Source organism: Pinus tabuliformis, chromosome X (assembly GCF_031772625.1).
Source record: "Pinus tabuliformis cultivar Carrire ecotype Pingquan chromosome X, CPIR1, whole genome shotgun sequence".
In the NCBI taxonomy this organism is placed as follows: Eukaryota; Viridiplantae; Streptophyta; class Pinopsida; order Pinales; family Pinaceae; genus Pinus; species Pinus tabuliformis.
The window spans coordinates 328,901,063-329,189,420 of NC_142308.1; the positions used below are offsets into that span (position 1 = coordinate 328,901,063).

A 288,358-nucleotide genomic window follows, 5' to 3' on the forward strand; every position below is an offset into this window, starting at 1 on the left:
TGTGCATTGTTCCACATAAGATTATGAGATTATGTACAATTCTTTCTTTGGGAATCTGTAATCCCACAATAGTAGTTGTTCCACATGTTATCATGAATGGTTACAGTCGCTATTGAACTTGACTATTCTTTTCCACTGACCAAGAAAGTGAAGGAGTATTTGAAGGATTCAAGCAAGTTTGCAGTTGTTGCTGCCCAAGTGTGGCATTGTATTTAAAACTCATTATAGTGCATTAATTCCTTGCTTTGACTGCTACATAAAGAGTTTGGTGGGCTGATTGTAATCTTTTATGGAGAAAAGTTTTGTCGGGTGTATTTTCAGAACATAATGCTGGTCATGAGTAAACTCTTATTTTGGTGCCTGATGGTTGCAGACTAGTCATTTGCTACATTGAAATTGGTATTGTGCTATCTGCTACAACGACTTGGTAATATTGGTATGTTGCTGCTCATCTAATAGTTGCAATTATTTATCATTCTATAGACCAATTTGTAGCTGAAGACAACATCACTTCTCTGATTATATTGGTCTGAAATGGATAGAATAGATGATGTATTAAAACTACTGAATAATTTAATACTTTCCACTGTTGATGAGATGGTTAAGATCAACAAAACCTCTCTTTCCAATATTAAAATTTGTCTCCAAAATGCACATGAGAATATTGAGTTTTTGCAGCTTGAGACAAAGCTACAGCAGGAAGAATTACAACAGTGGAGTCATCATTCTGAACCTGTTTCTGTTCAGAAGATTGAAACAGACTCCCATAAACAGCAAGTCAATATTGTTCAAGTTCATTCAGATCTAGTGCCCAATAAAGCAGCAGTTGTACATGCAGATGCAGAAACTCATTCTGTACCTCCCAAGCCCATCATCAGACCTTGGGAACAGCTTGTCCACAACAAGCACAAAACTGGTCTTGGATATGACAAGGACTTGTCCTTTCATATTCCAGACTACGCCAAACCCATTCAATTTCAGAGTGCTAGATTCATTCATGATAGTTCAACTGCTCCTCATGAAAAATCATATCCAGCTATTCCAGATTCTGCCCCTCTTCCATAGCAACAACAACAACAACAGATCATGAAATGCCAACATTGTGACCGAGTTGGCCATATGAAAGATCATTGTTTTGATCTTCATCCATGTAAGCACTGTCATAAAACCAGCCATTCTTCACACAGATGCTTCAGAAACAAACGTTTTGCAAGAACAAAGATTCATCTTGGATGGATCGCTTCTTGGCAATGGGCATCAACAGCCAAGAAGATATTCCAAACACATGTCAGAACTTGTTCCATAGTATTGAACAGTCTTGCAGTTGAGTTTTCTCCATCATCTCACCTTGTATCTGACAAGGTGGGAAATGATGTTCATCTACAAGCTTCAAAGTCACATCAAGCGAGCGTGAGCCACAACCTGCCATACCAAATTCAGAGTTGTAGCTAGAAACAAAGATGCCCCTGAGCATGCCTTCAGTTGGTAATCTGAGACACTTCCTCTAGCAGAAGACTTCAGCTTCTTGCCAGTTTCAGAAGAATTCCAGGAACAAAATTGAGGACACTTCCTCTAGAAGAAGACTTCAGCTTCTTGCCAGTTTCAGAAGTATTCCAGGAACAAAATAGAGAACACTTCCTCTAGCAGAAGACTCCAGCTTCTTGCCAGTTTTGGAAGAGTTCCAGGAATTGCATTAAGCATTCCAGAGTTGTTGGTCATCCTTAAACCATCACAGGTTGAGACTTCCCTTTTCAGGTTGAATTTCTCCCTTTTATGTGGGGTGAGACCTCCCTTTCATGGTTGAAGGTTTCCCTCTTCAAAACAATAGGAGCACTTACTCTAGCAGAAGACTTCAACTTCTTGCCAGATTTGGAAGAGTTCTGGAACTGCACTAAGCGTTCCAGTGTTGGTGGTCATCCTTAAACCATCGCCCTTTATACCAACATTTCAGAGAGCACATTCAACCTAGTGTTGCCATGCATTTTTGCACATATTTTATTACAGCTCTCTTCTTGGACTCATACATAACCCTTCGAATTAAGGGGGGGGAATGTTGGACACCTAATCCTCAATGGGTTAGTGTGGAAGCTGAATGGACAAAAGGAGTCCAAGAGACCTTGGGATGTGAAACCCAATGGTCACAACAATACAATACTATAAATGTATATCAGTTGTTAATAAAAATGTATTGTCATGATTTATCTTTCATATTTCTCTTGTTGTCCATGTGTGTTTAACAGACGTGTTGTCGGTGGGCAACTGTTGAACGATCTAGGCAAAGTAATCCATCATCACATTCCTTTGTTTCTCGAGGGCCTTCTCGAGAAATATTTTGATAAGATCTCCTACTCCCTCATCTTTCTTTTCTTCCCCCATGGGCGGTTGTTCGAGTTTGCAAGGTTGATCTTGCAAAGGTTCAACCAGATCGAGCCCTAACTCCTTATACCCCGACCTCGTTGGGGACATGCAAACAAGGATCGAGAAAGAGCAGACCACTCAGATACCACTAATCTAAACTTAAAGAGGAACACAACAAATTAAAGATATAACCATACACATAGGGATGCAACAGAAATAAAACTTCATTTCATTAATATAAAGGAATTGAAATATGATTACATACATAATGGAAATAAATTAGCTTGGGCGATGGTAGTTTATCACTAAGAAGATATGTGGCGGCTACATGCCTCTGAATTGTGTTACAATGAGGCTTGAAGGCATATTTATTATTGAGAAACAATGGAAAACCCTAAACATCCAAAACCTAACCCTAGGAGATGAAACACCAAACTATGGGCCCCGTTGGGGTAAGTTGGTACATCAACTTCCCGGGGCCGTAACTTTGGCATATGATATTTGTTTGATGCACACGATCTTCATTTGACGCACATGTTAACTCATTCGAAATATCTATGTGACAAATACATCTCGTATTCGCCATCAATGGTTTTCCCAAAAAATGTCTTTTAGGGCCTCAAAATGGCTCTAGATGTTCAGGACCCCAAAAACTACCAAAAATAGTAAACTATGCTACAATTAAGGAAACTGAAAGAAATAACGGTGGTGATCCAAGTGGAATAGGCAGGTGGCCACCAACATCCACATGGATAAAAGTTACTATGATATGATTTGATTCCTTATGTGTCAGTTAAGGAAGTGGAACTGGCGGAACACATCAAACACATCACACAGACCTTCCACATCAACAACAAAACTCGTAGTAACTGTTATCACCAAAATAGGACCCTGATAGGCTGTTGATCATACTATCTCATTGTAACTATTTCAAACCAATCTTTTAGCTAAGACTTAGCCTCCTCATCTTGAGAGGGCTCTCTCAAGGATTAATGATAATATAGATGGCTAGCTCTATCTTGGTTTTGTGTGTTTGTAGGTTGAAAAGATGAAGGCTTGCTACCATTGGGTTATGGAGTCAACAAGTCAATACATTCAGTGGAAAAGTTTCTTTGACATGAAATCTGAGACAAATAAGGTTCTTAAACAAGGACAAATCACTCAATAACATAGGTCAAAGGAGTCATTCCATTACTAAAGGAAGTCAGAGCATAGGGTTATGAATTCTAAGTAATAGTAATGAAAGCTATTGTTGATGGTTCAAAGGTGGTTTACTCACAAGATTCAGAAAAAACACAGTCATCTCATTACTAAAGGAAGTCAGAGCATAATATTATGAATTCTAAGTAATAGCAATGAGATCTACTACTCAACACAATCCTTCCATTACTAAAAGAAATCAAAGCACATGGTTGTGAATTCTGAATAATAGCAATGTAATCTAGTGTTAGTGGTTCAAAGATAAAACAGAGTGATATTATTGTTAAAGGAATTCAGAGCATTAGATTATGAATTCTTAATATTAACAATAAGATCTATTGCTAGTAATTAAAATAACATATAGATCAAGAAAGGATTAAACCCTATCTAAACTCAATATTGTTCAAGAAAACCTCTCTGCATTACTGATTGTATTCCTTCACATAAAGCAATAGCTAGGCCAAAAAGTCTCCAACCCTTTGCTAATTCGACCTCTTGCTTCATATATAGCTTTACAACCTTGGATTCTATGATCCACCATCAGAGGAATTCGAATTCCTATCCTAGACACCTATTCTAACCATAAAACAGGCTTATTAATTACAAAATGACAGCTTGATTGTCTTTGAAGAGTCCTAATTCAAGTAGGACTAAAACTCCTAAATATACTTCTAACAACCTTATCTAGTCTTCAATTAATCCTTTTCCACCTGCAACCTCATGAGGTCAAATTTGGTGATGTCTCCAACCTTGTTATGAACCCTGTTGTTCCATGACCTAACTGCCCTGAAAACTAGGAAATCTGTTTTCTGCAATTATGACTTTACCTTTATTGATGATCTTCAAACCATTTTGCTAGAAATTTCAAATTTTTGAGACAAGTGACATGTGTTATCACTTCCATAGAACCATTCCCTTCCACTGCTTTGTTCATCTCTATTGTAGCTGACCTTCAGACTTTGTTAGTTGAATTTCAAAATCTTCAATTTGCCTCTTTAGCCCTGAAAAATAGGTGTTGAGACAGAGCTTTTATCTCCTTATCCAAAATGTATTTTGAGAAACTGAAGGAGGCTTTTGGAAACCATGTTGTATTGAACAAAAACCTCTTCTTTTTTTTGCAATACCTCTCCTACTATCTAAAAACTATCTTTGAACATCATGTATAAAACTGGAAAATTCTTATTTTTGAAAATATGGCTTCAAAGAAATCCTTGTATCTCTCAACTGGTAACACTTATGAAAAACGTGAGATAGGTTATTGTAGCTGGAGATTTTATGAAGAGAAAAATCCTTCATAATTCCAAAATAATTTTTCATGTGGCCAGAAACTGATCTTGAAAAAGACTGCTAAAACCAGAAAACAAAGTTCCTCTCAACAGTTTCGTAGTGCAAGTTAAACCATCAATTTCTCCCACCTCATACTGAATTTGAAGAAACTAAAAGAGGTTTTTGTAGTTCAGTATGTTAGGAATAAAAAAACTCTTTCAATTTTTAGAAATGAGTTTTCAATTTCTCAAGAATCCCCTTGGAAGTTGACTGCTAAAAACAAGGAGACAAAGTTCCTCCTTTTTAGGGTTTCATCCTTATGCTTGTCTTCAAATCCTTCTGCTAACAAAATTGACCCTTTAAGACATGTGACATGTGTTCTATCATCCCTGGAACCTTTCTCTTCCACTTGTATGGAAAAAAAAAGCCCCTGAAGGAGCATAAAGAAGGTTGATTTGGTTGCGCTACGAAACTGTCTGTTGTTTTCGTAGCGCAGAATTTTGCCTTTGTACATATCTTTTAACCCTTTAGTTTTTCCTACCTTGAGTCTTAAATTTTCATTGGTGATCTCTTCACACCCTCCAGCAGCATCATCCTCCAAAAAACCAATTGTTTCTTCCCTTTGAAATTTTAGCAAAATACCAAAACTGCACCTACAACAGTTTCGTAGCGCATCTAGTGTAAATTCAGGGTTTTGCGCTACGAAAATGACTAGACAGTTTCGTAGCGCGTTTAATTTTTTTTTAAATGGCTAAACACATGACTTTCAAAACATGATATGGGACCCATAAAGTGTAAAACAAGGTTGTTGAACTTTATTTGATGATGGAAATGAGACTCTAACCCTATGACTTAGACTCTAAAAACATAAAAATGACTTAACCCCTATCTAACACTATGACTTAGGAACAAACGTAAATTGTCCAAGTTTAGAGAATTTTTGGGTGATAACAGTAACCATCCTAACCACTTGGGTAACCAACCCCTGAGACCAAATGAAGTTTTAGTACATCAAACCCCTCGATGCTCCCTTGATATGGACAAGGGTGTGTGTTGGAGGCTCTAGACACTCCCACAACAAGGGCAAGAGCATCTGGGGACTTTTTTCCCCAGTGTTGTGTCTCTGACTCTGGGATTTGTGCCACTTTTTCAAGCCTAGACCCCAGGTCATTGCCCAAAACTCAATGACATCTTCAGAAATGAAATTTCATAGTGGAACAAAGATACATTTACAAAAATATCAACAAGGACTAGACTGGACACCTACTAGCCATGACAAGAATTTCGTCAAACATGTCACAAACATGAAAGCTACAGGTCTTAACAGAGAAACTAAGCATAGGAGTCTCATACTTATCTGAGAATCACTAAGAAACTTTGATGCCTCAATAAATTAGTTGAAATTTAATGTATTAGGCCATAGATACATTGTTCATTCATTTACATGTAAAAACATGATGCGAGCCATACGTAGCCACAGTCATAATACATGCTTATAAACAACATAATAACAACAGAAATATCAAGAATACATCAGCCATAAAATCCACATATAAAATCCACATAAGGTACTAAGGAAATAGTCTCTTATTAATGAATACAAAAGCCAACCCGGTATGGGACTACCACGTTCCACCTGACCATAGATTGGCTGAGTCAAATATCTCTTCAGCCAATCATCCTCGTGCCATATTCCAAGCATGGATGTGGGATTAAAACCAAAAGAACCAACTGGGGCATCTTGAGGCTAAACCACCTCACCCTTACCAATAGAAACTAGGCTTTACCATAATCCACATCATATCACTAGGCCAAAACAATAAACATGTAATGACAAGCTTTACCATGATCTCCTGTAATAGCCCTAGTGAAAATTCCATTTAATAAAAGTTAACAAAGGCAAAATAATAACCACGGTTGATGGGACACTTATCCAAGTTGAATGTTGGGAAAAATCCTAGTGATGGGGATCACTTTTGATTGATTAATGTCTAAGGAAATGGCTAAGGCTTTGGAAAGGAAAAATGGCATTTTTGGCACATTTATTTATGAAAATAATGGAAATTATGAGAAAAGGGAGGTGAAAGGTCACAGGTTTCATGTGAGGAGGAAATTGAAAGAAAATAGTGGAAAATGAAGAAAATAGAGGCCTCATTCATAAAAAGGCTTATGAGGATCAGTTGCTAACCTTTTGTCAGTTCAGTTTTGGAACCCTCTCATTATTCTCTCTCTCATACTCTTGGATACTTAGAGTTTTCTTGGAGCACTCTTGGATGGCGTGGAATACTTGGATTTTTGGAGCAAGAAGGAAAAGGAAGAGTAGGAAAGCACAAGAGGACATTGGGATCAATGGCTACAACATTTTTTCTTGTAGGTATCGGGTTGCATGTATGTTTTCCTCACTAGTTTTGGCATTCATGGCATATGCATGTGGATATTTGGTTATGATATGTCATTGGCATGGGGGATTTCCTAGATTGACAGTGGATTTGCCTAGCCTTGCCATTTCTTGGATATCCATGGATATTGTGGGTTTATTTCCTTTTTTTCTTAGTTGGTTCTCATGTTTGCTTAGCTTAAGTTGAGTTATTAGTTCCTGGAAGCCCTCGTTGGACAAACGCTCTGGAAGCCTTGTAACAACATGGGTTGAGTTACTAGTCTTGGAAGCCTTGGTTGGACAAATTCTCTGGAAGCCCTTGGTGGGTTGACTTACTAGTCCTCGAAGCCTTGGTTGGACAAATTCTTTGGAAGCCCTTGGTGGGTTGACTTACTAGTCCTAGAAGCCTTGGTTGGAACAAACGCTTTGGAAGCCCTAGAAGGCTTAGATAGAGACCAATTTGATGATGGTTTTTTCATGTCCGACTGTGAGGTGGAATCACTATTGATGGGTTGAGGTGGATGGCCTCTGGAAACCCTGGATGGTTTTGGATTGATGTGTTCTATGAGATCCCACATTCATGCTTGGAATATGGCACAAGGGTGAATGGATGAAGAGAGATTTAGCTCAGCCATTCTACGGTCGTGTGGAATGTGGTAGTCCCATCCTGGGTTTGGATTTTGCATCATCAATAAAAGGTTATTTATCCTTGTATTTCTATTAGTATTATACTGGTTTATATGTGGTTTATATGGTTGTGATTTCATTGGTATTTTTGTTGCTATTATGTTGGTTATATATATGTTTTATGACAGTAGCTATGTATGGCTCTCATCATGTTTTTACTAGTAAATGAATGAACAATGTATCTATGACCTAATGGATGAACTGGCAGTTGATGTGTTGAGGCATCAAATTTTCTTAGCGATTCTTAGCTGAGTATGAGACCCCTATGCTCAAATATGTTATTAATGCCTGTAGATTACATATTCGTGATATGTTTGACGAAATTCCTATCATGGCTAGTAGGGGTCCAATCAAGGTCTTAATCAAGTAATTTATTTTACACTAGTATTTCCCTGTTATCCTACTATTCTGAAGATGTCATTCTATTCTAGGCAGATACCTAGGCTTTGGGCCTGAAATAGTGGCTCAAATCTTGGGGACACTGGCACAACACTATGCAAAAAAGTCCCTAGACGCTGGCTTGCAGGCCTATGAGAGTGTCCAGAGGTCAAGTGGTCCAAAAGCTCAGTGGGACCCAGGGGTTGGTTGGAAGAAAGGTTGGATTGGTTCATGAGGGTCATAGTGTTGATGTTGAATGTTTGTATGGTGTGTTTCTGTCAATTCTACTTCCTTAACGTGACTTAGAAGGTCGAATCATATCATAGTGGCCTCTTGATGCATGTTTACCCCGGTTGGTCAATTCCTTAGGTAGATGTGGGAGGAGGGTGTTATAGAGTGGTATTAGAGCATGGTTCACCCCTCGGACTGGATGGGTTGTGTGTTGGTCATGCTTATCGGTTGCATGTTTGTCTCTTACACTTGCATTCCATGTGATTGTTTCATTTGCATAATGTTGATCATGGTTGTAGTGATTTCGCCTTGTAGAAGTTGATTTTGTTATCGTGGGATGCATCATCATGAGCGTATGAATGGTTACATGTTGTTATATGTTGCTTACATGTATCATTTTGCATGCTTGGTTACATCCTCGTATGTTTGGTTACATTCTTGTATGCTTGGTTATATGTATCATTCTTGTAGGTTTGGTTACAAGTATTGTTCGTTTATGATTAATTACATGTGTTTATGCATGTGTGTGGTTGGTTACGCATTGCTTATGCATCTTAATGTTTGCATGTGGTCAAGTTTACAGTAATGTAATGGGTGTTTTCATGCATGAGGTCGTGGTATAAATTATTGATAAGGTCATGCATTGATGACTGGACCCTAGCTAGAATGATGGTTGCGTTGGGTGTGGAGCCTGATTATCTTCTGTATTCAAAGGAATCACCGCATTGGACCCCAGTTCAAAATGGGGTGGCAACGCCGCCCGTAAAATATTCGTTGTAGGGGGGGTCCAAGGGGGGCGGTTGCGACCTTTGGGGAGCCCCCCCTAGCAGGGGGTTTCGGTGGCAGTGCCCCCAAAGCTAAGAATAGATGTAAAATTGCCTTGTAAAAGTATAGTAATTTCTAATCAAGCTGGTCCGTTCATTAAGTGGAGATCTGATAGTAGAAGTTATGTTCAATTTAGGGTTTTTTTCCCTAGAAGACAACCCCTCACTATATATGAGGGAATTGTATTGCATCTATGTAGATATGTATTCTGAGTGAGAAAGAGAGAGGATATTGAGAGCGAAGAGGGTGTTATAGTGGATTTGATGTAGGTTGTATCTCTTTAGTTTGCTGGATAATATAAAAGGAAGGACTGGTTGTTTCTCTGTGGACGTAGCCCAAACTAGGTGAACCACGTATATCTGTGTCTCTCTTGTTTTATGTGTTTTTTGTGTTTATATTTCTGCAATATTTTATGTGTTCCATTGCTCTGTAATATATAATTTTGTAACAACTGGTATCAGAGCTGAAGGTCTATTTGGCTGATAAACTCACAGGAAAGAAGGGTTCCTCATTCGAGTGGGAGCAATGGCGGAAGATGGTAAGTTTAGGGTCGAGAAATTTAATGGCCAAAACTTCTCACTGTGGAAGATGCAGATGGAAGATTATCTATATCAGATAGATCTGTACTTACCATTGGGCAGAAAAACAAAGATGCCGACGGGTATGACAGATGAAGAATGGAACCTTCTTGATAGAAAGGCACTCAGAACAGTACGGTTTTGCCTCGCAACGTCGGTTGCCTTCAACATTTCGAAGGAAACAATGACAAAGGGTTTGATTAAGGCGTTGGCGAAACTATATGAAAATCCCTTAGCCTCAAACAAGATATTTCTTATGAAACGGTTATTTAATATGAAGATGTCGGAAGGTGGATCTGTTGCAGACCATTTAAATGATTTTAATACTGTTACAAGTCAGTTAAGTTTTGTAGGGGTAAACTTTGATGATGAAGTTAGAGCTCTGTTATTCTTGTGCTCATTGCCAGAAAGCTGGAATGGTTTAGTAATGGCCATTAGTAATTCTGTTTCTGGATCTAATACTTTAAAGTTTGATGATGTTGTCGGTGCTATCCTTAGCAAGGAAATGCGATGGAAAATCTCCAGTGAGACATCGGGTAATTCTTTGAGTGCAGAGTCCAGGGGAAGAAAAATGGAAAGAGGAAAGAGCTCAGGATATCGCAGTAAATCAAGAAAAGGCAGATCCAAGTCCAGATCGGGGATAGTGTGTTGGAAATGCAGAAAGAAAGGACATCTAAAGAAAGACTATAGATCTTGGAAGGGAAAAGAAGGAGATGCACAACAAGAAAACAATCATGAAGCAAATGTGATAGGTGAGGTGTTACAAGGTGCTTTGATTCTTTCTTTCGAAAATATTACTGATTCTTGGGTAGTAGATTCAGGGGCCTCATTCCATGCCACACCTAATAAGAAATACTTTCATGACTATGTTCATGGAGATTTTGGACAAGTCCGTTTGGGTGATGATAAACCCTGTAAAATTGTTGGAATGGGTAAGGTTCTTGTAAAACAATAGAATGGAAACCAATGGCTACTAAAGGAGGTAAGGCATGTTCCAGATCTGAAGAAAAATATGATTTCAACAGGGCAATTAGGCGGTGAAGGTTGTGTGACAACTTTCGCAGATAAAGCTTGGAAGGTCACTAAAGGAGCCCTGGTAATAGAAAAGGTAAAAAGGTTGGTACATTGTATTTATGCAATGGTATTTCTAACTTTGTTAATGCTTTAACTTCCAAAGGAGCAGATGCAATATTATGGCATCATAGGCTCGAACACATGAGTGAGAAGGGGATGAAGATCCTTCACTCAAGGAATTTGTTGCCGGGTTTGAAGAATGTTGATTTGGACTTCTGTGAGAATTGTATTTATGGAAAACAGAAGAAAATCAGATTTCTTAGAGTTGGGAAAGAAAAGAAGAGTGAAAAATTAGAGCTTGTGCATATAGATGTATGGGGACCTGCTCAGGTATCATCTCTTGGTGGCTCTCGTTATTATGTTACTTTTATTGATGATGCAACTAGAAAAACTTGGATTTATTGTATTAAGAATAAATCTGATGTATTTGATACTTTCAAGAAATGGAAAGATTTGGTTGAAATTGAGACAATAAAGAAATTGAAGTGTATCAGATCAGACAATGGAGGTGAATATTGCAGCAATGAGTTTGATAGGTACTATTTAGAGCATGGAATTCGTAGAGAGAAGACAGTTCCAAGAACACCACAAGGAAATGGTGTGTTAGAAAGGATGAACAAAACAATCATGGAGCGTGCAAGGTGCATGGGATTGCATGCAGGGTTGCCTTTACAATTTTGGGCAAATGTTGTAGATACTACTATTTATCTAATAAACAGAGGGCCTTCAAGTTCCTTGGATGGTGGTGTTCTAGAGGAAGCATGGACAGGTAAAAAGGTAAACTACTCTTTTTTAAAGCCTTTTGGATGTGAGGCCTTTGTCCATATTAATAAAGAAAATAGAACAAAGCTTGACGCAAAATTAAAGAAATGTACCGTTATTGGATATGGTGTTAATGATTTTGGTTATCGCTTATATGATTACGAAAATCAAAAAATCATTAGGAGCATAGATGTAATATTCAATGAAAAGGTCTTGTATAAGAATCAGTTGTAGGAAAAGAAACAGGAAAAAGAAAACAAGGAATACGCAGTTCTTAATGAAATCGCTGAAAAAGTAAAGGTGCCTGAAAATAATAATAATCAACAACCACAACAACAACAACCACCACAACAGCAACAGGCATCCCAAACACCTGAAAAGTGGTGTTAGAAGATCTACCAGGATAAGTAGACCCCCTGAACGATACTCTCCATCATTATATTATTTATTGTTGACTGATTCTGGTGAACTCGAATGATATGAAGAAGCAATGTAGGTTGAAAGCAGGAAGAAGTGGGAGCTAGTCATGGAAGAAGAGATGGACTCCTTAATGCAAAACTAGACTTGGAACTTAGTCAGGTTGCCTGTAGGTAAAACTACATTGTAGAATAAATGGGTTTACAGGCTGAAGGAAGAAGATGGAGGAAAACAAAGGTACAAAGCTAGACTTGTGGTGAAGGGGTTTGCACAGAAGAATGGTATTGATTTTGATGAAATATTTTCTCCTGTTGTTAAAATGACTTCAATCAGAACTATTTTAAGTCTAGTAGCAGTTGAAGATTTTCATCTTGAGTAGTTAGATGTAAAGACAGCCTTTCTCCATGGGGATTTGGAGGAAGAGATATATATGCAACAACCACAAGGATATAAGGTGAAAGGGAAGGAGAAACTAGTGTGCATATTGAAGAAGAGCTTGTATGGCTTAAAACAAGCTCCAAGGCAATGGCATCTAAAATTTGACAAATTTATGTCTGAACAAGGTTATACTAGATGTCACTCTGATCATTGTGTTTATCTAAAAAAAGAAAAATGATGGCAGCTATATTATATTGTTATTGTATGTAGATGACATGCTTGTTGTAGGGTCTAACATGAAGTAAATAAATGTGCTCAAAATAAAATTGGAAAATTCATTTGCAATGAAGGATTTGGGAGCTGCAAAACAAATCCTTGGTATGAGAATAACTAGAGACAGGAAAAATCGCAAACTAACATTGTCTCAAGTGAGTACATATAAAAGGTATTGAAAAGATTTAATATGCACAATGCAAAACTAGTTAGTACACCTTTTGCTAGCTATTTTAAACTTAGTAAGGAAATGTGCCCAAAGACCAAAGAAGACATGGATTATATGTCTAAAGTTCCATATGCATCAGCAGTTGGAAGCTTAATGTATGCAATGGTATGCACAAGGCCTGATATTGCACATGCAGTGGGAGTTGTAAGCAGGTACATGAACAATCCAGGAAAGGAACATTGGATGGCAATGAAATGGATTCTCAGATATTTGAAAGGTACCACAAATCAAGCATTATGCTTTGGTGGTTCAAACATTTCTCTACAGGGATATGTTGATGCAGATATGGCAGGGGATAGAGATAACATGAGGAGCACTACAGGCTATGTATTTACTGTAGGTGGAACAACTGTCAGTTGGGTTTCAAAAATCCAAAGTATTTTTGCACTTTCAACAACAAAAGCAGAGTATGTTGCTGCTACAGAGGCTAGTAAAGAAATGATTTGGTTACAAAGGTTTATGGGTGAATTGGGTAAGGAGCATGATATGGGCACGTTATACAGTGATAGCCAAAGTTCCATTCATCTTGTAAATAACTCAGCATTTCATTCCAGAACTAAACACATAAAACTCAAGTACCATTTCATACGATCAATGTTGGAAGATGGAGAGTTGAAGCTGAAAAGGATACACACTATCTAGAATCTTGTAGATATGCTAACAAAAGTTGTAACCAGGGAGAAACTGAGAATCTGCTCAGTTTCAATTGGTCTTCAAGTATGATGAAGAAGATGAGAAACAACCAAGTCCAAAGAGGAGTCATTGTCCAGCAAATGAAGCAGCGGTGGAGTTTCTATAATTAGTCTCCAAGTGGGATATTGTTGGGTGTGGAGCCTGATTATCTTCTGTATTCAAAGGTATCGCCGCATTAGACCCCAGTTTGTAATGGGGCAGCAATGCCGCCCATAAAATATTCGCTGCAAGGGGGGTCCAAGGGGAGCGGTTGCGACCTTTAGGGAGCCCCCCCCACCCTAGCAGGGGGTTTCGGGGGCAGCGCCCCCGAAGCTAAGAATATATGTAAAATTGCCTTGTAAAAGTATAGTAATTTCTAGTCAATCTGGGTCATTCATTAAGCAGAGATCTGACGGTAGAAATTATGTTTAATTTAGGGTTTTTTCCCTAGAAGGAAAACCCTCACTATATATGAGGGAATTGTATTGCATCTATGTAAATATGTATTCTGAGTGAGAAAGAGAGAGGAGATTGAGAGTGAAGAGGGTGTTACAACGGATCTGTTGTAGGTTGTATCTCTTTAGTTTGCTGGATATATAAAGGAAGGACTGGTTGTTTCTCCGTGGACGTAGTCCAAACTGGGTGAACCACGTATATCTGTGTCTCTCTTGTTTTAAGCGTTTTCTGTGTTTATATTTCTACAATATTTTATGTGTTCCATTGCTCTATAATATATAATTTTCTAACATGTTGTATGGTTATATGCTTATGTGTTATGTTTCTATATGTTGTCATGCTTATGTTATACATGTATCACACTATTTTTTTGATCTTGCAGACAAGGTTTCCTCCCTGATCAAAACTAAGGCACGTTGGTTTATTGTGATTTGATTTAGTTGACATGATATACCTTGCAAGAAGAAATATCAAATAGATAGAAAGATGGTAGACTAAAAAGACTCTCCCTATGAATCAAATGAGTAGTATGGTGTTGGGAATTCTTCCGATTTGGAAAATACATTAAGAAACTTAAAGGAAGAAATAAAGATTTGTAATGCAGATAGTGATAGAATCATGCAGGCACAGGAGAAACAAGCAAAGGTAAATGCAATGATACTTCAAAGTTTTTAATATTTGCAATGACAGGGACCACGCTAGATCAGTTATGAGTAGGAGGACTAAACTAATGGGGCATATAGTAGTAGATTGCATGGTTTTAATAGGTCAAATAGAGATGATACGGCTAGAGATGGAATATTGTTGGTCACTCTGGATAGGAGAGGGGATAGACACAGGTGTTATTCGCCTTCTGATTCAGATAGGAACTATGATCGTCATTGTTATCATCCTTACAAGAGGAGTGATAGGGGATACTTTCCATATGAGTTTAAGAAAACAAAGGCACCTACTTTTGATGGAGAGATGAAGAAACCACAGGATGCAGAGGCATGGTTTCTTGGCATGAGGAAGTTCTTCAGGTTACAATATTATTTAGAGAACATGAAAGCCAAAGTATCTACATTCAGTCTCAAAGGTAAAGTAGACATTTCGTGGGAAGACGTGAAGAATATCAAATGTATTCCTGAGGAAGACTTCACTTGGAGTGAGTTTGAGCGGTTATTCAAGAAGAAGTATTTTTCAGAGAGACACTTTGATGATAGGGAAAAAGAATTCTATGAGCTAAATATGGGATCAATGACAGATGTGGAGTACACTAGCAGGTTCTTGTAGCTACTAAGGTATGTGCCTTATCTCACAGAGGAGAAGGCCATGATTAAGAGGTTCATTAGTGGATAACTTGTTGCATTCAAAGACAAAATTGAGTTCGATGAGCCTAGATCATTGGAGGAAGCCATTCGAAAGTTAAGGCATTGCTATGAACAATTGAAGCACAAATCTATGAATAAGCTAGACTAGAAAGGTAATGCAAAGAACAAAGGAAAATGGGACAAAATGTGAGCAAGACCTTAAGGTATAGATAATAAAGAGAATGTTGCACCATCTAAGAAGTTCAATGCATCAGGCAAAGGATAAGGATTTCCATCTGAGGAGCAGAATAAGGATGCAGGCTAGAAGCCTATACAGTTTTGGACTTGTGGCAAGGATCATCGCAGGAGAGATTTCCTGCAGAATCAAGGTGGTAGGCCTTAGATATATAGTGCACAAGACACACAAACTATTTGGGATGTTAGTCAGAGCGTTCCTCGTATCTATGCAGCATTAGATAACAAACAATAGACCATCAGGCATCTATCATTAAGATGGATGGTAAGCTTTGTGATCAAGTTATTTCTATTTTGATTGACCCTGGATCTAATTATGGCTATGTTAGTCCTGACTTGGTGGATATGTAATAAATCTTACCTGCAAATATATAATAAAGAAAATATACCCAATAACTGCAAACAAACACAAAATATAGAAATGCTTCTTTATTGATCAAAACCATTAAGGTAGGGAAACATCGTACAATCACTCCTTAAGGAAGGAGAACACTCCACAAGTCATATGCTTGTCCATACAATATTCCTTCAGATCTCTCATTGGGGAGTCTTTAGCCTCTATATATGATTCATACATACAATACCATGGGTCATTACCATGGTTCTCTCAATACCATATATCTAATACAATGGGCTTATTACATTATTGCTAACTACTTATGGTTCCTTACATGATACAGGTTAACCACTTTATTTATTAACTATGGCCCATCCCATTACATTATTCCCTTGGGTACCTCCCTCTATACCCCATAATATCCCCCCTAGGTATACTACATTCCACCCCCCTTAAACATGTTTCATCCCCAAAACATAAGAAGAACACAAATAATAAGATATACTCAAAAGAGTAGTCCATTTGTACCATGCACATGCATCTATCCATCCAAGAGAAAGGTGAACCCTCGATCTAGTTGGTGCCTCGCTCGCTTGAGATGGAAGTTGAACCTGGCAGCTCTTCTATGTTGATGTGTTGTGGGTGGATCGTCGCACCACTCTATCAGTCATCCTAGGGTTGTTGTCCTTGTTTCTCATTCTTTGCCACCTTATTGGTTGTTGTCTCATTGGGTGATGTGGGTGGTGATATGCTGAAGCTTTAACTGAGGGAATATCTTTCTTGAATTCCTCTACTATTGGTGCCTGAGTGGTGTCTGGTGCTTTTTCTGGTTCCTGGTTTGATGTTTGTGTTTGGTTTTCGACCATCAAGGGCTCATCATCTAATGTGTCAGTGTCATTAGAGCTTTGTGCTTCTGCCTCCATAGTCTCTATTTGGGTCTTAATGGAAATATCCTGCAATGTAATTTTCTTCTTTTTATACCAGAGCTTCATGAATTTCTTCTGCACATTAATATTGATAGTACCCATAGATTCCATCCAAGGATATCCCGAAAAAACATCCATGTTATACATATCTGAAATATAAAAATCACAATGCAACACATACTTATCTATAGAAAGCTTCAAATCTTTATAAACATGAACATCCTCATTATCAACCTATGTGTTTTCAATGTGTTTTATTGGAACTTGCAATTATTTTACCAAATTAACATTGATAAAATTATGCTTGCAACTAGGATTTATAGACACAATGATCTTCTCCTTATGAATCAATCCATGAACCTGTAATAAGGAGATACCAGCGGAAAATAACCCTTTAGGTGTCTTGGTTTCCTTCTTTCCTGTAAAAATAAAATCTTTGCTAGGTTTTTTGGTTTCCTTCTTTCCAGTATGAGACCATTTGTCCAAAAATAGTTTTTCAATTTTGTTAGCATGACATAACTTTAGAATCTCATTGTCAAGTGATTTCCACCATATAGCAGCCTCATCTTTCAAATAATAACCTATTTTGTCATTCCAATACCTTGGGAAGTCAACCTTCTGATCTTGTATAAATTTTTCAATAGTTGGCCATCATTTTTTCCTGAAAACATATTGCTGGAAGCCATGAAGAGGGCTTTTGAAAACATATTGGCAAGCATATGGCTTGTGGAGTGTGTTAGCGCTTGAGATTTCACCCTAGGCTGAGGAAGGTAAACCTTCAAGGCAACATCAAACCATTTCACTTCGTAGCTAGCCCTACGAGGTATGAGAAGGCTCTCTCGGGTCAAACTTGGTGGATTTCTCGATGAGATGAGTTTGACCAATTAGGAATAAGGATTTTAGGCTAGTAAACTGATAAGGGGATTTGATTTAAAGTTTTTGGGTTTTTTGGTGGCAATTTGGAGGGAGTGCAATTCAGGGTGCGGGGATTGAGCTCAGTTTTTGCAGGTGGGTCTTTGGGGCAAGGTAGGAGTTTATGCTGATGCCTTTAGCTGAAAAAGATGATCAAGGAAGAAAGAAGAGAAGCTAAAGAGGGCGAACAATGAATTCGAATCCTCTCTAGACAGTGGAAAACATAAATTTTAAACAAAATTGAAAGCTGAGCATGGCATGCATGAATTCAAACTTTATCACTTCTTTTGTTTAAATAGCAGCAAGAGATTAAGAAATGGAACACATAAACAGACTTACAATAACAGTAGGAGACACACCATCAACATAATAATCCACAAGAATCCACAATGAAGTCTGCAAAATCCTGGCCTTCCTTTTCCTCAAATTGCAGAAAATACAAGTCAAAAATACAATAGCACTTCTCCCTCTAGAGTCCAACCTTGAAAATGAGAAAGAGAAGGCATAATATAGAAGGTCAAACCTCTTCCCCCACCTCTAGGGGTCGAGCTCAGCTTCTTAGGAGCTGTTACAACTAATTCTAAATCAGTCACTAGATAATAGGCCAGCACAACAACTTGCCTCTAAAAGTTAGGAAGCCTATCCATGCATTAAATATTAACTTTTTACATCAAAGAAGCTTCTAGAAGAGGTAAAGAAGAGTAAAAGTATCTAATGCCATGAAATTTACACAAGAATCCATCAATTACATGCCTAAATAATCAACCCAAGTGAAAATTGTGCTTAGCTGGCCGAACTGGTCAAAAACTGGCAAATTTTGCTTGACTGGTCGCACCTCTGGCTTGACTAGTCGCACCTTTTGGCAGCGCTGTTTGAGGGCCTTCCTGGAGTCCAAATCAAGTGCAGGATAGCTCGTTGGAAAGGTCTGGAAGTCTACTTTCCAACCCAACCAGAATTTCTGAATTTGGAGTTGATTTGACCCCTAAAAAATCAAATCTCCCAAGACTGCTTTCTGCAACTCAAAAAAGGGGCAGAAAGTCAAAATTTGGCTGTATTTTGAGCTTTTGGCTGCCCAAATCTTCACAAAATTTGAAACCCTTCCATAGGCAAGTGTACTTTTACAAGACAAATCCAACCATGTAGAGTTTTCCCCGTTCTGAGCTGTATCGATGACTCGTCTCGTACGGGGTGAGACGAGTCGAGTGGCCAAAACCTGTAAAATTCCAAAAAAAATGCCAAAAATGCCTCAAAATCCTCAAAATTTCTTGGTTTTGCTGCTAGAAGAAGGCTAGTCAGTATCATGGTGAGTAAGAGAGGCCTCAGCCAAGATACGGAGCGGGTTGGTCTTTTTCCTCCTCTTGCGGGCCTCGGACAACTTCCTTTGGAGTATCTTCATTTTTGCCTTGCAAACGTGCAACCTTGCCCAGTAATGGTTCTTCATGTTTCGTAGCAGCCTTTTGTCCCGGTTGGCTTTCTCTAACAGCCTCTCCAAGTGGGCATTCACCTGAATGAGCATGGACTCCCGGTCAGCAGGCAATGGGTCCCCAGGCCTCCTACGGTTCAAGCCTCTATTACCACGGATCCTCCATAGCTCGTCAAGTTCTTTCTCTGCCTCTAATTGTCTGTTGCGCTGCTCCAGATAAGTGATGGTACATTGAGCCATTTCGAGCTTCTGCTGCAACACGAGGTTCTCCTCCTCTCTCTGTCTGATAAGCTCATAAAAATCAGAAGAAGGAGAATGAGCATCAAAATCAATGAAATCATGACGTGTATCGCCAGCTCTCTCATCCTCAATCATGGGCTGCTTGCCCCTCTCTGCTACCTGTGCTGCTGTCGGCAACGAGGCCCCTTCCACCTGATGTGGAGAAAATACTCGTCGAGCTGCTGCAAACAAGGTCCTATGACCCCTCTGATATGTACACTGTAGTGGGGAAACAACATGTGTAGGCACAATAATCTCTGCCTGGCGTGATGGACCTCCCTCCTCATGAATGATCTGTGGCTCTGGCTGACCTCTCTGTGGCTCTGGCTGACCTCTCTGTGGCTCTGGCTGTGGCCGTGATGTCGCTGTAAAAACCTCATGAGAAATGAAGTCTGCCCATGAAATGCCCTGCTGCCTCAACTGATGGGAAACAATGAGCTGAATGAGACCATGATGGCACAGACTCCTATGCTGCTGGGCTGGGGTCCGCCTCTGAAATACGGATGACATCCTCTGAAAGTCCTGGCAGAAGAAAACCGGGATGTTCATCATCCTCACCCTGGTAAAGTGCATCAACATGCGAATATGACAAGTGGAGACCAGTGAAAATCTTCCGTCACATGTAAAGTATTGCATGATAAGCTTCATGATCGAAACATACTCCGCCCGGAGGAATCTGGAAGGAAAGATTCCTGACAAGTGGCTCACAAATGAGGGCCTGACATATGGCTCAAAAAAGATAAAGTCCAGCAGTTTGCGCTTGGGCCACACTTCCCCTACATTCGGTATCCCGGTAGCCTCTGAAATCATCTCTGGAGATAACACAAAATTCACCCCTGCAAGAGTGACCTGCCCATCATGAAGGTGCAAAACAAATAAACGTGCCAACTCACTATGATGCTGAATGTGAGCAAGCCTCTCACAGAACTGAAAACATGACATGTACCGAAAACCGTTCATTGCCAAAGGACAAGCTTGCAATGCTGCCAAAGAAGTAGGTTCCTGTCTCCTATGATGACCACCCCTCTTAGGAACCCTCTGCTGTACCACCACTTCTGTAGCTGATGAATGGTCATCACTAGGCTCATAACTCTCGGTGTCTGACATGGTTTTGGAACCAGATGAGCAAGCTGAAAGGTAAATAGAACTGCTGCCTCTGCCTGCAAAATGCTGAGAAGTATGCTGTTTTCAAGGGGAAAAATCATAAGGGAACTGTTAGGGGAGGGATTTTTAATAAGGAATGGGAAATAAAAACAGGGATTTTTAGGGAAAATTCACAAAATATAACACATACCATCTTATCATTTTTAAGAAATCATTTGCAACGAAACCATTTATGATAGGGACCAAGGGAAAGAACATATATGACAGGGGGTATGGGGCAGCATTATCCATTTGATTTTTATCCTTTAATGAAGCAAACTCTGCTATCTGGATGGGATTCATATGCATTTAGTGATAAGGGAAAGAGAGCTTCACTTGTATTTTTATCAAAAGGAGATTTGACAACTTCAAGGGAATGATAAAAAAGGGAAAACAAAGTTTATTTTGGGCAGCACAGCAACACGATTTTATAGACCAAAAACACAGCAATATGTCCATTATGAATATATACACAGCTGCAATCTTTGATTTTTCTTTTTATAAATTTCATAACAGCAGCTTGCCTCTTTTTTATACCCAATAATATCTTTGTTTTTCATATTTGGGTCATTTTGGCATTTTATTTTTATTTTTCTTTTCATATCAATTTATATATATATATATATATATATATATATATATATATATATATTTTATATTCTTTTTGTTTTATTTTCTTGCTGCAGGTCCATGTAATTTGCTTGCTGTGGGGAAGGAGAAGGGCAATTTAGGGTTTGTGGGAACATGAAGGATATTAGGGTTTAGCGAAGAAATTTGGGAAGGGAAAGATTTTGAAGGAATATGGGATGGAAACCTTGTATTTCTGGCAAACGATATAAATGAAATAATAAGATAAACATGCAGCAACATTTGTGAATTTAATTGCCAAGGGAACAAGGATGGGATAAGAGGGATTTTTACCTTGAAAAACAAACAAAACCCTAGCAGATTTGCCTACATTGACAACATTTAAATTCACCATTTATCTTGCAAATTTTTGAAGAAGAAAACCATGAGACATGTCATCATTCACTTATTCCTTGTTATCACAGATGAATTTGGAGCTTACCTGGTCGATTTAGCAATTTGGGAGGGCGATTTGGGTGATTTGGCACGTTTCTTGGCAAACCCAGCTCGACTAGTCGCACCCCTCTGACTCGTCGCTCCAGTTCAAAAATTACACTGTGAGAGCAGCTCTGACTCGTCGCACCTGCCCAACTAGTCGCACCTCCAACTCAACTAGTCGCTCCTCCAGAAATGACTAAAATCGCAGCCAAATCGCCTTTCTTTGCTTCTCTTTGTGTCTTGCAAGTTTGTCAATGCATAATGAGGCCATGAAGAGGGCTTTTTGGTCTTTATAGGTCCACATTTAAAAAAAAAATTAAAACATCAAACCCACTTTCAAATGTTGCATGTTTTGGCATTTAATTTAACACTGTTTTTTAAGTTGCACTTTGCCTGAAATTGATTTTTTGAGTGTTTTCACTTGGTTCTTTTTGCAGGTTGATTCTCTGATGGATTCTGAGGAAGAAACCAGGGTTGTTGCCGACATTCTGAAGATTTTTGAAAATTTCCTTTATTGTTGCCATTTTCACATGACCTTGGGTTTAAAAACAGAGTTTTTAAAACCAAGGTAAAAATAAGCTGTAGCAGATGAAAACTATCAATAAAACGTAATTACAAACCTCCTTCTGGCTTGCTGAAGACCATCAGACTTTTGACTCATGACCTGGCAATGATTTTGACCGAAACCCTATACCTAGACTTGGAATTTCAAGACAAAAATGAAACAAGTGTGACACAAGGTTTTTTCAAATGGTATGACCTGATTCCAGCAAAGCCAAGAAGGGAACAAAGACCAACCCTCCATTCAGTTTTATGGCATGCCTAGCGGGATGCAAAACTGACACTAATGAGACACCTACCTATGCATATGCAAAGAGCTATTGATCACCGATGGAGGGCTCAAGACCGACACTAACAGAGTGTTCTCCTTCCTTAAGGAGTGATTGTATGGTGTTACCCTACCTCAAGGGTTTGATCAATAAAGAAGCATTTATATATTTTGTGTTTGTAATTTTCTTGAGAGTATTCGAAGTTATTAGGTGTCCTACAATATATGAAATGATGCAAATATACCCAATAATTGTAAACAAACAAAAACTATAGACATGCTTCTTTATTGATCAAAACCCTTAAGGTAGGGCAACACCCGTACAATCACTCCTTAAGGAAGGAGAACACTCCACAAGCCATATGCTTGTCCATACAATATTCCTTCACCTCTCTCAATGGGGAGTCTTTAGCCTCTATATATGATTCACACATACAATACCATGGGTCATTACCATGGTTCTCTCAATACCATATATCTAATACAATGGGCTTATTACATTATTGCGAATTACTTGTGGTCCCTTACATGATGTGGGTTAACCATTTTATTTATTAATTATGGCCCATCCCATTATTACATTATTCCCTTGGGTACCTCCCTCTGTACCCCATAATATCCCCCCTAGGTATACTACAAGATAAGTGTGGTTTGAGTAAGGAATTGCATGCAAAATCTTGGTTAGTGCAGTTGGCTACAGGTACAAAGAAGCAAGTTCATCATTGGGTAAGAGCTTGTGCATTTGATTTGAATGGTATGCCTACCACAACACATCTGAATGTATTATCATTGCGATCATACAGTATGTTGTTGGGCATGGATTGGTTGTATCTTCATAGAACCAAGGTGGATTGTTATGACAAAGCCATTGAGTGTGTCAATGAAATGGAGAACTAAGAGTCTTATAGGGTAAGAAGAAATCCACGTCAGTTAAGATGGTAACAACTATGAAAGAAAAGTGCAATCGCAGAAAAGGGTGTGTGTTATTTGCAGTACACATTTCTAGTGACAAGGGTAAGGAAGTTTAGGATGCAAATGTTTTGATCAAGTACACAGTTCTATAGCAGTTTCAATATGTATTTCCTGAGGACATTACAGAGTTTCCACCTCAAAGGGAGGTAGACTTTTCTATTAAGTTGGTGCGAAGGGAAACTCTGACATCAAATGCACCTTATAGGATTGGCACACCTGAGTTGGTTGAGTTGAAGCTACAGTTAAATGAAATGTTGGACGAGGGATACATTAGGCCAAGTGTATCACCTTGGGGCACACCAGTATTCTTTGTTAAGAAGAAAGATGGTACTCTCAGTTTATGCATTGACTACAGCCAGTTGAACAAAGTGACCATTAAGAACAAGTATCTGTTACCGAGGGTTGATGACTTGTTCGATCAGTTGAAGGGAGCGAAAATGTTCTTGAAGATTGATCTAAGATCCGGATATCATCAGGTACGCATCAAAGAGGAGGACATTTACAAGACAACTTTCCAGACTAGGTATGGACATTATGAGTTTGTTGTAGTTTTATTTGGCTTAACTAATGCTTCAGCTACATTTATGTCCTTGATGAATAGTGTGTTGCGTCTATATTTGGATAAGTTTGTTATTGTGTTCATTGATGACATATTGGTATATTCTAAAAGTGAGGAAGATCATACCGAGCATTTAGCAACAGTCTTGCGGTTGTTGAGAGAGCATCAGTTGTATGCTAAGCTTAGCAAGTGTAGTTTCTTTCAAACTAAGGTACATTACTTGGGGTATGTTATCTCCAAGGAGGGCATTGTAGTAGATACAAAAAAGATAAGAGCCATCATGGAATGGGTATCTCCTAAGAATGTAGATGAGGTGAAATCTTTTACAGGGTTGGCAAGCTATTATAGGAGGTTCATCAAGAAATTCTCACAGATTGCCTATCCTATCACATCATTGCAGAGGAAAGGTAAGAAGTTTGAATGGACAGAGGAGTGTGATGCCATTTTTGAGAAACTTAAGCAATTGCTGACACATGTACCAGTGTTAAAGATTGTAGATCCAGACAAAGAGTTTGTAGTATGCATAGATGCTTGCAAGAAAGGACTTGGTGGAGTCCTTATGCAGGAAGGACATGTGGTATGTTATGAGTCGCGAAAACTAAATGAGAATGAGAAGACACGTGATCTTGAGTTGGTTGCGACTATACATGCATTGAAGATGTGGAGACACTATCTTCTGAGCATGAGGTTTACATTGATGAGTGATCATAGTGGTTTGCGGTATATATTTAACCAACCAAATCTGAATGGTAGGCAAGCTCGGTGGTTGTCTACGATCAGTGAGTTTGATTTTGAGATCAGGTACATCAAAGGCAAGGAGAATAGAGTGGTAGATGCTCTTAGAAGGCATATACAGGTAAATCACTTAGCAGTTATGAGCTACTATGGGACAGACTTATAGGATAGGATCTTGCTCGCAGGTCAGCAAGATGTCAGATACATGGAGATTATGCACAGGTTGCAGTAGAGTCCTGGTACACATACAGGTTGCAGTAGAGTCCTGGTACACATACAGGTGGTAGTACAAGTACAGGTTCAGGTGGTAGTACAGGTATAGGTACAGGTGATAGTATAAGTATAGGTACAGGGACAAGTGCAAGTGCACAAGATGTGGACAATAGCAGATGAATTGGCTAGGTTTAGATACAAGATATATGTGCCAGGTAGTTGTGAGCTCAAGAAAGTGATCTTGAGGGAGTTTCATGCGAAACCATATTCGGGTCACCTAGGTTATCAGAAGACACTGACAGCAATGAAGAGATTTTATTATTGGTTGAACTTGAAGAGGGATGTAGCAGAGTTTGTGGCTAAGTGTTTTGATTGTCAGCATGCGAAGGCAGAGTGTAAACATCCAGGTCGACTGCTACAGCCAATTGCGATTCCATAATGGAAATGGGAGGTCATTTGCATGGACATCATCACAGGTTTTCCAAGGATAGTGATACAACATGATTCCATCATGGTTGTTGTGGACAAGTTGACAAAGGTTACACATTTCATTCCAGTGAAATCTACATTCTCAGCTAGCGATATAGCATAGGCATTCATCAGAGATGTGGTCAAATTGGATGGTGTTCCAAAAAATATTGTGTCAGACATGGATGCAAAGTTCACTTCCAAGTCTTGGAAGGAGTTGTTCGCAGGTTTGGGCACAAAGTTGGCCTTCAGTACAACTTATCATTCGCAGACAGATGGATAGACAGAGAGGGTCAACATGATATTGGAAGACATGTTGAGGATGTATGTGATGCATCAACAACAAAAGTGGGAAACTTCCACTGGTAGAGTTTTCTTACAACAATGGCTATCGAGAATATTTGAAGATGAGTCTGTTTGAGGCATTGTATGGGTGGAGTTGCAATACTCCTATCAGTTGGAGTGATCCAGTTAATATTGAAGAATCTAGGGCAATCAAGGTTAATCAAATTCTTCTCATCATGATAACTATTTGTGAGGTATTTTAACTTTTTTTTAATAAGCACAATCTTCTCTTGATATTATTAGAGTGTGTCTTCTTAGTTCTTCAAATAGATACCAAAACAAAAGAGACAAGAACACAACATGTTGGTTTTCTTCCAGGGCCAAAAACCTCTCACTCTTTGAGAGGAAAACTTTCACAAAATTTTTCTTATAGAGATTCCAATTGATGAATACCAAGACCATGACCCTCACCTATTAGGCCACTCTAAGACCAAGACACTGATCCTCTTCTTTGTCACTGTTGAGATCATCATCACCATTGTTGCTTCACCGAGGTCATAATTACTGCACCTTCACTAAGATATTCATCATAACAACGAGATCATTTCTATTGCACCATTGCCACACCTTTACTGAGATCTTCACCTTATAACTTTGTCTCCATCATGATCATGACTATACCGAGATCATAATTGCATCTATCATGATTGCATCTAGAAGTATGTCGAGACAGTGTGTTACTATGATATCTCCTCATCACAAATATACTGAGATCGTGATTGAATCTATCATGACTACGTCCAGGATCAAGTTGAGACAGAGTGTGATACTGTGGGATCACTGAGATCCTTGTCATCACTATTATGCCGAGATTTGTGACTGTGTTTTCTTCATGCACTGAGATCTTCATGATATTGTCTAGTATGTCGAGACAGAGTGTTCTCTTCCTGCACCGAGATCCTTATCATTATACATATGCTGAGACTATAACCATTAAGACTATGAAGAGACCAAAAAACTTCATCTCAGTGGCACCCATCCAAAGAACAAATATCTCAGAGTTTTGTGAGGTCTTGAGACTGTAATTACTTACTGTAATTACCACTGAAGATTTTAGAGAAATCTGAGATCATGAACTAAACTTATATGAAAATATCAGCAGGGTATTTATAATGATTTCATCTCCATAATAAGCCGACATGAGATAGTGAACTGTTGTGTCTCCTTATTTGAGCCAACATGACTGCTTTTTATTCATTTTGCAAGCCAACATGACGAAGAGGATTGTGCTTGTCATTTGGAGGGCTTCTTGATATTTCTATAGGCCTGTATACATTAAACATAGGCTCAAGAAGAACTTCATACATGGCATTGACTCTTTGACTTAATAATAAATCCCAAGGCTCTCAATGGGAGCCACTAACAAATAAACCTCTTGCTCATGAAACCCATGCAACAAGGCATACAAAAATAATTTTAATTTTTTTATTTCATCATTTACAAAGATTGTGTCATTATGAAGACCAAACCTAGTTACACTTTCTTCAATAGTTAACAGGGTCTTGATTGGACCAAACATGTTGGCAGACATGGAACAGGAAATGTAGGTGATCAAGAAGAATCTAAAGGCAGCACAGGATAGGCAGAAGATCTATGCAAATTGGAACAGGTTGTTTAAGGAGTTCCAAGTTGGGGAAAAGGTGTACTTTCACATCAAATCGAAGAAGAGATCCTTATGGATTGGATCATGTGCCACGCTGGCATCGCGGTTTTGTGGACCCTTTAGTATCATTGAGAGGATTGGACCAGTAACCTATCAACTTGCACCACCTCTGATAATGAAAGTCCACGATGTTTTCCATGTGTCATTGCTTAAGAAGTATGTTAAAGATGTTGATCATGTGATTGACTAGTCTGTATTGCAGGTGGAACCAAATGGAGAATTACAGCCGGAGCCTCAGTGTATATTGTAGAAAAAGGTGCTCATGCTCTGGAACCGAGAAATCAATTCGGTTAAGGTGCAATGGTAGCACTTTGGGCCTGATGAAGTTACATGGGAGATGGCGGATTAGATGCATGCTATGTATCCTTCCTTATTTGTCGGTTGAGGCAAAGCAATTTTGGTATGGTGTTTTGGTACATGTCTTGGTATATGTTTTGGTATATGTTTGGTGATTTTGGTATATGTACATATGTATATGGATGTAAATACCACCATGAGCTATGTTATAAAGCTCCAATAAGCAGTATAAGTGTCATGTCATTATGATGTTATGTTGTTGTGTTTTCAAGTTGGTTTTCTTCTCAACAAGTTGATCATTGTAAATATTGCATCGAGCTAAGTTACAAATATCCATTGGCAATATATTGTTCTTACAACAGTTTCATGGTTATAGGTGTTGTTGAACACCGAGGACGGTGTTCCTCCAAGCGGGGGGGAGGTTCTGTAAAACCCTGGTGAAAATTCCATGTAATAAAAGTTAATAAAAAAAAATAATAACCATGATTGATGAGACACTTATTCCAAGCTGAATGTTGGGTAATATCCTAGTGATGGGGATCACTTGTGATTTATTAATGGCTAAGGAAATTGGCAAAGGAAATGGCTAAGGCTTTGGAAAGGAAAAATAGCATTTTTGGCACATTTATTTATGAAAATAATGGAAATTAGGAGAAAAGGTAGGTGAAAGGTCACAGGTTGCATGTGAGGAGGAAATTGAAGGAAAATAAAGAAAATGGAGGCCTCATTCATAAAAAGGCTTAACCTTTTGTCAGTTTAGTTTTGGAGCCCTCTCATTATTCTATCTCTTGTACTCTTGGATACTTAGAGTTTTCTTGTAGCGCTCTTGGAGGGCGTGGAATATTGGACTTTTGGAGCAAGAAGGCAAAGGAAGAGCAGGAAAGTGCAAGGGGATATCAGGATCAGTTGCTACAACAATTTTGCTTGCAGATACTGAGTTGCATGTATGTTTTCCTCATTAGTTCCTGGAAGCCCTGATTGGACAAATGCTCTGGAAGCCCTATAACAACTTGGGTCGAGTTACTAGTCATTGAAGCCTTGGTTGGACAAATGCTCTAGAAGCCCGATGGTAGTTGTGGGTTGAGTTACTAGCCCTGGAAGACTTGGTTAGAACAAACTCGCTGTAAGCCTTGGATAGAGACCAATCTGATGATGGTTTTGTCATGTCTGAGCATGAGGTGGAATCATTGTTGATGGGTTGAGGTGGATGGCCTCTGGAAGCCCTAGCTGGTTTTGGATTGACGTGTTCTATGAGATCCCACATTCATGCTTGGAATATGGCACGAGGGTGAATGGCTTAAGGGATATTTATCTAAGCCATTCTACGGTCGAGTGGAACGTGGTAGTCCCATCCTAGGTTTGGATTTTGCATTATAAATAAAAGGTTATTTATCCTTGTATTTCTATAAGTATTATATTGGTTTATATGGTTGTGATTTCATTGGTATTTATGTTGCTATATGTTGGTTATATATATATATATATGTTTTATGACAGTAGCTATGTATGGCTCTCATCATGTTTTTACTGGTAAATGAATGAACAATGTATCTATGACCTAATGGATGAAATGGCAGTTGATGTGTTGAGGCATCAAAGCTTCTTAGTGATTCTCAAATAATTATGAGACCCTTATGCTCATATATGTTATTTACACCTGTAGATTACATATTCGTGATATGATTAACGAAATGTTTGTCATGGCTAGTAGGGGTCCGATCAAGGTCTTAATCAAGTAATTTCTTTTGCACCATAATTTCCATGTTATCTTACTGTTCTGAAGATGTCATTCTATTCTAGGCAGTGATCTCTGCTATGGGCTTGAAAAAGTGGCTCAAATCCCGGGGAGAGTGGCACAACACTATGCAAAAATTCCCTGGATGTTGGCTTGCAGGCCTATGAGAACGTCCAGAGGTCCCTGGACGCTAGACGCTAGCATGCCTATAGAATGAGAGCATTCAGAGGTCAGTTGGTCCAAAATCTTAGTGGGACCCAAGCGCTGGTTGGCAGAAAGTTTGAACTGGTTCCTCATGGTCCTAATGTTGATGTTGAATGTCTATATGGTGTGTTTTCATCGGTTCCAATTCTTTAACATGACTTAGGAGGTTGAATCATATCATAGTGGTCTCTCGTCGCATGTTTACCCCGACTGGTCAGTTGCTTGGGTAGATGTCAGAGGAGGGTGTTACATCTCCACCAAATCAGTGGATCAAAACAAGCATGGATGCCACTGGATTTCTCCACCTACACGGTGGGGAATTTTCATGTCTCTTAGTCTCTAGGCTTTACCACAATCCACATCGGATCATTAAGCCCTAATCAAGACTCCACTCTCCAGGATTTACTATATATCCCGTCCCATGATTACTAGGCCTGATGGAGAGTACCCACCTCTAGGCTTTTACTATATATCCCGTCGTTCACTGGTCGAGGATTCCTAGGCCCACGGAGGAAACAAAAAATAGGACTTTACACAACCCACAGTTCGGTTTAGGGGTTACTAGGCCATGTTTTCTTTTATTTAGAGATCCACCTCACTTAGCTTCGAATCCATCTAACAATCCATCTCAACCAAAGCATGAGAACCCCATCACACCATGGCTATCCGAAAATGGCAAGGCTAGGCTGAAAAACACTTTCACACCTGGAAAAACTCATGCCAATGACAGAAAGAGAACCAAGAATACACATGCAGCACCATGCATGCAAAATATAGCAAGGAAACCACACATGCAAATCGATACATGCAAAGAATTTTGTTGTAGCTGCTTGATCCTACTCTTCCTTGCTTGATCTCTGCTTCCTCTTTGTATCCTTTCCTTCTTAATCCAATGCTGAAATGCTCCAAGAAAAATCTAGGTGTCCAAGAGTGAGAGAGAGAGAGAGAATAATGAGAGAGCTCCCAAATTGAACTGACAAAAGGTTACACTGACCAAATTTTGAGCCAAAAGCTTTCCAACTGATCCTCAAAAGCCTTTTTATCAATGAGGCCTCTATTTTTTTCAATTTCCATTATTTTCCTTCATTTTCCTCCTCACATGCAACCTGTGAGCTTTCACCTTTCTTTTCTCCTAATTTTCAATATTTCATATATAAATGTGCCAAAAATGTCATTTTGTCTTTCCAAAGCCTTTTCCATTGCCTTTTCCAAATTCCTTTAGCCATAATAACTGAAATGAATACACACTAGGATGTTTTGCCCACCCTTCAACTTGGAATACGTGTCCCATGACCGTGGTCCTATATATATTTTACATGAATTTTTAACTAGGGTTGTTACAGTTTCCAAGAGGTATCCATTGTATTTCTTGGGTGATATTGTAGTTGTCGCTCGGTTTGGAACCAGTTATATTGTCTTTGTTATTTCTCTCCTATAACGATTTCGAAATGCAAACCCAATGGTTGAATGAATGAATCTCTGGTGCTTTAGGGATCCAAAGGCCACTAGTGAAACAAATGAACCAACCCCGCAAACAACGTAAAACAAAGTCGTTGCAACATGGATTTCTCCAAAATCCAAATTTGTAATGCAATATCAAAATCCCAAATACACTCAGTATATTTGAAACTCGAAGGCCCAAAAATTCGCCAACCACCTAATGTCCACATTCTATAAGGCATTAGGGCTTACCAAAACTTGAGAAACCGCCCTGAACCTAGAAATTTTCCAACCAAGAAGTCAATGATTTCGTGCTCTTACTGAAGCTACACGCTGGCCAAAGTCTATACTCTCAGTTTGACCATAATTTCATCCACCTGGGCTTCTCTCCACCACTGTGCCACTAGAAAGAAGAGGGGAACCAGGTTGTTCTTAGCTAGTACAATTTGTTGGCGACCCTCTAGCCAGGAGGGCCAACAAAAAGAAAACAAAAACAAACTACAAAAACTCAACATAAAAACATATACTGACATCAAAATAAACCTATCAAAATGTATAGATAACTACATAAAATCAACAAGATACCTCACGTAACACACACTGATACAAATAAACTATTTTAAATAAAAACACTTGTTGTTGTATCTAAATCAAAACTGGAAATAAAGAAAAACTTCATCACATAAGAATTTGGATTCTTCATTATCACAAACAAAAATTACATAACTTGCAGCCCTCCTTGCCATGGCAGCAGGGAGGTTGTGTTGCCTTCAACACTCTTCTCTTACCCACCAAAACCCTACGCAATACTCCCCCAAAGAGACAGACTCAAAACTCTCTTATGCGCTCCTCAAAACCCCTAACCGTAAAATCATGAGGGAATATTTTAGTATTTTAATGAAAATATTACCACTGATCTTCCCTCCATAACAACTTCAAGTTCATTTCATGTCATTTATATTTCATTTCACATTTACATTTAATTTTCATAATTAATCTTTTTATTGGTTACATTTGACTTCCAACAATAAGCAAAAATCTAGTTATGTTAAGCATTGGTGTGGCCCAGGCTAGGTGTGATCCTGAGTGATTTTGACATCTTAGATGTAATTGGGTTGGGGTTACTTAAAACACAGGTTATGCATGCCAATCATCTCAGGACTCATAACATAACAAAAAAAACTATAATTTTAATAAGGAAAATTTATATTTTATAGATTAACATATTTTTAAAGAAAAATGTTTCACTTGTATATATGTATGTTATTTATTAAATACATAATTTAAATATAAGTCATATAAATAATAAAATAGTTTCAAATGTGTTTATCTTGAGTGGTACACAAGAATAATTGTTATCATAAATGTTTTCTCTAAATTTTAGAAGTTGAATAATAATAATAATTCATTTTAATAAGTAAAATATTTTATGTTTAAGAAAATGTTTCCCCCCTCATTTTGAATAGCGTGTATGTTAAAGTATCCATGAGACATATAATAGTTGGTGACATGGAGTTCTATTAAGACACACAAGGTTGTAGGTTAAAATATTTGTGCATATAAAAAATCCAAGCATTTTAAGGGTTGATGTGGACTAGGTTGAGTATGCTCCTCAGGAGAATTTGATAGCTTAGATGCCCATGGGTCACAATTTCTTACCCAAAGAATAGTCTCACAAGTCAAGAACAAACTAACAAACAAAAAAACATATAATATATGTTAAAATATTCTTCTAGTTTATTTATCCATTCCATATTGTGTTTCATTCCATTAAATTTGAACAACTCAACTTTCATTATTAATGGTTGATTGTACCATTGGCTTGTGTTACCCTATAACAATGGTTAGATGGTTCACTAAATAATGTGGCTAGATTGGATGGAGTAGCATTTGTGTTGGATAATATGTCCAAGTCAACATTCAATTGGTATATGGATAATGTTATATTAGAGGGTTTGGTAAGTAATTGTGGCTAGAGTGGGTGGAGTAACATTTTTGTTGGGTAATATGTCAATGTCAACAATCAATTAGTGCATTGATAATGTTATGCCTTCCTTATTTTGTTTGATCTTTTGCTTTAATTCATCATGATTTTATAAGAATTCTTATCTTGATACTAACTATTGCCCAATTTGTTTCTTTGAATTCTCCCTAATTTTGTTTATAACCCAACATAGGTTAGTTGAATTGTTCTTTCAATTTTTCAAAATGGAACTTCAAAATTTCCATTTAAATATGTTAGTCGCTCTATATTTCTTTATTGAGCCCAACATCTCTCCAAATAAAAATTAATACAACTAATCAATTTGTTTTACCTATTTGAAATTGTGCAAATTTCAAACTTAATTTGGTTGTCATAGGACTTCAACAGATTGTCCAACAAATTATGCACAAACATACAGATGCAGTGGTAGAAAATGCACGAATGAATATAAGAATGCGACAGCGAATTGGCAACATGATTGTACAAAATGGTGGGACAGAGGTTGAATGTCACTAGTACAAGAATGTTTACTTGTGATTTGCCACTATGAACTATGTATAAGGATGTATAATAATTGTGTAAAATAGTTAGAAAAGACAAATCAGTTTTCTTGGATTCCCTTCTCAACCTTGTTTTGATACCAATAATACAACTTAGTAACTAGCATGTTAATCCACTCAATCCAGCCATAACAACTCTTCTAATCTTCCAACTGTTGCCATAGGGCAACACAAACCAACCAAAGTACAATCAACCACTAAGGATGAAAGTTGAGTTGTCAAGATCTAATGGAGAGGAAAGACAGAGCTTGGGATAAACAAGGCAAAATAATATTTTGGCATACATAACATTCGGAATGAGGGAGAAAAATGAAAATTGCTTCCATGCACTTTGATGGCCCAACGTACCACTAGTACATGTGGTGCAAGTCCTTAGTGTTAGACAATTCATTCAACTAGTATATGTTTAAAGATGAATTCTTAAAAAATTCTAGGATATACAGGAAAATGTTTTTTTTTTCGCAAAACTTTTTCAAGTTACAACAAAACGAGATGTTGATGAACACACACATGAATGGAAAACGTTTGTGAAAAGAGTGCACAAGTTATCACAGGATCAATTATTCCCTTTTTTGTGACCTCATTAAAACTTCACATAAGGAATGAAATGGAGGCACATAAAATTAAAACAATGGAAAAAGGCCAAATGTAAGGCAAAGAATTGAAACCTATGAAGTCATACCAAAAATATGACAAAGCCCAGTAGAGTAAAAAATCCTCCCTAAAACCATATATCAGAAAATCAAGATATCTTCTACCATACATAGAAGAGGGAACAAACAAAACAAAGTCTAGAAGCTCAAAGACAAGGAAGGTCACCATATGAATCATAGAAAAAAATTGGACTCAAGACATATATGCAAGAATAAGATCTCCAACAAATCTATAAAATTGTGAAGCAGAGAAAGATGAAGAGTTAGAGATTGAAATTGAAGACACAAATGAAGAAAAAGAAGAATCACACCATCATCAAAGTGTTATGTCAAATTCAACGTTGAAATACCTTTAGTAGCAATAATCAGTATTACCCCACCATAAACATTAAAATTAAATGGGCATATCAAGCAAAACCATGGTATGGTTCTGATAGACTCAAGAAGTACTCACAATTTTATCTAACATCAACATCACAATAAGATTGAACTTTTCAAATATCCAGTTCCAAACATAAAGTTATGATGGAATATGGCAAAAAGATACACTAGTTCAATGGGTACAAACATATGGTATGCCACAAATCATCATAGGGGTTCAATGGGTACAAACATATGGTATGCCACAAATCATCATAGGGGTTCAATGGGTACAAACATATGGGGTTCGATGGGTACAAACATATGGTATGCCACAAATCACCAAATATTTATTAAATTCAAGTGGCAAGGGGAGAAATATGACTTGCACGCTTTCTAATGACCTCCTTCCCAAAGTATATCCTCGCATCAATTGAAAAAATTAATTCAATAAGGAGCATCAGCATATGTGGCAAATTTGATTTTATCAAATGGAATACCTATGTTCCATGCATTTGGAGATAAAAGAACTAAACCAGTACAAGACCTACCCATGGAGTTGCCACTAGAAAGCACTATCAATGTTAAGCAATACGGAGATCAACATTACCATAAAATAGAGATAGAAAGGTTAATTTGGGATCTTTTGAGATGCGGTAGAAAGGTTAATTTGGGATCTTTTGAGAAGCGGAGTTCTTAATAAAAAGGAAAAGCCAAGATGTAACACTTGTTCTAGTACTCAAACAAAAAAACAGATTACCAAAAATTAAGATAATGATAAAAACAAATTTCCCATTCCATTCATAAACAAAATTAACAAAATGCTGAATAAACTTCATGAAACCAAATATTTCTCAAAATTATACCTTAGATAAAGGAATTATCAACTCACAGTACAACTGGATTTTGCAAAACAATATTTAGTACTCATGAAGGACATTACAAATTCAAGGGTAATGTCATTCAGTTTAACCAAAGTTCTTAATTCTAAGCAATCATGAATGGACTTTTCCAACCATATCTTAAAAAAATTGTATTTATACACTTTGATTATTTTCTCATCTGTAGCAAATCATGAAAAGAACACTTTAAACACAATTAACAGGTATTGACCATCTTGGCAGAAACCAGAATTTATTTTGATTTGTTCTTTTGTTAAAGCGAAGATGGAATACCTAGGCCACATAATCTCAAAATAAAGAGTCAAAGTTGATCTTAACAAAATTAAAACAATCACATAAAGACCATAACTGAAAAACATCTCTTTTATATATCGGACTATTTTATCTCCGAATTGGAATAAAAATCAGAATATAACTTATCTTATAATGTATGTCATTTTATAGTTTCAAACATAGCTTAGCATGCTGAGTGGCTTGCCTCTCAAAGGGATGGTTGTGCTTTAAAAAAGTTGCAAAACCATGGAATTTCTGATCATTATGAGTTATGAAAATGAGCACCCAATTCTCTGCCACAATCTTTTCCTATACTAACAGGAATAGAATTGAAGAACATGTCCAACTGAATCAGTATATTGTTAACTGCCATACCCCTAGCCATAGGTAGTTGTCTCATGTACAACATCTACAATTATGTACACTATCTAAAATTGATCTAAGCCCACAAGTTGAAACATAATATCCAATCAATATATCATGTAAATTTGTCCTGCAAAATAAAGAGCGACGCAGAAGCCTTCTAACGTCCGTTCTCACCATTCACAAGACAAGCTTGCTTGTCAGTTCCATGAAGAAAGCTGGTAAACCAATGAGCCGATGACTTTGGATATCGCTTAAGGTCATCCTTGTAATCCACAAATACTAGACCAAAGCGCTTTGTGTAGCCTTGACACCACTCAAAATTGTCTACAAGAGACCAAGCAAAATAGCCACGAACATCCGCACCTTCCCTGCATAGCTCGCTTTACTCAGTTTCTTACCAAGAAAAGAATGCAATATGTGTCGCAATAAAAAAATATAATAATCTAATCCAAAATGCTTAACTACAATATTATCAATCAGATGGAACATGGAGAAGGAAAATCAAATATGTACTAATTTGGATAAGGCATATTTAGACATAAAGATCTCAGGAAAAAAAAGTAAAAAAATACTTGGACGGAGGGAGATAGTAAACTGTAATACTCCCTCCTTCGATTAAGTCATCAGTGATCCAGAGACACAAATGGGATTTCCAGATGTTAGACATCTACAGGTACTCTGGGTGTAGCTTAGAAATACAACAAAGAAACTGAAGAGCTTTCTGAAAGCCTTCATACTGAGCCAGTTATTAATAGAAGAGAATCTCGTGAAAACTTTCCGAACATGGCCACATAGGAGAAAAATACAGAAGTGATATGGCTATTTAGCTAGATAAAGCTAGACAGACAGTTTCGAAAAGAAAAAAGAATAAGACCTGACCAGATGGGTTTCATCATTCATGTTTTGCCCCTTGAACTACATCGACAGTTATGGAGAATGTGCAGTGTGAATAGAGTGGCTGAGACGTCACAGCAATATCAGCAGATGCTAGGAACAATGATCTCCACATATTTGGCTTTACTTGCAGACTTTGAAAAGGAAACAAGCGTTGAACCGTACAATTTTACAAGTTAATTTCTTTATGCAACGCATGTTATGACATAATCATTATATTTATGGCAAGTGGATTAAGAGTTGTTTTGACTTTTCTTAATTTCAGATGGGCAAGGGACATTTGTTATGGAAAACAACCCTTAGACAGCAATACAGGAGCCTACGAAGCATTTAACTAGGCTAGAATTGAGAAGAGGCCTGCTGTTTTGTAAATTTAAAAATGGCTGAAGTTATTTTTCGGGAAACGTGTTTCACATGCTCTATATATAAAACTATATTTTCAGAAAGAAGTGGGCGACAGAACGTTGACGCCGGTGTCACAAAGGGTCATTTAATATGAAATCCCCTTAGCTTTTTAATCAACCAAACATCAAAATGGGCCGTTAGAAACTAAACCCCTGCCCGAAGAATACACCTATTACAAAAATTAAAGTCTGTACCAAAGGATCCATCAACCGTTATAATTGGAAACATAAAAGCTACCATGCCTACTTCTCCAAAAGTTATCCTGCATATTTTGTTTGTGAAAAACATACTTTCATCTGCCTACCAAATTTCTAATCCTAAACAATACTGAAGCTAACCAAGATATGTTATCTCGGAAATCCTCTTTGGCTGACTTTTCACCTCTTAAATTAAATGAACATGACTATCAATGATAGTTAAAATCATTAACCATCTTTTCCCTGGGTCTCGAGGGCTCCTTTGAAAACCATCGCGCTGGCGAATGTTGACCAATCTCAATAAACCAAGCTCTTGTACTTCAAAATCTACTTATCTCCCATGGTTGATAGGGGGGGATTTCAATTTAATTCGGCATCTAGGGGAGAAGAGAGGAGGGGTAAGGAGAGATGATCCGAGTATGGAAGAGTTTAATGACGTGATAAAGGATCTAGGATTAGTAGACATCCAAACAATAAATGGTGTACATACTTGGAATAATCGCCGTGGTGGGCAGAGCCAGATTGCCTCTCGTTTGGATCGATTTTTGTTATCAGAGCAAATTTTGAATAGAGATGTGTTTATTGAAGCGAAAATTCTGCCTAGTATTGGTTCAGATCATTGGCCCATTCAATTGGAGGTAGATATTAAGCAGATCAAAGGGAACAGACCTTTTCGTTTTGAATCTTTTTGGCTACGGGATCCACAATTCATTCAAAACATGGAAACCTGGTGGAATCAATGTACTAGTAGAGGGAAAGGAAGAATGCATACTCTTCAGTTGAAGCTAAAGGAATTAAAACAGCGAATCAAGGCATGGAATCGGAAGGAATTTGGGAACATTTTGGAAGCTAAACAACGGCTGGAAGGAGCAATGGCAGATATTCAGCAGAAGATAATATTGGAAGGCAGAGATGAAGATAATAGTAGGGAGGAAGGACGGATTCTTAGCCAGTTGGAGGAACGACGCAAACAAGAGGAGATTTTGTGGCAACAAAAATCAAGGGTTCGATGGTTAAGAGCAGGCGAACGGAATACAAAATTTTTCCATCAAGCCATGATTCAACATAGACAAAGGAATCGAATTTTCTCTATCAGGAATGCGGAGGGTGAAAGAGAGGTAGAGCAGGTTGGTATTGCAAGGACTCTAGTGGATTATTTTAAGGGGGTGCTCACGGAAACTCAAAGGGATAGAGCAGAGGCTATTACTACTATCTGTCGTGACATACCAAGGATCATAACAGTAGACCAGAATAAGGCACTAATGCGGGTAGTCACTATGGACGAGGTAGAGGAAGTTGTGATGAACATGGCAAAGAATAAGGCCCCAGGGCCGGATGGCTATACGATTGAATTCTTCCAGGCGAGCTGGCACTTTATAGGGAAAGACATAGTGGAAGCAGTGGAGGAATCAAGGTTCAGACAGCAAGTCTGGCCAGGTATTAACTCAACATTTTTCACTTTGATTCCTAAGAGTAATGCATCTGAAGAACCACAGGGTTTCAGACCCATTGCCCTCTGCAACGTAATATATAAGATAATATCGTCAGTGATCGTGAAACGGCTGAAACCTCTCCTACCTAATTTGATTGCGCCTGAGCATACTGGTTTTGTGGAAGGCAGGCAAATCCTGGATGGTATAGTGGTATCACAGGAAGTTATACACTCTTTAAAACAGCAGAAGAAGAAAGGGATGCTTATGAAGCTTGATTTATCAAAGGCATATGATCGTTTGAATTGGGATTATCTACGCGCCGTTCTTCAGGCTTTTGGGTTTGAAAACAGATGGATTGCTTGGATAAGTAGTTTGGTCTCTACTCCGAACTTCTCAATATTGCTCAATGGGATACCTACTGATACATTTAATGCCACTAGGGGTATCAGGCAAGGTGATCCAATCTCACCATTTCTGTTCATTTTAGCAATGGAAGGCTTGAGCAGGAAAATTAAGCAGCAGGTCAGGGACCGTAGAATCAAAGGTCTGAGATTATGGGGGTCAAATTTAATCATCACTCATCAGCAGTTCGTTGATGACTTGATGTTGTTTGGTGAAGCTTCACTTCGAGAGGTAAGGGGATTTAAAAATATCTTGGAAGTTTTTATGACAGCTTCAGGTATGGCAGTTAACAATGATAAATCGTGTACTTTTATTTTCAATTCTCCTGCAGTTGTAAAAGCCCATTTAACTCGCGTGTTAGGCTTTAGACAGGGAGCTTTACCGACAAAATACCTAGGTATTCAGTTAGATAGTAATTCTAAGCGCATAAACAACTGGCAAAATTTGATTGATAGGATCCAGCAAAGATTACATAACTGGTCGTTTAGATTGTTGAATTTAGCAAGTCGAGTGGTCCTTTTAAAATCAGTGTTATTATCCATTCCTATATACCCATTGTCAATCATGCCTGCCCCTAAGGGAGTGTTCTGTAAATTACGACAAATCTTTGGTAAATTTCTTTGGGGGGGTCCAACACAGTAAAGAAAATGGACTTTAGTTTCATGGCAGCAGGTAATCCGGCGGAAAGAGGAAGGAGGCCTGGGTGTTCGGGATTTGGAAATAGTGAATAAGGCTTTAGGGGCGAAGCTCTGGTGGAGATGGGTACAGGGGGGTGTGGATATATGGAAACGTATCTGGAATCAAAAATACAACATGCCAGGCTCGGTGGAAGGCCGCGTCCGGGTACATGAAACTCCAAGAGGATCCCAAATCTGGGAGCTAGCAAGAAGCAACAAAGATTTAGTTCGGGAGTTTGCGTTCTGGGAAATTCGGGAAGGTAATCTAGCAAGGTTTTGGGCGGATGGTTGGCAACAACATGAGAAGTTGCAAAGTAATCCACATTTTCATGACCTTCAAGTAGGTGCGCAACAGGCGGGTCTCGAATATGTTAAGGATTACTGGAGACCGGCTGATCCGAATGAGTTGTGGAGGATATGGAAACACCCGACGGAATGGCATCAGAGAATCAGTCCTGAGACTCAAACACTGTTTATCAGAGAATTAGACTCCAGGAAAATCAAGATACGTCCAGGCAGTGATATTCTTCGTTGGGGTAAGGCCATGCAAGGTATGTTCACAGTTAAAGAAGCTTATTATTGGCTCACTAGAGAGGATCGACAGGAGGACCAGGTGGATTGGAAAAAACTTTGGGAAGGTAAATGGTGGCCCAAAGTAACTATGTTTGCATGGTTAGTGTGTAGAGAAAGGATCTTGACGTGGGATCATATGCAGAAACGCGGGATGATTGGTCCATCGCGGTGTTATCTTTGTAATAATGATATTGAGAACCAGGAACACTTGCTGAATAGGTGTTTGTATACTCAAAGTTTGTGGGAAGAGCTGCGAGTTCTCTTCGGGCAGGTGAATAGGGATCCTCATAGTCTTAGAAATACCATTTTACAATGGGGAACAGGTAATTTCCATAGCAAACTGGTGAGGAGGATATGGAGTTTGGCGCTTGGTTTCGTAATTTGGGAGGTGTGGAAGGAACGTAATCGACGCATTTTTAAAGATCGAAGCTGCCATGTAGCCAGCATATGGGACGCGGTTTGCCGTTCGATTAAAGAGACGATCTTGTCTGAACCATGGCGGGAGGAGGATTGGCAATTAAACTTGGATGAGCAACGAATTTTACGCCAACTGAACATTGACTATACAATGCTATATCCTAATACTGATAAGCGTAGTCGAGTTAGTATACAGAGCCCAAATCGTTTTAGGTTCCCAGCAGACAACCGCATTAAATTATCCTTTGATGGTGCATCAAAGGGCAATCCTGGGGATGCAGGATGGGGTGGTATTTTCCGAGATAGTGGGGGCATCTCACGCTGGGTATATGCTGAATGGGGTGGTGAAATGTCAAATAATGAGGCAGAACTCTGGGGAATTTATCATGGTATTCGAATTGCTGCGAGGAATGGTTATCGAAACCTAGATATTGAAGGTGACTCCCAAATTGTCATTGATATGTTGCGGAAATTACAGGGGGGTAAAGCCTGGGACCATGTAGCGAAGAGCTGGAGGACGGCTGCAATTATTCAGGATATTGAAGACCAAATGCGGAGGATTGACTATATTACAATCACCCATGTTCTGCGACGAGGTAATAGAGCGGCTGATTATTTGGCAAATTGGGCATGTGGCGGTTCGCATTGTGTATTGGATGGAAGCTGGGTGGCATTACAGGAGGAGCTGAGATGGCATGACCTGGCAGCCATATTACGCCAGGATAATCATGAGGCGAGAGGGGAGGATAGGACCGCTTAGCTGCCTTCTCCTGATGATTTCGAACGAATATGACAACTGCATTTATGATGACATAAGACGTCTAATGAATAGATGTATTGAAAATTTAAATGGGCGGCATGAATATATCCAGGCATGCGAAGGCATGCTCATCCCAAGGCTGAATGCAGGGCAGGTACTGAGGTGGGAGAGCGGTGGCGTCAGGAGGGCAGGGAGCGCATCACATCAGGATTTGGGCTATGAAACGTGTAATAATGAGCCGGTTTGGGGAATAATCAATAAGAACGTGGGAAGGTGGCCGAGCGAGGTTCTTATGCTGCATGATCTATTTAGGAGGTGGTATGATAATAGCTGCAGCGAGGTAAATTTCATTCCTGCAGCTAGGCGATTGGAAGTAAGGTTTATAGTTGTCCTGTTTACAAGCTCAGAGTTGGAAGGAGGATTCCTGTCACTGAGGAAGCCGTGGGAGACTTGTTTGCAAAGGATATTTGCCTGGTTGCGTAACATCGTTTTGTTTACGAGACCAGAGTGTGAAGGCGGTTGGTTGGTGTGGAAGCAGTGGGGGGTGATCCGGTGGTATCGGATATCAAACTTATTGCGTACCAGTATGGACACTAATCTCAACCGAACTGAGGGTAGGCGAACTCGCAGTCAGGGAGCCACGATGACAGAGAAAGGGAAGCAGGTGGTGGATGAATCCCTCCCTCCCATTTACCTAGATATCCCCGAAGACTCGGACGAGCCGGAGGTAGATATTCGTGAGTTTCTTGCAGAGGATACTCCACGCCAGCCCTCCGGCGGAAAAGTTGGTAGGTGGATGCGGCATTCGGTTCCAGAGGAGGCCAACGAAGACACGGAGATAGATTCTGAGAACGCTGACGAGGAAGACGAAGGAAGGAGAGGGCGCGGTCGAGGGAGAAGGGGTCGCGGAGGTGTTAGGGGCAGAGGGCGGTATGCAGGGCGAGGAGAGAATCGTGGTTCTCAGGAGGGCTCAGGCTGTGGTGTTCGCGGTCGGGGCAAGAAGGATATGCGACAGAAATTACAGGATGCAGAGGCCGCTTATACCAAGGAAACTAATTACAAAATCCGCCGGATAATAGATCAGTTAGAAGAAGAGGCTCTGCAAGATCAATCTGATCCAGAGATGGCTGATTGGGAGACCTTTTTACCTGACCCTGGACATACAAGAGGGCGGATGTCCCTCTATAAGCAGTCCCTGCATGTATATTGGGGAATGAAGCGTTTACTTGCTAAGGCCCTGGAGCAAGTAGCAGTAGAAATGGTTGAGCTTGCACAAGGAATGCCAATTTTCAAAAGAGAATTGAAAAATATACAAATGACCCTTCTAATGCAGGACAGGAAAATGGATCAGCTCATACAGTTGTTGAAAGAGAATGGAATAGCGGTGAAGACAGAAAATCCAGCAAATGCAGTAAAGAATGATGCCATGCATCCGTAGCCACAGCAGTTGAAGACATCAAAAGGTTTTTACATGGAGTTTTTTTGTGTTTTTTCCAGATAGTAGTAGTTTAATGTTAACAGTGTTGAACAGTATGGATCTTTCTCCAGCGTTTAATAGTATGTTTTTGGATAGATTAGCGGGATATTTAGTCTGGTTTGATGAACTGAACTTCTATTTCTTTTGGATGGCGGTTATATATTTTAGGAGGTCACCCGGTTTCCCTGTTGGGCGGGTGGCAATATGTATATGTACATAGTTTTCAATTTCAGTAATAGAATTTTACCTTAGCTTACAAAAAAAAGATTCAAATATAAATGTGACTTTGAATACAACTGGTATGAAATAGAAGTGTAAACCAAAAAACCCAATACGACTTTAATAGGGAAATATTGATCTCATAGGTACGAAAATATGTAACCACAAGTACAAGCAAAAAAAAAAAACAATCCTCAAAATTTTGGGGATTTAGTTTTATTAATTGGTTTCTCAGGGGTTAATTAAAGAAAATATGGTTTGGGGCCTTTTGGGTGGTTTAAGATTCAAATATAAATGTGACTTTAAATACAACTGGCATGAAATAGAAGTGTAAACAAAAAAACCCAATAGGACTTTAATAGGGAAATATTGATCTCATAGCCACAAGTGCACGCAATAAATCAGAGAAAAAAAAAAAAAAAAATCCTCAGAATTTTGGGGATTTAGTTTTATTAATTGGTTTCTCAGGGGTTAATTAAAGAAAATATGGTCTAGGGCCTTTTGGGTGGTTTATGGGCAATGTATCGAAGACATGAGGTATATTATCAAAGACAATGAAAAGCAGGTTGACCAAACTGTATGGAAAAAATGTCTTAGTTCATACTGCTACCAAATTTTTGTATATCAAAACACCAATATGATCAAATCTTGCTACTATACTTCAAAGTTCAAACTATATAAAGCCTTGATAATTTTGCAAACATATCTTTGTTTAGCTTTGGAAATCCTTCTACTGCATGTACACTTATCCCACAAGATCAACATTCAAATAAGTACTCTTAATATACATTTGATTTAACTTCTAACCAAATTGTGCTGCAAGATATACAACTCGATTGTAGTCAGTTTGGTTATCAGTGTGAATGCGTCCTCATAGTAAAGTTTTTTTAGCGTAATCTTTGGCAATCTGTGTTTCCTTGTGCTTGTCAATGTTACCACCTGCTTTAAACTCGAATCTAAAGAATAATTTGTTAGTTGATTGCTTGCTACCAAATGCCACCAATTCATAGGTATTGCTCTCGATAAAGCAATGTTGCACGACTCCTACTTTGGAAATAGCAAAAAACTAAAAAATATCTCATTTGTTTCTGCATAAAAGATAAATTAATGGCATTTCCAACACATACAAGTTATAAAACCAGGGTTTTCACAAGAATTCATAACATCATCTCATAAATATGATCATATAACATAACACAATTGATACTTGTATTCAAAAAATTTAAAAGCAAACTGAAAAATGATTTCATAAACAAAATCACATATGGTAGCAAGTTGCAAGTTCTCCATGAGACATAACATAATTAGAAAACCAAACATATACAATGTCTCCATGTGCAACGTCATGCCTCATGCATTCACACGAGGACACCTAGAATAAGCCCTTGAGGAACTAGTGCCAACATTAGTGGGTTGAAACAGCTGTGAGGCAGGTGTGTTTGGAGTTTCCATTTGAGAAAAATGCAAACCAAAGGGATCTTGTGTCTCCTCATCAAGCAAACTCAAATCATCAGTGGGCAACTCCTCCACAACCCATTTGAACTCTAGATCAATGCCATCCAATACAATTGGATCTAAATCCTTTGGACGCCTTTTGTTTAGAGAGCAGCCGAATGTTGTAATAGATGTAGACCAGCTTTTGCAATCGCTCATGCTCCAACCTGTTATGCTTTTTGCTATGGATGTACTCAAACACTGACCAATTGTGCTCACATCCTAAAGTGCTACAAGGTTGGCTTAGAACTCTGATTTCAAATCCTTGCAATTTTGGTACCTTAGTGCCATAATCTATCCACTAATTGGTTGTAAAAAACAACAAAAAAGTTTGGAGTGTTGTAAATTGTAATGCCAAACTTAAAGAATTTATAGATTTTAAAAATTGAATCTTACATGGCATTGCAAGATTAAATCTTAGCCATATGATAGGTTGAAGAATCTAGGGTTGTCATATTAAGGTGATTCTTCTTTGACATGATTATTGAATTTCTAAGTCTAACTCGTCAGAAATTTTCTTGCACTATCTAGTTTATTTCTCCTACTTGTTTAATTACTGAACAAGTTATTTAACCATATAAACACTGAAATAAACACAATGCAGTCTCAACCATCTACAGATCATCCACTGAAAAAAAATAGACAAACACACAAGGGACATCGTTATTTTTGGACAATCGTCCTCGAAAAAACCCAACTTGGGAAAACCGATGCAGCTATTCTAAGGGTTTATTATTATGCAGTATTTCCTTGAGTACAACTAGGTGCCAAACTAGCTCACCCGACAAAGAAAAACAACCGGTAGTAATACCTCTCTATTCGGAAACAGGTATTCAGAAAACCTTTCCCACGAAACCCTCTCCAGCAACTTTGAAGCACTGCGCTGGCCCTTCTGGCCTCTGCGTCAGCCTCAGGCCCCTCTACGTTAGCCCTCTGAGGCACTACGCAACCTCTGGAATCCTCTGCGTCACTTCTGCTACCCTCTATGTGGATGACGCAAGTCCTCTGGCCTTTGTGTTGTCTCTGTTGGGCTCTGTGTGGCCTGCTTTGGCTTCTGTGTCTCGCTCTCTGCTTCTGTGCTGGTCTCTCAGTCCTATCTCTACCTCTCTACCCAGTACTCACTTCCCCTCACTGTTGATCATTGATTCGACTTTGCTTAGTGTTAAAATTGGCAACTAGAGCCAAACTCCATGTGGGTCATCTTATTCATGGCTGATAATAATTTTATTAGATTCCTCTCGTCGAGAGGTGTAGGATTTATCTAAAGATCATCCGATTCCAATAACTATTTATGGAGATATGAATTTATTTTGATTATGGAATAATTATCAAGCCAACCAGCAACTCATGTAGGCTCAGAAGCCCAACAGACACATCTATTCATCATCAACATTTCTATATAAATACAGGAGGTCTTTTCCTCATTTGAACACACTCATCTCATCACATCTCTCTCTCTCCTGCGCAGAAAAGAGGTTGTTCTCCTACTGCGCAGAAAGAGACTCTTTTCTCACATGTGTGAAAGGAAGGACGCAAATTTAGGGCTGCAACTATAGATCGGAAGTTTGACCAGCGTTGACCATTAGACTCTCTCTCAGAACTGCGTTGTAGGTGGAACTGACTCTCCTCAGAAGGCCACATTTTTTGGTGAAGGAATCAAGCCGATCCGACGGTCAGTTTGCAAGATATTGTCTGCCCTAGTTTAGGGTTGATCGAGGGTTTGCTACTGCTAATGCAAATCAGGGTTTTGTACTATTTCTATCTGCTGAATTATTGAAGGTAAAAGAAGATTTGATCAAAGGGTTTCCCCATATTGGGGTTTATCCCTGGCTAGCCGCCACATCTTGTGTCTCTTGTCTTGGCTTGTTTTCTGTCGATCGTTTAATGTTCTATCTGCACTTTACTTAATGTACATGTGATTGCTAATCTGTGGATAATAATAATAAAAGAAGTAAACTTCTCTAAGCATAGAACATACCATAAATTAACATGGTATCAGAGCTGAGGTGAAGACAAAGCCCGAGCAAGAGCAAGAGTAATCACCGAAGAAAAGATTAGCAAGGCTATCCTAAAAGAACTATGGGGTCCTCAACACTCTTGTCTGCCAAAGACAAGATTTGTGAGAAGTCTGACTATCACGGAGGGAAGATGTCTCTCGATTTAATCTTAGAAGATCAAGGAGTGTTGGACCATGTGAGAGGCAATATTGTTGAGCCTCCATCAAATGCACCTGCTGCTACTAGGAACGAATGGAAAACCGGTGAAGTCAAAACAAAGAAGATCATCCGGGACTCTATCGACAAGCGCTTGGTGCCCTATGTTTCTAACCTGAACACCTCCAAGGAAATCTACGATAGACTGGTGAGTTTATTTAAAGTTAATGAAGCAAATCAAGTTTTGTTTCTTAGAAATAAGCTGAAGGAAATTAAGAAGGGCAAAGACGAGAGTATGCAAACATACTTCTTAAGAATCACCGAGATCAAGAATGATCTCCTATCTGTTGGGGAGATTATTACTGATAGGGAAATGGCACTCACGACTCTTGGAGGATTACCATCCGAATGGTACGTGTTCAAGACTACTCTTCTCAACAATAACATAACTCCTAGATTCGAGGAATTAATGGCAAGATGCATTCAAGAAGAAACAAGGATAGAAGAGCAAGAAATGCCCATGCCTAAAGGTCCTCCTGCTACCCTTTCTTCTCATGCTAAGAAAAGAAATCATTCTGGGACTAAATCAAAAGGAAAGGCTGGACCTAAGGGTGGAAGAAACGAACGATGTTACATTTGCGATAAAGCAGGTCACTATGCAAGGGAATGCCCTGATAGAAGGGGCCCACATCGGGACGATGATCAAAATCCCTCTCATGGCAATCAAAGGAATGACAAATCTAATAACAGAGGTAAAAGGAGTGCTGGAAATCAAGGAAGAGGACAACCATTCAAGAAGGCTAGAAATTCCAAGTATGAATCTAACACTATTGACAATAAGCAGGATGAATATTATCTACCAACTGCTCTATCTCCCTCTGCTCCCTCGAACTCGCTGGGAATTTGGCTTATTGATAGTGGTGCCTCAAGGCACTTCACTGGTTACAAAGAAGTTCTCCATAATCTGATAGAGAAAGAAACTAACCTGGAAATTTTCCTTGGAGATAATATGAAATATCCCGTGAAAGGTGTAGGCAATGTCTCTCTTAAATTGAATCAAGGTAATACGATCCACTTACAAGATGTATTATATGTACCTGACCTCAAAAAGAACCTGGTGTCCATCTCAACAATGGAAGACAAAGGCTACAAGGTGACCTTCAGCAATGGCAAGGTACGTGTATGGAAAAACAATGTTAAAGATGCCTTCACTCTTGGGTTTCGAGTTGATTCATTATATCAGGTCGGAGGAAGTCTGCTAGGTGTCATGTCTTGTGACACATCTCAAGCCTTGATCGAGAATCAAACCGAAAAGAAGATCAAGATCTTAAGGACTGATAATGGGACTGAATATGAATCTAACAAGTGTCGTGACTTCTGTAAAAAGGCTGGCATTAAGAGGGAGACTACTACACCATATACTCCTGAACAGAATGGTGTGGCAGAAAGGAAGAACCATACGATTGTGGAAGCTATTCGTGCCATGCTCCATGATTAAAGACTTCCGAAGTTTCTATGGGCCAAAGCTGCAAACACCGTCGTATATGTACAAATCCGATGCCCTCATCAAGCATTGGGTTCCAAGACTCCTGAAGAAATTTTCACCGGTAAGAAACCTGACGTATCTCATTTTAGAATTTTTGGAAGCCCTGTATATTTCATGTGCTGAAAGAGAAAAGGAATAAATTGGGTGCATCTAGAAAGAAAGGAATCTTCGTGGGCTATGGTGAAAAAACTAAGGGCTATAGAATCTATTTAGCCAGTCAAAGGGAAGTCGTGATTAGTCATGATGTCACCTTTGACGAAGATATGGCTCTCAGCAAGGTGAACAATCTTCCTACTTTAAGGAGCTCTCAAGAAGCAGACACCAGGGAACCAAAAGGAAAAGATGATGAAACTCTGCCCGATGTGGATGAACCCATGGATCCTATTGATCCACCTGAGCCTTCTTCTTCTAGGAAGAGGCCCTCTTGGCTTAGGGGGCTACTCGATGATGCTGAAGGACACACTTCACCCCGAGGAAGCTTCCGTGAAAGTAAGAAACCTAACAAGTATCAGGGATACCTGACAATCATGAGCACGATCATACAAAATGAGCCTTCATCATTCTCAAATGCCGTCAGGCATCAACTATGGAAGGATGCTATGACCGAAGAATATGAGTCTATTATGAAGAATGGTTCCCAGACCCCAGGACAAGACGGTTGTCCCTTCTAAATGGCTTTACAAGATAAAGCATGCAGCAGATGGAAGTACAGAAAAGTATAAGGCTTGTTTTGTCACTCATGGCTTCTCCCAGAAGGAAGGTATAGACTATGACGAGATATTTGCACCTGTTTCCAAATATACCACCATCCGCTCGATCATATCCCTTGCGGCTTCACAAGGATGGAACCTACATCAGATGGATGTCAAGACTGCGTTCTTGCATGGTTCGATCAAAGAAGAGGTCTACATAGAGCAACCCGAAGGATTTGAGATTTATGATCGAAAATCTCATGTATGCAGGTTGAAGAAGGCTCTCTATGGGTTGAAGCAAGCACCCCGAGCATGGTATGAGAGGATCGATAGCTACTTGATGAAGTTGGGATTCACTAGGAGTGAAACCGATCCTAACATTTACTTTAAGGTTGAAGATGACAAACCTCTCATACTGGTGCTGTATGTGGATGACCTCTTTCTAACAGGTACAGACCCTCTCATTCACAAATGTAAGAGGGAGTTGGCTTCTGAATTTGAAATGAAGGACCTAAGATTGATGCACTATTTCCTAGGACTCGAAGTTTGGCAGAAGCCAGGGGAAATTTTCCTATCTCAAGGAAAACATGTGGTGAAGATATTGGAAAGATTCGGTATGGTGGACTGCAAGCCTGTAACTACCCCGATGGAGCTTGACTACAAGAAGTTAAGCGGTAGTGCCGCTGGACATGCTTTACGAAATGCCACCGAGTATCGTCAACTCGTCAGAGCATTAATGTTCTTAGTGAACTCCCATCCAGACATATGCTTTGCAGTCAACACACTGAGTCAACATATGGTCGAACCTCATCACATACATTAGATTGGTGCCAAGAATCTGTTAAGATATCTACGTGGCACAATTACATATGGGTTAAGATACACTGCCAGAGATGTGAGACTACTTGGATACACTAATGCTGATTGGGCAGGCAGTGTGGTGGATCATAAGAGCACTTCCAAGCGTTGTTTCTTCTTGGGATCTGCTTCGATATCCTGATGAGCAGGAAGCAAAAGTCGGTGGCTTTGAGCACCGCCGAGGCAAATTATATTGCTGCTAGCATGGTCACCCGTGAGGCAGTCTGGTTACGAAAGCTCTTCAGTTAGCTGTTTGGATTTACATTGGATACCACCGTGATCCTGTGTGATAACCAGAGTGGGATTCGTTTATCAGAGAATCCTGTATTTCATGATCGCTCCAAGCATATCGATATCAGGTACCTCTATATTCGAGATATGGTGCAGCGGGGAGCTATAAGGCTCCAACATATCGGTACAGATAAACATGTCACTGACATTCTATCAAAGCCCCTAAGAAAGGTCAAATTTTTTACTTTTCGAGAACGACTTGGTGTCGTTCAGAAACCCTCTGATAAGGGGGGTCCTATATGATGCATTGAGCTCTGGGAGCTCCTGGGGGGGCACGGGGTACTTCTTGGAGCGACACATGACCACAAGGTGACTCACCATCCCCTGTTGGTGCACTTAGTACAGGGTAAAAGGGTCAACCTTCCCCTGTGACACCCCGTGGCGACTATATGTAGCAGGATTATTAGTTCTCCTGTGAGGTCTAGATGATGTGTTCTCCATGACGACTATGTAGCAAGATGATTAGTTCTCCTGTGAGGTCTAGATGATGTGTTTTGCATGACGACTATGTAGCAGGATGATTAGTTCTCCTATGAGGTCTGGACGATGTGTTCTCCATGACGACTATGTAGCAGGATGATTAGTTCTCCTGTGAGGTCTGGACGATGTGTTCTCCATGACGACTATGTAGCAGGATGATCAATTCTCTTGTGAGGTCTGGATGATGTGTTCTCCATGATGATTGTGTAGGATGATTAGTTCTCCTGTGAGGCCTGAATGATGTGTTCTCCATGGCGATTGTGGACAGGATGATTCGCTCTCCTGTGGACAGGATGATTCACTCTCTTGTAGACAAGATGATTCGCTCTCTTGTGGGACACGATGATTCGCTCTCCTGTGGACAAGATTGATTAGTTCTCTTGTCGAGGCATCCTACCCATGCAGTCTGGGACTCCTGGGAAGTACCTCTCTTCTGATCAATGAGCAGGGAAATGAGGATAGGGACCATAGTAGTACCAATGGACGCATCGTCGTATCTACCGTACTCCCTATGCTAGGATGACCTTCATTGATCTGGGATCAATGATACTAGTCTGGGACCAGTTGTAGGAGTTGTACCCACTATGACACTGACTTCAGGTCGGTTGAGGACTAGTCTAGGACCAGTGGTACACACTCTGAGACTGACTTTGAGTCAGTGGAGAATGGTATGATAGATCCTCGATCATTTCTTCTTCTTCATAATTCGGACAAAGCAAAGCAGAGCAGATCAGAACAGGGCAGAACAGAACAGATCAGAGCAGGCATAATAGAGCAGAGTAGAGCATGGGTCAAGCTGTACAGGGCAGTGCATTTGATGGATGAATAGTAGCAACTGATAGACGAACTGCAGATGGAGTTCTCCCTAGTTGAGAGGGAGTGTTAAAATTGGCAACTAGGGCCAAACTCCATGTGGGTCATCTTATTCATGGCTGATAATATTTTTATTAGATTTCTCTCGTCGAGAGGTGTAGGATTGATCTAAAGATCATCCGATTCCGATAAGTATTTATGGAGATATGAATTTATTTTGATTATGGAATAATTATCAAGCCAACCAACAACTCATGTAGGCTCAGGAGCCCAACAGACACATCTATTCATCATCAACATTTGTATAAAAATACAGGAGGTATTTTCCTCATTTGAACACACTCATCTCATCACATCTCTCTCTCTCCTGCGCAGAAAAGAGGCTCTTCTCCTACTGTGCAGAAAGAGACTCTTCTCTCACATGTGTGGAAGGAAGGACGCAGATTTAGGGCTGCAACTGCAGATCGGAAGTTTGACCAGCGTTGACCATCAGACTCTCTCTTAGAACTGCGCTGTAGGTGGAACTGACTCTCCTCAGAAGGCCACATTTTTTGGTGAAGGAATCAAGCCGATCCGACGGTCAGTTTGCAAGATATTGTCTGCCCTAGTTTAGGGCTGATCTAGGGTTTGTTGCTAATGCAACTTAGGTTTTTGTACTATTTCTCTCTGTTGAATTATTGAAGATAAAAGAAGATTTGATCAAAGGGTTTCCCCATATTGGGGTTTGTCCCTAGCTAGCCGCCACATCGTGTGTCTCTTGTCTTGGCTTGTTTTCTGTCGATCGTTTAATGTTCTATCTGCACTTTACTTAATGTACATGTGATTGCTAATCTGTGGATAATAATAATAAAAGAAGTAAACCGCTCTAAGCATAGAACATACCATAAATTAACACTTAGCAACCCCATTCTAGCAAATCGAATGATTGATTACTCTAGTGTCTCTTCTAACTTACCCTCAAGCCTCCTCTTATACTTAACTTGTTGGTCCTTCAACGGCCGAGATTAAATCTCTAATCAACGGCTAAGATTATATTTGGATTGATCCATGACTTTTGGAACCTTCTAACCCAGTTTTATATTAATACCCATTAATATTTTATTTTTCCTAAGTTTAGACTTAGGAACTCCATTAAAAATATTAATTATTTTAATATCTCCCAAACCGGTTAGAATCTGCACAAACCATTTCTGGGTCTTGGAGATCTCATGTGCTTTAGCCTCTCCACCAATTTTCATGGCTAGAGCACATCTGATGCTACCCCAAATCAACACTCCCTCTTAGCGAGGACTGTGCTCTAGTAATACTCCACACTGAGCATCACTTTGATTATATGGCACCGATGCCTGCGCTGATGCTAGGCCTCCCCGCCGAACATCCTCTGCACTGTTGCATCCTGTACTGCTTCCCATGGCCCTGCCACTGCCACTGCTGCATCCGTACGGCAACTCCCTCTGCATCCGTGTTGCTGCTGGTCCTTTCTCCCAACACTGCATCTGCACTTCAACCCCCTATCATCATGCTGCATCGTGCTACTGCGTACTGCCACTGCACTGCAACTCAGTTACTGAGAAGTAAGTAACTGATCCACCCAACTACTAACATCCTTGTCAAGCTAGAAACACTCCCGATGCTGAAACTCTCTCTATCGCTAACAAGTGCTCCCTCTACTGACCTCTGCACTGCTACGACAACTCCCTGCATCTCGCACCGCTGCAAACCTCTTTGTGCCATCCTGCACTGTTGCAACACTCTCCATGCCTCTCGCACTGTTGCTGCCTGCTAGCCTCACGCTGCCCGAGGATTTCTGCACTGTAACACTCTCTGACACTTGATCCGCATCCGTTTCTACCGACGTCCGCCAGTCCTACTACTCTCTCTTCGAGGCTCCCATAGCAAGGTATAATCCAAGAGGTTGAGTACCTTAAGGATCCTACCCCTCATCACCTGTAGTCCTCCTGACTACAGCTCGATGTCTCCCCACCTCTTCTCTAGAGGTACATAAGCACTCATGGCACAATCGTCATCCTCCTCGACCTCCTTCTCTGCCTTCGCTGGCGCTGCCTTGGAGTCAGATGCCTCTCCCTTGTTCTTCTTCCTTGGACACTGGTTCGCATAATGACCTAGTTCCCCACAGTTGAAGCACTTGACCTTGGAGAGGTCCTATTTCTTCCTCTTCTCCTGCTTTACTGCAGATGCCAAAGTTGCATCCTCTTCCTCTTCCTTCTTGATCCGGACTACTTTGCTGCTACCTTCCGTCTTGCTCAGCCATCTGATCTCCTCTTGGCGAAGAGCCGCCCACAATTCTTCCCAATCTAAAAGATCCACCCTGCCCACTATGCTCTGGACAAATGTCTCCCACTCCTCGGAGACTGTGTTAAGTGTGGTCCTCACCAACATCTCCTCATTCGGCGTGGCCCCTATGGAAGTTAGTTGGTCCCGAATCTCCTTCAACCAATCGAGGAAGTGATCTATCTACTCCCCCTTCTGCATTTGGTATGACCGCAGTTGATTCTCAAGTAACATCTTCCTCTGCACGGAATTATAATGGTACAATTTCTTCAAGGCATTCCACATTTCATTTGTTGTTTCCTTCTCGACAATAGGTTGGACCACATGATCCTTGACCCCATCAAGGATGATGCATTTCGCCTTCGCTATTGCCTCCTCGTACTTCTCATTTTCAGCCGGGTCAACTGGGATCACCATTGTTCTCAAGGCGAAGGCCTTGATGCGATGTCTATCTAGAATGGACAGGATCCTGGCCTTCCAGACCACAAAGTTGGACGCCCTGTCCAGCTTGTCCTGATCCCTCAGCCCATTCATGGCCATCTCTCTGCTCTTCTTATTGACTCCTCCGACTCTCTCTCCTTCCCTCTAGAAGTTCTCTCTTCAACTCCTATTGAGTCTCTCTACTTCCCGCCTGGAAGTTCTCTCTTCGACTCCTGTTGAGTCTCTCTACTTCCCGCTTGGAAGTTCTCTCTTCGACTCTTGCAGAGTCTCTCTACTTCCCGCCTGGAAGTTCTCTACTAGATTCCCTCTGAGTCACGATTTCCCTTCTAGAAATCCTCCTAACAATCGTCAAGTTGCACCTCTCCGATCTTTTGTGCACTTGCAACATTGATCCGTATTCCTTGGCTAGAAATCCACCTTGGTAGCAACTCCCTCTACCTTGGTTTTGCCCTGTTAGATAATGTTCTGCCCACAGTACCCCACTAGCTTTGCTCCCGCAAACTGCCCACAGCTTCCTATGCCCCAGCAACTACAGGACTGAGTCTCTAGGCTCTGCGCAATCCCGGCACTGGCAAAATTGCTCCCTCAGCCACTTGCGTCAACCCTCCTGGTCTCTACATGGCTCTGTGTGAGCCCATTTCTGCCCTCCTCAGCCTCTGCGTTGGCCTCTCTCTGGCCCGGACTGATGACGCAGTCCCTCTACGTCACCCCTTCTTCTGTCGCTTTCTGGAAGGATCAGCTTCTGTCACTCGGGACAGCTGATTCTGCTGCAAATGCTCTGCTTAGCTGATGCCTTTAGCTCTCCTGTGTTATGCAACCAGCGTCTGATACCATGTTGAATTTCTAAGTCTAACCCGTTAGAAATTTTCCTGCACTATCTGGTTTATTTCTCCTACTTGTTTAATTACTGAAAAAGTTATTTAAAATTTTAACCATATAAATACTGAAATAAACACAATGCAGTCTCAACCATCTACAGATCATCAACTGAAAGAAATAGACAAACAGACAAGGGATATCGTTATTTTTGGACAATTGTCCCTGGAAAAACCCAACTAGGGAAAACCAGTGCAACTATTCTGAGGGTTTATTATTATGCAGTATTTCCTTGAGTACAACTAGGTGCCAAACTGGCTCACTCGACAGAGAAAAACAACTAACAGTAATACCTCTCTATTCGGAAACAAGTATTCAGAAAACCTGTACCATGAAACCCTCTCCAGCAACTCTGAAGCAATACGCTGGCCCTTCTGGCCTCTGCGTTAGCCTCAGACCCCTCTGCATCAGCACTCTGAGGCACTGCGTAGCCTCTGGGACCCTCTGCGTCACTTTTGTTTCCCTCTGCATGGATGACGTAGGTCCTTTGGCCTCTGCGTTGTCTCTGCTGGGCTCTGTGTGGCCTGCTCTAGCTTCTGCGTCTCGCTCTCTGCTTCTGTGTTGGTCTCTCGATACTATCTTTGCCTCTCTGCCCAGTACTCACTGCCCCTCGCTGTTGATCACTGATTTGACTTTGCTTAGCAACCCCGTTCTAGCAAATCGAATGACTGATCACTCTGGTGTCTCTTCCAACTAACCCTCAAGCCTCCTCTTATACTTTTCCTGTTAGTCCTTCAACGGCCGAGATTAAATCTCTAATCAACGGCTAAGATTAGATTTGGCTTAATCCATGACTTTTGGAACCTTCTAACACATATTAATATTAATACCCATTAATATTTTATTTTTCCTAAGTTTAGACTTAGGAACTCCATTAAAATATTAATTATTTTAATATCTCCCAAACTGGTTAGAATTTGCCCAAACCATTTCTGGGTCTTGGAGACCTCATGTGCTTTAGCCTCCCCACCAATTTTCATGGCTAGAGCACATTCAATGCTACCCCAAATCAACAATGATAACAATTTGTGAAGCATTTATACAATTTATATTAGCTTAATGTTTCATTCATTATTAGTATGTGTGTATGTTACGTTCATCAAACTGCTATCAAAAACAAATGAGACAAGAACACAAATGTTTGGCTTTTTGCCAGGGCCAAAACCTCTCCCTCTTAGAGAGGAAAACCCATGCATGCATTCTTATTATAGAAATTTCCTTGATGAATACCAAGACCATGACCATGACCATGACCCTTGACATATCTTGCTTCTCCAAGACCAAGCCATCAATCCTCTTCGTGTCACTGTTGAGATCATTATCTTTGTTGCACCACCAAGGTCATCACTGCTGCACCATCCTGATCTTTATTATTGCTGCAACATCCATTGCTGCACCTTCACCGAGATCCTCATCGTGACAATGAGATCTTCATATGCATGACTGAGAGCTATAGTTAGATCCACTGAAAGCATGATTGTTTCTCTATAGATGCACTTCGTTGCACTAAGATCATAGTTCAAGTTGCTTCAGAGATCATTAAGACTGTGCTTCTCTCATGCACTATGATCTTTACTGAGACAGTGAATGTGTTCTCCATGCACCGAGGCCTTTCATTCCAATCTCCAATGAAACAGTGACTTTGATGTTATCCCTCCACCGAGATCAACATCAACAAGCTATCATCGAGGTTACAAGGTAACTGAGATCCCATACATATCCGAAGTTGCAAGGATGCTTGTCTTGTTGTAATGTGGATCTTAGACCCATATCCATCCGAGAGTTGATTCATAGGTATGTCTTGATCATTGGTTCTACTGTTGTGACATATTTACAAAGATCAGTATACGAAAACAGAGATGTCGAGGTTGTAATCATAGAAGTATACATGCTATGTCTCTATCCACAGTATTACCCATCCGAGGGCTTCTCCTTCCAGTCACAGGTATGCCGAGATTGTCCAAAACCTAGGCTAGTCCTTACACGAGATTATTCTGCTTCATTTAGCCGAGGTTATGACTGCACCTAAACCCCAAACGAGGTGCAGTCAAACCCTAACTGCAGTTCTGTTTCTCCACACGAAATTTCAAAGCAATTCAAAAATTTTCTTATGTGATTTTCGTTGACCCTTCTGGGTATTTATAGTGGTTAGCCTCCTATATTGAGCTAACATACATTCATGAACCGAAGTGTCCTTTTATCAAGCCGACATAACTTTCATTTATGTATTTAATTCATATTTGGAGCTGACATGAAGTATTCTTCCTTGTTTTCACTTGTAGACTTTGGTAGGTTTGTTTTTGAGGCATTGATCTTGGTCCTGGAGGGTTGTTACACAACTTTGAAGACTTGTACATATTTACATGAACTCATAAAGAGTTTCCATACACATGACATGACTCTTTGACATTTATAATAAATGCTAAAGACATCAAGAAGAAGTCTTTTACCTAGAGACACTTCTTGCTCATGAAACCCATGTAGCAAGATTACAAAAATAAATTATTTCCTTTTATTACATCAAATACAAAGATCATGTCATTATGAAGACCGAACCTAGTTACACTTTCTTCAACACTCCCTCTTAACTAGGGAGGTATTCATAATGGTACTTGGTCATTCTCAATCTGAAGAATTTCTCATAAGAAGAATCGGATTTGCAATCCATCTGTTATAGCATCATTTCAACCAACATTGTTTCCATTTAGCAAGGCCTTGACTAACAACTCTATCTCTTGCTTAGATCAGAGCACACAATGTTGGCGTGACCAATGACTAATAAACACACATCATCATTGTCTCTTTGAGGGTCATACCCACCTGGGTGTTCTCCGAGTATGCCCTACTAGAACTATTCTTATCTTGGGTTCCCAGCCCTCAAGAATATCGATCCTCTTGCCCACTCTTGTCTTGGATGCTCCACCACATCCTCAAAGAGTGTTAGATGTGAGATGATTGCACAATTCTCCATTCTTTCTTCCAAACTGAAGACAAGAATGTCGTGTCTAACTCTCCCTCTTAACCAGGGATGAGTTCCAAGTTTCTCTTTACTTAGAAACTTGCTCAAGTTCCTTTTCTCATAGGAACTTCCTAGAGCTCCCTCTTACCGAGGGAATCTATCATCAATGCTTTATACTTATAGGGTCTTCTAGTTGATTGACGATTCAAGACTTCGATGTCATCAATTTCTTCACATGTAGGGTTCAACCATCCATCACTTTCCTCCGTCATGTCATTCCTTCTTTCTCGGAAAGTATCCTCCTTGGTTTTACATCTGGGTCTTCCTTCATAAGCTCATCTGTCTTCACTTTCCTTCAACAGTGATTGCTCTGGATCACACGATACATAGTTATGACATCCTTCACATCTTTCCTTTCCTTGATCCTGCACACATACCCAGACTTTTCCAAGAGGTCAAACACCAAAAAACAAATTACATATTACCTTTTGGTGATGGCCTTCTTTCAGTGACATCTTCTTGTAGGTATCAATCATCCTGCATACATGTTGAAACATCTCCCAATGATATATGTCGCCAAGGGTCCTCATCCTTTCAAACTTCCATCAGAGCCTTCACATCTTTCAAGGAGATTTCATGGTCAAGTCTTCTTGATATTCTGAATGTTGATTGCCTTCATCAAGGTTGCATACTTCACGATCTCTTCCATGCTCATATCTATAATTCCTAGGAGCTCTCATAGTTCTTCAGTGGTCAACAACTACCTCATACTACATTATGAGGACATATTATGTTGATTTCATCGTACTCTGACTTATGTCTTTCTGCATCCTTTCAGAGGAGGAGATATATTCCCTTTAGATCATGCTTGATCCATTTTACCTGCAACCACATGTCATGGAATTACAATATCAAATGCAAATATAAATACAATCATACATACCTCATTTTCCTTCAGGTATTTTCCTGCAGCTTCCTTGATTGAAAAGATCTTCAATCCCTTGGTCTGCTTCATTCTTCATGTCATTGAACCACCATTTCATGAGTTCCAAGAGTTGGAATTTCAAACGAGACATTTGATGCCTTCCCGGACTAGGAGATCATCCGCTGAGATCTCTTATCAGAGATCCTTCAGGATCTAGTATATCCCCATCTGGAAAATGTTCCCTTGGATGACTTCTTCCTTTCCTTCAATGTACACCGAGATTCTAACCCATAGATCTTCTTGCATTGATGAAGTCAATAAACCAAAACTTGATTATACAATAAAAGATGCTTACTTGATACGTGAAGACAAGATCTTCACCTTGATCATGTTGGTTGTTGTTGAAGCTGATATATTGACTGAGATCCTTAGACTGCCTTCCAAAAACTTCTTGCCATGATTCATAGAATAGCCTCTGATTTGAGTATTGTTCATATACACTCTCATATATTCCTTTGAATCAACTTCCCCCTAAGATCTGATATCTTAAGGCTTTGTTCTTTATAAAGAAGGATCCAAACTGAGTTGTGGATGAACTTGTCAAAATTGTTATTACATATCCTGAGATCTGAAGATTGTTGACATCTGAAACACTTGTTGTTGCAGATTGATCTCTAATCTAGGGTCTGATTTAGCTACTTTGATGTCTTGATTCTTGAATGTCCCTTTTCAGCCCTTATTTTTGACTGTTGAAACCATTCCTCTGATACCATGTTGAAGAATCTAGGGTTGTCATATTAAGGTGATTCTTCTTTGACATGATAATAATTAGTGAAGCATTTATGCAATTTATATTAGCTTAATGTTTCATTCATTATTAGTATGTGTGTATGTTAAGTTCATCAAACTACTATCAAAAACAAAAGAGACAAGAACACAAATGTTTGGCTTTCTGCCAAGGCCAAAACCTCTCCATCTTGGAGAGGAAAACCCATGCATAAATTCTTCTTATATAAATTTCCTTGACAAATACCAAGACCATGACCCTTGACATATCTTGCCTCTCCAAGACCAAGCCATCAATCCTCTTCGTGTCACTGCTGAGATCATCATCTTTGCTGCACCACCAAGGTCATCACTATTGCACCATCCTGATCTTTATTATTGCTGCAACATCCATTGTTGCACCTTCACCGAGATCCTCATCATGACAATGAGATCTTCATATGCATGACTAAGAGCTAAGTTAGATCCACTGAAAGCATGATTGTTTCTTTATAGATGCACTTCGTTGCACTGAGATCATAGTTCAAGTTGCTTCAGATATCATTGAAATTGTGGTTCTCTCATGCAATATGATCTTTACTGAGACCAGTGTTGTGAAAATCGCGATTTTTTCCTTCTGCCGATCAAATCACGATTTTTATACGAAAAAATCGCTAGTATTTTTTTTTGCCGATTTTTACTGAAAAAATCGCGATAAAAACTTAAAAAATCGTCGGGGGTCGCGACAGCATAGTTTTATAATGTTTTTTGGGGTTTTTCATGTAATTTGTTTTTAAAGAAACAAATAATTTTTGAGTGGGGCAGCTTAATGATCAAGTCTAGGCCCTAGTATGGATATGCTATTCATGGTAATGTTAAATTCTTAAAGTAAAAGTGACATTCTCCTTAATCTTCATTTTCATCCTTTTACTTAAATTTTTAACATTACCATGAAATGACTCAGGATGTTTGAGAGTGGTTCCAGCCTTATTGGATTTCATATGAAGAAAGTAGAATTTTAGATTTCATTTAAAATCCAGCAGACTTATCAGTTTTTCAGGATTGGGAGATTGTAATGTTTCCAGGTGACACCACCTGCTCGGGCTACCCCTGCCACCAGTAGAAGACGTGGTCTACCTCCTATAGCTCCTACTTCTAGTTCTTCAGCTTCTAGAGCACATCAGACTCCACTACCATCTCCACCAACACAGGCACCAGCATCTACATCTAGAGGGAAAGGGAAAGCTGTGGCATTTTCTCGCAAGAGGGGCAGAGGAAATCAATAGGATTAGACTTTCATTTTATTGTATATGACATTATGACATGATGAGATACATTATCATATTTTTTGTTGATATTTTGAGGCTGAGTTGGGACTCAGGAGTCAGGACTTACTATTCAGGACATGATTCAATGTTATGTGTGATTTTAGCGCTAAAAATGATATTAAACATCTTATATATTAGTTTTTTTATCATATTTATGTGTCAATGTATTTATTTTATGTTGTAGATGATTTAGATATTAAAAAAAAAAAAGAAAAAAATGAATATTTTTGTACCAAACGATTTTTTCCCGTTTTTTTTCCGATTTTTTCCCGATTTTTCCGATTTTTTCTGATTTGTTCCCCGCGCCGATTTAATCCCGATCGTGATTTTCACAACATTGACTGAGACAGTGAATGTGTTCTCCATGCACCGAGGCCTTTCATTCTAATCTCCAATGAAACAGTGACTGTGATGTTATCCCTCCACCGAGATCAACATCATCAAGCTATCACTAAGGTTACAAGGTAATCGAGATCCCATACATATCCGAAGTTGCAAGGATGCTTGTCTTCTTGTAACGTGGATCTTAGACCCATATCCATCCGAGAGTTGATTCATAGGTATGTCATGATCATTGGTTCTACTGTTGTGACATATTTACACAGATCCGTATACCAAAACAGAGATGTTGAGGTTGTAATCACAGAAGTATACATGTTGTGTCTCTATCCACAATATTACCCATCTGAGGGCTTCTCCTTCCAGTCACAGGTATGTCGAGATTGTCCAAAACCTAGGCTATTCCTTACACGAGATTATTCTACTTCATTTAGTCGAGGTTATGATTGCACCTAAACCCCAAACGAGGTGCAGTCAAACCCTAACTGCGGCTCTGCTTCTCCACACGAAATTTCAAAGCAATCCGAAAATTTTCTTATGTGATTTTCGTTGACCCTTCATGGGTATTTATAGTGGTTAGCCTCCTATATTGAGCCGACATACATTCATAAACCGACATGTCCTTTTATCAAGCCGACATAACTTTCATTTATGTATTTAATTCATATTTGGAGCCAACATTGAGTATTCTTCCTTGTATTCGCTTGCAGACTTTGGTAGGTTTGCTTTTGAGGCATTGAACTTGGTATTGGAGGGTTGTTACACAACTTTGAAGACTTGTACATATTTACATGAACTCATAAAGAGTTTCTATACACATGACATGACTCTTTGATATTTATAATAAATCCTAAAGACATCAAGAAGAAATCTTTTACCTAGAGACACTTCTTGCTCAGGAAACCCATGTAGTAAGATTACAAAAATAAATTATTTCCTTTTATTACATCAAATACAAAGATCATGTCATTATGAAGACCGAACCTAGTTACACTTTCTTCAACATGATTGAGCTAAATCCAAACATTGCAAACTGATTTTGTCTTGAATTTCTTGGCTCGGGAACATCCTCTCAATGCATATTATGACACCTCTCATCACCTCAGGAACATTTTGAATATTAGACCCCTCATTATAGAATATGTTTTGATTTAGGTAGGCTCCTACTGCATGCAATGGTGAATTTAGTTGCTTGTCCCACCTAGAATCAATAATTTCCATATAGGGAGATATTTAAATGAATCTCCCCTATAAAAAGCTTGGATGGCCTCTTTGGACCTGTCCATGCTCTCGTAAATGTAGCCCATTGGAGGATTACCTCCATCCATGATCCTCAAGACTTTCACAAGGAGCTCAATTAAGCTAACAATCTCAATGAATTTCTCCCAAAAGTCTTCTTTGAAGAGAGACACCTTCACAGGCATGGCATCTAGTTTTGTGATATTTTTTCCAAAATAGCCATTGTTGCTACAAAACATCCGTCTCAAAGCTTGGTACTCATTCAAAAGGTTTTGGAGGGAGAGGAAATTAGTGGAAAACCGTGTGACAGTGGGCCAACTGAGTTCACCCTATGTGAATTCTCTCATAAGACTCAACACCCAAGCACGGTTATAAATTTACTTGGTTATTTCTTTGCACTCTACAACAACATCTTGCACCCACTACAACTCCTTAATGCACATGGGCTCCAAAAACTGGTAGGATATTTTTTGGTTACCATTCTTCTAGCTGCCACATAATTTTCAGCATTGTTTGTGACTACTTGGACAACATTGTTTACCCCAACTTCCTCCACAACCTCTGACAACATTGAAAAAATCATATTTGCATCCTTTACATGTGAAGATGCATCAATGGACTTTAGGAACATGGTTCCTTTAGAGCAAGCAACAATAAAGTTGATGATTGTTCTACCCCTTTGATTTGTCCACTCATCTAACATAATTGTGCACCCAATGGTCTTCCATGAGTTTTTAATGCTTTCCAACTGTGCCCTGACACATTCAAAATCCTCATTAAAGTATTTCTCCCTAAATGAATTATAAGAAGGTGTTTTGTAGCCAGGGCCAGCACATGCAATTGCATCTACCATGGGCTGAAATAAAGGCGACCTTGCATAGTTAAATGGGAGGCTATCATGATACCAAAACCTTCTCATTGCACCGCCATATTTACCTCCTCCTTTCTTGTTTCATTAAAACTTTCCAAACTTGGCTAAGATCCTTAACTAGTGCGAGGAAGGAAGAAAGGAGAGGATATATGAGATGCATTTCCTACAACATTTGAAGAGTCGGTACTTATAGGAACATGCTGACCCTATAACTGTGTCTGAGATCCACCCATTGCTGCAATTTCACGGTTCATTTTTTCTCTCTTAACATTTTGTTCCTGAATGGCATTTAAATTAGCTTGCATGTCGGTTGTGACTTTTGGAGGGTAATGATCTGCCTATGCTAAAAGCTCCTTTTGCTGGTTGAGGACTTGGGTTGCCATGGGTTGGTTGAATAGTTTATTAGTTTGCTGGCGCACGGAGTAGATCGGTTGATTTTTCTTTGCAAGGCAGCCTGACCAATCTCGAACTTGAGTTAAGAGTTCTTTAGCTTCCCCCGTAGCTTGGATAATAGAGACTTTCAGACAAGCTGCTTCAGCGATTTTTTGCTCGATCTCGCTGGCATACTGGGTTACTGGATTCGGTAGCGCCCTTTGGGTGACGAAAATAGTTCTTTTGAGCTCTTTGTTTGTTGAGAAGAGGTCATTGCAGGCAGTTTTGATATGATCACAACATTCTGATAGAGTGCATGCCGAAAAGTCTTTTGGTACATTTGTTACTATTTCGGCAACTGAAGGCCAAAGATCCTTGAACTTTGCACTGATTTCGTTGATATGTTTCAGTAGCATTTGCTTCTCCTAAAGAATTTGATCTCTTTCCACTGCAATAGAAAGAAGTTGTTGTTGTTGTTGCTCATGTTCGACCGCCAAATTGTTGTGCAACGCCTTTGCTTGGCGTGCAACCAGTTGAATACGAGTAAATAATTGAGACGACAACCAACTTTGGAGGTCGACAGTGGTCATAGTAGCAGGTGTAAGGTACCAGCTTTGTAGCGGTTGGTTGCTAGCAACTGATTTCTCAAACTGCCCTTGGGGTGAGGTCTCCCATTGTGTGGGCTCGGCGATGTGAGTATTGATATGGTCTGGGCTGGAATGGAGTGGTGACAAGGGGGCGGAGTTGGATGTTAGGGGCAAGGTGTGTATGGTTTCTGTGCCCGGGTTCTCAGAGAAGATACGCTGACCGGTTGTTGTTAGAAGGCCTTGTGCTAGTAATAAAGATAACAAAGATGTATTAACAGATTCTGCGTTTGTAGGGGGAACTCCGAGTGCTTCATTTGTAGTGTCTGTAATGGACTGGATTATGGAGTCTACTTTAATTTTCGCCTTGGCACAAGAAAATTTCTGGATGGAGGAATGTCTGAGATGGTGGCTGAGGTTGAGGTTGTTCGAGGTGATGGATTGCACAACATTAGGGATACAGTGGATGTGGATGGCGGGTTTTCCTCAGTGATTGGTGTACTAATATGGGATTATGATTCCTCGTCGATGAGATCAACCACTTGAGCAGAGGTAACTTTAATCGATTTTGTGGGAATTGATGGTGCCCTGGTGGCAAGCAGGGGAGTCTTCTGGATGGTGGGTTCAGTATGAGAATGAGAGCCTGCGGAGGGAATAGAAGTAATGGCTGGGCTACAAGTCAAGGCAGCAATTGGACTAACATTGATAAATTCAGAAAATGAAGGGAAAGGACTTATTGATGCCCTGAGATCCTCCAAAGTATTACAAAAGGACATCATCGTTGTCTCGAGCTTCTTCAGGATTGAGCATTTCCTTTGCCAATCGCTTCCGGGAGGCGGAAGTGGTTTTGCTAGGCAGTGGCTTAGGCAACATCCCTTTGAAAGAATATGTCGTCTTGTCATCCCAAACTTCTCCAAAAACTCCAGGATAGGGTGTGACTTCAGTATGGAATGCCTCCTCTGAGAGAAAGAAAGGTTAAGAGCGCATCTGGAACGTGTCAAGGTTGATGCACTTAGGGTGAATCCAGGTGTTGCCATGGCTTACACCGAACCATATTTCCTGCGAATATTCATCTAGGAGCAATAGTGGGATCCTGGCCCTAGCTTTGGTGACAGCTAGCATCTTTTCATACCATCCAACGAAAGAAGCCTCATTAATTTCCTTGTTGTTGGGGTCCCCTGAAGTCCACCATGGTAAGTATCTGAGTGCAAGGGGATGATCCTCGGCAACCGGTGCTATCTCTCTGCCTTTCAGCAGGTAGCACTTCATCATAGCTAAGGAAACAACAAGATATCCATATATAAAATATGTTTCCCTCTTGTACACATCTTCACAGGCTTCAAAGAGCTCATGCAACAAATAACTACACCAATTTAACTGTGCGCCTTGCTCACAAGCTTCCGCTACTGAAATGGTGTCCAAGGTGCACTTGCCCCTTGAGTAATGGCGCATTAGTTTTCCAGCAATTGTATAGCAGGCGAATTTGATGGTAGGCTTGTTAATTGGTTCAATAAGGGCTCCCTTACCACCACGCTGAGTATCATACTTGTTGTAGTAGTTGTTGTCACCCGTCTTCTTTCCCTGCTTAGAAGTATTCTAGAACACAGATGACAATGTGGCTCTTGTAGCAGATAGTCATGTTAGTCGTTGAATGTCGCTGGCATGTATGGGGCATTCCTTTTCAAGCCAAAGAGAACCCCCATGCATTCAACTGACGAGTAATTTGATACATCGCATTGCTTCTCCCGAAGTGCCGAACACTGGTAAACTTCGCAAATTTAGCAGCATCGACCTCTAGAGGCCTCTGAAATCCTCTTTGATTCTAGATGACTGGATTCCATCTGACTTGGCTACGAATTCTGTAAAAACTTCGTGCTTGAGAGCGGGGAAATGGAAAGAGTCTGAGAGGTCATTATCCACAAGCGCAACCTTGTCATATTTGCCATAGAGAGGCTCAGTTTCAGTGACTCTGGAGTTGGATTCAGGTGTGGGAACAAAGATTATGGCGGCCTTAGTCATGGTTGCAATTTGGCAATTATATAAAACATACACAGGGGGTTTGAATTTGGGCCGAGGAACAAGGAAATTCGACACAGAATCCAGACTGGGCAATTCGACCACCTATGCTTTGCTACTGAAGAACTTATCATTGTCATGCAAACTAAATAGAAAGACTTGACACAACAGTTTTGACTAGACTGTTTAACTAATTATTACGACAACTTTCTATACTCAATTTAAATCGTGGCAATAATGGTGACTGTGCCCTGGACCTGACTCGGATAACGTGAAAACTAAAAAGGAAGGTGGGAATGATGGTTAATTATGATTATATGACGGTAGTTTCCTAGAAGTTGATGACCATATCGTGTCAGGGATATTACGGGAGAGATTTAGCCTAAATTTGAAATGGTGCAAGGAATTATTACTACTTGTTATGGATAAGACGACTGCCACGTGCGATTCCCCGACCACAAGCAGTTGCGGAGGGAAGCATTCGATTGACGCAACTAGAATCGCTGACATAAGTGTATTGGGGTCTGATGCAGCTAAAATAGCTGACGGAAATTTATTCGTAACTGACATGACTAAAATAATTGACAAACTAAAATAACTTATGCAAATGAAGAGACTGGAGCAACTAAAATAACTGATTGACTCTACCTAGACCTTACTATGACCCCTTTCGGAGATCAAATCAGTTTGATGTGGAACCGGTTGTGCCATGGAAGGGCTTCACACATGCGCCATTTACCCATCTTGGCAATAAGACTCCATACAATTGCGCGAGTTTGATAGATCCCGATTCTTTTACTTCTGCAACAATGAATGGTCCTAACCAATGCATTCTCAACTTTCCAGGATGTTTTAGGAACTTATTGTTGTATAAGAGAACCCGGTCCCCCACTGCAAAGGATTTTCGCTTTATGTGTCAGTCGTTCCATGCTTTCTTCCTTTACTTCTCAACAATTTGGTGGAAATCCGCTAAGAATCTAGCTTTGTCCAACTCCCAGAGCTCGTCCAACTACTTTATAATTGATTCATCTTCTGACATGTGAGTGGCTTGTGCAATGAAAAGGTTGGGGATGATGAACTCGGCGGGTACTATAGCTTCTCATCCATAAACAAGCTGCAAGGGCATATACTTGTGTAAACACTTGACAGTTGTATGATAGGCCCATAATGTGGTCGGCACCCGCTCGTCCCAGTCGTCTCAGTTAGCAGAGCATATCTTGGTGAGGCCTCTCTCTAGGATTTTGTTAAAAGCTTCCACAATGCCATTTTCCTGGGGGTGGTATGGGCTGCTCTTATGGTGTTGGATCATAAAGTTTTGCAGCAACAAGGCAACAATCTCATTAATGAAGTGGGTCCCCTGGTCACTTGTGAGTCTGCGGAGGCACCCAAACTGAGTGATAACATTTTCAAAGATGAACTTGGCGGCGGTGTCTACAGTGCAATCTTTAACGTGTGCAGCTTCAGCGCATCTGGTAAGGTAATCTGTGGCAGTGATAATGTACCTAGCATGGGAGTGATGCGTTGATGGATTAATGGGTTCCACAAAGTCTACCGCCCATTTCTCGAATGCCTAAAGTGCCCATACCGGTTGCAAGGGAAGTTCATCCCCGTGCGATGGCTTTCCCATGCGTTGGCAAACATTGCATTTCTGGACCTATTGCTTTGCATCTCGAAAAAGTGTGGGCCACTAGAGTCCTACCTGTAGCACTTTTTTCGCAGTGGCCTTTCCGCTCATATGTCCACTTGCAACTCCCGAATGGCATTCCCATAGTACATCTTGTTTCTCATGGTCAAGAACACGTCGTCGCAATATCTAGTCAAGGCCCATCTTGTATAATTGTTCTGCAATCAATTGGTAGTCTGCAACTCAAACTACCATGTGCCTTTGTTGTGTCACCGTGTACCCCTTCGGGCATTTGCCTGTGGCTAGGAATAATGCAATGTCCTCTAAGTAGTCTGGTATGGCCTCAAATTAGAACAGGTCAGCATCTGGCAGTTGATCATCCACTAACCCCCAGCTTCACCCGACTCTAGCCGGGAAAGATGATCCAGACCCATGTTCAACCTTCTTGGCTTGACGATTACTTCGAATGTGAACTCCTAGAACAACAAAATCCACCTACAAATCCTTCCTTCAAGTACAAGCTTATTCACTAAGTACTTCAGGGCAGAGTGATCAGTAAAGAACTTGAATGGGCCCCCCAGAAGATAGTGTCGGAACTTCTGTAGCGAGTACACCATCGCAAGCGCTTCACGCTCAGTTGTGGTATAGTTCCTTTCCGTCATGGACAATTTTATGCTAGCAAAGTAGATCAGGTGATCGAGGTTGCCATCTCTGGGTTGAGCCAAAACAGCTCCCAAAGCAATTCCAAATGCATCGATATGGGCATGGAATTACTTGTTCCAATTTGAATATACCAGGATTGGTGCGCTTGCCATCGTTTCCTTTAATATATTGAAAGAAGCTTCACATTCATTGGACCATGCAAACCTTTCATATTTCTTCAACAACTTTTCCAGTGGTGTAATGATCAAGGCATAGTTGTGGATGAACCTGCGGTAATATCATGTGTGACTGAGGGTGGATCTCAACTACTTAAAGCTTGTCAGCGAGAGAATATTCAGGATTACCACAACCTTAGTAGGATCGACGCATACTCCCTCTTTACAGTCTATATGCGCTAGAAGTGTTCCAAAAGGGACAGCAAAAATGCACTTTTTCAAGTTTAATGAGATATGTAGCATTGTCTACAGTGATCAAACATCACTCAAAGCAAACTAAAGTGTCCTTTTAATAAATTGTAGATTGTCCAATCATCCATACAAGTCTATGAAGAGAGCTACAACATAAAAATACAACATTGCATGACAATAATAGGCTAAATTCACTCTCTCAAATGAAGGTATACATTGGGAGAACTTGAGGTCTCAACTGGTAGTGATTTAAGGATGACCACCAACACTGGAACACTTAGTGTAGTTCCCAAAACTCTTCCAAATCTGGAAAGAAGCTAAAGTCATCTGCTAGAGGAAGTGCTCCCAATTTTTTTGAAAAGGGAGACCATTTGGGTCTCAACCTAGAACACTTGGTGTTGTTTCCGGAACTCTTCCAAATCTAACAAGAAGCTGAAATCTTCTGCTAAAGGAAGTGTCCGTAATGCTTTGAAGAGGGAGACCTTCAACCTGGAAAAAGGGAGGTTTGCAACCTGCGGTGGTTTAAGGAAGGTCACCAACCAAAGGCATGCTTAGGGGCTTCTGTGTCTCTAGCTACAACTCTGAATTTGGGTATGGTTTTCTCTAGCTATAGGCTCAGGAAGCAAGTTCAAGTTGTGGCTCAGGCTCGCTTGATGTGGCTTTGAAACTTGTAGATGACCATCATTTCCCCCCCTGTCGGATACAAGGTGAGAAGATGAAGAGAACTCAACTGCAAGACTTTTCAGTACTCATGAACAAATTCTATGGTGTGATTTAAATATCTTCTTGGTTGTTGAAGCCCATTGCCAAGAAGCAATCCATCCAATGTTAATCTTAATTCTTACAGGAGGCTTGTTTTTGATGCATCTGTTTGAAGAATGAGTGTGCCAACCACATTGCTTGCATGGGTGAAGATCAAAACAATGATATTTCACATGGCCAACTCGGTCACAATGTTGGCATTTGACAATCTGTCGTTGTGGAGAAGCAGGAACGGGTGAATATGAACTATCATGCAAAAACCCAACACTTTGAAATTGGATGGGCTTGGAGTAGTATGGAGTGTGAAGAGAAAATTCCTTATCATATCCAAGATCGGTTTTGTGCTTGTTGTTGACAAGCTCTTCCCAAGGTCTGATGATTGGTTTGGGAAGTGCAGGCTAAATTTCTACAGCTACATGCAAATCTGCTCCTGAAATGGGCACATGCTGGGAGTCAACCTCAATGTTACTGATTTGACCACTTTCTAGCAGTTGATGGGAGCCTGTCTTGAACTCAAATAGAGGATTGTTCTGAACAAAAATAGGTTTAGAATGATGCCTTTTTTGTAACTCATCTTGTTGTAGTTGTGATTCAAGCTACAAAAAATCAATTTTCTCTTTTGCATTTTGCAAGCAAGTTTGAATGTCAAAAAGAGTTTCCTTGCTGATTTTAACTATGCTTTCAGTAGTATACATGATTAGAGTTCTTAATAACTCTAATAAATTGTTAATTTGAGCCATTTTATTTTTAAGAAAAACTTCAAAAACTTTCTTGCAACTCCACTCTTCTACTTGTAATGAACGCAAGTAAGGCAACCAAAAGACTTGGTTCTAAAAATCTCAATGATAAAAAATGGCATCTCCAACAAGGAAAAAATGTGTGGTTGATCACTATTGTGGCTGAGAATTGAACCCAATATCCTATGCCAAAGTCTCAAAGATGAGCATCAAGATTTGTGTCAAACTTGAGCGGACTCTGCCCTTCTTTCGTCCTCAATTGCCATGAATTTCAGGCACTGCGGAGAATAAACCCTTGAAACGTAATGTCCTCTGAGGTATGCACATATCCAACAACTATCCTAGGTGTTCGCATCAAATATCATGGCAGTTCTCTCGTGTGCCTTTTGTGTTTTAATAAACCTGGGAGAAGATTGATGTATGATAACCTCGCATGAGTATTTGGAACTAGCCTTGAAGTCGATGCCTAACTATGAAACAATCACCATTGATAGTTGATCACCTTCTTATCACACCTTCAAAGTTTTTGGCCACGACCCTTTAGTTGTAGTTGTGGTCGAAAGGGCAACAAAACGAACTAGAAGTTAACACATGTGGATTGTCTGGGGTCTCTCGACTCTTACCACTAGAGTATTTACCATGGATATCAAGACATCATACCTTCATACGTTGTCAATCCCTACATCACATCTACTGCAATCTACAATTGCAAAATCCAGGAGCTTAGGACAGTGAATATGGGCGCCTTAATGCACAGTCCACAAGGCTTGATGTCTGTCATTTTCATGTCTTTTCTTTCACTCTTGTAGTGTTGAATCCTTCAAATGTTGCTTTCCAACATGTGTAACAACAGGAATAGCAACTCAACTCAGTGGAGATTAAAAATTAATTGCATTGCATGGCAAGTAAATTGTACCTATGTGATATACCAAAAGCATAGCAATCGAAGGCATCAAATTCTAGTATCATTCGGCCTTGGCTCTCGAGCCACTTCCCAATTCCTAAGAAACTCGTGGTATTTCGCCCTACGAACTTGTTTGAGCTATGATCTTCGACCGATGCAAAGCTTAATACAAAGCTCCATGTCCCATAACTCTCAAAAATTATGAAGCATAGGTTCATTGTATCACCTCATATGAAGACCTTACTTTGCAGATTCGACGCTAAATGCAAACTTTCTATGAGAGGGAATTCAACGACGTGCCCATAAGTTTCATTAACAATGACAAGGCTATAACGGATGGCGCTAGAGGGACAAAGTCATCAAAAGAAGAAGTAACGTTTCATGCACAGTATAAGGAGCGTTATATGAAGCATTAACTGTCTAAGCGTTCAATCCTCCATATAAAAAACCAAAGCTCCACTCATAATTATTTTCTTGCTGGCTTCCCCAGGGTTCCCCGGGGTTCATGCTGAGTATAAGGAGACTGCACATGTTTTCTATTTTTGAGACTTTAGAACCTAACTCAAATCTGGCTGAGAGCGCAATTCTACAAAGGCCACAAAAATAAGTGGCTCACACTTGAGCAAGGCAGGAAAATGCCCACTTTGATACCATGTTAAACACAAACACAAATAGACAACAAATTAGGTAGAACGTGAGTTTCCTTTATTCACAAATGATGTACATTTATAATACATTCTAATGACCCTTGGTTTCCATATACCAAGTGGATTCTTGAACTCCAATGACTGTTCACATTCCACACCAACCATTAGCCGATTAGGTGTCCAATACGAGAGAACACCGACTTAGGTGTTCCTAATGCTTCCTAGGTTTTCCTTGGTAGGATATTCACATCTGAACCCAAGTCTAGCAATGTATCCTTGATCTGGAATCCTGCAATTTGGGCATCAATTCGAAATTCCATCCCTATCTTTTTCTTGTTCCTATGCACCAGTCTAGAGTGTCTTTCGGGTAAATTGGTATAAATGAGTCCTTCCCCAGTCGCCCCATCTTTGACAACAGTTTTGAGATTTTCCCACAACTGTCTGAGCATTTTCTCATCGTTCACAATTTGCAGAAACAATTTAAACCATTCTGCTATAGGTTGGGAGTGAAGTTGCAATAGTTCCAGGCTTTTGGCCTTTGAAGGCTCTGGTTGTTCTCCTTGGGGCTCAACAATTGGAGTCAATTTGTTAAAAATATATGTGGCCTCTTTGAAGTACTTCTTCTGCTGGCTGGAGTCATACGAGCGCTTAGGTGAGGCCGGCTTTATGATTCTTGGTTGTTTAGTGGCTCCCAAGTCAGCGCTAGTCTTCTTCCTTCACCGATTGACTATATTAATGTTTGAGATGGGAGTTGCCTCAAGTTCCCTTGGTTCAGCATTAATTAAATTTGCTCCCCGTTGGTGGTTGCGCTCTTCCTAACTGGCAATTAGCTCTGGGCAATCTTCTGTTGCATGCATGTTGACCCTGCACTAAGACCACCAGGGTCTTCTGGGAAGCGGACAGTCTCTTGCAACATGTCCCTCTTGATTGCAATTGTAACAATAGGGCAAACCTCTGCCTCTTGTTCTTCCCCCCTTGTTCCTCCACCTCCTCATCCTCGAGGAGCTTCATTGATCCTGTAAGTAGAATGATCCAGCCAATCAGCTAGGGCATCTAATGCTCTACATCTGATCAATGTGGTGAGTAGGTGAACCATAGAACTCACAAAAAACATTGTTTGGGACATTTGAATACTTTTGTAAAATTGGACAGAGACGAGGGAGATGTCCAGACTCCGTAGGTCCTACAGGTTTCACAATATTCGGTAGGAGTTGCACTCTGCTGGTTAGGAAAGGCGTGGAATTGCGTGTGTCCTGTATATAACCCTTGTGTACCAACCTGCGCAACTCTGGCAATAGGCAAAGATGTGGAGAGCCCCGCCAGTACGGAGGGAGTGCTCGAGCCTCTTAGACTTGGGCATTCCATGGCGTGATGCCCCTCAATATGGCAATTGGTACACCATATGTGCGGTTGCGAATGTCGTACTGGTTGCATGTCCCTTAGCTTCTTTGTTAAATCAACGATTTGATGCTGCAATCCTATGAGAGTGGGGTCATGGGAGACCATCCCTCCTCAATGTTCATGTGGGTATCCTGCCATGGCCTCAATTCATGTTGCCTATTCTAGGGCATCTTGCAGAGTATCAATCTTTTGTTGAGTCAACGGTGTGCGGGTAAGTGACAATAGCACTTTGATGAACCAATCTCGTTGATGATTGGGGTCGATAGGGTAGCTTAGCTTGCCAATAACATCCTTAAATCTTTGCATCATCTCCCAGGCAGTTTCTCCTTCCCTCTGCTTAATTTCCCATAGTTCCGATAGCCCCTGTTGATTAGTCTGAGGGAGTTTAAACTCTTGAACAAACTCCCGTCGGACTTCATCTATCGTCGGGTTCTGTTGTAATGTGGACCACTTGATGAACCATCTCAGTGCTCTGTCTTAAAGAGTGGTCTGAAATTCAATAATCTTTGTGGCATCTGGAGTTTGGCGAGCTCTCCAAATGGCCTCGCACAAGTACCAATGTTGTTCGACATCTTCATTCCCTTTCCCAAAGAATTCAGGATATCGAGTAAAGGATCCCGCCATGTTACTATCCATACACGGTTGAACTAGCGAAACAAGTATGAATCCTTGGGAGCCCGGTTCTGATGATCCTTGGGGACCCAAACTACAATTACTATTTCTACCACTAGAGGAATCAACCTCATAGGTAGTGAGTACATTGTGGACCTTTATAACTTTAACTAACTTAGATAAAAACTGACCAGGGTTGTGATAAAGTACCAAGGGAAAGTTGGGGGAGGTACTACCTAAGTTGTTGGGCAATGAATCGCTACCCACGAGAGACACATCATTCTCGGAAAACAATCTTCTCAAAGTGAAGTGCATGTCATCATCTGGGCCTTCCTTGAAACCAGTAGGGTCCGATTCATCTGGCGTTCCCATCTCTGCCGGCGAAGCGAAATCTCTACTACTTCTCTCAACCTCTGTCACTGTGATGGTCTCGACCTCTCCTATTGGACCAGGTTTCACTCTAGCATCATTCCAATCACTTTGCAACCTCAGTCGACTTCTTTCTCCTTCTCGTATTTCTAGACTACCTAACACCGCTCCTACTTGGCGTAGCTCCTTTTTTTGTTTATAGATTTCCTGCAAAGCTTTCTCCCACCATTCTACAGCTATCTGTGCTCGCCTTTGTGCTCTCAAACCTCTAGCCTTCCGGAAGTCATCCACATCTATTTCTCCAATATTTTCATAGCTCTCGGCCAAGTAGCATTCCTCCCCTTTGGCCCTTCCCCCAGTACCGAGGTTTTAAGCTACCATGGGTGGGCCTTGTAATACTAGTAAGTTCTCTTCTACCATTAAAACTTTAATCTACAACGGGATTTCCTTCAACAGTGTCCCTCGCAACCATGACTTGAATACGACCTCAGCCTTAGAGAAGGACTGATGACCCTCTACAGCAAACTCGATAATATACCACTCTAGAGCGGTCTCCACCTAGAAGTCGACAGCTCGAGTTAGGTCCATGTCGAGCCAATGTAATTCAACAAGATTAGCTTGGGTCCAGGTACGAAAAGATCAGCTTTGGTTGCTGGTATTTTCTTTTATCTGCAGCCTTCACAACCAATTGTAGAGGTCCTTTGGGAACTTGCACTAAAAGATCTTGTATTGATCTCTTGCAGGCTCTACATACAAAACTTCTTCCTTCAGCCGCTTCGCACTTCGGTGACGGAGTTGTGCTTGTTGGGGGGCAAACCGCTCTACTTGCTCATGCCACCAATCTTGTAGATCCTTCTTAAAGATTCTCGACACCATATTCCAGATCCCTTTGGAAAATTTCAAGTCCCAGCAACGAAACCATTTGTTGGCAGAAAAATGACGGACAGGTAGAGACCCTGAGTTTGGGAACAGGGGCCAATAAAGAGTCTGCCATAGTATAGCATAATGTCGACATTTTCACCTTACTCAAGAAGAATAAGGTGTCTCACCCAAGGCGCGCCGCAACCTTACTTAGTTAAGGGATTGGAACTAGGTATCGGGAGGAACTGCACAAAGGCTACCAATACTCTTCAAACTTAGAACTATGGCATCAAACATATAATCATTATAGAAGACAACAACTAAAGCATCCAAAAGAACATAGAATACACACATGCATTCATAATAAAATTTTAAAGGGGGTCACATAAAACCAACACAAGTAGGCCATCAAACATCCTTGCAACTTTCTCTTCCATTAATTTCAACCAACATTACATCATTACATTCAGGCTCAGATGCCTTCTCCACAAAACAAGAACTAGGAATACGATCAAATAGGAGGACAGGTGATTACAGAGTCATGCGAGCTCAATAGGCTCCACGACAACATTTCAGTACACTCCTATCTCTCTAGTTTTGGCTTTTCCTTCAGCTTTTAAGTACTCCGCTCGCCTAGACTGCTGCTTTCTTACTCGGATGCTCTGCCCTTCCATTTTCGGTGCAACTACTTCCTCTGTTGTTAACGAATGTTTAGGCTCGACTGTGACTGCATGTGCCCTGATTTCCCTGGTTGATCTTCCACAACTGCCAAACTTTAGCGGATTCCTTCTCTTTCCTCGACTGCCTTCTCCGCAACTTTCCATCGGTCACGTTTGGTCAAAATATGGTCAAAAACTCAAACATGACAAAACTGTGTCCCCAAAACGAAGGACCCAACACAGTTAACATGCGGGCATGAGATATTTTGAGTTTAAAGTATCTACTTATGTCTCACAGTGGTGATCTATGGATAGATAATTGCCCATGTGGAACATTCTTCTAATTCATCATTTTCTAGCATCTTGGGTTTTGATTGGATGGCCCTATGACACATCACTTGAGGTTGGATATTAGACTTGGTGACTTGGCACTTTTCTACTTGAGTGCTCTACATTTTCATCCATAGTGGCATACCATTCATTGGGGACAACTACATGGAGGTCATCATAGCACATGTGTACATGCATTTGATGAGATCACCTAGCACAAATCTCCATGAGGGAATCCATCTATTTCTAGTGTTTATTTGCTTCTCCAACACATCATCCACCTTGGGATCATGCACATCCACTTGACTCATTCTACATGGATCTACTTCACCACATGTGTGGATGAGGTGACTTACATGCACATGTCTTGTCACAAATGTGACTCTTCTAAAATCAGATTTATTATTTTGGAGCATGAATTGGTCTATCCTCATGCAAAAGAAGGATCCATAACTACTTTCTTCTATTCTTGGAAAGAAATTGTAACTAACTCCTAGCTTATTCATTGTTGAATTGGCTGTTGGAGTTTATTAGAGAGAGTAAAACTTTTTTTGCTTTCCTAGAGTGGCTTGTTGGAGGAAGTTGAGATCTCAACAAACTACTTACTACTTTTACCAAGCAAGTTGTTGAGGATCTCATTTTTATTGTATTCTTTGGAGAAAGAAAAGAAAGATTTATTAATGCCCGCGGGTGACCACAAAATTACGTCAATAGGACTAAGAAAATACATCCAGTATAAATGCAAGATATGTGGGAGTGCAAATGCGACTCCATTGTGACTCCAAAGCTAATAAGACTAAGATATGACTAAAATAGTGCCAACATGGAATAGAAGTACAAATAGAGAATGTATAAAGTCATATGAGATGACCAAAAATGAGAAATGCGAAGTATGTCTGCTGTTGGACTGTGCAACGCCACAGAAGGGAGGGAGGGTTGAAGATGAAGCCAATGGGATCAACTTCTCCTGAATCTGATGGTCAATGGTGAGCAAGGCAATCTCACCCTATTTGGGTCCCCCAAAACCATCAAGGAATCCAACTACATGACCCTAGGGAGAGTAGATGAGATGTTGCTACTTACATCTGAGGCCGAAGGGAAGAAGTTGCTAATCATTCTCTGTCTATTGTGATGTGTCTAGGAGGAGGTCTGGCGGGGAGAGGCGCCTTGCATTGTCTTTGGATCTAGGAAAATAAATCAAATTTTATTGTATGAGGATTTGGAGCTCAAACCTATATAAGGATTTGTTGACTCCATTTGCAACTTGAATTGGAACCAATGGTTAATGGAATAACTTGTGAGCAAGCTAGCCCCAAGTCATGGAGGATAAGGTGTCTCGGGTATGCATGTTGTTGTTCATTTATGTTAATTTCTATATTATGGATACATGCTCTAGGGTGCAAATTTGGAGGTTAAAGTAGGTAAATCACGTAATTCCCACGCCACACCAACTATAGTTCGACGATGAGCGGCTGTGGGAGTTTAAGTTCTAGTTCGGTCAGCGTCAATATCTGAGCCAATACCTGTTGTATCATACCTAGTACCACTACCAGTTTAAGCTATTGATTGAGTTAACAGAATCTCAATAGTTGTGCCTAGACCAGCATCCAAGCTATGGGTAGGCGGCCTATGGATCACGGAGAAGTGGGTAGCTTGGCTCGAATGGGGCACGAAGACCATAGTGCTAAAAACCTACTGGGATGGGATGGGATGGAATGGGATGATAGGATATCATCCGCTACTTGGGGGGCTCAGTTACACGAACTTGGATCCCCATATACTCGAATAACAAAAGCAAGGCCATAAGAGGAGTGCCATGCTACACTGGAAGAGCATGTAGTGGTGATGTAACACAATCAACATAGTCCTTGTGTCATTTACCTTCAAGATCTCAACATTACACATGCTACATTTAAGTATTAGGTGTGTATGTAGATGGTCTTTGGTAGGGGCCACCCCATTTTCTTTTGAGTAGTGGATCTTAATTGACTATCTTCCTCATAACTTCGTAAGATAATAATCATCAAACTTAAGAGTACAATATTTCACATTCTTTCATTTATTAACCCTAAGTCTATTGTTGAACCAAGTCAACGTGTGCAAAACACGTCAAATGTCTACTTATATTTCCTTGACTTTCCCTCTTGAGATTGATTAAATGACTTCGTAGCCTAATTACATAAGGCAATAGTCTCCCTTCCACTTATCACACAAGCCCTATCCATGTTTTCGTCATTCTTTTCATTGCTTCTAGGCTCTCTTTACTCCCACTTACTACTACATGAAGTGAACCTAGTTAATCCTTAGGGAAACCCCTCTTAGTAGGAACTCTTTCTTGGGTTTAAAGTGAAGAGAGTTGGTGAGGTGATAGTGGCCAACCTCCTGAGTTCCACAAGGATAGTAACCTATTTTTGGGACTTTAGGCTAAAGATGCTAACTTTTGTGGTAACAAGGCCAACACCCCAACCATTAAAGGATGTGTATAAATACATATACACTCCTCATGTGTAAAATATATACATTCATTACTGGATCAATTGTGATAAATGCCTAAAGGGCACTTCTCTAATTCATTCTCTCTCTCTCGCGTATGGGAGTATTCTTGTTTTGATGTTAAGTATTTCTCTCTCTTTCTCATGGGGACACATCTTGATAAACATTATGATAAATCTGAAGGGTGTCTACATAATAGTTGGATTAGGATTTGATGAAGAGATCACCATAGATCTTCTATCTTTATGTTCTAAACAATATTAGAGTGAGGTTGGGAGTATGAATAATCTTGAGTTAAGGCCATATGTCAACCCACTACTTAGTGCATCAAGAGCTTTAATGAGTTTACATATGAGAAAATTATCCACTTTATCATTTATGACTAAGTCAACCTAATCACCTTCTTGGAGCTAGTACTCCAACCCTAGAAGGATATGTTTGAATACACAAACAATTATCATTTGTAAAATACCTAAATTCATTGCTGGATTGAGTGTGATAAATGCTTAAGGGCACTTCTCTAATTCACTCTCTTCCCCTCTTATTCTATTTCACTACACTCGAAGGAATTGTTGTTTTGTTGTTTTGTCTCTCTTACTCATGGGCACACATCATGATAAATGTTGTGATAAAATTGGAGGGATTCTACCTGATTGGATTAGGATTTGATAAAGAAACCGTTGATATTGTAGATCGTCTTTGTGTTCTTAAAATCCCATTGCTATGTACAGCCAACAAACTTTTATCTAGCATGAAGTCATTTAGAGCAACATGAACTTAGAAGAGAAGGCAACCTAAGAACCAGACAGCGATGGGTATTGCTTTGTGATAAATTTTATCAACAAAAGCTATTAAAATTGCAGCAAGGAAGATGTAAGTGACAAAGGCACTTCCAGGTGTAAGAAGTAGAATGACCTCACTCCTCAACAAAGAGGAATGCTTTATTATAGCCACGGAGATGTATGAGGAATGTTAATTATGGCGTAAGAAAGGAACTTCGTGATACTTATAGACCAGTCATGGGCCCACTGAGAAATACAGCCAAATTGGGAGTGGATTGGAGTAACCTATCAAAAAGGAACAGATGTCAGGGTGAATTGGAAAGGCTGGAAACAAGCACCAATGAAGAGAATGTCTACATGGCTAGGACATTGAAAATTTAGATGAATCGGAGAACAACAAAAGGGTGTTGAGGTTGCTAGGAGTTTAAAAGTTTGGATGAGCTTTGGATTACCAGAATGGACTTCATAAAGTTTCTTGACAAGATATCAGACTTGAGTGTGGAAAATTAGAAAACTTGTTAACTTTTTATCCAGTCAATTCTGTAAGTGCGTAGCCGCATACGACAAGTATTAAAGGTACCAAAATATGTAAAAAGCTGAAGACTGATATAGTATGTTCGGATAGAAAGGTAGTAGTTTATAGCTGCCTTGGTATTTTTAAGGATGGTTTTCACCCATAAGATTTTGTAGTGGAAGGACAAAATATTAAAATCTTTCTTTTATTCTATACTGAAAAATAAAAATAAAATTAAAGACAGTTGGTAACAGTTGGTAACAGTTGATAATCCGTTGAGAGGTATCGTACCTGATGGCCTCGGCCAAAGCTTTCAAGTAGCCCTTGAAATAATTTACTCTTTTTGTATCATTAAGAGCTTGGTCAAGTAATGTGATTTCAGAGTCCTCATCATCCATTCCTACGGATCACCAGAAAGAAGTCAACACTCTACATTACATATAATAGTGGAATGTATCCTATGATTCAAAAATCAACTTTAAGGATTCAGATGTAAAAGGAAATTACCGTTTTCTGTGACATAGATAGGAGGTCTGTTGTATCTCTCCGTTAACCATTTCAATACCTTCTGGAAACCCCATGGAACAATATAAAGCCACTCTGATGCAGCCTGGCATGTATAAGGAACTTTTTTTGTGTCACTAAAGAATTCCGTCATATTTCATAAAGAATAAGCAAGGTGCACCAAGATAAGGATAGTGAGAGTATGTATGTTCTATTTTACAAAATGGCATAAGAGAAGCAGTATGCCTCAATACTCTTCTGGACTTAAATTTAAATCCATGTTTCTTTCTATACTGACACCACTAACTCTAACAATAATGATAGAATACTGAATTAGAATCTCTTATGCTCTGCCATCTGCAGATATACCTCCATGGAGATGTCAAGCAATAGGACCAGCCAAAATTTAACATGTGTGAAACAATATGTAGTAATACAAAAAGCAAAGCCTCAATGTTAGGCACCATAGTAATTCCAATCTATTGAACAATGCACGGAGATTAATATATTTATGCTCAAGGGATAACCAACCCTTTAGCTTAAGTGAGTGATAACTTTACCTTGCACAACATAAGACAATAGAGTTCCTTACTTGGCAGAAGCTTCTACGTTAAAAGAGGGGTATATCAAAGTACCTCAGAGGATATCTTATCCAGAAATGACTCTACAAATTGGAAACAGTTACACAAGATTTTATGTTTTGGAGACTTGCTCAAGACTTGGCGGCCTTCAATTTACATTGTGGATCCCTCCAAATGTTACATACGCAGTAGTGTATTAAATGTTTTGCATAATGGATGTAGTGCCGTCATATTTCCATGTGTTTACTGATCACAATGTGATGAACGACTCAAACCCAAAGTGGCATTGTAAATACCAAGGACACAATGTAATTGAAGTGGTTCAGCTGATGTTATTGCTTATAACTATTATCCTGCATAGTAGTGTTGTTGGTGCGAAGAGGGATCTGTTTGGGGTGTGTGCATATGTATATACGTGTTTGTGAGAGTGCATTGGTGCCAGTGATGGGTAATACAAAATTAGAAAATCAAAAGGGGTACATGCATGTTCGGGAAAGCGTTTCTCAGATACAGCTAAAAGAGACAGAAACTATGAGTTGACATCCATAATGAAAAGTAATGAGCATTTTCTTACTCTTTCTCCAATGGTGTTTCCCTCCCATTCAGCTGCAACAACCACTCTATGAATCAGGCAATCAGGCAAGTCTTCAATAATTCTTCGCAAAAATAAAAAAAGAATGATTTAACCATGGGGGTAAGTATTTGTGTATTTAATATACATTTCTAGGGCTTACCAATGCTATGTATATCTTGATCAGCATAATATTCATTTTCTTTGGAGTCCCGGAAAGATGGTTTCACATAACGTGTTGTATAGTGATTGAGTCCAAGAAAATCCAATGACCCACGCAATACAGCAACCTCATCAGGTGAAAATTGAGGAAGTCGATCACCAAGCTTCTTTCGCATGATTGCAGGATAGTCACCAAAATATATAGGATCAAGGAACCTGCAATATGAAGTTATGAACCCTATTTAACTCATTTCAAATATACCAAGTACGAATTGGACGTACATATTTTTTTCAAGATCCACCTCTGTTTTCAAAGAGGATACAACTATAATAGTTAGATAAAATTTTAGTGTAATAAAAATTTACATTGGAGGCTTTGAGAGAGACATCTAGTAACTGAGCAACATAAAGCAATGAAAGAGATGCCCATTTATATATGTTATGACCATATAATATTTTGACATAAAAAGCCAATAATTTCCAAGTGATAGGAAAAATATCAATAGGAAACGTACCAGCCAAACTGAAATTCACGTCGTCTTTGTGCTGCTGCTTTATCCCCTTCGGCGTCTGTGAAGGGCTCTGCCCATTCACCATCTACTGTCATACCTATCACACCCCCTTGTTTATCCTGAGAAGTGTACAGAAGTTTACATGAATATTTTTCAAAGAATGAAAGATAATAAGCCAAGATCAATTATGCATAAATGATAAAAACCAACACAGCAGAAATTATGCAGTTCAAATGTTTTCTGTGCAACTAACAAAAATATTTCAGAAAAGTTTTGGAAAAGATGAATTTATCCAATGTTGCAAATATCATGTCAGCGAATACAAAATTGAGCATCTTAAATATAACTTACTGGCAATATGGGGGAAAATATCTGAAAATATCAGCAAAATATTTTTATTTCAAACTGTTGGGATATATTAAGGCAATATTATCACCGCCTTGAATGCCTCGTGATATTTGCAAACTGAGTTCACTATGCATCATGGCACTATACAGCATTCACAACCGAAGTTATCGAACTCAACTGAGTCTGGACTCCGGCCTGTTTTGGACTGGTCTATCATTGACTTGGCCAGAGGCCAAGTCAGACTGATGACAGCCATCTCCCACATGACTTGGGCCGAGCTCGACAGTGCTATTTGAGCCACCTTCCCATGGGCTTAATAAGTATTGAAGAAAAAAGGAAACGGAACCCCCTAAAACCCTAATCTTCTCTTTACAAACACATCCCTGCCCTTCTTACCTCACATGCTTTCCATTTTAAGCATTTGGATCAATTCTATCTATAGCATTCAGCAGCTGTTCAAGTCGATTTGGAGCTGTGCTGTGGCTGATTTTGGAGGGGATCGATCTGCATTTTCTATCTACCTATTTGTTACCAGATTGAAGATGTTTTACCAAATTCTTGTGCGAGTTTGGAGGTAAGTTCTTGCATTTTAAACCCTTATTCTTGTATATTGAATTTGCTGATTTGTTGTTTAAAAATTAAGACAGAATTATATTTCTATCTGCGAAATTTTTCTACCGGTTAAGAAAATCCCATGACTCTAAGAATGGAAGACCCTGCACGAACCACGACAAGGATTTGGGCTTGGGAAGAGTTGAACGCAACCATTGTGGGAAGCTATCAAGGGGAGAGATATACACAGGATGAAGTTCAAGTTAGGGTATATTACGGGTCAAGTTAGAAGGTATAAAAAGGTGCCAATTGCTTTTAAAAAACAAATGGCAGCAGCTGTTGAAGTTTTTTCAGCAGATAAAGCCAAGCGCAAAAAGAAATCCAATAGGAGATGGGGAGTAATTATGAGAACACTTACACCACGATGGCAACCGTTTGAAATCCGCCAACAAACATCCTAGCTATTCATACTTTAGATTCATTCCCCAAGATAAAACAAACAGGATACCACACCTGACCCATAGAGAAAAAAGATGGATAACTTCTCTGTACCCCACAACACACCTAGTTCTCAGCCCGTCATTTATAGTCAATGGAAGGAGGCAAGAATAGTTGCTTGCTGATACATTGGCTGATTTTGGTGTGATGCAAACATAGCATTCATTTCTGCCCACCTCATGTTGTTCTGTCTTCAAGGGTCCTAAGATTCATGATTTGAGGGGTTAACTTTTACAACAGGAGACTAAAGATTTGAATGAATCCTTAAAGAATTTAAACAATTTTATAATAAAACAGCTTGCACCATCATATCCCAAGGATGGACTCATGGAAAGTCCCAAACCAGTATTAGTTTCCTTCTTTCTTGCCCACAACAAATCAGATTTTTGAAATCTGTTGATGTGTATAGTAAGCTGAAGGATATGGTTATGGGGGTTGGTGTGGACAATGTAGTTCAAATAATAATTGATAATGCAACTAACTACATTCCTGTAGGAAAGATGTTGTAGGTCAAACATTGCACTGTTTTTTAGAATCCATGCACCGCACATTGCTTGGACCTCATACTTCGATGATATGGGTAAACTTGATTAGGTCAATAGAAATGTGAATCAAACCAAAAACATATACAATCAGATATGGATCCTAGATATTATGGGGAAAAGCACAATGGGCTATGAGCTTGATCAGCTAGCGATTACTCACTTTGCAATGGAAATTTTTACATCACGATATTTTATTGCCCAAAAGAACAACTTGTGGAAATGTTTTGTGGTGATCAATTAGATGCATCTCACTAGAGCCATGAGCCTAAAGGGCTTAAGATCTTTTGTTCTATTTACAATATCTATTTTGTTCTTAAGCAAAAAGAGAACATCAATGTCAGTGAGTTTCTTGTTATTCTCTTGTGAATGGTGGATGGGATAAATCCATGGCCATTGACTTTGCTCTGCAAACCCTTGTATTTCTTAGCATTTCCACGAAGGGTTTTTCTAGGCCCGAGTTCGCCATTTACGCAAAAGATTCTTGCCCAAGTTTGCCATTCTCAGCATGCCCACGAAAGATTTTGAAGGGATTTAATTTTTAAAGTGAAAATTGAGTGTGGGACAACTAATCATTTGTAGAGATATATTTTTTGGAGCTCCATATTTTTCCTCCATGAGTGATAAGAACCTGGAACAAACGTATAGCCCCGTGATTATAGCTATGGAACAGGATTTCACATTTTGAAAGTCCCTAGTCAAAAATTTGTTGCAACAGGTGGAGCTACTTGAGCATGAAAATGGTAGGACTCTGGGTCAAGGCGGTAGACCTCAAATAGCTAGTCTCCAAAATGAAAGAAAATGAAAATATCCATTTACAAAACACATTGATAGACTCTCCCACATTGCAAATGGAGCTCTCCCACATCAAGAACCTACAATATGAAATGCACTCACAAAAGGAACTTTTCAAACAAGAAGCAGTAACACAAACAAACACTTAACTCTTGGGTTGAAGTTGTCCATAAAAGGAAACTAGGGAACAACCCCCCCGCCACCCCACTTACAATGATTGAAGGGGTTGTACAAGCAAAATTGAACCAGGAGTGCCTCCATCGTACCGTAGAACTTAATTTGAGAGTATGTGGGATGCCTCCTCAAATGGTTCCATCAGAGCCCCTTTAGATGGGTACATCTTTCCTCCTTGGCATGTTGGATCTAAAGGGCACCACACTTGATCGTGCATAGTTGGGTCCCAATTTCACACTTCATTCATTCCCAAACCTTCGAGAACTGTATGAGAGCTCTTCGGGCCAAGACAAGACTTACCTCCCTCCCACCCTCACAGAGAATTTTTCCTGATCCCAACCTCATCAAATCCCAACAAGTGCAGCTCAAGTTATCTAGAGATTAGGTTGCAACTTCACGAAAAGAAGGGAAATGGGTGGTTATCCGTGATCTCAAAGCCATCGTTTGAGATTTAGCTCCTTAGGGAGATTCCCAACCGTGGGCCAAATGGTAGTCCCTTTCAGATGAAGGACATGATAGGGGCGCAATTCCACCATCTCCATCGGTTGTTTGAACTATAATGGTGTATTTTGGTCTTCCTCAGGCAAGCTTCATGTCGCGATTAGATCTCTTGACCTCCTTTTCTTACAGAGACACATGCGAGTCCTTTACGAATCCCACCCCCAATTCATGGGTACCACTAGGCATGATCTTGCCGACAAGAGAGAAGGTCTAACAATGCTAGAAGCTTAGGGGGTGTGGTGTGTCTTATACAAGATCCCTCCAGAGCCATGTCACATTGGTTTCTTTGGATGAGCACACTAGATTTTTGTGGGTCTGTTGTAGCGGCTACAGCCACCCTCTAAAATTTTGCCTTAGCTTTGTTTTGGAGCCTCCCTACCAACCATCCTCAGTGACATGTCTTGCACTGTCAAGTACACAAGCTTCAGTGGTTTTCTAGCAGATTTGGCAACCTGTGCATGATAGCTTATTGCATCCTCCTCACAGGTTGTTTCTCCGGATTTGGTCCAGCTACACGCTGAGCAGCTCCCTCAGGAAATTGTGCAATTCTGGAGGGGAACCAACCTTCCCTCCAGAAATTGCGCAATCTTGACTGGCAACTTGCTAGGCTCTAGAATTGCGCAAATCTTCCTGTCAACCTTCACTGGAAAAATTGCGTAATCTATCCCAGCAGCACTGCTCAGCCCAGAAATTGCGCAATTCTGGGCAGCAGTCAGCTGCTCAACCCAGAAATTGCGCAATCCTTTTGGGTAGCCAGCCCATCTCCCTCCCAGAAATGCACAAATTTTCCCTTCAGTCAAGCAGGTTATTGCATGTGCCATTTGGTTGATCGGTTCCGCTCGGGTCCGAAAAAACTTGACTTGCATGCATGGGTTACTTTTTCCCGAAATAGCAAAAAGCAACATGCAAAAAGCATCCCTAGATTTTAGGGAGCTATTTTTAGCAGTTGGAGGTTACATGCAAAGATTGTTTTAGAATCTTTCCTCCAAGTGTCGCTTTTTCCTAGATTTGTGGCATGCATGTCTGAACCTCAAACTTATTTATTTGACGCTTTAGAGCTCACTTATTCACATCAATCTTGGAGCTCTGACATCTGATAGCACATCCAGGAGTCTTCAACACATCCAGCGCAGCTATTTAAGAGTAAGTCCTCTTAACTTGTCTTTTGCAGCATTTCTGTCGCTTTTTGTGTTTTGGCTTGTGTGAGTGTTGTTTGCTTGATTTTTGTGAACGCTTGCTATCGTTTGCATGCATATTAGCTTGTACTAGCACCATTTCAGTTTTCGTTAGCATCTCACTGATGTCGCATGCATGACACTGTTTTGCACGAACAGTCGCCAATTTGGTGACTCGCTTCACACACATGCATGTTGTTCCATTTTCTGAATCTTCCATTCACTGTTTGCATGCACGATCATTCACTCCTGCTTACACTCAGTATCGCCATGCATTCACTTTCACATTTGCTTTCAGTTGCCCATCGATGGGGTCTGGGCAACCTTGGCCCGGACTCTGCCTCACCAAGACAGCATTACGCAATCCTGAGAGGGAAGGCTCTACCTTCCTCTCAGAAAATGTGCATTTCTGCCCAGTGACTATCCTCTAGTCTTGCATTGCGCAATTTTGAGAGGCAGTGACTGTTGGCCCAGAAAATTGCGCAATGCAGTCATTGGGCCTGCAACCATTGCCAGCAGAAATTGCGCATTGCGCAATTCCAGCAGCCAACAGGCTAGCCTAGATTGTGCATTGCGCAATTCCAATAGTCAACTAGCCTCCAGACAGCCCAAACTACCTTTTGCGTAGTTTTGGCAGCCACTCTCCCAGCCTCCTAGGAAAAATTGCGCAATCCTTGCCAGTCAATCCCCAAGTATGTTGCATGTCATTCCTCAAGTTTGCTTTGGTTTTAACTGACAGATTTCTTGCCATGCATGTCGCTATGTCTCCATATCTAGTAGGTGTTCGTCCGCCTCTCAGCAGTTCAGGTTTAATGGCCTTCGAGAGAGCAAGATCAAAGGACACTAACGGAAGTGCAACTGGAGCAGGAATTGAGCGAGTGTCTACAAGTTTGTCAATCTATGAAGACACCAAATTGATTGTAGACAAGGACATCAAACTGAAATGGCAAGAGGTCAATGATGCATTTGCAAGCACATTTGGGGAAGACCTTGAAGACCGCCAAGTCTATGAGAACATCCACAAGTTTGGCTTGTACCAAATTACATGCAAGTATCCTGTGTTCCCATGTGTGGACATGATACACTGGATTGTCTCGCACACTGATCCTGAGACGATGACTTTGAGCAGTGTCAGCGGGACGGAGATTGCTACCTTCAAGGCATAGGATTATGAACAGATGTATCATATGTCAAAGCCCGTGATCACCATGGAGACTCCCTTTAGCATACCTAGCAGCAATGCCAACTCCAGAGATATCTTGAAGAACTGGGTGAAGGAACCGGCCAAATTCAAAACGACACCCAATCAGGTCTACAAGACGAAGATACTGTGGAAGGCGTATCAATACTTGGTCATCTTTGCATGTCGCTTATATGGCCAAGAGAGCACAGAAACCTTCCCGCAGAGTTGGGTGATCGCATTGGACCAACTAGCTAGAGAAGGCAAAGCATGCAACTGGTCCGACATGTTGGCTCACCAGCTGAAGGAATAGGTAACAAGAGCTCGACAACCGCCCAAAGGTATGCAAGTAGAAATCTACATGTCCGCCTACATCTCGGATGCAATCTGTGCCCGTTAAGAATTCCCTGGTTTGAAGTGGGCATGGACCTCAGCGGAGACCTTTGTGAACACTTATTGTAAGATGTTGTCTGAATGCAACTTCAAAGGAGTTATCACATAGTTGTCTGATCATTTTGTCACCCCAGTGTACAAGATGATATTTGAACATGATCCACCCTGCATGTCGAAGCCAGCAATGGAGGCATTGATTGATATAGTAGATTGGTATGCCTCACTGTCCGGCACCTTCATATGGATGTATAGTGCAGAGAAGCCTCCGCATGTTCTATCGAAGTTTGCCTTGGTCAAACTCATCCTACAGGAAGTATCATATCACATCTCGGCAGGATTATCAGCTAAGCTGCACCAGAAGAAGAAAGCACCATGGCCCGCTCTTCCGTTGCGGATCGGGTTATATGAGATACGAAATTTCAAGCATGCGGATGTCGAAGCAGAGGAGATGAAGAAATATTCATTCGATGCCCAAAGCTACAACCCGTATGACCCGCATTGTTTTGTGAAAGATCACTGCACAAGAGTAGAGTTTGATTGGATCCACGGGGCATGTCATTGGGCGGAGGAAGACCCATGGAGATATTGTCACAGCGTCTCCAGACCCAATGAACCGGTCGATCTCACTATGGAATGGTAAGCGAAGCAGCATCCCGAAGAGCAACAGCAGCAGAGGTAAACATACCAGTGCGCGACAAGGGCAAGAGGAAGGTTGTCGATAGCATGGAGGAGGAACAAAGCTGCAAGTTTCGAGCATACCCACTTGTGCAGAAAGTAGCTTTGGCAATAGAGGCAAAAAGGCAACAACGCGACAAGAGGAACATGCAAAGGCAAAGAGAAAAATGGAGAATGGAGGAAACAGAGAAGGAGTTGCATGAGTTGAAGGAGAAACTCTGGAAGGAATAGGAGTTGCGCAGACAGGAGAAGGAAGTGCAACACAAATAGGTACAATAGGGGGCGCAACATGTACAGACAGATGAAACTGTGCCCATACAGGTAGTTGACTCATTCGAACAACTGGCATTAGGCAGACAGGGTGAACAATCGCAGGAGCAGGACTTTGCTCGAGAGATTGAACAAGCACTTGAACAGATGGATATGGACATGGAGCAACAGGAGTTAGAGCAAGATATTGACCTCATGCCTCATCACCAAGAGGTCGACCCGCCAGCTTCACCGCATCCAGAAGAGGAGCAAGTCCTAAGCGACCAAGGAGACACTAAAATCCTTGGAGACAATCTGGAGGGAGAGATGCACAACATCGCATTCGATGAGTCCCAACATAGAGTTGTGCAATCGCGTAGAGTGTCGACTCCGAAGGATCACACATCTCGTGCACAGTTTGAGAAACGAGTGCTCATGTCTGGTCCAAACTCCATGTTCTGATGCTCAGATTAAGAGGCTAATATTTTTGTTGGATTCCTCTTTCTGAGAGGTGTAAAATCCATATAAAAATAGTCTTAATCCGATGAGCATAACTTATATTTTGAATTTATTATTCTTAATAAATTATATGTGCAAGGTCAGCCAATTTTGTAATGTAGGCTCACATGCCCAACAGATGTGTCACACACCCTCATTGATGGATATATATACAGGAAAAGTTGGAGAGAATTTATACACAACTGAACTCACATCTTCCTCTCTCATCCTAAAAGTACGAGCTACCAGGAGGGTTGTTGTGACACATGCTGGGCTGGCTGACCAAAGAGACTTTGCTGGTTGAAGCATCCTGTTGACGGCCGAAACGAACACATTCATTTTTCTTGTTTCTGATTTGTCTTCTGTAAGATCTGCTTATATGTTCTATCTGCATTTTGCTTATCTACTTGTATGATTGCTGTGAGAAAAGTGAAATTGCTCTTAGCATAGAACATCTACAAAACTCGACATGGTATCAGAGCTGAGGTGAAGACAAACTCTATCTATAGCAATCATCATCGAAGAACAGGTATTCTTGAGGTGATCTCCTCTCCACGTCTGGGTTTTTGGAAGGAGAGAACCAACAGATACGCTGGCCCAAGGGTGATGCCCTAACCGCAGGAAGCCGCAGTCATATAAGGAAAAACCGCAGTAAGGTTAAAGGTTAACGTGTGTTCATATAAGGGACAACCGCAGTAAGGCTAACGTAGCTGCAGTCAAGCCGCAGTCATGTCTTACAAGGAGGTCTGGACGCAGTGCAAAAGGAGACCTGTAGCTGTCAAGAGGAGTACTAATACGCAGTTGAAGAAATAATGAAGCCGCATATAAGTAAACACAGGACATAAAGAACAGTTATGATACGCTGTTCATATATCCAATATTGTTTATGTTGTATACGCAATATGGAACCACTTTATACGCTGGGAATGGTTATACATATATACGCTGGAATAAGTAAGCCGCAGTCTCAAAGGAACAAAGAACAGCAAGCCACAGTCAATAGGAGTTAAGGAGTCATAGATCAGTGGGTCGAAGAGATTTAAGGTATATGAAGCCAAGCCGCAATCTGGTATATAGAACAGCTGAAAAGGATTACAGGCAGGAGCTAATATGTCGGTCACAACTATATATTCAGATACGTTGGCATATTAACACAGCAAAGAAATACGTTCTGAGGAAACATGTGGAGACCACACACTTTGATCGTTGTCATATAGCACACTGTCATATAATACAGGGAATGAAGATATTTATTAGAACGCAGTCAGGATGTAGGCAAAGATGCGTGGGCACATCACGCAAGCCCTAGATCCGGTAACGTGGTTCATGCTGTAGCACGCAGACATGTAATACGCTCTCCGAAATCCACTTACAGTTATACGATATAATGGAAGGACATTGTAATGGAACGCTGTTAGCTGCCACTAATATATATGAAGCCTGTAGGTTAGAGGAACAAAACTCAAGTTTCCTGAATCTACATACAAGTATACGCTGGAAACGCTGGATAATCAAAACACTCGGAAATAATATAAGCATTGGACGTTGGGAAAATGTTGTACGCTGAGCAAATGCTGGACAGTCTTGCATATATGCTGGACAATTTTATAAAAGTGTTTATAAGCGTTGGACAATCTTACATAAACGCTGGATGCTGATCAATAATATATACGCTGGTCGAGAATGCATATAAATTGTCATATGCAACAAATGTATGAGGCTGACACATGGGAAACCATATACACTATACGCTGGTCATGTATATATATATACATATACGCTGGTAATGAGCCGAATCGATGAAGTGAACGCAGTCATGATACGCTGCTCCTGGAGGCTTATACTCACATCATCGGAGTCATATATGCTGATATATATATACGCTGTCATGAAAACATTTCTCACGCTGTTTATGAAAACATACAGTGATGCCCTAGCAGCAGTGGTCGCAGTAATGAAGATCGCTGCCGTAGCCGCAATGAGGAAGACATAGCTGCAGTATTTGATTCCTTACGCAGTTATGGTGACAGTTAATATGTTACGCAGCAATGTGATACGCTTTTCATATATATGATGATACGTTGGTTAATCTCTGGAAAATCCATGTACAACTCAGTTATATATGGAATGTTGTTAGTCGTAGAAGCCCGCAATTGGATTATATATGGAATGCTGTCAGCATATACGTAGCAACTATCCTCTATAAGCTGTTATCTATACGCACAGAAATTGAATACTACTTACGCGCAGTTCTTGAAGACTCACAATCTGTCCCTGAATCTTCGGGTGATGAAGGAGCAGAAGCTACGCATTACAATGGGGTAGGGTTTCCGCAGAACATAAGATACGCATTACTGTGGGCTAGGGTATCCGCAAACAGCGACTCAATTCTTTCGTGTGATCCACACTATAGGAAGGAGGGTACAAACCTCTAATAGCTGTAGGATCTAGATGCTATCGTAGTGTTTGGATACAGGCAGACCAGATCACGTATGACATGATAATGCCTTCTCACCTCAGGAACTAGGCATACTTGAAGAGGCATGAAACAGAAAGACAGACTTGGCATAATGGCGAGACACAGTATAGTATGATATTGAGAACTGTGACCCCTTACTATTCTCCCTGTCTTGGATTAATGGAGATCACAATGATACTTAAGAAGCAACCTTAGTCTATGCATATTAGCACAATGAGAATTAGTGATAAAGGTTTCAAGCAATGTCAAGTGCTGCTGTAGTGATGACAGTGATAGTTACATTCTCAGCATAGTGGAAGAAGTTGTGTCAAGAATGATCAGTGACAAAGTCATGATCTAGTTCTTGTAAAGATCTTGATCTCGTTGAAGATTCAGAGATCGCCTTTGTGGTAACTTCTAAGGGACAGGCATGGGCAACACAATGTTGAATGAGATCATGAGCAGCATGATGGATAGGATCATGAGCATGGGCAGCATGATCATGGACAGCTTGATGTTGAGAACAACTCAGTGATACTTGGATGCAGCATTACATAATGAATTGGCAGCATTAAGACACATGGGCAGCATAATGTATGAGGTCATGGACAACATGATGTGTGGGCTGCACAATGATCATGAGCAGCATGATGATCATGGGCAGCATGATGGTGCTACACAGTAAGGTGCAGCAAATGGACAAGATGCAACACGATGATAGGTGAAGGAGTCACCTTGAGAATCATTTGAAGCAGAATGTCTTCAACTGATCTCTTCATTATAGGAGATGATCTATGCTTAGATCTAGAGAAAGTCAAAGGGTTGACTTCTGTTGCAAATGTACTCTCTCTCTCTCTTTCTCTGCTGAACTTTGAAGATAAAAGAAGATTTGATCAAAGGGTTTCCCCACACATTGGCCATCATGGCTCAGGGACACCCTCGAAGATGCTGAGGGTCATGCTGCCCCAAGGGGAACATTCCGAGAAAGCAAGAAGCCGTGTAGATACCAAGGGTATCTAGCTGCCATGAGTACTATTATACAATCTGAACCTGGATCTTTTGAGGAAGCCATCAAGCATCAAGTCTGGAAGGATGCTATGAGGCTATTATGAAGAATGATGTCTCGGATGTGGTCCCGAGACCGAAGGACAAATCTGTTGTCACCGCTAAATGGCTCTACAAGATTAAACATGGATCTGATGGGAGTGCTGAAGAGTTTAAGGCAAGATTTGTTGCCCGTGGCTTCTCTCAAAAGGAAGGAATTGACTATGACGATATATTTGCACCTGTGGCTCGATATACCACCATCCGATCCATCATAGCCCTTGCTGCTACGCAAGGATGGAGTCTTCATCAGATGGATGTCAAGACCACTTTTCTGCATGGTGCAATAAAGGAAGAGGTGTATGTAGAACAACCTCTGGGATTTGAAGTTCAAGATCAAGACACTTATGTCTGCAGGTTGAAGAAAGCCCTCTATGGGTTAAAGCAAGCACCCAGAGCTTGGTATGAGAGGATGGATAGTTACTTGATGAAGCTGGGCTTCACTCGAAGCAATGCTGATCCAAACCTTTACTTTAAGGTTGAGGAAGGAAAGCCTCTCATTCTAGTGCTGTATGTGGACGACCTCTTCCTGACAGGTGATGACCCTCTCATTCATCAATGTAAGAGGGAGCTTGCTGCTGAGTTCGAGATGAAAGACCTAGGACTGATGCACTATTTCCTAGGCCTGGAGGTCTGGCAGAGACCTGGAGAGATTCTCCTTTCTCAAGGAAAGTATATTGTGAAGCTTCTGGAAAGATTTGGGATGGTGGACTGTAAGTCCATGTCGACACCAATGGAACTCAACTTTAAGAAGTTGAGTGGCAGCGCTACAGGGCCTATCTTGGCCAATCCTACTGAGTATCGTCAACTCATAGGAGCTTTGATGTTCTTAGTGAACACCCGTCCGGACATATGTTTTGCAGTGAATACTTTGAGTCAACAGATGGTTGAGCCTCATCATTTTCACTGGGTTGGTGCCAAGAATCTTTTGAGATATCTTCGGGGCACGATAAACCATGGGCTGAGATACACTACCGGGAGTGTGATACTCCGGGGATATACTGATGCCGATTGGGCTGGCAGTGTGGTGGATCGTAAGAGCACATCTGGATGTTGTTTCAATCTTGGTTCTGCTTCGATCTCATGGATGAGCAGGAAGCAGAAGTCGGTGGCTTTGAGCACCGCGGAGGCCGAATACATTGCTGCTAGTATGGCCTGTTGTGAAGTAGTTTGGTTGAGGAAGCTCTTTAGTGAGCTGTTCCAACATGTGCTAGATACCACTGTAATACTCTGTGATAATCAGAGTGGGATTCGTATGACTGAGAATCCTGTGTTCCACGACCGATCCAAGCATATTGATATCAGGTACCACTTTATCCGGGATATGGTACAGCGAGGCGCCGTAAGGCTCGATCATATAGGAACTGATGAGCAGGTCGCGGATACTCTCACTAAGCCCCTGGGGAAGGTCAAGTTCCTAACCTTCCGTGAGAGTCTTGGTGTCGTGGAAAGACCCTATGATATGGGTCCTGTTGGACGATGAGCTCTGGGAGCTCTGGGGGGCTTTGGGGATAGCTTCTCGGAGCTATAAGCACTCATAATGCTTCTGCCCCACCCTTGTGATTATTGAGCTGGTTCGCCACTCATTTAATCTGTGCCCCGTATGCATCCTACCCATTGAGTTCAGGGCTCATGGGAAGTACCTCTCATTTGGCCAATGAGGTGTGGAAAAGCTAGAGACTATTAGCAAAGACTGATGGACGCATCAGAGATTGCCGTACTCTCTATCTAGGATGGCATGGTCCAACCACTTGATCTGGGATCAAGATTTGTGAGGTCTGGGACCTCTGGACTGATTATGTCAGTCGGGGAATGATGTCTTTGTGACTGACCCACTTCTGTTCTGAAATAAAGAAGCCAGCAAAGCAAGTTTCGGCGGGATGACTCACGATGTTAATTGCACTAATAGATGGAGTTCTCCCTAGTTGAGAGGGAGTGTTAAAATTGGACAACTAGGTCCAAACTCCATGTTCTGATGCTCAGATTAAGAGGCTAATATTTTTGTTGGATTCCTCTTTCTGAGAGGTGTAAAATCCATATAAAAATAGTCCTAATCCGATGAGCATAACTTATATTTTGAATTTATTATTCTTAATAAATTATATGTGCAAGGTCAGCCAATTTTGTAATGTAGGCTCACATGCCCAACAGATGTGTCACACACCCTCATTGATGGATATATATACAGGAAAAGTTGGAGAGAATTTATACACAACTGAACTCACATCTTCCTCTCTCATCCTAAAAGTACGAGCTACCAGGAGGGTTGTTGTGACACATGCTGGGCTGGCTGACCAAAGGAGACTTTGCTGGTTGAAGCATCCTGTTGACGGCCGAAACGAACACATTCATTTTTCTTGTTTCTGATTTGTCTTCTGTAAGATCTGCTTATATGTTCTATCTGCATTTTGCTTATCTACTTGTATGATTGCTGTGAGAAAAGTGAAATTGCTCTTAGCATAGAACATCTACAAAACTCGACAGACGTGCGCAAACATCCAATAGCATTGGCCAATGTTACCAGAGCATATGCCGAAGCCACTAACTCGAGTGTTTGCTTCCTTATAGTTGAAAACAAGCGAATGGCTAAGGAGCTACAAACGGCCAAGCAGGGAGGAGAATTGGTTACAGCATTTGCCCGAGAAAAGTTTAAGAAATTTATACTGGATGAAGTATTGTCCCTTGACACAGTCATGCAGGCATTGTATTCCAGGTTTGGTACTGTGCATAAGGCAGTGGTCCATCTCAACGATTGGTAGCAACGATACGCTAGGAGAGCGCATATCTTGTCGAACGTGCATGCTGCTATTGATTACATGCAAACATGGATAATGAGATACAAGGGAGCCCCACTACACTTGCCTAAGATGATGAAGCCCAGAGCGGTCCCGCTGAAGGCACACATCCGGAGTCAGATCCAGAACTATGAAGATCTCCCACAGCTCATCACTAGTCTACAGGGTTCCCATGCACGTGTATCCAGGAGTATGGATGTTGTTATGCGCGCACATGCGATCCCATCTATTGGGACACTCACCTAGGCGAAGACAAAGGCACAGGTCCGACTGGAGCTTGACTCGTACTTTGATGAGTTGATGCACATAGCCACTAGCCCAGACTTGGTGATCAGTGCAGACACCATGCACAAGTATGTTGCTGGTCCAGCCGCACTCAAGACAATGATGCGCATGCTATCAGACGAGTTGGACAGAGGAGCCCGAGCAGTGTACCCGGATGCTATGGAGGCAAGAGTTCGTTTCCAGAAAGATGTCACCTTAGAGTACACGGACACCATCGCGGACTACCGAGCTTGGCATCAATTCACTACTGTCAACCACCATGAGGATGTCGAAGAGTTGGTCTTCCAACAGTTGTCCAAGTCATAGTGATGTCTTGCATGGCTTGCTCAAGCCTATTTTGTCTCACATGGGTACATGTGCAGATTGTATGTAATGTCTTGTCAAGTGTAAGTTCAAGTGTCAATAGTTGGATGTAACAATCATACAGTAGATGAAGAGTTATGAGAGTAAATGAACTGTCACAAAGGGGAATGTCAAGGGCCACCCCACCCTTTGCTATATATAGTCCCTCATAACTCATTGTAGAGGGTTTTGGTCAGCCAAGTTTCCAATAGAGTATCTTAGAGAAATCTTGAACAATATTGTAACGAAATTTGGCTTCTCTATTGTGCAGAGCTTGTATATCTCTTTGGAGGAGCTGGCAGTTGTGGCTGTAACATTCCACTATCAGGGCTAGCAGGTGGACATGGATGTATTGTATGACTGGAACTTACACTTCTTAATATAACAAAGCCAACACGTTTCATGCATATGTCGTATTGTATTCCAACTATCTTGTTTACTCTAAATGATATATGTATTTGTTTGCTTACGCATGCATGTATGGACTATTCTGTATAAGTATGTATGAATCTTACTAAAATGTGTTGATTGGTTTAACCGTCACTTTGGATTGTTTGTTATCTCGCTTTCCAGCCGGTGATGCATCTTCACTCGTGTGTTACCTTTCAAGCCGAGTATTATTACAGGTTTCCAAGGGGCGCACTCACCCCACTTTCCATGTGTTAAAACCGTTCATGCACCTTTCTTGACTCGCCGCAGCTGTCATACCCTTGCTACCAACAGGGACGTCTTACTTGCCTCTGTGCGAAACCGCGGTCAAAGCGATATCGTACGACCCACTGCTGGGACTCCTACACCAAACAGTTTGAGGTCTAATTGGGACTTCTTACCGGGAGATCCCCTGACATGTTGGCGGGTCCAACACCGTCAACAAGGTCTGAATCCATCAGAGTAGACCCCTACTTCGAGACAAATGCATTACATTTTTCTACTTTCCACATGCCACATCACACTTCGCAGTTCATAGGTGTTTGAGGGAGACCCTTTCCTTGACATCTATGCAGACATCTCCTACTACTTCTCTCTCAGAGACATAATCATTCTTGGAGATTTTAATCCATGCACCAAAAATTTGCAAGTACCCATCCATGACAGAGCAGATGATGTACTTTTCCAACATCAGTGGATATTCATAGGAGCTCGTAAAACAAACATGAACCCCTCACAAGTTATGAGAAATACCTCTTACATCTAGGGGAATCTCATGAGTTATTGACCCTGAACAGGCTTCCTTATTTCAATGATTCAAGTGATTTTACCTACTTTCCTCATAGGAGTGGAGCTAGTTAGTTGACTATGTCCTGGCCAACCAGGACCTCCTTCCCTAGATCCAAAACTTCTCAGTCTCCGGCCTCACTTTGGCTGACCACACTCTTCTCTCCTTCTCCCTCGCTACATCCCCTTGTAGAGTGCAGACTCACTTTAGGATAGATAGATAGATGATTGGGTGAAAGCATAGGAATTGATGTTGGATATAGAACTTTGGATAAGATTCATGTATATAGAATCTTGTGAAAAGAATGATTGGACATGAAATATGCTTGAGTATATAATATGATGCTTGAAAAAGAAGAATATATAATATGATGCTTGAAAAAGAAGAATTTGACTTACTCTAGGATGAACATTTCTAACTTGGTAATCAATTTCGATCCTTGGGCACTTTGATGCATGAAGGAAGTTTCAAATGGAGATGGTTGATGAGGATGTTGATGGTACGAGAAGGTCATCATGATGAGGTAAGCCTAATTTTAATTACTGTTGGTTATTTGGTTAACATTTTATTTTGCTACCTAAAAGAATGTTGCATAAATACATGATGGAAATCGAGGCAAGTTCAATTGTATGGATGAAGAATATTGAGGGGAGCTTAATATCTGGTACCTGGCAACTATGAAGTCAAGATGTGGACATCTTAGGATTAAAAGGTAGCAGTAAGAGAAGATAACCTAAAGGCACTGTTTTAAAAACCGGCGGTTTCGGCTCCGATTCGGCCGAGTTGGTCCGAGTCATAACCCAACCGGGTCGACTCGGCCTTTGAATCGGACCGGTCGGTTGGGTTGTTACCAAGTCGACTGAGTTGGCTAACGATTCGGCGGCTCGGTAACAACCCGGCCGGCTCGGTAACAGCGGCCGGTCAAGTCACTTCAGCGGCATTTTTTTTTTGAAATTTCATTTATGGGGACTCCCTGGGCTTCCCTGTCTGACTCATGGGTTTCCCTGTCTGACTCTGATCCAGAGGTTGAGCCAGATGATGTTGGCAACTCTAGCAGTAGCCAGTAGTACTGGTCACAGACTTTTGTTGTAGAGGCCATTTCTAGCCTCCTTGGTTATGTGTTTTTGTTTTGATCTCTATATCATCATCGTGTATGTATTGGATAGTGCACTGGGTACCATTTTGATATAATGGATATATTCATGAGCCTACTTTGATCATATGTTGTCTTCTATCTATATTCTAATGCTGTGTGTTTGGAAACATGAATGAAAATCTTTAAAACTATGTGTTTTTATAAAAAAAATATTTAATGTATTTTTTACAACGATCAAGTCATTGAAATCGAGCCGGCCGAGTTGATACCGAGTCGGAGTCGGAGTCAGAGTCGACCCTTGGCCGAGTCGGAGTCAGAGTCGGAATTTTAAAACATTGCCTAAAGGTCAAAGGAAGATCAATTTCAAGAGGAAGCTATGAACAACTTGAAGTTTGAAAAGGCTCAATATAATGCCTTCATCTATGATGACGAAGATGGAAGTGATGAGCAAGAAGAATGCCCTGGAACATGTCACAAGATTGAAAAGTGAAGATGGCTCCATGATACCATGAAATAAAGCAAGCTTGAGATGTGAAGAAGAGAGGGAGCCATGCAGCTATGAAGATCAAGTAGCTGGTACTCTTATGAAGACAAGCAGTAAAGGATTGTGGTGTTGATTTCCCAAATAGAAAGGAAGGTTGGAATCTTCTCTAAATTTTAGGGGGAGAAAAAGGAGTTTCCTTGGAAAGGAGCAAGGTTCTATTCTCAAGATTAAGGGAGAATAGGGATGTCCTCTATGGTTGAGAGGGAGTGATGTTGGACATCACATGTGCATTCTCTTCTTCAAGTAATGAAGAAAAAATGGCGGAGGATTGGATAAGCATCTGTGGTTTCCTTAAGGATAAAACATCTAAGAAAGGAAAGGTTTTGACACTCTTTGAGGATGTGATAGGTATCCAAGAGAAGAGTGGTTGAAGAGGACCGATATTCTTTAAGGACTTAGGATTAGAGATCCAAGATAAGAATAGTCCTAAAAGGACATACCTTGTAGACATCCAAATGGGGTATGTGCCTTGTAGAGGTAGTGCAGTATCACACATAAAGCCTCCCAGCATAATTCTCTTGATTGAAGTAGAGCCTGTCTGGTTAGGCCTCAGAGACAATGTTGGTCATGACTCGTAATGATGATGCTTACAATATGGCTTATCAATCTGACTCTTCTTATGAGAACTCTACAATTTGAGAATGATGTTGTACTAATTGTGCAATTATGAATACCTCCCTAGTTAAGATGGAGTGTTGAAAATGTAACTAGTTTCGGTGTTCACAATTGTTGTATTCATTTCAATATGTATCTTATGTAACAAACAAAGAGAAGAAAAGAAAAATTTATTATTATTAGAGGATGATTTCACGCTCAATATTGATGGTCTTTCATATAAAAGCATGTTCTTTGTGCTTCTAGGGTTTGTTAGGTCTTAGGATTTATTGTCATGAGTCAAAGGAGTCAACATCATGTTTATAAGACCCTTCCAGGCAAAATGTAGTTGTAAAAAGAATTATTTTGAGTCTAGAAAATCCAAAAAACTCCAAAAGTACAAGTCGGCCTAAAGGAGGGAATTCGACCCCTTGAAAGGGCTATATAAAGAAGTAGTTCGACCTCATTTTAGTCTCACTCACTCCACAAGTTCGATCTATCGAGAAAGAGTTTGATCTAAAGCTAGGAGAAGCAGAAAAGAAGATCGAAGATCTAGGAGAAGGAAGAACGAAATTTCTTGTTTTGGGGTTCTATCTCTCTCACACGTGTGAAGTTTTAGGGTTTCTGGTGTTGTAGAAGGAGGCTGAAATTGCAGGTCTGGGTTGTAGGAGAATTAAGTGCAGAATCTTGTAGCTAGAAGGAAGAAAGCTCTACATTGACCTCGTTAACCTTGGAGAGTTGTCTTGCTCTAGGTATGTCTCAGGAGGAGGCTGAATTAAGGGTTCCAGAGAAGCTGCAAGGACGAAATTGCAGGGTCGAAGTTGTAGAATGAGTTGCAGTATTGAAGCTAGCAGGTCAAAGTTGTAGTTTGAAGTTGGTTGGTGCAAAATCAGGGAAGCTTGTTAGAGGGCCAGCTTGGTACTTGGAGGAGGACTTGGTCTAGGGTTTGGGTCTTTGTGTCTCAATTGAAGCAGAGTCCAAGAAGAGAAGAGTTTTCGGGTTTTTCCCTAGCTTGGAGCCTAATTTTTGTGTCCTATGTTGTTGTTTTGTTCTTGATATTTGTTTGATGAAAAGATCTAACTAAAGAACATAAGAAGAATAACTAAGTTCACAAGTAATTGTTAAGGAAAAAGGAAAATAAGAATCAATAAGATGCCACTTTGCATTTTCCAACAACTTCCAGCAGCAGAGATAGGCAAGACGGCTTGATCTGAGAGGGTTTCCAGCCACACGTGTGAGGGTTTGCATAGAGGCAGCACAAAAGGGTTTGCACAAGGGTTGGACGACGAATTTTCAGAGGGAGCTAGAGGCTAGGATTGCTTGTGAAGAGAGAATTTTCTCTCTAATTATTTTTGTCAAATATTTGTTGATTGGATAGCCAGCTGGGCATCCATAAATTGTACTCAGAATTTCACTATTACACAATAACAAAACCCTCATCGGTTGCACCTGTTTTCCCACATTGGATTTTTCCAAGGACATTTGTCCAAAAATAAGTGTCAACTTTTATGTGTGTGCTAACATTTTCTCAATTTCCAACATTTTATTTTCTGCAACATTTTTATGGTGAAAATTACAGTTGTGATTTTATTCATTATTTATCGTAGCAAATAAACTGCACTTAGTTTTTAATCAGTTAGAAGAATAATTTCCAGTTGCTGCAATAGACTAAAAATTTCACATGGTATTAGAGCAAAGTTGATCAAATCAAAAGCTTAGAAGCAGAAGGAAGAAATCACACAGATTCAGAGGGAGTCAGACAGATCGATTTCCATATTTTCACAGAGCCAACCAGGTAATTTGAGTTGTTGGGCAGAGGGTTTGATTTTCTAGTGGCAGGTTGTAGGAAAAATTCGAATTGCCCAGAAGCAATTCCAGCAAGTGAGCAGATCAACATTTTCGCATAGCAGATTCTTGATTTTGGCGCAGTTGCTTTTGCAACAGTTTTGCAATAGCAGAATCAACGTCGGGTAGAAGAGAAATAGTACACGCTAAGGAATTTCTCAGAGGGTTTCCAGATCTAGGAAATTTGTGATTTACAGTTGCAAGAGCATCAAGTAGATGTTAGTTTTTGGTAGCATCGGAAGTGCTCTAGCCTTGAAAAGTGGTGGATATGAGTTCTAAAGAACCCAGAAACTGTTTGGTCAAATTCCACCTGGATTGTATTTTATTAAACTAATTAATATTTTTAATGGAGTTCCTAAGTCTAAACTTAGAGAAATTAAAATATTAATAGGTATTAATCAAAATATGGGTGAGAATGATCTAGAAAGTGGATTAAGTCATGTTTTAATTTTAGTCGTTGATTAAAGACTTAATCTCAGTCGGTGAAGACTCAACAGGAAAAGTATAAAATGTAGGCTTGGGGTTCATTTGGAAATACATAGAGAGATTGAGGAAATCAATTTTCTGAGGTGAGAATTTCTCAGGAGGAAAATCGATTGGGGAGATCTTGCAGATGAGGGGCAGTGAGAATCTGGGAGAAGGATTTTCCAGAGAATACAAGGCAGAGAGAGGATAGAAAGACATTCAGAGGACGACTGACACTAGCCTATGCAGTGCTGACGCAAAGGCAGCGCAGTCAGTGAGGGGAATTCGAAATTCTGCAGAGGGAATTTGATTTGCAGTTGCCAAGAGCCAGGGTGTGAGACTAGAGGCAAGAAAGTCGAATTCTCAGCCAGCAAAAGATCCAGAGTAGAGAGGCAGCGTAATACCCAGCAGGGGTGATGTAGAAGCTGCCCAGGGTTACGCAGTGTCACGCAGAGGCCATCAGAGGGTGATGCAAAGCCTCCCAAAGCTGAGGACCAGTCACTATTTCTCTAGTGACAGGGTGAGATCATTTCACCAGTCTTTTGTCCAGTATTTTCTCTATAAAGGATTGCTAGATGAGCATCCTAGATTTGTATTCAGATATTTCTCCTGTATAATAACAAACCCTCAGAGCTGCTGCACCGGTTTTCCCGCATTGGGTTTTTCCGGGGACTATTGTGTCCAAAAATAAGTGTGTCCTATGTATCTTGTTCTTTGCTCTGTTTTCTGTTTCAACTTTCATGAGATCAAATGTTTAGTTAGTGTAGGTTACAGAAGTAATTTGCTTCAGTATTCAGAAGAATAACTTGATGAATTTAATTAAAAAATCAAGTAGGTGAAGTAGATTCAGATTTGCTGTAGCAGGGGTTCCTTCAGAGTGTAGGAATTTTCACATGGTATCAAAGCATTGATTTTGAAATAGAAAGAGCAGGTCTAGTGCTGAGCAGTGAGGCTGAAAGCTATACTTGGCAGCGACTCGAATCCCCTTTAAGGGATTGCGCAATCCTTGCCGGGAAGCAGATCTGCGGAAATCTCTCTCTGAGTGAGATGACAAAGAGGTATGATTTCTAGTTCGTGAATTTGTAGAGGCAGAGGGAGTGACGCAGAGCCTCAGCGCAGTGCTTGAAGGGTGCAGTTTCTGTTGGGGCAAAAATCTGTTGGAAAAGAACGAAGACACGTAGAAGGGGAATTTTCTCCTCAGAGAACTTTCCACCAGAAAGTTTGAATTTCTCACTTGCTGAGCAGCTGAGCAGTGCTAAGTAGTGACTAGAGGAGTCAATTTGACAGTTGGGTGAAATGGCATCGCATGGGCTCAGAGATCAGGACAGGTTAGAACGAGCTTTTGACTATGTTATATGGAGGACCAGAATCTTAGTTGTTCTAGAGGAATATGATCTCGAGGCCTACGTCAAGAGTACTGCGGTTGTTCCTGCTGACAACGATCAAAGGAAGAAGTACAAGGCCGAGCAGGGGAAGGCAAAGAGGCTCATTCTCGATGGAGTTCGAGATCATGTAGTCTCACACTTGCAGGGCAAGGATACAACCCGAAAGGTGTGGGAAGCCTTGTCTTCTCTGTATGAAGGATCTTCCGAACAGCGAAAGATGTACTTAGAGCAGAAGTTGCAATGGATCTTGATGTAGAAGGGAGAAGGGGTGGACCTCTATCTTCAGCATCTTCAAGACACTAGAGACCAACTTGCTACAATGGGGTCCATTCCTCAGCCAACCGCGATGGTGAGGATAGCCCTGAATGGAGTCTCAAATGAATGGCAAGTTTTCGTCCAAAGCATATTGCGCAGAGAAAAACTACCTTCATGGGATGAGATGTGGGCGGCTCTTCAACAGGAGGAGTTAAGGAGCGACCTAGTGAAGGTCAACCTTAGTGGCAGCAGTGGGAGTGGCACAAAGACAGAGGAGGAGGAGGAGAACGCAGCTTTAGGATCAAAGGGACAACAGAAGACGAAGCGAAAGAAGGACATTTCGAAGGTGAAATGTTTCAGTTGTAACGAGATGGGCCACTATGCATCCCAGTGTCCTTTGAAGAAAAAGGATAAGGATGAGAAACAGGATCCTAAGGTTGCTTCAGCAAAGATTGACGAGGATGAATTTGCCATGAGTGCCCATGCATCTCTAGGAGGGAGATGGGGCAATATTGAGCTATAGTTGAGAGGACTACATGTGTGCAGGATCCTTGAAGAGTCCACCTCTTGGATCAATTCCTTGCCACAGGATCCCAAGATTCATCACTAGTGAGATGGACTTAGTGTCAGATGATGTAGTGGAGTGTTTGGAGGATAGATACAGTAGCTGGGGACCAGATACTGATAATCGCAGAGCAAGGTTGGTAGTAGTGTAGTTGGCACAGTGCAGGAGTCAGCAGCAGCGCAAAAGATTCAGAGGGTCAGAATCAACAGCAGCCAGATTCCAACATTCAATGTATTATGTTGAACACAGTTAAGTTCAACTAATTTTGGATGTTTTCAGTTGCTTCTCTCAACAACTGAGTTGCAGTACGGATGCAGTCTTTAGCAGTGATAGTGCTATCAGCATAGCAGATGCAACGTTTGAGAGGGAGTTGTAGTACAGATGCAACAGTGGCCGTGATAGTGTCATGGGCAGCAATAGAGTAGCAACAACAACACAATGTTGGTGGCAGCGACAGTGCAAAAAGGAGGTGCTTCAGAAACGGAGCAGCATGCACGTGGACATTGTTGCTAGAGCACTTTCCTCGCTAAGAGGGAGTGTTAGTTTCTGGTAGCATCAGAAGTGCTCTAGCCTTGAAAATTGGTGGAGAGGCTAAGGCACATGAATTCTAAAGAACACCGAAACTATTTGGTGAAATTCCACCCGGATTGTATTTTATTAAAATAATTAATATTTTTAATGGAGTTCCTAAGTCTAAACTTAGGGAAATTAAAATATTAATAGGTATTAATCAAACTATGGTTGAGAATGATCTAGAAGGCAGATCAAGTCATGTTTTAAACTTAGCCATTGATTAGAGACTTAATCTCAGTCGTTGAAGACTCAACAGTAAAAAAAAATGGAGGTTTGGGGTTCATTTGGAAATACACACAGAGAGATTGAGAAAATCGATTTTCTGAAGTGAGAAGTTCTCAGGAGGAAAATCGATTGGGGAGATCTTGTAGCTGAGGGGCAGTGAGAATCTAGGAGAAGCAATTTCCAGAGAATACAAGGCAGAGAGAGGACAGAAAGACATCTAGAGGATGGCTGACGTTGGCCTACATAGTGCTAACGCAAAGGCAGTGTAGTCAGTGAGGGGAATTCGAAATTCTGCAAAGGGAATTCGTTTTGCAGTTGCCGGGAGCCAGGGTGTGAGACTGGAGGCAAGAAAGTTGAATTCTCAGCAAGTAGAATATCCAAAGTAGAGAGGCAGTGTAATATCCAGCAGGTACACAGAAGCTGCCCAGGGTGACGCAGCTTGACGCAGAGGCCATCAGAGGGTGACACACAACCTCCTAGAGATGATGATCAATCACTATTTCTCCAGTGATAGGGTGAGATCATTTCACCAGTGTTTTGTCCAGTATTTTCTCTGTAAAGGATTGTTAGATGAGCATCTTAGATTTCTATTCAAATATTTCTCCTGCATAATAATAAACCCTCAGAGTTGCTGCACCGGTTTTCCCGCATTGGGTTTTTCCGGGGACTATTATGTCCAAAAATAAGTGTGTCCTATGTATCTTGTTCTTTGCTCTATTTTTTGTTTCATGAGATCAAATATTTAATTAGTGTAGGCTGCAGAAGTAATTTGCTTCAGTATTCAAAAGAATAACTTGATGAATGTAATTTAAAAATCAAGTAGGTGAAGTAGATTCAAATTTGTTGTAGCAGGGGTTCCTATAGAGTGTAGGAATTTTCACAATCTACGCATTCTAGGAGGCAGTGCGAGTAGTAGTGCTCGCAGCCAAACAGGGAGGAGCAGATTCCTGTTTATTTTCCCAATTGTGAGTTTTGTAGAAAATGGCCTCAATAGGACTTCGAGATCAGGATAGGCTAGAGGGAGCCTCAAATTATTGTATTTGGAAAGCCAGAATGACTTTCATGCTAGATGAGCATGGGACAAAGCCATACGTAGAGAGAGTAGTAGTTGTACCTACAAACCCACAACAACTAGAGAACTACAATAAGGAGATGGCCAAGGTGAAGTGGTTGATTCTCGATGGAGTTCAAGATCATGTGGTCTCACACATTGCAGTCAAGAATACGGCCAAGAGATGTGGGATGCTCTTGTAGCACTCTACTAGAATCCTTTCGAGAATCAGAAGATGTTCCTGAAGGAGAAGGTAAGGAACACTAGGATGCAGAAGGGAGAAGGAGTTACCTACTTCTTCACCAAGATTTATGATATCCGGAATGAGCTTGCTACAGTAGGAGAGATGCCTCAAGAGGCTGAGTTGGTGCATGTAGATATCGACGGTTTCACCGAGTGGGCTACTTTCATCCAAGGCATCACTAGAAAAGATCAGCTACATGTTGGGATCAATTGTGGGCAGATTTCACGTCGGAGGAGATGCGACTTTCTCTATTCGAGAGTAGTCTTGGTGGCAACAATAGAGGATCAAAAAATGTGCAAGAGGAGGAGAATGTAGCTCTTGCATCGAAGGAAAAGGAAAAGAAAGGTTCCAGTGAGGGCGAAGGCTCACATGGAGGAGAAAAGAAGAAGAAGGATCTGTCAAAGATCAAATGCTTCAAGTGTGGTGAATTTTGTCACTACAGTACCCAATGTCCTCAAAAGAAGGACAAGAAGGAGAAGCAGGAGCAGGCAGCAACTTCGACATAGATTGACCAGTTGTCCTCCAAGTTGGAGGAAGATTTTTCTTTGTATGCAGCTATACCTCCAGGAGAGAGGTGGGAAGAATTGAGCTTTAGACTCCATAGTTGCGCAAAGCTGGGTAGGATGCTTTGAGGAGAACATCGGACAACTGTTGAGCATCAGATAGGTGTTTAGCATTGAGCAATTGTTTCCTCTTGGGGGGAATACCCTTGCTAAAGGGGCCCACAGTATTTAATAGCAAAGGGATCCGTGTTGAGGATGGCGTTGTCAGATCTTGAGGGACAATTGCAGTGCTAGTTGCAGTCAGATGCTGACAGGCGCAGAGCAATTGTAGCGCAGATAGTTACTCAATAGACAGAGTGTAGGCTAGTAGGAGGCAGAGACTCAGGAAGCAACTGCAGAGCCACTCCAATGGCACAGTTGATTTAGAGAGATTTGTTCTCAGTTGCAGTAGTTGCAGTAGCAGTAGCAACATGAGATCAGTTGTAGCACAGTGCAGAGTTAGCAACCGTACAAGGTGTATAGTGCAGTGTCAGCAGCAGCGTAGATCTAGGTTGGTTCAGCTCAGAGAAGCAAATGAATCAGAGTTGCGCAGTGGCTTGGTGGGTAGTGGCAGGTTGTCACAGTTGTCAGACATCAGCAACCTGTAAGGGAGGATGTTATGAGATCGTCTAGAACACCTTCCTCACTAAGAGGGAGTTATAGTTTTTTATGGTTGGGTAGTATCGAACATGTGTTCTAGTCTCAACTTTGGTCAAAGAGGCTTAGAAACACTAGAGCTCCAAAACCCAAAAAAAAAATTCAGGAGAAAACACCTAAAGATGCCTTAACTAAGTTAATTAGTCAATAATTAACTATTCCCTAAGTCTAACTTAGAAAAAGTGATTAATTAACAAGAATTAATTGAGAAATGTAAGATTTCTCTAAAAACTCACATGGATTGCCTCAAAGTTGATCTTAGTCATTGATGAGGATTTAATCATGGTCATTGGTGAGCCAACGAGAGATTATAAGAGGAGGTCGATGGGGTTGGAGCAAACACACTTGACACACTAGAGCTCAAGTTCCTTGGCAAAAATTGAGCATCCAGTTGTTGGGCAAAGAGAGTTCGAGCCAAAAAGGAAGTAGAGTTAGTGAGGGGCAGAGACAGTGATTCCGAAGGAGATTCCAGTTCTGGAGAGGTAGCAGCAATAGTTGCCTCTATAGTGAAGCTACGCGTGGCTGCGCAGTAGCTTCAGTGAGTAGTTCGATTTAGCTAAGAGAGATCGATTCAGCTTCCAAAGGTCGGGATATTGAGAAATCTAAAGGGTTGCAACTAAGATGATTTCTCTTAAACTTAATAACTGCTTGTGATGTATTTTTACTTTTCTTGATTATTAGCTTCTTCTCTTATTATTATGTTGTTCTTATCATCAAACAACTACCAAAACAAGAAGATCAACAATACACAAGAACACAAGATGTAGGTTGCAAGCCAGGGCCAAAACCTCTCCATTTGAGAGGAAAACCCACAAATCTCTTCTCTTCTTATAGATTCTTCAAATGACAAATTCCAAGACCTCTAGACCAAGACCAATACCATTCCAAGAGCAATTCTGACCTTCTTGATGATGTGCTTCCTTTGTCCAAGTCAAACCTAGTTGAATCTCTTCTAGCTGCACAACTTTGACCCCCAGCTACAAAATTTTGGCTTCCACTGCAGGTCTGGAATTTTTGACCCCTGCAACAGTTACTGCTTCCACACATGTGAACAATTTCAGGGCTTCTAAGGCTTCCTTTGACCTTTTCTTGGGTTCCTCCTTCTTCTAAGGCTTATAGGTGACCTAATAGACCTTTCTTCAACCTTCTTTCTGCAATTCCCTCAACTTCGATCTTGCAGCATCAAAACCCTAGCTTTCCTTCTTCGCACATGTGAGAAAAAGAGAGAGAAATAACCCAAACCTTTGTCCTTTGTCCTTCTTCCTTCTCCGCTAGCCTTCTTCTGCTTCTCCTCTTCTTAGATGATGAGAAGTGAGTGAGTGTCCATAGGAGGTCGAGTTCCCTCCTATATATAGGTTTCCAAGGAGGACGACATGCTCTAATGAGGTTGAATTCTTAGCTGCCACGCAGAGTTGGTCTTGGAGGGTATTTCGACACTTTCAAATACAAAAATAATTCTTTTGACTTGTTACAATGTGCCCAATGGAGTCTTCTTCACATAACAATGACTCTTTTGACTTCTTGACCCTAAGGAAAACCCTAAAAGCACTCAATGGGTGCTTGACCTCTAAATAAAAAGACCTTGAGCATGAAACCCAAGCTACAAAAAGAACAATATAAATTTTCTTTCTTTTTACAATTTACAAGAATCAAAAGTACATTTCATATTTATGAAGACCAAACCTAGTTAAACATTTCAACACTCCCTTTTAACTAGGGAGGTATTCATAATGGTACATGGAAATTCTCAAACTGAGGAGATCTCATAGGAGGAGTCGGATTGGTAAGCCATCTCATAAGCTATCATTTCAACTTATCTCTTTGCATCATGCCAACCAACATTGTCACATAGCAAGGCCTTGACTAACGACTCTAGCTCTCCACAAGATTAGAGAACAATGATAGCAAGACCAATCACTGATAGACACCATCATTATTGTCTCTCAAGGTACATACCCCACTCAGGTTTTCACAGGGTATGTCCTATTAAGACAATTCCTATCTTGGAATAACACATCCTCAAGGAATTTCCTCTTCTACTCTTACCTCTTGGATGCCCTACCTCATCCTCAAAGAGTATCGGAAACCAGAGGTTTACCCAATCCTCCATTCTTTCTTCACGAAGTGAAGGCAAGAATGATGTGTCTATCTCTCCCTCTCAAAGAGGGAGGATATATATCAACCAATCCAAGCATGTCTCTCAAATACACAAGCTTCTTATTAGGAAGAGATTTTGTCAAAATGTCAGCTATCTACTCATCGGTGGAGATATACCGTAGCTGCAACACTCCATCTTGCATCAGCTTTCGTATGTAATGATACTTGTTATTTATGTGCTTTGTCTTTCCATGGAACACTAGGTCTTCACACAACCTTATGCAGCTAGTGTTGTCACAATGTATCATCACAAGGTCCATCGGTCCTTCAAACAAGTCGGACAACAACTTCCTCAACCAGACAACTTCTCTGCTTCACAAGCTACAATGTATTCAGCCTCAACACTACTCAAAGCAATTGATTCTTGCTTTCTACTCATCCGGGATATCATGGAGGATCCCAAACTAAAACATCCTCCAGTAGTGCTTCTCCCATCCATCTCACTACCTCCCAATCTATATATCCAATCAAGTGGACATTATTCTTTCTATCATACTTCAGGCGGTAGTGGATTGTTGCTTGCAGATATCTCAATATAGCGGCCGTTATCCAATGGTCGTGCTTGGGATCTACTTGGAACTCACTAAGAATATTCACAGCAAAACAAATGGTTGGTCGAGTATTTACGAAATACATCAGAGAGCCAACCAATTGCTTATACCTTGTTGAATCCAGAGGGCTTGAATCAAAACTTCTTAGCCTCTTCAAGTTTGTGTCATAGGGGTTGTCATAGGTTTGCAATCCATCATGTCAAACCTATTCAACATTTCGATCACATATTTTCCTTGACCTAGGTGTATTTCCTCAGGTCCTTCCCAAACTTCCAACCCCAAGTAATAGTGCATCAGCCCTAGATCCTTCATATCGAATTTTGCTGCCAATTGCTTTTTGCATTCTTGAATACGACCTTCCACACCTGTCATGAGAAGATCATCCACATAGAGAAGAATGATTACGGGCTCATCCTTCACAACCTTGATATAGAGATTTGGATTAACAGAACTCTTCAAGAAGCCCAATCTTTGCAGATATGTGTCCATTCTAGCATACCAAGCCCTTGGAGCTTGCTTAAGGCCATAAAGTTCCTTCTTTAGCCTGCAGACATGAGACTCTCTATCATTCACTCCAAAGCCCAAGGGTTGTTCTATATAGACTTCTTCATCAATAGTACTATTCAGGAATGTTGTCTTGACATCCATTTGATGGATGTTCCATCCCATCAATATTGCCAAAGAGACCAACGAACGTATAGTCGTATACCTTGCAGTTGGTGCAAATGTCTCTTCACAATCGATGCCTTAGCCACAAATCTTGCCTTATATTTATCAATACTTCCATTTGCTACATGTTTAATCTTGTAAATCCACTTGGAAGTTACCATATATTTGTCTTCGGGCCTAGGAACGATTTCCCAAACTCCATTTTTCATTATTGATTGATATTCTTCATTCATGGCATCTCTCCATTCTTGATGTTTGACAGCCTCTTCAAAGGTGGATGGTTCTACTTCAATTAACTTTGTCATATAGGTTGCATACCCTAAATATCTTTTAGGCTTCTTCTTTCCTTAAACGTACCCTTGGTTGCTCCATGTCCCTCTACATCTAGAAGAGTAGACTTTAACTACTTAGGTTTCTTTCTACTCTCAGGGATGATGACTTGTTGCACAGGTTCACTGGGACCTACTTCTTCATGATTTGAATCCTCTTCCTCCCTAGTGCATTCTTCAAATATTGGAAGTGCTTCATCATCAAAGTCAATCGAGAGGTCCTTTGATTTCTTGAAAGCAATATTTTCATCAAAGATCACATCTCGACTTACTTCTATTTGGTGCCCTTCCTTTATGCAAATCCTATATGCCTTTGAAGTGTTACTATTGCTAACAAATATTCCCTTCATGCTTGTAGGATCCAACTTCTTTCTCTTATCTTTCAGAATGTGAATATAGACAAGACAACCAAATATTCGGAGATGGTTTATCCTTGGTTTCTTCCCAGTGAATGCTTCCTCAAGAGTCATGTTGTCTAGTGATCTATGAGGACTTCGATTTTGAACATGCACAACAGCTTTTGTTGCATCACCCTACAAAAATTTAGGCAAGTCTTGATCATGTAACATGGCTCTAACAGTTTCCTAAATCGATCAATCCTTTCATTCAAAAACTTTATTTTGTTTAGGATTATATGGGACTATCAACTCCCTCTTAATCCCAGCCTCCTTACAAAAAGATATGAGTTCCTTTGATGTGTATTCACCTCCATTGTCAGATCTTAGTATCTTTATCCTCCTTTCTGTAAGGTTCTCTACTTCAACTTTGAATTCTTGAAATTTGTTGAATACTTCATCCTTGGACTTCAACAAATAGATCCAAGTTTTCCTTGACTGGTCATCAATGAATGTTATATAATATAGATGACCTCCAAGAGACTTTGTAAACATAGGACCACAGGAATCAAAGTGAATGAGATCTAGGATTTATTTTGACCTTGAAGCACTGCTTCCAAATGGTCTCTTAACATTTTTACCTAATGCACACCCCTTGCCTACTCCTTCATGATCCTCCTTGAGTTCAGGGATGCCATTCACCATCGTATTTAGAGTTGGTAATATTTTGTAGTGAAGGTGTCCAAATCCTCTATTCCAAAGTTCACATGGACTTACTTCAATGCGAACCAAAGCTTGAGAGAGAGGGCTCAGCAATCTGTAGAGTCTTCCTTCACAAATCCCAATGACTTTTGCATTGTCGATGCTAGAGCTTTTATCCCATACCACAACCTTTCCATCTATAAAAGCAACTCTATCTCCCTTATCTTCTAGACATGAAATAGAAAGTAAGTTCTTTTACAAACCTAGCATGAATATAATGTTATTGAGATGAATGTTTCCTCCATTTTCCAGCTCCAACGAAGTTGATCCAATTCCTCTTACAGGATATCTCTTCTTATCACCAAGTTCAACAGAGTAGGAAGATTTTCCTCTTGATAAGGTCTTTAGTTGTTTGTGCTCACCTGTCATATGTCTTGATGCTCCACTATCGATTACCCAAATATTTTCATCTTCAAACACCCCTATAAGTGTTGAGAACAACCCTTTGTCCTTTGTAGAAGTCTTGGTCATACTATTCTTGATGGAAAATAGAAGATTCCACAATGCTTTGATACTTTTCTTGAGATGCCTTGCCACCATAGAACATTGCTTCAATGGTTTCTTCAAGGATGTAGTGACCTTCATCATGCCCTTAGGCAACATACCATGTTGAGAAATCTAAGGGGCTGCAACTAAGATGATTTCTCTTAAACTTGATAATTACTTGTGATGTATTTTTGTTTTTTTTTTATTATTAGCTTCTTCTCTTATTATTATGTTGTTCTTATCATCAAACAACTACCAAAACAAGAAGATCAACAATACACAAGAACACAAGATGTAGGTCGCAAGCCAAGGCCAAAACCTCTCCACTTGAGAGAAAAACCCACAAATTTCTTCTCTTCTTATAGATTCTTCAAATGACGAATTCCAAGACCTCTAGACCAAGACCAAGTCTGACCTTCTTGATGATGTGCTTCCTTTGTCCAAGTCAAACCTAGTCAAATCTCTTCCAGCTGCATAACTTCGATACCAGCTACAGAATTTCGGCCTCCACTGCAGGTCTGAAATTTTCGGACCTTGAAACAGTTACTAATTCCACACGTGTGAGCAATTTCAAGGCTTCCTTTGACCTTTTCTTGGGTTCCTCCTACTTTTAGGGCTTGTAGGTGACTTAATAGACCTTCCTTTGACCTTCTTTCTGCAATTTCCTCAACTTCGATCTTGCAGCATCAAAACCCTAGCCTTCCTTCTTCGCACATGTGAGGAAGATAGAGAGAAATAACCCAAACCTTCATCCTTCGTCCTTCTTCCTTCTTCGCTAACCTTCTTCTGCTTCTCCTTCACTTAGATGATGAGAAGTGAGTGAGTGTCCATAGGAGGTCAAGTTCCCTCCTATATATAGGCTTCCAAGGAGGACAACATGTTGAAGAATGTAACTAGGTTCGGTCTTCAAAACTATATTTGAGTCATAATGAAATGTATTTATCAAAAGAAAGAAAGAAATTTTATTATTATTATTATGACTTATTAAAACATGGGTTTCAAGCTTGGGTCACCATGTTTTAGGTCAAAGTCCCCATTGAGGACTTCTAGGTTTTATATTAAGTCATCAGAGTCATCGTCCATTTAATGAGACCCTTCTTGGGCTTTTGAATCATGTAAAAAGAATTATTATTGAGTAAAAAAAGTCATTTGTCACCTCCACACCAAGTTGGGCCTTACCTGATCAAGTCAACCTACATCAAGGTAATTTGAACTCCATAAGAGGCTATAAATTATGGCAGTTCGATTCATTTGAAGATACACACAAACAAGTTCAATATACAAGCAGTATAAGAAGAAAAGTGTGAAATTCCAAGAGAAGAAGGAGAATTGCAAAAGAAGGATAAAAGTCAAAGTTTTGGGCTATCTCTCTCTCGCATTCATACAAAATTATTGGGTTACCACTGGGGTCGAAGATCTGCTACTGGAGAAGTCGAAGTTCTGTTGTTGGATCAAACTTTTGTTGTTGGGTCAAAGTTCTGTTGTTGGGGAGATCAAAATTCTACTACTACAAGATCGAAGTACTAGGTCGAAGTTGTTGCTGGAAAGTTATCATCCACAGAAGAAACGAAGGGCTGACTCGGTGATTGGAGGAAGTTTGCGTCTAGGTCAAAGAGTCTTGGATCATCTCGTGAAACAATTAAAGAAAGAGTTGTTGACTGGGTTTTCCCCTAGATAGGGGTTTTACCTTAGCTATCCACCTACATTTGGTGTCTTTGATCTTCGTGTTATGGTTATTGGTAATTGCTTTATAAACTAAGTTAAAGGAAGAACACAAGAAAGTTAATAAAAACATAAGAATATCACAAGTAATTATCAACATAAAGAAAATATTTTTTCCTTTCTGATTTTCCAACATAGTATCAGAGCTAAGGTAAAGAAGAAGGAAAAAGGCAGCTTGGAGATCTATTGAAAGGAGAATAAGGAATTTTAAAAAGTTTGAATAAGGGTCATCAAGGAAAAGAATCATATAAGAAGTCAAGAACAATGTCTAACTCAATGAAGGGAGAAAACAAATTAGAAGGAGCATCCAATTACAAGGCATAGAAAAAGAGGATAGATCTCATCCTTGAAAAGAATAAAGTCTTGGATCTAGTCAAAGGGAAAGTAAAGAAGCCCACAAATGAATCAAGTGATACAGAGAAGGCAAAGTTCAGAGAATCAGAGATATTGGCCATGACCCTAATGGTGGATGGAATAAAGGATAACCTCATCCCATATATATCCAACATAGATTCCGCTCAAGAGATGTATGAGGCCTTATCCAAATTGTTCACAATCAAGAATCTTGGTCAAATTGCAAGTCTTAAGAATGAACTATGAAGATGACAAAGGAGGACATTGTGGCATCCTTCTTTGTAAGGATAGCTAGAATCAGGGATGAACTCCAGGCAATAGATGAGATAGTACCTGAAAAAAACTTGTAATCACTGCACTTCTAGGATTACCAACATCTTGGAGTGCCTTCTCATTAGGTATTAACAATTGGAAGGAAACTCCTACATTTGAACAATTATGGGATTCATGTAGTTAAGAAGAAGTCAGAATTTCATTAGTAAGCAACAAAGAGAATGAAGAGGAGAAAATTTCAAATGCCTATTCTGCTCATCACAAGAACAAAGGAACCTTCAAAAAGTCTAAAGGGTCTAGAAGGAAGGTAGACCTATCCAAGATAGAATGCTACAATTGTCACAAGATGGGTCACTATAGAAATGATTGTCTTGACAATCCGAGGAATAAAAAGAGAAACAGGGATCAAGAAAATGTTGTCGAAGAAGGATCTCCAAAGAAGAATGAGACAGAAGAATCGGAAATAAAGGACTTATGCTACTAAGTCCCTTGACTGTAAGTTTTTGAATTGTTTTCCTTTGTACTTTGATTTTTAGTACTTATAGGTTTAACATGCTTTGGAAAAACATTTTTGAATTGTTTTGTTAAAGTTATAGGTATCCCTTGAGATTGGATCAAGAGGGAGCCCTCACCATTTTTCCAAAGATAAGTATCTTACTCCTTGTATTATCTTTTATATTTGGTTTTCCTTTTCTTATCTAGATGTGTTTGTACTAGATACTAATAACATTTCTTTTCATATTTTCCTTGTTTAGGAAAAGCTTGTTGATATGCTCAAGGGCTATGGAGAAGATCTTACAAGACAAAGCATGATAGAAGTTCTATTGGAATTGATGTCTTGTAAGGTTTGTCTAAACAACTCAAAGGTATGTTTTAGACCATAAGCTTTGTTCTCTTCATGATAAAGGTATATTCATTCATTCTAATAAATCTGCTTTACATTACTAACAAGTGTTATGTCTAGGACATTTGAATCATAAAGATTCTTATTTGGGTGATTAATCATTAGAATGAATCTACCCTCATTACAATCATCATGTTTGTGGAACCCTAAAATGTTTTTGGTAAAACCCTAACCTAAGGGTATGTCAATGCTAATGTGAAAAATCCTAGCCTACTTAGGGTTACTAATGAAATCTAGAAAATACTATTCTTTTGATGTTTGGGGTTTTGATGGTAATGTCATGTTTGGGACTTTAGTATTGTTGTGGAAACCCTAGTCCTCTAGGGTTAGATGGTAATGCCTTCCTAGACCTTGAGGTTTTGGTAAATCAAGGTTTGTGAGCAAATCCCTTATAATATCTAAAGTAAGCTCCTAGTAATGAAACCCTAGGTGTATGTCTCTCTAATCAAACCTAGCCTAATCAAGATTGTTATATGTCAGACTTTAAATTTGTGTCTTGGGCTTACCTAATGGATATTAATATGTTTGTGTATGATTATGAAATCCTAGATATGTATATGTGCTAACCTAATTGTTTATGCTCAGAATGTATAAATTCTAGGGTTTGTAACTAAGTCCTAGTAGAGATTTGATATTCTAGGATATGGTGTTATTGTTTCCATTATGATGATAAAATCTAGGGTTTACAACAAACCCTAGTAGAAGTTGGTCATATCGTTAAAACCTTAGATTGTGTTGTGCTTATTTGTTGACATCTAAGAGTTGGGAAACCCGTTCCAATGGTTCCCGCGCTCTCGAGAGCTTTGGAACCGTATGGGAACATTCCCTTTTCAATGGGAGCTACAATAGGAGCTTGGAAAATTCCGGGAGCTTTGAAGACTATTTTTTTGAGTTTCGTCATTCCCTAGGGTTGGGGAATACAAAGTTTGTAGAGAAATATGCTGAACTACCCACAAAACATGAGCCTAAGTTGAAATCTTCGCAGGAAGAAAGGCCAAAGACATCCTTAACACCGATATCCTTAATTGAGAAACTGGAGCAATCTCTTGATGGGTTAAGGAAGCGTGTGGCACCTCAATGTAAGGGCGATATCTGGGATGTCATGCTAATGAGTATTTCTTTTGTTGTTTATGTATATATATCGCAAAATATTGTGTGTGCAAATTATATGTGGCAGCCAATGCTTAAACATTAGAGTTGCTTTACTTTTTCTCTTAAGAATAACTAGAGAAACATATGTAAAACTGTTCTTTTGTATTTTTAAGCCAGATTGTTTCAAAGACTCGTCATGTGTCATAATGAACTTGATATTTTAATATTTTATATATATAAAAGGGAGAGACTCAGGGAGAGAGATACCCAAAGAATATTTATATATAAGAGAGATGATATATTTATTATTTATATATTTAAATTTATTTTAATATTTGAATATTTTGATTCAATATTAATTTTGATTATTATATAAATTATTATTTGTTTTACCGCTCCCGATTAGCAGTTTCCTGTAAATTTTGGGGAAACCTCTAGCCGTTCTCGACACTCGTACCCAAGTTCCCAACATTCCGACGTTCTAGAAACTCATGCAACATAGCATCTAAGGCTTAATGTCTCTAAGATGGAATCTAGGGTTTGCATTAAATCCTAGTAAAACTCTAACATATAAACTCTGAAAATTGTTAGATGTATTGTATAAATGTACTTATTGCTTCTAGGGTTTGCAATATATTATAGTAGAGTCTATCATATTTCTGAAAGTAATATTGAGGCCCTAGATATAACAACACTGATATCTTGACTGAGGGTTTGTGACAAAAACCCAAGCAAGAAGCTGAAGTATAAAATTATGTGTCTCTTGCTGATTATAACTAAGTTTAGGTATTTGGTGTCTAAAGTCTAATGCTTCCATGATTCTGATATAGTTAAATTCATGCTTCTATATATGTATTTTGGTTGTGCTTGTTGTTTAAGTTGTGCAGGTACATAATCTTCAAGATGTTGAAGATATTCATAAGTAAAGTTGATTTGATTAATAAGCATGATGAAGGAAGTTATACGAATGACGATTATAAGAAGGATGGAAGCCATAAAAGATTTTCCAATGTCATAGAAAGTAGTTGATATCCCTAAGTTAAGAGGGAGCCTGGATAAAAGAAAGGGTATATCTCCCAAGTTGAGAGGGAGGGCATATTATAGTCATAATGGATACCTTGAAGTAGATTGGAGAATGTATATTGAGATACTGCTGAAAGAAGGAAAGAAGGATCCAGTTGTAGAATATGTTGTTGCATGTGAAGTAGGAAAGGAAGTTGTATGATTGAGGAAACTTTTGTCAAGATTTGTTTGGGAAGCCTCTAAGGCCTATTGTGATAAATTGTGAATCAGCATCTAGATATGTGAAAACCCTGAAGGTTCGTGTTTATGTGTATTTGAAAGGTTGTTACTAATTGTAGTTGTGAATGTCTAGGTAAATCGCTCAAAGTTTTGGAAGCATGCTTGATGCTACCGATCTATTTGATCGAGAGAGATTTGATGTGTTTAGGCTTTGTGTAATACACGTTGCTTGGGGACATCTGGTCGGCCAGTGTGTTGATGTCTAGTTCCCAAAGTAGGGAGGGTGGCATTGGTCATAAATCTCTGACCTTGAATTACGCACCTAGTTCCCTGGGTTGGTGGTTAGCAAGTAAGCTTGATGGTACCTAGAGAGGTTGAAAGCTTTAGTCCATCTTAGTCTCACCCGGATAGATTGCCCTAGTCAGGAATCTAGTATGTGGTACCGTAAGTGCCTAAAATCTTCATGCTTCATGTGTTTTGAGATCTTCCATGTAGTTGTATATATATGAATACCTCCCTAGTTAAGACGGAGTGTTGAAGAATGTAACTAGGTTTGGTCTTCATAATTGTATTGGAGTCATAATGAAATGTATTTATCAAAAGAAAGAAAAACAAATTTTATTATTATTATTATGACTTATTAAGGCATGGGTTTCCTTCTTGGGTCATCATGTTTTAGGTCAACGTCCCTGTTACCACTCAAACTAGTAGGGGTCCTAAAAGGGGATCCTTAAAGGGTTACTACTAGGCTAAGGGCAACAATGGAACAACAGCCCACTGTCACCTCGGCTAAGGCTCCCTACTCATTACGGATTTTCACCGATGAGGAGACCCGTTATTATAAGGATCACGAAATGGATGGACCAATGATAGGGTGAGGGGTGATCTTGGAAGCCTATTCACAAGAGAGGCTCAAATATGTGGCTTACTTGTCTTGGAAAACAAGATGGAAGGCTCTCTAGGAAGGGCTTGGGGAAATTTTCTAGGGTTAGGTTTTCAGCATGTGTCTTATAAAGGAGATCCCTAAGTCCTAAAATTCTTGTGGAAACTTGCGTTCCAGGTGACCTTTGAAGAATTAACCTTGATAATGAATGGGACCACACGAGACCAAGTGGACTCGAGGTTCGATCAAGGGGATAGGATATAGCAACCAATTTTATGCTTGACCTAATTAGGGATTGGAAAGGGACCAAGGAATGAATTTTCAATGAAAGGCAATGCAAAGATCCCAGTGAGGTTTCTAGCATAAGGGAAACCAAGGGCACGAATTTGTCTTCAAGCTAGGGCTTGTGATATCTCAATATGCCACTGTCGGAATCTCATGAAATTTGGAGGGATTCTTGAGCACACACCAACGCAGTTGTGGACCAAAATCGAAGAATTTGGATGGCTAGATCATGAGATAATTGACTAGACCTAGAGGACTAGGCCTGGGGAGATTGGAGTCAGGTAGAATTATGACTATGGAACCTTTGAATTTTCTAGGTCAAGAAGGCCTCAAAGACAACTTCGCTTGGCACGAGAGCATCAGCAAAAGCAGCTTCAAAGACTTTATACTTTCGTTTTGCAAGTTAAATAGCTTGTCAAGATGAATTTCAGTAATGAAAAAACCCTAGGAACATCCATTCATTTTACATGGCCCATACATGAAACATTCACTATCCAGAAACAAAATTTCCACAACTTCACATAAGAGATGCAGCAAATAAGCCCTAGTATAGCGAAATCCCAGCAACAACGCATGTGACAATTAGAAAGAAAGAATAGCATTAAAATGTACTTACATGTATAAGAATATATCCAAGCATCCAAAAAATTTGCCATCAAGAAGCTCCAAGACATATGAAAATTATCAAAACATCAAAATTCATTCCATGCTCCAAACATTCGTCCTCCAAGAAGGATAGCAAAAATCTCTAAAGAGATACTAGTTCCAAATCCAAGTGATGATGCTAAAATGAATCCTCATCACTTATATTTGTATACTTCTAATGAGTTCGATTTAGCTACTTGGGCCTACATTAGCCCCTAAAATAAGATAATGTGCAAAACAACTAACCTTTGATGACAAGCCCACCAAACTAGCTCATAAACAAAAGAATAAGCCTCTCAATAGGTCGAATGATCAATAATACATATCGTTGGACCTTCTAAGAGGCCTGATGAAGTCCATAAGTGCCATAATGATGAATAGGACTCCCTAAAGTAGTGGACAAGGGATTGGCCCCTTGTTCTCCAAATAATAAACCTGTGGTGCTCCCAATGGGTGTGAAGGCATACAAGAAACCTCATGGGACTCCAAGTAGGTCGAAGATGCTTGTAGACCATCTGTAAGGGCTCGGATGGTGGTGTAAGTGATGCCACATCAGCATACAAACCCTGGGCCATCTGCCAAGCGTATGGTACAACTGTGGGGTCAACTGGGCATGGTGAACTAGGTGCATCTTCCTCGTCCAATAGGTGAATCTTGAGCAACCTCTAAACATCTTTGGGGATCCATGGAGTGTTGTCTACTACTATGGAGGTCCATGGCTCTCAACACATACCCTACATGTGCCAATGCAGCTCTCGGGAGGGATAGGACCCCGTATAGGGAGAACAAACCCAAAATGGAGACCATCTGAAATCCTGCATAAGATACAATGTGTCCCCTAACATTCCAGTACAACAAGTCATCAAAGCAAATAGAGTTAAAGAGCTTATAAACCATGGAAAACATGTGGGCACTTCATAATGGCATGCCCTTCCATAGTGGACTTTGGCATGTGCTAATCTCTCCAAGCTCCAAATGGGGTTAATCAAGTATCCTATTAGGTGGTTTCTACCTTTAAAGGGGATAGTATGTCCAAGGGTACATCCTTCAAATGGTGGAGGCATGTGATAAAGAGATGAATGTAGTAGGGAATGAAAAGGGGCAGCCCTGAGCCACATGCTAGGGCACTAGGGTAGCTAGCAAAGGGAAGCCCACACTTGAGTATATAATGAATAGGAGGGAGAAATCATGGTACATGAGGTGCCCTAACCTTGATTCCACCCTTCGTTATATGCCTTTTTCCTTTTACGATTTTTCTTTGATTAACTGCTTGGGGCTCAAGGGATAAGAGCATGATGTGTAATAGCAGTAGATACCCCCTTTAGGGTAGGGCGGTTCATTGCCCACCAGGGGTTGGGACAATCATAGGTACTTGAATGATAAAGGAGGCTCATCTAGGGCCTGTAGGAACTAGGGTGATGGCCCAGATAATGGGGTAGAGCTCATGTATTGGATTTTGTCCACGTGCTAAAGCCTAAATGTGTTTGTCTCGACCATCTTTTGCATTTTGTGGTACATTTTCATGTTGAATGTGGCCAATTATGCTTTTACTTTTCTTTTCAGCTGCATCAACCTCTGGAGCATCATCCCTAGCCCGACCCAATCTATGGGCAAGGGGAAGGGGAAGGCTAACCCTATGTGGACCCAGTGGAGGAATGTGAACCCAGGTGGGAGGAATAATGAATGGGGTTATAATGAGCGAAAGGGGAGTGATATATGTGGATGAGGGAGTGGGACCATGCAACCAAAATCAGGGTTTCCCATGAAGTACCATCCCTAAAGCCCAAAGGTCAGTAAAAGAAATCCCACGAGACTAGGGTCCAAGGTTAACATCCAAAGGAGGTCTAGGGGACAAGAGCATAGACCTAGTTCACTTTTTCGCTGAATCCCCCATTAATCCATGCCAAAAAGTTTCCATGATAAGTAAACTACAATACTCAATTACCAAATGACAAGGCATACCTTCAGGTTTGGGAGGCCCACCTTCAAACATACGACCATGACAGATGGGTGAGGGACCACATGGCTGGCTCAGGTGGTGGAGAAATGGCACAACGAGCTAGTTGGTGGCTGCAAGGGGCTATTGGCTGTCGGTTGAGGACCATCTTGTAGAAAAGAAAAATCTAGGGATATCGCCCACAAAATGGTGGGTAACAATCCCCATTGAGGACTTACAGGTTTTATATTAAATCATCAAAGTCATTATCCATTTAATGAGACCCTTCTTGGGATTCTGAATCATGTAAAAATAATTATTATTGAGTAAAATAATTCATTTTTCACCTCCACACCAAGTCGGCCTACATCAGGGTAATTCGAACTCTAGAAGAGGCTATAAATAAGGGCAATTTGATTCATTTGAAGGAACACACACACAAGTTCGATATACAAGCAGTAGAAGCAGAAAAGTGCGAAATTCCAAGAGAAGAAGGAGAATTGCAGAAGAAGGATAAAAGTCGAAGTTTTGGGTTCTCTCTCTCTCTCTCATTCATACAAAGTTACTGGGTTACTACTGGGGTCGAAGATCTGCTGCTGGAGAAGTCAAAGTTTTGTTGCTGGATCAAAATTCTGCTACTGGGTCAAAGTTTTGTTGTTGGGAGATCGAAATTCTACTGTTGCAAGATTGAAGTACTAGGTCGAAGTTGTTGCTAGAAGGTTATCATTTGTAGAAGAAAGGAAGGGTTGACTTGGTGATTGGAGGAAGTTTGTGTCTAGGTCAAGGAGTCCTGTATCGTCTCGTGAAACTATTAAAGGAAGATTTGTTGATTGGGTTTTCCCCTAGATAGGGATTTTTCCCTGGCTGTCCGCCTACATCTGGTGTCTTTGATCTTCGTGTTATGGTTATTGGTAATTGCTTGATGAACTAAGTTAAAAGAAGAACACAAGAAAGTCAATAAAAACATAAGAATATCACAAGTACTTACCAACATAAAGAAAATATTTTTGCCTTTTTTATTTTCCAACACGACATGCCCTAATGAGGTCGACTTCTTAGCTATCAAGCCGACTTGGTCTTGGAGGGTATTTCGACACTTTTAAATACAAAAATAATTATTTTGACATGTTACAATGTGCCCAATGGGTCTTCTTTATATGACAATGACTCTTTTGACTTCTTGACCTTAGGACAAACCCTAGGAGCACTCACTGGATGCTTGACCTCTAAATAAAAAGACCTTGAGCATGAAACCCATGCTACAAAAATAACAATAATAAATTTTCTTTCTTTTTACAATTTACAAGAATCAAAAGTACATTTCATATTTATCAAGATCAAACCTAGTTACACATTTCAACATAGGAAAGTCTTCCAGAGATCTAGAGTGTCACTTCCAGCAGCAAAGACAGGCAAGACGGCTTGATCTAAGAGGGTCTCCAGCCACATGTGTGAGGGTCTGCGCAGAGGCAACGTAGAAGGCACTAAGCAAGGGTTGGCCACTCAGTTTTTAGAGGGAGCCAAAGGCCGAGATTGCTTGTGGAGAGAGAGAATTTTCTCTCAATTTATTTTTGTCAGATATTTGTTGATTGGATAGCCAGTTGGGCATCCATAGATTGTACTTAGAATTTCACTGCTGCATAATAATAGAACCCTCATCTACTGCACCATTTTTCCCACATTGGGTTTTTCCGGGAACATTTGTCCAAAAATAACGGTGTCAACTTTTATGTGTGTGTGCTAGCATTTTCTCAATTTCCAACATTTTATTTTCCGCGGAATTCTTATGGTGAGAATTGCAGTTGTGATTTTGTTCGTTATTTGCCATAGAAAATAAACTGCACTTAATTTTTAATCAGTTAGAAGAATAATTTCTAGTTGCTACAATAGATTGAAAATTTCACAATCTGCCTAGGTGATACATCATGTCTCTCATCATGCTTAGGCAACCCAACAATGTTGCAAGCCCCATCGATGTATGCCCGAAAAGGGATATCACCTAAAAATACGATAACGTTGTTGGTTGCAGATGCACGTGTTTGCTCTTCATCGGTGGCTGACTCCAACGATGGTTGCCCATCCTCCTCCACCATGGGCTGAACATGAGCCACTAACTGTCCCTCCAAAAAATAGCTCATCATGCATAACATCCTCACCACTCTATTGTAGGTGGCTACCATCTGGAAACTCTATTACGACTCGGGATAACACTGTGCCTCCTAGCACCACGTCAATGGATCTGTCACCTAGCATCTCATCAATCCACTATGGGTTGCTATCACTTGAAAACTCGAGCACAGCCCTCGACACCTCATTAATGGATATCTCAACAATGGGTGGCACTATGGGTGTACGCTCTACTCTCTCCCCCACGGTGTCAGCCAAGGCTATCAAAGTAATCCCTAACAACAGTCATTCTTGCATCACTCTCCTACATGCCATCAGCCTCATGCTCAATTTGTTCCTCAAGCCCCTGATATCTAAAGCCAAGTCTTCACCAACAGAAACACCTTCTTGTCTCACCCTCTAATTGTCCTTGTCATATCCACTCCCTTTGTGGAAGTCTAGTGCCCAGATTTTGTCAATTTTCCCCACATGGTGTAAATGGCTTCACTCCTATGGCATGCTTAATTTTAGGGTCTCTATCATAACAATGAGGATGGCTTTGATGGCTCTGGTTTATCCCCTTAATGCTACTCAACTAGAACCATAATTCTTTTAGTTTCTTATTTTTTTCTTTTAGTATCTCATTGTTTCTGTTGATCTCCTCCATAAGCCTCTATGTACTCCATCTTCCTAGCACCACTGGAATGTCCATAGTTTCACCCATAATTGTGTATGCATGCCTACACCTCCATGATCTTCTTAACTTCCCCACAGCAGCCAAGATCATGCTCTAATACCATTGTAATGTTCCAAATTGAAATTTACAACAAATAACAAAGACATTTACAAGGAAGTGACAATAATAAACAAATTTCAAGCATGCACATCAAATACACAAGAAACTGAGTCAAACAACTTAGTCATTTTATTAATATAGAAATTTGAATACATAAATGGCAAGGAATGATAGACCCTAGACCAGCGATGCAAGCTAGGCAAACCCCAGGTGAAACCTCGCTAATCCAACTATTGAAATGGCTCCAAAATGATAATGCGCTCTACCCAGAAAATCTGCTACAAGTTGCCAAGTGGAAATGGACGTTTTGCTCAAAATAATGCCCGAAATGCTCTAAAATTGCAGCCATGGGCTCCTCTCCTCAAACCCAGAAATACCCAGAAAAGGTTTGGCTCAATTCCAAGCCAAAAATGAACCCACAAAGTGATGCAAACTTCCCGACTAACCAGCATTACGACCTGCTATAAGAATGTACAATTTTGGCTCAAATATTTCTTGGAAAATTCCATAAAATTAGTTGGAGCCTCCTCTCAATAAACTTAGAAATCTTTTGTGTTGATTCCAACTTCACCGATGACCCCAAGAAATGTGAATTTCCTTCTTTGTCAAGCCAAACGCACTGCTGGAAAATATATTGTTGAATGTGAGCCAAGTCCTCCTGGAAAACCTCCCAAACTCCTGCGAATCTCCTTTGAGAAATACTCCCTAACTCCAGCCCTTATCTCTCCACAACTCTACTCCTCCAAGCCCTACAAAATCTCTGACTGGGATTTCTTGCGCACTGTTGGTCAAAGTTGTCATTGATGTCAATATGGCATTGTTGGAGATGGAAAATATTCTTGTGATACATGCCTTAAGGCTTAAACCCTTTCATGATGTTGCCCTAACTACATGACAAAACCCTAAGTACATATATGAAACTCTATACATCATGAACAATGAAGCCCTAGATCTATCTTGAATGATCTAATGATGAACTAAGAAGCCCCTATCATAAAACCCTTCTAGACCCATGCATGTAATACATCCTTGTCCTTATATGATGCATGGACCCCGCAAAAATTGGAAGTCGTAAACCTATGAAGAAGACCTTCACATACATGAATGAAACCCTATCCTTTGTTGATACAAATCCTAAGAAGCCCTAACCTTGTTGGATGATGCCTTAATGAAGGAACCTTTACCTTAAATGCCAAAGACATAAAATATTATAGGCTGCCATGATGATAGTTTCACAAATTTAATTTTATTGATATGAAAATGACCTCACTTAAGGATGACATTGACACCAACTTGTAGAGGATATTTTTCCCTTTCCAACGAGCTATTACATGCCCTCTAACTCCTCATAGGCTGAGAGAAATTGAATTTATAAGATAGAAAATTCATAATTTCAGGCCAGCTGACTTGAGTAGGCTCACTAAGGCATGACAGATCCTCCAAATAGACGTAAAGAATTACTAAACTTATCTTGACGAATTGAAGCTATGGGTTGGAGCCCTAGAGGATAGGAGTCCTCAAGAAAACCAGGTTCGAGCCTGTACCAGAGATAGGGGTTGGTGCCTCAAAGTAACAAGGTTGGAGCCTTGGGAAGATAGGGTTGGAGCCCTAGAGGTTGGAGCCTCGTGAAGTCCAAGTCAGTGCTTGGCAAAATACAGGTTGGGGCCTAGTGGATTGGAGATTGGTAACTTCATCTAGGGTTGGAGCTCTACACTATATTGTACTTAATGTAAAGAAGAGGATTGAAGTCCTCGTTATTCCTGATTAATGAAAGTATTTATTCTTATTGTTCATTCTGTGTTCTAATTATAAGTGATCTAACTGGTAAAAATAACAATTCGAAATAAATAGTAATTCACCCCTTCCCTCTCAGTATTTCCAACACGCACTACTAGAAATGTATAAATTTGGCCCCGAGAATTCCCTCAAATTCAGCCCTGCAAATCACCAAGAAGAAGCTCATCCTCCCTATGGATAAATCTCGACAAATTCTCCAGCGCAAATTCTACATTTTGTTGGGCTTTCTCACTCCCACAAGTTTCCTTCTATGCCCTTCAAGAAACACACTAATTGAAGGAAATCCTGTGAAATGGCTCCTCAAATGCCTGAAACTGACTCCCAAATTCTCTCCTAGGGTGACACTCGAAGTTCACCAAAGGTAGAGGTGGAATTTCTGTCCGAAAATCCCTTGTGTTAAGCAGCACTAGTTGTCTTGGTTGAACAACTCAAGAGAACTCAAGCTTAAATTTCAAATTATCAAAAGATGCAAAAATGAGGCCCTTCTCTCCCTTTATAGTTGTTGCTCCCTTCTCTCTTTGTGAGCTCCACCGAACTCCCTTCCCACTCTCTTTCTCCCTAGCTTGACTTTTTCCTAAGGGGTTCGATTTCCCCCTTTTGGTGGCCCCCACATGCCAATACCATCGTCTCCTTCATCGTAAGAAACGACTCTTTGTCTCTCATAGAAGACGGGAACTTTTTGCTCTCCTTGCCCACTCCGCTAAACAATTATGGCATACCATCCTTCCCCAACACTCCCCTCTTCCGAACTTGACCCTACATCCATGTTCTCTCACACTTCCAACCTTTATGATATTTCGAGGCAGGGCCAAGTTTGTGTTACCTCCCCACCCCCTTCCTGTTACCTATTCTCAAACAAAGATATTAGAGAGGCCATTTGGGTGATGAACAGCAGCAAAGCAGCTGATGAGGAAGGCTACCAAGTAGAGTTCTTTAAACACGGTTTTCGTGCTTTGGTTAGTTATTTGGCTAATCTCTTCAACCATGTAGTCCATGAAGGTTTTCCACCGGCATGGTCACACCACATCATCCATCCGATCCACAAATCAGGCTCTAGCTCAAATCCTAATAACTACAGAACGATCATGGTGGGCCACACGTTCTCAAAGTTGTATGCTATTGTTCTACATAGGAAGCTCTCCAGTGACCTTGAGCAGAGACAACTCAGAGCTAGGGGACAAGCAGGTTTTCGACCAGCTCATCAGACCATTGACCACATCTTCACCCTTCGCACCGTGATTGAGGAGGCATGACATCGCTCTTCGAAAGTCTACTGTTGTTTCGTAGATTTTTGGAAAGCTTTTGACTTTGTTCTGAGGGAAGCCTTACTCCAGAGACTCAGAGATATTGGCATCTCGGCAACCCTATTGACAATTATTACGTGCCTATATGAGTCCATCCTTGGTCGCCTTTGCATGGTTCGTGGGATGTTTGATTTCATCTAGAGCACTATTGGGGTTAAACAAGGTTGTCCATTGTCCCCTACCCTGTTTGGGATCTATATTGATGAGTTAGAGGCTTTTCTACACGAGCATATCCAGGACATTGATGGTTGCCTTCTTCACGAGGTCATGATATCTATTCTACTCTTTGCTGACGACGTGGTCCTCCTCTCCTCATCTCCAGAAGGATTATAGAGGCAGTTGGATGCCTTAGCTTTGTTTTGCGATCTTCGATAGTTGACGGTCAACCTGGGTAAAACCAAGGTTATGATCTTCAATGGGGTGAAGAAAACTTCGAACCTTCACTTCCTATTCAAAGGGGAGGAGGTTGAGATCACCAACACGTATACATACTTGGGGTGCAATTCTCAGGTCCCCACTTCAGTTTGCGACCAGCTCTTCAGCCTTGGATCAACAAAGGATATGGATCCTTAGCCCTTCTCGAGAGACAGTGCTTTCGACATCACTTCCAGGACATCTCGTCCAAGATGAGCCTCATGGACACCTTGATTCGTCCCACTATTCTATATGGCTCAGAGATTTGGGGACCGTCTTTACTTGAGTCGGATTGGGCTTCAGTTGAGAGAGTCTAGACTCTTCTTCTCCGCCGCATCATTAGATGCAAACAGACAATACCTCAGCACATCATCCTTGCAGAGTTTGGAGCTCAACCCTTTCGGCTTGAGACAGTCTTCAGTTTGGTCTCATTCTTGCATCGTGTCCGAGGATTTGCAGACTCGATAAAGAGTAGGGACCATTACCCTTACTTGGCATATTGCTCTTCTGAGAATATTGCTCGTTCTACTCCCTCGGGCCGGGCTAGATGTTGGTTTACAGGAGTTTCAAATCTCTTAGAGTCAGTGGGCATTCAGTTGGATCATCTCCCTCCTTTCCAATATTCCTTGGATGCTCCTGGTCACCTTCTACCTACTAGACAAGAGTTGAACAAGATCATCAGGGAGGACATCTACAGGCAGTTCGTCCAGGTCACCTGGGTCAATCCTCCGGGAGGGTTGCGCCCAAAGATGGCCTTCTACGCTAAGCACTTCTTGGAGTTGAGAGACGGGCTCATTATTCGACCCCAATATATGTTTCACCACTGGATGCATGCTCTTCGCATTCCTCTAGGCTAGTTCAGAGTAGGTTCTCATAGACTTCGGGTAGAGACGGACCACCAGATTGATAGGCCAGATAGAATCTATCAGGTATGTCATTTACAGGAAGTAGAGACCGAGGTGCACTTCATTTTTGGATGCCCTATCTACTACGAGATCAGAGGAAGGTTCCATTGCTTGTTTAGAGACTCTCAGACCCTCATAGACTTTTTCAGGTATCCCGATCAAAGATGTTTGGCCCTATATATGCAAGAGGCTCTTAGGTTCCGAGCACATATTCTTCAGCCTCCCATCAGACTAGACCCCACATAGAGGATCACGACATTTTTCAGGGTACTACCTTCAGACAAGGGCACAAAGAGAACGATTGATATCGTTTCATATCCAGACTCTAGACCAGTGAGGATCCGTGGGACCTCACCCCGCCACACGAGACCCCAGCAGCTAAACCGTCTCAGATCCGTCCCTGGGAGACGGACTAGGTCCTCCAGACCTCAGCAGTGCACAAACTCCCCCAGACAACGAGTTAGTGGACAGTCCGTACCTCCCACTGACCCTTCATCAGGCCAGCAAACTTTGTGGAATTTTTTTCAGTGCTCTTCAGTCAGTCTCGGATGTTAGGAGAGATGGGTCTGATCCTCTTCGTCAGGGCATTCCATACATTGTATCTTTTATGTTCCTGCATTGTACCTTTTATATTCATGCATTGTATTTTTTATAGGAGATCGTTTGGTTCTCCCACATTTTATGGACATCATCATACTCAACAATCCCTTTGACCTACTTTGTGGTCATTAGTTGGACATAAATACAATTATCTTATCTTATCTTATCTTATCTCCAATGTTTGCAGCCTCCTTTTTCTCCAAAAATTAAGTGGAGCCTCCCTACCTCGCCTTTCATAAGTTTTATATGCCAAAAATATTTCTTAATGCCAAATTGCAATAATGATGATTTTACATAGAAAATTATTTATTGGGGACATGACAATTGCCCTCTTCGGCACTATTACACTAGAAAAGTATATTGAGTTTTGCATCATAGACATTCATTATCCCTGAATCTTAATGTGAGATAGTGATCCAAAGGATATATAGGTGCACCAAATTCCACAGTTTTTGGTCATTCAACCTTTTTATAAATTAAGAGTTTTTGCTTGGTTAATACAGAGTTCATCGACCTATTGCCTTGTTTCGAGATTGCCACTCTCTAGTTTGTTCTGTGCTTGAGGATATTGGCCCTATTCATTTTCTAAAAATTGAAGGTGCAAGTCGACTTTTAAGAATGAAGTTAGCTCTCTATATGTTTTTTGTACCATATGACATGATAGAGGTACATCATATCATCAGCTCCTAGCTAAGGGAGCATTGATGATTAAAGATGCCTGATCTTTAGAGCCTTTGGCATATCTCAGTATTTGTGGTACTACTGAAGGGGTTATGATTTCCATTGTATATACTATATACCCTTCTACATTTTGCTTCACTGTTTATTAATATATTTATGTAACTATAGGATCTTAGTATACCCGACTTGCAGGTGGTTGGTTATGCTCTTGGTGTTATAGTGGCAGCTATGAGGTTTGATCCTGAGTCTCCCATAGATTAGGCCTGACAGTTACCGATTCACCATGTGGTTAAAAAAATATATTTATGTAACTATGTACAGTGATGTGTGGTTTGACGGTAAGTCTACTTGGGTGAAGCCCAAGAGACCGCAGTTCAAATCTCATTGAGTACACTGACCTGCTGTGGTGGTAGTTAAAGGGGCAGATTCCCCAATCCCATCTTGGCAGCACGTGAGTCTAGCTTTTGCTAAAATCATAGGATCTTAGTATATCGACTTGCAGGTAGTCGGATGTACTCTTGGTGTTATAGAGGCAGCTACGAGGATTGATCCTGGGTCTCCCATAGATTAGGACTGGCAGTTACCCATTCACCATGTGGTTAAATATATATATATATATATATATGTAACTATAAAATTTTATTTTTTTAATTTATTTATAGTGTTTCACCTTAGAATATTGTTTTCTGCCTTTCTTGTTCCCCACCTAACAGCAGTATACAATTCACGATCTATTGGATAGTTGATTACAAATAATTGGCTACTAGCCAAAGGAAAGTTTTGGCCACAGGGGAAAGGAATTTTTTTCTCACGAACAAAGATAGCCACAGGCGACATGAAAGTTGTCGCTCCGATGCTACTTATGCTGTACCTTCTGGTATTCACAGCATGGTATAGGAATCATAAGTAGAGGTAAAAGGACATATAGTCCAAAAGGACAGCTATAAATATATTTTAAATGTAACGATTACGAGATATTGTGATATGCAGTCAAGAGGACTGTCATATATCTCATAGTTACCAGATAAGGTTGTATCTAGGCTTGGCGTGCAGAAGTTTCCGTATAGTAAGATTTTCCATACTGTACGGATTTGGTAAATTCAAAATATTGTTGATCATATCAAATTCATATCCATATCATACTATGGCCGGATTATAGGAATTCAAAAAAATCATCGTAAACCCTACCTCGAATTTTAAATTTTCTAAAATCATGAAAATTTTGCATGTTTTTCACAGTTCCGAGATATGCTCCGATACATGTATTATGACTATATATAGTAAATTCAAAATATCGTTGATCATATCAAAGTCATATCCATATTATATGGTTCGGCCATAAATATGGCTGTACTATAGAAATTAGAAGAAAAAAACTATCGAAAACCCCACCTAGAATTTTCAAAATTCTAAAATTTTGCATGTTTTTTACAGTTTTGAGATATATACTCCCATATCCTGACTATATTGAATTCAGATATGTATTTTTGTTGTATCATATCATATCAATATATGTATCCGAATGTGGTAACTATAATATACATAATACCAAAGAGACACGACTGCCCATACAGTATACATCATGTGCACCAAAAAACTTCATCGAATGTACAACTCCTAGAGTGTTTTAGGCCTGCATTAAATGTACAGATCAGTGTCCCTATTTACGTTCGCACACACCAGGCAACCTCCCTTTTCTCTATATTGTTAACCTGCAATAGCAAACAGTCCTTGTTTATGACGTCGCTCTTGGATGCACTCCTTTCAAGACAGACCTAGTAACATTGCTACAAATATTTTTCCTCACAAAGAGGTTTCGCACGTGTTGTAGACTACTTGACAGTCTATCATATCTATCGCAATTTCAGGACGGCCTATTGTCTCTACTGCAACTTTCTGGGTTTGTTATTGTCATAAATGTGAATAAGAGGCCAAGGACATTCCTTGCATCTAAAGACTTCAACAGAAGGATAGAAAAATTAAAGTAGCTAAAGAAATGAATGAAGCACACTTTGTTCATATAAAAGAGAGATATTTCACATCATGTGTTCATTGTGAGACTAACTTCCCATCTTTATATAAACTTAACAAGCAGAGACAAATAAAAGACAACAATTGGCCTTGAACTTCTGTAATGGATGTGTTTTATTTTTCTGTTTAAGCAAATGCTTCCTGTTAGAATTAAGCATAATACTGACTAGGACAATAACAAGTCGAAGCCATCAATACCTGAAATTTCTTTCTATAGATATCAACAGCAGCTGCATGAGCAAGAAGTTGATTATGTGCAACCAAATATGGTTCTGTAGATGAATCTCCAACAGGACTCTGTGATCTATCAGAACATCTACCAGGAGCGAAAATTCCAGTGGCATAACCATTGACTGCAGTTTGTAAAGGCTCATTAAATGTTATCCAATGTTTTACTCGGTCACCGAATGCGCTAAAGCATGTTTCTGCATACTGTGCGAAGTAGTTTCTGGAAGTTGACAATGTAAGTGCTCAATATAGGCGAAAAGGGTGCCAATAATCTGAATTTAAGCAAAATCAGGCAAGAATCTTTATATAGGCTAGACTAAACCATACTTCAGAAAACTTGCAGTTCTCTCCTGGGATAAATAATAGGAAAAAACATATTTAAATTGCAAGAGATAGTTGCTTGAGTACAAAATAGCTAGCTGCTTCAAAACCCGTTTAATCTTACTACACCTATTGGTACAAGAAGAACACTACAAATAAACATCTATGCAAATATGCAAACGCCTGGTATTGTGCATTAGTCTAGCTCACTCTGTGCTTATGGGGCTAGAACATGACACAAATAGATGCTGATTCTGCAACTTCAAATGTAATCACAAGTACGAGGTCTTACACAATTTCTCTATTAAGCCATCCACCCAATGATTCATGAAGTTTTTGAGGAAGATCCCAATGGTACAACGTTACAGATGGTCGTACACCTGAAAGTCAATGTAACTCTACTGTAAATATGAAGTTTTAACTTTGAGCACACCAATTTTCAATTTCATCCAAGATATAATTTTGTCTGATAAAGTGTCTAAAAGCTCTGGAGCCAAGACAAGCAAATACCTTTCTGCAGGAGAGTATCAATGAGGTTGTTGTAGTATGCTATTCCTTCCTTATTCACTTCAGCTCCAAATCCATCTGTCAATATTAGATCAGACATTAAAATTGATCATAATAAAATGGTATTATGCGGTAATAAAAGGAGTATTTGGATAATACTACATTCTAAAACATGAGCTTATAAGCAAGTCTGTCTATAATTCCATGACCAGATGGTCATAGATTGGCAGAAAAGAATAGCTACTCCATTTCATTCCCAGACAATAACAAATCCATCCAATATTCCAAATTTATATGTAGTCTGTGCAGGCATCATAGAAACCATAAGTTTGCATGTCAAACCCATTCGCAAAGCTATTTAGGACGCAATGCAACCTAGTCAGTCATACTCACTGCTCAGTAGGCTTTACTACCAAAATTTAAGACTGCTGATTGTCTTGAAAATAATTCTCTATAAATTTCCAGTACATTTTTACTCTCAACTGCTATGATGTTTTTAGGCAACCAATATTTAAAGAAAACCTCGGGAAGAGTACTCTAAAGATGTGACGTCCCTTGCCGTTCATTCCACAAAGGATGATTTTCAAAAAAGATTCAATCTCTCTACTACCACTAAGATTTTATCATTTCGTCTTAATCTCTCTGGTAGGTTTGTACAATGATCAGTGACATGATTTCCCATTTGTTTCCAAGAATAGCATTAAATTTTTAGCTGTTGCTTTAATTTAAATTTATTTGCCTAACATGTTTCGCGAGTGCTTATAGTTTATGCATTTTCCCATATTGCCCTCTTCAATAAAACCGCACCAATGGATACAGTGTTTTGGAGACTTGGTAACTCCTCAAAATGGTTCCCGATTTTCATAGGGAACCCATTGGGGACCAACGGTCTGTTAAATTCAAAATGGTTCCTGATTTTCATAGGAACCCAATGGGGACCAACAGTCTGTTAAATTCAAAATGGTTACTGATTTTTATAGGGAATTCATTGGGACCAACGTTCTCTTAGATTGGAATGGTTGAATTAGAAAAATTATAGTTGGTTTGAAATAATAATTGTTGTATGAGATTTAAATGGTTTATGTTTACATATATTTTCTGGTATGAATATTATTCGGAAATTATTTATTTAGATTTTATCTTTTCATCGTTATTTAATAGTAAATCAAAAAAATAGTTCATGACTTATTTTTTTAATCCAAATCAATTTTTTTGGAAGATCTTTGCCACAAATCAAAAATGCTTTTGAGTGGAGTTGGGATAGTTTTTAATCCAAATCAATTTTTTTGGAAGATCTTTGCCACAAATCAAAAAATGTTTTTGAGTGGAGTTGGGATAGTTGGGATTTGAAAAACATTTACTTCATTAGAAATAATTAATATTATAATAATAATTTTTACAATCTAATTAAAATTAAATGTAAAAACAGAGTATTAAATAAATTCAAAATTATTAATAATTAAGTTAATAGACCTTTATATTTTTTATAGGGCTTTCAGAATTATAAAAAGTTATTAAGTGGATGGTAGGGATTTAAACTCCATAGAATAATGTAGAATATTATTAGTAGTATGCACAAATAAAAAGTTGAGATTTACCTATAAAATAACTATGTTCTTTTTTCCTTTCAATTAAATAGATTAATTAAAGAAAATGTCACATTAACAAGTGATGATTTTTTGGGACATATGATCTTGATAAGTGATGGTATTGTAACAAAGCCTATTTGCAAATATGGTAAAGTGGGGGTGGATCTCCATGATTAAGAATATTATTACATGTTTTTGTAAATGTATAATAATAATTATTATTTATTATTTAATAGTTACAAATGTTTTTTTTGTAATATTAAAAAAATTGAGAATTTTCAGACACTAAGTCTATTTATACATTTAAAATGAATTTTAAATAAGAAAAATTCAATATCTTAGAAAAAATTATGCTATAGAATCCCAATGAAAATAAGAAAAAAAATTCAAAACAATTATACTGCTCTGTTTATAAAAATTTCTTATAAAAACTTATAGAGAAACATCCATGAGTTGAATCTATTGGAAAGCAAGTATATATTCCAATGTTAATAACTTAATGTTTTTCAATTCCAATATTAATAAGATATGAATTTAATTGTTTCCCATTCTAATATATGAAGTTAATTGTTTCCAATTCTAATAGAAAGTCATGATAGTAATTAGCTTTCCAACATAAAAATTGAATATGAAATTTTTTCATAAAAAATAAAACCAAAAGAACTATTGACTTTAAAAAGAAAAATCACAAGAAATTAACTCCACTTTATTTCATATATATATATCAAAATATAGTGCACATAAACAAAATCTCCAATCTCCAATGCTATTGATTTTGATCTTAATTAAAATAAATAAGGCACTTTCATTAATAGAAACTAAATCTTATGTTTAATTAAACTATGGTTTTAATCTTTAATGGACTATGGTTTTAATCTTCGCACCATTTCTAATCACAGAATCTTAAAAACGACGATTTTTTTATTAAACTTTGATGATCATTGCTTCTCATTAAACTTTAATTTTGATTTCACTGAGCTTAATTAAAGCATTTTCAATACATAAACAAAATGGTAACAAGCTTAATTATTTCATTTTCAATCACATAAAGGAAATATTAAAAACCCCAAGCTTTTGATTAAGCTTTGATTTTTATTCGAATGAGGTTAATTACGACATTTCCAACCACGAAATATTAAGCTTAATTAAATATTAAGCTTAGTTATTGCATTTTCAATCAGAGAAACGAACTATTAAAAATCCCAAGCTTTTGATTAAGCGTTGATTTTGATTCGAATGAGGTCAATTAAGACATTTCCAACCATTGAATCTTACAAACACCTGCTTTTGTTTAAGTTTTGATTTTGATCATTATGGTGTTTTCAATCACAAGAATGAAATCTTATTTTTTAATATTATTATTTTGTTGCTCAAATTTGTGTGGACATGTCAATACATCTAACTGCTCTCCTTACAAATTCCAGGTGCCAAATTTGTAAATCATACGTATATCATGTGTGTTATGTGGAGATCACTATGGATCTAATAAGAACGAACCTGCACTCTGTGCGATATATATTTTGAGAACCATAAATTTAGCATTCCAAAAGTGTTTGGTGTGTTCGGTGTTGTCAGGTGCTGAAGAATTTAATGAAGATTTAGTTGTTGTGTTCGGTGTTGTCAGGTGCTGAAGAATTTAATGAAGATTTAGTTGTTCGAGTTTTCAGATGCTCACTTGAAGATTGGTCCTAGTATCAATATCTTTCTATTGTTCATATTTTCTAGGTCAGTGCACTTGGAAATCCTTGCAATTAAATGATGAGGCTTTTAGAGTATTTTTCATTGCTTCGTCCCTACGCACATAGGAGCACCCTTCTTCCAATACGAAATGGGTTGTACAACCCAACTCTGACTCAAAGCCGAGGTTTGGCAGCTAAGAAGAAAGAATGTATTTTGGTGAAGAGAGTGATTCTGAGATTACCAGGGTTTTTGTCTAGACCAGTTTTAGTGGAAAAGCTCGTTTTTTTTATTGCAGTCCGAACAAAAAAACAAGGCAGAAACAAAACTTACAAGATGTGAGGGAAGGAAAGGGAGAAAGTTTCGCAAAATTATTTGTAAAAAAAAAGTTATTAATCATTTTGTGACATCATGATATAATCATCATCACACTATTCTAAAATATCTTGAATTTAAAAATTTATGATATAATCCTTTAGTGTTACTTAAAAATAGAAAAACATACAAATTATTTTTAACATGTTTTATGTTTGTAATATTATCACAATAAAATGATAAAATTGAAAAACGTATATAAAATTCACCGCAATCAATGAGTTCAAAGCAAATGAATTAAAAATACAAATTGTATTATTAGAAAAATATTGTTGAGCAAAACTTTACATCCATATTCAAATAAAATATAAATCCAAAAAAAACACTTAACCCAAACCCAAAATGCAAGTAAAAACCTAAACCTTTAATAAGCAATAAATAAAATATAAACCACCAAAAAAATATTCTTAAAAAAAATTGTTAACATGCATGTCGCTTAAAACATCAAAATCCATGTTTCATAACACAACGAATATCCATATAACCGTTGAGTAACATGCTCTAAAATAAACCATAGTAATTGAAAAATAATCTATTTCTATGTTTTTAAAATTAATGAAAATTAATTTTTAGTAAATAAACAATATCTTTTAACTGTATCAATAATTAATTCTTTGAATTTAAATAATATTTAAAAAAAATCGGACCAAATTTATCATAATTGAAAAGATCATAAAAATAAAAATCAAAAGTGAAATATAATGTAGATTAAATGAAAAGGAAAGTTGGTTGTACATGCATCGCCTACATGTGTATGACTTTACTTTTGATTATCACAACAACTTATAATTGTGTTCCCACTTGCATTTACGTGTGCATGGGCAGAGGCTATTTTATTGCATTTCTCCTCATTTCTTATTTATTCTCGTTTTGTTCGTTCATGCATCTATACTCAGAAGGGTAATATCTTGTACAAGAGTGATTTGCTATTTGGGAGAAAGTTTCACAAGATTATTTGTTGAAGGAAGGTTCCAGATTTTGTTTAGAGCATTCTTGGTTTTGGATTATGGCAATTGCAGAATAAATTTCATTATTATGGTGCCCAAGTTTACAATTGCGCAAAATTCATGGGAATTAACCTCATAAAAACCACCTATAACTAGTTTTACTAAAGCCTTTTCACAAACAAATCAAACAATAACTCACGAGACCTCCTGAGTTATGTTTGGTCCTTCGGCTTTAAAATCCAACAATACTCAAAGTCTATGGATATTATCCTCATACAATCTATCTACCCTCTCACAATTTTTAGACCACCATCCGCAAACAAATAAACCAAATTGTTTCATGGAAAGAATCAAACAGCTCATATGTAATGTCCCAAAGCAAAAACCATGTTTCACCACTCAACCTTCCAAAAACTTTTTCAATAAATTGCTGACAAAAAAATTGAACGCGTACCTTCAATGCATCGTGAGATCTATTCACGTTTTTCATCTGGTAATTGAAATCTCAAAAATGATAACAAATTCAATCCAGCATCCATAAAAACCAGAAGCTCAGCGGGCACTTACATTGAAGTTGCATATGAAATAGAGTTTCCAAACAAGATCGAACTGCAGGTGCCACCTGAAAAGAAAATATGCCTTGGAAATCGCCCCCAAAGATCTGTGTTTATTTTGTTGGCGCTGATTTTGTTGGGGTCACGACCAACTGAGTCTTGTTGCTATTATTACCATTATTAACACTACTGCTTCCCACATTGTCCATCCAGCACATAGGGCAAAGATTCCAACCCAACCATAAAGCGTAAAGTGTGAGGTCATGTGAAGTTATATGGTGGACAAATGTCAGGCTTAAAATGTGAAGTTATATGGTGTCAAATGTCACGAGTAGAATAAAAGGGTAGACTGTGAATTGATTCAAAAGAAGGCATATCGACCTAATAAGATAATTGTATTAACGTTGGGCAAATGAGCACTCAAATAAGTCAATAGAACTGTTAGATACGATAGTGTCTAAGCGAAGCGAAACATTAAAGCAATTGTTATGTAAGGAGACTAGGCCGTTCTTCACATTGGAGCATCCATGTAATTAAAAAAAAAATCAATTAAATGATAATTGCAAGCCCTGATGGATAAAAGAAATCCCAATCTAACCTTTTGACTCTGCTCTCATTCATTCTGACTCCCATTCTCTCTAACAGAGCCACCTACCTGCTTCTTTACTCATTGGAAATGGCATTGTTGTAGCCATCACAGCCCTTTCTACTTGGAATCCGCATGCCCGTTCTCACTCAGCCTGTTGTAATCGCCTTCACTCAGCCATTGTCTCTGTTTGGAATAGGATTGACCTTCGAATAACCACCTTCACTCAATCTGCTTTGAATCGATCATCACTATGGCTGCTTGAAATCAGTCTGATTTACGTTTGCAAAGAGGTGGCTGAATTGTGATGATTAAACTTTGAACATTACAATTTTAAGCGAATTGGACCTTGAGGGGAGGGGGCGCTTGAGGGTCAGAGGTGAGAATTTTGTATTGCATTGAAAGGATTGTGGCAATGACATTTCTAATGATGCGACTCTTCAAAATTTCTTTTTCAAGGACATGCGATCCATTCTTGCCTCATGCAAATATGTGTGCCAACAAAGTGTAGTTGAGTTTAATTGTCTAGTGTAGCCCTAAAGCATCAGGATTCAACTCATTGCACAACCAACAAAGAGCGCCAACCTTGACAACAAGAAGTTAGGTCTAAAAGCTCAAGATATAATGGGGGCAATACTCAGTAGTGAGTAGGAAGTCAAGAAAAGTCCCCAACATGTCAAAACAAAGAGAGATGCACCAAACATGCAATTAGTAGTACGGATGTCAAAAGTACGTAATGTCAATGGTGTAGAAAACCATAGAAATAAATATAATAAATACACATAGCAACAAGATATTCAAACCATGTACACCAAAATTTACTTTGGAAAATCCCAATCGAGGAAAACCGACCAATAATAGATCTATTATTATCTTTAGCTAAAACTCAGCCAAGGCTGCCAACATCTTGGACCCAACCAAGTGAGCCTTCACCTCTCTACTCTCACACAATATAATGGAGAGTCCTCAGGCCTTTTAACGGCTTCAACTACATGTAATACCATGAGCTTAATACAATGAGTCACCAATACCAGGTGCCCAAAACCATGATTGTTGACACAACCTCAACTCCACCACCAAGTCAAGTTTATCTAACAATCCCCCCTTTAAACTTGACTTTGGGTTTTCCTTGACCAAATCTAGCCAAACCGGCCAAGTGAACTAGCATCACTCACCTCCGAGTCCTACCCCCGTCAACATCAGGGTATTGAAAATCTCACATGTTGTCTTAGCTCAGCATACCTCATTATATCACCACATGCTCCCCTATATCACCTAGGTCTCCATCCAAACTTTACCAGTGATTTACTAGGGTACGCATGCCTTATCAGGGCTTACAATCGTATGCCCATTTACATATAATTTTTTTTACTCCACTATAACATTTTTTCTTTTTTTATTGTTGCTATTATGGCGCTTAAACCGTCATCTTCTCACCTTTTGATTAAGGTACAATGCCTCTCTCATTCAATGGATGTTGCGCATAAGACACTAGTTTTAAAAATCAGGTGGTTTGTCCTTTGTCGTGACAAGGGTGTCTAGTAACATTGATAGCTTGTCATTGTCATCATCATCAAGTAGGATTTTGTGTGGCCATATTGCCTACAACTTATAATTTACAGGTTTGCAACCTATTTGCAAAACCCTTCTCGCCTTCTAATTTCTCCATGGTTACATGACCTACACATGGCTTTCGTCCTTTAAGTGGGATTTAAAACATTATCAGAGAAATAAATATAATAATCACACACATAGCAACAAGACACTCAAACCATGTACACCATGATTTACCTTGGAAAACCCCAATCGAGGAAAAATTAGTCAACAATAGATCTATTATTGTCCTTGGCTAAAACATAGCCAAGCCGGCCAACATCCTAGCCCTCACCAAGTGAGTGTTCCTTCTCACCTTTGGCACATTACAATGGAGAATCATCAAGCCTTTTAACTGCTTCAAGTACATGTAATGCCATAAGCTTAATACCATGAGTCACCAATACCAGGTGCCCAAAACCACAATTGTTAACCATAACTATTGACACAACCTCAACTCCACCACTGAGTCAAGATTCACCTACCTCACCACCATGGGGAGGAAATGTAAGAAATCATACAAGATAAGGTGTAAATCTTGAAAGAGAGGTGTTGGAAAGGTGGAACACAAAAACATTAAATGCGGAAGACACTACCGCCATAAAATGGATACATATTATTTGTAATATAGTGGGTTGCTCTTAAGAGAATTTCATTTTGAATTATGCTTAGGACTCTAGCCATGTAAACCATGGAGGTGGTCCCAAATTTAAGTCATTATATGACTTTTAGTAGGATTAGTATGAGGCTAATGGTTTAGGATTTTGGGAAGGAGGTTATTCTCTATAGTTTTATAGACTTTGCATCTCCCCCAAGGCCTAAGGAAGCTAAGGGAATCTAATATTTTTTACAACATACCATTTTCAAAGAAAAAAACATCTACGTAATGATCAAGTGCTCCCACCCTTTTTGTATAATAACCCAATTTTGGACATATGCAGATCTTACAATATGTTGTATGAAGTGTAAGATCTCAAATATGGGAACTTTTATATATTCTACAAAGTAAAGCACATTTTTCTTGTATTTCATATTTATATGGTACACCTCAAATTTATTAAAAAGACAGATTAAGAAAAAATGTCTCCCTACATAAGGGGTGCAGCCAATTTGATTTTCACATTGTATTTGTCCCTTCACCCTTTACTTTAGGAATCAAGATTGAAATCCATATCAAGACAATGTTATTGTTAAAAGTACACCATTTAGAGGTAAGTAGTCAAATTGCTAGGAGATTATGGAGATTTAGATGTAAATTTGAGTGGGTGAAGAGGATAGTTATGTGGGTTTGAAAAGAGACCCCAAGTGGAAAGGTTATCGACTCAAGAACCTCTAATTTGCTTAGGCATTCAAGTTTCCATAATGGATATAGCAATTTTCCTTCACATTTTTACTAGTGTTTTATATATATATATATATATATAGATATATATATATATATATATATATTTGGAAAGAAAGCTTCTTTAGATTTGATCTTAGTGTCTTTGGGTTGGCATTCCCTTTGATTTCAAAACACCTTGCTTTCCTTCAACGATGCCCTTGTGATTCTCTTGGTCTTGGTCGCATCTAGCAAAAGTTTGATCAATCTTTATTGTTGATATCTGTAGCTCAGGAAAATACTTCTGCATAGGCTTAAATGTCTAGTCGTGTGAAAATCACCTAATAGACTCTTAACTTTAACAATTATTTTAAATATTAAAGTAATTGAGTTTTATAAGATAAAGTGACTTAATCGAAGGAAATGAAAAAGTTATTTGCATTAGTGAACTACATGAATCTCAACAATTGATCTCAAGGGATGTTTAGATCTAATCTCAACCGTTAACCACTTTGGAAATTAAGGTTGTGGATTCAGTTAATAACTCAAACTTAAAAAAGGTTAGGCTAAGGGAGAAGGCACACAAGATATGTTGAGCACAAAACATAGTGAATGTGAGATCTCGATGCTTGAGTGGAGAAGGACTTCCACTCAAGTGTGTCGGGTTTGAGAAAGGTGCAAGGGGCAGCAAGGGAGATCCAGGTCAGTGAACAAGATCTACAGAGGGCTTGATCAACTAAATCAATTCTAGGCTCTTGTTATATGTATTTTTTAGTGGGCCATTATCCCAGGAAAGGAACCCCTATAAGTTATGAGTTATTTAAATGAAGGACTTATCTGAATGACAGAAATCCTCCTATGCACGTGATGGTGATATTATGATTTAATTTTGTTAAACATCTATCCTTATGGATTTGGTAAATTGTGAATATTTTGTAAATATGTATATAGGAGAAATTTGAATCATTAGAATAGGAAAAGACATCAAACCTTGGAAGTTGAAAACAAAGGTCACAACATCATTGTATATATATGTATGCTTGGATTAATAGAAAATCAATGTAGGTTGCATTTTTTCCTCTAACCAATCTGTAACAGTGGTATCAGAGCAGGTGTAACTCCCTTCATTTAAGAATTTTTCTCTGTCATATTCCCTGCCTAATGATTTTTTCTCTGCCATACACCTGAAATCCACGGTTCTCCACTTTTCGCAGTCATTTTGCTATCTAACCATCAGAACCCTTGCAAATAATTTTATTTCATTCCTCTCCATGTTGCACTTTTCATCCTCCATTCCCGTGTTCTCTCCTTTGTGCCATCCGTAACTAGCCGTTAGAATATAACAATTAGTTTGACTTAATACCCGCTATTAATAATTTTTAATATTATGATTTGACCCAAGAAGGGAAAGAGAACCAAACTAAATTTATTATAGGTACAATTATTATTAAAATTGAATTACAATATTATAAATAATAGCATTAAAACAAAATCTATTATTAATCAAATTGATTTTGTCAATAAAATTATGAAACCAAAAAAAGAAACTATCACAACTAATATTATTTCTCAAAATTAGTATTATGATAAATATTAATATTATAGATGATATTGTTAAAATATTATTATAATAATTTTTTATTCTTACCACTAGTATCATTAATCACATAGATTTTTTTATTTAAAAATATGAATAAGTAAATAAAAATAAAAACTTAATAAATCAATAAATAAAAATAAAAATAAATACATAAAAACCTAGGAATATAAAGCAGGGATCCAACACCTATTGATACACCAGTCATCGTCTCTATTTAGAATAATAGTCTTATTTTCAATTTCTAAGGTCTCTCTAAATTTACGATGATGAAAATCGTCAATTCTAGCAATGACCTAAGCCCCTTCTATGTATATATTTTATTCACTCAAAAGGCTGACTCAATGAGGATTTTAACATCTACAAAGAAATATTATTTTATGAATTAGGATTTGATTTAAAGGATATAAATAGAGAAGAAGATTCATTTGCTAAATAAAAACATAGTTAGAAGTCTTAATTAATCTTTTAGGTAAATCTTAGTTAAAAATATTTTAGGAGGAGAAAGAGGTTAAGCGACAAGTTCAATGTGATGTTTTAAATCTCTCTTTTTCCTTTTCATGGATTGAAAAATATATATAAAAAGGTAATCTCACTCCACATTGATATCAAGGTTGAGGTGAAACCCTCCTTAAGTAATCTCACTTCACATTGACATCAAGGTTGAGGTGAAACCCTCTCTAACTCTTGATGTAACCTTGGACAATGTAAGGAGTTTACTACTATAATTTTCCTATTAAGGTTGGTCAATCCATATTTGAGGGTTATTCTAGCTAAGAAAAACTAGTAAGAATTGTTCATTATAGCATTCTTGATCATGTGATAAAATCAGATTTGAAGAATAATGTAGTGTTGGTTGTTTGTTCAATAAAAATATTGTCCTCCCTGGTCTACTTCATTTGTGATTTCATGTATGACTATTCTTTTATGAACTTATTGTCCTCCCTGGTCTACTTCATTTATGATTTCATGTATGACTATTCCTTTATTGTTCATAGTTGTTTGTTATTACCTAACTTTAATTTCACAATTATGATATTGCAATTGTAAAAGAGCTCTCACTTATTGTTACATAATTTTGATACAATTATAGCACATCAATAAATAACTTAATTATTTCTCCGTAATTTTTTTCTCGGAAAGAAAAAATCATAATTTCCATTAACATAGAAAATTACATGTTGTAAATGCCATTGGCATATGTTGTAAAGTGACCATGGTCAGCTATGAACTATTGCAAACTGATATAAAAACCTACATAAAACCCTGACCGAGTATACTGATAGAGTTCATATACAATATTATTTACATATCCAAAACTGATTCATAAATATTAACACAAAAAAGTGTTGGATCTAGGGCCTATCTGCCCTCTGTATATCCTGGTCCATATAAGGTCTATGGTAGTACTGATAGATCTGTGCAGGAGTATGCTCTCTAATCAGCCATTCTCCTCGAGGATGATGTGTTGCCGCTTTCGATAACCTGTCCACGGATGCATTGCGTTCCTTGTAGATATGAGTACAAGAAACAAGATCAAATTGTGATTTTAGAAATAATACATCATCCAATATTGTTCTGAGTGTATATGCATGGCATGTTGTAGTGCAATTGAACCAGTTTATGACAATCTTTGAATCCCCATATATTTGTAGTTGTCTACAATTTTTGGAAATAGCAAAATGTAAGAGATGGTGTAGGGTAATGAGCTCTGCATAATTGTTAGTGCCATCTCCCAGCCCCAGGCAGATATGGTAAAAATGTGTTTCAGATATGTGTAGAATGATGCCTCCACCGCAACCCTGTTCTTGTGTTGCTCCATCAAAATAGGCCCAAGGTTTCTCTTTATCTATGACTTCTGGTATAATGTTTCTTGTCTGGGTAACCTGTGCCTCTTCCGGGATTTCTAGGTAGCTCTTACAGATCTTTGGAATAATCTGAGTCCAAACAATTTGTTTCCCCTGAAAGATAATACTGTTTTTGCAAATCCAAATGTGCCAGGACACTATGAGAGGCAAGTTCCTAGCTTTCGGGTGTGTTGCAGTATCCCACCAGCTGTTCCAGGCCGTATTCATGTCATCCTTGGTCCATGTGTTAGGTATATTAAGAATCTGTAGGACCTGTGCCCAGACTTGTTGAGTAGTGGGGAAAGTGAGGAATAGGTGATTGGTTGTTTCCTCCTCGGCTTTACAAAGAACACACCATGTAGGTCCCGGGAATGCCTGTTTCCTTAGATTTGTTCCAGTTGGGGTTTTGTCCGAAATGATATTCCACATGAGTAATCGGGTGCGTGGAGGACCATGTAGCTTCCAGATATTCCGCCACCAGCTTTTCAATACTTCTGGTTTGTGTCTTGCATGTATTGTTGTATATCTGTCCTTTGGGGTATAGGTCCCATGCTGTGCCAGTCCCCATAGCAACTCATCCGACTCATCCCTTAATCTCACATGTGATTCTGTTAAAGCCATCAAGTAGGTCCTCCACTCCATGTGCCACTGAGCTGGAATATCCAATACCGTCCCTGATAACCAAGCTTGCTGGTATATTGTTGAGTTGTGAGGGTCCCCAATTTGAGCTATGTTGACAATATCCATTTGATTAAGGATGGCAATCAGGTCCGGTGGAAGAAGGTGGGAGTTTCCGCATCCAATCCATGGGTCAATCCCAATACGGGCCGACCCTCCATTGCCAATCCTCCATATGAGTCCCCTTCTAATGGTGGGGAGGGTATTTAACACAGCCCTCCAAATTACTGATATACCCTTTCTGTTCCAAGTTGGTAGTCTTAGCCAATCCAGCACTGAGTTCGGCCAGATGTATTTGTATGTGATCACCTCCGACCATAGGCTCCTGTGTTTCAGGAGCAGCCATCCAAGTTTGGCCGCAAGAGCTTGTGCGAAAGCAGATAGGTTTTTCAAGCCCCAGCCTCCCCATTTTTTAGGGATAGCAATGTTGCTCCATTTGACCCAAGCATAGAGTTTCCCCTCCTTATGCCCCTTCCATAAGAATTTGCAGCATATTCTCTGTATCCTTTGAATAATTCCTTGTGGAATCCAGGCCAGAGACATCCAGTAAACCGGTGTGGCTTCAAGTACTGATTTGATAAGCACCAGTCTGCCAGCCCTGGATAGTAGTTGATGGCTCCAAATGTTTAATCTTCTTTCTATCTTTGCAATCAACCATGTCCAGTCTGCTATTTTGTATCCATCTGATTTTATCCTAAATCCCAAGTACTTCAGTCCATCCTCCAGGGCCTGATTCTGAAAAGGGAAGTTTTGAAGGGCAAGGTTGGTTTCCTGTTGAGTACATTCTGATAAGGATATAGTGGATTTAACCTGATTAATTTCCATCCCTGTGGCAGAGCTGAATAACCTCAATATCCCCGTGAGAGTGGTGATGTCCTGAATGCCCCCATCAAGAAAAATGAGGATGTCATCAACAAAGAGCAGATGTGTTAATATGCATTGATCTGTTATCTTGAGTCCCTTGAGCCTCCCCTCACGCTTCTCCGATGCAATCTTTCTGCTGAGTCCTTCCATGACCAATAGGAATAGTAGTGGGGATAGGGGACATCCTTGCCTGAGTCCCCTCTCCGCTCAGAAGGAGTGGGAGGCTGATCCATTGATTAAAATTGCAAAGGATACCGAAGTAATACAACACATAATCCATCTGATGAAATCTGGTGGAAATCCCAGATGAGTGAGTAACATCCGAAGGTATAGCCAGTTGACCCGGTCAAATGCCTTTGAGAGGTCAATTTTTAGCATCACTCCTTTGAGTTTCTTCAGTTTGATAGAGTGGAGGGCCTCTTGTGCCGTGCCAATGGCCTCGTGGATTTGTCGATTTTGCAGAAAGGCAAATTGTTCCGGGGAGATGTGATCCGACAGGATTGGTTTAATACGATTAGCTATAATCTTAGCTATAATTTTATAAAGGCAGTTGCATAGGGATATAGGTCTGAAATCATTAAAGGATAGCGAGGAATCCAACTTGGGAATGAGGGCGATAAAAGTGGAGTTTATAGGCTCATACATTCTACCCAGGATACGGCTTTCTTCGACCACTTCAAGAAGGTCAGGACCAATGATGTCGAAGAAGGTAAGGTAGAACTCCACCAGCCATCCATCCGGCCCCAGACTTTTATCCTTTTTGAACCATTTCAGAGTGCTCTCCAGTTCCCCCAAAGTGACAGGTTTATTGAGTTCCTCCAACAAGTCAGGTTCCACAAATCTGGGAAAGTGCCTTGCGATGCAGATGATATCTACAAGTGTAGCTCCTGGAGGAACTTTGAACAGCTGATTGAAATGTGCAATGCCCATCTGTGTCAGCTGTGGATGTGTATTAGCTATCAGTCCCTGATCTGAGGGCATCTACCAAATAGTGTTGTTGGCTTTTCTTCCATTGGCAAATTTGTGGAAGAATTTAGTGTTACCATCCCCAACTTGTAACCAGATAGCCATGCTTCTGAGTCTCCAAGTTTCTTCCAAGGCCAGTAGGATCTTAGATATCTGGGCTTCCAACTCCACTAGGGATGGAGTTGAAGCCTCTACCTTGTTCATTCGTTAATGTGGCCAACTGGTTTTCAATGTCAGTGTGCTCTTCTCTATAATATTTAAACCCTCTCATTTTTTTTTTATGTTGATTCCATCACTCACTTAGATAGGCACTTGTTTTGGTATTCCATCATCTCTTTATTGCTAATTAATATTATAAATTATTTCACTATCTTTTCATTTATATCATACACCATAATTCTAGAATATTTTCTTCAAATTTTTAATTAAAAAATAAAATATTTAAAATTATAAAAAATAAATAAATTTATTTTAGGATGAGAATGACTATCTTTGAATGCAAGTGCGGGAGTAACAATTCCGATGTGGAGTACAGTGATGTGTGGTTTGACGGTAAGTCACTTGGGCTATGCCCAGGCAGACCGAAGTTCAAATCTCATTGAGTACATTGACCTGCTGTGGTGGCGGCTAGAGGGGCGGATTCCCCTTTCCCGTGAGTTTGCTCTTGCTAAAATCATAGAGACTTAGTATACCCGACTTGCAAGTGGTTGGTTATGCTCTTGGTGTTATAGTGGCAGCGTTGAGGTTTGATCCTGGGTCTCCCTTAGATTAGGCCAGGCAGTTACCTATTCACCATGTTGTAAAAAAAAAACAATTCCGATGTGGAGGTGTAATAAATGCCGCGGCTCTTAATTGTTTTTAAAAGAAGAATGTTTATTATTCAAATATATTGATTATATACAAAGGTTAACAAACGACGCATGAGCCCGAGCATAAGTGAATGGACAAATAAAAGAAGTGAGAAGGGTGGAGGATGGAGACTGTCATTGGGATGGTAATAATAACACTAACGCAGACAAAATGCGAAACATTATTCAAGAACATTTATGTATTATGGGATATTAAGTAAAAATGATGATAATATTTGTACTAATAATTAATATTGATATATCGACATTTGGATAAATTAGATAATTAGTCTGGCAATACTTCTTTTCAAGAGTGGTGAAGCCAATAATCTCTCAATCATAGGATCATAATGATAAACCTCTTGTTTGCAAAGTTATTCGGAAGCATGTTAGAAAATAAAATCAGCGAGTGGGCCAAAAAAAAAGAATTGTGCTAAAGGGCAAGCAGGTTTTAAACCTAAACATTCCACAGTTTATCATTGTATAACTTTTAGGCACATCATTAAAAAAGTTTGGGAGAAAAATGAATAAGCCTTTTGTTGATTTCAGAAAAGCGTTTGACATGGTTCCTAGGGATAAGTTGTGGCACAAAATAGAGGAACTTGAGGTTCCTAAACATTTGAGAGCAGTTGTGCATAGGCTATACGAATATCGAGGTCAAACAAGGTTGCCCATTGTCTCCTACCCTTTTTGGTTTATATATCGACAAGCTTGAGTGGTTAAATTCGCAAGGGGGTGATGGTATCCATTTGGGCAAGTTTGTTATAAGGCTTCTTTTGTATGCAAATGACCTTATTTTGATTGCTAAATCTGCTCTTGGTTTGCAAGAGCACTTACTATCCCTTGAGCATTTTTGTAAAAGGTTGGGGATGCAAGTCAATATTAGCAAAAACGAAAGTAGTGGTTTTCTCTATAAAAAAAACAAAACCAACATAAGTTCTACTTTGAAATCAACATTCTGGAAGAAGTTGTGGATTACAAATACCTCGGAATTGACTTCAACAAAAACCTAAGGTGGGATGGTTGTAGAAAGAAAAGAACTTTGGGGGGTTGGAAAGCATTTTATGCTTTTCAAAATAGATGTAGAGAGTTAGGGTTATGGGATTGGAAAACCACTCAAACTCTTTTTGGGCTTCTAGTGATTCCAGTGTTTCTCTATGGTTGTGAACCACAGCCAGCAGTACATTCGACATGCAGTGGAAACAAATTGAAAAAATTCATAAGCATTTGATTACAAACAAATTCAAAATTAAAAGTGTAGTTCCTTATGCTATCTCATTAAGTGAAACAGGGGTTGCTCCTATTGAAACAATTGTTATGGTGTGAGTCATAACGTATTTAAAATAAATTGAGCAAATGGAAGATGACAGATGGCCTAAGGTTGTCTTTAATGACATCTTGTGCAAAAGTTAGAAGACTTGGATGCAACAAAATAACAAATGGTTTAGTAAATGGGGTATTTTCTTGAACACGTGTCCCATAAACAGTAAAGATTTTTTTTTTTGTTATGGATAAGTTCCACAAGTGTAGTTGGGATAAGGAGCCAGGGAGAAAGAAAATGTACTATATTGAAGTGTTTAATTCCACTCATAATCATCACCAAAAAATATTGAAGTGTTTAATTCCACTCATAATTCTTATTGCTCAAGTAAAGACTAATTTTTTTTTTTTTTTATGGATAAGTTCCACAAGTATATTTGGGATAAGGAGCTAGAGAGAAAGAAAAAGTACTATATTGAAGTGTTTAATTCCACTCATAATCATCACCAAAAAGCGTACATAGAGGCCAATATTTATTGGAGAACCAAAATTCTTATTGCTCAGGTAAAGACTAATTCTCATGGACTCTGTTATGAAACAAGGCACTAGAAAAGGCCAAAAGAAGTGTCGGAGGAAAGAGTGTGTATTTTTTGTTCTTCTAGAAAAATGGAAACAGAAAAGCATTTCATTTTAGAATGTGAGGTCTTCAAAGACAACAGGGAAAGTAATGCAGATATTTTGACAACTAAGGATAATGGTTTGTCGAGAAACGGGAAGTGTTTATTGGGAAGCTTCACATGAAAAAGATCAATGAAAAAACAATCTATCCTATAAACTATCTTTAACTTCGTGAACATTAAAATAATTATCTTTCTTTCTTTCTTGAAAACTAATAACAACCTGTTAACTACGGTTAAACTTGTCATCAGCAATGTCTCGTATCGATGTTGAAAATTTCTTTATGCCCAGGATCGAATAGAAAAATAAAATAGAAAAATGAAGATTTTGTGCCAGGTAAAACCTTGGGCATGATTCGTAATTTAGTTGCACAAACTACCATTAAAATCATGTCAATAGGTGGCGGTGTAAATAATAAATATAAGGTCCCAGTGAAATCAATTAAATCAGTTTCCAACTTCACTTCGAAGTAAATCCGAGGATTGTCAAACAGTAAAGGCGATGCGATGATCAACGGCATGGATAAATTGCGGAAGAAAAGCTACAAGGTGTTGAAAGGGTCTACGAGGCTCCGCAATTGCAAGATGGCCTAGACAGGTGGAGCCAACGGGTGAACTGCGGAGGACGAGTGGAAGTTTTAACAACCGATGGCCGAGGCTCCACAAAAACCACACATAAATAAGTGTGGTTTCCAAGTGAAATGACATGGCAGTATTAAGCACAAGCACTTACGTGCGATGAAGCCTGAAATTCATGGTGCGAAAGTATCATCCAGAAAGTTATTGTTCCTCAAAGCTCCATTAATATTTATAGCTGTGGAACCTGTCAAAGTTTTGGAGCTCTGGATTGAATATCAAGCATGCAAATTGTAAAATATTCAGGCATGCTTGTTCTTCTGACCCAATTTTCCCTTTGAATTAGTTATTGAACTAATTATGTAATTACTGGTGTTTTCCATGGTTTCCGAAAAGAAACATATTGTTCATGCCATCGTTCGCAACCCTGAAGTCGAAAACCTGATTGACCTTGATCAAGATATTTTTGAAATCCCCATTACAGGGGAAACTCCATACAAGCTTTGCCAAAAACTTTCTTGAAAATTCTAGGATTCGTGAGACCAAGATGCTACCCGGGGTTGTGACTTTGCAAAAACTTTTGTCCCTGAAACGTAACATTTTATGGAATGCATCTATACGCGTGCAAGACTTTACAATCCTTCTGAACAGTCCATGATGTCTAATGATGGTTCTCGGATTATTTTTCCTATAAATCCTGTAGCTATTTCTGAGGTATTAATACTTCATAAGAATTTTACACCTTTGAACAATGAAGCCTTGATCACAGAATCTAAAACCCTAACCCGAATTCAAGACCTATTGACTCGCTATCTCCTAAAAGGAGCCTCTCTGCCCAGGATTGTCTTTCCTCTCCAAGCTTCTATTTTACCGAAGCCTTCCAGTGAAGTAATTTCAATGATTTGCCTCGTATTAGCATATGACAATGACGATAGTATAGATCAAGCTATCTTGGGAATGATGGAAAGAAAAGCCTCCAGTATTTTTATTTTTATTTTGGTTATAACATTTGGATGTTTCATATACCAATCTTATCCGGTGTATCTTATGAAATACTTTCAGTCATCGAACTTTGAACATTTAAACTTGAATATACTGGACCAACAATCAAATTATCTTCCAGTGACAAAATGGACCCTTACTGTTAGGAACCATGCAAAGATTACGGAATTTAAAACTTGTTTTGATTAAGTTTATGTACACAGCCTATATAGTACTCTATGGTGATCATCCATAGAGTACAAGAATGTAAACAAATGCTTCAATTGAATCCTGAAACTAGAGTAGAAGATTGGTAATATTTGAATATCATAGTCGTTAGGATTTATAGATCAGAAGTCAAATCCTATCTTCTACCAATGTTTTTGACCCTCGGGATTTTTACTTTAGAGCACATTAGGCAAAGATTGAATTCTGATCAAATACATTTTGGCTCAAGAAACAAAAAACTACTTTGCCTGTTGAGGGGTTTTCCTTTGTAGTCAAAAATAAATCAGCACTACCTTATGTAAGAAAGATGTTGCAATCTCTAGATCCTGAGGAGGGAAAGTTATGGAGGTATATTTCTTATCATATAATCTCTACTCTGAGAGTTGCAATTCAATCATCTCCATATGTTCATGAAACAAATCTAGAAATAGAAAGATTGGCTAAGAAAGAAAATTGGAAAGAAGTTCAAGAAATTTTGCAGGCAACAAGTGAGGGAAGAACCGATCCATCTAACAAAGCAAAATAATGAATTTCCTGAAGTAGCCATGGTAGATTGTGACCAATTTATAGGTGATTTCAATGGCCACTATGGTTGTTAATGCAAGTTCAAGTACATCAAAGGAAGATATGCAGTTATTGATTGTCATGCCTCAAAAATATGAACCAGCAAATAGAAGAGTAGAAGGGGAAGATTCACCCGACCACGTTATTGATCAATCAGGAGAGACTAATCAAAAGAAAGCGATGTTGGAGGACATGATGATTCAAATTCCAAAAGGCAAAGCACTGGAGGTCCCAAATATAACTCATTCCTCTGATATAACAATTCTTGATCAGGAGTAAGAGGTCACTGAGACACAACAGTTCCTAGAGAAAAAATTTATACAAAAGCAAAGACTTGAAGGCTCTACGACGACAGTTTCATATGCTCCAGTAGCCTCTACATCAAAATCTGTTAAGAAGTTATAAATGAAGGAGGAGCAACTCGGGTAAAAATTGAAGAAACTCAGCCAGGAGCTGATCCAAATATATTTTCTGCGATGTAGCTTCAATCATAAAGCAATCTGGCAAGTCAAGAAAAAAACTGTATCCACAAGTATTTGTTGAATGGAGTAGAGCAGGAGGCAACTCTGCACTTGCCTAGGTGTCAGGGCATGTAGAAAACTCAAATCAGTTCACAAAGCCAGAATTAATTAAAAATTTAATTATTTCCTAATGTTAGACTTTGTAAAATTAAAAAGTGCAAGGTCAACATAAGATTAGATAGTGGTCATTGATCTTCAACGAGCAAGTGTAAATCTCAGCCCTTGGATCCTTCCGGAAGGAAAGAATCACCCTATAAAGAGGAAATAAGGCTGAGTTAAAAATCGGATTGAGTGACACCACTTGTGTTCAGAGCAGTCAGCACGAGGAGGTCGATTCAACAAGTCAGCAATCAGTTGGAGTGTTTCAGCATCCAGGAGGGCAAGGAAGAGCGTCATACAGCCTAAATCTCAACTAATCAACAAGGCTGAGTCACCTTGAAAGGGCACAGGAGGCAGGCCAAGTTCATCTCAGTTATATTATATAGCCAGCACAGCGAGTCGTATGCCATACAGCCTCAACCATACAGGTCGTGGCCTCTCAGGGTCAAATCGAGCCGAGTGAAGGCATTGAACAGCGAGAAGAGTTTGTTGAAAGGGGTTTTACCCAGCTGTAATTTTATCTCAGAATTTGCTAATAAGAACACAACTTTGCAGGTTTCCCCGGAGTTGGGTTTTCCTGGTTATTTCTGTTGTCTATATTTATGGTGTGTGTGTCTTCAATTTTTTACATTTTTCATTTTCTGTTGTGCATGCTATGGTTAGAATATTAGTAGTGCTTACAATTTAAATTTCAATTTTGCACCTTCAGTTTTGCATTTTTGGGTATAAAAGTTTAGTAAACTATAAATCAGATTGCTGAGTTTTCAAAATCTAACATGGTATCAGAGTGTTAGCCTCTGATTAGAAGCCAAAACACCAGTGTTTCTTCTCACAAAAACAAGTTCAACATTCAGAGGGAGCAGAAAAGGCCAAGTCGACTTGACAACTAGGGTTTCAAAAAGCAATGGCGTACCAAGGGCTTCATTTTGAAGACATGCTTGATGGTGCCTCAAACTACTGTTTATGGGGAGAATGAATTGGTGCAGTTCTGGAGGAGCAGGGCATATGGGACTTCATGGACAAAGTTCAGGCATTACCCACTGAACACAAGTTTGCAGGTTTCCCCCGGAGTTGGGTTTTCCTGGTTATTTCTGGTGTCTATATTTATGGCGTGTTTGTCTTCAATTTTTTTTGTTGTGCATGCTATGGTTAGAATCTTAGTAGTGCTTAAAATTTAAATTTCAATTTTGCACCACCAGTTTGGCATTTTTGGGTATAAAAATTTAGTAAACTATAAATCAGATTGCTGAGTTTTCAAAATCTAACATGGTATCAGAGTGTTAGCCTCTGATTAGAAGCCAAAACACCAGTGTTTCTTCTCACAAAAGTAAGTTCAACATTCAGAGGGAGCAGAAAAGGCCAAGTTGACTTGACAACTAGGGTTTCAAAAAGCAATGGCGTACCAAGGGCTTCATTTTGAAGACATGCTTGAGGGTGCCTCAAACTACTATTTATGGAGAGAACGAACTGGTGCAGTTCTGGAGGAGCAGGGCATATGGGACTTCATGGACAAAGTTCAGGCGTTACCCACTGACCCTCAACTGTTGGCTGCTCATAACAAAAAGGACACTAAGGTGAGGATAATTCTGCTTGAAGGGGTCAAAGACCACATAATACCTCACTTGTCCAAGAAGAAGACAGCCAAAGAAATGTGGACAACCATTGTGGGTTTATACAATAGCAATATCAAGACTAGGATAATGATGCTTAAAGACAAGTTTAGGAGCATCAAAATGTCAAATTCAGATTTATGTGGTTACTTACCTCATCATATTTACCTAAGTGAGGGACGAGCCAACAGGAGTGGGCAAGACTACCTTAGACTCTAAGTTCATGCGTTTAGCCTTGATGGGCTTCACCAAACCCTAGGAGACTTTTGTCAATGAGGTTGTGGCTAAGGAAAAGCTCCCAGATTGGGAGAGGCTGTTGAGTGATTTCGATCGAGAGGAGATCCCGACAGGGTCTTTTCCAGGGTCTCACACCAAGACCAAAGATGAAGAAAATTCTACCCTAGTTGGTAAAGGGTACAAATTGAAGGGCAATAAGAGTGGTGAGTTGAGCTCCAAGGGAGAGAACAATAAGATGAAGGACCTCAGAAAAATCAAATGTTTCTCATGCCCCCAGCCAAGGCATTATGCTACAAAATGCCCTAACCGAAAGAAGGGTTCCAAGAAGGACCAAGTCATAGCCTCTGTAGAGATTGACAAGTTCTCGACCAATTTTGAGAGAAAGTTTCCCCTCATTGCTTCTATAGCGAGCTCTATTGGTACTAGTGTTTGGTAAATTGATATTGCATCTAGTCACATTACAGGAAACAAGGAGTTCTTTCACAAACTGATAGAGAAAGACATGAAGTTTCACATTAAGCTAGGAGATGATGGGATGTATTGAGTCGAAAGCCTTGGTATAGTAAAATTCGAGGGGTAGTCAGGAAAACCCTTATATCTCAGAGATGTTCTTTATGTTCTAGGCCTCAAGAAAAACCTCATTTCAGTTTCAACACTTGAAGATAAGGGGTATGAAGTAAACTTTAGAGAAGGAAAAGTCTTCATCCAGCCCCACAATTCAAAATTTGCCAAGCAAATCAGGGTTAGACAGAAGAGCTTGTGCATATCGCTGTTTGAGATAGCCACAATGCTTATGAGCAGAGGTGGTTGTGACTTAAGGCAAGAGTTGGGTATGGGGCATCTACACCATGGAGCATTGAAGGTGCTCAAGGAGATAGCGACCGAGCTACCTAAATGCAGCATAGATCATCATGACGTGTGTAAGGGGTGCACACTTGGCAAGTATGCCAAAATATCATTTCCCTACAGTAACCACAGGGCTAAGGGCATCTTGGACCTTGTACATTCAGACGTGTGTGGGCCCATTTGTTTTGTATCCCTCAGTATGTACAAATTTTATGTCAGCTTTATTGACGATTTTTCGAGAAAGACCTAGATATTTTTCATGAAGAACAAGGATGAGGTCTTATTAAAATTCCTAGAGTTTAGAGCCTTGGTGGAGAACCAGACCAGAAAGAAAATCAAGGCACTGAGATCAGATAATGGAGGGGTGTACACCTCCAATGCCTTCAAGGACTTTTGTGCCAAGGAGGGCATTAGGAGGGAGCTCACCTTATAACCCTCATCAAAATGGGGTGGAAGAGTGCAAAAACAGGGCCATAGTTGGAGCAACCATAGCTATGTTGCATGATCAAGAGTTTCCCATCTTTCTATGGGAAAAAGCATGCAACATTGCAGTTTACATGTAGAACAGGAGCCCACATCGAGTGTTGGGGTAAATCACATCAAAGGAGGCCTTCACAGGTAAAAGACCAGATGTATCTCTTCTTAGGATATTTGGCAGTCTGGTGTTGTGTTATCAGGACCAGACCGGCCGGTTTAGATCAGTCTAATTGTTTTGAGGAAAAAATCGGTTCGAATCGGTGACTTGAATTGTTTTTTGGTCGGTTTAGTACGATAAAGCTGTGTAGAATGCAACAAGTGGGGTAGACAGACCTAACAGTTTTTCAGGATTTCAAGATTGGGGGGATTGCATGTTTCCATTGGATTTTATGATGTATGAGGGTATCGAACTAGCATTTAATCAAGAGCACCAATCCCTCTATGTACCTTGATATTAGTGGCATTGATTGTTGAACTCCTCTATTATGGTCCTGCTAAAAATGTACCCATCACTCAAATCTTGAATTGACATGCTAAGCATTTTTTATCTTATTTTAATGCTTAGAGGGCGATATTGATGACTAAGATACCAATATAGGCAAAGATTTTTTGTTGTATTTTTTGTTCAAAGATGGATTGGGCTCAATGTTATTTTGGTTATGTGCACCCTTACATGCTCTATAAATGAGAACTTTCACCTATTTGTATATAAATGGTTTGGATTAAGATGGATGCACATGAATATATGTGTTTTCTTTAAAATTTGAATATTTTATGTATTTTTGGTTGACCGTTTTTTTGGTCTGGTTTTTTTACTGGTTTAGGTCTAGTTCTGATTGGTTCTTGGTCTAGGGGGTTTACCAGTTCAATGACTGATCTGGTTCTGATAACATTGGTCTAGTTTATTGCCATGTAGCAAAGATGTATCATGTAACACACCCCCTCGATTAACCCCTGTCCTTTTTAAGGTCAAAAGGGGGTAGTTACTATGCTGACCCAATCTCCATGGTACAATTATGGAAATGGGATCTAAATTTTGTTTTTCGAACTTCTCCAACTTTCTCAAAACTCAAAAGGATGACATCATTGTGTTCATCTCATCGAGACCTTTCCAACGATATAAAGTTCCCCTCGATTCGACTTAGGAATCAAAAGGTGTGACCATTCAAAGATAGGCCAATTACAAACCTTGCCACATCACCAACAGTTCCCATGTGGCAACCAGGTGATGAATCGCTTGGCGCCTTATGTGGTTGCTCTACTGTGGCACCCCACGTGGTTAGGCACACTCCTTTATGTAGTCGGAGGTCGACCTCATCCACAGTTCCACGAAGCACAATTTTTTACCAGGGTCTCGACCACGGTTTGCCCAAGCGGCCTGGACCCCTACCTTGATGTCCAACCTGACCTAGCCTGACTCCCGACTTAGGGGCCCCCACCTGTGAATTGAAGCTTGTTTTGCAAGTCTTTCATACCTAGAATTTTTTGCGAATTTCTAACTAATCTCGCACAGATTGAACCTCCACAACCTATTGAGACTTGATCTTTGAAATCTCATGATTCTTCCCCACACTCCATGGCCATGGAAGCCATGGTTTGTTGCAACCATGTGATCAGCAAGCATTGCTGAAGCGCATGGGTAATTTTTTCTCTAAGTTCATTGGGACACTACAAATCTCGGGTTGTCTACTTGCCCATTAAAATACACAAAACAAGCACCTTAGTGCACTCACCGAACCACAAGGAACTTAAGAAATTTTCTCAATCACATCATAGATATGCTCATGTTGTTATCAGTCATACACACAACACATATACAAAGATATCCAAAATACAATCCAACCACCAATTTCATCAATTCTCACGAATACACACAGAGATTCTTTATTCATCTGAGCTAAAAATCACTGATATTCATGCTCACACAACACATAGGAATTCAACCATTCCTTCAAGCATGCATACAAGAACTCTAATATCCATTGAGACACAAGAAATCACATTTTTTAAACCAACATAAGCTTTTAGTCACCACGATGAACATGTACATGTCATTCAAACATTAGGAGCATAGTTAGATAGTAAGATACTTATCTCATATGGAAAAATGTTGACAACTAAGAGTGGAACTTCAACTCACCACCCAACCATAGACAAACTACAACCACTATTACTTGTAGTCGTCACCCCTAGCTAGAATCCAAAGCTTGAGGTAGAGTACTTCCAAGGAAAAAAATTTAACCAATAAAACAACTGAAACATGATTTTCTCAAGGCCATTATGCCTTCATCCACTAGCGACATAAGCTTTTGCTCGACCTTTTCAGGCCTTTCAAGCAATATCAACAACCATACTAGGATAGCACAATATAGAGAGTTCAACTCACTTTTAGGAGAAGAGAGTCCACCATAAGGGGAGATTCATCAATTGGATAAGCTACTGTTGGGGTAAAGAGACTACCTCTCCAGGTACTTCATTAGTGAATCAAACACCAAATCTCTAGCCCCAAGGAAACTTTTGGTGTTTCATTAGCCCTCACAAATACCAAAGTGTCTCTACCTTAACCAATAGTTTCATCGATGCACAAGCTCCCAATGGGCTCTTTAGCCTTCAAGCAAGCCACTACTCTCTATTGCTTTTACCCAACAACCTCCGCAAGGGTTCTTCAACTGCTTTCTAATCTTTCCAGAGCTTACCAATAGGGAATTTCGATCGTTGTCTTCTCTAAGCTCTCACCTCCACACTTGGAGGAATTTCTCTTACTGCAGTGTTCTATGCACATTTTACTTCCAATGCTTCTGCGTGAAAGAGAGAGAGATCATCCCCCCAATTGTTCTCCCCTTTTCCTTTTTCTTGTTGTTGTGTATCTCCCTATGGTCGTCATGAGAGAATGTCCCCCAAAAAAGTTAAAAACAGACTAATTGTCTACCAGTCAACCACTAGACAACGCGACCCATGCCCCCCCTTAAATTTTTTTCCCTTTTGTTGCTTATCGTTGAAGCTTAAAGGACACTTGGGTTATCCTCTCCTTTTTCAATTAATTTAAGGGCACAATCAACATATTTTAAAACCACTCAGCCAACCAAGACTGATATTTAAAACAACAATTCCCTCAAGCAATCTCCTTCCTCAGGCAATGGAATTTATCCCTCTTTCGACCATTTAAATAATTGCAATTATTTACAAGAGAGAAATATTAACCAGGGGATGTCACAAGAGAAGAGGTCAAAAGTGGAGCCTCTTGCAGAGAAGGGCATCTTTGTGGGCTACAGTGAGACTTTTATAGAATACAAAGTATATGTACCAACACTCGGGAAGACAGTCATCTGCAAACACGTGACGTTTGAGGAGGAAAGGGCTAGAATAAGTCCTTTGACATTGATCAGGGTTCAATGCAGGAGGAGGAGCAACAGGCTCCCAAACAGGAAGCTAAGCCAGTTCCTCAAACAAAAATAAAACATGGTGATGGGCAAGTCAAGCAGCATGAAGTCGATTTGGACACACACGAGGGGGAGCAAGAACAACCCTCTCACCTTATGACTCCCAGCATAGGGAAAAGAAAGATGAGATGGGCAAATCAGGTGATCAAAGAGGCTCAAGAGCATGTGGGAGCTCCTAGGACTTTAGTTCAGGAGAGTAGGCCACCATCACGGTACATAGGGTATGTTGACCACTACCGGTCAACTACCCCTGTAGTACACCCCCTCTTTTCTTGGCAGAAAGGGGTAGCACCTGAACGACGTGTCCGTGCCAGCCTGCAGTCATCAGCAGCTTGATCATTTTAATTGTAAACCCAGTCTGCATGTATGAATTGTAAATAATCTTAGCAGATATGAGTCGTTTATAATTGCCTAGGTGGACCTAACTTTCTAATGATAATCTACGTCCCGGAAGGTTTTTCGTCTCACCGATCTATGATCGGCAGAGTTTTCCTTCAGCCTGACCCCAAAGTCGGGATGCATTTTGTTATTAGAACTTTAGGAGAATCCTAGTGTGTTAATCTGCTAGATTATAGTTGTGTCGCAGAAGCTGGGTGATTTATGAGGGTCTATGATAAAGGGGTTTCCCCCTTAAGATGTAAATTGTAAAAGTCATGATGTAATGTGTCTTGAGGGTTAGAAAATGTTATAAATCCCCTCATGAGTCCTAAGTCCTAGGTCCTAGGTGATGTTTCCAAAGGCTTAGTTCGATGATCCATTTAAGAAAATAAATAAAATTATAAAATAAATAAAAATTATAAAATTATAAAATTATAAAATGAAATAAATAAAAAATTATAAAATAAAGCAAAAACCCTAAATAATAAAATAATAATATTTTGAGTGAATGCATGCAAAATATTATTTTTAATATTAAGTTAACAATTTCGACGGATGAGATTAAGAGATGTCTTGATCCTCATCGACGATCGAGATCATTTCAACATGGATCACTCGAACTAGCCGTTGGGATCATTTCCTTTAAGTAGGGTGCTAGGGGTCATTTCAGATCATTGGATCTGTGAGCCTTGTACTGAAGAAGCTCTCTTGTAATCTGTTTCTGGTTAATAAAAGAAGACTTTGGGGTCCAAATCTTGCTGGTGTTACTCTCTGGAAGTGCTGTGAGCTAATTTAGTTTCTGCATATTTTATTTTTCAGCCATTAATAATAGCTTATTATAGGAGTATTGTCAGCATAGGTATCTTATTCACTTGCTAGGGTTTGAGTGGTGTTAGGGTTTCTGAAGTAATGGCAGGTATCTCCATTACTTTTGGGATCTAACAACATTTTTGCCCTCTTTACTGATGGTTGTTCTGAGCTGTGCAGAAAACCCTTACCGAAGAAGATTTGTGGGCGTTTAGGGAAGTTGACTTTAGTTCAGGAGAGTAGGCCACCATCACGGTACATAGGGTATGTTGACCACTATCGGTCAACTACCCCTGTAGTACACCCCCTCTTTTCTTGGCAGAAAGGGGTAGCACCTGAACGACGTGTCCGTGCCAGCCTGCAGTCATCAGCAGCTTGATCATTTTAATTGTAAACCCAGTCTGCATGTATGAATTGTAAATAATCTTAGCAGATATGAGTCGTTTATAATTGCCTAGGTGGACCTAACTTTCTAATGATAATCTACGTCCCGGAAGGTTTTTCGTCTCACCGATCTATGATCGGCAGAGTTTTCCTTCAGCCTGACCCCAAAGTCGGGATGCATTTTGTTATTAGAACTTTAGGAGAATCCTAGTGTGTTAATCTGCTAGATTATAGTTGTGTCGCAGAAGCTGGGTGATTTATGAGGGTCTATGATAAAGGGGTTTTCCCCCTTAAGATGTAAATTGTAAAAGTCATGATGTAATGTGTCTTGAGGGTTAGAAAATGTTTTAAATCCCCTCATGAGTCCTAAGTCCTAGGTCCTAGGTGATGTTTCCAAAGGCTTAGTTCGATGATCCATTTAAGAAAATAAATAAAATAATAAAATAAATAAAAATTATAAAATTATAAAATGAAATAAATAAAAAATTATAAAAAGTTATAAAATAAAGCAAAAACCCTAAATAATAAAATAATAATATTTTGAGTGAATGCATGCAAAATATTATTTTTAATATTAAGTTAACAATTTCGACGGATGAGATTAAGAGATGTCTTGATCCTCATCGACGATCGAGATCATTTCAACATGGATCACTCGAACTAGCCGTTGGGATCATTTCCTTTAAGTAGGGTGCTAGGGGTCATTTCAGATCATTGGATCTGTGAGTCTTGTACTGAAGAAGCTCTCTTGTAATCTGTTTCTGGTTAATAAAAGAAGACTTTGGGGTCCAAATCTTGCTGGTGTTACTCTCTGGAAGTGCTGTGAGCTAATTTAGTTTCTGCATATTTTATTTTTCAGCCATTAATAATAGCTTATTGTAGAGTATTGTGAGCATAGGTATCTTGTTCACTTGCTAGGGTTTGAGTGGTGTTAGGGTTTCTGAAGTAATGGCAGGTATCTCCATTACTTTTGGGATCTAGCAGCATTTTTGCCCTCTTTACTGATGGTTGTTCTGAGCTATGCAGAAAACCCTTACCGAAGAAGATTTGTGGGCGTTTGGGGAAGTTCTCGGCTGAACCAGCCAACTCCCGCAAGCATTTTTCTTGCTGAGCCCAGCTGGTTTTGATCCTGGGTCTATCATTCAGTTTATTTTCCTAATTTGCATGAGAGATTTTCTGAAGTTCTTCATAGTGAAAATCTGAAATTTTTGTTCTTTAAAATATTTTTGTTCTTATTGCTGAATCTGGTTGTTAAGGGGCCAAAATCTGTAAATTAATCAGCTGTTTTGGGGTTTTAAGTTTTGCTTTATATACAGGTTTAATTAGGGTTTTCAGTTTTGGTTTTAGGCATATATCATTCCTTGGGTGATCTTGTCCATTTCAAGTTGCAGGATTGTTAAAAATTTCTAAGGCCCTCACCCACACCTTACTTCGCCAGCGGATACAATCCTTCCACACTCAGTTCGAGGTTCAGATGCCTTAGGGCATTGCATATTGTGCTGATCTATCATTATCTGGCCAATCAGCAAAGAGAAACATCAACGCATTTTATCAATTGCTGCCATCACGTGAGCCTGTCAGAGGCTGCAACGCATACACCGAATAATCCTTAGTGATATTTTTTTGTGCGTTGACTGAAGAACGTGTTTTTGTATCCAAAAGCGTTCAAGTAAATTGGCTCAGAGCATTTCGTGTGGAGGCTTTGGGTTGAACAGGTAGCATTTGTTATCTGGCATATGCGCTGTCAGGGTCAGCATGAGTACCCGTTGAAAACAGAGATAAATCGATATCCACAAGTCTGTATGCGGTGCTCCATCATTGCATTCCCTGTGGATTTAAGCTGCAGAAAGCCGATCCAAACACGTTCCTGTCGAGGGTATATGCAGACAGAGTTGCTCAGCATTCATCTGCCGTCAAAATCCTTTGCTGCGTTGTGCGTGGAGGTGGATCGAAATCGCCAGGGTTACGGTGCCTCTTTTCTTCATCGGCTATGATCGTATTACTGTTTATTGTTCCATTCGCAAACCCTCAGCTCTGCGTTCAAGTGAAAATGGTGGCTATTTTGTCGTCTAAAGCCCTCAGGTAACAGCTGCAATCTGTCCGTCGTCTTCACTCTCGGGCCAGGTAATGACTGCGTATCGTTTTTTGTCTTAGCGCGAGTAATTCTGGAGTATTGGTTTGCATTTTCAGATCAGGGTCACGATTTCATTGTTTTATTAACTCAGATATCAGCGTTCAGCCATATAGTAGGTCTATTTTGGATTTAACGTCACGATATACATGTGCGTAGATGGTGGTTCTTTTTGGGAATTCAATTTAGGTTTATTTTATTTTCATATATATTTAATTTTCATTTTGACTTAGGTCAGAGCTTTATATGTTTAGGTTTTAGATTTGTTATTTAATTTTTTAATTAAAATCATAAAAGTTTTATAAAAAATATAAAAAGGTTCCTTTTATTTTAGATTAGATTTTGTAAATTTTTGTTTTAAGTTTTTATTTAGATTTTAATTTAGTTTTTATTTTACTTTTAAAAAAAAAAAAAAAATTCTTTATTCTTGTTAGACTTTAGTTTAAGTTTAATTTTTTTTGGATTTTTAGGATTCTTTTTTCTTTTAGATTTTAGTTTAGTTAAAAAAAAAAAAAAAAAAAAAAAATTGAAAAAGGTATAAAAAATATTGTGGGATTTTTCTTTTGCCAGATCTGGTTATTTTCAGGAAATTATCATGCTGAGATTTAAATTTATCGATGCGGAATGAATGTTTTGATCATCTTGAAGATTAGCTGCATATGGTATCTGGTTAATGATTCATGATTTTGCGTGGTTGTTAAAAGGCATTCATCTCTTCAAAAAAAAAAAATTTAAATTACTGTATATCGTTATTGAGCTCTGGTCATTATAAGAACTCTGTGTGTTTATCGAATATCCTGCATCTGTTCTAGTCATTTGATGATAAGTGATTGCTACACATGGTTTACATTTCTGAAATATTTACTAAGTGATCATTTAAAATTTAATCTCTTAAGGCACTGGTCTTTTAACTTTTAAATCCATCTAGTGCTTATCATATTGTGTCTCGTGTCTCCCAGCCCAACTGTTTGGCAGTTGGTCTTCATCATCTCATAGGGTCTACCCCCCTTAGCCGCGGGAGACAAGCTTAAACGGAGGGATCGGGGATCAGAGTGACAACCCCGATCTGAGCGTTGTCGTGACAATCTGCGCGACAACAGGGTATATGGCCCTAATGATAGAGTTGTTGGTTGAGCCTTCTAGCTACCAGGAGGCAGCCACACAACAAGTGCGGAGAGATGCCATGGTGGAGGAATACATCTCCATAATGAAGAATGATGTCTGGGAGGTGGTGTTGAGGCTGAAGAGCAAATTTGTGGTGGGCTCACACTAATCTATAAGATCAAGCATGGAGCTAGTGGGAGCATTGATAAATTCAAGGCAAGATTTGCGGCCAAGGGGTTCTCACAAAAGGAGGGCATAGATTATGATGAGACATTCGCCCTTGTGGCCAAATGCTCGTCCATCAAGACAATCATATTGATTGCAACATAGATGGGGTGGAGGATCCACCAGATGAACGTAAAGACAACATTTCTCAACAAAGTCTTTGAGGAGGAGATCTATATCGAGCAGTTGAAAGGGCTCAAGGCATATAGTAGGGTAACATGTGTGCAAGCTGAAGAGGGCTTTGTATGGGCTCAACCAGGCTCCATAAGCATGGTATGCCCACATTGACAACTATCTACAAGGATTGGGCTTCACAAAAAGTGAGGCTGATTCCAACCTCTACTACATCATTGTTGGAGGTGTACCATTCATTCTAGTACTATATGTTGATGGTTTGTTCATGATAAGGTCATAGAAGCCCATCCAAGAGTGCAAGATAGATCTTGCATGTGAGTTTGAGATGAAGGATCTAGGGCTTATGCACTATTTCCTTGGATTGGAGGTTTGGTAAGGGGATGGAGAGATCTTCCTAGGGCAGGGCAAGTACATCATTGAGATCCTAAGGAGATTCAAGATGTCATACTGTAGGCCCATGTCTACGCCTCTAGTCACAAACTAGAGTAAAGTAGATACATCCAAGTTGGAGCCAGTGAACCCCAAACTTTATAGCCAATTGATTGGGTCACTTATGTACTTGGTGAACATGCGACCTGGCATATGTTCTGCAGTAAACTCTCTTAGTTAGTTCATGGTTGAGCCCAAGAAAGTTCATTGGGTTGTTGCAAAACACATTTTGAGGTATCTCAGGGGCATCATTTAGTTTCGACTACGGTATACACAAGTGGATGGAGTGAAGTTGGAGGGCTTCACAGATGCAGACTAGGCAAGTAGCTTCGCAAACAAGAAGAACACTTCAAGTTGTGTCTTCAGTGTTGGATCAATAATTCCTTCCTAGTTTAGTAGGACACAAATATCAGTTGCATTAAGCTCGGCAGTGGCCGAGTATATAGCCACCAGTCTCGAAACATGCAAGGCCATTTGGATAAGGAAGCTACTTGTAGGATTATTTGGGCAGGAGCTAGAGTCTACAATGATCGACTGTGACAATTAGAGTTGCATCTAGCTCTCTAGAAATCCAATGTTTCATGATCGGTCAAAGCATATTGACATCTGGTATCACCACATCAAAGGTTGTGTGTAGAGAGGTCCAGTTAGACTCTAGTACATCTCGACAAAAGAGCAGGTTACAAACATTTTGACGAAGGCATCAATGAAGGGGAAGCTTGTCTACTTCAGAGACAACTTGGGAATAGTGCAAAACACCTTCCTCTCTAAGAGGGAGTGTTGAATGGAGTAGAGCAGGGGGTGATTTTGCATTTTCACAAGTATCAGGGCATATAGAAATCTCATATCAGTTCACTTAGCCAAATTAATTAAAAATGTAATTATTTCCTAATGTTAGACTTTGTAAAATTAAAAATGAAAAGTCAACATAAGATTAGATAATGGCCATTGATCTTCAAGGAGCAAGGGTAAATCTCAGCCCTTGGATCCTTCTGGAAAGACAAAGTCACCCCATAAAGAGGAAATAAGGCTGAGATGAAAATCAGATTGAGTGACACCACTTTTGTTTAGAGCGCTTAGCAAGAGGAGGCCGATTCAGCAAGTCAACAATCAGTTGAAGTGTTTCAACATCTAAGAGAGCAAGGAAGAGGGTCGTACGACCTGAATCTCAACTAATTATAAAGGTTGAGTCACTATGAAAGTGCACAGGGGGGAGGTTGAGTTCATCTAAGTCGTACCATATGGCAAGTACAGTTAGTCTTACACTATGTTTTAAAACTAGGTTGCTTTGACTTGGAATCGGCTGGTTGATCGAGCCACACCCTTGCCTAGACCGATTAGGTCAATTATCCAGTTTGGAGGTCAGTCCGTTACCGAATCGACCGATTTGGTCACTGACTGAGCCCGACGTAAATTGGTCGGTCTGGGTGACAGGAAAAAAAGGCGGGTTTGGCGGACTTCAAATCACATTTTTTCTATTTAAACTATTCCCTAACCCCTCTACCCCTCTCTGACGCCTATAAAGGTGACCCAACTCCCTCATATTTCCTCATAGCTATCTCATTGCATTTGTGTGGAGTTTTTGAGCAGTTGGAGTTGGTCTTTGGAGTTGCATTAAAGAGGTTCTTGGGCAATCCTTGGAGCAATATTGAGGAAGTTTTTGGGCGATCTTTGGAGCAATCATTGAGTTGTTTTTTGGAACAACATTTACCATTGAGGAGTTGGTTTTTGGAGTAGCATTGGTTGTGTGTTTTTGTTTTGATCTTTATATATTACATGTATTGGACAATGCACTGGGTGCCATTTTGATACAATAGATATATTCATGAGCATACTTTGATCATATGTTGTCTTCTCTAGTTTATTCTAATGCTTTGAGTTTGGAAACATGAATAAAAATATTTTAAAATATGCTTTTTCATAAAAAATAAATATTTAATGTATCTAATTTTCTAAAAACATTATAAGACACGGGAGGCTGACTATGGAATAGTTTAGTAGCAGAAATTAGTAAGTAAAAATTAGAGAGCAATTTAGCTACAATATGTTGTCCTTTCAAAGGGTTAGTCATATCCTTGAAATTTTTAGTGTTGTTTCTTTGAGTCTGTAGATCCTCATTATATAGTTTAAGTACTCCAAAAGACTCTTTGGGTCTTGACCTTTAAGTTAAATACTCCAAAACTTGAAACATAAAGATCTCCATTGAGATAGAATAATATATATATATATTATATATATATATATATATATATATAATGTTACAAATGAGAGTGAGGGGTCTGCTTATAAACTAGGCAAGTGCTTCTTCATGCAGAGTCATGTCCCATTTAGACATGCCTCGTCAACCTAATTACTAATTAACTAGTCATTATTACAATTATCATCATTATTTATATTTAATATATTTTATTCATAACATTACCTTCCTCTTCAAAAAGCTTTGTCCTCAAATTTTGCTAATGAAAAGGTTTGAATTTTTTTTATTACGAATGTGTTCTCATTTCGGAACTATCATCTTCGTTGATACAAGTTGATATGATCCTCTAAGTGATAAACAAAAATGTCGCACTAAGAAGGGATCAGACCATCCTAGATCAATCTTCTGTGGAATCTTGCGGTGACTGGAAACTTGTGATGAATTGTTATCACATGAGTGGATTGCACTGACATTAATATTCTTCGAAACATCAGTTTGTTGTTTTTGTTCTAAATACGTAGCTCGATTGAGCTGTCTACTCTCGTGATTCGGATGTTGATAAGGAATTCTAGTGATTTGATTTTCTCTTATATTGTTTGTGTCATTTTCTTGATTTATTTGAAGCACCCGATTTCCTTTAGTTATGGAAGTTGAATGGTTAATATCTGGATCTTCACATGAATCTTTTGTTGTTGGAACTGCAACTTCTGAGTACATCTTTACTTCAACTAGTTTGTCCTTTCCTTGAGTTGTGTTACTGACTGAATCGATATTTGTTGTCTTTTTGTCAACTTGAATTCCTACATTTGATGCTTCTTTCTCATTAAGTTGTTGTACCTTGTTTTCTAATGACTTCTTGTCCTCTTTAAGCTTCTTAATTTGCGTCAATATTTTTTCACTATGGTCTTTAAGCGGAGAAACTTCTTCATTTTTGTCAGTGGTGATCTTGTCAATTTCTCTTTGCATATTTTGTAATACTTTTTTACCTTCTTGAAAAATTATTTTCGAAATATCTTGTATGTCTTTTGATGTTACAAAATTTGGTTTCAGTGTAACAAACTGGAGTGTTATTTTCTTCTCCCTATAGGAAAATGTATTTTGCTTGTCGAGCTTTCTTCAAATTTTCCAATAGCCTTTGCTTTCCTCAAATATCTCTCTTCAATACTTCGGACTTCCAAATATCCCTTTATATACTTTTAGGAGTATAATAGTTTTCTTCCTTTTTTCCTTTATAATTTTTATTAAATTTAAAATATACCATTCTTTATACTCTTATTTAACCTTTGATATTTAGTTTTATATATGCCCCTTCGTACTTCTATTCTACAACTTTTTTTTATACTTATTTTTATATATACCCCTTTGTACTTCTCTTCTTGATCCGGATTTAAACAGGAACGCAAAAAATTACATAGATAACCATATACACAAAGATGCAACGGAAATAATACTTCATTTCATTAATGGAAAATACTAAAATATGCTTACAACCAGAAATGGAAATAAACCAGCTAGGGCGATGGTAGCTTATCTCTGAGAAGAGATGTGGTGGCTACATGCCTCTGAATTGTGTTACAATGAAGCTCGAAGGCCTATTTATTGTTGAGAAACAATGGAAAACCCTTCACATTCCAAAACCTAACCCTAGAAGATGAAACGCCAAATTGTGGGCCCCGTTTTTTGGGTAAGTTGGTACATCAACTTCCCGGGGTCGCGAATTGGTCGTATTATCTCCATTTGACGCGCATGATAGTCCGTTGGAAATATCTCTCCGAGGACTACGACGGAAAAGACAATTTTTTAACAAAAATATTGATGGCGGTAGATTTCCCAAAAAACGTCGTTTAAGGCCTCAAAACGGCTCCGGAAGTTTAGGACCCGAAAAATTGCTAAAAATATTAAATTGCGCTATAATTAAGGAAACTGAAAAACTGAAAGGGACAATTGTGGGGGTCTAGATGGGATAGGTGGGTGGCCACCAACATCCACCTGGATCACTTCTATAATGTTTTTTTTTTTCCTTTATACTTATTTTTATATATACCCCTTTGTACTTCTCTTCTATAACTTTGTTTTTGTTTTTGAAATATATCAATATATATAAATCAACCTTTACCTTTCCTTTTTTTTTCTTTTCAATTAAATAAAAGTTTTAAGTTGTTTTTATTTTTGTTAAACCAGAACTCCTTTGACTTTTCCTTTTTAACAATCTTGTGACTTTACTAACTTCAAAAACAAAGTCGACTTAGGGAGATTTGGAGAACAATTTTTAATTGTAATTTTTTTTTTGTTTAAGTTACTCTTATCTATGGCTTCCTGAAAGGTTGGGCAACATGATTTGTAGGATGTTCAGTGGATGGATAACTTATGAGTATACAAACACAATTGTTGGTAGAGACACAAATTAAATTATACAGTGGCATAAACTTACTTGTTATGATCAATTACTCGTGATTGCTTTCATTTACTTGTACACAACGAGGGTTGTGAGGCACCAAGACTGTACGGCGGCACACTGAAGCACAAGAGTGGTAGAATATATATTGCACACTACTGGAACACTGTGATTGCGTGGGATGTGTGTGGCAGGGAGAGAATTTGCAGCGATGGTGGGCTTCGCGATTGCAGTAGCAGGGGTCTTTTTTTTAGCTAAATGAGTTAAGGCTTCGATGGAATCTTATACAATGATGGGGAACACGACATTGACTTGTTTGGTGGATTGATCTCCTTGGATGGTGACAGTGCAGTGCGGTTGGGACGATACAACTTTGCAATGTTGACGATGCAGCGACAGGGAGAAGGGTCTGTGAGGTGAGGCAGTTGGACGGTGAATTGTTTGAGTAAGTTTGCATGTGATGGGTGCTTGGATGGCGGTCATTGAGTGGCTACGCCTGCAAACAGCGGCTGGGTGGCCCTCAAGATTTTGCTTTTGTTTTTGGTTTTTTTTTTTTGTTTTATTTATTGTTATTTTTATTTTTTATACTATATATTTTTTTCTCTTAAATAATTTTTTACTTTTTCTTTTTAATATATATATATAACTTTTTTAATAATGGCCAAAGGCTTAAATGGCGATATGGAGAAACTCCAAATTCATGTAGCGAAATGCTTCAATGGCAACAATCTTGATGAATCTTTGATGTCCAAGGGCCTGGATCAAGTTAGTTCTTTGTAGCGGTAGAGTGGCCAAAGGATCGAACTACTCTGATACCAAATGGAACGAACAAAGCTCGACCTTCAAGTTAAATACTCCAAAAGACTTGGAATATAAAGATACCCATTGATGATATATATATATATATAATGTATGAATGAGAATGATGTTACAAATGAGAGTGGGGGCCTGCTTATATACTAGGCTAGTGCTTTTTCATGGAGAGTCATGTCCTATTTAGACATGCCTCTTCAACCTAATTACTAATTAACTAATCATTATTACAATTATCATCATTATTTATATTTAATATATTTTATTCATAACAATCCTTCAAAAAAATGGTAAAGTTTAACTATTCTACCGAAGAGAAGCAACAAAAATAGCAAGATTCCAACTGCAACTCAGGATAGTTCCGCGTCAATGACATACAAAGGATGAAGGCATTAAAAGAGGATTGAAGGATTTGGAACATTGCATGTGTACACCTATACTTTTGCCTGAAACAAGGGAGTCATGGTGTGAGCCCTAACTGCACTCAAGCATCCACTCACATCTACTTTGAGAAAACGGTAATCAAAATCAAGAATTAGTTAAAGCTTGAAGCAATAAAAGCAAGGAAAGAATTCATTCCAAAATATAGACAATTTTGTCGTGAAAGAGAAAGAGTCTTCTAGTGTTGTAGATCACTCAAAGAATTGAACATGTATTCAAAATCATTAAATAAGAGCTTTAGCTACAGTTTTGGCAATCCTAAGGATTTGCCCCTTGTCTATCAATTCATCTTTCCAATCTTTATTTTCTTTATTTTCACTATTAGCTATTTCCTTCAGTTCTCTATAAACTTGAAGAGTGAGACTTATTTTTATTTGGTCATGGAATCAATATTGAAGACTTGCTCTCAGTTTCATCCATAGACTCTCTTTAAATTTGGCTTGAACCAATGACTCAATTGCAAATACTAGTTATTGTTGTGTGCCCTGTGCGGAGTTTCACAAGAGATTATGAGTGATGCCTAAAATACTTGGATAATGGTGCTTCGTATTTGTTGCTTCACCATTTTGTATGAAGGATATTTATGCTCTGGAATGTAAGTTCTTCTCGAGATTTGTAGTTAATAAATGAATTACAAGATTCATTTTCATAAGTGCCCAATACATTTTCTTGTTGTCTTTAATATTAATGACGCCCATCTTCATTAGAGTACAAAGAAAATTGCTATATTTTAAGTTTTAACTCTTCCTAATCTGCATCATTGTTTATCAATATGTCTGGTAAACAAGATTATGGTATCCAAAGTTTATAAAAAATTGCCTGCATAGCTCTATCACTATTTTAAATAGCTCTTTCTCAATCTTTTGGAGTGACAAATACCCTTTCTAGCCTCTATATTCTTTCAGATCAGCCTAAAGCTACTAATTCTAATTTTCATCCATTCTTACTAGACCTTGTTCATGACATGTTTGATTCCATACTATAGCCTACCATAATGAAGAGAATTTAATCAAATGATTGTCTTATATAGTGAGTTGTTTTCATGGCATGTAATTGTACACAATGTTATCATAACCGAACCAGTAGACCCCCCGAATCAGGAACCAGTCGAAAGTGGACCAAAACCAATAAAAAAATTGGACCAAAATAATGGTCGACTAAAAAATACATTAAAAAAACATATATATTCATGTGCATTCATATGAATCCAAACCATTTATACACAAACATGCAAAAGTTCTCATTTATATAGTAGTAAAAGTGCATATAACCAAAATAACACTTAGTCCAATACATATGTGAACCAAAAATACATCTACAAAGAGGCTCTAGATGGGCTCTAGTGTCAATAAAAACTCATGCTACAACAAGTAGCTACATACTATCACAATCAATGCCTATATTGGGATCATCATCATCAATATTGCCCCTGAAGCATTAAAATAAGATATAAAAAGCTTCACATGTTGTCAAATTGAGATTTTGTTTGACTGATGGGTACATTTTTACTAGGGTCATGATAGAGGAGTTCAACAATCAATGTCACTAACATCAAGGTACATAGAGGGTTTGGTGCTCTTGATTAAATGTTAGTTCCATACCATCGTACACAACAGAGTACAAGTGAAAAAATGCAATCCCCCCAATCTTGAAATGTTGAAAACTTTGATTTAATTCTTCCAAATCCATGACCCAAACAACTCAATGTGATGGATCCAAAAGAATTAGATCAAAGCTATTCACATCATAGAATCGTAAACTCAAAAATCTTTAAAATTGTTAAGTCTACTGAATTTTAAGTGGGATCTAAAATTCTAGTTTCTGTATATGAAATCCAATGAGGTCAGAACTACTCTCAAACATCTAGAGTCAGTTAATGGCAATGTTTAAGTAAAAAAATAAAAATGAAACATAAAGAAGAATGTCACTTTTACTTGCATAGCATTGGTAGGGCCCTAGGGTTGAATATTAGGTTGCTCCACTCATAAATTGTTTTTTTTTTTAATTTGTATTGGAGGGTACTTGGTTGCATTGTACAAAACCGACCAATTTGGTGAAAAAAGGCTTGTTTGGCCGATTCCGTACTAGAACAAGCCGATTTAGTACCAACACCGACCTTTTCTAGTTTTGTGCCACCAGTCAAACCATTTTAGGCACCAAAATAGTTGAAACGACCAATGCCACCAGTTCTAGTCTAGTTCTAAAAACATTAATTGTACATAGTGATTTCTATATATGTTGGCCTCAAGATGTGAGATGGATACAAGGATATGATGTTATCATAGATCAAAGTAGCTTGAATCAAAACATATATTAATAAACAAATTCATAGCATGTAATCTTTTTCCTTTTTTTGTTTTATGGAAAATGCATGTTATATTACATTACATCACGACAAACTACAAAAAAGTATACATCAAATCCCACACGATAATGGATGGCATATAGCATAAAATCTTATGTAAGAGTTCCAAAATGCATAATCCTTATTTCACTTCATCTAACATGCTTAAATCATAAGGTCTTTATTTTTTCAAATCTTATCAATATGTAGTTACTGCATTAGATATTTACAATGAATAAGATAAAGAAAATATGAAGATATGATATATTGTTCGCCTTACCTGGAAAGATTCGAGACCAAGATATTGAGAAACGATACACATTGAATCCCATTTTGGCTATAAGATCCACATCCTCCTGTCAATAAGACCTCTATGAGATTACTCCTGGTAATGCAAACGAAGAATAGAAGTAACAAAGGCAAACTTTTTGAAGTAAACTATTGAACTCAAAATGGGTTGCAAATACCATGAGGATAGGATATAATGCTCAATAATAGAAAGTGCAATGCAAAGGAAATATCTAGATTCTACATTTCAAAGAACCATATTTGAAAGGATGTTAAAACCTTACCTAAAGTAATTGGAATTCAAGTATGATAAATGATCGAAATTGTTGATAACTAAATGTTAAATTTGGCAACTAGGGCCAAACATCACTTTGGTCAGCTCTTATGAGGCAGCTGATATTTTTATTGGATTCCTCTTTCTGAAAGATGTAGGATAGATCTAAAGATCATCCTATTCTGACATGTACAAATGAAGTTATGAATTTATTTTGATTATGGACAAATTGTCAAGGTCGACCAACCATCAAATTAGCCTCCTCCAACCTTCAACGTTGCATATAAATACAAGGTACCTCCTCATTTTGGCATCTCATCTCATTCATCTTTCTCTCTCTCATCTTGATTGGGTACGGATTTCTGGGCCTCTCTCTCCACACGTGCGAAAGGAAGATTGTCTTTTCTAGCTGCTGCGTTGACTAGATTTGACTAAAATTTCAGGAGACCGACTTTGACTAGCGTTGACCTTGTTTGACTTTGGTTTTGTGAGGGAGACTTTTATGTGGGCAGCCACAGTTTTGGGCACAAAAACTGAGGCAATTTGACCCCTGTGTTGATTGCCTAATTCAGGTTGTCATGTTGACTTTTGTTGACCATATTTGACTATTTACTTTAGGATTGTTTTGGGCTGCATTATCTCGCTGTTGGAGGCCGAGTTGACCAAGGTTGACCGCGCTGTTTTGGAGGTCAATTTCAACCATGTTGACCAACGTTGACTTTTTGGTTAGAGCTTTATGTTTTTGTTGTTTTCACTGATTAGTTTGGGCAAGTGAATATTGTAAATTGTGCTCTCTCTCTCTGCTGAACTTTTGAAGAATTATAAGAAAATTGATCAAGGATTTCCCCACATTGGGGTTTGTCCCTGGCTAGTGCCATATCTTGTGTCCTCTTGTGTTGGCTTGTCTTCTACTGTTATTGTTTGTATTCTATCTACGTTTTACTATCATGTTGATGTTATTGCTATACTGGATATGGTATTGGGCTAATAAAGAAAATTGAAGTAAAATTGCTCTCAACATACATCCCATTGTTATCCTAAAATTAACACTAAAAGTTAAAACGAAGCATATCCAATTCCATATTTTAATTCAAATTGGTATAGACAAGTTTTTTTTTCATTCTTTCTTTACTTTTGAAAAATTTCCTCATCTTTATTTACATTTGTAAAGGAATCTCATTGTATTATTGCACAAATAAAATAACAAATAAATTGGTTACTAAGAAAAAATTTCCAAAGATTTGAGAATTAATCATACAACGAGACAATTAGATCAATAATGACTCAATGACAACTGAGTTGTGTTCAACTACAAAGGCTTATAGGTTCATGTGGGAAAAGAAAAGAACTCGAATAAAGCAAACCAATAATAGAATTATTCCATGTTAAACTATATATCGTTGAAAAGGTATGAATGTTGAGGAGCTTCAAAAGGCCACAACCATATACCATAATCCGTTAACATTTATGATATAACAACCAATGTCAATCTAAACAAACAAGGGTCAACTTCGATTTTTTTCCATAAAATATTAAGTAGACACACCCACTTGTATTTTGATGATGCCCATATGCCCCAGTGTGTTCATCATTGGTATAGTCACATACAATAGCTTTGAGGTATAGATTGTATCTACAATTGCTCCTTTTAAGATCAGTGCATTTCTTCAGGATCCTTAATTACTCTCATCAAATTATAAGTATGTTATAGTTTAACTTCAAGATATTATGTTGTCACAAAATCTAGCAGGCCCTGAAAAGGGAAACCCCACAAGGCATAAACTAGACCAAGGACAATAATGAGGTAGTGGCCCACTATCACCACAACAAAAACCCCCTTCTCTTTACAGATTTTCACTGATGGGAGGAGTCCTATTAGGAGAGAAATCACTTATAATAGATATTCTATGGTTGAAATTGTGTGAAATGATCTCGCTAGGAGCTTTTCAAGAAAGACACAACTTAGGTCCAAGGCTTCACAAGGAAACAATTCGCTTTCTAATGAGATCTAGAAAAAGGGGCACAAGACCTAAGGTTTGATAAATTTGATGAGTGTTGGAGTAAGCAAAGGTCAAGTTTGGGAGAAAAGGTTTCTTACAATGTATACCAACTATCCAATGCTCATGAAACTTACAAGGAACCCCTTAAATTGAGGGAAGGAGAACTAGGGTTTCCCTCTTGTGCCAACAACTGAGCAAGGAAATTTATGGATGAGATTGAAGTGGACGCCTACCAAAATGATAGATTTTGTGGCAAATAAAATCCTCTTGATGTTTACGCTGTCCAACCCCCAAAATTATTCTTGCCTAGCGATTTGCACCAAGCCCTAGTTTCCTAACTTAGACTTCAAAGGGCCAAATTGAGGGAGAGAAAATATGGATAAAATTTAAGAATGATCACCAACAAATTGGACTAGTTCCTTGCCCCTTGGTAATATGGAGTTTGGGATGACAAAGATTAACCAAAATTGTTCCTAAGGAGGTTGAAATTTGATGCCCTAGCAATCAAATTTCAAGCATTTACCCACTCAATGGAAAAGTGGTTTTTATGGGAGAGCTACTAGGAGTTCTCCACTAGGAAAATTCATCACGTCATGTATGAGTAATGCATGCAACATTCATTTAGATAGCATTCAAAATTGATCTTCAACAAATTAGGGGATTAATTTAGCATAAAATAGATTTAATTATTCCATACATTAGACATTCAAGAAATAATTCAACAATTAAGAGCACTTACAAGATAACATGCAAGATTTTCATCCACTAGACCAAAGAACAACTCCAAAGAATATCCAAAATCAGCTCGAAGCATCAAAATGCATCCAAGATATCCAACTTTTCCACAAGAGATCAAGTGTGAGTTCCTCTAAAGAGGTTGAAATTCCAATGTGTGATGATGAGAAGTTACAATGAATGTCTCTTCTATTTATATAAGGAATAGAGAGACTTAATTTAGCCTACAAACCTCTCTAATCGTAAAATATTGTGCAAATAATAGCCTCGGTCACAAGACGACCTAGTAGCTTTTGTGAAATGAAATTAATCTCCAAATGATCAAGCCAAAATGATGATGTCAAGATAGCGTAAGCTTCTTTAGGGCTAACATTGAGGGCTTCAAGTGCCATGATGAGTGTAGAGGCCCTCTAAAATCATGTTCTAAGGGTTGGCCCCTAGATCTTTAGCAAAATATTTTGCAAGCTCCAAGTTTTGAGCTTGGGGCACAGACACGGGTCTCAAGAGTCTCCAGGTGGTGAATAAACCTGATTCTACTCCAACTTTGAGGGAACTGAAGATGGTGTTGGTCCTCCCATGTATCAAGGCATGAGACAAACCTCATCTGGGTCCAGGATCAACTGCTTGACCTTATAGTATTGCTAAGTCGATTGGGGGCATGCTGGTCTAGGCACATCATCCCATAAATGATATAGGGCAAAGTGCCAAAACTCTATGGGTCCCGAAAGTGCCCATGGATACAAATGACACTCTATAAATGTTAGGTGTCCCTTTGGAGGACCCAGACCTAAATTAAGTTGCCCAGACCTATAGATGGAACCACCTGCCAATTACACAAAATATCCAGTGCTACTACTTTCACCATTATGTACATTAATAATTATTTCATCTATGTGAACCAAGCTTGAAAGAATGGGCAAATTAACTCTTCACACAAAGCTTCTCTTCCAAAAGTGGGGCCTTAGTCATGTAATGGGGTTACCTCCCTAGTTAAGAGCAGTTAATAGACGATCCCATTAGGTGTTCTCAACCCCCAAGGGGAAGTGAAATGTCCTTAGTCCACCCTTCAATTGATAGGTCCCATGTGAATATTGATGGAATAGATGGGGGAAAGACTTTGTGGCCAAGTGCCATGGTCAAAGGGACTGTCTATGATGGATTACCTCGTCCTAGATGTATATGTGAGGAGGGAACAATCATGGATGCATGAATCACCTTAGCCTTTGTTTTTCCACCTCTCTAATTGCCTTTTTACTTTTTATTGGCTCTTCTTTGTATTACCGCTTGTAGCTCAAGGAACGAGAGCTTGCTTTGTATGATGTGTAGCAGTTATTACTCCCTTTAGGATGGGGCAGTTCATCGCCCACTAGGGGTTGGGACATGCAAGGGTTTCTCATCTTCTACGAGATAGGGCAACATTGGCCTAGGAACCAGGTGATGGCCATATGAGTGAAGTAGAGCATGTATATGTCAGGAGGGAACAATCATGGATGCATGAATCACCTCAGCCTTTGTTTTTCCACCTCTCTAATTGCCTTTTTACTTTTTATTGCCTCTTCTTTGTATTACCGCTTGTAGCTCAAGGAATGAGAGCTTGCTTTGTATGATGTGTAGCAGTTATTACTCCCTTTAAGATGGGGCAGTTCATCACCCACTAGGGGTTGGGACATGCAAGGGTTCCTCATCTTCTACGAGATAGGGCAACATTGGCCTAGGAACCAAGTGATGGCCATATGAGTGAAGTAGAGCTCATGCTTGGCTTTTGCCCACGTGCTACTTTGTAAGTCCCAACCATCTTTTGCATTTTGATTTTTCTTTTGTTCTTCTTTTGGCCAACATAAGCTCTTTTTGTTTCTTTTAGCTGCATCAACCTCCTAGGGTACTTTTCAAGGCTCTACCCAAGTATGAGGATGTGTGGGTGCCAAATCACAATGAACCACTGGTTAGTTGAACCCGTAGAACGAAAGTGGAATATGGGATTGTAATGTAAGATGGAAGGTGGTAAGTATGGAATAGGGAGAGACGGGGCTACATTTTCTCAATCATGGTTTCCCAAGTGGTGCCCCTTCTATACCCATTGGATTATCATGGGAGGTCTCACTAGACTAGGATTGAAAATTAACCCCCCATTTAAGGTGAAGGAACAAGATCACGACCAAGACCCTTCTTTCTTCCAAGTTACCCCATAATCTTATGTCAAAATGCCCAAATACAGACAAACATAAGCATCCAATTGCAAAATGAATAACACACCTTTTGATCAAAAGCCCCTCTTCCAACATGTGCTCTTGGAAAATGGGCGAGGAAACATATGACTAATGCAGATGGTAGAGATATGAATGGAACATCACATCGGCTACTAGTGGCTCTCAAGGGTGTTGGTTGTTGGATGGAAGAGATGAATAGGAGAAAATTTTCTCCTAGGGGTGACCCACTTTTGATGGGTAACTTGTTCATCACAAATAACTTAACTTTGTTGTAATAAAGAAAAAACAATCTTGAAAGTCATCATATATGACCTTAAGAGTGATACTTAGCCAATCTAAACTAGCATGTATCTAGTTAGCTTAAATTAGGATAGAATGGCCTAGACCAAGCAACTTGAAAATTGCAACAAGAAGGCAATGGTCAATCAAATAAGGTCAAATAGGCAAAATATAAGGTCCAATTTTAATTAATAAACATTTTTCAAATCATTATTTGATTAGGGTAATTGTAACAACTCAAAAAACTCCATCAAACATGAAATGTTCATCAAAGAAAGATGTGCCTCTCAACATAGAACAAGTTGACATAGCCCTTGAATGCAAACCATAGTTGGCGCTAGAGGAGGCCGGTTCTCTTTATTTACTATAGAAACATCCTTACCCTTTATGAGGGTTCTCTTCTCGTCAACAACATATAAAGCAAATTAGGCCTGCTTCTTTCCTTCTTTTTCCTACATACCTCCTATCCATTCTTCTCTTGGGCAGATAACTCTTCCAACTAAACAACCTCCGTAAAAGATAAAATGTTCATCATAGAAAGATGTGCCTCTCAACATAGAACAAGTTGACTTAGCCCTTGAAAGCAGACCATAGTTAGTGCTAGTGAAGGCCAATTCTCTTTATTTACAATAGAAACTTCCTTACCCTTTATGAGGGTTCTCTTCTCATCAACAACGTATAAAGAAAAATAGGTCTACTTCTTTCCTTCATTTTTCTACCCGCTACCTATCCATTCTTCCCTTGGACGGATAGCTCTTGCAACTAAACATCCTCCAAGGTGTTGTAATACCATGTTGGCCTTTTGATCTCACCTTGGCACTCTGAAGCAATGTTGTTCTTTGTCTAATTTGAGTCATTTTCAGCCATGTCATGGTTGAAAGATCCTTGAACCCCAATTACAATAGGATTAAGGAAATTTTAAAGCCTAAAATGGGCCTCCTCCTAAGGAAAATAATAAAATAAGAGTTGCAAAATTTTAAAGGAAAATAAAGAAAACTATATTTCTTAATTGTGTTTTTGACTTATCTTCTTGTAAGTTTACTGAAATTTCAAGTATGAGCACTCGTATGTGGAATTACATTCCACATCCAACGTTTACCCACTCTACATACTTTTGAGTAGACCCACACCAAGGAAAATTGAAAATTAAAAGAAACACATTTTTTCATGTATATTTAATTTTTCTCGATATGGAACTAAACTGCAAGAAGTTATGCAGAAGTGTTGTCGGGCCCAATTTGGGAAATCCTTCTGAGTATCGTCAACTCATAAGGGCTCTGGTGTTCTTGGTGAACTCTCATCCGGACATATGTTTTGCAGTGAACACATTGAGCCAGTTTATGGTTGAGCCTCATCATATACATTGGTTCGCTGCCAAGAATCTCTTGAGATATCTTCGAGGCACAATCACTTATGGACTGAGATACACTGCCGGGAATGTGAGGCTCCATGGTTACTCTGATGCAGACTGGGTTGGCAGTGTGGTGGATTGCAAAAGCACATCAGGATGTTGCTTCTCTCTAGGTTCTGCTTCAATATCATGGATGAGCAGGAAGCAGAAGTCAGTTGCTTTAAGCACCGCTGAGGCTAAATACATTGCTGCTAGTTTGGCCTCCTATGAAGTTGTTTGGTTGAGGAAGCTCTTTAGTGAGTTGTTTGGACATGTGCTAGATACCACCATGATCTTCTGTGACAACCAAAGTGGGATTCGTCTTTCTGAGAATGTCGCGTTTTATGATCGCTCCAAGCATATTGATATTAGGAACCACTTTATCTAGGATATGGTACAGCGGGGAGCAATAAGGCTGCATCATATTGGCACTGATGAGCAAGTCACTGATATTCTTACAAAGCCCCTCAGGAAGGTCAAATTCTTAACCTTTCGTTAACGACTTGGAATCGTGGAGAGACCCTCTTATGAGAGCCCTGTATGAGATGAATAGTGAGCTCTGGGAGCTCCGGGGGGCTTGAGGTACTTCTTGGAGCGATGAGCGACCATATGGTGACTCACCCTCCCCTAATGGTGCGTTGTGTACAGGGTGAATGGTTCACCTTCCCTTGTGATACCCCATGGTGGCATATGCATAGGCTGAGTTGTTCATCCTCCCCTATGGCATATGAGCAGGATCTAAGTTGCGGGGGAGCGCCCCCCCCCCCTCGAACCCGCTCCCGAACCGCGCTCCGAGCGGGAGCGGCTCGGGAGCACGCTCCCAAAATCGCTCCCGGACGGGAGCGATTTTCGGGAGCGCGCTCCCTTAAAAAAAATTGCGCTCCCTAGTCTGTCAGGGAGCGACTTAGGGAGCGATCGCTCCCGAGCTCCCGGAGCGATTTTTAATGCCCGGGAGCGATCAGGGAGCGATCGCTCCCTGATCGCTCCCGAGCATTAAAAATCGCTCCGAGAGCGATTTCAGCCGAGCCGGGAGCGGGTCGGCGGAAAAAAAATCCGCCGGACCCGAAATTTCAAAAAAAATTAGAATTTTTTATTTTATTTTATAAGCCCAATGGGCCAAAAAAATTTCATTTCAACTTCATTGAGCAAGAGATTGAGAGTTGGAGCAAGAGCAAAGGAGCAAGGAGCCAGAGCTGAGGAGCGAGGAGCAAGTGCCAAGGAGCGAGGAGCAAGCCTGCAGAGGTAAGTAACTTAATCATTTAGTTAGTTTAGCTGGTTAGGTAGTTAATTTGGTTAGTTTAATTTAGCTGTTTGAGTTTAAAGATCATGTATTTAAATTAAATTAATAAATTAAATTAATTAATCCCAATAAACTAAATTAATTTGCAGATTCAAGACTCAAACCCTACAAACATCAAACACCATGGACCTGGGGATATTTATTGGCATTTTCCTCTTCCTGGTCCCTTTTATGGTTATTATGGTGGTGGAGAGTAGGAAACGGAGCGGGCCTGAAACTGAAGAGGTGGATGAAGAAGCCGGAGGAAGTCAAATGGGTGAAAACCCCAGTGAGGAGGAGGTGGAGGAGGGTGAACATGACCCTCAAAAAACTAAACAAGACCAAACTCCACTGTGGAAATATGTTCAAAAGGCTGAAACAGGGAGAGGGGGTGGAACCACTAAATTTCATTGCCCCCATTGCAACACTGATTACACATGTTCATACACCCGTGCTAGAAGACACCTCTGCAGGAAAAGGCCATGGGATGGAGAGAAACAAATAGGAATCAAAACTTGTGCAGCGGTGTCAACAGCAGATAGAGCCAAATACATAAAGGAAGAGGAGGAAGCCCAATACAGAACAAAAAGATCAAGGGGTTTCTTTGAACCAAGCTCACAAAGAACTCCTTCAGCATCCTCCCAAGGCAGTGGATATGGACATGGAGGCACAGGGTCATCATCTTTACGCCGTAGAACCATATCAGATTCCCTTGATGAGGGGTGTAGGAATGATGTGGATTCAAAAGTTTACAGGTTTCTCTATGCATGTGGGATACCATTCAATGTTCTACGCTCACCTTATTGGCACGAAATGGTTTCTGCCATAAATGATGCCCCTAAAGGATACAAGAGCCCTGGGTATGACAAGGCAAGAACCGTTGGCCTTTATCATGAAAAAGCAAAAATATCACATTCTTTGAATAAAATGACAAGTTCTTGGACTGACTATGGGGTGTCCATTGTATCTGATGGATGGACAAATGTAAAAGGCAAGCCATTGATAAGTGTTCTTGTTGTGTCTGTTAGTGGTCCCATCTTTCTAGCTGCACATGATTACTCAGACAAGTTCAAGACCGCTATCAACATTGCAGAAGCATTACTTGAAACAATTGAGCGTATTGGCCCATACAATGTCATCCAAGTCATCACTGATAATGCTGCTAATTGTAAGGCAGCGGGAGCAATTATTGAGGATAAATACCCCAACATATTTTGGTCTGGATGTTTGGTTCACACATTGAACCTTTTGTTGCATGATATTGTCAAAAACAAAAATGCACAATACAAATGGATTGGTGATTTGTACAAGAAAGGCAAACAAATGATAAAATTTATTACAAACCATAGCAATACCCATGGCCTTTTCCGCAATCACTCGAGATTGGAGTTTCTGAAGATTGCGAAGACACGATTTGGTAGCTATTACCTCACCTTCAGGCGCCTTGTGAAGGTAAGAGAGGCATTAGCTAGCATGGTATCAAGTCCACATTGGCAGGTATTAAAGGAAAGGGCTACAAATGCAGCTGACATGGGAGGTTTTGAAATGGTGGAGGAGGCCGCTCTTGATGGGCAGTTTTGGACAAGTGTGAGGCAGGTATTGGATTTCACCAAGCCAATTTATCACATGATTCGGTTTGCAGATACAGACAAACCAGTGATTGGCGAGGTGTATGAGCAAATGGATACCATGTTGGGGCAAATAAAAGATATTGTTCATAATAGAGATCCCAACTTGTACAAACTAATTCATGATTGTGTGTGTGAACGGTGGAATAAGCTTAATGTTCCACTACATTGCTTGGCGTATATCCTTACGCCAAAATACTACTCTTCATCTTGGTTGGGCAAACCTGCAGCAGGGGGTGGGGTTAGGACCAAACCCCACTTAGATCAAGAGGTAACTAGAGGATATTTGGAAGCATTAGAAAAATTGATACCTGACAGGGAGGAATGTGCAGTTGTGCGCCTTGAAATAGGCAAATACCTCAGTGGCAGTGGTTTGTATGGTAACTTCCATGCAATGGACGACAGAGATAAATTTGATACTCTCACATGGTGGGAAACATATGGCGGCCACGGACTTTTGCCAAAATTGGCAAAAAAAGTTTTTTCACAGGTTGTAAATTCTTCTTCTGCAGAGAGGTGTTGGAGCACCTACAGTTATATACATAATGTGAAAAGAAACAGACTCAACGAAAACCGAGCAGAAAGCTTGGTTTATGTGCACTACAACTTGAGGTTGTTGAGCCATTACTGTGATCGGGCTAATGAAGATCCCACATATAAAATTTGGGACAATCACCCTGAGGACGACAATTTGGAGGATGGCATTGTACATATTGAAGAACTAGAAGAGGAGCTTGTAAGGGATGAAAATGAAGCAGCTGCAGCAGCCATGCCACCTCCACCTCCACCATCCAGTACTAGTAGCAGTGCTCGGGGCCCGAGTCTTGTTCCATTGCTGTCGCCACCTCCATCGACACCCTCGCGTGGAGGCTCTAGTTCTGGTCGTCGGTCTGTGCGGGAGACTCCTAGAAGACCACCACGACCTACTTATACTCCTGGAGACTCTCGTGGCAAGGGCCACTTGTAGATTTACAGTTTACTTGTCTTTTTTAGTTTCTATTAGACTTTGGTTTTCATAACTGTTGAGTTTTGAGTCCTTGACTCTTGACTCTTGACTCTTTCATATCATTATGACATTATGATATTTTTTGTAAACATTATATCACTGTGACAATGAAAATTTGAAGTTTGAAGTTGGGCCTTGGCAATTATAACTCATTGGTAATGATTGTGAATTATGAATATGATGCTTTGTGAAAGAATAAAGTTGTTTCATTTCATATCATTATTCATGTTTCATTTTATAAATTTTTAACATTTCATATCATGTTAACAGTTAGAAGTTAGGACTTAGAAATATCTTCGATATTACTTCTTGTAATGGTTAAACTTGGCTTACAAGTACAACTTTGGTGATCAATGATGATAAATGTTATTGAATTTTCAATTCTGAAAGCTTGAAGTTGAAACTTTAATATTGAATTTGATGAATCATGATTTATAAGACTCAATATGTTGCAGTTGTAATATGTATTTTACTAACTTATGGACATGGTTGATGACGATTATAATTTCTAGATGATTGATGTGATATGGTTCAATGATCAATTTATGTTTTTTTTATGTTTTTTATGTCTATTTCATCATTCTACATGTTTTTGTTGACATATATGTATCAAAAATTAAAAAATATAAAAAATATATATATTTTTAAAAAATCGCTCCCGGATTCGCTCCCAAACCGGGAGCTTCTGAAAATGGTCGCTCCCGCTCCCGCTCCCCGCTCCCAAGTAACATTGAGCAGGATGAATGGTTCACCTTCTCCTGCCGGCACATCCTACCCATGCAGTCCGGGACTTATGGGAAGAACCTCTCATCTGGGCAATGAGTAGGGAAATGAGGATAGGGACCATAGTACTACTGATGGATGCATTGTATACTGCGGTACTCCCTATGCTAGGATGTTGATATTGATCTGGGATCAATGGAAACTGACTACGAGTCAGTTAAGAGTGGTATGACACTCTCTGTTGTTGGAGACTGATTTCGGATCAGTGGAGAATGGTATGATACATTCTCGACCATTTCTTCTTTCTTCATGGTTCAACAAAGTAGTGCAGTGACATGGTTGGTACAGATTGACAGACAGTTTGGCAGGTGATGTTCTCCCTAGTTGAGAGGGAGTGTTAAATTTGGCAACTAGGGCCAAATATCACTTTGGTTAGCGCTTATGAGGCAACTGATATTTTCTTTGGATTCCTCTTTTCCAGAGGTGTAGGATTGATCTAAAGATCATCCCATTCTGACATGTACAAATGAAGTTATGAATTTATTTTGATTATGGGCAAATTGTCAAGGTCGACCAACCATCAAATTAGCCTCCTCCAACCTTCAACGTTGCATATAAATACAAGGTGCCTCCTCCTCATTTTGGCATCTCATGTCATTCATCTTTCTCTCTCTCATCTTGATTGGGTACAGATTTCTGGGCCTCTCTCTCTCTCTCCACACGTGCGAAAGGAACACTGTCTTTTCTAGCTGCTGCATTGCCCAGATTTATCTGAAATTTCAGGAGGCTGATTTTGACTAGCGTTGACCTTGTTTGACTTCATGAGGGTTCTCTTCTCATCAATAACATATAAAGAAAAATAGGTCTGCTTATTTCCTTCATTTTTCTACCTACTACCTATCCATTCTTCCCTTGGACGAATAGCTCTTGCAACTAAACATCCTCCAAGGTGTTGTAATACCATGTTGGCCTTTTGATCTCACTTTGGCACTCTAAAGCAATGTTGTTCTTTGTCTAATTTGAGTCATTTTCAACCATGTCATGGTTGAAAGATCCTTGAACCCCAATTACAATAGGATTAAGGAAATTTTAAGGCCTAAAATGAGCCTCCTAAGAAAAATAACAAAATAAGAGTTGCAAATTTTTAAAGGAAAATAAAGAAAACTATATTTCTTAATTGTGTTTTTGACTTATCTTCTTATAAGTTTACTGAAATTTCAAGTATGAGCACTCGGATATGGAATTACATTCCACATCCAACGATTACCCACTCTACATACTTTTGAGTTGACCCACACAGAGGAAATTTGAAAATATATTTTTCAATTGAAAATTAAAATAAACACATTTTTTCACGTATTTTTAATTTTTCTTGGTATGGATCTATTGAAAAGTATGCAAAATGGGTACTCGTTGGATGCGAAATCTAATTTTACATCCAATGAGTGCTCACAATTGAAATTTGAGTAAACCCGTAAGGAGATAAGTGGAAAATACGATTTTAAAAAATAGTTTTCTTCCTCCAAATATATTTACGCCTAGGGATGACATCATCATCTTAAATCTTGTTGGTTCTTTTAAAGCTGATTTTATTAGTACATTTTTCATTTTGAGGACCATTTTTAACCTCAAAATTCTCTTAATGGTTGTCCTTCTCATACATTTTTTGCCACTCACTATGGTTGATTTTTCAGAGGTATAACACAACCCTCCTTATTGACTTTCAGATCTGATTTTTATTCTGAAGTGGGCTAGAAATGTCCCATGTGTAGAAAATCCACGAAATTCTGCAACTGCTAATATGAACAATCTAAAGCTAATTTATTTTCATATAGACACATAATTTCTCTACTCATTTTGCAGCAGAATAGGAATAGAAATAAATTCTTATTCACACAATTCAACAACACAATTTTTCTAGGGAACCCAACTGGGAAAACCCTTTGCTTGATTGACAATTTTATTGATAGAAGAATGAGCAATAGATCTCTTACAAAACACTCCTACTTCAATAGAGAATACAATGATCTCCTAGCGTGAACTAAGCTTGAAACAACCTGCAAGATCCCTAATCCCTATGCCTTCTTGCCTTGCCTAGACGAGCTCTGAAATCCTTGTGCAAATCTTGGAAATAGCATCTTATTTCCTAGTGCATTCCCAAGGCAATTCTTCCCTCCATCAACTTGCACAAACCTCCTACTTGACTCGCTCTCTCATAAGCTAACACATAAAATTCGTGCTCAAGAATGAATACAATTGTGCCTTCGTTGCTCCTTTTCAAACAATTCGAATGGCCAAATTTGGCAAAATTATATTTTAGGAAACCGACTTTGTGATTGATTGGGTTTAACTGAGTTGAACTAACTCATGCAACTCTTCTCATCTCAATTCTAGAACTTGAGATTCAATCACTTGTCCTTTTCCCAAATTAACTCGCACTAAGAGACAAGAAACCCAACCTCCCACTTCAGCGCATTAGTTAACTGCTTCATAACTCATCCTAACTTTTAGGAACGAATCCTAAACTATAGGAATTTGTCCTAAGTTATAGGGAACTCGATCATACTAAGGAGAAGTTCGTTCTGGTCCCTTTGATTAAGGCACAAATCAACGAACCTTGTTCGTTACTATTTTCAACACTCCCTCTTAGCGAGGAAGGTGCTTCTGGAAGAATATCGTCCACTTGGATTTGTCTCCAATACTACCATGTTCTCCACTGCTGCAGACGCTCCTTCTGAACTAGAATACTTCTCTACTTTCCTCTGCAAAACCTGATCTAAGACCTGTTCTTTCCCACCATGTTTTGTGAGTCCATCACTTTAGTCATAAGTGCCATGTACCATGTGTACCTCTGTGGCTGCTTCTTTTGGCTAGAAGTGATATTGTAAGATCCAACTCTCTTATGATATCCCTTAACCAAATCCTCAGCTCACTTGGCTCGAACTCTCGCTATACTAGGAGTCTCTAGCTGAATAGATGCCTCCACTTGCCCTGGGCTATGCTCCTCATCATCTTGCTGGTCAACCCAACTGCCAACTAGCTTAGATTGAAATTGAGATACTGGCTAAAGCTCCATCTTGAGAGCTCTATCCTACTCTTGCTCAACCACCACTTCTCCACTCTGAGAACTGCCTGCCTTATTGCTCAACAGTCAACACTGCACCTGTCTCTACGTGCAACTTGTTGAGATTCTTCACCCTCACACCTATGTGCTTCTTACATCTAGAAGCTAAGTGTTGGAGGTACGCCTTACCGCCGATGAAGATGATATCATATCCCTTGTCCTCAAACGTAGCTACCGAAACAAGATTTTGCATCAATCCTGGAACATAGAGAACATCTCTGAGATGAAGAGGATTGTTTGACTCCCTCTGAAAATTGACAGTACCAACTCCTCTAGCTCCATACTGACCATCATCTCCTAGCTCAATCTGAAACTGCATGTCCTTCTCCTTTAGGTGGCTGGAACTCTTCTTGTTCCTGGTCATGTGGAAGGTGTTGAAGAATGTAACTAGTATTAGTTTTCATAATTGTATTTGAGTCATGATGTAATATATTTGTCAAGAGGAAGAAAAAAAAATATTTTATGAGCATGGGTTTCATGCTCTATGTATTTTGTTTCTAGGTCAAGCCTCCATTAAAGGCTTCTAGGTTTGTGTCATTCTTATGTGTCTTATACTCCATCAAGTTGGCTTCCAAACAAGTTGTCAAGTCAGCCTCATATTAGAGCATCGAACCACTATATATAAGGGAGCTATTCGACCTATTGTGAAGATCATCCACTGAAGACATTCAATCTGCAACTTGAAGTAAGGAAGAAGTACAAACCACATGAGGAAGAGTCACACGTGCTAAGAAACTGAAGAAAATTGTAGGGCCGAAGTTGGAAAGTCAAGCTTCAGGACTATAGAAGGGACCGAGATTTTTGAAGCACTGGTTCATGTTGACCTTTGAAGATTCTAACTAAAGTTTGATCTGATCAGATGGAAGGTTGACTTGGTGGATGGAGGGAGTCTACGTTTTTGGTCAAAAGGTCCAGGTTTTCTCTATTTGATTTGAATGTACTAGTGGAAGAGTTTGAATGGGTTTTCCCGTTTATAAGCGTTTTGCCCTGACTTAGTGCCTACATTTGGTGTTCATTTTGTATTTTTGGCATTTATTTGATGATAAGAATACTAATATAATCAACGAAAGAGAAGCACAATATCATAGGTAATGTCAAGTCAGAGAAATCAAGAATAAGTTTCCCTAATGCTGCCCTAATGGATTTCTCAACATGGAATCAGAGCTAAGAGAAGAGGTATAAAAAGGCAGCTAAAGGATCACAATAAGACTACATGCATTAGTGCTTAAGGCCGAGTTCCTAGGAAGAAAAACCGAATTGAAAAGGAGTAATTTTCTAGGCATGATTATAAGATCATACTCTGCAATTAGGTCGCAAACCTAAGAGATTTAGGCAATAGTGTTGGACTAGAAAAGCGAAGAAATTAGAGTAAAGAAACATCATTTTGGGAATTTGAGAAGTTAGGTTATAAACCCAGTCAAGGCCGAGACCATTGGGAGAAAAAAAAAGGTCTGTACATAAAATATAGTGTCTGAATTGACCTCAAAAAGCGGAATCCAAGTCATCTCAGAGATCTGTAACTATGAAGCTCTATCCATTTTTGAAGCTACAATCAATATGAAAAGGAACCTAAATTCTTGTGAAGGCAACTTTTAGCAGTCTACCTTTCAAGGCGGAGCCATCCAAAAGGAGAATTGAATTGATATGTCACATTTCGAGGCATGTGTTTAAGACTATACCTTTGGTTATTAAGCCACAAACCTAAACTAAAACTTGAAGAAGGGTCGAGCCCTAGATCCTCGTTTAAAAGGGAACTGTAAGTCTATACACTGAGCTAGAAATAGCCCTACTAGCAAGCGAAGAGATAAGGAGCCTCACAAAAGTATAGCCACAACTTTTAGAAGACTATTTATGCAAAAGATTAAGGTTTTAGATCACTGATTAGCCCTAACCAGGCCAAGACCAATGGTAAAGAAAGTCGACTAGCATTTTGATCGGAATTCAGCTAGGCTACAAGCTTAAGGAACGAACTTTATAGAGACTTGTGCATTCATAGGGAGGCCGAAACCTATAAGTGACAGAGATATTAACAATAGAATCTTTGTTGTACAATGAATTTCAAGCTTATCTTGAACAGTCTACTAGAAGTTGGTACATAGCATATTATTAAAGAAAGAGCAATCTTAGCATCCTTATCAAGGAAGGAAGAAGTCTACTACAGTGAAGAAGCTTTGAGGATCTTATCAAAAGTTAAGTATTACCTTTTTTTTGTTCTTTACGTCTTAATCATTTAACAATGTATCTTCAGTTTGAAAGAAAAATAAACTATCTCTATGGAATATCAATCTTTCAATCATGAAAGACAAAGGTACGTTATTTTGAGGTATGTATAAAATGTTCATTTGAGTCTAGCATGGAATGTTTAGTTATTTATATGATTCTAGGGTTGTCAAGTCTTCATTGATTGTAAATCCTAGATAGAACTTATGCAAACCCTTTATACTCTTGTTCCTTCTAAGAAATCCTAACTCACGGTATCTAGAGTTTGTAGGTTTATGCCAATTCTTTGCAAAAATAAAATTATATGATGTCTAGTCTTTAAAATGATACCCCTAGAGCTAGTTAGGGTTTGTATTCAAACCCCTTAAAATTCATGGAACCCTAGATAATCATCTCACCAATGTACTTGTATATTTTGGTTGTGCTTGTCAATAAATATTTATAGGTTTATTCTAAAAAAGAAATATTGTGGCTAGATTCAAAGGGAGCCCTTCAATAAGAAAACCCTACAAGGCTTGTAAAAGGAGCAACTCAAGGTATGTTTAAAGACCACATAATTCTTACATTTCTAGGGTTTGCTATAGAATCATTAAGATTCTATATTGTTAGGGTGATTTATCTCTAAATTGAATTTACCCTTGTCATACCATCAACCTTTTGTTCATTTTTGGTAAAACCCTAATCTTTAGGGTTCATTATGAAAACCCTACCCTTTTGATGTTTAGGTTTGGGTGAGATGTTTTAAGGAAACCCTAGCCTACTTAGGGTTTGTTGATAAAGTCGAGAATATATAATGAAATCCTAATCTCTTGATAAGAAACTCTAGCCTTAGGGTTTGATGTTGATGTCTAAGTTATATGATGAAACCCTAGATCTTTAGGTTTGATGAATTAGGATTTATTACAAAACCCTTATAATAATTTATGAAAGATCCCAGGAATGAAACCCTAGGTGTATATGCTTTCGTATGATTAAGACCCTAACTTGGTCAAAATTGTTGAATATCTAACATTGAAGTTTTGATGTTTATATCTAGGGTTTACGACAAAAACCATAGTAGAAATTAATATGTGGTTCAAGGGCATGAAACCCTAGATATAAAATGCTTTCGCTACGAGTGAATTTAATTGCTAATCTCTAAATTTTAGCTTTGGTAGAGAAATCTAAGGTTTGTGACAAAACCCTAGAATAGATTATCGTGAAAGTCTAGAGCATGAAAGATGTAACCATTGTTGATTGTAAACCTAACTAGGTTTAGGTTTTGATATCTAAAGTCTGATTTACTATGCTCCCATTATGATGACATGCTAACCCTATATTGATAAAGTTGACTTCATGCTCTATATTTGTACTTGGTTGAACTTGTTGTTGAAGATTTGCAGGTACATAATCTTCAAGATGTTGAAGATGCTTATCTACCTCATACTTAATGATAATGTTGAACATGATGAAAAGAGGGAGCTGCAAGAAACTTGGTAACATTGAAGTATACATCGTTGACAACCTTGTTGCCAAGTGAGGATAAAAGGAATGATGTTCCGGATGATTGAAGTTCTACGATGATGTGATGATGCGAAAGAAAGAGCCTGTGGAGAAGCTTGGATAAAGAAAGTGTATATCTACATAGTTGAGAGGGAGTTTGGTTGAAGAAAAGTAAAACTCCTGTTAAAATTGGCAACTAGGGCCAACTCCATGTGGGTCATCTTATTTATGGCAGTTGATATTTTTCTTGTATCCCTCTCATCGAGAGATGTGGGATTGATCTAAAGATTATCCGATTCGATAAGTATTCATGGAGTTATGAATTTATTTGCGTTATAAGACAATTCGTCAAGGTCGGCCAACAACCAAATAAACCTCACATGTGCTCAACGTTTTAGTATAAATAGAGGTGGCCTTCAAGTCATTTCAACACACTTGGGATCTCTTCCTCTCTCTACTTGTCTTTGGGTTTTAGTAGGAGGAGAGATCCTAAGTAATAACGTTGCCCTAATCCAGAGGGCAAAAAGCCGAAAGCTGCCGGAAAAATCGGAATTGCCAGAAATGGCAGAACTACCGAAAAGCCAGAATTGCCAGAAAAGCCGGAAATGCCGTAAAAGTCGGAGCTACCGGAAAAGTCGGAAATGCCGTAAAAGCCGGAAATGCCGTAAAAGCCGGAAAAGCCGGAACTGGCGAAAAGGCCGGAAAAGTTGGAACTGCCGGAAACGCCGAAACTGCCAGAAAAACCAAAAAAGCCGGAACTGCCAAAAAAACCAAAAAAGCCGGAACTGCCAGAAAAGCTGAAACTGCCGGAAAAGCCAGAACTACCAGAAAAGCCAAAAATGCCGCCAGAAAAGCCAAAAAAGCTGAAAAAGCCAGAACTGCCAGAAAAGCCAAAATTGTCAGGACTGCTGGAACTGTTGAAACTACCGAGAACAACCGAAACTGCCGGAACTGTCGGAACTGCCGGAACTACCAGAATTGTCGGGAACTGCCGAAACAGCCGGAGCATCTGTCTCCGAAGGAGAGCAACATGCAAGGGACAACTAACTAACATTGGGACAATTGTATGGTACTTAGCAGCAAATACACCAAGCATGCGATGTTACAGCTAGCATGCAAGGGACAACTAGCATGCAACAACAAGCATGCTAAGAACAACAAGCATGCTAGGGACAACAAGCAAGCAAGGTGCATCCAACACATAGGTCAGAATGGAAACATGGTGCAGCAATGGCACATAATGCAGTACAGTGATGGTACAATCATGATTAATGAAGCGTGATGAGATGCAACATAGTGATGATGGGTGCAGCGCGGTGAGGTGCAACATGATGAGGAAATGCAGCACAACGATAGGTGAAGGAATCACCTTGGAGAATTAGTTGAAGCAGTGTGTCTTCAACTGATCTCATGTATCATCTTCTTAGAGATGATCTATGCTCTCATCTAGATAAGTCAAAGTGTTGACTTGTGTTGTAAACATACTATCTCTCTCTCTCTCTCTGCTGAACCATTGAAGAACATATAAGAAGAATTGATCAAGGGTTTCCCCACATTGGGGTTTGTCCCTGGCTAGCGCCACATTTTGTGTCCTCTTGTCTTGGCTTGTCTTCTGCGATTTATGTTTATGTTCTATCTGTAGTTTACTTTAATGCTAATGTGATTGCTAATCTGGAAAAGATATTGAGCTAACTGTGAAAATTGAAATAAATTGCTCTAGCATAAAACATACCTAAAAATTAACATGGTATCGGCGCTGAGGTGAAGACAATGCCCAAGCAAGAGTGAAAGAGCAATCACCGAAGACAGTTGGGAAAGGACAAAAGGATCAGTGGATTCCTCATCCCTCTTCAAATTCACCAAGGGTGAAGTTGAAGCAAAGAATATTATCAGAATGGCGCAGCGGAATATGGCCTACCTAAAGATCACTTCATTGGAAGACCGGATCTTAGGGTGGGAGGAAAGGTAGATAACTAGTTCGGCCATTATGCAAAGGAGTGTCTGAATGGCAAGGACACATCACTTGATGATGATAACAATCATTCCAGGGACATCTTCAATGATCAAAGGAATGACAGGTAATGCAGGTCATCAAGAAAATGGCTGACTCTTCATAGAAAGTAAGGAACCCCAGGGATGAAGAATCAAATGTTGTTTCTGATAAGATAAAGAAGCGTTATCTTGTATTGGCCCTCTCCTTCAGATTCTTTGGGAATCTGGCTTATAGATTGTAGTGCTTCAAGGCACTTCATCGGATAGATGGGTGCACTCTCTAATTTTGTAGAGATGGAAACAATTGTGGGATTATACTTGGAGCCAATGCCACCTATCTCGGAAAAGGTGTAGGGAATGTTAACTCTCAATTGAATAAGGGTAACTCGATTCATTTACAGAATCTCTTTTATGTACCTGATCGCAAGAAGAACCTAGTGTCCATCTCGGAAATGGAAGTCAAAGGTTTCAGGTTGGCATTCATCGATGGAATGGTACGTGTTAGAAAATATATTTTTCAAAGATGCTTTTTCTCATGGGTTCAGGGTTGGCAATTTCTATCAAGTTGCAGGATGGTCCATTGGGGATCATGTTGATTGACATATCACATCTATAACACCGGAGGTCTACCTATGGGGCCCTATCTGATGTGAGTCAAATGGTGATAGGGATGTCTGAATTTAAATAAAGCATGAAGGTACATGTCTAAGATGTACCGAAGGAAAATCTTATAAGGGGACCATTCCCCTCATGCAGCAGGTCCACAGGTTTGGAACAACCCAAGGGGTTTGAGATTCATGATCGGGAATCTCATGTATACAGGTGGAAGAAAGCCCTCTATGGCTTGAAACAAAACACCCTGGGCGTAGTATGAGAGGATTGATCGTTGTCTGATGAAGCTGAGATTCATTAGGAGTGAAACCGATCCAAACCATTACCAGAAGGTTGTGGATGATAGACCTCTCATACCGGCACCTTATGAGGACGACCTATTTCTGACAGGTGCAGACCCTCTCATTTGCAGAAGTAAGAGGGAGTTGGATTCTAGATGTGGAATGATAAACTGCAATCCTGTGACTACCTCGAGGATCTTAACTTTAAGAAGTTATATGGTAGTGACGTCGAACCAAATTTGGGAAATGCCTCTGAGTTTCATAAACTCATTCGCGTTGATGTTCTTGTTGAACTTCCGTCCGAACATATGTTTTGCAGTTAGCATGGTGAACTCATATTTGGTTGAGCCTCACTGAATTGGTGCCAAGAATCTTTTGAGATATCTTCGGGGCACAATCTCTCATGGATTGAGATACACTGCCGGAAATATGAAACTGCATGATTATTCGAACGCTGACTGGGCAGGCAGTGTGGAGGATCACTAGAGCACTTCTCAGTGCTGGTTCTCTTTGGATTCTGCTTCGATATCATGGATGAGCAGGAAGTAGAAATTGGTTTCTATAAGCACCACCGAGATTGAATACATAGCTACGAGAATGATCTCGTGTGAAGGTGCATCCAACACATAGGTCAGGATGGCAACATGGTGTAGCAATGGCACATAATGCAATACAGTGATGGGTACAGTCATGATTAATGAAGCGTGATGAGATGCAGCATAGTGATGATGGGGGCAACATGGTGCAGCTCGGTGAGGTGCAGCATGATGAGGAAATGTAGCACAACGATAGGTGAAGGAGTCACCTTGGAGAATTAATTGAAGCAGCATGTCTTCAACTAATCTCATGTATCATCTTCTTAGAGATGATCTATGCTCTTATCTAGATAAGTCAAAGTGTTGACTTCTGTTGTAAACATACTCTCTCTCTCTCTCTCTCTCTCTCTCTCTCTACTAAACTATTAAAGAACATATAAGAAGAATTGATCAAGGGTTTCCCCACATTGGGGTTTTTCCCTGGCTAGCGCCACATCTTGTGTCCTCTTGTCTTGGCTTTTCTTCTGCGATTTATGTTTATGTTCTATCCGCAGTTTACTTTAATGCTGATGTGATTGCTAATCTGGAAAAGATATTGAGCTAATTGTGAAAATTGAAATAAATTGCTCTAGCATAGAACATACCTAAAATTAACTCCATAGTTGAAAACATGACGTGAATGCCATGAATATATTTGAGATTAGAGAATAGTTGAAGCACTACAGATGGTTGTTCATGATAAATGAAGTTATAAAAAGATTTAGATATTCTGGAAGAAGTGCTTAGTGATGTTGGAGAAGTTGAAGAAGAAAGCTTTCATGAAAATATGTTTTGATATTGTGATAACTTGAGCAAGATCATAATGATTGAAGACCCCGAAGGTTTGTGCTAACTTATATATATTTGAAAGTTTGTTACTAATTGGGGTTGTGATTATATAGGCAGATCTCTTCATAAGAAGGTTGAACATTTTTGATGCATGCTTGGATTGGTGGATATATTTGATTTAGTTTATAGGGAGAGATGAAGCATCTTGGGTTGCATGCCTGTATGATGCTTGGGAGGACATTTGGCCAACCTGCGATGATGTCTAGATCCCGAAGTAGGGAGGGTATCGTTGGTCTTATGGAGCTTTGACTTTGGATACAATACCTAGATCCTTGGGTTGGTGTTAGAGCTAAACCCTGATGGTACATATAGTGCCTGAAGCTTGGAACACACCTTACTCCCACTCGATTAGATATCTTGGTCAAATATCTAATCTATAGCACTGTGTGTGTTGTAACTCTTCATAGATCATATTATTTTGAGTTCATCCTTATATATATATATATATATATATACCTCCCTAGTTAAGGAGGAGTGTTGAAGAATGTAACTAGTATCAGTCTTCATAATTGTATTGGAGTCATGATGTCATATATTTGTCAAGAGGAAGAAAAAGAAAACAACTGTAAAAGAAAAATTGATTTTATGAGCATGGGTTTCATGCTCTATGTATTTTGTTTCTAGGACAAGCCTCCATTGAAGGCTTCTATGTTTGTGTCAAGAGTCAAAGCCAAAATGTATTAGACCCTTCCTGGGCTCCTTATGTTAAGAAAAGAAAGGCATTCTTATGTATCTTATACTCCTCCACCAAGTCGGGTTCCACACCCTTCAAGTCAACCTCAAACAAGTTGTCAAGTCGGCCTCATATTAGAGCATCAAACCACTATATATAAGGGAGCTATTCGACCTATTGTGAAGGCCATCCACTGAAGACATTTGATCTGCAACTTGAATAAGGAAAAAGTACGAACCACATGAGGGAGAGACTATTCTATAACAAGATGAAATATTGTCAAGCGAGAAGAAAAGGAAGTCTGAAATGGATCACATTTTGTCACATGTGCTAAGAAACTGAAGAAAATTGCAGGGCCGAAGTTGGAAAGTCAAGTTTTAGGACTACAAAAGGGACCAAGATTTTTGAAGGACTGGTGCATGTTGACCTTTGAAGATTCTAACTGAAGTTTGATCTGATCAGATGGAAGGCTGACTTGGTGGATGGAGGGACTCTATGTTTTTGGTCAAAATGTCCAAGTCTCAATTTGATTTGAATCTACTAGTGGAAGAGTTTGACTGGGTTTTCCCCTTTATAGGGGTTTTGTCCTAGTTGAGTGCCTACATCTGGTGTTCATTTTGTATTTTTGGGCATTTATTTGATGATAAGAATACTAATATAATCAACAAAAGAAAAATACAATATCACAAGTAAATGTCAAGTCATAGAAATCAAGAATAAACTTCCCTAATGTTGCCTTAATGGATTTCTCAACAGAAGGATGCTCTTGAATCAATATACCAAATATTGTTGTCTGTTGAGCTTGCCATGCAAGCAGTCAATGAGAAATATTTCTCGAACTAGGCAGAAAATACATCTACCTCTGCTAGAGAAGCTACATGATCCTTACTAGACTCCTTTTGCTTAAGACACTTAGTGGCATAGTGTACAGACTCCAAACTCATGGCAATGGAAGCACTTGATTTTGCTTAGATCCTTCTTCTTGCCCCTCTAACTGGACTCAACCTCTCCTTGGTCCTTCTTGCCCTTGGCCTTACCTACAAGAGAAAAATTCTCCTCTTCCTTCTCAACCTTCGACCCCTTGCCACTACTGCTCTCGACAAGACTGAGTCTAAGCTCCTCCTAAGTGCAATCAATCCACATGCGTTCCCAATCTAGCATTTTATCTCGTTCAGTAATCCCTTGAACGAAAGTAGCCCACTTCTTAGTAAACCTATTTATAGCAACTCACACTAGTTCACTGTTTTCTGGTTTCTCTCCTACAACGGCTAGCTCATCCATCATGAAAATTTTGAACTTTGGTGAAATAGGAAGTTACGTTCTCACCCTTTTGTATCTTGGTGACCCTCAACTTCTCCTTGAGAATCATTTTGCAATTCTCAAATGGATCCTAGTATATCTTCACAATGGAATCCCACATTTCTTTGCAGTATCCTTACTAGAAACATCCGGAACTATATGATCCTAGACTCTATCTAGGATCATCCTTTTGGCTTTGGCCATCTCCCTTTGGAACTATTGTAACTGGTTTGGATCTGAACGTTTTGTAACACCTTTTTCTACATAATCCTTCAATCCAAACTCGTACAACAAGAATGACACCCGGACTTTCCAAACACCAAAGTTCGAGGCACCATCAAGTCTATCTTGCTCTCTCAACCCAGCTATGGCCATCTCTCAAATCTGAAATATGTGTGTTGGCTGATTCTGTTCATTGCTTTTATACCATTTAGAAAATCCACAAAATTCTGCAACTGCTAACATGAACAATCTGAAACTAATTTCTTTTCATATAAACAAAATTTCTCTATTTATTTTGCAACAGAATAGGAACATAAATAAATACCCAATCACACAATTCAACAACACAATTTTTCTAGGGAACCCAACTAGGAAAATCCTCTGTTTGATTGAGAATTTTATTGATAGAAAAATGAGCAATAGATCTCTTACAAAACACTCTTTCTTCAATAGATAATACAATGATCTCCTAGCTTGAACTAAGCTTGAAACAACCTGCAAGACCCCTGATCCCTATGCCTTCTTGCCTTGCTTGGATGAGCTCTAAAATCCTTGCACAAATCCTGGAAATAGCCTCCTATTTCCTAGCGCATGAGGAACTCCTATTTCTTAGGAATTTGAAGGAAGAGATTAATTTTAAATTGTTTTAAGAAAACTGCAAGGGTTTGAGCCTCTACTAGGCCTCAGAGAGGGTTTTGATCTGCATTTTGGTAGCCTTTCCCTCAGCAGAAATTCTTCTACGAAGGCTGCAAATTTCTGAAGCCCTAGTTTCATTGAAAACCAAATTCTGGCAAGGGTTTCATGTATAAAATTATTTTCTGAGCTATTTTCTGACAGAGGCTTTCATTTATCAACACAAAGGTGTGCTGCTTTATTCTGACATTGGATCAATCGTAGGGTGCCTTTAAGGCTAGCCACAGGGTCTAACAACCTTGTATAATTGGGTTGCAGGGGCTTTTTATGGTCTGCCTCTACCTTCATGTGCTTCAAAACTAACAAATTTATGATTGCAGGTCAGTGTTTCTTGTTTGAAGGCAACACTGAGATATGAAGACTATAAAGACCTGAATCACAAGAATTCAATAAGTGCTCTAATCCCTTATTCTTGCATGACTGTCATTTTGGGTGTCTGGTCCTGTTGACTGTGGGTTGATATTTTTCTTAACAGTGTTATCTTCTAGAGCCTGGTGCAAAATTGTTCATTGAATCTGTCGTATTTGATTGTTAGAACAATGGTAGATTAATAAGAAAATTGCTTATCTTCATTGCAATCTCATCAAGGCATTACAAGGAGCCTCTGTTTTCTTCTCTTTCCTAGCTTAGACATTGTCTCTCTGCTTTCACTGGGATTTTCATGGCATAGTTTACTACTGTTGGTAGTCTCATAGTTATTTGTGTTTGCAACACTAAGATTTCACCTTTTTTTCTAACTGATATATCATCCAACATTACTGTCTCTTGTCATTTGCTTATTGAGTTCTCCATTGGTCACTTGTACATCACAAGAGCAAACTCATCCTTAATAAGCATTTACAGTCTAAAGACGTTCGAAATTAATCCTGGCTCATCACATAATAATTATAAGAATTGCAGCAATTGTGTTTTGGTTCTCCTGCCTTGTTCATTTGCTAACTGATTTCATTGTTTCAGAGGTCTGATTTCATCCTTCAGTTGACTGATCTGAACTTGTAGAGGTCTGTAGCATCTTTGCATAAATCTTGGTCATTGTTTTCTCTTCCTTGTATTTGGTGTTCATTTGTGGGCAATCCTATGACTCATCTTGTTTGACAGTGACTGTTGTAGGCTGATACATATTTACAGCAGGGTCTGATACACTCATTCTAATGTTCTTCATTGGTCCATTTTGTGCATTCTTGCGCTTAGAAGGATAGCAGTTTGAGAGCTCCATTGACGTTTCTCTTGTGATTTCAAAGTATCTTTTCCTTATTGGATACTAACCATTTTGCTTTCTAATTGCATAGCATGGTTAGATTTTGGTTCTTTTCACATCAAAATCACTGTTAGCAGTCTCAACTATTTGTCAGTTGTGCTTGTTTCAAGCTTTGCTTGTTCTAATTGACATTGCAGTTCACTTTTAGCAATCTTATTGTTTGGATGTTTTGAGATTTCTCTCTTTGTTTCCTAGTTGCTATACATCACGAGGGTAGAGGAGAAATTCTAATAAACAGAATAAGTAATTGGGAATCATTGTCATCATTGTCTCATTTAATCATAATTGGTCTCTTCTAATCTAGTTTGACATCTTGATCTCACTGTTGTCATAAATATAACCTCTGAAATCTGAACATAACAGTGGTATATTGTCTATTCATTTGCATTTAAAGTTGTTTTTAAAGAAATTGAATATTTCAGGCTTGTTAAGGGCATTTGACATAGAGGTAGCTCACTGTTAGCTTGTTGCTACTAAAAAACCTACACTCCCTTGGTTCCTTTGTCATCCATAATCCCTCCACTCCACCATTTCTCCTCCATTACTTCAATACCATGTCAAAGAAACATGCAAAATGCTCAAGCAAAAAATATAGTAAAATGTGAGAGAGAAAATTTATTTGGTTGATTTGTTTTCCATGGTGTAATGTTCTATTACATAGATGCGATAAGAGAAGGGGCATATGTAACGTAACTTGCATAGCATCCAATTTCTAATTCCTCCATTAATTAGATGCTTTAACCTATTAACATATATGATCACATGATTACTTTAATACATGAAACAGCGTAAAATATTTTGATAACAAAAGTACAAGCTGTATATTGATAATGACCATTATGATGATTTACTATAACACGAGTGTGCAATATCTATGATTGATTTTTTTTAACACTCTCCAAGAACCACCTAATTGTTGCAATCACAACCTTTATCATACATTGTCATGTAAAGGCAACTGTTGAGTGAAGAAAACGCCATGATAGTTAAGGATAAAAGTTCAAGTAATGATAATCAAAAGGAATGTCCAATATTAAACAAAATCCCTACCATGTTCACTATTCTTGCCACTAAAGGAGAGATGTAGGAGATCCAACATAAAATATCTCATTTTCCACAAAGTGGAGTCCATTAGTGAGCAACCTTAGAGAGAATTCAACATACTATGATCACTGCACCAGCCGGCCACCATTCTTCTATCTATCATCCCTACTTGTTTTTATTATGCTCAGCATTCCAATTTCTAGAACATTTTATCCGTTTTAGCCAATAGCTTGCCCAAAACAAATCGGCACAGTTCATACTCATAGCATTTTAGCTCTAAAATAGGCTTTCCAAACAATAAATTGGAATCAATGAATATTCTCTTATAACTTGAAATAAAAATGACATCTGACGGAGAACATGAGAGTCAAACTTGATCCACTAGGCAAAGTTTTCATATTGCAAATCATTGTTAAATTTAAGCACTCTGTTCATCCATCCGATATATATTTAATTTTTAAAATTGAAAAAGGCACGTGGAATTTGATGTTGCAGTTTTAGAAATATTGCCCCAATTTCTTAGCCAATATTTCTAACGCTTGATTGCAAAATTACTAGGGCCAAGAAAATTTAAGAGGCAAATGGCATATGAAATTGATCTTGAGAAGAAATTAGAAGATATTCAACACATCCTTCAATGTGCTCATAAAAATTCGCTCACTAATTTAACGAAAAGATTTGATATTCTTCAACCTCATGAAAATATGATGAAGACAAGTTTCTGGATTGACCGTAATTAGAATTTTTGCATATTTTAAGCATAGTGTTCCTTTTCACAATTATTTCATGGCTCCTTTTTACATTTACGGTGAATAATTCATGAAAAAAGCGGTCCATTCGGTAATGACGAACCCAAAAGTTTTGAAAAAATTGTGGAAATTAGTAGTTCAAGTAAAGTTGAAGTTCAAATAAAAGAGCCTATTAAGGAATCCTCTAATACGAAAAAGAGTTTGAGATCATGACAAGTACTCAATTCTTAATTTATGTTAGCAATTGTTCCTTTAAAGTGTAAGATTGATCCCAGGATTGAATTTTGTTCTCTAATATTATAAAGACCATTCTTCCAGATCATCAATCACCTCCTCCTATCATGGTCAGTTATTTCACACTCTTCTTATTGTACGTGGAAGCTACCTTCTACACCTGACATCCGATTTTCATGTCCATGACCCCGCAAAGAATATGGCACATTCTTGCTCGAAGTAGCCGTCTCAATTCTTTATAAGGGTCAAAGCATGCCAATAAGGGCAGTTGTTATGTACCTTTCAATCATGTACATAATTATAAACAGATTGTTACTCTTTGTTATTGGTCATGTATATAATCGTGACTATTGATGGTGAGACATCTTGAACTTCATTTATCACATTGCTTCTCCGTTGTATTCGTTCTCATCACTTATCCATTGCATATTATTATATTATTATTGTTGGTAGATGTGATTTCCTAGTTTATTGTAGCTACATAATGGTTCGAGTAGAGCAAAACAACAAGGATCTATATTTTCTAGAGTGATTATCATATTCAGATGAACGTGAAAAAAAAAGAACCTGAATGAGCAAAATATCATAATTTCACTTCAAAGCCTGAAGTATAAAACTCGTAGAACCCAACAATTAAAGCAGCTCTATTTTTCTTTTCGAAAAAAAGCAAATTAATTGACCAAAGGTAGTCAACTAAAGATACTTGCCTTGTACCGATGGTATTGATCCACTGCAACATCACCATTTCTTCCATCAAGAATTTTCCCTGAGAACAAGAACAAGGTTTTTTTTTTTTAAATATAGGGATGTATCTACATCTGGTATTGTTTCATGGAAAAACAAAGCAGGGTCTACATCTTGTACACGTGCACAAGAATGTTCATTTTGTTGAAAATATAGAAGAATGAAAAGTACATATAGACAAATGGTTATCGATGATGGCGGAATAAAGAAACCTGGTGTATATGAAAATGTATCCCAAATACTAGGGCCTCTTCCTCCTTCTTTTGCAGCCCCTTCAACCTGAAACAATTAGACAAAAAAAAAGGCTCAGAATTATTTAGCAAATGATTATTAAACATTATAAAAAATTAGATGCAAAAAACATAAAGAAAAATGGTAATGTACATAAAAGTACAATTAGGTAGACAAAGACTGGGAGTTATCAAGTAAAACTTTACATTTTACCAAGAAAGATACAACATTTTCAACTATGAAATTGCTATCTTTATAGAAAACGACAATTGTTTCAAACAACTACAATAGCTAGTGTTCCCTTTATAGGAGGGGTCTGCAATGTACCAATTCAGTGAAAATTTGGAATGAGTTAAGAAAGCCACTGTCTAATGGGCTAAACAGAAATGCAATGCCTCCGAGAATGAATCACAAGAAGTTGAAGAAGATATTAAAGTGTTGTTCACCAATAATTCTGTTGGGGTTTTTCCAGAAGAAAACATAGCTGACTTGAAAAGATTGTAGGGAAGGAAGAAAAATGTTGTTAGAATAGGAAGAAACAAGATGGACGCTAAAAATGTATAGCAATTTGGCTTTCCCAGGGAGATTAGAATACGAAAAAATTTCAAAACTTTGCAAAAAGAAGGAAATTTAGGAATACAATTGGGAAATGCAAGAGGATGGAAGTAACACTTCTGCTTTTATGGAACTGTCTGAAATGAAAGTGTCTTACCTCAAATAGTTATGTTATACTAGTAACAAATCTAACATGGCTAAGGGAATTAAAATTGCAGAATATTTTTCCAAGTTTGTGATATAGAAAAAAATGAAGATTTATATGCTAAAGTAACCAAGGAGTGACTAAAAGAAGTTGTGTTTCCATTTTGCAAGGACAAAAGCTGAAAGCCAAATAGATGGTACAAATTGTTTTCAAGGATTTTATAATCAGTTGGAAGATGACCCCTAGCTGTAGCCAAAGAAGCAGGGATCCCTTGATCCGAAATGGATTAGAACCAACGAATGGTTGTAAGAGTAACTGCAAGGTCAGGAAACTAAGAAAACCAATGCAAATGTAAAAAGTGAATAAGACAAAAGAAAAGGAAAAAAATAGAGAATTAAATGAAATAAGAAAAATACATTAGGATAGAAAACTGAGGAATTGAATTGAAGGGTCATGGCTATTGGCCCTTCCCCTTACCCCTAGCTCTCCCTATTTCTTCCGTGGGTTTTACTCTCAAAAGGATTTTCACTGGACAAAAGATGAAGATGCTCAGAGAACCAAAAGCTGCATTGTACCAGAGATTGTTGAAATGAGAATTGAGCCACCATTCAAAGTTGGTTTTTCCCATCTGGGTTTCCATGGTGAAATCTCCATGTCAATTATGCATTTCAATTTATTTCTGTGTGATAGAATGTAATTTATTGTTGCTTATTGATGGTTTAAACGTTGTTGTTAATTGCATCCACAGAAAGTGTTGACCACTGGAATTTGAGTGATGTATGTTCTTAGTCGAGAGGAATGAACAATACGTTGTGTTTAAGCAGTGTTCCACGGGGACGCGTCCCCCAGGGTCGAGTGCGCGCACCCCTCGCACCCCACGCACCCGGGACGGGGAGTCTCTTGGGGGTGCGTTTCCCCACGCACCCTTTTTGGGGAGTCTTGGGGAGACGCAAGGGGGTGTGTTTCCCCAGTGTGGGAGTCTAGACTCCCCAAGTCTCCCCAAAAAGGGTGCTTCTGGGCGTCCCCCTTCAGTGTGGGAGTCTAGACTCCCCAAAAAGGGTGCGCCTGGGCGCCCCCCTTTAAATTTGTCTAATAAGACTTAAAAATTAAAAATTCAAAATCAAAAATTCAAAAATCAAAACCATTAATTTTTTTTTTAAACTAAAATTAAAACTAAATAACTAAAACTTAAAAGTCTAAAAAAAAAATTAAAATTAAAACTAAATAACTAAAACTTAAAAGCCTAAACCTTAAAGTTAAAAGCTCATTTCATTTCAACCCAAAGTCATTTCCATTTCACTCTTAACTATTTTTGAGTTTGAACTTTGAAACTTTGAGTTATATAGATTTAGTGTTCAAACTTTGAAAATATACTAGTATGTTTTGCTTTCAATTTAGATTCTAGAATGATGAATGATGAATTTAGTTTTTAAATCAATGTAGATTGTAGAATGATGAACCATTGAATGATGAATGATATCGATCAATGTATTTGAATATTTTATTATTGATTTTTATTTTTGCTTTTCGAATCTCATGGTATGTATGAATAATAATTAATTCAATAATGAGACTTGTCACTTGAGTATGTCATATGAATGATGTATGTATCAAAATGAATGATGATGGATCAATGATTCAAATTTCAATTGTCTATTTAATATTTTTATGCTTTCATTATTGAACAGTGAACAATGAATATGAACTTGAATTTTATATATATATATATATATATATATATATATATACCTCGACGACTCCCCGCACCCCCGAAATTTCCCTAAAATTTGAGGGTACTCCCACACGTCCCCCCTGTGCGTCTCCCCGCACCCGCGTCTCCCCGCACCGAAGTCTTGGTGGAACATTGTGTTTAAGAATGAATTGACCATGATTTAATTCCCATCAATCACCATGGTTAATTTAATGGCTTAGTACACTGGTATTAGAATGATAGCTTGTTGAATCTGTGAAATGCCTTCCAATCATGACTGCTTCAGGACCAAGACCAAGTCGCTTCATTGCAATAAAACCCAGAAACTAAAGGTTTTAGGTAATTCATTGATTGTGTCTACGAGATCAATGGCCCTCATTTCTTGGCTATTGCAATAGCTTAAATAAACTTCTTATTATGCTTCCCATTACAATCTAGATATAATTATTGAGGTTGTGGCTTACCTACCTAGGAAATTTCCTCTTTCCTCGGGGTTGTATGCTCTCTCTCTCTCTCTCTCTGAGTCGATTCTACATTTACAGCCAATTGTTAATTCCTTAAGTCAATTCTACATTTGCTTGAGATATTACTCATTACGTGGGTTATTTCCTCTCACCCAAGGCATATGATGGTTGTATAGGCTGCACATACCTTGTGTGGGTTGTCTCTCTCCCTCCCTCCCTAGGTTTGCATGACTAATTACTGGAAACTCAATCAAAAGCCACTTTTCAAATTTCTCATTTGACAAATATATGAGCACAAAAGACTTTACTAATCTAGAAAGACAGGGATCATCTTTCACAAAGGAATTTCACACCCATGATAATTCATTCTTCAAATCTATTACAAGATAGATAGGAAGAGCACCTTTTAAATTCAATAGTAAAAGTGAAATGGTACTACGATCAATTGTACAGCAATTTGTCATTCAAAACTAGTTGAGACAACATACTCATTTTCAATGTTTAATGCCATTGCCTTCGAAGGAAGCAACAATGTTTATCAAGGTCAACTTAGAAATGGAAGAGTTGTTGGTTAAGAAACTTATCTGTTGAATTGGACCTAATATAGACAAGAAATTTCTAATTGGCATTAAGGTTTTATCCAAGCTTCATCATTTTCACTTGGTGCTACTCATTGTCTATTGAATAGAATGTTATGGGAGGGAAGTTCAAAGACTACCAGTATATGAATATATGCCTAATGGTAATATTGCTATCCAATTATACTTTGAACATGGAAATAAGCTTACCAAGATTCCACTAAGAAAGTAGCAAATGAATCATAGAAACATCTTGCCTTTTACAAACTCAACCTTGGGCTTAACCATGTTGCACATTAGTGGTCTTAGCCTATTGACAATGGTGTGAATTTTCTTCTCACAATACCAATATGGGAACACAGCCCTAATGGTGTCCTCTTGTGCACTAAGAATTTTGTGATTTATAAGAACTAGTTTGGCCATCCATATGTTTGTGTAGTCAATGTGTTTATATTTGTTCATGGTGGAGACTCCTTTTCCCCCATACGTGTGGGTTATTTCTCGCATTATGTTATGTTTTAGAGCTATTTCAAGGTCGTCTTGTGACCTTTGACTTAGTTGAATGCTCAAGTAAATCTTTTTATGGGTTTTGCTTGTAAAATTAATGAAATAAGGCTTGGTTTCCCTCATATAAATAGAGGGGAGCCTTATTCATTTATCATCATCATTCATTCATCACACTTCTCCCTCTTTGGAAGTGTGAACTAGCTTCATGTCTCTTTCTACTTGGTCGCAATGTGACTCTATGGTGTCGATTCCTCTTGGAGGGAGGTTTCTTATTGAAGTTGGTTTCTTGGGATTGATTGAAGAGATTCTCATGGAAATTTTGTACGTTTATTGTTTATCTTCTATATTGTGCATGTTATATTGTGTAAGTTAGGGCTTTTACATGTGCCATGGTTAAAATTGCTATATTTATCTAGAAATATTGATTCTCTATGTTATGCAAGATTTTTTTCCTTGAATCCCTTAAGAGAACTCCAAGTTGTGCATCTCTTAAATTTAAATTCTCCTTATTAAGGAAGCTGCTAGGGTTTGTAAGAAGAGGATTTAGCCCTCTCACCCTCTTCAACAAGGTCATCCTCATTGAGTTTACCTTAGGTAACTCCATTGTCCATTTAGATCAAGACATTAATCTAGGTGGTGGTGATCAATCCCTCTACTTTTACTATTTTCTCCCTTCTCCCTTCAATTCTAGATATCTAAGGTTAGGGTTAGGTTTATTTGAAATATTGCTAAAAAGTAATTCCACTTGATGTGTTATTTCCCTCTAAGTAGGAATTGCATTAAATAATTGTTAAAAAGCAAAATATAGCATTTATTGCATGTTAAAACCATATTTCTAGGGCTGACATCGTCATTATATTACTGTTTTATGCATGTTTCAACCATAAAATCTCGATTGCAAACCCTGAACCTTGCATATCTAATGGATAGTCTTGATCCTTTGTTGATTTATCATTGTAGGTCTATTTCTTTTGGTTGTTATTTGTTATCTAGAAATATTGATTCTCTATGTTATGCAAGATTGTTTTCCTTGAATCCCTTAAGAGAACTCCAAGTCGTGCATCTCTTAAATTTAAATTCTCCTTATTAAGGAAGGTGCTAGGGTTTGTAAGAAGAGGATTTAGCCCTCTCACCCTCTTCAACAAGGTCGTCCTCATTGAGGTTACCTTAGGTAACTCCATTGTCCATTTAGATCAAGGCATTAATCTAGGTGGCGGTGATCAATCCCTCTGCTTTTACTATTTTCTCCCTTCTCCCTTCAATTCTAGATATCTAGGGTTAGGGTTAGGTTTATTTGAAATATTGCTAAAAGTAATTTTATTTGATGTGTTATTTCCTCTAAGTAGGAATTGCATTAAATAATTATTAAAAAGCAAAATCTAGCATTTATCGCATGTTAAAACCTTATTTATAGGGTTGACATTGTCATTATATTATTGTTTTATGCATGTTTCAACCATAAAATCTTGATTGCAAACCCTGAACCTTGCATATCTAATGGATAGTCTTGATCCTTCGTTGATTTATCATTGTAAGTCTATTTCTTTTGGTTGTTATATGACATTGTGTGCCCTATCATTGAAAATTTATAAAACCCTAATTTATAACAGCCCTCTAATTCGGTTAAGTTGTCTAGGGAGTCAAGGCCAAAGTTCTTGTACTTTGGTTAAGGACATCTTAGCCTCTTGGCTCTGCGAATACCCCATCCCAATCATTAGACCTCATCTATCACCTTGAAAAGTTGAACCTAAGAAACTGGATTCGTTCCCTTGCCCTCTCGTGTCCTGAATCAGACACGATTTGGTCAGATTTGTTTCCTTACAATCGGGACACGATCGTGTCCCGATTTTGGGACACAAATCCCGAAAAAGGGACTCTTGTGCAGTGTTAAAAGGCCGATTTGGCCATTCTATTTGCACATTTACCTTTTCTCTTAGTTGTGGGTGTGTGAGAGCAAAGAGAAAAGGGTGTGGGAGCATTTTCAAGGAGATTCAAGCAACAGGTAAGTGCATTTTCTCTCTATTTTTTTGCATTTTTACTACAACAATTTACATGTGTATTTCTTTTACAAATTTGTGCTTTTTTGTTTATTTTTTTAAAACATTCATAGTTCAACCAAAGGCAACAGGAAAGGGGCAAAGGAAGGGGAAAAATGTCCCCATTGGAGATGCCCCTCTTGTTCCAATTTCATTAGGCTCTGCAAGTGTTCCCTCTATTGGAAGTGGGGATGCAACAACAACTTCAAATGTTGAGGGAAGACAACCTCAAGATAACAAATGTCCATTGTGGAAATATGTCACAAGAGAGCAAGGGCCAGGCATCAAGATGAAGGGAGGAGGCAATGTTGTTTGAAAATGCAGCTATTGCAACAATCATTCGATGAGCACATTTTACCATGTGAAAGCTCATTTGTTGGCTTTACCAAGTTGTGGAATTGCAGCTTGTACACAGGTGTCTTTAGCAAAGAGGAAATAAATGGAAAGAGAGGCCAATGTTGGTATGGCAAATGTGGCTGCAAAACCTAAAAAATACAAGAATGATGACCCCCTTCCATTCTTGAGGAAAAGTAGCAACAAATTCCCATTTGAGAGTTCTGGTGGGGGACAAGCAGCAAAATGAAAGGCAATTGCACTTGGTCCAATGGACAAGATTTTTTAGAGAGAGAAACGGGAAGAGCTTGATCTCACCATTGCCTTTTTTCTATTAGAACTTCACATCCTTTAATGTTGCACGCTCACCTCTATTTATTGAGATGTGCTGAGCTCTAACTCAAGGGGCTCCATCAGGGTATGTGCCTCCCTGGTCAGAGAAGCTTAGAACCACATTGTTGACGAAGGAAAAACAAGAGATGGACAAAATTCTTGAACCTATTAAATCAGCATGGCCAACATCTGGGGTTAGCATTGTTTCTGATGGGTGGACAGATCCAGCGCAACACCCACTCATCAACTTCATGGCATCTTCCTTGAATGGTCCAGTTTTCTTGAAATTGGTGGATGCACTTGGACAATACAAGGATGCACAATATATGGGTGAGTTGTTTATTAAAATTATTGAAGATGTAGGTGTTGATTCTTGTGTGCAAATCATTACAGATAATGTGCCTGTTTGCAAGGCTGCTGGCATGATTGTGGAAGTTAAATATCCACAAGTGTTTTGGACACCTTGCATTGTCCATTCATTGAACTTAGCACTTAAATCTATTGCTTCTGATGTGCTTTGGATTGGAAGCATTATTGAGGATGCATGACATATCCGCAACTTTATACAAAATCATAAAAATGCCCTCACTATCTACAAGGAGTACACCAATCTATCATTGTTGAAGATTGTGGATACTTGTTTGCCTCTTCATTCATCATGTTGAAGAGGTTGAGGGAGGTCAAGACCGCTCTTGGGGCCATGGTTATTTCAGAGTTTTGGTCTTTTTGGAGAAAGACAGATCAAGTAGCCTAAAAAAGAGTGAAGGACACAATGTTAGATGATGCTTGGTGGGAGAGGGTAGACCTACTTATTAAGATCATGGACCCTATCATTTCTTTGCTTCGATTTGCAGATACAAACCAACCCATCCTAGGAGGGGTTTATGAGGCATGGGATTCCATGATTGAGTCTGTGAGGAGCATTATTTTACAGAGTGAGTTCCCTGAGTATGAAACATCATCAGAGGCCTTCTTCACCACCATACAGGATATTCTTGTCAGCAGATGGGACAAGAATTGCACACCTTTACATTGTTTGGCTTACTCATTGAACCCAAAGTACTACAACCATGAGTGGTTGAATGGTGGACCTTCCCGCAAATTCCTTCCTCACATGGATGGTGAAATCTCACGGGGGAGGAAAGATGCATTTAGGCGGATTTTCCAGGATAGAGCATCCCTTGATGAGGTGGAGAATGCCTTTGCAGAGTTTTCCACGGGCACTAGTCGACTTGTAGGATATGATGTGATTAGAGACAAGGGGGGCTAAGAAGCCCTATTCTTGGTGGGCAACTCATACGGCAACAAGCCCTCCTCTGCAACAATTAGCCATGAGGCTCCTCTCTCCGGTGACTTCATCCTCTTGTTGCGAGAGGAAGTGGAGCACATATGGGAATTTGTAGTGTCAAGAAGAGAAAGCTTGAGCAGTCCAGGGTAGAGCCAATGGTGTATGTGGACACCAACCTTCGTCTTATTTACAGGCAGAGGGATGAGTGGTTGAAGGGAAAGACAAATATGTGGGATGTCTTTCCTGATGATATGGGTCTGGACAACATTGTTGAGTTGGCATTGGCCAACTTGGATCTCAATCAGCCATTGCTAGAGCCTGTCATATTTGATGATGGTGATACTGTAGAGGGGTCATCCTCCACACCAACAGATGAAGAGATGACTTTGGATACAGAGGAGGAGGATGAAGTAGAGGAGAGCAGTGGTGACCATGATGATGAGTACAATGATGCTGATTTTGATGATGAGGATTGATGACTCATGAGCTTCCTACTGCCTTGAGGCTTGTAGACTTGTAGTTGTTTTGTATTTCTATTTCCATTTGCCATTGTCATTGTACTATCTATGTAACATATTTTGTTTTTGTGGACTTAATGAGAAAACTACAGTATCTTGTCTTTCTCCTATTGGATCATTGATGAATATGTCACAATTGTATTTGTATGCATAATGTTACTTTGTATCTTTGTAAGACTTACATCTAGATGAAGATCTATGTTTGAATCAATGAATTTGTGTAAGAAATATCTAATTTTATATATATAACACGAAGGACGTGAGGATTCAAGTGTCAAACACATACACGTTGACCCCTTGGAACAGGATACGTTATTATATATATATATATATATATATACGTCCTTCGTGTCAGCGGACTTAGCCTTGAACACTTCTTATTAAATATCCTTAGGTGATCCATATATATGGAAGCTTCCCTTGTGTAACAGGCCTCATCAAAGTGCAATGTGGATGCTTTGCCGCTGTGTTGTTGTACATCTGGAATACCTCACCATCATTTTTGTCTTCTATACAAAGAGATTGGTCATAGATTGTTCCTCATTTGTACTCAAAATTTAAGAAAACTAAATCTAACTAACTTCAAAATTTAAGTTAATGAACACAACAATAAAATAAAGTGGTCAAGCCACATGTACATTGATATGATGAATAAAACCCTAAAAAAAGGGACCAATCCACCCAAGAAGAGAACAATGGTCTAGGACGCCAACAACTAGCCTTGAATGGCTCCTTGAATGGCCCAAAAATGACTTAGAAGGTCCACAATCAATCCTTAAAGCATGGTGAAGTGATTCCCCAAGTCAACATGATCAATGTCCTCCTTTTAGTGCAACGTCCTCAGGAAACTCCTTCAAAGAGGCGGCATCATCTTAACAGCTCCAAAAATCATGTCCCAAAATAACCCAAAGCCTCCAAATCATGTCCCAAAAGATTGTCCATGCCCATACCTTGGATCAAGGGGCCTCCATGAAATAGGTGAATGACTTTCTCAGTGAAAAATCAACCTTAAAACCACATAACAGGTACAATGACGTCCAATGAAAGGGTGACCTCCTTCAAAACAACTCAATGAAGATCTCAAATAATGCTCCAATATCCCCACATAATGCTCCCAAAAACAATGCATGGTCATACCTTAGGTCAAGTCCCTCCATGAAGCATGGGAGATGCCTCTACATGCCAAAACTTGGGTCATAAAAATCCCATCCATCCAAGGGACATCAAATATAATAAAATTGATCTCCACTCTAGTTCATTTACTCTTCGAGATACTTCACCTAAGCTGCATCCACATCATCTAGTTGTGACAAGGGCGTGACACATCACCCACATCAAGTCAATGAAAGCTACAACAAACCTCACAGCTGCCATGCGTACAAGTCCGCCTTAAAATAAATTCAAATCAGCTCATGAAGTGACACATAGGACAGCATTCAAGGATCTTCCACGTGGTATGCATAGGAGGTGGCCAAGTGTCCAAAAACAACCCCAAAATTGCCCTGGCAGGTGTGATTTATGCCTCAATATACGTGAAATGCTTCGAACAATGTTAGCTACTTTGGGAAACATGAAAGTGCCCAAAACAACCAGCCCAAACTTCAAAGTAGGCAACACCATGCTACAAACCGCTCTATTCATCAAAAAATTTACTATGTAACCCTACTAAAAAAATTTACTATGTAACCCCACTAAAAAGAGAGGTAATAGTACCAAGCCCAATTGTATGGCAATTCTCTTATCCAAAACTAGTTGAGGAAAAAGATCAATTTTCAAAATTTAACATCATTGTCGTGAGAGGAAGCAACAATGTTTATCAAGCTCAACTTAGAAATGGAATTTGCCTATCAAAATGGACCTAATACAGACCTAATACAAACAGAGAATTCCTAATTGAAGTTGAGCTTCCATCCAAGATTAATCATGTTCACCTAGTGCTACTCATTGGCTATTGAATAGAATACGATGGATGGGAAAAAACACTACTAGTATATGAATATATGTCTAAAGATAATCTTCGTATCCAATTATACTTTGAACATGGAAAGAAACTTACCAAGTGTCTTCTATCAAAGCAACGAGTGAAGCATACAAACATCTTATCTTTTACACACTCAATCTTGGGCTTAACCCTGTTACATAAGTGGTCTCAACCCATTGATAATGGTGGGAATTTGCTTCTCACAAATGCCAACAAGTGAAGATGGTCCTAGTGGTGTCCTTTTGTGCACTAAGAATTTTGTGATTTATAAGAACTAATCTGGCCATCCATATGTTTTTGTAGTCATTCCATAGAGAGAAAATTCACTGGCTAAGTTTGGAGTCTTGATGGTATCTACTGCAACCCATCAATAAAAGACCCTATTCTTCGTCTTGTTGCAAATTGACTACGAGTACATATTGAAAGTTTCTTTTGTAGCATGAAAAGAATGGGTTAGGCTAAGCAAAAAAGCCTCATAAGCCTTACAAATTCAACTAGCAAACCCATCCTCACATGCCATTTTTACCTATTTGTAACATGTGAACAGGGCTCTTTGTACAAGGCAAAGAAGTTGAGGCCTAGAAGCCTTTCTAAAGACAAAGCTGTCTATACAAGACCCACAAAGAATCTGTGTTGGTGAAGTGAGTGGACTATAAGTCCCTCATTTATGGCCCATCTCTAGTAAAGTCCTTCGAGCTCTAAATGCAACATTCCTAGCCCGAATTCAAAAGAAAGATAATCCTTCTTCCTTCAAAGACGAAGACTTTAGGCCATGTCTCTCTATAATTCCATTTATAAGATATTTCAAAAGTGATAAGAAGAAGAATAAATCCAATACTCTCCAAAGCTATTTAAGGAGCAATTTGGGTTTTTAGTTGATAGGCAGATCCATCAGGCTATTGAGATTGCTCAAGGAGGATTGTGCTTTATAAAGACTAAGAAATTTTCATAATTAGATTTTTCCAAGACTTATGGCAAGGTCAATTGGTTATTTCTAAGGCTTATTCTCATTCACATTGGTTTTGGGTTGCCTCTCATTTACTAAATTGAAAGGTGTTTGACTTCATATGTTTCTTTCTTGAACAATGGTTCTACCCTTTGCCTTTTCAATCCTTGTAGAAAAGGACCTAGGCAAGGGTGCCCTCTAAATTTGTAAAAATCTTCCATCTCCTTTATTGTTTTAAATACAAAACAAGTCATTGAGATAATTCAATTGTTTCCCTTTCAAGTTTTGAATATAATAAAGGCTTAAAATATTTGAAATTTACTCTTAAAGCAAATGATGACGACACTAGGGATTGGGTTTAGCTATACTAGAAGGTGGAGAGGAAGGTGATAAGATGGTGTACCAAATGGCTCTCCATTGAAGGTGGTTTAACATAGATAGATTAAATATGTGTCAGAAGCAACCCCTATTTATTGGCATACCATGGATTGAATTACAATTGGTATCCTGGAAAAGATAAGAAAGAAATGCTTCAATTGTTTATGAAAAGAGAAAAAGAGAAAGTGTCGTGATCCTCTTTCTTGCGTCAAAAAATAAGATTTTTGTTTTCTATTTTGCACATTTTCCGAGGGAAAAATAGGGTTGTGACATTCATATCCATTCCTATGTCTTTGTATGCAGAATCTAAAGAAATTGCAGGTTTTCAAAGGAGAAAACAGGGTTGTGACACTTAGATCCATTCCTATAGTTTTCTGTGTAGAATTTGAAGAAACTAATTGCAGATTTGAGCGTTTCTATGTAGAATTTGAAGAAACTAATTGCATATCTGAGTTCCTCTCGGAAATTAGAATTTAGAAACGAGATATCAGAAATGTTCAACACTTTAATAAATATGAAAACCCTTATAGTAGGTAAACACCTTACAATGATCCTTTTATGGAAAGATCAACTCCTCCTATTCACTTGCCTGCTCCTCTTTGAGGAGGCAACCTCATTAAGCTCCAAATACAATATGCTCCATAAAGAGGACTCCATCCTTATTTATTGCTAGTTAGAGAACTCTAATTGTAACTACCTCCTAACTGCTTAGTGGACCTTCTTTAATGAGGCCACATACATTTATTCAATGTTAACAACCTAGTGATCTTAATAAATAACAACAAGCACAACAGACCTAGTCCACCTTACATCTAATGGCTACCATAACTACACTATTATTACCCATGGGCCATAATTACACTATTGTTACTTTAGTCAGCCCTTTGGTCCCCCATTACACCCCTAGGTGCATATCTCAACAAAAATGAATTCTGTTAGTGAAATGGCGAAGAATTGCAAATATCAAGGCATTACGGGGTTGGGGACTGAAAAATGTTCACTGTTTTGGAAAGGCTCTGGCTGCCAGGAGTTGGAGATTGATCAAATCCTTAATCTGTTGGTGTTCATTAAATACATTGTTCCCTTATCTGTAAACAACTGGATTAGGCAGAGAAATAAATCCTTTGCAAACTCCTCTACTATGTGGAAAACTTTAATCCAATGCTTCCCTCTTTTAAGGAACTGTCTGGTTTGAAAGTCAGAAGATGACAGAAGCGTCAAAATTGGCCAAGACACTTGGACTGGGAGTTCAAGAATGAACTCGCTTTCTGAAAATGTTGTGCCCTCCCTAAGACAGCAAGCTATCTTTACATTGCATGATGGAGCTACCCTGGGCAAAAGTACGAATTAGGACTGTTATTTACTATTGAAACAGAGGGATGGAATACTTCCATAAACAGATTGTAGATGAAACGCATACAGTAGAGAGATGAGGAAGATGCCTTGCTATGGTGATAGAACCCAATTGGTGATTATACACAGCTAGCCTGTGTTATAGAGCTATGTTCCTCACAAGTGAGCAAGAAGAGAGTTGTTGATGGAAACCCTTGTGAGAGTTAAAACCTAAAAGCACCATTAAAGTCCAAAATCTTTCTTTGGTGAGCCTTAAATAACAAATCTCACCATCTTTAACACTGCACACAAACATCTCTCCAACCTCAAGTTTTAGAGCACCCAGCATCTCCCAAAGTAACAAGGACACGTCTCACACGTAGTTGTCCAAGTCAGACTCAGGATACCCGACCGTGTAAGTGCTTTCCGCGAGTACAGCCCTGCCAAGAAAGATCATAAGTGTATGAAATCAAATGATCTTTATAGAGCGACAGGAACTATTGTCGGGAATCGTACTGAAGAGTGTTGCAACTATAGCCTCACATTTGGCTCCACATCAGTAAATTCACCGACCTAGAACACACGTTAAGATTACCCGAAAAGCAAATGGGATGCGAATCTTCTATTAAATAAATCAAAGGCTTACCTCGATAATACACTGTCCCGGACTGCATCTGCAATAGAATTTTAAAGAATTTCACGCTAATATTTGAACTACGCATAACAGCAAAATATCATACCTAACAAAAATAATTTTTCACGGGAAAGCAGCCCCGCGAGAGCAATCTTTTAACAGTTTTAAGTTTCTGAATTTAGGGTTCTCTGATCCATAATTTAATTATTAATGTTAGAACTTAGGACATCTTTCTGTATTAATCACATCAGACATGAGCTTTTTTATCAGGTTTTGAACCATCAAGTGTGGTTCATCATCAGGACAAGATGCAGAGTAGGATCAGGGCAACAGATTAAACGAGTTAATTTTTCAACTGTTATTTACATATTTACAGTCTGTAAAGGGCGGTAATGCGTGAATGATAGTAAAATATCAAAGTTTAACGAAAAAAATATCGTTTAAGCGATGAAAAGGAGCCCCTTGGCCAGGCATTTTCAATCATGGTACTAAGTATTAGTATTGGCAACCCTTTTATGGAACAAAATTAGGCTGTGAATTCACAGCAATGTATGAGCTGTGAATTCACAGGAATGTATGAATGACAGTAAATTAATTATCTAATCTAACGAAAAAAACGTCAAGAGATCAAAGAGAAGCCTCTGCTGGCCATGCAGTTTGTACTACAGTAATAAATATTAGAATTTCTAAGCCTTTGATAGAGTATAATTTTCAGGGAAAGAGCAAAATTTTAGCAGATTTAAGTCTGCAATTTCACAGTAAGAGTGTCAATTTTTAACGAAACAGAAGTCGTTCAAGAGGTCAAAGAGGAGCCTCTGCTGGCCATGGCGTTTGATAAGTGTAAAAAGGATGCAAATTTCCAAGCATTTGATGGAATAAAATTTCAAGGGAAAGAGCAATATGTAGCAGATTTAAGTCCGTGAATTCACCGATCTTGTGTGAATGACAGTAAATATCAACCTGAGCCAGACAGAAATCATTAGAGAGATCAAAAAGGAGCCTCTCCTGACCATCGGATTAGTATTACCGTAATAAGGATTAAAATTTCCAAGTCTTTAATGGAATAACATTTCCAGGGGAAAAACCAATATTTTAGCAGAATTAAGTCTGTAAATTCACGATCATGTGTGAATGACAGTAAAATATCAACTTCAACGAAACAGAAATCGTTCGAGAGATCAATAGGAGTCTCTGTTGGCCATCGCGTTATCATTACCGGAATAAAGATTAGAATTTTCCAGCCTTATATTGAATAAAGTTCCGGGGAAGAGTGATATTTTAGCATATTCAAGTCCGTGAATTCACTGTCATGTGTCAATGACAGTAAATTATCAACTTCAACGACATAGAAACCATTCGAGAGGTTAAAAAAAGAGAAGCCTCTGCTGGCAATGGCCTTTGCATTACCGTAATAAAGAGAAGAATTTTGAAGCCTTAAGTGGAACGAAATTTTCAGGGGAAGAGCGAGATTTTGACAGATTTAAGTCTGCAAATTCACAGTAATGTGTGAATGAAACCAAAATATCAAATTTAACTAAAAGTTATATTTCTAGAGATAAAAGCGAGCCCCTGCTGGCCATTGCATTCACATGTGATCCTTCAGAATTTTCAGAGACTGCAACCTTTTAGCAGATTTTAAATCTCTGAAATGGAATAAAGGCTTGCTTACTTGATAGGCGGAGGTCGCAACTCCGAATACAAAACTCTCCGGGAATTTATCTCTGCTAATTTCTTCGACATTTTCGCTTTCTTCCTCTTGCAGATGGAGAGCAGCAGGAGCTTCGACAGTGAGCGCCATGGATACTAGGCGTTCGAATAAAATCACAATTGTTCAAGTAACGCTCGCTAAAACGTTCTCTTATTTAATCCGGGGGCTCAACATTGGCCCCTTAGTGTTTGGTTCACGCCATGTGACGCCGGATCTGAGCTGGGCCAGAAACAGTGGCCGTGTCGATGTCAAACATTAATTGATTCAATTTGTGGTGGACGTAAAAAAAAGAAAGAAAAGGTAAAAGTCTATGGGATTGGTTCCGGCAGACCATCACAGCGCTATAGGCATGCCACGTGGTGATTGGTCCATTTTTCCTCCAGGAAAAAGTATGCTTGTCGGCGATATAAATTACGAATTTTACGATGCTTTACTGGGGCGTAAATCAGATATATTATGGGCATAAGTAATGGAGCGTAAATCAGAGATATGTTATGGGATATGAGGGAGTTTTTTTTTTTTTTTTTTTTTTTTTTTTTTTTTTTTTTTTTTTTTTTGTGGGGCTATTTTTCCGAGTTACTGGAATTTGGGTCTAAAAATTTGAGGTGAAATTTTGATTTGTATTATTTAAATTAATTTTTTGATTGTATATATGGATACAGTATCTCAAAAATTTCTATGGTACTTCTATCGCGGAAAGTTTACCAATTAAATTTGTGATTTTAATAAATTCTCGGCACTTCTATCGCGGAAAGTTCAGTATTTCAAAAATTTCTACGGCACTTCTATCGCGGAAAGTTTACCAATTAAATATGTGATTTCAATAAATTCTGACAAAATTTTGAAACATTAGACAAGAAAATCCCTTAAAAAAACTTCCAGAACACTAAAAACAACTCAATAAATAATTACATTTCCAATAAAATTTTAAACATGAACACTTTTCAAAACCATAATTACACTATGGTCTACTTTTCAAAACCATAATTACACTAAGACCATAGTGACCATCAAAGTCAATAAACCTTTCATGCTAGTCGGGCATCGACCACTTTGGTTTTCCGATAAATCTGTGTGTGGAACCACCTAGATTCCAGGCAATAAAGGACATTGGAGTAGCTATGTCACCTTTAAGGCTACGACCAAAAGTAAATGTATATTTATTAGTATATCTGTTTATATATATAAATAGAGTTGTTATGCATTTGGGTACATGATGATTATAAGTTGCATTTGTGTGTTTCTTAAGTTATGTGAGTGCACCAGATATTAAGGTAATATCAACATCAAGAGCTTTGTCAATTGAAAATAGTAATATCAAAATCAAGAGTTTGGTTTTGGTAAACGAAAAGAAAATATGATTTTAAAAACAATTTTAATGGTGGCAAAAAAAATTATTTAAATATTAGAATAGTTAGGGAAATTAAATGGTTGGTAAATATGGATAGACATCAATGTATGCAAAGTATCAAAACACTTACTTTATAATTTTCTAAAAAACATTAAATTATAATTTTATTTTAAATTATTATTATTATTATTAATTAAAAAAAAAGTTATAGTGTCAAGGGTTAGTTTAATTGGACGAGTCCCTATTACTAAAGCACCTTTGCTATTAAAAAGTCACTGGTTCAATTCCCTCGAGACTTGTGGGCTGGTGGGCTCCGGTTGCATGGTTGAACCGACCAGAAGTGACCCTTTTGGGTGGATCTACTTGGTACAAATATTTTGGGGACATTGAGTCAGATCTATGAATCACATTGAAAAAAATTAAAATAAAATAAAAAAGCATGTAACAAAATTTTTAACAATGAAATTTTACTTTCACTTTATCTTGGAGATTCCTAATCTATAACTAGGCTTTGTTACGATACGAGGGCTTACAATCCCACATATCCAAAAAAAATCATAACTCATTTCATATGACACTTGTTCATATGACATTTTTTTAATTAATCAATTTAATTGAAAGGGTAAAAATGACATAACTACTTTGGAGATAAATGTGAATCTTTGATTTGTGTATACTATTAAAAATATTCTAAAATATTCCATGGAAGTTAAATCTCTACCATCCACCTAATAATTATTGCATCAAGAGGTGCTCTCCAATGCAATATGGAAGAAATGTTGTCCTCTCCAGATATACCAAGCACCGAGAGGGATCAAATCTATTTTCGCTCTAAACGAAGCTTACACCTCAAGAGATTTGATCCCTCTCGATGCTTGGTAAATCTAGAGTTAAGATGAATCTAAGCTGGTTTATAATTAAATTAAATTTTGGAAGCTTTGTTCGAAAATAAAAATGTTTATAGTCATAATTACACAAATCCCATCATTGAGTTTTGTAGGCCATGATTAACTCATGGTTAATAGGTTTGTCAAATAACTTTTAAGTTGTGAATTTTTTAAGGTACATGAAATCATGTGATCTAGGTGGATGTTGGTGGTTACCCGGGTTTTTGTTTTTCTTAATCGGTTGGTTGGAAAATAGAAAAACCTGTAGGATGTTGTAAGGGTTTGGAGCTGAAAGTTGTAGTCCTTGGATAGATCTTTCTAACGAGGTATCGTGTGCATAAAACAAAGATCGTATGCCGAAGTTACAACCCCAGGAAGTTGATATACCAATTTACCTCAACGGGGCCTACAGACTTTTGGCACTTCATCTCCTAGGGTCAGGTTTTCGGATGTCTAGGGTTTTCCATTGTTTATCAATAATAAATAGGCCTTCGAGCATATTTGTAACATAGTTCAAAAGACATGCATCTACCCCATATCTTCTTAGAGATAAGCTACCATCGCCTAAGCTAGTTTATTTCCATTATACATGTAAACAATTTTTAGTACTTTGTTATTAATGAAGTGAAGTTATGTTTTCATTGTATCTTTGTGTTTTTGTTTATATTTCTATTTCATTTTGTTCCTTCGTAAAATTTGGATAAGTGGTATCAGGGCAGCCTGCTCTTTGTCTGTTTTTCTATGCATGTCCTTGACAAGGTCGGGGTATAAGGAGTTGGGACTTGAATTGGTTGAGTCTTTGCAAGACCATCCCCGCCGACATCGGCGACCTCCCATGGTGAAAGAAAAGAAAGACGAGGGAGTAAGAGATCCTATCAACTTGTTGCTTGAAGAAGCTCTTAAGCGGCAAAGGAATGAGATGATGGACAACTTTGCCTAGATCCTTCGGTGGATGCCCACCGACGATGCACCTTCATCCAATAGTCACTTCAAAGGTGTTGCCTCGTTCAAGGTACAAGTGAACTTCGATATCCCTATATTCAAAGGTCAAATAGATGCAAATGTTGTATATAAATGGTTGAATTTGTTAGAAGGTTATTTTTCGGTCCACAATTTTTCTGATAGGGAGAAGATTACTTTTGCAATGCTTAAGGTTTCCCCCTATGTCAAGGACTGGTGGGAAACTACTGTGAGAAAAGTGTTGAGGAACCCTCTATGTTTATAGCTGCACCCTCTTGGAACTCTTTTCGAGACGCTGTCAAGGAACAATATTACCCTGTGGGGAGCTATGAGGACAAGTACATACAGTGGACCATACTGCAGCAACAAGGGACCAAGATGTGCATGAGTTCATAGATATTTTCCATACTTTACGCACAAAGTTGGGTATCAAAGACTCTAAGTGGCATCTGGTGCTCAAGTACTGTAGTTGTCTGCAAAATACATTCAAGAAGAAATAGAGTTCCTAGACATCTCCTCGATTGTAGCGTACTAATATGTTGCCAAGATTAAACAAAAATTTAAACAAAAGAAGCATGACTTTGGATTTGCGAATCAAAAGCAGGACAAAAGTGCCCTCAAACTACAGAATAAAGGACATAGCCAAGGTGGAGCGATCCAGGACAACCCATCGAAGCCACAAGCAAAGAATGGCACCACAAAGATGAAGGACACAGGAAAGTGGTGTGACTTCCACAAGAGCCCCACTCACAAAAAAAATGAGTGTCGTGCCAAGTAGTCAGGTGGTTGAGCTGAAAGCTTCAGAGTCCGATGCATTTTCTAATTCTGAGTCAGAAGCTGACAAGGGGAAGCAAATTATTAATGTAGAACCCAGTGCCACCATTGCCACCACCAAGGTCCATAAGAATGAGCCCAAAGATCTAAAGGAGGGGTAGCATCTCTTCCACTCATAGATGTGGGTGAAGGGTTCTCTGCTACAGTTCATTGTCAACAGCGAGAGCCAAAAGAACCTCATTTCAAAGAGGTCGTGAAGCAGTTGGGCCTACCGACCACACCACAACTGTAACCATACACCATCGGGTGACTTCACCAAGGATAAGATCTCTGCGTTAGCCAACAGTGTCGCCTTCCCTACAACATCAAGCCCTTTACAAATGAGGTACTGTGTGATGTTGCTACTCTTAAAGTTTGTGATGTGTTATTAGGCCAACCATACTTGTGGAAGCGTCGTGTTGTGTGTGAGCCCAGGCCTTGTACTGTTATTATTATTTTGGGCAATAATTTATACATGATACCGGAGGTGGCCCTACCTACCACCATCTCTTTGATCTCTGCTAAGCAATGCAGTAAGATCATCTCTCAAACTAAGAAATTTGTTTTCTTTTTTATTCACTCTCAAACCAAGGGGAAGATAATGGCCACATCCATGGCCCCCAGGAAGGGATCCCCCACACAACAGAAGTAGGTGGATAAGGTCGTGGAAGAATACAGGGACATATTCTCCTCACCCATAAGGGTACCTTTGCACTATCAAGTCAAGCATTCGATCGATCTGACTCCTGGAGTGCTTCTACCTATTGGGCTAATATATCGTCACTCCATTTTGGAGAATGAAGAAATCAAGCGACATGATCAACATCGGGTGCCACAAAAGTTTCAGGTAGGTGACAAAGTTTGGTTACATTTATAAAAAATAACGCCTTACCGGAGCCCATAAGAAGCTTAGACACCTTCGATACAAGCCTTAACCATCGTGAAGGTTGTGGGAGACAATGCTTTTGACGTCAACATTCCCCCATTCCTTGGCTTACACCCATTGTTCAATGTGGACTGCCTTTGACCATATTTTTCACCATTATTGGACACATCAGACATTGCAAAACATCTAACACCAACAAAGCTAAACCCAGACTGCATGGAACATGCCACAACTAATCGGATCATGGACACGCAAATCAAGAACGCTCGCCAGCAGAAGATCCAAATGTATCATGTTGTCATAGCTGACCAACTCCTGCACCAAGGCAAGTGGCTTACAAGGGACCAAGTTTAGCAGAAGTATCCCCATCTCATGGAGGCACTCAACGCAATAGGGACTATTACTTCCTGAGGGGGGAGGATTGATCCAAGGGGATATTAGTGACCACCTAGCTATTCCACTTGACCCCCACCATTGTTTCTTTCAATTTCCTTAATTGTAGCACAATTTATTATTTTTGGCAGTTTTTCGGGTCCTGAACTTCTAGAGCCGTTTTGAGGCCCTAAACGATGTTTTTTTCGGAAAATGAGCAAACCTCAAAACTTATAATATGGTTTGCAGACAAAAGTTGTAGTCTTTAGATAGATATTTCTAACAAAGTATCATACGCGTTAAACATAGATCGTATGTCAAAGTTACAACCTTTAGAAGTTGATGTACTAATTTACCCAATGGGGCCCACATGCTTTTGGCGCTTCATCTCCTAGGGTTAGGTTTTTGGATGTTTAGGGTTTTCCATTGTTTCTCAATAATAAATAGGCCTTCAAACTTCATTATACATGTAGCCGCCACATCTCCTCTCAAAGATAAGTTACCATCACCATCACCTGAGCTAGCTTATTTCCATTCTGCATGTGAACAATTTTCAGTACTTTATTATTAATGAATTGAAGTTATGTTTTCACTGTATCTCTGTATTTTTGTTTATATATAATTCAGTTTATTCCTTCATAAAATCCAAATCATCATGCTAAGTGGATATATTAGTTGTATATATTTGATATTATAATGGTGGTATATATTTGATATTATTTTTTAAGTTTTTTTCAATTCATTTTTAATATCTATATCTGAGGTTCAAGTTATTTCTATATGAGAATCTTGTGTTAGGGTTCTATTTTAGGTTAATAATTTATCTTAATTGCATATTTATGCTATCTAAGTGTGTTTGTTGTGAACAATTCCTTATGTATATGATGGAACTAATTCCTTATGTATATGATGAGATTCATCTCACTAGTTACTTGGCATTTACAACAATCTTATTAGATTTACAACCAATTTTGAGCCTTTAACTTCTGAAATATTTTTCAAATATTAAATAATTACATCAAATCTAAACCGTTGGGTTTTGTTGGCTTGGTACCTCCTATTGTCCAAAGTTTATTAAGATATTTCTAATATTTTAATGAGCACTTTAACTAAATCCATATAATAAAGTTATGATCTCAAGAGCACTTTAACTAAATCCATATAATAAAATTATGATCTCAAGAAGATTTATATAATAAAGTTACGATTCCAAGAAGACATTTATAGAATAAAATTATGATTCGAAGAAAGAAATTGAAATCTCTTCGAGACATAAATTTTTATTTTAACTTTTAAAAGTTATGATTCCAAGAAATTGACATCTCAACCAGAGATAATTTTCTATTTTATTTTAAATTTTAGGGTTATGATATTTTAATTTTTTTGTCTCTTAAAGTTTTTAGAGATTATGATACGATATAGTTTCAACCACTTGTTAGGGACTTTTTCTGTAAATGATTATGGATATCACATCTCACACCTGCTAATAAAATTGAGTTTTAATTATAATATTATACTTTATTAAAGTGTTTATATTACTTTTATAATGTTACATCTTCTTTTATTTCATTTCTAATTTTATCTAAATCATAAAAAGAAAGGATATAAAACATTTTCCTACAAAAAAATTCCATTTAAAATTAATATCTACTTTTATCTCATTTCTAATTTTATCTAAATCATAAACAAAAATGAAATAATATAAAGCATTCTCCTACCCAAAAAAATCCCATTTAATACCTACATTGTGGGAAGTACCTAAATTGATGTGATAATGTACTCCCTTGCCCTAGACTAATATCATGGGCAATTTTGAAGATATACTTTGTAAACCATTATTTTATAAGTGGTACTCATCCTAATTGCAAGTGTAATTGCTAAAATAGCTTAACCGGTATACATCCTAATTGCTAAAATACCTTAACTAGTACACGTCCTAATTGCAAGTGTGATATGTATTTTCTTGCAAAACAATTTTATAAACAAGTTCAATATCATACTTTATGGGTTTTCTTTACCTATTTGAGTTTTTAAGTTTTAATCTATCCAACTACTTCATAAACAACACTTAAACGAGCACTTTATTTGGATTTTTCTTGATCATTATGTTTTATTCTATCCAACTACTTCATAAACAACGCTTAAACGAGCACTTTATTTAGATTTTTCTTGATCATTATGTTTTACCAACACCTTTGGTGAAACATCAACTCACTCCTAACCTTAGAAACTGGTTTTTTAAATAATAAGATTAGAAACTGGTTTTTTAAATAATAAGATTAGAAAATAGTGTAGTATGCAATCTCAAGATTGTAGTGTGAAATTTTTCAAAAAAAATGAACATTTTATAACCAAAATAAAAAATTACATAGTATATGCCAAAATAAAAACCATGAAGAAAAAAACCATTAATCAAAATATTGTAGTGTGAAATATAAATAAATGATTAACTAATAATATTTGGAAATAGTACAATATGCATTTTATAATTTAAAATTTAATGTAAGTATATAAATTTAATTTAATTTAATTTAATGTAATTATATAAATTAAATTATTAATAAAAAATAATAATTATTTGTTTATATAATAAGTATTAAAATTAATGAATTTAGGCTTCTGTGATCTATATCAATTTTGAGAAGAATGGCGAAAAATCACATAGAGATAGGCGACACATTTCGAACCAACCAGTCAGGACAAGTTGAATGAGATAAATAGATCAGACAGAATATCCAATGACTAAATTTCCAGGTAACGGCTAAAAAGATAAGATAACAGCTAGCTAGACTATGAAGGGCATAATTGACTAAATAAGCAAAATCAATTATTAATTTTCTTATAAACATAAATGAATTATTAATTAGTTATCAAATAGTTTATAAATATTAGTTAGTTGTAAAAGTTAAAATAGAATATAGTTAATTCTACCATAACTTTAAAGGACATATATTTATGAATATATATTGAAATAAATGGATTAGTTTTAAATTCAAAGTCAAAGAGAAATTACAATATTAATTAATAGTTTATTAAGAGGTAAAAAATAGTTGAAAATAAATAAAAAAATTAATTAATTAATTAAAAAAATTTAAATAAATATATGAATAAAGAAATAAATAAAATAAAAATAAAAATAAATAAATAAAATACAAAAAATACAAAATAAAATAAAAAATAAAAACAAAATAAATAAATAAATAAACAAATTTAAAAAAAAAAAGCATAATGTCCCCGCAACGTTTAGACCTCTTAACACCATTCGTAAGTCCCTCGGATCTGTGAAGGATCTTATTGACCCCAAGGACATGAAAGGTGTTTATATTATTCCTTGTTCTTGTGGGATCCCCTATATCGGTGAGACGGGTCGCTCCATTAACCAAAGGATTAGTGAGCACGCCGCTGACCTCAAGCACATGAGAACTAGGTCTTCTGCTTTAGTAGAGCACCTGGAGAAAACCAATCACCATGTCTACATCGAAGAAGCTAGTGTGATTGCGCACATGGAGAAAACCAATCACCATGTCTGCATCGAAGAAGCTAGTGTGATTGCGCACGTGGAGAAAACCAATCACCATGTCTGCATCGAAGAAGCTAGTGTGATTGCTAGAGTGTCATGATTCCATCACCGGAAGCTAGTGTGATCGCGCACGTGGAGAAAACCAATCACCATGTCTGCATCGAAGAAGCTAGTGTGATTGCTAGAGTGTCATGATTCCATCACCGGAAATTTAGGGAAGCCCTTGAGATTGAAAAAAGTTCGAACAATCTCAATAGAGAAGATGGCTGGAAGATCAGTAATTGTTGGGTCCTAGTCGTTTTCTCCCTTCAGTATTTTATTTATTTTTTATTTATTTATTTTTATTTTTATTTTTATTTATTTATTTATTTATTTTGATAATTTTTTCTAATTCTTGAATTTTTTATTTTTTTTTTTAATTCTTGAATTTTCTAATACTGATTTAAACTCCTTTAATATCAAATTAAAATTAAAATTAAAATTTTTATTTGATTTAATTTTATTGTATTTATATATATATATGCTTGAATTTTTTTTATCTTTTTATTATTTTTTTTAATTCTTGAATTTTATTTAAACTCCTTTACTACCACATTAAAATTAATATTTTTATTTTTATTTGATTTGATTTTAGTGTATTTATTTATTTATTTATTTTTATTTTATATATATATATATATATATTAATTTGTTTATTTATTTATTTTATTTTTAGTATTTTATTTCTTTTGTATTTTATTTATTTATTTTTTGAATTCGCTTATATTTATTTAAACTCTTTTCTTTTTTTCTTATTTCTTTTTTTTTCAACTATTTTTTACCCCTTAATAAATTATTAATTAATATTGTAATTTCTCTTTGACTTTGAATTTAAAACTAATCCATTTATTTCAATATATATTCATAAATATATGTCCTTTAAGCTTATGCTGGAATTAACTATATTCTATTTTAACTTTTACAACTAACTAATATTTATAAACTATTTGATAACTAATTAATTCTTTCATATATTTACTTAATTTAAATTAAGAATTAATTGTCCCTTTAACTTATATTTGATTTAAAATGTAATTAACTTATTTCTATTACTTGAATTATTTTATGATTATAATATATTAACTTGCTTATTCTAACATATATTTATAATTATAAAATTATTCATTTATGTTTATAAGGAAATTAATAATTGATTTTGCTTATTTAGTCAATTATGCCCTTCTTAGTCTAGCTAGCCGTTTCCTAGTCAAATCTAGTTGTTATCTTTTTAGCTGTTCCCTGTTCTGGAAATTTGGTCATGGGATATTTGCCTGATCTATTTATATTGCATAGCAAGTTCTGCTCATTCAACTTGTCCTGACTATAAACCAAACCACACTGGTTGGTTCGAAACGGTAGACTAAAATATCTCTATGTGATTTTTTGCCAAATGTTCTTCTCAAAAAGAAATGTTCAAATATTTATTTCATAATATATTTTATATTATAAAAATTAATATCATCATTATGATATATATATATATATATATATATATATATATATATATATATATATATATATATATATAGACACAAAAAATTATTAACCATGTTATATTATAAAAATTAATATCATCATTATGACTTATTATAAAAAGAATTAATATATGATTTAAGTATATATATATATATCTTAAAAAAACATATAACAAGACTATTAACCAATATATTTATGTAAATTCTTAAATTTGTAAATAAATTTTATTACAATATCATGAATTAATAACATGATTTATCAATGCCGCATGTCTATAAAACTAATCCATAATATATATATGTATGTATAAAAAAATAGCAAGATTATTAATCAATATATTTATGTAAATTCATAATTTGTAAATAGATTTTGTTACAATATCATGAATTAATAACATGACTTATCAATACTACATGCCCATAAAACCATAACCCATACATATATAAATTAGATTGAAAAGTTAAAATAATATGATCATTTTGAAATAAATCTTAATCTTTCATTCTTATTATTATTACTATTACAAGTATTTTATGAATATTGTGTAGAGATTAACTTCATACCATCCTCTTATTTCAAAATAAATATATCTATCTTCTACTATTCACCTATTCCATAATAAACATACCTATCATTGTAACTAAACAAATCTATCTACCAATTTGAATGAATTATTAAATAATAATTTGTATAACTCGTATACATTATAGCTTAATAAACATACCTATCATTGTAACTAAACAAATCTATCTACCAATTTGAATGAATTATTAAATAATACATTGTATAACTCGTATACCTTATAGCTTAAAATCAATACATTTGTAAATCTAATTAATTGATTATTTTAAAAGATAAATTTCATAATATTTGAATTATATATATATATATATAATTATTTCTTCTTCTTATTGTAATTATGTTTTAGTATTTTTTTTATTAAATTTAATAATATGATTCTTGTTAAATCATAATTTTTTATTTTTTAAATTATTTTTTTAAATATAAAAGTAAAGTAAACATTTCAAAAAATATCTACATTATTCAGATTATAGAATTTAGTTATTTAAATTTGCAAGTTTTAATAAATATTATTAATTAAATTTTAAATAAAATAAATCAATATAAATTAATTTTAGCTCTTGATCTACCAAGCACTGAAAGGATCAAATCTCTCAAGATGAAAACTTTTTTTTGAATGCAAAACTTAAGTAAAATTTTGCACGTCGAAATATTTGATTCCTCAAATATTGATGACCTTTACGTCCACAAAATATTGTATCAAGCATATCTACTTGAAAGGATCACTTCCTATCGCAAATCTACCTAAGATTCAATCCTCGTTGGCTCAAACACGGAGCCTCACCCCGAGAGTGTCATTCCTCAAATATTGATGACCTCTATGTCCACAAAATATTGTATCAAGTAGATCTACTTGAAAGGATTACTTCCTATCGTCAAATCTACCTAAGAATCAATTCTTGTCGGCTCAAACATAGAGCCTCACCCCGAGAGTGTCGAGAGAATTGAACCCATGACCTCTCAATAGCAAAATTACTTAATGATGAAGACTCAACCAACTAAGCTAACCTTCAACACTATATATATATATATATATATATTTCAATGTCAAATATATAGATTCTCAAAAGAGATTTGTAATTCATTTAGTTTATATATATATATATATATATAATGTCTTAACTCTATATTAAAACTCTCTCTCCTATATATATATATATATATATAGGAGAGAGTTTTAATATAGAGTCAAGATATATAACATCTTATATATATATAAACTAAAGGACTTACAAATCCCTCTTAAGTATTTATATATCATTATTTTACATTTTCTCTTTGTAAATAAAATTTATTAACAATTTAATTACTAAATCTAGTTAGTTTATAACCATGGTCTTGAATAAAAATATTTAATAAATAAATATAAAACCCTTAATGTATTATTATATTATATTATAATCCTTTCTCATTTTAATATGTTTAATATTTTTTTTAATAAAAAAATTAATTTATAATTTTTTTTCCTAAGAAAAAAGCACAACTTTCATTAATAATAAGAAAATTACATGTTGTATCATCAACATGTATGAGATGCAGTCACCAGGAAAAATGGGAAACCTATTCAGAATCAGTGCAATCATAGTTCGATATTCACAATATCAACATAATATTTACATAAAGAAACGATAAAGCATATGTCCGTTCAGTAACCAAGAGCTGTAAATAAACAAAAAGCAAAAATATGTTGAATGATCTTTTTGAATATCATTCTGAATGTTTCCATCCAAATAGATGAATGGACGATGAAAGAACTGGAAAAAAACTCTATCTTTGAATTTTTGAATCAACCACCGCCCCCTGTTTTGCTGCGACCTCTTTGGATAGACAATCAACGACCACATTCCTTTCCCTGTATATATGAGAGCATACAATAAAATCAAATTGTGATTTTAGAGTGATGACTTCATCCAGTAAACCCTTGAGTGTGTGCAAGTGACAATGATATGCAGAGTTGATCCAATTTATAACAAGTTGTGAGTCCCCAAAAATCTGAATCCTGTGGCAGTTTTGTTCTAGAGAAAAGATGAGAAGGTGTCTTAGGCTACTGAGTTCTACATAGTTATTTGTGCCTCTCCCTAAACCCACTTTGATTTTGAAAAAAAGGTGTTCATTTATATGGAGCACATCCCCCCCCCCCACAGCCCGTGGCCTGAGCAGACCCATCAAAATAAGCCCAAGGAATGCTCTTATCTATAACTTCTAGAGTGATGACCCGAGCATGTTGTTGATTAGGATCATCTGGAATCAGGTTGTATATGGCAACAATATAGTTACAAGTGGTTGGCCAATGGGTCAGAGCATCCTGGAAGATACAACAATTCTTGTTCAACCAAATGCCCCAACTAACAATCAAAGGGAGGTTTCTAACTTTTTATGTGGCGGCATCGGTCCACCAACGATACTAGGCATCAGTGATGTGCAAGCCTTCCCACTTATGGATAATGTGGAGAGTGGTTTTAATATGAGCCACAACAACCAAGCAATGGAGGAATAAATAATTAATATCCTCAGCGTTTTCATGACATAGACAACATCTGGACGGACCATGAAAGGCACGTCACATGAGGTTTACCTCCGTGGGTACTTTATTCGAAAGGATACACCACATGAACAACCACGTTTTGTGTGGTGCTTTTAGTTTCCATAGAGGGCGCCACCACCAGTAAGCATCCCTCGGGTCATGAGCATACATAAGAGCAGCATACCCTTCCTTTGGTGTATATCAACCATGAGAAGTTGAGGCCCAGATGATTTCATCATCTCGCGTAGTTAATCTGATATTTGCTTCCTCTAGAGCTCCTATAAATCGATGCCATGTCCTTCTCCATCTGTCCTAGATGCCAAGGTCCTGAGAGTCCAACCAATTCTGTGTTTTTGGAGAGGATGATTGTCATCAACGATGTGGGAAATCTGGGTGATGCCAACCACTGATAGGAATTGTCGCAAAGCCAGTGGGAGAATGTGTGCGTTCCCACATCTAGACCAGGCATCTGTACCCAGTCTGACCTGCTCACCATTCCCAATATGCCACGCCAAGCCATCCTTGATGATTCTTAATGATTGTGAGATGGCCTTCCATATGATCGATGCATCGATTAAGCATTGGTCGGGCCTTCGAATCTAGTCAATTACAGATAGGGGATGAATATATTTGTAATAAACCACCTCTTTCCATAAGCTCTCTGACTTGATAATTTTCCATCCCATCTTAGCTGTCAGTGCCTTTGCAAAAAAATTGAGGTTCATTATACCCCAACCACCCCATTTCTTAGGTTTCCCTATCCTGTCCCAACATACCCAAGTAAAAGACCACCCCAGATTTCCCCCCTCGCTAGAGGAACCTACAACAAATTTGTTGAATACTGTTGATAATACTTTTCGGAATCTAGGCAAGATTCATCCAGTAAACCAGAATGGCCTCCAGCACAGATTTAATCAAGGTGAGTCTGCTAGCCCTGGAGAGCCATCTCTGTTGCCAAATGTTTATGCGACCTTCAATTTTTGCAATGAGCCATGACCAATCAGCAATACGGTATCCATTTGGCTTGAGCCTGAACCCAAGGTATTTGAGACCAGTCTCCAGCTCTTGTCTGACGAAATCAAATTGTTGTAAAGCATATCTTTCCTCATTTTGGAGGCAAGACACTAAAATGATGGTGGATTTGTTGAAATTTGGCTCCATACCTGTAGCTTTACAAAACAATGATAGAATTTTCTTGAAACAAGTGGTATCACGGAATGAACCATTTAAAAAAATAAGCACATCATCTACAAACAATAGATGTGAGAGATAAGACACATCATATATCATTACCCCTCCCAGAGACCCTTCTGCATGAGCATTTATTAACAGTCTACTTAATCCTTCCATGATCAATAGAAATAGCAAAGGGGATAAAGGGAATCCCTGTCTCAGACCACGTTCAACATGGAAAAAACTCAATGCAACCCCATTGATAAGGATGCTATAGGATGCAAAAGTGAAGCAACACATGATCCAATTAATGAAAATATGAGGGAAGCCGATATGAGTAAGGATGAGCTGAAGGTATGACCAACTTGCACGATCAAAAGATTTTGAAAGATCAATTTTGAGGATGATAGACTTGTTGTTCTTTTTTTTGATCGAGTGGAGTCCTTCCTGAGCAGTCCCTATGGCTTCATGGATCTTTCGGTGGTTGAGGAAAGCAAATTGTTCCTTGGATATCATCTTGGACAAGAATGGTTTCAGGTGCATAGCAATTATTTTGGAGATAATTTTGTAAATATAGTTGTAGAGGGAAATAGGTCGATAGTCGTCAAAAGATAGAGGATTATCAGCTTTTGGGATAAGGGCCAGAAAAGTCGAGTTGAACCCCTCATACATCCGGCCAGAAAGTCTGTAATCCTCAATGGCCAAAGGAGGTCAGGCCCAATGAGATCGAGAAAAGTAATGTAGAATTCCATGGGCCACCCATCCGGACCCAAACTCTTGTCTCTTTTGAAGCATTTCAATGCAACTTCCATTTCCCCTAACGTTACTAGCTCATTTAGGGTCACCGCCTCTTCAACCTCTACAAATCTAGGAAAAACTTTAACAATTCAGAAGATCTCAGCTATGGAGGCTCCCTAGCGCCTTGAAAATATGAGAGAAATGTCTGATTCCCATATCTGCTAGCTGGTTGAAAGTGCTGGCCTCCCTGCGAGTCTGATCCTGCAAAGCCCAGATAGTATTAGTATTTTTCCTCCCCCTGGCATATTGTTGGAAGAACTTTGAGTTCTCATCCCCTGCCTTTAGCCAAATCGCTCTGCTCTTTAAGCGCCAAGTCTCCTCTTTCTGTCTCAGAAGACGAATCTTTTCAGTTTCCAATTTGATCAGCATATCCTTTGATTCAGAATTTGTGTAGCTTGTAATCCCCGAGTTTTCCATTTGCTTAAGGACCCCTTCAATCCTTAGTAAGTCGGCCTCATCCTTTTGCATCTTTTTTCTTGCCCATTTGATGGTTTTTGATTTTAAACGGGCCAAGTTACTTGCAATTACTTCAGCCAGGGAGGAACGGTTATCTAAACCACAGTGTGTCCAGGTCTCTAGTACTAATTTATGAAAATCGGCTTCAGTGAGCCAAGTAGCATTAAATTTGAAAGGAGAGTTTGGTTTATGGTTGGATTCCATAATCTCCATGAAAATAGGGGAGTGGTTAGATAAGCCCCTCGATCCCACCCATTGACGAATACGATCCAACCTAGCTAACATAGTAGCCTTAATAAAAAAACGATCTAATCTTCTAGCCAAAGCATCCTCCCCAGTTCTTCTATTCCTCCAAGTCGGCACAATCTTTTCCTAATCTATGTTCAGGAGATCACGAGAATCCATTATAAATCAAAGAAGGCCATTAAGTGGCCAGTCTGAGCCTTGTTGCCCTAGGATTCAGAGAGCCTTAATGAGAAATTTAGGTCGCCTTCGATTATTAAATTATCAGACTGAATGAAATCTACATTCAACAGTTTTTCCCAAAAAACCTCCCTGTTATGACAAGGTCCATAGATGTTAATGAGTCTAAGGGGCATATTGATATCAGGGGAGATGAGGTCAGCACCCAAAAAACCCTCACCCCCCCAAATGTTGACCACCCTTATAGATTTTTTGTTGAAACCCAAAACACAACCTCCTGATCTCCCTCTAACATCCAGATAATGAAATTCCCAATCTGGGAGTATTTTCAGTAAGACATTATTGATGGAGGCCCCATCACCCAGTGTCTCCTGAAGAAATAAAACATCCAACTGCTCTGATCTACATAACCTCTTTAGCCCTAGTTTTTTATCCGGGTTGGCCAAACCCTTGTAGTTGAAAGAGAGGCACTTCATGGGGTAACCCTAGCAGGGTTTCCTTTTGCTCTAAGAACCCGGTCAATAGGAGTCTGAATACCTGATGCCACCTCAATACCAGCCCATTTGATGGCTTTGGATAAATGAGATTGTCTACCCCTAGGAAGCTTCAAGGGTATGGATGGGAGAGGGTCCTCATCCAGGCCAAAAGAAAGGGTTCTGGGAAGGGGTAAGGATCTCAAGTTATATCAGTGAGAACCACTAGAAATCGAGCCCTCCCTGGAGGCTAAAGGGAGAGGGTCCAATTGTAAGGTCGAGGAGGAGAGAAGAGGAGCAGGAGGAGTGGTAGCCACAAGACAATTTATGAAACACAGATTGCTAGCCCCAGTGCCCGAACCCAAAACAATCATAGATGATAATGCAATGCCAGATAACAGACAATCTTAAGAAACAAGGCAAGAGGGAGGAAGAGTACTCGAAAAAGATTCAGTGCCCCTTGATCGTGATCTAGTGATCGGTGCCTCGGAGGTCTAGGAGTCCATCTGTTGTGTCATCACCACAACACCACTCCGACTCGGCAATGGCTCCTTTGTGTGCACCACCGGTGAAGAGTCTGCCTCCGCGCTTGTTTGGGTGCTTGGAGATACATATGTTCGTGGAGGTTCCAACTGTTTCCCTTTTATCAAAGGAAAATATTTGTATAGGTGACCAACCTCATAGCATCGCGTACAATGTAAAGGAATGCCTTCACAGTCCAAAGTCTGCCACCTTATAATCTCAGCCATCTGAAGCTAATAGCTCTCCACCAAACCTTCACGAGTGTCCAAATGCACCCATATTCTTGAAATTTCCAGGCATCCAATTTCCTAGTATGATCTCTCATGGTCCAGATAAACACCCAAGTCATCTCCAATGCACCTAAAAGTTTTCTCTACCCAGAATTGTAGAGGGAGTCCAGGAAGACGCACCCAAATCGGCCCCGCCCCCATGTTTTCCTTCTCTGGATCGAAGAGGGGCGACCATCTCTTTAGTAGAACTGGCGTCATCTCTATATGCCAATAACGAGTCAAGACCCAGTTGACAGGTTTCGGTTGAGGGAATATGAGACCGAACCAACCCCTAAACATGGTTAGCACCGCAGGGAGTTGCTCCATCAGATGACCCCAGACCTCTGTTGTCCACCTCTTTAAGCGGGCCAATGTATAATTGCGGCCCCGGGCCCTGCTCACTAGAATAGTGCTCTCGGTAAGCCTCACTTGGGCCATAATAATACCTTCACTGAAAACCAGAAGCTTCCCCCGCTCTCGAACGTTTTAGGACGTCAATTTTTTCCCCTTACCAGGTATGATATGTGGGCTTAAGGGTTGTTGTTCGCCCTTTGCTTGGAGATTATCATCAGAGTCAGAGGCTCTATTTTCCTCAAGCCCTATTTCCTGTCGGGTGATACCAACGAAACACCCAAATGAGCAAGCAGTGGATGCAAAACCCAAAGGTGGGAAAACATTTGTGGAAACCCCAGGTGCGCTACGATCTTGGTTCAAACCACCCTGTTTATCTGCTGATATTCCACCCACACCTCCCATTGCCACCCTCATGCATTCCAGAACATTCTCAATACCCTGTCATTCATGCGCCTAGGACAACAGCTTAGATGGCGACAAAATATTCAGAAATGACACTTACGAGACCTCTCCCAGGTTGAGCAAGCCTTCAATCACCACGACGTTCGATTGTGTAAACCCTAACCCCTATAGGGTAACCTTAGTATCCTTTATTACCAAGGAAAACGACAACCTGTGCGTCTGGTGGCGAGTTTTGTTCCAGTGAAATCCTTCCTCTCGACAAGTGTTTGTCTTCGACCCAGATTTGTGATGGGTCCATGGTGTCAGAAGAGTAGTCTAGAAGTTCTTCATCCATACATGAAAAATGATGTTTGAGCCACCTAGTTAACTGTTCCCAGCAGGCAAATTCAAGTGCCCCCCCCCCGACAGGCGCTGACCCCAGTTGGTGACCGCTAAAAACCAAAACAATCGATGCCCTGTTTGAGAATTAAAAACCTTAGGAAACCCAATGACAAAACCCACGGCAAAAACCTTGAATTGGTTCCTAACTGCTACCCACCAAAACCGGTGTGGTAACAATGGAGATAGTAAAAAGGTTAAAGAAAACCCCTTCTATGCAATCCCCGATGCAAAATAGGTCACAGAGCTAATCACTTCACGCCATGAACGTCGTCCAAAACACTTGTTACCTCCGTCAAACCCTAGACCCACCATTAATTATTATTATTATTATTATTATTTCATCCATATTCTATGTAGAATTAATTATTTTACATTTTCTCTTCGTAAATAAATTTGATTAACAATTTAATTAATAAATCTAGTTAGTTTATAACCATGATCTTGAATAAAAATATTTAATAAATAAATATTATACCCTTATGTATTATTATATTATATTAATCCTTTCTCATGTTTAATTTGAATAATAATAATAATAATAAAATAATTAATTTTTATTCCATTAACAATTTTTTTAACAACCTTTCCCAACGGCTAACTCATAACGACTAGTTTACAACGGTTATTCCATAACGGCTAATTCCAGGCATGGATGCTTCTTTGCTATTTAAACATTTGCGAAGATTGATCTTTTCACCTTTGTCCCGAGGATGAACCACATTAGTTGGTTCAAAACATTGACCAAATCTCAAGAATGTGATTAATCCAAAAGACAATACTATTATCAATATGGATCACAAAAGTCTAAGATCTAACATCTCCCTTATATTGAGTTGTAGAACACCTCTCAATGTAATCAAAAACTATATCTCTAAAAAAGATCAAAATATAAAACATTTATAATATATTTATCATAACCCCCGATCGAGGTGGTACCCAAGGAGCGCCTAAGGAAGCAATAAATGATTTAAATGGACATGAGGGTAGAATCAACACAAACTCAAAGCCACTACCTCAAGTAATCACTTGTGGCAACATGATGTTGCTTGCCACCAATTGTACTAACCATGCAAGGTCATTAACCTTGCACTCTCATTCGCAGTGATAGTCCACTGCTCGATGTCATTTTCTCATAGAATTCATTTGGAGGCTTCTATTAATATGGCAATAAGATTTATTTTGGTTATGTTGAGTTGTCCCGAGAAAGATTGTGGTAACCTCTTTATGGAAAACTGTGATTCACCCAACCTCACATTACCTCTTTGGTCCAGTTGTTTCTATTTTGATTAAAGGGTTAGGCCACGATCTTCCTAACATGGCCATCCCTTGCTTTGGGTCTCGAAGTCATCTTCACAAGTTTCTTTTCTATCTGATCTAGCCAAGACCTTTGTATATCTCCATTGATTGGCCTCCCCCGTTGTGTTGGAGAGCAAGTAGCAATGGAAGAGTGCTTACGGATGAGGGAATTTGTTGTCAAAGGCGTGAGAAAGCATAATAATGCTCTCACTTCCTCAATTCCAGCATGCCTCAAGGTAATTTGGTCCACCATCTTACTGGTATTCCCCCAAGTTTAAAAAAGGATGGCTCAATATCTGCCTGCTAGCAGTTGAATACAAACATATTTTTACACAAATTTTAGAAGTCAAGATTTTAAGCTTTCATTGTGGGTGTTCTCCCCTTTATCGAGAATTTGGTCCTCCTTATGTTTGGTTAAAGTCTCTTTGACCAATCTTCCTACCCCTCATATAAACAAAGGGCCCCCCTGTTCGAGCTCCCCTGCTCACTTTGCCAGTAATTTAAACTGGTTGTATCTCATTGCGGTCACATCGTCATCACTCCCTCCTATTGGACTTGCCCTTCTCATTACCCTCAACATCTCCTGTGTATTTCCTTGCATCTTGCTTTCCTAGCTAGTTCGTTTCTATGCCTTGAAAACATGAATGGTCTTAGTGAGGCTCCCCTCGGGTTGAGGGGAGTGCTCGCAGTAGACTCTGAGCTCATAATGTTACACGAAGGTACTGCTCATAGACCCCAAATCCCATCCAATAATAAATTGTTCAAGCTGATGACGAAGTAAGAGTTCATCGTGATGAGTAAATTGATGAAGAGGTTCTGGCCTACATGGAAGATTGGGTGCTTAACTCAAGCTACACCCGGGGGCACAAGAACCAATATCTTTGTACAATCAATTTATTGGGACATGAAGCCCCTATTAAGAAAAGGTTTGTTAGAACACAATGAGGCGTGCACGGAGATCTTGATGTAAATAGATGAACTGTAGATAGAGCACAAATATCTTGGCTTGGAACTTAGGGATATCTCTACATGACTAACTAAGATTAAGGTACTAATGTTCAAGGGAAAAGGCCCTACATCACCGGGGACCCAACAAACCCCATTGATGTTTCTACGTCCCCGTAGAGCCATGCACATTCTTGTTGCTGAAAATTTTGATCTACTATGTTTATGTATAAAAACTTTGTTATGCTAGATAGATACATATTAGTTAGATTCAACATGCATCTAGTCACTATGATTTTGATTAAATTGTGTTTAAAATGTCATGTTATATGTATCATGTTTTGGACAAGAGTGGCATAGCAGCACTAAACAATTAAACTCCTCTATGTTTTTGATAAATGAATGAAATTTTTTAATTAAAAACAACACTAAACAATTAGACTCCTATATATTTTTCATAAATAAATGAAAATTTTTAATTAAAAAAACCATCTAACTTTATCGTAACATTAAAATCGTAATTATATATATATAATTCTTTCACCAAACACGCTGACAATATATGTCAAAATTAAATAATTTGATTTTGAAATTAGAATTTATGAATTCTTTTCACAACCGTAATAATAGTGACAACTTTAATTAAATAACTTTGATTGTGAAATCAAAATTAATAACTTCCTTTCACAACCATGTGGATATTAAAGATTGAAGTTAGTAATTTTAATTTTAAAGTCAAATTTTATGAAATATTTTTACAACCACGTTAATAGTAATAGTAAAAAGGGTAAAGTTTGTAATTATGACTTTGAAAACAAACTTTATAATCAATATTTAATAATTTTAATTTTAAAATAATACTTAAAATTTTAATTTTAAAATTAACTTTTATAAATTTTATATGATTTTTTTTTATTAAATCTTATAAAATCTTTTCACAACCATGTGAAGATGAAATACTGAGCTCGACAATATTGATTTTCAAATCAAATTTTCTAAAACATTTCCATAATCAAGTTAATTGCAGAAAGTGAACTTAGTGGTTTTGATTTTAAAATCAAAGTTTATAAATTCTCGCTGAAACCAATTTTTTCTTTCTTTCTTCTCTCTTCTTTTTTTTTAGTAAAAAAAAACTATATTGTATTATGCTAGATAATCATATAAAGTCCAAATACATCTGAATAGTTTGATATGAGAGATACTCCTTAACTTGTACAAAACTGTAGAGGAAACAAAAGTAATGCAGATGTGTCTGAAAGCCAATATTCCACCAGTACTAGTGAAGAAAAAGAAGTATATGAGCTGCCAAACAGCTATAAACCAGAGGGGAAGACAATGCTTAACCAGATAGATAGTCTAGATAAGTCAAAACCCCATTTAGGGGCATCCTCTGCCAGCTGAGAGAAGATATACAAAATGTGCAAAAAAGTGCAAGATAAAACAGTAGCCTGAAAACATACCTGGGAATTTTGAAATGAAAAATGTAAGATTATGTGCTGGGTAGAGAAAAATCTTGAATCGAATAAGTTTCAGCTTCTATTTTTATATCCATTTTCCATTTGCCCATTTGTGATAGGAGTCCTCTCTTTGATAAGACATCAGCTTGGGTATTTTGAGCTCTGTTGACATGCTGAATAGAATAATCATTCCTCCTCCCCCAGAGTGTGTCAATTCTGTTCATCCAACCAGATAGATGTTGTTTTTTAATATGATTCTTTGCTGTGACATGATTTATTATGATTTTGGAGTCACCGAAGATCTGTAGGGACTGTATATCTAGGAATATGCTAAAAAAAAGAAGAAGTCCTGATAGCACCATTGCCTCTGCTTTGTTATTAGTTCCTTTTCCCCCATTCCAGTAGATTTCAAACTGCTGATCATCATCCATGACAATGAGGACCCCACAAGCACATATACCATTTTGTGTCGCCCCATCAAAATAAGCTCTTGGGAAAACCATGTGATCTGTCGATTGCTCTTTTGATTTTTCCTTTTTTGTTCAGAGAAGACTTATAAGGAATAGAGTTATAAAGAGAGATAATGTTCTCAAAAACTAACCCAAAACCTTCCTTTCTATTTTGAAACAAAATGTTATTCCTCCATTTCCATATAGACCAGAGAACTAGTTGAGGAATTGGTCTCCAGGATTCTTTCTGGATACTCCACCAATCAAGTGCTTCTTTTAGTGAAGATTGTAGAACAAAATTAAACCCAAAATAAGAAGCAAGGTTTCTCCAAAGCTGCTGGGTGATAGAACATTGTAGAAACATGTGAAGGTTATTTTCTTCCGTTGTTTTGCAAATTAAACATATTCCAGGTCTTGACCAGTTCCTCTTTTGCAAGTTTTCCCATGTCAGATTTTTGTTATGAAAAACTAACCATGAGAATATGATAATTTTATGAGGACAACCAGTTTTCCATAATGATAAAGGAAAGATGTTAAGTGATTGAGAAATGTTAATACTGATAAGATTTGAGTAAATATCTTTAACACTAACTGTGTCCTTTCCATTGATCCCCTTCCAGATAAGGACATCATCATCTTCGGTGCGACAAAAGCCCCTGTTCCTTAAACACCACTGAATTTGAGTCCATTGTTGTGCTAAGGATCCTATCAAGCCCATAGACAAAGCATTTTTCCAGATGGGGAAAGGGCCCTGCCAGTCAGCAATGACCTGATTCCAGGTAAAATACCCTTTTCTATGAAAGAACTCCATTAGCTGATGAGATATATTAATGTCATCCCCCCCACCCAAAATAGGATCAAGACCAATAAAAACCTTTTTACCTGTTTGAAGACTCCAGACAAGGTTTTTGAGGAAAATAGGTTCAATTTTACAGAAGCTCATCCATATGGCTGAGCCCTGTGAAGACCCTATCTTCCCCTTCCTGTACCAATATGAGATATCTCTGCTAGCCATATATTTCTTCTTGATAGTTATGCTCCATGAGCTATCCCCAAAAACTCCCCTCCATAGAGACTTACATAGCAAGGCCTTTCCAAATGTTCGGAGATCCAATATAAATTCTCGCTGAAACCATGTTAAAACATAATAAATTTGATTTTGAAATAAAATATTATAGATTCTTTCTACACCATATAGACAATAAAAATTTTAAAACTTAATAATTTTGATTTTGAACTCTTGAATCCAAGTGTTCCTTCAAGTAGTGTGGCATGTCAAGAAGTGTTAGACAAAAATCATGCCCACAATCAATTGTGAGTCGGAGTGGTGGTCATGCACCATGAAGTTAGATGAGCATATATGGTTAGAAAATGAGGAAGAGCAAGACGTAGAGGCATAGGACGATCGTCCCCTCCCTCTTTGGCATGGTCAAGATGAAGAGTTGTTTGATCAAGACATACTAGTCTATATCCATCATTTGGTTGTTGTAATGGAGGTGGAGGAGCGAAGGCACTTGGGCGACGGATTTTGGGCAATAAAGAACTTATTAGTGCATCACCTTTGGACCATGGAAGAAGTTACAGGCAGAGCATAGCAAAGAATGGCAAAGGTTGGCATGTAATTCAACAACACACGTCTCATGCTGTGTAATCTCTCTAGGGCTATTGGTATTGAGTTCCCTCCCATCCCCCTAACTCCTGCAACCACCAGCTCCAAGGAAAACTCTGCAGATATGGATTCCTCACACCAGCTTGGCTCACCTCCTCACCTTGGTCCTCCAGTGGCAGTAGTAAAGGACAATGGTCTTGAGGTTTGCAGCTCCCCATCCAGCAAGAAGCCTAAAACAAAAGTAGATAGTTAGATGAAACCTCCCACTAGCGCTGCCTAGGTCTCTAAAGGCAAATGCTCTTAGCAAGATACAAGTTCTTACAACTACATGATTGAATGGGAGTGTCCTCCCTAGCCTCTAGAAAGATACGATGATCCTTTTGCATCCCTAACAACACTGGAGCAGGGAAAGAAGGCTAAAGCAAAGCCAACCTGAATTAGATCCAAAGCCAAGCAAACAACATGACCAGGTCCCTCATTAGACATCATTTGCTTTTGTCTTTCTCTAATAAAAATAATTGTTTCAGATTTTATGATCATACTAAAAAGCAACATTTTTGCATGCCCAATGTACATTTTTGTATGCCATATGTCCATTTTTCTATAGCATATGTTTTCAAACTATCTTTTGCATTTTCTTAAATACCATCTTGTTTCCCTTTCATAGTCATACGGTCCCTCTCTAGCTCTTCTAAGACCAAATTTAACACTATATAGACAATCTTTGTTTGAACATGGAACTTTATAGCTAACCTCAAAAGTATTTTTAGTAACATAAAAATTTCTTATTGTTTAACCAAAAAAATGAACAAGAAAATTTGAAATAAAATCTTACTGATTTTTTCTACACCATATAAACAATAAAAATAAATAATAAAAATTGAAATTGAATACTTTGATACTATTATAATGAACTAATATGTCATTAAATGTGTTTGAATGCATATTTATATACTAAATATATTAAGATAAATGAGATGGTTTGAGTAGGAGATGTATATTTAGAATGAGACCTTTCCAGTGGGATAAATGTTTGAGTTAATTATATTGAATGTGTCGTTTAATGAAAAAAATGAAACAAAAGAACATAAGGAATTTAAAGTATTTTTGTTGTGAGGGGTTATTTCTTTTGTTAAGGATGTTGGAATATTGGACAATAGAGTCATTCTTATATCGATTTTCCATTTAGGTCATTCTTATATCGATTTTCCATTTAGGCCCATTTTTACTAGATATAAATACTTCTGAAAAACTTACTGAAAATTAGGGACATGGGATTATTTGATTAACATTAGTTAGGGTAACCTTCATGGTTGTGGGGTAAAGGGAACCCTTTTTCTCTTCTAATTATCACTTCATTAGGTTCAAAGCAAGGTTTGAGGGTTGTTAAAATAACTTTTTCAGACTTCTAACTCTAAAATTGTTGTTATTCTTGGCTTTAGAGAAAGGGGTTCAAAAGATGCATATTTTTGGTGATTCTTGTTTTAGAAACTAGATGTGGAGAAAATATAGGATGAAAATTTTGTTTTTAAGTTCAATTGTTAGGGAGATTTAAAGAATGAAATATATTATTAACTTCATTTTATTCTATCATATATACAAATAATTTAACATGGAGGTTGATTCCATATAAAAAGGGCTTTGCATAGAAGTTGAAGCAATGAATACTACATTGAAGCAAGGCGATATTGTTTAAATAGTTTTTTTTTAATGTTACTCCTCAATGTTGGATTTATATTGTGGTTTTAACTATTTTATTGTCCTTGTAAAACTGTAATTCAAGAACATTGAGTCATTAAGACTAGTTATATTTAGTTGTTTCTTATGTCCTCCTTTTTGATAATCATACTAATTTGTAGAAGGTGTTGTATTCTCAATAGCATTGTAAGAGTGTATTTTGATTCCACTTCAAGATGACCATTGAAATGGTGGAGGTATATGATGAATCTTTTGTGTTGATAGGAGGTTGAATTAGAGATCATTTATGGTTACATAAGGCAATTACAATTTTTAAGATTTATGGTTTAAATACTACAAAATGCATTTGTGTATAGAAAAATGTAAATTTCCTCTCTTTCATGAATATAATTTACAATTATTAAGATTTTATTTTTTTGACTTTTTATTTTTTTCCCAAGGAAAAAATGAGAGATGTTTATTATTCTAAATATATTTTGTTTTATATGTATAACATTTTATTAATTGCATTAAAAAATCATAAAATACAACCTATGGTTATTTTGTCCATTTGAATAATTTTATACCCATGTTGCCACTATCTCACTCTCCAACACATTGGTGAGAATGAGATTGTTGCTATTTTTCCAACCCCAATCAACTCATGAATATAAAACGTCAAAAATGAGATTTGAAACCATGTGGGGAGGATAACAACTTTTCCATTATACCACTCAAGCTAGATCTAATTGACCCACCATTTGAATAGTTAATTAAATGCTTGTGAGAAAGATATTTATATTCTAAATACATTTGTTTTTGTGTATAATGTTTTTACAACTTAATCCTTGTAAATGATGTATGTACTCTAGAGGTAATATTATTGTATTTCCATTTCCCATGATAGTTTTCCCCTAGTCTTACTTATTCCCCCCTTCCCATCTTCCAAGCCAAATTGTTTCCAATAGTAGGGAATGTTAAGACCATAACCTTCCACTAATTTGACACATTCTTAAATCTCTTTCTTAGATTTATAATCCAACTCATATATGTACTGGTAGTATCTACTTTTTTTCTATAAATTTTGATCAAAATTGGATCATTATATTGTTTTTAATCTATCTCAATGCCTTCAGAGTGGAAAAATTGGAGGAATCAACTTGTGGGGTCATTTTTATTTGTGGGTCCCACTTTGGAGAATTTGGGTCTAAAAACCTTCCAAGGCCATTTTGAATCATTAAATAATGTCTTGGGGTATAAACGTGTTTGCTTAAGCACAAACCCTGTGACTATATCCTACACTGGAAAACCTTTCTAAAATTGTAAGAATTATGTTAATCAAAGTTCATACACAAAAGTTATGTCACCTGGAAGTTGATCTATCGTGAATGATCACCATGAAAAAAGAGGATGCCACATCAACCCCCCTTACTCGTGTAAAATAAGCTAGCCACATGAGGACTATGAAGAACACTCTAGAGGCTCTAAGTTGTAACTCTAGTTAAGAGTTAGAGTTAAACTTAACCCTTAGTTTGTTATTGGGCTATGTTATAACCTGGCCACTAGGAAGAAAAGAGGCCCCATTCTGTTTGATTATATCTTGTTCCATAATATAGTAGAGAAATTGTGAGTAGCAGTGAGAGAGCATGACAGAGTAAGTGTTATGTAGCAGCCTTACAAGGCCAGAGGTCTCAAGTGACTCCATAAAGAGTGACTTATCCTTCGTACTTGCATTATTTCCATTCTAGACAAAAGAGAACCAAGTAGCGTCACCTTTGAGTTGGGTTTTCTCCTATAAGATTTTCTCAAACCATATCTTTGTGTTCATCGCAGTTGATGTGATTGTATTTTGTTGTTTTCTTTTTTCTACATTTGGTCTATTTCATGCATAAATAAAAAATCAATAACTAACAAATATCGAATCTAAAGGAATTTAACCTTCATAGTATAGAATTTAGTTTATTTTTATCAAATTTATTGTGAAAAGTTGTCTAGTGGAAGATCCACGGTAGTTTACAAATCAATTTTATTCCATAAGTTTTCTTTTGTTAATAAATTTCACAAAATCTATGTTACAAGAGATTTCCAAAGAGATGAATGTGCTTTATGCCCCATCCTCTGCTATCCTTTGGCTTAGAAATATTTAGGCATCTAACCACATGAATCTCATAAGTATCATGCATGCCAGTCCCTATAGGAAATTGAAACACACTTTTCTATATCTTTCCATGACTCCTTTTGGAATGAAGGTAACTGGATGCTACTATACAAGAATTGTTTGTAGTACAAACTTAACCAATGTAAGTCCTATAGCTCTCATAAGGCATATGTTACACCAAAGAAAAATTCTACCTTATATCCTTTCAATAAGCTAGCTTTAATCTTTTTTACCATAGTTAACAAGCTTTAGGATGAATACCAAGTACTTAAGTCCTACCTAAAAATCTACTATTCTATAGGGAAACCAAATGACTAATATTTGAGTTTCTTCCTCTCTCAATCCATGGAAACTATAAGAATTTTTAAGCATTGATCTCCATTCCAGTGGCCATACAAAAAAAAAAATAATATCTCTTAAGTCTTCCTAGCCTCCCTTTCAATTCCTTTCAATTCTCGAATATCATTGTGGTAAATCTGAAATCTCTATCTACAAAAACAAACCATATAAGTCTAAAATCTACCATTATTTCTCTATACAGAGGAGATTCATGGGATGAGATTTGTTCTCTCGAAAAATCAAGGATAAAAATTAACAAAGGGTAGTAAACCTACAATTCATTTTGTCTATTTGTTTATTTATTCCTCCACCTACCTTATCTTTCTTCAATGTTTGTTCTTAAGATGGATCCACTTATGGATTCGAAACGCCAACAATTCTTGAATATCACTATGGTAAATATGAAATCTGTATATACAAAAACAAACCACAAAAGTTTAAAATCTATCATTATTTCTATATATAGAGGATATTCATGGGATAAAAATTGAACAAAGAGCAGTGGACCTACAATTCATTTTGTCTATTTGTTTAGTTATTCTTCCACCTACCTTATCTTTCTTCAATGTTTGTCTTGAAGATGGACCCACTTACAAATTCGAAATGTCGAGAATTCTCAAATATCACTGTGGTAAGTCTAAAATCTCTATCTACAAAAACAAACCACAAAAGTCTAAAATTTACCATTATTTCTCTATATGGAGGAGATTCATGGGATGAGATCCCTTCTCTTAAAAAATCAAGGAAAAAAATTGAATGAAGGGCCCCGGACATACAATTCATTTTGTCTATTTGTTTATTTATTCCTCTCACTACCTTATCTTTCTTCAATGTTTGTCCTAAAGATGGATCCATTTATGGATTCAAAATTCGAAAATTCTTGAATATGACTGTGGTAAATTCAAAATCTCTAACTACTAAGTCCTTATTCTACTAGGAAAAACAACAAGGGAAATAGAGGGAAGCCTTAACTTCAACCTCTAATTGGCTTAAAAAAAGGCCAAGGCTACCCCATTTATCATTCACAGATAAGATAATGCCCATAATCCAATTAACAATAATGATATTGCACCCTATATGGATCAAGATTAATCTCAAGTGTAACTAGTTTATTATGTCATAGTCTTTTGATAGATCCAACTTAATTATAATCCCTGACTTCTTTTTTCTCTTCATGTATTGTTGCCTCTTTGATGTTATCATAATGGCTTATGTATTTGAATTCCTTCCAAAAATCCAATGTGTTATGATGAAATCACACTTGGTAACACTCCTTCAAGTCTCAATGCTAGCACCTTTTATATGATTTTGTAGATATAGTTACAAAGTAAGATAAGTCTATAATCTTCTAATTAGACTAGTGTTTTCTCTCCTTGAGATCAAAGCTATGAATATTGTTTTAAAATTCCTAGTTATTATACCAAAACCATTCACTTCTTAAATCATCCTTTAGTAAAACTTAAGAGAATTATAAAAATATAGAAAGAACTCAATAGTCCATCCATTAGGATCCAAAATTTTGTCTTTCTTGAGAGAGAACATAATTGTCATTAGCTCCTCCTTTGAGACTTCCTCTAAAAACTTCATTATATTATTTTGTCATGAACTGGGGGGAGAAGGAAGCATCCTTAAAATTTTATGCAATATTCACTTAGTTAAGTTCTTTATAGATATCTTGGAAGTGCCAAATCCTGACTCTAGTTATGTCACCATGAATATAAACCCATTCCCCTACCTCAACCTTCATTCCCACACAATATTCTATTTTTCCTTGTGATTTATAAAATGATTAAAAAACTTGATGTTCTCATCACCACTTTCAAGCCATATAGTCCCATTCTCCAATCTCCATTATGCTTCTGTATTAGCAACCAAACTCCTCACTTTACATTCAATTTCATTTTTTCTTCTAGAATAGAAACCCCCTTATCATTTTGATGGACCATTCTAATATTTTCCTTGGGTTATCAAAAGACTCAACTGACTAAACATTGGTTAGAGACCCTATGCTTTGATCGTAACTACTCCACTTGTCTTTTACCAAGGTTTGGAACTCCTCCTCCCCTGACCATCTAGAATTGAACTTAAAATGAGAGGGAGGTTTATCATTTCTTGACTCAATCTGAAGATAAACTACACAATGGTTTGAACCTCTTACAATACACATCGATGATCTAGATATATTTTTCTTTTCCATGAGATTTTCAAATACAAGGAATCCACTCAAACACTTTGAAACATCATTCCTAATTATGTTATTCCTCTAAGTTGGAATAACCTTGTCTAGTTCAACATTAATAAAAGCCACTTGTTCAAAATCATACTTGAAATATTCCATTTCTCTATTAGTTATTACCTAAGAAATTGAAACTTTCAACATATTCCAGATGAAGTTCAAGTCTCCACCAATAACTAAAATGTCTTCTTTTATAACTTCAAGCTTAAAAACTTATCCCAATACCTCCACATGTCATTGTATTGTCCATAAGCATTAAGTACATATGCATTGATACCTCCTCATCCCTTTGTTCACAATAGGTTTCCCACCAGTCCTTGACATATGGGGCAGCTTTGCGGAGTGTAAAAGTAGTCTTTTCCCGATTGGAAAAGTCATGAACTGAAAAATATCCTTCCAACGAATTTAACCATCTATCTACGACGTCTACATCTATCTGGACTTCAAATATGGGAATGTTAAAGTTAACTTGTACCTTAAAAGGAGTGGCGCCTCCATTGTGGTTGTTGGATGAAGATGCATCGCCTGTGGGTATCTGTCAAAGGATTCGAGCAAAATTATGCATCATCGCATTCCTTTGTCAGTCAAGGGCTTCCTCGAGCAATATTTTGAAAGGATCTCCTGCCCCCTCGTCTTTATTTTATTCTGCCATGGGAGGTCGTTGGGGTTTGCGAGGCTGGTCTTGCAAAGGTTCAACCAGTTCGAGCCCTAAATCCTTATACCCTAACCTTATTAGGGACATGCGGAGAAAAACAACGAAAGCGCAAACTGCTTTGATACCACTGATCCAAACTTATGCACGAATGCAAAAAAATATAGATATAAAAATAAACACAAAGATGCAACAGAGATAAAATTTCATTTCATTAATATCAAAGAGTTGAATATGCTTACATATGGAAATGGAAATAAATTGCCTTGGGCGATGGTAGCTTATCTCTGAGAAGAGATGTAGTGGCTACATGCCTATGAATTGTGTTACAATGAGGCTCAAGGGCCTTTTTATTATTGAACAATAAGGGAAAACCATAAACAGCAAAAACCCTAACCTCAGGAGATGGAATGCCAAGAGTTTGTGGGCTCCGTTGGGTTTAGTTGGGTAACTATCTTTCTGGAGTTGTAACTCGGTCATATTATCTCTGTTTGATGTGTATAATACCTCGTTGGAAATATCTCTCCAAATACTACAGGATTTTCCACAGGCCCCTTCCCACAACTATGGGCATGCTGCGGACCTAAAAAAAACGTTGTTTAGGGGGTCAAAATTGTTTCGGAAGCTCAAGGTCCGAAAAACTGCTAAAAATAGTAAATGATGCTATAAACAAGGAAACTGATGAAACCGACTGGAGGTCTAGGTCGAATAGGTAGGTGGCCACCAATATCCACTTGGATCAAAACATTAAGGGGTACTTAAGAGCATGTGGAGGCTCTTAGGAGCACATTCAGGGAGAGCAAGCCTTCAAGGAATTTTCCAAACTACATGGAATTGATGAGTAGTGTCATTGAAAAGGAAACAAACTAGGAGGTTTGTAGGAAAGCCATGATGAAGGATGATGCATGGGACATTATACCAAGAATGGTGGAAAATCTAGTTCCATTTGGTTTTTCCATAAGTACCTTCCTCTCTAAGAGGGAGTGTTGATGTGTGTAGCTTGGATAGGTACTTCTGCACATGCTTTGGTTTCAAGCATGTAGGTACTAGTCCTAAGTCTTTAATTAAGAAATTCACTTTAATTAAGTTTAATTAAAGTGAATTTCTTTTAAATTAAGAAAGTGAGTTCTTTAATCTAATAAAATGCAAAATCTTTTGCATTGAAGACTTAGAGGAATCTCAATCGCTGATTTGGACTAATGTCAACCCTCAATCTCATTGAGTGATTAGGGTTTGGAGAAAGTGTCATTAGTGGTTAATTTTGGTTTCAGTTAAAAACTCAAGTAATAAAAATATATATATATATAGGTAAATTGAAAGACATAAGTGCAAGAGACATAAAGAGTGTGAGACACGATGATTTTGTAAGCACATATCGAGGAGAAGGGGAAAAAGTGTAGCAGTAAAGGTAAAGAAGAACCCAACAACTAAAGGCAGATACAACCATGATTTTCAATGGAGGCCAAGTTAGTGTTTAGGTAGCGAAATCATTGAGGTAGAGAAAGTAGCTAGGGCACGACTAGAGGCTAACCCAGGGGGAGTTTGGGAAGTCTAGTGTTATAGCCAACGCTCATGTGAGGATTGTACGGGTTAAGGGAAATGCATATGCACAAGATCAAGGCCATATAGGCCACATGTGAGTGAACTAAAGCAATTTATTTCCATACGGGCCATGTGGGAGGAAGCTACTATGAGTTGAGGGCCATATAATCAAAATAAGAAACAATTCTAGCTGGTGGAGGCTAAGATTTGGTTTTACAAATTTAGATCAAGCCAAGATAGCTGCACAAGGTCACATAGGCTATACAATCGAGTCCATCTTTTGACTAGAATTCCTACAAGAATGATTTTCTGAAGTTTGGTGTTTTTCTTAATTGAGTTTAATAAAGTTGTATTGCTATAAATTCTAGAGTTTCTTTGTGGTCCATTTTCCTATTATGAGAGCCCTTGTAACTTTTGAAGACAAGTTGAATGAAGAATTGATTTCAAAATTTAAATTTGTTGGTGTTGCATGGGTGAAATTTGCTTATGTTTTATTCCACTGTGTATACCTATTAAAAATTCTAGTGTGCATTTTATTCAGTGAACAAATTTATTTATTTAAACTTTGCACATAAACATCACTAGGTAGTAAAGTGTCGATTTACTTGGGTTGTGAAAAATTAAAATGTTATGCATGGAACTTGGATCATGTGAAACTTAAGTTATATCTACAATGTTTACTAGATGCAATTTCATTTTTAAGCTAAAAATGGAATCCATTGTTGCAAAATTATATTACTCCATAAACAAATATCATAATATTATCATAACATTATTTTAAAAATATTTGTACCAAAAATTTAGATATCAAAATATTAACAATGGCATTTTAGATATCCATCATTGTCTTAGACAAAAGATCTAAATAATATTTTTTTGGGTTACTAGTGGAATCAACAATAAGGGCATTTTCATACTTGTTTCACAGGGTTAATTCCATCGTCTACCACCATAACCACTAGGGGCACCACACTTGTTCCTAATGTGGACACAGGTTAATCAGGGGATTCATCCAAGGACCTCATAATATTTTACATAATACATTTACATGCTTTTCCAAGTGAGCCACCCCGAGGGATAATATCTAAATAATAATATTTATGACATCATATGATATTCTTTCCCAAAGAAAAAATCACATAATTTTATTAATATAAACAAAAATTACATATATCAAATTCGACAAACATTCATGTTTGGTCTTAAAGCCTATGGCATATCTAGCCTATCATGCCCCTTTAACATAAATGTATGTTATATCCAAAAAATTACAAATTGTTGTCTTATATTTCTTTAGCTCAAAATAAATCTAAAAGCATACATCTTCTATTGTTCCTCTATTTTCATATGTTCTATATAACTTATTTAGACGGAAAAAAATGTAACATTATAATTTAGAATTTCACCCAAGGATCATATGTATATTCAATTATGTGTCCATCACAATGTTTAGAGATAATATAGGGACCATGATCCAATACTAATCTAGCTTTTGATAGTCCATCCACTATCATGTGCATGTCCCATAGATGTAAAGAGATATGCGAGAAAGTTGAAAGTGGAATCTATACATCATAAATTAAAGATCGTAGGGTTCAATTCCTCAAGATTGTTTCCTTGTGTATCCACTTAATTACTAAAAATTTGCTACCCATAATTTGTGTATGTGGTAGTCCAAATTCTTGGACTGACATCAAGATCAGTTTAAAAGCCATAAATTCACAATATAGTTATTTTCCCTTTAACCAATTCTTGCTTTGAAGGGAATTTTATGTCTTCTAGATATTTGTAAAATTCCTCCTACTCCACCCTTAGGAGGGATCCCTTATGAAGCACCATTAAAATATGTCCATGGGATATCCTTATATATTATCTTTTCTTCAAGTTTATGAGTTTATTATTTTGCTTGAACCTGTGAGTAAGCACTTATAATGTTTAGTGTTTAGACAACATCTTTTAGTGGTAAATTTTTTGTCTTCAAACTTTAGGTTCTTAGTCAGTGATACTCCCCAAGTAATATTTAGGGGCAAAACTCTAATCCTTCTAGTATCATTATTTGAACATTGGATCCCAAAAGGCTCTTTAATGTCATCTCCTAGCAGAAAAAATTTAATCCTATCATTCCTTTAACTTCCTTCCAAAAATCCTTTGTATATGGATAAGTCAAGATGATGTGATAATTTATTTCTTCTACTTGTTGACATAAGCTACACTGACCAAGTCCAACCAAATTTCTCTTTTGTAAATTGTCCGGTAAAATCCATGTTGTTTAAAAGCAACCATGTTTAGGTTTTGATGGACACTTTAATTTCTATATAGATCTCCACCACTAAGAATGATGTTCCTTATTCAATGAGGGCTTTATATCCAATTTTTAATACATAGTCTCTAGTTAAATTTAGAAACCAAACAATCTAATCATCATTATCTCTTATCATAACAATACTATGTTTTAATATGCATGTGTATCTTTATCGTCTTACTACATCCTCTTCTCCAACTATGATCTCCCTCCCAAACAACTAATGTTGATGCCATATAGTTTACATGTCTAGATTAAATATCTTAGTATCTAAAAACCTTTGCTTCTTAACTCAGGGATCAAGTAGAGAAATAACTTATATACATATTTGCTACCAATACGACTCTAAAGCCTATTTGTACTCTATTTCCTTTTCTACCTCACGACATTAACCGATTTGCTACCCAATTGAAAATTTATTGAACCATTAATTCCTTCACCATTCCTCCTTAGAATCATAAGCTATATACAAGTGGTTTTTATATGCTAGTGGCTTTTATTATGTGAACCCATATTTCTTGGATTAATCTCTATACAATTTTTTTTTGTTGATAGTGCTTCAACAAAGAAGAAAATATTATTTAACCTTGCGATTTATCACAACTCCAGCAACCAATGTCAACCAATGTTATATAGATATAGATCATCCTATAATAGATGCATCTTAATCTTAAATTTATTAAACACTAAAAAAATCTCGAATACAAATCTCAATGTGTTTGTACATTCAAATACTATTTAATAAACATTAAAGTTCACATCTCATTTCTGTTTGACATTGAAGTTCGCACCTTAAGCCTATGTGAAGTCCATGTCGACATGTAATAAATCCATTGTAAAGATGGATACATCAGAAAAGCAAGATAAATAATAATAAGTTGACTTTTCTTTTAGTTTATTGTTTACCTATGACAGGACAGATAAATAATAAGTTATTATTTAAACAAACAAATTTTACTTCTGCCTTTGAAGTTATGGTAATTAAAGCAATAAATTGCAGAACTTTTTTTACGAACACTAATTAACAAATAATTCATGTGTTCTTTCATTTCCACCACGAGAGACATGTTACGTTTACAACCATAGAGAGGTTTAATAATAAAAAAATATTAAAATAATTTATAATATTAAGATTTAATTTCTTCACATAATTTTTTTATGAATTCATATTATTTAAATGTTTTGTATATGTTTTGTATAGTTATTTACTTTTATTTTTATTTTTAAATTTTTAGGTTTTTAATTTTATGTTGGTTTATATAAACAAAATTTCAACTTTGATATGTTTTTTCATTTCCACCATAAAAGACATGTTAGGTTTACAACATGGAAGTCTAATAAAAAAAGGTTAAAATAATATATAATATCATGATCTAATTTTTTCACATGCAAATTTTTTTTATGAGCTCACATTATTTAAATGTTTTGTATAGTTATTTAATTTTTATTTTTATTTTGGCCCACATGAGCAAAATTTCAACTTTTTTGTCAACTCTTTTGGAACTATCTAGTGTGCTTTATCATCTTATCTTGATGATGAACCATCTAGTGTGGTTCATCATCTTGTCTTGATGATGAACCACACTAGATGATTCAAAATACATCAACAAAAACTCTGATGTGATTAGTACGGAAAGATGTCTTAACAATACTAATAGTTATATTATATATTGATTATAATACAAACGGAAATAAAAAATAAATTATAATACATAATAATATTTGTATTGAGAAGATTTTTCGGTGTAAATCACATCATAGTCTTAACAATACTAATAGTTATATTATATATTAATTATAATACAAATGGAAATAAAAAATAAATTGTAATACATAATAATATTTGTATTGAGAAGATTTTTCGGGATAAATCACATCATCTGGATCACAGAAGCCTAAATTCAACAATATTTTCGATATATATTTAATTTTAAAAACATTATATATTATTTCACAATTATATATAAGTAAAATATTATAAATTTTATATAAATATAAATTTATATAAAATGTTATTACAATGTGAATATAAATGGAGTTGTCTATAACGCGACAACTCCAATATAAATTTGTTGATCATAATTAAAAATTATATATATATATTATATAAAGTGAAATATTATAAATATAAAAATATTATTATAATGTTAATATAAATTAGTTTACAATAATTAAAAAGAGGAATTTTGGAGTTTCCCTTTCTACCTGAAATCTGGTTGAAAAATTTGTGGTGAAATCTTGATTTCTGTTATTTAAATTGGTTTTTTGACTATATATATGGATTCAACGCCCTGAAAAACCCTCAGACACTTCCATTGTGCAGAATGCACCTATCAAACTTGTAATTTTAATAAATCCCTACTTGATTTTAGACGAAAATAAACCGATTTTTTTTCAAAAAATCACACTTAAAAACAACTCTATTTTATATTGTTGAATTGAGGCTTTTGTGATCCATATCAAGTTTTATGAGAAGATTTTTCGGCGTAAATCACATTATAATACATTTGTCGACTGGTTTAGAACCAACGAGTGTGGTTCATCGTCAGGACAAGTTGAAGAACCAGATCATGGCTGCATGTTAAATAGGGAGAGAAGATCTTCCAACAGCTAAATTTGACTTAGTTTGACTTGGAAATAGCGATATCGGACTGGGCAACTAGACTGGACCAACGGCTAAGTTTGACTCGGACAGCTAAGTTTGACTTAGTTTGACTTGGAAATAGCGATATCGGACTCGGCAACTAGACTGGACCAATGGCTAAGTTTGACTCGGAAACGACTATATCGTACTGGGCAAGAACCAGATCATGGCTGCATGTTAAATAGGGAGAGCAGATCTTCCAACGGCTAAGTTTGACTTAGTTTGACTTGGAAATAACGATATCAGATTGGGCAACTAGACTGGACCAACGACTAAGTTTGACTCGGAAACGGCTATATCGCACTGGGGCAACTAGACTGGACCAACAGCTAAGTTTGACTCGGAAACGGCTATATCGGACTGGGCAACTAGACTGGACCAACAACTATGACTAGCCAACCAGACTGGACCAAGGGATAAGGACATGGACTAATATTATATTTGATAATATTATTTAATTATAATAATATTATTAGATAAATAATTATTCAATGTATTAATAGTGTTTAATATACATATCATCAATATTATTAACATAATATTATTTAATGTTCTGAATGTTATTAATGTCTAAAATAATAATCTTATGAATGCTATTTATGAATATTTATTTTAATACTTTTATGTTAGTCACATTTATTATTTAAATGTTAACTATATTTATGTTAATAGTAAAAATAAATCTAGGGAATATTAATATTAATATTAATAGTAATAATCAAGTAAAATGTTAACTATATTTATGTTAATATGTAAATAGTAATTTATTAATAGATCCCGGGATTATTAATATTAATAATAGTATGGATTTATTATTACTCTTAATATTCCTAAATATATAACTATATATTATAAAATTAATTATTATTTTATAAATTTTATTATTATTATTATTATTATTATTATTATTAATGGTTTGTATAACTTATTAATAGAACTTATTAATTAAATATAAACTTAAAACATTAAGCTATCTAATGTAAACTTAAACTTTCTAATTAAATATAAATTTTAGATCAATAACCATCTATAATAGATAATTTTTTAAACCCATTAAGTTAGTTATATAATGGACCATCTAATAAATTTAAGGAAAAGAATATGAGGGAAATTTCCCTAAAATGACTAAAACCAAAGAGAAACTAAGGAGAAAGAAAATAGTTTGATTTAACAAGTTAGTTAAAAACTGTACTCATCAAAGGATTTTTATTTCATGAATCGACAATTTGTTCAAATCATTAATTGAGAAGGGGTGAAAGAGACGAGGCAACCATAAAAATCAAAGAGACGATAAAAAGGAAACAACAACGAACTAGAAGATGAGGGGGAAAAATGACCAGGAAGAGAGGGAAGGGATCCAGCAACAACTGATTTTCCAGCCGTCATCTCTATTGAGATTGCTCGGCCTTTTTTCAATCTCAATGGCTTCCCTAAATTTCCGGTGATGAAACTGCACAACCTTAGCAATAACACGGGCCTCCTCAATACAAATGTGATGTTTAGTCTTCTTAGCATGCTCTTCTAGTGCGGAAGATCGGGTCCTCCCATGTTTTAGGTTTGTTGAGTGCTCATTAATCCTCTGATTAATATAGTGATTAGTCTCGCCAATTTAGGGGGTCCCAAAGGAACAAGGAATAATATAGACACCTTTCATGTCCTTAGGGTCGACCCGATCCTTTACCGATCGGAGGAATTACGAATGGTGTTAAGGGGTCTAAGGGTCGAGGGAACATTATGCTTCCTAAGAATCCTTGCAATCTTATCAGCGTTCCCTTGGATAAAAGGTAGATGGACCCCTAAGACTCGATCTTTAGGGTCTTTCTTGACCAACGAATTCTTGTTGGCTTTAAGGAAAGTCCTCTAACCAAGGTGCCTACTATAACTGTTAAGGTTCTGTTAAATTTGGAAACCATGGCTAAACTTCACCTTGGACAACTCATATGAGGCAACTAATAATTTTATTAGATTCCTCTCTCTGAGAGGTATAAGATTGATCTAAAGATCATCTTATTTTGACATGTACAAATAGAATTATAGATTTATTTTGATTATGGACAGATTTTATGAAAAAATAATTACAATATAATATTTTTATATATTTATGTCGTCAAACAATTTATTTATTTAGAGTTAACTATATTTTTATATATCTTTATTTACATAAATTGGCCCTCGATTAGAGGAAATTAAAATGATTAGTAAAAAGTTGTTGTATGCTATATATTGAATTCACAATTAATATATCTCTATAATGTGTACAAATCACGATTAATATATCTTTATAATGTGTACAAATCTAATTATTTATATTTTTTTTAATAAAATAAAATGATAACTGATATAATTTCATATTTTATTTTTAATATTTAATAAATATAGAATTAATGATCAATTTTTTCTTTTACTAAAGACTACCTCATTTTTTTAAACACCCAACTTCTCTTAAAATATCAAGGAGATGGCTAAAACATAAACAGTGCCTCATTTTTTGAAACACTCAACTTCTCTTAAAATATCAAGGAGATGGCTAAAACATAAATGAGTTATGTAGGGTAAAATATTATTGAGGAAGCTCAAGTGATTCCTAAGGTTATGCATTTTCATCACCTAAAATTTAAGGAAACTGTTGAAATTGAAAAGAGGTTTTTTAATTTCAATAGGGATGATGGGTGGAAGATAGGTAGTTGTGCCCTTTCTTCCCAATCATATCTCCCTTCTTCTTCGCTTTCCCCCTCCCCACTTCTATTAATAACTTAAACTAAAAAATTTTACCCCTTTCCTTTTTTGCCCTTATCTTAACTAACCAATTTGTTTCTCTTTGGATAGATGAACAAATTAATTTAAAAAGTTTCCTAAAAACCGTTATTATATAATATTACTTTCTACAATTGTTTAATAATATTTAATTTAAAGACAATGTTAAAGCAATACTATTGGCTCATATTAAACATTAATAATATTACCCTTGTCATTAAATGAGTTAATATAAGATCACTAAGAGGTTTATTACTATAATAATATTACTATTATACTTAGTATCATTATATTAAAGCATTTATGACTCGTTTTAAATAAATATTAATATTATCATTATAATTAAGATTAGACCTATATTAAATTATTATCAATATCATTATAATTAAGATTGACTCGTAATAAATATTAATATTATACATTAAATTATGATTACCCTTGTTATAACTAACTGTAAGGGGTTAATATTAACCATTATAAGATTGATATTTAGATTTGAGTAATATGTTTTGGCTATTTTTTTTTTTGTAAATTCTACCCTATTATAGTATTATAATTTAATAAGATTTAGTATAATAATTTTATAAAACTTATTAGATAATCCAAGAATGTATTAAATGGCATTATAAAATACTAATATTTTTACACTAATTCATTGATAATAATATTATAATTAAATATTTTTAACCTATTTAATCGAGCTGTTTCTTAATCAATGATGTCCTTGGTCCAATTAAACCTAATATAGTCGTTTTTCCAGTTAAACTTAACCGTTGGAGGATCTGCCATGATCTGATTTTTTCAACTTGCCCTGAGGATTACCGTTGGAGGACCTGCCATCCCTATTTAACATATAGCCATGATCCGATTTTTTCAACTTGCCCTGAGGATGAACCACACTCGTTGGCTCGAAATGGTTTGACAAAGATTTTCTAATGTGATTTTTTCGGAAAATATTTCTAAAAACTCAGATTATGGTCACAAAAGCTTAAATTCAATATTATTTCAATGTGGCAAAAATTATTTTAGTATATACTCCGAAATACATATCTTGAGGATGATTTTGTTTAAAGAAGACGGAAAAGTGTCAAAAAAAAAAAAAAACCCAAAAAATAGAAACAGAAAAAAAAACCCAAAAAATAGAAACAGAAAAATGTTTCATTTTAAAATATGAATTTTTTAATTCTAATTTTAGAATGTAAGACTTTCAAAACAATAAAGAAAATTATACTAATTATCGACTATTTACACTACTTGATATTTTAGCCGATTTAATTCTATGAATTGACGGTAACGCATGACGGAGTAAAATATCAAGTTTTAACTCATAAGAAACCGTATAAGAGATCAAAAGGACACCCTGTTGGCTAGATATTTGCATAGTAAACGATTAAGTAAATAAGTGGTATATATAGAATTAGATGGTAAGTTTCAGATTTGATTAATGGGATTAAATTTTTAGAGGCTGGGATTAAATTTTTAGAGGCATCACTGAGTAGTGTAGGAAGATACCAGTGATAAAACATAAACGATTAAGTAAATAAGTGGGTATATATAGAATTAGATGGTAAGTTTCGGATTTGATTAATGGGATTAAATTTTTAGAGGCATCACTGAGTAGTGTAGGACGATACAAGTGATAAAACATAAGTTTTATCACTAATTCTGGCGAATTTTGATGTTTGGAATCATTTAAAAATAATCCCGCCTACGTCGTTATAGATAGGTATATATTGAAATCGGGTACATGTTCTGGATTAAATTGGCGTTTCTTCTTTTAATCTCCATCTTCTAACCTCAAACTCGCGTAGCGATTAACACTGTGTATCCCTTTTGAGATCTTGCCCAACTGAAGAATGTCAAAGCCTCTCTTCGCCGTATTAATAACGTGCCGGGATTAATCACGCGGGCATTAACAGCGGAAGTATGTATCCCTTCTGCGATGCTGCCCAATTGAAGATTGCCAAAGCCTCTCTCCAAGATACCGTACCTCAGGTCCCAACATTTTTCATCACTAGCTCCTCAAAAAACAGGGGAAATGTTTGTCTGTAAAGTGTGGGTGGTGGGATAGATTGTTGTCGGCTTCCCCTATGTTTTGATTCTCAATTTATGAGATGTCTACTCAATAGAAACCTGTTGTAATGTTGATTATGCAACTAAATTACCTCCAACAAGATGTTAAAACAAACACAAACGAACAAACAAACAGGAGAAATGTTCACAAAAGATTACATATGGGTTTGGTTTCGTGTTGGCATGGTTAGGTAGGTTCGAGAGCAAGGAGGTTATCCGTCAAAGTAAAGAGATCCAAGCTTTAAACCAAAACTGGTATTGACATGCTTATACATTCCCATCTGTAGTGACCCGGAAAGAAAAAAGTAATATAGGTTTGTCTGGATAGATGTGAGTGCCTAATAGTGAGTTTATCAGTGTACATCAACCATTCTAACGAGATTCCCTCCTGGATTACTTACTGGTGACAGCCTAATAGATGATGGTGTCCATCTTCGTAGGGAAGCCTTAAAGGGGCCACAGGTTGCTCTGAATATGAGTCTGCAGATATTCACATTATCGCTTAAACTCAGTATATGCTTAATCTATGGCAAAAAATATGTAGAAGCTAATAATGGGCTCATACATCTTAATTAAAAGGCAAATGGGAACATTGGTGTTCAAGCAAGGCCAAAGAAGCATACCCCATGCCATCCAACTTTATCGGCCATTGCAACAATTTTTTTACGAGATCAGCCATATTTGGCAGATTTAAGGTTGTGAATTCGGAGTAATGTATGAATGACAGTAAATTAACTATCTAATGTAACGAGATCAAAGAGAAGTCTCTGCTAGTCCTTTAGTTTGCACTACAGTAATAAATATTAGAATTTCCAAGCCTTTGATAGAGTAAAATTTTCAGAGAAATAGCAAAATTTTAGCGGATTTAAGTCTGCAATTTCACAGGAATGTATGAATGACAGTGCAATATCAATTTTTTAACAAATCGTTCAAGACATCAAAGAGGAGCGCAGATTTGAGTCTGAAAATTTATAGTAATGTATGCATATCAAATTTAAAGAAACAAGAATCGGTCAAGAGGTCAAAGAGGAGCTGCTGGCCATGACGTGTGCATTAGAGTAATAAAGTTGCGAATTTTCAAGCATTAATGGAATAAATTTTCCAGGGCCACGACGTTTGCATTAGACTAATAAAGTTGCGAATTTCCAAGCATTTTTGGAATAAATTTTCCAGGGGAACGGCAATGAGCTGCAGATTTAAGTATTTGAATGCACGATCATGTGTGAATGACAGTAAATATCAACTTCAACGACACAAAAATCGTTATAGAGATAAAAAAGAGCGTCTGCTGGGCATCGCGTTAGTATTTAGTATTTAATGTATTACCGTAATAAAGATGAAATTTCCAAGCCTTTAATGGAATAAAATTTCCAGGGGAAAAGCAATATTTTAGCAGATTTAAGTCTGAATTCACGATCATAGGTGAATGACAAGTAAAATACCAACTTCAACGAAACAGAAATCGTTCGAGAGCTCAAATAGGAGTCTCTGTTGGCCATCGCCTTAGCATTACCGTAATAAAGATAAGAATTTCCAAGACTTTAATGGAATAAAATTTCCAGGGGAAGAGTGCTATTTTAGCAGATTTAAGTCTGTGAATTCACGGCCGGTGTGTGAATGACAATAAAATATCAACTTCAAAGAAACAGAAATCGTTCGAGAGATCAGAAAGGAGCCACAGCTGGGCATAGCGTTAGCATTACCATAATAAAGATAAAAATTTCCAAGCCTTTAATGCAGCAAAATTTGCAGTTGAAGAGCAATATGTTAACAGGCTTAAATCTACAAATTCACAGTAATGTGTGAAAGAAAGTAAACTGTCAAATTTAACAAACAGATATATTTCTAGAGATCAAAGACGAGCCACTGCCGATCATAAAATTCACATTAAAGATTATAATTTTCAGAGACTGCGACATTTTAGCAGATCTTAAGTCTGTAAAACGGCATAAAGACTTGCTTACTTGATAGGCCGAGGTCGCAACTCCGAATACAAAACCCTCAGGGAATTCGTCTCTGCTAATTACTTTGACATTTTCGCTTTCTTCGTCTTGCAGATGCAGGCCAGCAGGAGCTTCAAGAGTAGGCGCCATGGCTTGACTGGGCGTTTGAACGAAACCACACTTACTCCAAGTCACTCGCGCTAAAAGCGCTCTCGTATTTAATCCAGCGGGTCAACCGTGGCCCCCGTCTTTGGCTTAGTCATGTGACCGAGGATCTAAGCTGGGCTAGGAACCCATTGGCGATATAAACAATGAATGACAGATGGCCGACACTTGTGTCGAATCGTGGCTTAAATGTTAAAAGTAAAGTCTGTGGGGGTGACATGGTGGTCCCTTTTTCAGGGACCCTATAGTATGATTCTCGTCGTTTTTCATGGCTGTAAATCAGAAATTTTATGATCCTCGTCGTTTTCCAGAGATTTTACTTTTCAAGTAGCTTTCATTTCGACATCAATCTCTATATGTTCTCCTACTTTCTGAGTAAAGCGGATGCATGCACATTGAGTGGTAGAGCTTTGGCCAGCGGTGAGCACTTTGCAATAGTGCTTCGAAGATTTGTTTTTGACATTAGTGTTGAGATGTTGAATTAATTTAACATTATATTAAATTATATATATATATATGGAAAATCACAATTTTTTATTAATAATAAAAAGTTACATATATGTACCATATGTATTTTTTTATTGTCCCGAAGGACAAAATCAATCAACTGATGGTGCCCATAAAATAGAAAACTAAAAATGGGGCTAAGCAAAAATGTCACCATTTTCTATCTTTCTTTTTTTCTACTTTTCGCCATCCTCCTTGATCAAGAGTGGATGTTACAATGATTAGTTGGTTCGCTTCTGTCTTTCTCAGTTTTTCCTTATCTGAGTCTGAGCTCTCAGATGTATAAGGATGTTTGAATCCTCCTATTTCCTTTTTCTTTTGCATTGTTTGGCTTAAGTGTTCTTCGACACTTGGATTTTGCAAAATCGCTACCACGATTCCTTCTTGGTTGATTCCTTCGTTTGTTATAGTTGCTTGTGGGTTTGGTTGTTCCTCATTTGTGGGAGTGCCCAAGTTCTTCTCCTCCTCTTCTTCGTCGGGTTGTTGTGTTGGAAATTGCCATCCCTTAGGATTTTTTTATTGTTTCTTTTTCTTCCTAGGATCTTTCTTTGCCGGCAGACATGTGGTTTGTAAATGTTCAGTTTGAAGACAGAGGCAACACCTAAATGTTGTATTCTCATAATCTAAGAATTGGGTCCAACATTGATTGTTGTGTATCATAAGGATAAGGTCGAGTTGTCCTTTGCTGAGGTCTACCTCTACACAGATCCTATCAAAATTATAAATTTCTTATTCAATTCTGTGTGTATCGATCTTGATGTATCTCCCTAGCATGTTACCAATTCCTTCTAGTACTTTTGGATGCCATAAATGAAGGGGTAAGTTATGAAATCTTACCTAGATCGACATTTTGGAGACTGTTATTGAATCGACATCGAAATCTGGGAACCATGGTTTGTAAACAGTCCTGCATTGCCCCAGAACCATGGGCCCTCTTGTAAAACACGATCTCTGATCTTCGATGATTCAAATTTTATGATCAAGAAGCCCTTGGAACATAAGTGAACCTCACAATTTATTATTCAAGTCGTAAAAATCCACTGAAAGAGATCCACATGTTTTGGCCAAAAACCATTAAACCTGCAAATCACTGCATGTGATTGATAGGTTGTATGGAGATTGTTTATCTCTGCTAGATCTACTCTCATTATCGAGGTTTGATTCATCTGCTCCACAATATAGGGCCTAGGAATGTTGAGAGTATGTTAAGGTTTGCTTGAATCACCATAATTTCCTTTGAGGGCATCTTTGAATGAGGTAGATACATTGGCTTTTCCCTTGACCAAACCTAGTCCCTTAGGGTTATTAGATCCTAACGAGCCCCCCGGCAACCTCAGGTTGATGATGATTAAGGAGTCTTGTTCTATGCCATAGTCCTGTAAGCACATTTGATCTTGCATAGTTCTACCCACATAGATTATACTTTTCAATTCCATTGCAATACTACATCTGTTATAGATTCCCTTTTCATATCTCACACTAGAAAGTCCTTTCGAACCCCCAGGATGATCGATCTTCCAGTTGGGGTTTGTACAAATCTTTGGAAGACTGCATCCTTGCCCATAATAGGTGTTTTCTCATGGCTCATTGATGGATACTTATCGGGGAAACTTTTTGCCTCTATTTCATGGGACTTAGGGGGCCTTCCATGTTGTCTTTGTCAGATTCTACCAAGATTCGATTTAGGGAACCTAAATATGGTCTTACACAAAAGATATCTACCAGATTCATAGTAATGCTAAGCAAATATGTTGTGTAATCTATTTTATTCACTAGATTCGTGTCCCTCCACCAATTGTCTATCTTTTTGCCCTTTTGTCATCCAAACTTATATTGTGAAGGGAGCGATTGCACATATATGAAGTGAACTCAACCTCACTACTCATATCTGCAAAAACCACCAGATTCGGGGCATCATGAAAACAACCTGTCGAAAAACCCTCCCATTTGCTTGCATGGTGGTCGCCTTCACATATTTCTAGCTAGCGGATCATCATCCTGGGGCTTGCCAAAACCTTAATTGCCTCAGTGCACTTTGTTCCTAGTGAGTGATTGATTCCACGTCTGCTATTGTTGTAGAAAGGATCACCCTATGTGACAAGCGTAGGTTTAGGAATGACGACGTCCTTGTTGTCTCGAACCCTAGCCATCACTCTCATCTACAAATCCATTGTAATGGATTTCTTACTTAGCCAAACTATTACTTGAGTGTGTGTGTGTGTGTGTGTGTGTGTGTGTGTGTGTGTGTGTGTGTGTATATATATATGTGTGTGTGTGTGTGTGTGTGTGTATATATATATATATATATAGTATAAGAGGTAGGTACTAAGCAAAAATGCTGCATATTATACTTTTTATACCATAGTTGGATGGAGTGAATGGAATCTCATCATATAGTGCATTTAAATTGATTTCATAAGGTGTTGTATTTTTCAAAATCATATGGCAAAACTTTTAAGCATGAATAAAAATTTCAAATATAAGCCGTGTTTGTCATGATTTGTTTTTGGTGATTTTGCCTTATTTTAAATCAAGTTAAATCTTTAATATTTTAAAAAATTATATGGCAAATAAAAGTTTATCATGATTTTTAATATATATATATATATATATATATATATATATATATGATTTTAGTTAAATTTAAAAAAATCTAAATTAAAATTTTAGATTAATGGAAATGTTGATTTTTTAATTTTCAATTTTTTTTAATTGAAAATAATTGTTATAAGATTAGGCAATTATATAGATCAAATTAATTATATGGAAAAATATTCTACAACTCAGTATGAGAAAATATCCATTATATTCAAATTGAATTGTAAAATAATGTAAATTATTATATTGTAATTTATAAATTACAATAATTTATTAAATTGTAATTTATATTGTAATTTTGTTTATATTAATAAATTTATAAACATTAAAAAAAATCATAATTTATGCATATTGCATCAAAATAAATTTAAATAATAATCATTAATATATGTAATTATATGTCAAAATATATAATTAATAAATATATAAAAACTTAATAAATATAATTAATAAAGACACTTTTAAGAATATATGTCTTGTGGGGAATATATATTAATATAAATAATAGATAAATTAAGATCTATTTTAGTCCTTAGGAGTTTAGTTGGCAAGCAAGTGAAAATATAAAGTAAATGTGAGTAATAGGTCATATATTCAAATCTCTTGGAATGCTTAACGAGTGGCAACATGTTGGGGGTTGTGTGGTTCAACTAGAGGTTATAGGTGTTATAGTGGTAGTGGTTTGAATTGACCCCATGTCATGGGAGGATGAGACCAAGGGTTATAATGGTAACACTCAGAGTCCACCCACGAGATAGACCCAATTGCATATTCCTATAGTAAAAATAAAATAAAATCTTTACTATGTAAATTAAAATAATAGTTCATACTGATAATATTATATTTCAAAACTTTCTATTTAAGTTTAATTAATAAGCATATAAAAACTTAATACTTACATTAATTATTTTTCTAATCTACCTATAGTCAATGCTATGAAATTTCAAACATATATATATATATACATATATTCATGGTTTTAATCAAATTAAAAATAAGAATATTTCTATATATATTATTAAAAACCAATATGGATCTATCTTAATTTTGGATTTACTTAGTGTTGAAAACAATTAAATTTCTCCTGGTGTAAACTTTTTCGTAAGTTTTTCACTCAAAAAGATGTTTGCATTTCATAGGTTTTCCACTCAAAAGATATTTGCATTTTGAAAGAATTCATCCCTCTTCTAACTTAGTAAATTCTGAGTTAAAATAAATCTATACCAGTGTACTAACACACTCTTAATCTAATAACACTAAAATTTTACTTGCTATCCAGGAACCTTAATGCTAAATGGACAATGACCATTTTGGCATTTTAATGAATATCTTAAGAAACTCCAAACATTGAAGGATACTAGACTAACCATCTCACATATTATTAAATGCGTCCATAGGTATATTTTAATATACACACATTGAGTTTTAAGGTCTAAGTGTTCATGATGGTTGTAAAGTTGTATTTATGTGTTTTTGTTGGGAGGGGTGCTTTATAGTTAGTATGGAAGAGATGTGTAAAATGAATATGTAAATAAAAAAATAATAATAATTAAAAAACATAATTTTAGTTCAATAAAAAATAATAAAAATATGTCGTAATTATAATATTTTAATTTTTATGTTAATTTTACATTCACTTTATATTTAGAGATATATAAATTGAAGTAAAGAAAAAAATTATTTTTTAATGTTAAAGAGATATTTAATCCATCTATTACTTATGATGTAGTTGACAATGCTATATAAAATTCTATGTTTAGTTGACATGTAATAGTTTGGCAAGGTTTTTTTTAAAGCATCCTTTTCATCCTTTCATAAATCTCAATAGGTTTGTAGTGATTATACATATTATATTTTTTCATTGTTTAAATTGTATTTAAAAATAAATGAAATATAAAATAGTGGGACTACTTCAAACATTTTAACTATACTTTTTTTTTTCAATTAGTTTATATGATATATACATATTTGTTTTTAAACAATACATAATATATACATAGTTGACATTGAATTATTTTACATGTATATTGAGACATTTAATCTATGAACTATATTGTCCACATTAAAATAGTTTTTTGGTTATTAATATATTTTTAAGAATTACTTAATCTTGCATATTAAAATATTTCATTGATGATCAATATAGAAATATTTTATTATTATGAATATTTTTAAATGTCATGTTTTAATTTTATATTAAGAATTGAATGAATTAAACAACTCCCTCTTATTATTCTTATTAGGTAGTATTGGATATTTTTTACTTTATTTTTTAACTTTTAATTATTCTTTTTTCGTTTGCACATTGAATATTTTATTATATACTACATTAAATATTTTTTCTTAACATTTTCCTTATATATATAGATATATGCAGTTGATATTCACATAAATTAGTTAATATAGATCTTTTATCATATTGAGTTGTAACATCAATAACAAATAAAGTGAGTATAGTGAGGTTGAGATTATTGATGTTTATAATCCTTTTAATTCAAACTAACTTAGCATGCATAATCATTATTAATTTTTATTAAAGGGGACATTGCTCTTCTCTTTGAGAATATTTTATTTTAAATTTTAATAGGGACATGTGTCAACTCCACATTGAGCACATACATAATTGAGTTGTAACATCAATAACAAATAAAGTGAGTATAGTGAGGTTGAGATTATTGATGTTTATAATCCTTTTAATTCAAACTAACTTAGCATGCATAATCATTATTAATTTTTATTAAAGGGGACATTGCTCTTCTCTTTGAGAATATTTTATTTTAAATTTTAATAGGGACATGTGTCAACTCCACATTGAGCACATACATAATCAATGCGCCCCTCAAAAAAAGATTTTATTGTTAGTCATAAATAAAATATTTCAATGTCCATATTAAATAACATAGTTTTATATTAAATTTATATAAAAGAAAAGAAAACCATTAAATTAAAAAATTATTATATTTTCATTTTTATTGTAAGAAATATATGTAATTTATTGTGTTTAATATGAAATTGATATATAACGTTTAAAAAGTGTTAATAACAAAAAAATTTAATATGAATTATATATAGAGAGAAATTGTATTCTATATATCAGCTCTTTAAGAAAATTTGTAATTCTATCATTTTTTAATATAAAATTGACATATAACATTTTAAATATGAATAAGAACAAACACACACACATATATATAATCATTTTAAAATATATTTATAGTAATTTTTTTTATTTTTTCATTATTATATATATAGAGAGTCCTATGGATATATGTTTTCTACTTCTAAATATACTTGGGTCATATATTAACATTTTAATTAAAATGTGTACAATGTGAATTAAAATATTTCAATGCATACATCATGAATCAAATGACACAAAAAATGACATAGAAAAAAAAGAGACTCCCATATTAAAAAAAACCATCACTGGATCTCCCTGGATCTCCCTTCCACTAGTACGCACATAAAAAAAGTCAACTAGTACAACATATACATAGTACATAGTCATATATATATATATATATATATATATATATATATAATTCTTATTCCATTAATAGGTTTAAATATATATATATATATATATATATATATATATATATATATATATATATATATATATATATATATATATATAATTCTTATTCCATTAATAGGTTTATAGGGAGATTTATAATTCATTCATTTTTTAATACAGAGTTGACATGTAACATTTTAATTATTAATAATATTTCAAAATAATATTTATAATAAAGAGAGAACCTTATAGATATATGTTTTCTACTTCCAAATATAATTGGGATATGTACTCACATTTTGATGTGTAGAATATGAATCGTACATAAAATATTTAATGTCAATTATATATATATATATATATATGCGCGGGGACACACACATATAGTGTGCTGCTCAAAATCAACATAGATCCATCTTAGCCAAGAGGAATCAAATATTTCGACCTGCAAATCATTCTTTAACTTTTGAATTCGAAAAAAGGTTCGCATCTTGAAAGATTTGATTCCTCTCGGTGCTTGGTTGATACAGAGATGTTGATACGAAGATAAGACAAATCAATGGTTGTTATTAATAAATAAATTTAAATAATAATAATAATTCATATTTTTAACTACAATATTTCAAAACATATAATAAATCAACGTATAAAAAATGAATATATTTAATTAATAAATATATTAAAAATAAGAATATTTTTATTTATAAGATATAAATAATAGTTATAAACTAGTAATTGCACCAGATGTTGCAAAGGAAACGTGGTAAGGTACAAATTTGAGAAGAATCATGACATATAAAAAATCATTGAAGATAGAAATTAGTATAAAAAAATTTCATTCAAAGCTAGAAGATAATAAACATATTAAAAATAAGAATATTTTTATTTATAAGATATAAATAGTATTTGTAAACTAGCAATTGCACCAGATGTTGCAAAAGAAACGTGGTAAGGTATAAATTTGAGAAGAATCATGACATATAAAAAATCATTGAAGATAGAAATTAGTTAAAAAAAATGTCATTCAAAGCTAGAAGATAAATAGAAATCACTTACATTATGCCAAATTGACAGATTATATAACCTTCCTAATAGAATATATTGGATAGATTTTGAAGAACCAAATTAACTCATTTTCATATTAGACATTAAAATGATCATGATATTAAGTAATATTGGAAGATAAAACCTTCTCACCCAATACATATGAAATCATAAACATAATTTTTGTTCAATTTTTTTTAATTAACAAATTTATATGAATCATTAATATTAATTTATTTTTCCAAAATTATTTTTATTTATAAATTTTTATTAAAATTTTTTAAAGAAATTTCAATATAATTATTCAAAATAATAATATTTTATTAAATTTATTTTAAAATGTGATAAAAATATCATATAACTTGGCCTGTGTAAATTAAAAAATTTATTAAAATTTATATGTAATTATTTAATTTTAAAATAATATGATTAATTGCATAATAATATAATAAAAATGTAATTCTCTATTGAGAGTTACCACGGTGAAGTTTTATGCTAGCAACCAAAAGGTTTCCTTTTTTTTAACATGATATTTTGGGAGATTGGTTAGGTATGTTAAGGTCCAATGGAGGAGAAGGATTGATGTCATATGGACTTTCCAAATGTTGGGAGATTGGCTATGTATATCAGGTCCAATGGAGGAGAAGGATTGGTGTCATATGAACTTTCCAAATGCCAATGATCTTATCTTAAACTTTTCTGCAAGTGAATACTTTCTTCCACCATTTATGAAATCAAAGCATAAATGAAAGGTTCTAATAATTGTCAATCACAATTATAAGTGTGTTACACTCCAAGGCATATCAACCTTGTATTCATTAACTCTGTTAAAATTTGTTCAGATAGAGAGAGTAATTCTTCCTCCCCATCAAGGATACTATTAATCCTGGAAAAAAATAGAGAAGTTATCCTTGATTCTATGTGAGGGTCCAATTGCTAATAACTACTTTTGGCCAATCAAATCAAAGCCAACTTATTGCTTTTGGCACAAAAGTTGATTAGAAATGGTTTTGTTCCATAAGTGATTAATGTGTGATTTTTCATCTGCATAATAATTTGACAATTAACCTACCATTTACTGCCTTTAATGTTTGAGATGCATTTCTTTAGTGTTGTTAAGCGTTTATCTCAAATATGCATGCAATGGTTATGACTGTGATAATGCCTACCTTTGGTTAATTACATCAAAGCCACCCTTATTTCTGTTGGGATAAAAGTCTATTGGAAATGGTTCTGGGTCATAAGCGATTAAGGTGTGATTTTTCATGTGCATAACAATTTGATCGGAAATTTTCCACCTTATATGTCCTTTGTGGAATTCAATTATTCTAAGTTCCACTAAAATCACTTGTAAATTCATTTGTCAAATTTGAGCTTTCTTAAAAATACAAAACCAAAAATAGCTAAAATCGTCTAACTAGAAAACCTTATTTTATTGTTTCTAAATAATTGATCTCAATATTTTTTTTGCATTAGTTTCTAAAGCTCCATTTTGTTTACATTTTATGGTAATGTTAACATGGCTTTGTTTTTGTTTACATGATAGGCCAATACCACATGGAAATATAAGGTTGGTAACTTACCACAAGTGTCCACATAATGCTCTTTGTGTGATCAAGTTGGACACATCAAAAGTAGTAGAAGCAACAAAAGTGTCAAGGGTTGCAGAAGCACTAAATGATTCACATATTGATATTCTTCGTTGCTATTTTGATTGTGAGGCAGGGCACACTATTTTCATGATCACCAAAGAAATCTAGAGTTATTAATATTAAAACTATATTCATGATCACTAAAAAGCTTGAGACTTACATCAACCTAGAAAGTTGTTGTGGAGACTTAAGGTTTCATTAGTAGGGAAAAGTAGATTGGTTGTTACAAATAATTATGAATCTCATGACTTGTACATGTTTTCATAATGTAATTCTGAAAGTGAATCCCCCAGTGTACTAAGTGAACCATCCCACTATTAGATTGTAGATCTGATTCATAATGGTATTCTTCTGGGTGGGTAGGTGCTCCTTCCAAAGCAAGGAGTTGTTCTGACTAGACAGTAGTTGTTCCACAAATGTTTCCTTGTGAGTTATTTATTCATGAAAGTAGCTACCTCTCCCATCGGTAGGTAGTAGCTACCAGTGTTCATTTTGACTTGCATAGGAGTGCCAACCAGCCACCCATAACCGCTAGTCGATCCACTCAATGTTGGTACTCGATTGAAAAAATGCCTGGTTTTATTGTCTCGTTGTTCCAAAACATTCACATCATGTGTATGTGAAAGCCCCCCTAATCCCATTTCTCTATTTCCAGAACATTGCTCCATCTTACCCTTATGGTTTCCGTCCCACCGGGGCAAGGGAACGATCGCTCTTGCTTTCCCGTGGGTCCCATCAGCCATATAACCATCGGTATATTTTGGATATAATACCCCTTGCTCCCATTGAGAAACAATGCCCTAGTTGGGAGAGATCCATATGCCCTATCTCCAGGCCCTAAGACCCTTCGAGTCGCGTTCGAGACATATTTATTATATATGCATTATTTGTTATTAGTCCTTGCCATAGGGCAGCAGGGACTATAGTAATCGGTAAGATGATGATTTGTATTAGTCTACTTAAAAAAACAAACAACAAACTTAAAGTTTGAAGGAAGATATTACAATACGCTTTCCGTCTATGGTATTAAATATTGACAACGTTTTTTAATAACCAATGCAAATTTTTTACATGTTATTTGGCTTCTTCCCGAGACGGGGAGCCATATATATATATATAAAACTTATAACTAAAAAACTAAAAAGCATATGGCAGAACTAAATGAGGAATTTTTTTAGTGATGAAGTAATGCTAGCATTACACGATTAACATTATTTGTTTGCATTAATCCTTTACTTTTGCTTTAAAGGGCAGAAACACTTGGTTGTTTACAATGAAAACGAATCTTTCCACAATCTCGTGAGTCTAGCCACGATCCCCTGAACCTATGCTACATGTGGTCGCTCAGTTGCCTGCCTAATTGCCGAAATTGGACACATGTCGTACACGCGGCCGCCCAATTTCCTGCCTAATTTCCCAAATTGGACACATGTCTTTTTAGGAAATCTTGGTTATGCTTTCTTTCCCTTATGCTCAGGCTCTAAATTCAAAAGAGAAATTACATATGATACCAGCGAAAAGCCAAACTCCCCACAGACTGATAAAACCAGATTCAACACAGAAAACCCCTTCCATTGAACAAAAATGGAACAACATTTGGTTACAATTTATCTGGAAATGCCTTCTTCTGTTGTCAGTTACAGAAATATGAATTGTCTTAGACTTCATGGCAGGTGGAATCCTGGGCATATTAATAGTCAAAACTGCATCCACATATGATGCAAAAATGCCCTCGACATTTCCATCCCCAGGCAACGTGAATTTCATGGAAAACTTAGGGCTTCTCTTTCTTTCCACTTGTAGATATTTGTAGCCTCCTCATCCTCGACTGGGTCGCACTTCTACTTGCCTCCCTGGACGTTTATCACCAGCTCCTTCTCCTCTTCCACATAAACCTGAATATCAGACTTGGTTAGGGCCTAAACGTCGACGTAGAACATGTAATCCTTGAGCGTTTCTTTAATGTCCACCGTCGCAGGTTCCATGCCCTTGTTCACTTCATGGCACTGGTCATATGACACCCAGACAAAATAGTGATCTTCTCCTGCTCTTCAGGGAATTGCAGTAGCGGGCTCAGGGCCAGAGCATGATCCAGGTAAATTTTCATTGCTCAAATACCAACCTGAAATACCACTGAAAATAATAAAATGGATTATAGGCAGTTACAGTAGTGTGGAGACGTCATGCCCAACATAATTTTATATAGTTAAGGAAAAAGAAAGTGTCCAACTCGGTATCTAATTAGAGAAGTTGAAATGATTTCACTGACATTAGGAGATATACTCTCAGGTAATAGTACCAATTTTCCTTTCTCTGTATCATTATGTATGAGCAAACATAATTTTCAATGTAGACACTATAATGAAGAATAAGTAATCTATATCAACTGTACATTTTCAATTTATTTTTTTTTTGGCAGGTTAATAACATGCTACACAACTCTATAGGTTTTGTAATTCAATCCATCAAAAAAATCTACAAATAAGAGTTAATGCTTGTGCTCTGAGTTAATGCTTGTGCTTTGGAGCAGGTATAATATGGTTATCCAAGGCCTAATCAAGAATCTATTTTCTTATGTTCCAGTCACACATGAAGGTTATAGGAAGGTAGTCATATTGTGATATCTAGGTTAGATACCGAATGAATACCATAAGTAAGGTGCTATCATGCCTATTCTATATAACACATTGATCTTGCTTTAATTCAAGTGCATTCATAGTAACATATGTACTAATATACAAATAAGCATTTGACTTCCTTGTAGTTGGTCAAGAAACAAGTAAGAAAATGCTCTAGGATAGTTTTCTAACTTTTTTAGCTTCAGAGTCTATTGCGTATCCGACAAATGGTAAAGCATTTCTTGGTGTCTTTAATAAAAGCAAGATTTTTTCTTTACAAGATTTTGTAGTGAAGGTTGTGCTGCCATTGTGGATTCGGGAACCTCTCTGCTTGCTGATCCCCTGGTATTGTTTGATTTACAACTTTTAACATTTATATTGTTTATAGAAGTAGATCCTCCTAAAGCTGTGGGATTGAAAATATTTGGATAATATTTAGATGCATATAAGAGTTTCAGAGATCAACTTAGTGGACAATGATCATTTGGCCTTTTAAGTGAGGATTTGCAAAAATATTTTATGATTTTTATAAGTGGACATAAACTTTTCTTTCCAGTTTTGATGTATTTGGTCAAATCCCAAAGTTTCACTTGATGGACATGATATTTTTCATGATAAAGGTAAATAATTGTTTCTACGATTGAGGTTTTGGCCTTCTCTTAATTTTTTTTTAATTGATACTTCAATTAATACTTAATTTTAAATTTCCTAAACTCCATTGGAAAAGATAAATGAAGTAATAAATATTTGGACGGAAAACTTTCAAAGGTTTGGCAATTTGTTAGGTCCCTATACTACTAGTGTAACCCCTTATTGTTATTAGTGCAAACCCCTTGTTATATTGTTGTGCCTATGTAGTCCTCATATTGTTATTATTGTGCCCCATAGAAGCCCAATATTATTATTGTGGTGCCCTTACATTATTATTGTTATGTCGGCTCTGATTACATTATGACCCACTTAGACACCTATATACAGAAAGGAGGTCTTGTCAATTGTATCATCCAAGAATTGTTCATTTGTGTAATGTAAAGGAGGTTGACCCCTTGAAGAGGCTGATTTCTAAGTCGTTGATCTATATTTTCTATCTTTTTGTGAGTTGATTTCATAACATTTGGTATCAGAGCTTTGGATTCTAGGGTTTTGCTGCTCCAAACAGGTCATCGAGGTATTTTCGCTATAACTTGTTTTCTACGACATTTCAGAAGCGAAACAAAAAACTGATTTGAGCTAAAATCATTCTGAATCTCAGGTCCGAATTTCAGATCTTGTCTCGCTATATTTTCAGAGACATGAGAAGTTAGGGTTTTGGAAAGCTCCAAAATTCCATCTCAAACAGGGCATCGTGGAATTTTCGCTATACTATTTTTTCTACGAAGGTTTAAATTCTGAAATTAAAATCCATTTAAGTCGAAAATTGAAGCTCGGGCCCGAATTTAAGATCTTTGTTCGCTATATTTTCGGAGCTACGTTCCAAGACATTTAAGGTTTCTGCAGGCTCCAGAATTACATCCCAAACATGTGACCTTGGGAAAATCGTCATAAATTTCCTTCTCAACATAAGATTGAAGTTTCATAAGAAGTTAAAGAAAGAGGACGACCAATAGTTTTTTGTGTATCGGTTTCAGGTCCTAAGGTCGAAACAGTGAGACGTGGCACTTCGTACAAGTTCTATCTTCTGAAAAAGTATATAATTGGGTCATCTTGGGAGATTGCGCAAAACTATTTCTTGGAGAATCCAATTTCGATAAGACTGGTGGAAATGGAAAGAGGACGTAAAGGGCTACTGTAGGTCCCAATTTAAGAACTGGGAGATCTGAAATTACATAGTTACGATTGTTTTAAGATCGAGCGGCTAAAATCAAGAAAAGACAATATGAGGAAGTTTGATGGCAAGGATCCGAAAAATTGGATACTACAGATGGAGCAATATTTTGATCTACATGATGTACAACTATTACAAAATGTACATATTGCATCTTTATATTTAGAACCAAATCAGTTTGTATGGTATAGAGAGCTTTGTTCTTGTAAACCACTTGTCACCTGGTCAATTCTCACGGAGGAAATGATAACACATTATGAGGAGAGAAACACCTTCTTTAGCCAATTGATAAATCTCAAACAAAAGGGTTCAATGGAAGAACACCTTGAAGACTTCCAAAAATTGAATATAAGGGTAAATGATATTCCAGAGAAGCAAAGGATTGATGTTTGCATAGGGAATTTAAAGGATAACATTCAACATGAGGTTCGTCTTTGGGAACCTGATTCATTGGAGAAGGCATTCAGGTTGGCAAGAAAAATTGAAAGTGGAATTATGGAAACAAGGAATCCCACCACTCACAACTATAAATATGGAAGTGTTTTTTCTCCTAGCCTTCCACAACATACAAGGTTTACACGACAACAATTGGAAGAAAAAAGAGAAAAAGGGCTTTGTTACATTTGTGATAGCAAATACACTAAAGGTCATAAGTGTGCTTAGAAGAAATTATTTTACATAGATTGTGAAGAGGATGAAGAAAAGGATCAAGAAACATCAAAAGAAGAGGATATACACCAGGAACCAACCCCAGAGAAACAAGAAAAAAATCCGACCATATCTTGTATTGCATTGACAAGAATTAGCACTCCTCAAACTCTCAAGATAGCAGGACATATCAAGAAGAAGAAGGTTCAAGTAGTGAAATATCAGGAAGAAAAGGATCAAGAAACGTCAAAAGGAAATGATACTCACCAGGGACCAACCCCAGAGAAAGAAGAAATGAATCTGGCCATATCTTGTAATGCATTGGCAGGAATTACCACTCCTCAAACTCTCAAGATAGAAGGACATATCAAGAAGAAAAAGGTTCAAGCAGTGAAAGATCGCATCGAGCATCAAGAACAAATCTCTAACTTTTAAAGGATAACCTCACTTTGGCGCAGAATCGAATGAAACAACATGCACATCAACATCCCAACGAAAGAAGTTTTGACATAAGCGACTGGGTATTTTTACGACTACAACCATACAAACAAATATCCCTCAAGCAAGCTAAGAAGGATAATAAATTATCACCAAAGTACTATGGTCCTTACAAGACGTTGCAAAATATTGGTACTATGGCATACAAATTGGAGCTTCCTGCATCTTCCCGTGTGCCCCCAGTTTTCCATGTTTCATGCTTAAAGAAGTTTATAAGTGACAAGCTCCCAATTCAAACAATATTTTCAGAACTTGACGAGGAAGGAAAAATCATATTGGAACCTGAAGAATTCATGGAAACAAGAACCCGACAGCTACGGAATCGATCAATTTCAGAGTATCTCATCAAGTGGAAGAACTTACCCGCTGAATATTCCACAAGGGAGGACGAGAATTTATACAAAATAATCCAGCACTACTCAAGCGTTGAGGACAACACTTTTGAAGGAGAGGGGCATGTTAGGTCCCTATACTATTAGTGTAACCCGTTATTATATTGTTGTGCCCATGTAGTCCCATATTGTTATTATTGTGCCCCCATAGAATCCCACTATTGTTATTGTGGTGCTCTTACATTATTATTGTTATGTCGGCTCTGATTACATTATGACCCGTTATACTCCTATACATAGAAAGGAGGTCTTGTCATTTGTATCATCCAAGAATTGTTCATTTGTGTAGTGTAAAGGAGGTTGCCCCCTCGAAGAGGCTGATTTCTAAGTCGTTGATCTATCTTTTCTATATTTTTGTGAGTTGGTTTCATAACACAATTTCATTAGAACACTTGCAATGAACCTCCAATAGGCGTACAAAGAGAATTTAGAAATGTTTTTTTCTCAAATTTGTCGAGGTCAAATAACCTTGAAATGGGTTACCAAGAGAGAAGTTCGGTAAAAACAAAGAATTTAAAAATGTGTTTTCTCAAATTTGTTGAGGACATATAACTTTGAAATGGGCCACCAAGAAAGAAGTTCAGTCAAAAGAAAAGAAATTAAAAATGATTATTCTCAAATTTTTTGAGGACATATAACCTTGAAATGGGCGGCCAAGAAAGAAGTTCAGTAAAAAAAAAAGAAAGAAGTTCAGTAAAAAAAAGAGAAATAAAAAATGTTTTTTCTCAAGCACATTTTAGTTAAGAGAAAAGTTTGGTCAAAAACATTTTAGCTAAGCAGGCACATGCTAGAAGAGTGCATGGACCCCGATTAAAGAGAACATGGATGGATTTGGTCTATTCATTTTCTCATAAAGCTACTTTTCTATCTCTTGTTTTTCTTTTATGTTCCTTATCGTATTGTTATGAATTGAAAAGCTTATGAACTAAAAATATAAGTTGTTTTTACTGGAATACCCCTAGAAAATAATTTCACATGAAGAGTTTATGACTTTTACTTAGTTTTTTTTTACTGGAATAGCTCTAGAAAATAATTTCATGTGAAGAGTTTAGGACTTTTACTTTTTTAGTTATTGGATTAAGAGCAAGAGCCCAATTGACAGTCAATTGGTAGGGACTTTATGCTCTGCAAACACTTGCTTATTTATATATCTGCCTTAAGAGAGAAAGTAGCTCTCAATGATATAAAAGCAGGTAAAGGAAGTGTTGAAAGAGTTATAGTCATCAATGAAAGGGTGTGAACCTCTTATTCTTATCTTAGCCGCAGGATGACTGGCGAGCGCAATAGTAGGACGAGGTCCGGTTGACATCAGCCCAGAGAAGCAAGCGCTAAATGTCTCATAAACTATCAATGTCAAACACTATCAATATAACTCAGCAGAAAGGAAAAGTAGTAGAACCAGGGACACAGGATTTCGCCACTAGGACTGGTTGAATTAAATTACTTCCTTCATTATAGAGTGTTTAGTAAGTACATATATAGTATCCCGACAAGCAATGAGACTGTGAGGAACAGGGAGGGCGATTTCTATCTATTCAATAATCACCTGAGGTCATTTTTGAAACCATATAGTTGAATACACTCTCATAGTTATTATTGACTAAACCACTACTCATTGGTACTATGGATCACGTGAGCATTGATTTTTCATGCCTGAGCTTATTGGATTGACAACTCTAATAAAATATTAGTTGTGTTGAACTCGCACACATATTTATGAGGTCCATGAATATTATAATCAGTTGACGCCTCCCCCCTTGAATTGATTTCTAAATGAAACACTAATAAGACATTTTTTGTAGGATCGAAAGAAAGTGGGGGGATTTGGGGGCCACTTCTATCTATTATCTTATTCTTGTGAATGTGAGATGAACTATGGCTTCGACCAACAAATCCAACCTACGAGAGATACTTCATTTGTCCTACTACCTTGTTGCCTTCATCGACCGGAGACCTTCCAACCTACCTTCGTCATCCTTACGACCTGTCTTCGATCAACCCTTGCTGCACGCTTTTAATTGACCAAACTTTAACACCTACGTGAGAAGAAGTTTTAGCAGTAAAGAAGATCAAGGGTAAAGATGAGGGACAAAGTGATCCCATCTTGATACTGATACCAATAGCTTCTAATTGAAGGGGCTTATAACATTCCATCCTAACTAAACTACGTGAATTCCTTCCTTCCTAAAGAGGTCAAGGTCAAACTGATCTAGTTCCAACAGGTAGGTGGGTTGGTAAAGCAAGGTAAGGTATTCCAATATCTATTTTCCCTTACTTCTATTCTTTCTTGGCTTCACTGGTTTTAGAAGAGGTTGGGCATCATCACTTCATCCCATGTCCTAGGTTGAAGGAAATAAGTTCAGGGATAAGGTACCCTAATAATCAAAGGTGCAAAGGAGGTAATGAGTAACTGAAGCATTTGAGTTCTTTAATATATACAAGGAGTTGGTTGAAAATGAAACTAATTTAAAAATAAAGTGTCTAAGATCAGATAATGGCAGAGAATTCACTTCCAAATAATTTCAGCAATACTATGACGAAAATGGAATAAAAAGACAATTTTCAATAGCACGAACGCCTCAGCAAAATGGAGTTGCTGAAGGAAAGAACAGAACCATACAGGAAATGGGTAGAACAATGCCGAAGGACTCGAAATTGGATGAAATTTTTTGGGTTCAAGCAATTGATACGGCAGTCTTCATTATCAACATAAGTCTTCTCAGGAATAATTGCAATAAGACCCCATATGAATTATGGAAAGGAAAACCGTCTAATGTAAAATATTTCAGAATCTTCGGAAGCAAATGTTACATCGAAAGAGAACATCAAAAGTTGGGTAAGTTTGAATCGCGTGTTGATGAAGGTATCTTTGTTGGTTACTCACACAAAAGAAAGGCCTATAAATGCTATAATCTAAGACGAAAACAGATAGTGGAGAGCATAAATGTTACATTTGACAAAGATAATGTTCTAACGAATAATGATGAGGATCTAGAATCTTTGAAGCTTGAGACAGAGGCTGAAAAAGGTACAGAGAAAATTCTAGAACAAGAAGCAATTGTCAACCAGGAAGAAGTAAATAATGATCAACAAGATATACAAGAACAACAACAAGAAGCTCCTCCAAAGAGAACAAAAGAATGGATTCAAAAGAACCATCCATCAAATCAAATCATTGGTGACATAAATTAAGGAATTGGAACAAGAAAAGGTCGACAACTTCGTTCATCACAACAAGCTCACATTTCTTTTCTAGCAACCTTTGAGCCTAGTAGTTTTGAGGAAGCCAACCAGAATGAACATTGGGTAGCAGCTATGAATGAAGAATTGGATCAAATCGAGAAGAATAACACCTAGGAATTAGTTCCACGACCAAAAGATAAAAATGTCATTGGGACTAAATGGGTGTTTAGGAACAAATTGAATGAAGATGGACAAGTTACCAGAAACAAAGCAAGATTGGTTTGCAAAGGCTATGCACAAGTGGAAGGAATTGATTTCGACGAAACATTTGACCTAGTTGCCAGAATGGAAGCCATCCGGATGTTTCTCTCTTATGCATGCTCAAGAAAAATAAAAGTCTACCAAATGGATGTTAAGTCAACATTTCTGAATGGATAATTAGAAGAAGAAGTTTACATCGAACAACCTGAAGGTTTTCTACTATCAGAAAAATAAGACTATGTTTGTAGGTTAAAGAAGGCTCTGTATGGTCTCAAGCAGGCTCCCAGATCATGGTATGATTGTCTTAACGGATATCTATGTCAACAAGGGTTCAAGAAAGGTACTACTGATAGAAATATTTACATACAAATAGATAAGGATAATATAACAACCATTGAGGTATATGTGGATGATATAATCTTTGGTAGCAATGATGATCGACTAAGTAAGAACTTTGCTACAAAGATGCAAAGTGAGTTTGTGATGTCTTTACTTGGTGGGTTGAAATACTTCTTAGGGCTTCAAATATCTCAGCAAGAGAAAGGAATATTTATATGTCAAGCCAAGTACACCAAGGAAATGCTCAAGAAATTCAAAATGGAAGATTGCAAACCTGTCCTTACTTCGATGGTAACAGGTTGCAAATTGAGCATAGGCGACTCATCTAAGGATTTGGATTAGAGGTTGTACAGATATATGATTGGTAGTCTTCTATATGTAACAACCTCTCGACCAGATGTTCTGCAAGTAGTTGGACAAGTAGCAAGATTCCAAGTAGCACCAAAATAATCACATATTATTGTCGTCAAAAGAATTCTTTGATATCTAAAGGGCACAACAAAATATGGATTGTGGTATCCCAAGGGAAACAATCTCATCATTCAAGCCTTTATAGATGCAAATTGGGCAAGAAGCATTGATGATCGTAAGAGTACTAGTGGAGCAACATTCTATCTAGGTGGTTGTCTCTTATCATGGTTGAGCAAAAAGCAAACCTCAATCTCGTTATCTACAACAGAAGCAGAATACATTGCAGCAGCAGCTTGTTGTACTCAAGTCCTTTGGATGAAACAAACTTTGCAATATCTTCAAGTACAATTCAGTGAGCCTATTCCCATCTTCTGTGATAACACCAATGCCATCAACATCTCCAAGAATCTTGTCATGCATTAAAAAACAAAACACATTCCGATAAAATATCATTTTGTTAGAGAACAAGTCGCTGAAAAGAATATCAAACTTGAATATGTTGGTATAAAAGAACAAATCGTTGATATCTTCACTAAACCTTTACCTCATGAAGCATTTGAATATGTTCACTAGAAGCTTGGGATTCTCCCAAGTTCTCATTAGATTTTCCTTATTTAGAAAATAAAGGGGGAGTGGAAGTGTGTACAGGTCCACAGAGTGGTTGTGTGTCACGGGGAGTTACCCTTTGCCATTGATGTCAAAGGGGGAGAGAAGGCAGTAGGAAGAGGTGCCCTGATCGCAGGGGGAGTACTTGTGTTGCCACCAATGCCAAAGGGGGAGATTGTTGATCTAAAGATGATCTAAGGTTGTCATTGATGTCAACCCAAGAAACACTAGGGGATACCCTGATCTTGAAAGGGAATTTTGACTTGACAACTTACTCTATTTTTAGTCAAGGGTCTTCTAGATAGATTCTACTCATCGAGATGTTTCTGTTGATATATGGCACACCAAGTAATTCTTCACGGTTTGAGAGATATTCATGTTTGAAGTTAGTAACCCCAGTTAGTGCGCTAAAACCCTATGGGGTTGTGGCATGGCACTCGTAATTGGTTTTTGTCATCGAATAGTCATTAATTAATAATTTTTTAAGCTCCTAAAATCCCTCCAACATTCTCTATAGAAGCCCCTCTCAACTCTATAAAAAGAAATCCCATATATCCTCCAAATGGAGCGATCGTGGCATTTTCTCTATAACTTCATTTCTGCAAAGTCTTAGATTCTGAAATTAAAACCCATTTGATTCACAATCCTGATGAACGTCGTGATAGAATTTTAGGTCTTGGTTCGCTATATTTACGGAGATATGATCTATGGAAGTTACAGATTTTGTAGGTTGTCGAATTTCATCTCAAAGAAGTGACCTTGGGAAAATCGTCATAGCTCTCTCTCTGAGAAGAGGATTGGAATTATGTAAAAGCGACAGATAGTGCATGGAATTTATTTTTCTATGTATCAATTTCAGAGCCGAAGGATGAAACAGTGACATGTGGCACGTCGTACAAGTTCTCTCTATTGAACTAGTCCATAATTAGGTCATTGTGAGAGATTGGGCATAACTTTGTCTTGAAGAGTCCAAATCGGGTCAGACCTATGGCATTGGAAAGAAGACTCAGAGGGCTTCTACAGGACCAAAGATCACATGTTTGGGATCTGAAATCGCAGAGATACATCAGATTAAATATCGTGCTCCTAGAAGGCAAGAAAAACTAGATCAAGTGTTGTCAAGGGGTGCAAAGGACCAGACTTTCTAGGGCAACAAAGAGCAAGGTGCAACAAAATGATGCAGCAGAGGTAAGCTATAGGTAAGTATATTTTGTATATGCATGTTCATCTCTTAATTGCATTAGGTTCTTTGTATTCTAATTTGTTGTTTTTGTTTAGCATTGACATATGCTCTACAAGATGAGCTAAGTTTTGCTATTATCATGTCATGGGTATTTCCTTGAAGACTTTTTGCAGGTATTATATATTCATCAAGAGAAGACTCAATGCATAATATAATGTTCTGAAGAATGAGAAAGGGTAGCATGACAAGAGCAACAATCAAGGTGCATAACAGCAGCAAGAAGTTCACCACATGAAGTCTTCAAGTGGGCAGCACTGCATACAGACATTGTAAAAGTATCATTGTACAAATTCATTGTAAAAGCATCTTTGTAAAAGTTGTACAAGTGTCTATCTGCCAAGAGTTGAAGAGGCAGTGTTGGGAGGTCTAGGATCATCATTAGGTGGTTGTGTCATAGTTGGGGTTATGGTCTAGTGTGTCTTCTTCTTCTACATCATTCTATATCATTGTAAAGTGGACCATTTT

The 288,358-nt window shown here is 37.7% G+C and overlaps 1 protein-coding gene, 1 long non-coding RNA gene and 1 pseudogene across 3 annotated transcripts; all 3 read right to left on the reverse strand.

Moving 5' to 3' along the window:
* Nucleotides 1-36,104: 36,104 nt before the first annotated feature.
* Nucleotides 36,105-221,819, reverse strand: LOC149139789 (beta-glucosidase 42-like). Of its 2 annotated transcripts, XM_089446346.1 has the most exons (13): nt 221,611-221,819; nt 206,184-206,250; nt 205,935-205,993; nt 176,392-176,467; nt 135,374-135,448; nt 135,156-135,243; nt 134,513-134,762; nt 83,238-83,353; nt 82,724-82,938; nt 82,564-82,595; nt 81,412-81,514; nt 81,196-81,304; nt 36,105-36,719 (listed from the first exon to the last, which is right to left on the reverse strand). In XM_089446346.1, exons 1-13 carry the CDS (start codon nt 221,737-221,739, stop codon nt 36,509-36,511), a joined length of 1,530 nt encoding a protein of 509 aa, XP_089302472.1. In that variant the 5' UTR covers nt 221,740-221,819; the 3' UTR covers nt 36,105-36,508. The 2 variants fall into 2 exon arrangements, with proteins under 2 accessions (XP_089302472.1, XP_089302473.1); XM_089446347.1 differs by lacking the exons at nt 36,105-36,719; nt 82,564-82,595 and having other exon boundaries at nt 81,235-81,304.
* LOC149139790 (uncharacterized) lies at nt 218,593-220,204 on the reverse strand. Its single transcript, XR_016265019.1, has 2 exons — nt 219,954-220,204; nt 218,593-219,747 (listed from the first exon to the last, which is right to left on the reverse strand). It is a non-coding gene; the product is annotated as an uncharacterized LOC149139790 (long non-coding RNA).
* A 55,375-nt stretch (nt 221,820-277,194) lies between the features above and the next one.
* LOC149139791 (17.4 kDa class III heat shock protein-like) lies at nt 277,195-277,976 on the reverse strand (annotated as a pseudogene).
* Between the last annotated feature and the right edge of the window lie 10,382 nt (nt 277,977-288,358).

What these genes read in the sequence shown, in the direction of transcription:
- LOC149139789 (XM_089446346.1), bottom strand. Translation starts at nt 221,739, where the DNA reads ATGGCGCTCACTGTCGAAGCTCCTGCTGCTCTCCATCTGCAAGAGGAA. An exon ending in TTGGTCTCGAATCTTTCCAG is followed by an intron (nt 135,449 to 176,391) that starts GTAAGGCGAACA and finishes TAATATTGACAG; the next exon opens with ATGGATTTGGAGCTGAAGTG. An exon ending in GCTTTGGCCGAGGCCATCAG is followed by an intron (nt 36,720 to 81,195) that starts GTACGATACCTC and finishes CGAGCTATGCAG; the next exon opens with GGAAGGTGCGGATGTTCGTG.